Source organism: Hypomesus transpacificus, chromosome 9, assembly GCF_021917145.1.
Source record: "Hypomesus transpacificus isolate Combined female chromosome 9, fHypTra1, whole genome shotgun sequence".
Taxonomy (NCBI): domain Eukaryota; kingdom Metazoa; phylum Chordata; class Actinopteri; order Osmeriformes; family Osmeridae; genus Hypomesus; species Hypomesus transpacificus.
Genome location: NC_061068.1, coordinates 7,288,283 through 7,566,794, shown reverse-complemented (window position 1 = coordinate 7,566,794; position 278,512 = coordinate 7,288,283). Strand labels below are relative to the sequence as shown.

At 43.0% G+C, this 278,512-nt stretch overlaps 11 protein-coding genes and 1 long non-coding RNA gene across 16 annotated transcripts in view; 2 read left to right on the top strand and 10 right to left on the bottom strand.

Annotated features, from left to right (window-relative positions):
• Positions 1–15,692: 15,692 nt before the first annotated feature.
• On the top strand, positions 15,693–16,787 carry LOC124471952 (actin-3-like). The gene has a single exon (XM_047026623.1). The coding sequence runs from the start codon at positions 15,693–15,695 to the stop codon at positions 16,785–16,787; it is 1,095 nt and encodes a 364-aa protein (XP_046882579.1).
• A 913-nt stretch (positions 16,788–17,700) lies between these two features.
• Positions 17,701–38,968, top strand: camkvb (CaM kinase-like vesicle-associated b). Its single transcript, XM_047025677.1, has 11 exons — positions 17,701–17,872; positions 32,178–32,285; positions 32,493–32,624; positions 33,654–33,728; positions 34,304–34,442; positions 34,877–34,997; positions 35,176–35,251; positions 37,326–37,462; positions 37,645–37,723; positions 37,849–37,936; positions 38,113–38,968. The coding sequence occupies exons 2-11, from the start codon at positions 32,191–32,193 to the stop codon at positions 38,533–38,535; spliced, it is 1,365 nt and encodes a 454-aa protein (XP_046881633.1). The 5' UTR covers positions 17,701–17,872; positions 32,178–32,190; the 3' UTR covers positions 38,536–38,968.
• Positions 38,969–44,219: 5,251 nt separating this feature from the next.
• On the bottom strand, positions 44,220–93,242 carry sema3fb (sema domain, immunoglobulin domain (Ig), short basic domain, secreted, (semaphorin) 3Fb). 4 transcript variants are annotated; one of them, XM_047025034.1, is made up of 19 exons: positions 92,882–93,241; positions 90,828–90,980; positions 62,902–63,062; positions 62,454–62,516; positions 61,777–61,896; positions 60,190–60,279; positions 58,284–58,377; positions 56,718–56,837; positions 56,301–56,440; positions 54,815–54,929; positions 50,797–50,866; positions 50,546–50,690; positions 50,109–50,331; positions 48,937–49,025; positions 48,764–48,805; positions 47,978–48,135; positions 47,642–47,724; positions 47,252–47,385; positions 44,220–46,458 (listed from the first exon to the last, which is right to left on the bottom strand). In XM_047025034.1, exons 2-19 carry the CDS (start codon positions 90,937–90,939, stop codon positions 46,018–46,020), a joined length of 2,400 nt encoding a protein of 799 aa, XP_046880990.1. In that variant the 5' UTR covers positions 90,940–90,980; positions 92,882–93,241; the 3' UTR covers positions 44,220–46,017. The 4 variants fall into 4 exon arrangements, with proteins under 4 accessions (XP_046880990.1, XP_046880991.1, XP_046880993.1 ...); XM_047025035.1 differs by having other exon boundaries at positions 47,642–47,709; XM_047025037.1 differs by lacking the exon at positions 60,190–60,279 and having other exon boundaries at positions 47,642–47,709; positions 92,882–93,242.
• Positions 93,243–94,207: 965 nt separating this feature from the next.
• Positions 94,208–97,772, bottom strand: LOC124471726. Its single transcript, XR_006956556.1, has 3 exons — positions 97,686–97,772; positions 96,891–97,068; positions 94,208–94,521 (listed from the first exon to the last, which is right to left on the bottom strand). It is a non-coding gene; the product is annotated as an uncharacterized LOC124471726 (long non-coding RNA).
• A 41,120-nt stretch (positions 97,773–138,892) lies between these two features.
• arl8bb (ADP-ribosylation factor-like 8Bb) lies at positions 138,893–142,799 on the bottom strand. Its single transcript, XM_047026383.1, has 7 exons — positions 142,677–142,799; positions 141,743–141,823; positions 141,543–141,616; positions 141,308–141,401; positions 140,995–141,062; positions 140,659–140,729; positions 138,893–140,568 (listed from the first exon to the last, which is right to left on the bottom strand). The coding sequence occupies exons 1-7, from the start codon at positions 142,797–142,799 to the stop codon at positions 140,519–140,521; spliced, it is 561 nt and encodes a 186-aa protein (XP_046882339.1). The 3' UTR covers positions 138,893–140,518.
• Positions 142,338–146,328, bottom strand: LOC124471776 (N-acylethanolamine-hydrolyzing acid amidase-like). Of its 2 annotated transcripts, XM_047026381.1 has the most exons (11): positions 145,982–146,259; positions 145,478–145,642; positions 145,171–145,294; positions 144,876–144,966; positions 144,696–144,781; positions 144,435–144,607; positions 144,204–144,266; positions 143,998–144,064; positions 143,851–143,879; positions 143,494–143,563; positions 142,338–143,345 (listed from the first exon to the last, which is right to left on the bottom strand). In XM_047026381.1, the coding sequence occupies exons 1-11, from the start codon at positions 146,143–146,145 to the stop codon at positions 143,316–143,318; spliced, it is 1,062 nt and encodes a 353-aa protein (XP_046882337.1). In that variant the 5' UTR covers positions 146,146–146,259; the 3' UTR covers positions 142,338–143,315. The 2 variants fall into 2 exon arrangements, with proteins under 2 accessions (XP_046882337.1, XP_046882338.1); XM_047026382.1 differs by lacking the exon at positions 144,696–144,781 and having other exon boundaries at positions 144,435–144,525; positions 145,982–146,328.
• A 1,931-nt stretch (positions 146,329–148,259) lies between these two features.
• Positions 148,260–152,045, bottom strand: bhlhe40 (basic helix-loop-helix family, member e40). The gene is made up of 5 exons (XM_047026380.1): positions 151,482–152,045; positions 151,304–151,367; positions 151,047–151,154; positions 150,583–150,706; positions 148,260–150,364 (listed from the first exon to the last, which is right to left on the bottom strand). Exons 1-5 carry the CDS (start codon positions 151,556–151,558, stop codon positions 149,502–149,504), a joined length of 1,236 nt encoding a protein of 411 aa, XP_046882336.1. The 5' UTR covers positions 151,559–152,045; the 3' UTR covers positions 148,260–149,501.
• Positions 152,046–154,521: 2,476 nt separating this feature from the next.
• itpr1b (inositol 1,4,5-trisphosphate receptor, type 1b) lies at positions 154,522–218,778 on the bottom strand. The gene is made up of 61 exons (XM_047026379.1): positions 218,599–218,778; positions 217,043–217,156; positions 213,035–213,105; positions 207,082–207,197; positions 206,765–206,851; positions 205,699–205,857; positions 203,064–203,162; positions 202,531–202,614; positions 202,290–202,436; positions 202,083–202,187; positions 201,865–201,909; positions 200,911–201,065; positions 198,396–198,495; positions 198,097–198,257; positions 197,587–197,728; positions 197,303–197,461; positions 197,035–197,207; positions 196,410–196,529; positions 196,085–196,279; positions 195,331–195,582; positions 195,099–195,240; positions 194,852–195,005; positions 194,522–194,712; positions 194,311–194,440; positions 194,145–194,199; positions 193,889–194,054; positions 193,350–193,529; positions 193,166–193,228; positions 192,920–193,057; positions 192,695–192,820; positions 192,385–192,585; positions 191,920–192,171; positions 191,587–191,712; positions 191,225–191,353; positions 190,027–190,147; positions 189,726–189,910; positions 188,743–188,891; positions 187,930–188,041; positions 187,214–187,249; positions 182,877–182,912; positions 181,975–182,022; positions 181,094–181,223; positions 180,296–180,480; positions 174,419–174,602; positions 173,866–174,134; positions 172,891–173,091; positions 172,198–172,308; positions 171,988–172,083; positions 171,430–171,564; positions 170,892–170,999; positions 169,993–170,185; positions 167,691–167,813; positions 164,797–164,972; positions 164,183–164,347; positions 163,846–164,035; positions 163,153–163,245; positions 162,111–162,259; positions 161,690–161,855; positions 160,670–160,830; positions 156,401–156,562; positions 154,522–154,829 (listed from the first exon to the last, which is right to left on the bottom strand). The coding sequence occupies exons 2-61, from the start codon at positions 217,132–217,134 to the stop codon at positions 154,743–154,745; spliced, it is 8,286 nt and encodes a 2,761-aa protein (XP_046882335.1). The 5' UTR covers positions 217,135–217,156; positions 218,599–218,778; the 3' UTR covers positions 154,522–154,742.
• A 4,960-nt stretch (positions 218,779–223,738) lies between these two features.
• On the bottom strand, positions 223,739–226,261 carry setmar (SET domain and mariner transposase fusion gene). The gene is made up of 2 exons (XM_047025297.1): positions 226,099–226,261; positions 223,739–225,744 (listed from the first exon to the last, which is right to left on the bottom strand). The coding sequence occupies exons 1-2, from the start codon at positions 226,201–226,203 to the stop codon at positions 224,935–224,937; spliced, it is 915 nt and encodes a 304-aa protein (XP_046881253.1). The 5' UTR covers positions 226,204–226,261; the 3' UTR covers positions 223,739–224,934.
• A 6,331-nt stretch (positions 226,262–232,592) lies between these two features.
• Positions 232,593–239,739, bottom strand: lrrn1 (leucine rich repeat neuronal 1). The gene is made up of 2 exons (XM_047026586.1): positions 239,316–239,739; positions 232,593–235,741 (listed from the first exon to the last, which is right to left on the bottom strand). Exon 2 carries the CDS (start codon positions 235,494–235,496, stop codon positions 233,343–233,345), a length of 2,154 nt encoding a protein of 717 aa, XP_046882542.1. The 5' UTR covers positions 235,497–235,741; positions 239,316–239,739; the 3' UTR covers positions 232,593–233,342.
• Positions 239,740–272,815: 33,076 nt separating this feature from the next.
• Positions 272,816–274,722, bottom strand: LOC124471801 (oxytocin receptor-like). Its single transcript, XM_047026413.1, has 2 exons — positions 273,816–274,722; positions 272,816–273,575 (listed from the first exon to the last, which is right to left on the bottom strand). The coding sequence occupies exons 1-2, from the start codon at positions 274,678–274,680 to the stop codon at positions 273,367–273,369; spliced, it is 1,074 nt and encodes a 357-aa protein (XP_046882369.1). The 5' UTR covers positions 274,681–274,722; the 3' UTR covers positions 272,816–273,366.
• Positions 274,723–275,217: 495 nt separating this feature from the next.
• The window catches only part of trnt1 (tRNA nucleotidyl transferase, CCA-adding, 1), a 3,343-nt gene continuing 48 nt past the window's right edge, over positions 275,218–278,512 (bottom strand). Inside the window, exons 1-8 of the mRNA XM_047026412.1 lie at positions 278,462–278,512; positions 278,021–278,168; positions 277,662–277,855; positions 277,263–277,401; positions 277,029–277,155; positions 276,724–276,917; positions 276,314–276,567; positions 275,218–276,023 (exon numbers count right to left, since the gene is read on the bottom strand). The exon at positions 278,462–278,512 is cut by the window's right edge and continues 48 nt beyond it. Of these exons, the coding sequence (XP_046882368.1) occupies positions 275,775–276,023; positions 276,314–276,567; positions 276,724–276,917; positions 277,029–277,155; positions 277,263–277,401; positions 277,662–277,855; positions 278,021–278,168 (1,305 nt within the window). The 5' untranslated portion in view covers positions 278,462–278,512 and the 3' untranslated portion in view covers positions 275,218–275,774. The remainder of the gene's footprint in view (positions 276,024–276,313; positions 276,568–276,723; positions 276,918–277,028; positions 277,156–277,262; positions 277,402–277,661; positions 277,856–278,020; positions 278,169–278,461) is intronic.

Below are 278,512 nucleotides of genomic sequence, written 5' to 3'. Positions count from 1 at the left end.
GCTGAAACAGCATCCTCAGTTTCAACGTTGGAAAGTTCAGCACCATGGACAGCACCACCCAGGCAAAGCAAAAGCGAGTGTAGGGAATTTGTTTTTGAGACCCGGGTTTTAAAACTGCCCTGCAGATATTTTATGGATGCACATAGACACTTAATGTGGTTTCCATAGACTTGACTCATCTGCATATGCCACTTCTAAATGTATTACATTTCCTTCCCAGTGCTTTTATTGATGCACTCCGACAGCCCAGAGAAACAGTGACTGTGTCCTAGTTTAGAACCTCTTCACCCCTTATTTGCCACACCTTCATATGGTGTTCTTTTGGACACAGAAGACAGAAGAATTGTCATAGTTGATGATTGTTTACATAATATTTATTTATTATAAAATATTTATTTCTTACATAACAAAATATGTAAGAGAAGCAACAGCAACCCTGAATAAAAGAGTGGAAAAGCACAGTAAAAATAGCATAGTTTTGTGACCCATAAAATACGTAACATATACAGTATATAGTAGAACCATACCTAGTCATCATGGAGAAATAATAATCAATTGCTTTTTTCATTCATCAAGTATAATATTTTAGCAATGTTGACATGTCCCAATCCCGTGCCTAGATCACCTACCTCATTCTTAGTGTATGAGAGCACAATTGTTTTAAACTGAAAGTTTATGTCAATTCTAAGTGCCTTCTAAGCCATTCTAACCTGTTTAGTCATGCATCAATTTAAAACAATGTGTGCTGACATAATGATATAGCCACACCCTCACTGTGATAGAGCATATGATTGGTGGGATTTCAGTATTGTAGGGGTACTGTTCGTCTAGGCAAACAAAATATAGTTTGTCTCCAAATGTCCAAAGCTGTCACTGTGGTACAATGGAGCTGTCATGACTTGCCTTGTTAGATGTGTGTGTTTGGGAGCACACACACAGTGGTCCACAGCAAACCATATGACAGGCCTCTAATGAATCCCAACCATGTTCTCTTTCTCTGGGAGCAGGAGTCAGGTGGTAACAGAACTGAAGTGACATAATCAGTTGTCACGCTACGATGAACGCAAACCCTTGTTTACTGTTTGCTACTTGTTTACAACTATGGGCAGTTAGTCAGGCAGCTGAAATGTAAGAAATGTTATCAACTAGAATAATGATGAACATGTATTTAGTAAGATCTACAGATGCAACATCTGTTGACTAAAAAGTGAGCTTCTCGATCTAGTCCTCTTCACAACCTCCTTAAGCATACAGATGAGACTGGAAGAAGAAAGACTGGAAGAAGAAGAGAGTTCATTCCATGCTGCCATCTCTGAAAAACACATTCTCCCCCTGCCTTCTGCACATTATCTCTCTTCGTGAGCACCATGGTGAGAAAAGGATGCAACAGCCCAGTTCATGTGACAGAGGGGTCACCATGAGTGTTGCTGTGGAGATTTTATGCAAAATCACAATATGAGTGGCTGTACAGTAAATGTCCTTGATTACATAAATCTATTACACGACTCCAGCCTTCCCTGCACAACACGATTTGTTTGTCTCTCAACATGCCCTTATTGTGGTGTGCCTGTTGCCAAGGTAACTGCTGTTTTCACATTGAGGATGTGTAGGTTGCCAAAAGAGTGCCAGAATTCGGTTCAATATGGATAAACCAATTCCTTAAATTGTATACATTGCATCATATTTTGTTAAAATGAATGCACTAGCTTTTCACTTGCAGCATGAGCATGATTTTGGTTGATTTATTTTTACTGGTGGGATTTCTCCTAAAACCTGATCAAAATGGTGCTCTGGGTTATGTGAGAGGAATACATGTTGTGAATAATGGATTAGGATCAGCATGAAGAGAGATATTGTGTGCCTGGACAATTTCAACTGCAGGAAAAATCACACCTTGTTTATGTTATATAAGCTTTATTTGGCAATTTTTCATACAAGATATACGAAAACAGAGTAGTTTGGGGCTCTATAAGGAAAGAGTCGTCAATATTCCCCAATACAAGTGAAACAAAAACAAAAACGAATGCTCAGGCTTGCAGGTGTATGAAAGTATTCAGTTACAATATACATATTGAATTAACTTTGGAGACTTATCAGACAATTGCAGAAAAACAGTAATGGCATATCAACTAGGTATTATACTGTAGGTTATCATTCCCATCCTAGATTAAAAGACACATAAATGGGGGTTATCTACACTACCCAGCTGAAAGGAAAACAAACTGAATCTTATTAAATATCTTTGCTGACGCAGCTGTCAATCATACTCTGATCAGAAAGTTGTGGATAGGGCCTATGGACCAAACCAACATCAAAGTGCTCCTTACCATCAGCGGAGCAGTGATCCACTGAATGATTCAGATCATTCAGGCCAGTTTAAACATTAATGGGCATGTGGGAGTACCTCTTGGCACTTCCCAAGGGAATGACACAGCTGAGGGGACTCTCTAATTGGTAACTCCTGTCCAGCAGAAGTCTTTAATGAAAGAGAGTAGAGAAAGTTGTGGAGCTTACCTAGAGATCACGCTGCCTGACCTCTGGAGAGTGCAGGAATGAGGAGGTCAGACTGTACAAGTCACACAGAACTTGCCATACAGTAGGCATCATCAGTTAACAGAGCATGGGGCACGAAGTAGGCAGTGACTGCATTTTGATCTTACTATTGAAAAGCAAGGATCTTACATACTTTTTTGTGTACAAATCGTTCAAGAGCTAAAGTTACAGAAGCTATAAAAAATTATAACTTATGACAGAAGAGGGATCCTACAATGCTACAATGATAGCTTTAAACATAATCAATTTCTTAGCTGAACAAAGTGTTCACTAACACCTAGAGTACATTTGTTTCATGCTTTTTGGGAAAGAAATTCTCAGTGCTTGTAAGCCTGGATAGACCAGGAAACTGGAGGTAATACTGCTTTAGGGAAATCATAAAAAAGAAAATATTTTTACCCATGAAATATTTAAATGAGACAGGAGCACCAAAGTAGTAGGAGCATACTTGAGGAGAAGCAGGAGTGCACAGCTCCCTGTCTAATCACACTACTCATTGCAGATCTCATGCAGACATCAGGGGAATTGGCTGCTGGTTTTCATTGGGTTTTAAGTTGTGTATTACATCAGTGCAGAATTTATTCCCCTTTCAATCAAAACAGATTGCCCACATATTCATGGCAGACAGTAAGTAATGGTTGTAATTATAAAATATTTATTTCAGTTGGTTCACAATTAATATAGAAAAGTCTATGTTGCTAAAGAGTAGTAGTTTTTCGCATTGACTCACCCGTACTCTTAAACATTTTGATTTCTGTATTTTAAACATTTTATCAACTTCCGGGTGGGTAACAAACATTTGATCCAGTCTCTATTCAGACTTTTTTCCATGGTGCTCTGTGTTGCTCAAAATAACCACCACCCTAACATCCTGCAACACAAAAGGTAGCAACACCACTATCATATCCAGCAACATCCCCATTAGCAACACCGCCACCAGATCACCATCACTGACACCACCATAATCACCGCTGCATAACACTGCTATTACCCTGATCACCACCACCTTAACTACCGTCCATACAACCACAATAAATACCAGCATAACAACCATCCCCATCACCTTTCTGTAACTACCACCTACCCCATCACTCCTCACCACCTAACACAGTACTAACTGTACCAACTTCCCCACCACTTCTCCATCCATGAATCTATCCATGCATCACAATTCAACCCTCCCCCACTGCTCTCTGCTCACTTCTGAACTCACACGTCAGCCATTGCCATGGCAGTGAGTGAGAAGTATCCTGTTTATAGAGTGCACACTGTGGGGAGGGAAGTGGTCAACTTCCTCCCAATCCTCATCCTCATCTCTACAGGCTTCAGCCTGCCCCTCAGGTCATGGTGTAGTAGCCACTTTATTATGCAGTTTGAAAGGAGGGCTCTCTGGTTCTGAGGATATCATCATTGTCTAGGGACACTCCATGGCAGTAAATCACACTAGATTATAAAGGTTATTCAGCGAAGGCCACTTGAGGCTCTTGACTATGCATGTGCTAAGGGAGAGACAAATTGGTAAACAGACATCCCATATATTGTACAGTATGCTATGGTGTACTACAACAAAAACTAGTCTGGTTTTTCAGTTGTGTGATTTGCTATATGCAGAGTTTGGTTTTTATCTAGACTAGAGTTTTCAGTCCAAGCCCAGTTCATAGGCCAAAAAGAGACTTATTCATGGTTTGGGATAGCAAGACCTGATCAACTATTCTGTAAGAAGTTCTTTGTTCTGTCTTAGTAACTAAAGATAAGTTAAGGTACAGTTGAGCAATCAGATGATTGGATAGTTGGTTGCATTCTCATAAAGTCTTCATAATTCCAAGGACGAAAAAAAACGACTTCTCAACGTCTTTACACGCATTTACCACGTCTTTCACCTATCACAATACATCCCACATTCACACTCTTCTATTCAGCATATACAATACACCAGATACAAAAGTTCAGGGCTTGAGTGCTTTCATGCTGTCATGGTTTGGAACTGGTCAGGTTACATCTTAACAATGCAATAGTTTGCGGTCCTGCAGTGTGTACTTTACGAACAGTTCTATCTGAAAAACAGTATATTTGAATACATTATGGTTATCAGTTTGGAACATGCACCTGGAATAATGGAGGCATTGGACACTGGTTGAGTAGTCATGCATATGTTAATCTGGGATTTAGGGCGCGTTAAGCATTATTGTCAAAATGTTTCTCTAAAAGAAGGAAATCAGAGTTCCTGTTCCAAGCAAATGGACTGTACCATGTCTGCTGCCAAGAATACCCTGATATTTTAATGAAGCGCAAAAAAGGATTAAATTCAGAACAACAAATCAAATGTGAAATCAAATTGAGCCATGCAATTTTGTAACTATTGTCCATTGTCTTTATATAGGCTGGATGTTATTAGCACACTCAGCTGTGGATGTGAGCAGGCTAATTCTATGCAGGGGACTTGTTATGTTCATTTATTAATAATTTCCTCATTTAGCTGTGTTTTTCCATTGCCTTCTCATAACCATGGCAACCCAATACAGAGACTAGAGAAGAGTCTGGGTCTGTAGTGAGAGATACATAGAGAAAGATAGAGAGAAGTGTAGATAGAAAGAGACAAGGAGAGACGGAGAAGGAGAAAGAGTAAGAGAGAGTGAGAGAGAGAAATCCAATATTTCACATGTGACTTTTGGCTGCATAAAGTCCATCTTCCTAGTCAATGGAAAGCCTCTTATCTAAAACCCTGCAGACGATCTACCCACGAGCTAACGTCAACAACATCTCACCACCTACTAGCTGCTTGTAATGCAGACAGTGTGTGGGGAGCAGCTAGCAGTGGGGATGCTGGGCCAGCGTATTTCACACATCCACTTTTGCCTTCTAGTCAACCAATTCTTTCCTTGCCACTCTGTTATTGTCCAGGGGTCACACAACTCCTCTCACTGTTGTATTTTGGTTCCAACCCTGACGCTACTTGTTGTTGTTGTTCACCCAGATGCCTGCTGGCGTGTCCCTCTGCACCTGTGTCACTCACTCTTCCTCTGGATATCTCTCCAAGGTTTCCTGAACACTATACACTTCTTGTTGACAGATGTAATAAGATTCAACTGTTGACGCAGATCTGAGCTCCTGTGGGGAGCAGGGGGTCCCAAAGCCCAATGAGGCTGCTCCTCAAAGTACCAGTGACATTTCTCCTATGATACCCCCAGCATGTCACTCTCCTCTGGGACTTCTGGGAGGAGGTCTGTCTGAGCCCCAAGCCAGGTTCCCAGTGCCCTTGCTTGCATGATTGTTTGTCTTGGTAGGTCACCTGAATTTGGTTGACATGGTCGACATTCTGCAGTTAGTTATTTGGTATTACTTTTAATCGTTTATTGTATTATTTCGCAGAATTGCTTTTGCCATTAGTTCTGTTCTACTGTCTCTAATGTTTGCAAGTCTGTTTATCATATCTGATTTCTATGTCTCCATTTAAATGTCTGTTTATCATCAATATTTCATGCTCTGTGCCTAGTGTTAGAATGCTCCTCTATGAGAAGATTCATGTAATTTGTTCACACAATCACAAAATCTATGAACACTAGAAACAGTGAAGGAATAAATCTACGCCATGTTAGAAATGGGTGGTGGAGATGTTCACTTTTGCAGCTGGAAAGCCTGGGGCCTGTATTCCATGGTCGATGGCCAATCTGCGAGGAAAAATAATGGATGGATGACTCGTCTAGTCCTCCTGTAGTTGTACAATTCAATTCAAAGCTTTTATGTGGATTGTACTGTAAATTACTGTGTTTGTATAGTACATCAAAAAGTCTGTACGTAACAATAATACTGTTAGGACGAGTATTGAGTTGATGCATCCATCTTTCTACATTCATTTCAGAAATTCATCCTCTTTTACAGTGTAGTTCCATACCTCCACAGGGGAATGCATTTTAATATGGCCAAAGTGCAACGTATTGCAATCCATTTGAGACATTATAATAACACAAATAGTACATTGTGCTCATACACCGTAACACTTTTCCAGATGCTCATAAATAAAGAGAGAGAGAGAGCGAGAGAGAGAGGAGAGAGAAAGAGAGCAAGACAGTAAGAATGAGAAAGAGAGTTAGAGAGAGAGAGAGATAAAGGGAGAGTTAGAGAGAGATTCAACGATGGATGATGTTGAACTGGAGCGTGTGAGATAACATTCCCTCTCTGGTCTAAATAGTCTGCATTATGAATGGTTTTGTTCTGCACACGCGTAGGTTGTTGATCCGAACATCCTGAGCGATTTCCATCTGTACCAAAACCAGGACCTAAGAGACAGACGTTTTTTCATTCATGACTGCACTCTTGAGTGGAAGGCACGCTATAACTTTTTAATAAGCTTTAGGTTGATTCATTTGTTTATGTCCTGCACACTAGCAGTGGTTCATTTGGAGGTGCATAGTTCACAGGTTCACACAGTATAATTGTATTTTGTGTATTAAAAAAACTCAGTATGGAATTGCCAGTGTGCAACCATTTCTTAAACCTCTTTTGAATTTAATTCCTATTCAAATACAATGTATACAACCTGGTTCCTTGTGTTTATGGGCATGAGACCGCACTCACAATATTTTCCTTTTGTTCTCTTCCTCAAGCAGCTGTGCTGTTTGTGTGTGTGTGTGTGTGTGTGTGTGTGTGTGTGTGTGTGAGAGAGAGAGAGAGAGAGAGAGAGAGAGAGAGAGAGAGAGAGAGAGAGTGTGAGTCTGCACACACACACACACACACACACACACAGCGTGAGCAAGACAGAGAGAGAGCAAAAGAGAGAGAATGAAAGAGAGGGACAGCCACAAGGCCTGTTTGCCAGTGGGGAGTATGTTAAGGTCCAGCAGATCCCTGTGGGATGTTATTGTGACAGTCACTGCTCCCCCATGGCTGTACTACCAGGCCACTGTGTTCTCACTCCCTCAGGCTATCAGTTACTGGGTGTCTCTGGGTGTCTATCACTGCTTTACTACCCCCATGAAGGAATAGTCACATGGATGCTGTTAGGTGGCTTCATGTGGATACAGTGTATAAGAAAATGTCTGTGCTTCCTGGCTACACAGGACAAGGATAACCATAATCAGTGTCACTGGATGTGCATCCAAACACACAGTGTATGGTCTAAATAAAGTTGTAAATGTGAACATTTTGAAGACTATTCCAAATATGTTATATATATATATATATATACTATATTTAACTGTATTAAATATACAGTATAATGAATGTATTAGAATACTTAGCGTGCGATTCATGCAGAAAATTAATTTGTTGATAGCCCGCTACAGTATGCTTGTTGTAACCTTCTACATTCCCTGGCTTAGCCTTACATCTCAAAGGCCTATGGTACCCTCGCTGGGAAATACACAGTTCAATATATCATGCTCCAAGCTAATGTAGGTCTGTTTGAAATGGGCCAGATGAGGGTTTTTAAACATAGCATGAAAGGTGGATGTGTTTGAATGAGAGCTGAGAGGGAGGCACAGGATCTGCTTATCCTGTGTGATGCTTTTGCCCCTCTGTCCAGACGCTGGAGAAACATAAGAAATATGGATGATTGTGGTGTGAATATGCCATTAGGTCAGAGGAATTCTATGAGTTGTGTATGTGGGCAAGTTTGCAACTTAGTCTAGGAGACCCTGGAGACTTAATCTTGTTTTCTTATTTTGATTCCTCAACTGCTCCTTATGGGAATTGGATGTGCTGAGTAATGATGTATGAGCAGGATTGCATCACAGACAATCTGATTGGTATTTGTAGATATCACTTTGTAGGTGGAAGATCCACTTCATGTCGCCATTGTGGAGTGAATACCAGAGGAATAAAAGACGCCAATTCATTTTGAATTCATTATCTCAGAGATATTGCATTGCACTGCTTTTCTTTTGTTGAGTGCCTGCATCCAAAAGCTGGAGTTGGAGGACGGAGTTGTGTGGGGTGGGGGGTAAGGGGATGTTTCCTCGTGAAATTAGATTTACTTTCTTCCTTCAGACGTTACCTTCAATATATTCAAAATTATGAGCTCACACAAAGTGGCATTTGCACTACACTATACTATACAGAAAAAACTAGGAAAGTACAAATCTCATAGATGGAATTGGATCTTAGTAACTGATAACAATGACATGAAAAATGCTAAATGTATGTTCAACATATTGAACATATTTACCATTTATGATGTGTATTTATGACATCATTATATTATTGTGAAAATATATTTGATATAAGTACATTGGTATACATTACGTTTGCAGTAAGGTTTTAGGACTGTACTTTTCCAATCATTTGAAATGTATGTAAAACATGTCAGGGCTCCTGTCCTTATTACCATCAATAATTCTGATTTGAGCCAGAATACCTCCAGTAATCACTGTGGGTGTTGACACTGCATGTTGGGAATGAGAGATGGGGTTGAACATGTGCTGAAGCATGAGGAGGATGTGGAAGATCATGACGATGAGATGCTGATCGGGCCAGTCCTCGCTCCCAGCTCCCTCGCTGTCACGCGTATGCTGGGCCTTATGAGCCCAGGAGATACCAAGCCTGTCAGTAATCACCTCAGCACACTAAAATATTCATGGCTCTGTCTTCAAGTAAAAACAGCTGAAAAATCCAGTTTTCCACCACAGCTTCATTAAAGGAACAAGTGACAAAGGGAGTGGGGGTGGCAGTGGAGAGAGGAAGAGAGGGACAGAGAAAGGGAATAAAAGAAAAGAAAGCTATTGCGCTGACGGCGCGTAGTGTAGTATCCTTCCACTCAGAGCAATGGTTGGTGATTAAAAGAAGAGTGGCTGGTCCTAAGGTCAGATCTGTGGCGTTCTCTCTGAGCATCCCCCTCAGCCAGCACCCTCCCTCAACTAGAGATGTCAGACACCCATGGGAGGGGGGACTCATAATTGCAGCTTCTATTCAGTAGCACCCTGGAATGCTGCAGAGACCTGGTGTCTCTACCTTTCCATGACTCCAGAGGTAATAGAGCTGTGATAATAAAGCTAACATGAAAGGGAAAAGAATAGTGCAAAGTCTTGACAAAACAAGGCAGAGAAATGACTGATAAAGACACTGTATCTAAAAACACATTTGAAAGTGTCCAAAGAAAGGTACTGTAAAGGTGTTGTCTAAAATCCTTTTGAATCTTCGAGGACATAGCAAGCTCAATTCCTCCGTTAAAATATAGACCTTAGTATCTTAGAATAGAGTTAGGGAATGCGTGTTCCAATAAAGCTAAGTAAGTGTTTCAAATAAAGAGTGAAAGGATAATCAGATTGTGGGAGGGTGAAGGAACGGTCACGTTCAAGTAGGAAAAGTATTTTACAGCAATATTCTCTCCCTGCCCTCCCCCCCTCTTCTGTCCTCCCCATCCTTCTCGCTCTCTCTCTGCGTTTTCATTTGCCCGCTAGACTCTATGCGGTACATTGCACTCACCCCTTGTATCAACTCTACATGGGTAGTTTGCTGCATGTAAGTATATGCAATACACCTAAGCAATTTTAGCCCAGGTAATTGTGAGTACAAAGCTAATCATTTTGTGTCCACATAAATCTATGGAGGTTTGTTTACCAAAACTGCAATGCATAATGATGTAATGGCATAATGATGTGGTTGTTATATAATATTTCCTTTCTAAATTGAAAATGCCACTACAGTTGAATTGGAAATGTTGGACATTTTCAACCACATTACTAATGCTAATCAAAGATGACTGGCAAATGTGAGCCATTTTGGTAAACATGGATTTAACATTTTCCGGGGGAAGATGATTATGCAGCCATGTTGTGATAGTGTTTGACAGCCCACAAAAAAACAGGAGAGTTGTTTAGTTCAGTTCTCCAGGTTTCCATGGTTGCATCAATAGAGAACTGTCATCTTATCAGTGATCACTGCATAGCTGAAGCTATACGTTATTTCCTGTTTACAAATTCAGTGCCACCTGTGAGGATTATGAGACATATATCCAAGGTGTAAGACAGAAAGATATCTAAGATTAAATGCTGTGCAAAAGGGAATGTCATATATAATTCAGCTCATGCACTTTAAACTATTTATATTTTACCTTTCGATGGTTACATTCACTTTAAATCGAATGGACTCTTCAAAATGACATGGATTTAAACTGACAATACAATACCAGTAAATACAAGCGTTGGGAGTTTTTTTGAATTACCATTACAGAGGAGGGTAATGAATAAACTATGTTAGCAGACGATTTCACTGGGTCCACTGCTTCCATGCTATACTGTCAATGCTAACATTATTTTTGTTTTAAACCCACTCCTTCAATCTGAATATTTTTACCTTTGGGCAAATAATTCACAGTAAGTGTCACTTTTGTTGTCAAATCAATTAGCAATGGTTTTCATGTAGTGTAACTCTGAGTCACACTTCATCTCCGATACCTGTTCAAGTCTTTTAAAATTTCTGTCAACAATTTAGTGCTCATATTCACTTTGGAACATTTTTTCAGGAAGCTACTGAACACTTGAAACTGGCTTGTAAAATGTGTTGAAAAAGGGATGTGGGTGCTCTCATCAGTCCATGAACACATCTCAAACAATGATACTGAGGAAGTTTTCTCTCGGTTCTTCTTTCCTGTTGGATGAATCCACAGAAGTTCTTGCTTAGACGAAGATATAGTATGACTTGACCTATAGATTGGACAGAACATAATCACAAACAAGAAGTACACTGTAGCTTGCAAGGAACATTTTTAGTTTAAGTTTATCTAATCATCCATGTGTCTCTGTAGCTGATGTATGGTGATCATTTTACCGCCTACTTACAGCCCAGCATCACCTAGGTGGGTGCTTCACATTGAAAGAGGTGATATATCCCCCTCTGTGCTTTAAGCAAGTCTGGAAGGCTACCAAATAGATGTGATAGCATGAAGGCATAATTATTATTATCACTGTTATTATCATTTGTTTCATAATTTTGGACTTTTCGTCTATTGTCCCACCAGGAACCAGGGCATGATTGTAGATACATTTTGATAGGAGGAAGATTTATTTGATGTTGGCACAGTAGAGTGAAAATAGTTCCTGGCTTGTGTGCAGCGGGATGGCATCTGGTGATTGGCTCATTACCACACGCCTGACCTGCTCCTTGCTCCAGGACCTATAAATGGTTGCCACCCACCCAACATCAGGCATCGCTTCAGGGCCCAACTCCCCAAATGGGATCCACAGGTTACTGCTCTTGTTCCTCACTGTCAGACCCTCTTGTTTGTGTGAACCCTCATATTTGGCTAAAGCCCTTGAGGAAGCCTCTTGCGAACCTGGCCTGTGTTATAGGTTCACTGCTTAGAGGCCACATCCTTGTGCAAATGTATGTTTTAAGCATTATTTGAACTTGGTAAAGCATAATTGGACAATCATACTGTGTAATGGCTCTCCACAAATGCTCATCAAGACACTTTTCAATCTAAAAGTCATGAAGCATGGCATCTATTTTGTTCTGCTGCATTGACAAATTGAAACCGGCTGTATTTAGAAACAATCAAACTGAATTTCTTTACTTTTCAATCTGTCATTTGCTATTTCTCCTCTCCATCCTCCTGGCATGTGGCTGCCCAGTCAGACTGCAGCGAGGGGACATGATCTCTTTCCATCACATGGGCTGTCAGTAGTCTTGTTAGGGTTTAGGTTGGTTGAGGGGCAGTTCTATGGGCGCATGTGAAGCCCTCTGTGACATGCTTGCGTGTAAAAAGGGCTATACAAATAAATTTGATTTGATTTGATTTGATCTTGTTAGTGACAGATATTCAAAATCTCCCACCAGGAGCCAGAAACCTGTTGGAAGTGAATGTTAAACATCGAAGCAGCTTCAGGGCGTGTCGACATGTCGACATGACCACAGCTGGTTTTTTGTCCCCCTCCCCTGCAGACACTGTCTCAGGCTTAGCCTGACTCTGTGAACTTTGAGGTATTTCACAGTAGGCTCACACTCCTGTCTACTACTATTACAGTCTGCTTAAGAGCCAGATGAGAACTCCACTGATGTTAAAATACTGTGGTGTACAATCGGGCTCGCTTTGTCTTCATCTCTGTTGGTGTTTATAAATTTGGAGATTCAGATTGGCCAGCTATGGGTCAATTTTCCTCAGAGGAAATGACTGGCATGTATTTTGGTGTATATTATGTGATACTTTGTATGTGTTTTGGCTCATTATTACCATCTTGTGTGTAAGGAGTATTCTTGTCATCGCCATTAGTATTATCAATATCATTGAAGCAGCCTGAAGCTTTCTGAATCACTGAAGATGGATATTCATCCTCACATTTTTAAATCTCAGAGGTTTAGACAAAATGAGCTTACTGTCATATTTCTGGTAAGCCAGAAATAGCACATGGAGTCTTGGCAAGTATTGTACCCATGTACAGTACATTTGAAGAGATGTGTAAAGCAAGACACCAAATATTGAATGGTATGCAAGCTCTGGCACTTGGCTGTATGCCTGTCATTTTGAAGACCAGTAAGACCTTCATCTTTATGTTCAATACAGACTCAACATATTGATTGTAATTTAAAGACATTTGATGAATAGCAATGTCCTCTTTGATTCAAATATTTTATAACATACAGTATTTTACAACAAACTGAAACCCTTGGGCTCAATTTTTGAACTGACGTCCTCAACCAAAAACATCACTGCCCTTAGTTAAAAAACAACAAACAGTAGCCATACAGGATGCTAAATTCTCTAAAAGCCATTTGTAGGTTTACCCATAGAGGGAAAAAGGCCCTAGCTCTTGTGTTTATATTTGTGTGAGAGTAACTTTGGTAGCGTATGTTCTTGTGTGCATGTGAAAGATTGAGAGACTGAACTGGAATTACTTCAACCTGATAGCTTAAGCAGAGCCAGAGGAAGCCAGGGAACAGTGGGAGGCCATCACATGTAGGGGGGAACTCTTTTTACAAGATTTCATTAAGTAGGCAAAACCAACCGCAATGGCTTCATGCCTCTGCATTTAAGCAAAACAACATCTATCATTAAATGAAGTGCAGAACAGCCCACTAAGCCATAACCAATTTACCAACTAATTAAAAAATTATTGCTAGCCAAGAATGACAACAAAAACTAACACCATAGCTTGCCACCATACTTAGCAACAGGAAATGAAAACAATTGTTGTATTGTTTGTCTCCACAAAAAAACGACATTTCAGGACTGGTCAGCTAGCCATATCAATGCATTTTTACTCGTTAGAAATTTGCCTTGTGACCAATCCAATATAAGTAAATATTGTAACTTGTTAAACAATTTTTATGCAGTTTTATGAAGGTCAAGAAATCCCAGGGGAAGCACTGAATACCAAAGGTTTCTCCATTTCTGACAAAAGGAATCGACTTGCAACTCAAAACTCCACAGATTCTACTCCAGGTAAGTCTAGAACAGGCTTCCAAGGTCTAGCTCTGACAGTGCAGTGCAACCAGCTGACTATTGTGCTCAATAAGCCAAGGAACCAGGGTCCATCTCTTCCAAGAAGGCATCAATGGTGCTGAAGTAGTCTCCACAGCTCTCCATGCTGATGAGCAGTCTTACCCCACACATCAATGAGGTGGTATGAATCGTTCCTGATTTGTTGGCTTGCTGCATTGCAGTTGTTGGTGGATGCGGTCCAGAGCTCAGCAAACAGGCTTTATTCGACAGGTCAGTCCCCTTTTCTCTTCTTAAACAGTTTGAATGATGTGCTCAGAAGCAGTTATGTTGTACTGCATATCCAATAAAAAAAATGCTTAGTTCTTTCATCTACTGTCAGTGCTGATCCATAGGCCAGAATGTTTCTTGTTTCTGTCCTTTAGATCTTCAGTATGACAGTAAGTGTGCTCTGGCTCTCTTTAAAAATTACAGGTTTTTGAAAAGCCTTGTTTGACCCAATAGTGTTAATTGAATTGCAATATTCCAAAGGTGAATAATGAATCATTATTGAAGAACATCATTTCCCCTGCCCGTACTAAGAACTCTAACCTGATACCATGTACTTACACAGTAATGTATATTTTCTAGTTCAAATGCGGATTGGATAATTCAGCAAATTCCCAATGTAATTTCTCTAACCTTCAGCCTATGAAATGTTTGCTATTTTAACGCATACAATTAAAATGTAATTCAATAACAAAAGATTTCTTGTAACTGGTTATTCTGAAACGCTCTTATAGAAGTCTTGATCTTCAAGCCGATAAGCATAGTATTCGCATTCACTTCTTAAATATAAGGATGTAATTATTTATCCTCTTCTGCAATAGATGTTTAGTTTAGGTATTTAGATAAAAGGCTTATATTTGTCTGTCATGGTTTCAAATCCATGGAATTACCTTTCCAGGAAGAACACTTGTAGAAAACCCTGTTTTAACCTAACTTTGTGGTTCTTCATAAAGAACTGAAGTCTGATAAAGGAAGTAGAAGAGAGAAAGAAAGAAAGCGCACATGGGAGAAGCAGTATATTTGTTTAATTTATGTTAGGGTCAAAGTACAAAATCCAGCAAAATGTGTTCAATACTGCACATATTCATAGATTAAAATGTTTTTCTGTGAAAGTGAGCTGGTAAATTATAAAAGCTCTGCATAATGATCTGACCTCATGCTGATCTGGCTGCAAATGCCTTTAAGCAGGCATTAAGTGTCACAAGCACACCACAGAATATAGAATACCCCACCAGATCAAACATGGTATCAATTATATTGCTGTAAGATACTGTAATTATGCCTTTGAAACTATTTGGGTTTCAATATATCGGTCAGCATAATTTCTGTGCTCATGAAGCAAGCTGTTCTTTTCACACAACTTGCCAGGGCTGTTAGATTTACAGTATGTGTGCATAACTTGAGGCACTAAATAATATGATCAGGAAAGCTTTTCTTTGTCATCATTTGTAATGTACAAATACTGAAAAAATAGCCCTGTGATTGCTTGTTGCCATAGAAACCACCATGGTGGTGCTTCAAGGCCATTGGTGCCATTGTGATGTCACACATTTATGTCAGGCAGCTCAATGTATAAAAGCATCCTACTACGTGGTAACAGAGGCACATGGCAAGGCAGCACAAATAATGGCACAAACTGTAGGCATGATATAGAAATATTAAACAAACAAAAAGAACATATGACCACAAGCTTTCATATTGTAGTGCACCTGACTTAATAATGGATGGCAGTGAGGACTTCATGGAGAATGTGGCTATTGTAATTGACCCTGGATCGGGCTATACCAGAGCGGGATTTTCCGGAACTGAGAGGCCAAAAACTGTGACAAAATCACTGGTTCAAATGAAAATGATGGACCAATGTTATTTTGGATTACAAATTCCCAGCAAGGGCTCAGATAACCTCAGTCTCAAGAGTCCAGTCACCAATGGAATTATTACTGACTGGGATTCCACAGAGAAGCTTTGGAGTCACATAATTTATGAAAAGCTGCAGGTGTGCCCCAAAGAGCATGGCATTCTGGTCACCGATCCTGCATTTTCACCCATCTATAACAGAGAGAAAATAGCTGAGCTTCTCTTTGAGAAGTTTTCTGCCCCAGCCATGTATGTTAACTACCAGCCAGTGTTATCTATGTACTCTTCTGGACTAGTCACTGGTTTAATAGTGGACTCAGGTGCTAGTATGACCTCAGTTTCCCCTGTCTGCAATGGGTACTGTTTACCTCATGCCACCTTTCACATGGACCTTGCTGGGCAGGCTATATCAGACTATCTCAGTAAGCTGATTAAAGATCTTGGCTATGGCTACATTTCCTGTGTGGAGGAGATGAAGAAGAGCTGCTACATTTCCCAGAATTATGAGACAGAGCTGAGGGGGGAGCTGAGACGCCAACCACTAGACTATCGGCTCCCAGATGGCACCACTTTCAGCCTGGGAGACGAACGCTTCCTCTGCCCTGAGATCCTCTTCCACCCCTCCATCGCTGGGGTGTCTAAGCCTGGGGTGCACGTCATGGCAATGAACAGCTTGCAGAAGTGCAACCCCGAGTGGCGGGATGCCTTGATGACCAACGTGGTGTTGTGTGGAGGCTCCTCCCTGTTCAGTGGGCTAACAGAGCGTCTGCAGATGGAGATGGAGAAGTTGGCCCCGAGGGATTCTGGGGTCAGAGTGATGTCAGGTCCCCATCAGGAATGTTCCTCCTGGGTGGGGGGCTCCATCATCACTTGCCTTAGCAGCTTCCAGCCCATGTGGGTGAAGAGGCAGGAGTACGAGGAGGAGGGCTCTGCTGTGGTGCGCAAGAGATGCTTCTAGAACTGAAAGATGCCTACTTTTCACTGCAGAGTATGCTAGGAGATTTGGGATGTGGTATGGTCTGCAACAAATGCTCATTTGAAAAATAAATGCATATTCACACTGTCATTGGCATACTGTATGAATGCGAAATATTTCATTTCTGTATTGCAGAGTTTCTTCTGGATCACATGAGATCTCAAAGTTATCTTAGTAGATGCTAACAGTCAAAACCAAAGTGTCTGTAAGACAAAAGGGAAATTTAGCTGTGACATGGGATCTCCTTGCTTCAGGAATCTTGTTTGATGAACATCTATTCTCATCTTGCAACATAGGAAGACAGTTCTGTATAAATGTTCTCTCTCATGCTTCATCCATAATCTGTGTGGACATTTAGACCTTCGGGGGTTTGGTTAAATCACAAAATGTAGAGCATGACTTAATTTCCACCATAATTCGAAGCTACAAACATTCTGCTTCTCTGTCTGCTGCATCAGATTTCCATGTAAGTGAAGACTGCAAACAATTTCACAAACAAACCAAAATACTAAACTTATGTTTGGAGGTGAATCCTGACACTATTAGATTACTTCCTTGACTTAAAGGAGGTTGAGGTTATTCTAACATCATGTCTCTCAACATTAATGGGGATGTAGAGAATATTGTACTATTTAAAACATGGCTATAAGAATGTCTTATGGGGGCGCATGATCCCCGAACTCGTTAGTGGCACAAAATCCACTCAACTTTCACACCTGTATCGAACGATTCACCAATGCAAACTGCGTCGGTTTACTGAATTGCCACACCCATAGATAGTTGTCAGATGAAGCCGTTCTCATTCACCCTCTCTCATCCCCCACTCTCTCGTGTAGCCTTGCCTCATAGATTTAATGTGCGCACTGTACTCCCGCCCTCTTCGATCACCAAACCGAGCTCGTCGCGCAAGGCACAACAGATGGTAGGCAGAAGCGCTGGAATTTACGCGTGTTGATTTAGCTAGAGAAAGTACTTCGTCAACTTCAGAGGACTGTTTGGTGCGCACGAAGCCAGAGAAGGAGGACGTCCAAAAGTCTGTGGATTCTTTGCTGAAATTTGCTGTGAAGGTAGGTGCACTGTGTTGCCGATTTTCCATAGTTTAGTATTCCAGATTGGAAAAAATAATATTTTTGGTAAGCTACCTTAATCATTCAGAAGCCCATTCATTAAACTTAAAAGTTTATACAGTTTACCTATTTTTATTTAATAATTCTGACATTTTAAATGAACGACAGGCTATCACCACAGTAACACTAAAATTATGTGTTTCACGAATTCCATTAATAATTATTAATCAAGTAGTTGTAAAACTCTCGCGTGCACGAGATTTCGCTTCGCCGTTGGGCATTTGTGATAGGCCCATTTTAATTGAAAATGAAAGCGGCTGTGATCTTTGCGTTCCATGAGTACACACCACAGTTACAGTTACATAATATTGCAGTGTCAAGGGCAAAAGCTGCAATTAATTTGTGTCTTAATAGTTTGTCATTATAAATACATTTTGTTAATAAGTTACTGATACGTAGGAAGTGCGCCAACATGTTCATTGCCTAGAAACCGTCTAATTAAGGGGGTGCTGCATACTAGAAAGGGTAGAAACTTGACAATGCATGATAACCTACATATGCAACATCAATGTAGTACAGATGGAGCGCATACAGGTTTGTACATTCAATGTTAAAAAATAAACAAATTAAATCCATAAGGTTGGCTTGGAACCGTATTAAAGTTGTCGAACTTATTTCTACAATCTGTTTAGAGCTGGGTAGGAAATCGTAGTGGACATTGCGCATGCAGTAACAGCTGTAAAGGCAAGGATAGAGTATAATCTGTATGGATTCTGTCCTCTGCGAATAGTTACCAGGTAAAGTGCTCAGGGCAGAACTCACGTCAATTCCACATTATTTCTTTTTGTTGCAACAAAATAATAGTGTTCACATTGTCTCCCAAAAGCCATCGATAGTCATCGTGTATGTTTTGTATTCGAAGTGTTAAAAAAAAAGAGATAATGACTTTGTCAATTTCAACGTCAACCTCATCAGATTGCTATACATTTTTCGTTTAAATTATTAATCTAAAATCTCCTCACAAAAATCCTAAAAGGCACCATATTTAACTCCAGAGGAAGGTTAGACCAACAATCAAAGCCAATATAAACTATTATGACCAATATGTGTGAAACAACAAATATTTTTGTCTTTTAAAATAATAAGTAAAATCCTTGATATCATTTGATAGTTTAAATGTGAAATATCCTCACCGAACAGTAGAAGCAAGCTGTATTCAGTGTGTGTGCTCTGCATTACCAGAAGGGGTCCAGAACTATACCCCAGGTGGCCCAGAGCAGCAGCCACTGAAGAGAAGATGAGACTAACACATTACTTCACAGTTTGTCAACAATTCGATCCTCAGGGAATATGGCTTCCACTTCGTATTGCATCTGTTCATGCTGTGCAAGTCGCTTGCATGTGCCTAAGTGTGTTTGAGGTGTAGGTTAGTTAATGAAGTAGTTTGGCTGCTTAAACTTGGCATAACAATAATGTCTTCATTATAACATCTGTATAAACATTCCTTCCATGTCAGTATCCAGGAGAAGGAGAGATAAAGAGGTCCTAATTCTATTATTACAGCCATTATCAACTTGGAGATTTCCTTGTAGCCTACATCAATTGAGTTTGTTGTGTGTGAGCTTAGCAACTCAGAAGGTTGCCTGTCTGATGGAAAGGTCATCTACCCCCGTCCCCCCAGCAACAATGAGTTACATGTCTTGACACCAAGTGTTGACTTTGGCAGTGTGGTGAGATGAGAGCAATATTGGAGTGCTGTAGAGGCTCTCAGAGTGGTATTTCCAGTGATTGAAGTTTGAGTGATAGAACTGTTGTGAGCATTAGGGCTTATACTGCCATTGACTATGCCATTTAATTATTACATTAACATACTACATATAATGAGTTTGAAAGTTTTTTGCAGGAGGATAAGATTTCACTAGAAGTGTACACAAATGCACAAATGAAGACTACAAACTGTAGTGTTTAAAGTGTTCAATATTGTTGGAATGTAAAATTTAGAAGATGTTGACATTCATCCATTTCTGTAGCATATTCAGTTTAAAACTGTTTGCCCAGCATGGACTTACAAAATTGGCTTCAAACAACTCAATTGACATTATTGGCTTCTGCTTCAGCTGATGTTAGGTGCTCATTAGTGCAGAGTGACAAATGGCATCCCAGTCTGACACTTAATTATTTAACATGACAGTAAATGTCATCAACTCTGAGTGGTCACAGTGTATACTTCATTTCATATTAGTCTGCATTATTTGAGGGCTGACTGAAGGATGCTTACATTTGTAAGTGTACTAGTTTAACTAAACATTGCTCACTTTCTGTCCCTTTAATCTTTATCCTAATATCATCAGGTACTTTGTTCATCTGGATGCCTCATCAAGACTTTGACACTGGTCCTAGCCCGTTCTTTTCTAAATCCCAATACTCCTTCTTGTGTGGGGGAGTGCTGGAGGGTAGAAGCTTACGAGCTTTCTAGAGAAAGATTGATTCCATCTACTGGAGTGAAGCCTGTAGAAAAAGACAATGAGGAGAACGTCACTGTATAACAACCAGGAACGAGCAAGAGACCTTTATGTTCTTAAAGCTCCTCTGGACTGAAAGGGTTACTGGTGGCACCAAGAAGCTTCAAAGAGCCACCCCGGCCAGCATCCACAAATAGCAAATTTAAAGGGGAATTTTAAATGGAAATTGATTAATATTTTACCTCAGCATTGATTCATGCTGCCACTGTAGACATTTTCATCTTCCAGTGAGTCGCTTATGCAAAGCGGAGTGGTGACGTTGGCATCGTCTTTGTCTGGTGCATCCTATCATCTCCACTCTCCATCAGACATACTGGGCCCACGGTGTACTGCATTGCCATCCTAATGGAAGCTTCTCAAAGCCTGCCAAACACACAAAAAAATGATATATAGAGCTATTTGTAAACCTTTGTGATAATAGCCACCTGAAAAGGTTCTCAAACAGGGAGTCAGGTGTCTGAACGGTGAGGGAATCGGGCTGGTAATCTGAAGGTCGCCAGTTTGATTCCCGGCCGAGCCAAATGACGCTGTGTCCTTGGGCAAGGCACTTCACCCAACTTGCCTCGGGGAATGTCCCTGTAGTTACTGTAAGTCGCTCTGGATAAGAGCGTCTGCTAAATGATTAAATGTAAATGTAATGTAAAATGTCAAACAGAGTCAGGTTGTTCCTGATAAAACCTGTTTAGAGGTTTTTTGATGACATTTCAAATTACATTTTTGAAAAAGAGAACATTTCAACAAACTAGCCTCAGTCAGTGCAGCAATTGCAAATACTGTGGCAATTGTTGAGTTCATCTAAAGGGAACCTTCACTGATTGACAAGGAGATATACATAAAAATGTCTATATAAGTTACTGTCACTCTCCATCAAGTTTTTGGGTGGAAATCCTATCAACAGATGGATCCATTTAATCTAGCCTCTGTAGGAGGTGCAGGCTGTTCTGTACTGTAACCGCAAGGATTGCAGGTGAGGAACGGGAAAATCAATTTTGATTAAATTTACATGATGGAGCCGACAGACACACATGATTTGCTTGACAGTTTAGGATTTGCTCATTGAGAAAGAGCCTCTCCTTAAATTAGCCAGGCCCAGGTCTGTGACAGAACGCAGAGATGTCGACTGAACTGACCCTGGACCAGTGGTTGAGGCTGCCCTTATGTCCTCCTGGTGTGGAAGGACACCTCAGCGCTCTCTTAGGTACAGTGGATACATTGCTATGGACTGTTTGAGCCGAAGGTTGAAGGGATCTCATCTTCTCCCTAACTCACTCTGGGAGCCTTTGAAACCTAGGTATGCGGATAGGATTAGAGTACAAATACACTATTAGTGTACACTATTAGTGCATTTGTCCCTCTCAGTAGACTTCCTCCTGTACTTGGTGAGATGTCTAGTTGTGTGGTCAAACACTGGGCAGATGAGATGACATACATGGCCTTTCGAAAGGAAGAGGTTTAGAGTAGGTATGATAGACTGAAATGGTATTTCTACATAGATAATATCCAGTGGGACGGAATTAGAGGCACCATACCGATTTCTCCTGGCACAGAGAAGAGGATTGCTCTCTGCTGTAATATTTAAAGCAGTTGTTATTATTCTGCTTTTGTACTGTAAGCTCCAATGTAAAAATGTGATAAAGCATGAATATGTATTCCTTCTGTCTGAAAAGCAAACCCTCTGATTCTAAGAGAGGACAGCAAGAGTGAGCTGTGCCTAATTTTAGCTCCATACAGCATAACATACATCCCCCTCTTTAAACCAAATGATGGTGCTCTGTGCATTCAGTGGGAACTCTACTGTACTATAATGCCATTGAAGGACTTTGTAACCAAGGCAACACACAACAGGCACAGATAACGGTCAGATTATTGGTTGAAGTGTGAAGAGAAGGCTTTTCAAAGTTAATTTTAAACCAGAGGCTATATATTATTCCTGACTTGATTCATTCACAATAGCTTCACTTATGTTGCCTAAGTGAATACTGATTACGAAAAGTAATTCAGTCAATATAAACAGCAACAGTGATTTATTTTAACAGTGCAGCATTTAACCACGTACTGTAAGCCAAATGCTATATTAGAATGTATGGTACCAGTTGCGTTTTGCTGTGTTATGGAATCTCAGTCAGTCTATATAACAATCGAGAACCGGAGATGATCACAGTGCTAAGAGGCAGGTGGGGGTGGATGCCTCCCTCCATTAACAGCAAGGATTCACACCTCAGTCATTCATCTCACCACCTCCCACCACACTGACCCCTGTCACATGTTCCGAATCCCCTTGCTCCATTTGCTCTGCCTGCTTCCTGCATGTGTTACGTGAGTGCATCAGCACTGAGCACCATGAGAGCTGATTAACTGTATTACTGCTTAGACTGTAACAAACAGAAGAATGGACGATTATATTTAGATTCAGACTGTTACTATTGACTGGAGTGAGGCCCTTAGAGGTGGGCTTTGTCATCAGTGTGGGAGGAAGGAAGCATCGGCTCATCTTTGTGGTGGATAGTAGCTTCTGTAGAGCACTGAGTCTGCTCTCCCAGGCCCATTAACATACACTGCAAAGGGCATCTGTGTTGGCTCAGAACACTGACCCCACGGGTCTTCACTGCTGTGGCCTTAATTCTCTCAACTCACACATTAGTCCTTCAATCCTTTGATTTAGGTTTTAAATGAGTCTGACTCATTGTTGTTGTGCCGCAGTCATTGTGCCAGCACTGCCTGCAATCTTCACACAGTTATAAGCCAAAGTAGGAGATATGAAACGAAGGATTGGGCAGTGGTATGAGGAGGTCATGTGTCATTTGCTAGTTCTTCATGAATGTTATTGGAAGCATCATAGGATATGGGGAGGTCTGCTGCTATTCTATTGACGTCTACATGTTTCGGAATGACTTCTGTTTTATACAGCCCCCACCTCCCAAAATAATCCAGTAGCCTTGCACAGTCCTGTGGGTTCATGATAGAATGATCTTGTCTTTGATCCCCTGTGGATTACCCCTTATCGGAAATCATATCTAATTTTCAAGATGAAGACATACTTAGCTTTCTCTATTTTAATGCTCAAAAGAAGAACTTTTAAGTTTGACATGAAATAGTTTTTAAAGCATAGATGAACTCAGTTTAGCAGGCCTCTCTTTGCTAAGAATTGCAGATTGGCTCACATGACTCAGTGGAGCACAGGGCCATGCAGGGGCTGGCGGTCACCTTGCCTGTCCCCCTTGCTGTCCCCCTGGTGGTCCCCATGCCTGTCCCTTGGAGCAAGACAAAAGTGATCACACTCTGTGTGTGAGGCACGCCTCAATGCCCAGAATGATGTCAGCAGTGTGCAGGAAATATGCTCAACATGGGGACAGGGTTTAGTTGGCTCTAAAGGGGAGCAGGTGGTCTGCAAAACACTGGTGGGCAGGTGCTGAAATCATTCCTCCATGACTTAGGGCCATATGCAGAGCAGCTGAAGACCCCTCCCACTGTCTGCTCCTGCTCCATGTCTTCAAAAATAAGATATGCCCCGGTTGCTTTCTCTTTAATAAATGCTTTGGTCAGTAAACAACTACTGTAGGCATGATTTATTACAATGCATGTTAATGTTGCACATGCTATACTTTGGCTTCATAGTTAACTATGCAGTCATTACTTTGACAGAGTTCCAGTTTTTGTCAATCTATGTAATTGAGGTGTGATGTTGGGGTCATACTTTTAAAAGCTTGTTGTCCTTGGTCTGTTTTATTGATCCTGTGGGTTGTCCCTTATGAAGAAATAAAAAAGGTTGAACGTCACACCATCAGCATTTTAACCGTCTGGCATGACTTGCACCTGAAATCATTTGGGTATAAAATGTTTAAAAGCCCCTGTCACTCCAATATATTTATATATTTGGCTTTCTTAGAACTTGGCAGTGGTTTTCCATGCTGTGCCTGGTCTAATTAAGGTGTCTCCAACAGTTTAGTGATGGATCATTTGCTCATAGACTATTTAGAGGAAATGGTCATTTGAGCAGACTGCTGGGCTGGCACTTATCGGCCCACCAACTTAATACGATGTTTATTCAAGATCAGGTATTTATTTCAATATCACTGGACTGCAAAGTGTTTTTGCCTGCTGTACAAGCTAAGCAGAATTGCTGGCACTATAGTGGTCATGTGAGGATCTATTCTCCATGGATGGTCAGGGGGCACTTAGGAAGTACATTAAAATGAGACTTATCAATAATACTGTAATACTGATTGAAACCAGTTCTTTACTTATTTTTTGTGCGTTGCAAAGAGTATTTGAAAATAAATCATAGAATTTGCTCTCTGACTACTACTACACACCAAAAGATTTAGATTCGTCTGTGTGTCTATTTGTCCCCCTAATTCAAATCGTCACACATTTAATGAGCTCTTCTGGCGTCTTGAATGTTTAAAAAAATAACTGATCTCCTCAACTAGATGAAAATCTTAATGAATACTTGCAAGACTTTTAAGATTAAGTTATGGAAACTGACCAAATCAGTCTTTGATTTCCTTTTGATGAGGGAAGACTAAAAACCACTTCATTAAGACCATTTCCACTCAAAGCTTGCAAGATGTCTGGATGTTAATGTCCATCAGGGGGAATCACTGGTTAACAACAAGGCTTTCTTTCATCAGGGCAGTTAGTCTCGAATCCCAAATTATTATTTTTTTTTATCATCAATATTTCATCCATGTATGCATCTCAGACCTGGAGCTGATTCTGGACTGTGGAGAGGTAAGGGTATAAGTTTGACAGTCTCTGTGCAGTAAGTTAAACATTTCACTGCGGTAATCTGTCTTGCTTACTCAGTACTTTCCCCACATCCCATAAGCTACTACAGAAGACTCTTGACAGATCTGGACAACCAACAGAGTATCCAGCAGAGCTAAGGAAAGGAAACTCTCAATCTCTTAGCCCCATGGTGATGCTTGTATCGCTGGAATTTGGGTTGATAAAGTGTAGTTAGAGTTCAGTGGCAGATTATACCTTTGTTTATTTCATAGAGATCAATGGCAGTAAAATTCATATACTACAGTTCTTTCTGTAAACAATATAAACATTATCACATAAGCACATTAATTTGAACACATCACAGAAAGGGACCAGCCGGTCCGATAACACTGTCTTTAGATTCATCACACATTCAGAAATGTATTCAGCACTATTTCATAATTTTTTGTCCAACAGACTTCAGACAAAACCCCACAGATTCTCCTTGATTTAAACATCAGGCTTTGGGCTCAGTCCCCTCAACCCCCTCTGTCAAAGACATCTTCACACTCTCAACTTCCTATTTCCAGCTCAGTGGAGGAATGATGTGAGAGGCTCCTTTCTCCCTGGTGTAGTATAGAGTTGTTCTAACAGAAAGTGAGGGGGAAATGAAAGGGTAAGCGAGGCAGCAGAGTGTGCTGTGCAGAGGAGAGAGACAGAGGAATGATGAGAGCATTAGTCCAATTCTATTTACTCCAAATAGAGGCAGGATAATACACAAGATTGAGAGATGACTAGGAAATAGGGCCGAAAGATTTGTTTTGTTGGAGAGTTGAGAAGACAACATAAGTGTATGCGTGCAGAGATATACACACGAGAGCTACATTTGTCTCCTCACCAGAGAAATGATGTCAATCACAGACAGACGGATTATTGTGTAAGCACTTTTTCCAGTAATGAGACCTCAGCGAGTTTAAAAATAACTTTTTTGTTTTATCATACAAATAAAACTTAAAAACTGTAATAATAGGCATAGAAGAGACAAAAATTGAAACATTTTATATTAGCATTTTTTCCTTCACATTAGTGCTTCACACAATATTACAAGGCTTCATAAATGTTCTTTCTTAAATTTACAGCTCTTCATTTGCCTCTCTTTTGCACTTTCAAAACTGTAGTCAGCGCTCTGAAAGGACTTAAATTAGTGTAGGGTGAACATTAAAACAGAGTCTGCAATTATTTATCTTAGGCATGAGAAGAAAATATTTCATGTAATGTCGATTTTATGTCTAGCAATTAAAGTACGTGGAGCTGAAGCAGCATGAAGGAATAGAAAACGAATGTGATTCGATGTGCACATGGCTCTCGTTATAGTGGAGGGAGAAGAGGGCTTGGCCCAGCGGATGCCATCTTCTCTCATAAACTAGAGACATATTTATCACTGCCCAGAGGAGCTCTTTCCATCATGTACAGGATCTTAGTGAGAGGAAATTTGATGACATGTGTGATACTATCATGTTGTAAACATGAACGTAAAACTATTACAGTTGGTCTTGGGTGTTCATGGCATTGTTGTGGTTAAGGGTAGCCTAAGTGTAAAATGTTGCTAGTATGTTGTGAGCTGTGTGGATCTGTGTGTACACTGTCCCTCCAGGATTGTCTGGCAGGCAGAGTCAAACTGCAGCCACAGGAGAGCAATTTTTGGAGAGTGTCAGATGCACGTCTGCTGGGCCTAAGTTAACCCAGTCATGCTCGTTAATCGCTCAGCTTCCCAGGGCTAGCCTTCACCATGAATAATTTGCTCTGATGTTGAGTTCCCCTGGAAGAGAGCTATGTTTTCAAATAATTAGCTGTCCAAAATGTGCTCCTATCACCTCACATAGAAATCTACTACACCCACACATTCTCACCTCTCATCTGATTTAACTGTACTCTAGGTATAACAGGCAACCTTGACAGACACATAGGTTCATGATTCCAGACAGGAGGGACATTTGTGAAGCTAAAATTAGCTTGCCTATACCTAGTCCATGCAAATCTAAAAGGACACATATAGTACATCTCTTCACTCTTTGCCAGCATGCACGCTAGGTAGTGAACTCTCACACACACAGGACACACACTCCCTCAGGAGGGATTGTCTGAGTCTGTTTATTCAACACAGGTTTACATTTGTAGCAGTATGGATGACAGAATGCTCTCTACATCTAGCAGTTCTCATATCTACACCAGATGAGTCACTTTAGTCTGCAGTGTTCTCTAGAAGATAGCCTTTGTTACATACATTTTATACATACAGCATACACTATGTCCTTTGCAATAGAAGCATCTCCATAAAACATATATTGGAAGGCTTGAAATTAATATTTCAGATAACTTTGCTGAACCAATTGCTCATGGAAATTAACGGTCCACAGTGCTTTACATTCATTCAGTTTCCGTGACACAATTACTAAGGCCATGCCATGTTAAAAGCAAAAGTTGGCGCAAGGGATATTTTTTCTTTTGTACTGTAGCAGCTTACAAACTGTAGAACAATGAGCTGTGGGTGGAAATCTAAGGTTATCTCATACAATCGTCTTCCATATAAAGAAAAACAATGAGATTAACACTGTTGACAGGGGACAACAAGCCCTAAAGGGAGGTTCCTTCCTATGTTGCACAAGGGTTGGTAGGAGAAGAGAAAATGTCCCGAGGGGCCTGGAAATAATATTGGGACGGTGAAGCTGATGGGATGCGGTCGACCCTCACCAGCTAGATTGGGCAGGGGGGAGGGTGAGAGAGAGCGAGCGCTCATCTCGGCTCTAAGGAAGTGAGTGATGATGTCGTTGTGGCAGAGCTGTAAAAGGAGGAAGCGTGCGAGCTGAGGTAGCAGTTCCACAGGCTGCAGTGCTCTCATGCTCCAGGGATCTGTCAACTACATCTGAGAGGCAGCAATAATTGATAGAGAACACCTCCTATGTTATCCTCTCATTATTTCTCAACGTGGCTCGTTTTTCCCGCAACGACAGCAGTTATCTGTGGCCTGTACAAAGCTCCTCTATGCATGTACATGTCCCTTCTGGTACTCTGTTCCTTTTCTTTTGGAATGATACTAGACTGTGTGGAAGGTTAGCCCAAGGTTTATTCACTGTTTATGATTAGTCATAGAGAATTAATCTCAAGAGGGCGGATGATTGCTGTGATCAAAAGGACATAGGATTAGTTAAGGAATTGAGAAGGATACTATCAGGTGTTGCATAGACTAGTGTATTATGTTCCTGGTCCAATCAATAAAACCAGCAAGTCACTGCAAGTTCACTTGCATGAGACCACAATAGTGGATGAGTTAGTGGGAGTGAGAAATTTGGACGGAATAGCAACAACTGATCTCAATAGACAGAGAGAAGATGCTAAGGAAACCAAACTCTTAATATTCCCCATCATGGACCTTGAATCAGCCACATAATTCATTCTGGTCCTTTGCAAAACTGTCAAGCTTAGATGATTGTTGACATGCGCTGTCTGGTAACCAAATGAGGGATGTAATGAATTCATTGGAGTCGGAGTGCCTGTGGCTGGAAGAAGGAACAGACAGGAGGTACGGGCCCTGGGTCTGAGACTGGAGAGGGATGGAAATTATGACACAGGGAGAGCCAACTTCTGGAGCTCAAAGTCTACTGCTGAGCAATGATACGGAACAACACTCTTGTTCCCAGCTTGAGCACAACAAACATAACGACACAGGCCCAGAGTGGCTCAGACTGGCAGCCGTGAAAAATGAAGCCTACAGTATTACGTCCCCTCTTTCCATTTCTCAGACGTTGTTCTAATCCTCCTTCTCGCAGATTGGTGATTGATGCCTGTTCTCCTCACCCACCTATTCCCAATCCAGCCTTGTTATCCCTCTCCTCGCTCCTCATTACAGACTTCACTTTCCACTCTCCAGATTACTTCCTCACAAATGTAACCAATTATTGCACTAAAATGCTTTTGAACAGTGCACACAATTGTATCCCTTCACAATTCCAAACAAGACATTTCCTCTTTAAGTCATAGTTTGAAAACCATCATTCTTTTGAGGTGCGATGATGACGTGCTGTGACAACAGTACAGAATAGAGTAAATAACTCACAGCGATAGCACTTCTCTTTCCTTTACTTCTTTGCATCCATACTTCTTAGCTTTCCAAAGGATTGATTTAACAATTACATCATATTGCGAAAAATATTGTAACCTGGAAATTATTGCCAAGTATCTGCAATTCAGGGACATTGAATACCCTTGCCTACCCTGTTTACAGTAAATACTTTAGTGCATAGGTCTTGAATTCCTTTGGCCCTCATTTGCTTCTTGTCATCCATAAAAGTTCTGAATTGCATTAATATTTTTGCTGTCACACAACACGGCTCAACTTATTTACATTTTGGAATGGATTGTGTCTTCCTCCAGAGCAGAACAGCAGAGTGCAGTCATTCGCTTGTTTATTGCCTTAACCAAATATGATTTAGATCTCACGCACTCAATGTTGTGATCACATATTCTGGGCTCCTGTGCTTAGACATTGAGAAGAGTGCTGAGTTGGAAATATACTGGTAGAACGACTCTCCACTCTGATCCTTCCCTCACATTAAGATGTTGTAGGACAGATGAATGGATGGGTTGCAGGTAGGTTAAATATGTTGTCCTGATCTGTCATCACTTTACTGTTACTGTGGCAGAAGAGACAGCAGTAGAGCCTATATAACAGGCACTGGATGAGAGGGGGTCATGGGCCATCCAGCGGAATCCACAAAATTGTCTGAAAATGTCAAATTTATTAGTTTACTTCTTCACAAATAGTCGGAACATTTAAAAGAGGTTGCCTGGGGCAACCTTTGACTGTGTCTGTTTTCCCTCTGACAGCAGTGACATTAAGCCCATACTTATAGCAGCTATTAGGCCTGGTCCTGTCTTCCAGTCTAAGTAAACTACAGCCAACTCCTCAGTCTGTCTCCACACTGGCAATTTTCCTGCAATTATCACTTGTCACTTGTTAATTTGGGAGCAAATCAAGACAATGCATGCAGTCAGCACTCCTCAATGTGCTGCAGCCAGTTTACACTGGATGTTTGTCCTCTTTCATTCTCTTCTGCACACCATGTTAAAAAACCTCCATGGCACACTGTTATTGTTTTTGATATATTGTATTGACTGCTGCCAATCTTTATACACAAAGTTTATCTCTTGTGCTTCAAATCAGGCTTGCTGATTTAAACAATTTCCATACTTTCTCAAAGCATAAAGATATCACAGAGGTTGCATTAATGGGTGTAATATATAGTACTCATAGCCTGTCATTCTATGACCTCTATCCCCTGGAGTGGGAGAGGGGCAAAGACAAACATTTGTGATTATAGCAACCTTCTCTCAACTGTCTGTCCTAACCCCTTCATGGTTGTCTCCCTGGACCCATGTTGACATTACCATTTTATCAGCTGCTAGAAGAGCGTTATTAGAGTCCTGAGCAATCCTTAGGGGTAAGCAAGAGGAAGAACAAAGAAAGAATGTCCGAGATGTTTATGTGCCCTGCACTGTTCCTAAGAGGTAGCTGCTCAAATGATAAAAATAAAAAAAACTTTTTTGTATATAACTTGAACTATATAACTCTGTTCCTCGCACATTACTGAAATATTTTCACACAATTCTTACCAAGCTTGTCTGCCACCACATGACCGTCATCTGTAAGATCTCCTCTGCTGGTGGTTCTCTCCTCTGCTGGAGGTTCTCTCCTCCGCTGGAGGTTCTCTCCTCTGCTGGAGGTTCTCTCCTCTGCTGGAGGTTCTCTCCTCTGCTGGAGGTTCTCTCTGCAGAGTTGGACTGAGCTGTGTGTTTAACGTATGCAGAGAGCGGGCAAAGGCCATCCCCTTGCTCTGGCCACACCTTCAACAGAACATTTCAGATGTGTTCGCCTGCCTCTGTCATGCACATTTAATTTCTACTCTGTTCACAAGACTGTGTGGAACAGATTGCAGTCATGCAGATTTCTTCGTCGGGGCTGATTTACATGTGAACATCTCTCACACAGACTGTCAACCCAGATGAATGGACTCATGCGTTGTCACATGCCACATCAGTGGTGTGGATCTCTCTGTACAATTTACCAATCCCAATGATAACAAATAGTCAGTGTCTTTAAAGAAATCAAGTTCCTCCTTTTTTGTGAAATCCTTATATTACATTATTGGTAGCACTACAATATGGTACCACTAACTTTCCTCATCAAAGCTGCAGAGAAGACTAGACACACATCTCGTGGTACAGTGACAGGAGAAAAGTGACTGGATTTAAAGTATATCAATAAAAAGCTGAAAGAAGGAATGCACTGCGATGCCCTGTTATGCACCATCTGCCCCTACAACAACTGATTCACCACAAGCTTTGTAAACCTAATGAGGAAAAAACAAACTACCCTCACAAACATAACATTACAGCAATTAGGATGGTCATAAAATCTCAATTCTCAGCAGTTAAGTTGTATAGGTTGTTGGCTAATTTCACTCAGCTCTGATAGAGAGAGTAGCTCTGCAATTATGTGCTTAAGTGTGATGCAGAGCTCATGAAGTACTTTCATTTGCCTTAGTGTGCTTGGTGGCTTGGGCCATAATCGCTCACTCTCCTGTTTCATTGGAAATGCTTCAGTTGTTGCTTTGGCAGCCTTACTGGGTGAGAGTTACTTGACAGTACTACCCAACACTGCAGCACTTCTCACCACAGCTCCCCTGGTTCTACATCCCCCAGCCATCCCGTTTGACATTGGATCTGGTGTTAACAATAAGTCTAGTGGCCATGCTCATATAACGGATCTGGGCTGTTGGACTGTGTTGTTTGTTAATGCAGGATTATGAAAGGCTTGTTACTCCAGTGATACTGTATCGTTACTGTTGATATTGTATCACTGGGTGTTGATGTTGAAAATAGTAATAAACTTTTGTATCGAGTCCATTTCAGAGTTTAGAGGACATAACCATACATAATGTAGTCTGGTAAAGGTGACCTCAGTGAAGGAATGAATTATTTTGATGGACAGCTCTCTCTTTTTCTCTCTCTTTTTCCAGGGTAGGAGTGGCCATGCCATTTGGCTGTTTAACAATCGGAGAAAAGAAGGATTACAGTAATCCTTCTGAGGTGACAGATAAATATGACCTGGGACAGATTGTTAAATCGTAAGTATGCTGCTGGCTGAAGCTCAATGTAGTCTCTGCCCTCTGGGACCTCCATCTTACACTCTCACCAAGCTTGGTTTGACAGTGCGATAAGGTTTCTAAAGATTAATCTTACCAAAAACTACAGTGACACTATTATCATGGCCAAAAGGATAAAAGAGTAATAATAACTTAACTCACTGTGTGCGCTTTTGCCCTTCTCTTCAGAGAGGAGTTCTGTGAGATCTTCAGGGCCAAGGATAAGAACACATTGAAAATGTACACTTGCAAAAAGTTCCTGAAAAAGGATGGCAGGAAAGTTCGGAAGGCTGCAAAAAATGAGATCCTCATTTTGAAGATGTGAGTCTGTTTTTATCCTCTGCCTTTTTGCAAACCTGTCCACAAAGCTCCTCTGTATTATTTGTAAGGGTTTGTAAAAAGTAAAAAACTGCTTTGTTTTGACTAACTTATTCTCTAAGATACGGTGTGGCTACTGTACATTTCCATAGAAAAAGAAGAGGAGATTGTTTCTAATTTTTATTAAAAGGTAAATGCAATGGTAATTTTGCTTGATGATAACACAAGTGATACTGATCAGCCTGCTGAATCTTTTTTTATCAATACCTCTCTCTTCAGTAGAATCTCTATTAGCATAACATGTTCCCTTTCAAACAGTTTGTTACATTAGCACCACAAAGACACAAAGTGAAAAGGAAAATAAGAGTACAATGGAAGATGAACCTGACATTTCTGTAGGGGAATTAAATAACATATGTTTTCCTTCAAATGCCCTTGGTAGGGTCTTGCAAATAGATTTATGGCAGCTAGTGAGCACAAGTATTGAAAGAGACCACCCATTAAGTCTATCCTGTCCTTCAAGTTCATGCTCTATGGCACTGACTCAAAGCCTACAGTAGGACTGGATAACATTCTTGAATAATTTGACTGCCATCTTGCAGTGACTTGACTGCTTGAGGTTTCTGAACTGGTTCAGTCACTGGTCTTGGTCATGGTCAGATGCTGTATGCAGTGCTGATGTGTGGTTGTCCAGGCACACACATGCACTCATCAAAATATATACCACTTACACTCCTTATCTTTACATGGCTGGTTTCTCTGTTCACCCTGCCTTTACTGAACTTTAGTTAAGGCATTCATACTGTATCTCAGGTTTTCATGACAAACTGACTAGGTTATGTTTATTGATACAGTTATTTCCCCTGGCCTCATTTCATGATAACTTGCTTGACCATTGAAGTGTACATTATTTATGAGCATTAATGCAGCAGTGTACCGTATCTGTGTATCTGTTTGAATGATTGCAGCCCCCTTTGATTCACCTTGTAATTCCCCTGATTGCCTTCTACCCCTGTGGTCTGTTCTCTCCAGGGTGAAGCACCCAAATATTCTCCAGCTGGTGGACGTGTATGAGACCAGAAAAGAGTACTTTCTCTTCCTTGAACTGTGAGTTCAGACCTCTGATTGTAGACGATTGCGCTCCTCCTGTGTTTGCGGCTGCAAAGGCCTATGTTGATTATGCACTCATGGGGAATGAGCTGCCGTACTGTAGCCTGAGGCCCTGTAGATATGAGAACAGCTCTGAACTCCCCTTTTGCAACCTTCATTTGGTATTCAGATAGGATTCATGGCTGACTGTTCCATATTCTCATCAATGTGTGTTCTTGGGGATTTGATGCATTCCAAGGGATATGTTAAATGAAGAAAACTCATCTCAATGATTGCATTGGTCTGTAGGTTTTGATATTGGGTATATGAAAATGATCAGAGATCAGAGGACAGACAATTATTCATTATAACGCTTAAGTGGATTTGTAATTTTTTTCCTTACCTCTCGGCAAGGTTTTAATTGCATAGGAACACATGCAAAGAATCTTCTTAAATATAAAAAGGTGTCAAAGTATGTTCAAGGTGACATGCATTTCAAATAGGCTTTTGTAAAGAAATGATTAAAAAGGAGTAAATGTAGATTGTTCAGAGAGCACCAGCACCATACATGATGTCTGGAATCTTCCCCGTAGTGCAACTGGCCGAGAGGTTTTTGATTGGATCCTGGACCAGGGCTACTACTCAGAGCGCGACACCAGCAATGTGGTTCGCCAGGTCTTGGAAGCTGTGGCCTACCTGCACTCGCTGCACATTGTCCATAGGAACCTGAAGGTAACACACAGAGCAACAAGGGACAAGGGGATACTGCTGTGTACTGCAGCAGCTACAACTGTTGTGTACCATGCAGAGACCAGGATCATGTTTTACCATTATGATTCTCATTTTGATATCCTTAAGACTTAAGACATAAACTGTAGACATGGGGTTCTTTTGAGCACATTTATTACAATTCAATTAACATAGTGGCTGATTCAGATTGACACAGCACCAATTCACCTTGTTTGGGTTGTTTTTTGAGACTGTCATTTTCTGACATTTTTGGGGAAGGATGTCAGAAGGATTTGACTGCTTCAATATTTATCTCAGTTATAAAATAATAAAGTCTTCTTAATGTTTTGATTAAATACATAATTCAATTGTATTATTAAATATATGCTAAATGTATAGCAAAAAAAGGAGCAAACTGTTGTTGCACATCTTCCCAGCTGGAGAACCTTGTGTACTTCAACCGCCTGAAGCACTCTAAAATAGTGATCAGTGACTTCCATCTCGCCAAGCTGGAGAATGGACTGATCAAAGACCCCTGTGGGACACCAGAATACCTGGGTAAGGAACAGACTGAAGGAGAGAGAGCACAGCACAAGATGATCCTATTAACTAGAGTATCTGTGAAAGCCTTTTGGGTGTGGTGTTTGAGTGTTCAGGCAAGCTTTTTCTGCAGGTCCACTGTAGCACACAAGCACCTGCAGAGTGTTATGTCTTGGCTGTGTTTCTCTCCTTCCAGCTCCAGAGGTGGTTGGTAGACAGAGATATGGCAGAGCTGTAGACTGCTGGGCCATGGGAGTCATCATGTACATACTGTAAGTGCTTATATATACACTGCTACATGTACATACTGTGAGTGCTTATACACTGCTACATGTACATACTGTGAGTGCTTATATATACACTGCTACATGTACATACTGTGAGTGCTTATACACTGCTACATGTACATACTGTGAGTGCTTATACACTGCTACATGTACATACTGTGAGTGCTTATACACTGCTACATGTACAATATCCAAGGATTTTGGTTTTTGGGTGCAGGTCAAAAAATTCTACCTCACAACAGACTTATTTTATAACCCTGCCTAATTTTGCAAACTACCTACAGTGCCCTCCAAAAGTATTGGAACAGTGAGGCCAATTCCTTTATTTTTGCTGTAGACTGAAAACATTTGGGCTTGACATCAAACGATGAATGTGAAACCAGAGATCAACGTTTCAGCTTTTATTTCCAGGTATTTACATCAGGATCTGATGCACAAATTAGAAAATATCACCTTTTTGTTCGAACCCACCCATTTGTCACGTGAGCAAAAGTATTGGAACATGTGACTGACAGGTGTGTTTTGTTGCCCAGGTGTGTCCTATTACATACATTATTCAATCAATAAATACCACTGAATGTCTACACTCAGGTTCAGATTGGGTAAGATAGGTTTTGTCTATGCAGACTGTATTCAGAGGTGAAAACAACATGAAAACCAGAGCGCTGTCTTTGGGTGAAAAACAAGCAATTGTGAGTCTTAGAGAAGATGGAAAATCAATCAGAGCCATTGCAGAAACATTGGCCATAGCCAGTACAACCATTTGGAATGTCCTGAAGAAGAAGAAAACTACTGGTGTACTAAGTAACAGACGTCGAACAGGTAGACCAAGGAAAACATCAGCAGTTGATGACAGAAACATTGTGAGAGCTGTAAAGAAAGACCCTAAAACAACTGTTAGTGAGATCAGCAACAACCTCCAGATGGCAGGAGTGAAGGTATCACTATCTACTGTTCGCAGAAGACTTCATGAACAAAAGTACAAGGGCTACACCAGAAGATGCAAACCACTCATTAGCAAGAAGAATAGGAAGGCCAGGCTGGAATTTGCCAAAAAGTACAGAGATGAACCTCAAAAATTCTGGGACAAAGTTTTATGGACTGATGAGACAAAGATTAACTTTTACCAAAGTGATGGAAAGGCTAAAGTTTGGAGAAAGAAAGGAACTGCTCATGATCCCAAACACACAAGCTCATCTGTGAAACACGGTGGAGGTAATGTCATGGCTTGGGCTTGCATGGCTTCTTCTGGGACGGGCTCATTAATCTTCATTGAGGATGTAACACATGATGGCAGCAGCAAAATGAACTCGGAAGTCTACAGAAACATTTTGTCTGCCAATTTAAGGAAAGATGCAACCAAACTGATTGGCAGAGCCTTCATCATGCAGCAAGATAACGACCCAAAACACACTGCCAAAACAACAAAGGAGTTCATCAGGGGCAAGAAATGGAAGGTATTAGACTGGCCAAGTCAATCTCCAGACTTAAACCCTATAGAGCATGCATTTTACCTGCTTAAGAGGAGACTGAAGGGAGGAACCCCACAAAACAAACAACAACTGAAAGAGGCTGCAGTGAAAGCCTGGGAAAGCATCAAAAAGGAAGAATGCAAAAGTTTGGTGACGTCAATGGGTCACAGACTTGCTGCAGTTATTGAAAGCAAAGGATTTGCAACTAAATATTAAGTCTTATTCACTTAAATATGTTTTAAGTATATCTGTTCCAATACTTTTGATCACATGACAAATGGGTGGATTCAAACAAAATGTGATATTTTCTAAGTTGTGCATCAGATCCTGATGTAAATACCTGGAAATAAAAGCTGAAACGTTGATCTCTGGTCTCACGTTCATTATTTGATGTCAAGCCCAAATGTTTTCAGTCTACAGCAAAAATAAAGGAATTCGCCTCACTGTTCCAATACTTTTGGAGGGCACTGTATATGCAATTTTACATACCAACGAAATGCATGTTTTATGAACACAAATAACAAATGAAGTTGGGAACCCCTTGCATTTTTCATGTGTTGCACCCTCTTTTAACTTGCGACTCCCAGGTTGTCAGGCAACCCTCCATTCTATGATGAAACTGATGATGATGATTTTGAGAACCATGACAAGAACCTGTTCAGGAAGATCCTGGCAGGGGATTATGAGTTTGACTCTCCATACTGGGATGACATCTCAGACTCAGGTACTTTTAAGATTAAATGAATACACAAGAGATAACGTTACAATATGGTGACAGCTCCCTGGGTAAACATTTCAGATGAGAGTATCTCCCCTGCAGCAGTTTCGTTAAGTTTTCTTGAAACAATATTAACATTTTCTAATGGAAATAGAATAAAATGTTTTCCTTGTTATTTTGTTCTTCAGCTAAGAGTCTAGTAGCCCGTCTGATGGAGGTGGATCAGGACCTGAGGCTCACTGCTCAAGAGGCCATCAATCATGAATGGTTTGTTCAATCTGTCTCAATCATATTCCATAATGATCTATTTCATTAATAATATTATTGTCGGTTTGAGAAATGTCTCATAGTGACTTGAAGTGTGATGACAAATCACACTTTTTTTGTCTCAGGATTTCCGGAAATGCAGCTTCAGATAAAAACATTAAGGACAATGTCTGTGCACAAATAGAGAAAAACTTTGCTAAAGCTAAATGGAAGGTAAGCCTATTTTATCTGTGACTAATCAGTTTTAGTGATTGAGAATCTGAAATTAGATACGCACAATAAATGGTGCAAATCTAACTACATATGAGTGTGGAAGCTGTTAGTCTACCATGCCGAGTCGAGTACAGGACGAAAGTGTGTCCTCAGACTCTAAACACCTCCTTCCACAGAAAGCTGTTCGTGTCACCACCATCATGAAGAGACTGCGAGCACCTGAGCAGAGCGACACCGGGGCAGCAAGCCCCGCTGCAGCCGCCAGCCCTGGAGACGCAGCCCCCGCTCCCCTGCAGGCTGACTCCACCGGGACTCCGGCTGCAGCCACAGTCCTAGAGGGTGAGTCTGCTGCTGTCCCAGAGGTCCCCGCAGGTGTGGAGACCAGCCAGGCAACAGCCGATGCTGCGGCCGAAGTGTGTGTCCCAGCCACTGAACCCGAGCAGGCAACAGCCGATGCTGCGGCCGAAGTGTGTGTCCCAGCCACTGAACCCGAGCAGGCGATCCCAGCCCCGGAGGAAGCTGACCCCTCATTGCGGTGTAATGGAGAGGCTCCTCCTCCTCTCCAAGCGGCAGCTGAGGCTGGAGACGAGCAGAGCTAAGTGCTGGTCCTCTGTCCCTCCTTGTGACATCCACTAACCCTTGCACACTGTATATTAGCTGCTAGCATGGTGACACTGACTCTGCTTCTCTTCACTTGCAGCATCTGTATCGTCTCACAGAGCCTGTGTGCTATCTTTCCTGAGTGTTGAATTGTATTAGCTTTCCTTTACCATGTCTTTTTCCGAACAATCCTCCCGCTTTAATATGGCTTTTCATGTCTTGATACTAGCACATCTTCTTCCATATGTTCTATGAGAACCCGATTTACTATAGGCCTATAATATAGCTTACAGCTAAAATGTTCTCTCTGAACTACACCCTTTAGTGATTAAAGGGGTAAGACATCATTGTGCTAAAAGAGCTTAGATCTTTTTTAATGAGCCAAGTTTGTGAACTTTTTCCACAGTCCAACTCATACAGTATTTATTTACCATGGCAGTCAATACAGTAATGAACAGCTTTGCTCTTGTACTGTAATGTTGACTATCCACAGTATTACAGTAAAAACACATTAATCTTTTCCTTCCTTTTCATCAAAGTATCCTAAGGAAGGTTAATGTATTTTTAATAGTAGTATATGTTGTGCAATTGTAGGCAGTTGTAGGGTTTCTGCTGATGCTAGTTATGGTCACTGGGGTATGCAAGCCCGGTGCTTGTGATAGGCAGCTTCCCACTCTTTGCTCCTTTGCCAGCTTTCTGCTCAGGAAAGAACCTCATGGCTGTCAGTGTAAAGATTCTGTATATAGAGACCTTCGTAGAAGTAGCTGAAACAGCATGCATTCTAAGGTTTTGCTGTTTATTTTGCATTTGTAAGCACTTGGTTGACAACAATCTTTTACTGGCCTTTTGACAGGAGACCTAAAGGTATTTTTCTCCGCCAACCGATGTCTGTTGTGCGTAGTCCGTGCTTCACATGGTGAGCTGTTTTGAAGGCTCATTTTGACTTCAAACAGCCTTCACAGTTCCATATACATTTTGTCATTCATACTTTATATACATCACAGAGTGCCACTAATATAAATGTAAGTCATATGAAACTAGTCATGACCTTGTTACATATTAGTTACTATGCATCAAAGATTTATTTTGTAACTCATTCCTCTATTGATTTCTTAAAAAGCCTCATGACATGCATACTTTTATCCATCATATATCAATGTGTTTCTCACTCATATTTTTGTGTTGCTAATTCTTTCTTAAACCTCAATGTCCAAATGAAGTACAATACTTAGTTCCAGTATATATATAGAGCCTTATTTAGGGATATACATATATACACACACACACACACACACACACACACACACACACACATATATATATATAGCCTTCATGTCACATGGGGTACACTAGGATTGTGTAATAATAACTATTGCTAAATAGTAAGACATTCATGAGACATTGCTGTTTTAAAAACATCTAGAACTCTCATATTTATGTATGTTTATTTATTTATTTATATTTGTTTGTTTATAACCAGAGTGCGAATTATACAATGGCAATCGGGGGGGGTCAACTTCTTCTCCAGGAAGTGTATCAACCCCTCCGACCTGTTGTTTTTACCTCTTTTGGTGGGGGGTCCAAGTCTTAATTAGGGGGGTCAAACCCCCCCAAGCCCCCCCGTAATTCAAACCTGTTTATAACTGATTGCATGCTATCCTAATAATAATAATAATCTACAGAATAATAACAAATTGTCCTATCTCTGTCACTTTATTGTCACCTTTCATTTCAAAGGGGACAATATTTTCTGTAATAACTCTAAATTAAGCAATATTCAATTTGCTGCTGAAACTGTGATTTATATACTGGTGTCCTGTTCACAGTGGACGTTTCTGTAATTGAAAGCCTTTACTGTAGTCCTTGACAACCATTAATCCTCTGTCTAAATGGTCACTTAACTAACACACTGTCAAAGACGGAGAGCTTGGATCATAATTGTCACGCATGTGACCTGAGTTCTTCTGTGCCGCCCTAAGTGCACTTTATGTAGGTAAGGTAACTCCTCTCATGTAACGGTAGATGACTGTCGGTTGACAGTTCCTGTAAGTGATGCACACAATAATTGGATAAATGTGGTTTATAAGTGCCCTCATTGTCATTTTGTCTTATTATACCTAATTACTCTCGGTTTTAAGATATTCCTTATACGTTTCTGTGGAGGTATTATTTGATGTAAAATGATCAAATAGGTTGTTTTGTTGTCCTTTCATATTTATGACACCCATTCGAAATATGCCTGTGAATGATCTGATGTTTTATTAATATTTAACATACATCTTTAATTTGTTTAAATGTGTTGATTTTTTACAGAGAAAAATATTTATGTGCATAGACCATTTTGCGTGATTCATTGTCTAACTAAAGACCGTAAATAAAAACTGTTAAACAATTTTAAAGCAATGCTTTTCTCAGTGCATACTGTACCACTAATAGTAAGAAGGATATGTCTGTTGGTTTTGCCATGCATCTGGTGTATTTCTAAATGTGGTCACCAGGACCCATGGTCACCTGTAGGTCCTGTCTAATTTGTATGCTCTGTACTGTACTCCTTGACTGAGGTAATGACTTTGATGGTAATAAAAATCGACTCACCTGTTTACTTGTGTCTCAGTCCTTGTGAACATACTGTTTGCCATTGGTGTCAGTGTTACGGGGGGCTAGGCTAGTGTACCCAATTGCACGACACCAAACACGGTTGGTATTTCTTTGAGGACTGGAAGGGCAGGGAATCACAGGCAGTAGGCATGGTGGTGCTGGCAGCGAGCAAACCGGCAGATGTTAAAGGTTCCAGGGAAACCGGGGTGGAAATACTACTAGTTGATGAGCTGATGGACTGCAGGTGTGGAGGCTGATCGGGGGGGGGCCTGGACTGGACCGTTACCGGGGACTACGCCCATACACAACACACAGAGAGAACGACAGGAAACACAGGGGAGTTGAGAAAGAACACAAGGAAAGACACTGAGTACTCTGGGATTGGGTGTGTCTTATACTGTCATCAGACACTATCAACTCTACCTTTCCATGTAATGGGTGTTTTGGCCTAATTTACCTAATGATAATGTGCGAAGGTGCCACAATAGAGCGACCAGTGGAACTGCAGAGGATTCCATTTGCTGATACATTGGTTGCTACACTTTGGACAATTTTTATATTCCATAAAAAAAGTTTTAGGGATGAGACTTGAGACTTTAAGTTTCCAGTCCCTTCCAACCACTGCAGCCAGTAACACCAAGATTGTAGCCTTGTGTTTTAAAACGTCCTCACAAAAATTGGAGCCCTTGCATGCGCTGTAATTTACTGTCCAGAAGCTACTGTACTTTACAAGTCCTTAGAGTGAGGTGGACCAGCATGATGGATTCAGTTCAATTCAAGTGTCCTCCCCTCATAATACAAACTAAAACTTCCCATTTACTGCATAAATTGACATTTCTGCTTCCCATGAAATTGGAGTGCATCAGTCATCATTAACATGACAAGCCCCTTTCCAGAGGGATAGGCATTATGAAGATGAATGACTGCCTGCAGTTTGATTCATTGCTTTGTGAAAGGTGCAAAGTAAAACAAAACGTGTCACAAAAATCTTTTCAACACAACAATCAATCTAGCCACCTGCTGGGTGAAATGATTAAGTGCATTAAGCACAATATTACTATTTACAGCATGTACATTTACATTATATTTTACAGTCCTACATCTTTGAGCTTTAAATTATGTATTTTGAAAGAAGCACAATACCAAGGGAAAAGGAGGGAGAATCATCTTAATTTAAAGAACACTGCTTAGTCAGGGGACATCAAACTGCAACACTCACTATAGCCAGCAAGAGGCAGTGTTACCCTCTCTTTGCAAGACAGCAGAGTTTGGTAGTTCACCTCTGTATTCTATGCTTACATCCCACTAATTGAACTTTTTTAACACAACCGAGGCATTTACTTTCTGTTCCAGGTTTGAGGACAAATGATCATATTCATGTAGTAGAGTGGGCGAGACTGGGAAAATGGTCAATGACTGAAGGTTTACCAATGGATGCCTGAGAACAATGGACCATGAGATCCCCCCCTTCTGCCTCTCACTGGTTCAGCTTCAATTTGTCCTCGTCCCAACAATGATGTTTGTGTCCAGAGACTGCTGTGAGCTGTGAGAGATGTGGAGGAGATTGTAAATAGTCACAAAATGTCCTGTCTGGTCACAACTGACCAGGGACCTTGATCAGACTGACTGATATTGAGGAGCTGTATGTCAGACAAATTCCTCTACTGTTAAGTCACTCGAATAAGGTCATGAAGTGTAGATTTAAGTCTAGTTGTCTTTGGTCGGTTTTGTTGCAACGGATAATATAATACATGCATACTGTATTTCTGATGTGGCACGCAAAACAACATCCATTTGTTGGAATTGACAAAATGTCAAAATGTGTCCTGGAATCAAAACCCTGAAATATTTTGTAGCAACAGACTTAGCTTGATGACCTTTACTGAGTCATTTGGCAGAGGCAGTTGCCTGATTGTGATCTTACATATCAAATTAACTCTCCCACTAGCAGGAAATCTGACCGTGGTTGTCAGTGTCTTACTATTCAAGATTGATGTCAGACCAAGCCACCCAGCCACCCCCCCTCCCCCCTCCCCCCTCCCCCCTCCCCCCTCCCCCCTCCCCCCTCCCCCCTCCCTCGGCTGCCCCCATTGCTCCCTGGCAGATATCAGATAAGCTGGGGGACAGAGCTCTGTCTATGGGCCAGGGTGGGCAGTGACAATAGAGTCCTCTAATGCCCAGATACCTCTGCAGTGTCTTTCCCACTCAACTTCATCACAGTCACAAGCTGAGACAAAGGTTCTTACCCCAGCACTCATACCGCACACCAATCGGTACCAATGGGTGTGTATAGGCCTGTTGTGACTTCTGACTGACTAACAAGGGTTCAACTCATGAATTATGTCTGATTCTGAACATGATGGTATTGCGTTTATCTCTGTAGTTTTGCACTGTAACAGATGGGCCCTGATCCTCTGAGGAAGAAAAGGTACAATCCAGTCTTCTTGGAAGCTTCTAGGGCATAGAAGAAAGGTGTTAAGGGGACTCCTCTCTATCCTCTCTATGCCGTTTTTTCTTTTTCTCTCTGTGGGTTAGTACCTGACCGTGATGTACTGGTGACCAGGCTTATGGCTAGAGTTCATTCTTATGCTCTGCTGTCTAGGCTTCTACAGGGTGTAGACATCCTCCAGGACCTGATTTAAGCCTGCTATATAGACCTGACCACATCCAAACAGACCCACACGGCCCAAGAGAACACCTTCTCCACTGAGGCACAACCTCCGCTCCATTTGATTCAGCGTGAACATGGCATACAGTACACAGGAAAAATGGGAAACAGTATTTTGATTGGTGAAATGGTCAGATGGAATTACAAAAAGCGTACTCCTAACAAAAAGCATTGCATATCTCTCTGAGACTTGCATGTAGATCAGTCTTTCAACAGCCCAGCTTAAACTGCTAAAGTACAGTTTATGAACCTATCTTACGTAATATAAAGTGCCCGCCTTGAAACTGACATTCTTGAGCACACCTAAGTAGAACTTAAGGACTGTGATTAGAAATAGTCTCAATCCACATAGCCATGAGACAGAATGACACGACAATTCTTCTATAGAGACACACATTATGTTCTTATACACATATACTGTATGACACAATATTTTATTCACATGATCCAGAAGAGTCTGGACAAAACATAGACACAGCAAACCAAACATCACAATGAGAGGGAGCATTCCATTTTTATAAAATATAGAGCTTTAATTTATTAGTTAGCAACACAATGGAAAGGGAAGGAAAAGTAATTTACACAAGTCATTACAATAACGTCACCTCTGTGCATTTAGTTTTTTTTTCAGGAAGGATTGATAACTGAATGCAAAAAATAACAAAATACAAAAAAACTCAAAAACATCTTAAAAACACCAACAAATTGTACAACCTTTTTTCATTTCGCTGTAAAACCCTGTTGTAACCTGGTGAAGAGGAACAGGGGTTGTCTGGTTTATTCTGGGAATGAATACTGTCCCATAGTTAGGAGTGGAGCAGAGAGCAGCATCATCATCATCATCATCCTGTTAAGGAGTTGTGCTCATCCATTGTGTTTCTCGGCTGTGTTTCAGACCTGGAGTTGACATTGACCATACAGTACACTTCAAGAACAGGAGAACTACACATAGCTTTTACATTTTAGAATCACAGAACAAATACATTTATCCATGCACACAATGAAAAGCCAGCTTCCCAAGATTTTGGTTAGTGTCACAACATTGTTACAATGCTCTGTTGTGTAAGGACAATTCTTTTTTCACGTTAATATCAAAGGATCAAAATGTGTGAATGCATATAAAAAAGAAATGGCTGCCTTTACTCTGAACTAACAATGCTGCCAGGTCAAATCATCATCTGGTCATCTCGATCTCAAACTAAACTACTCTGAAAGATGTGTTTTCTTCTGGCCAGCGTTTCCAATATCTTACCTTCCCAAGATCCAGTTCAGTTTTTTGAAAGAGAAAATAATGCCCGTAAACATGTAAAACCATAACCCTTTTTGCACCTCACACTTAGTCTCCTGAGATTCCAAGCTGAATATATTTAAATATGATGGTTAATTGATCATCATCCGGCATTCTTTTACTTACGATTCCTTTTTCATTTTATTACCACACGTAACAACAGTGGCTAGCGAAAGGGGATGTCAATTTTTGTTCTATTAGTTAGTTAAGCTCTGGAAATTAGGCCTTTGACAAAGTACCACTGGCAGTGACAGAAAACAATGCTACTTTAGTTACTATCAAGGTCTTAAAAGAGCTGATAAACACAGCAAGTATATCAAACTAATGATATTTGACATGTGGGTTCACATGGAGGAGGGGCATATAGTTAGAGTTTCCTGTGTTACAGTCCACATGCAGCCGTGGTGAGTTTGTCAATATAAGTCCTGGAGAACCCAGAATGAGTCCTGACATTACATCACAGCAAACAAGAAACAAGAAATATACTAATTCCATCAGCCCCATTCCCAAGTCAATTCCGTCTTTACAATGACTTGTAGTGACTTGTATTTTGCATGCCAGTTAACACATTCCAAACATTTCATAATGATGGAAGGATGAGAATTATGCAATGACAGCAACAACAATAAAATTAATAACAATAATAACAATAATATTTGCCCCAAAGGTACCTATACACAAAGAGCATTTTCTATAAGTACAAAGAATCCACAGAATGATACTATATACAACCTACAATAAATACTGTGTATCATATATCTTGTTGGTAAAGGGAGGTGTGGGGTTTGTTTGGATGCCTCTTGCTTCTCTTCAGTTCATTTTTTCTCGCGTGTTTTTGATTTTCTTTCATGATGTCACTCTCAAATTGAGTCTCTCCCCGTTTCATGGGGTAGGGTGGGTAGGGATTATAGGTAGTCCAAGGCCTACTCATGTCTCCACCTCCTCCTCCTCCTCCTCGCCCCCCTCGCCATGGTGCCGACGGTTGCGTGGCTTTTTCTGCTCCTTCAGCTCCTTCAGGTCTTTGGCCTTGATGGCTCCCATCATGGGGTCTCCCTGCTGCCAGTAGTCCTGGCAGTACTGGTTGATGAGGCCCATCTCAGGCTGGCTCAGGATGGTCAGCAGGTCCTTGTACTGGCCGGAGTTGGGGGTCCAGGAGCTGGCCCCCAGTGGAGATGGGGCCAGGCCTCCACCTTCCACCAGCACGTTGTTGACGGCCCGACTGGACAGCACTACCAGCTGCAGCTTGACCAAGGTGTGCTTGAAGTTCTTCTCTGTGCCCGAGCACTGGTACACGCCTGAGTCAGAGGGCTGGAGGGAGCGCAGCAGCAGGCCCTGCTCTGTCCTCATCACACGCCCGTCAGAACGCATCTGGGAGAGAAAGAGAGAGAACAAAAGAAGACATTACAATCACATTTGCATAATAACATGAGAAGGATCCATCGTTTGAGATTTCTGCCATTTCCTACTCTCTGTAACAGTATGGGCATCAGAGCCACCATAGCAACATCCTGACTGCCTTTATAGTCCTACAGTAACATGACTCATGCACATTCAGTTTGACTGATGTCCTGCAGTTAGATGAGACAATCACTTCCACTGCTAAGAGTAATGTTTCCATTGCTCTTCTCTGCTTGTCACTGCATCCCAGTCCAATGCTCTGATTAGCTGTTGACAGCTTTTACACTCAGATTCAGATGTGCCAGGCAGCATGGCCAAGTCCACCATGCCTAGGGGAATACGCACCATCCAATACAATACCCAATAAAAGACAAGGAAAACTACAGTCTCACAATAAAACTTTAACTGTAGCCTAAGGCTGTGAAACTGTGACTGGGTTTCTCCACTTGGGGTTTGGGACAGTATAAGGATTACTACTAAATATATTCAGGTATACACACCAAACATTAGGGACTCTTTCACCTTAGTCTAGGAACAGATGTACCGTAATGTGGAAAACACAATATCCTGGGAGGAATCTGGAAATCTGATAAAGATCTCTCTCTCTCTCTACACCTCAAGAATCATTGCATGTGATCTCTTGTTCAAAGTTCATAGAACAAGCAGAGATTACAGAGCCAAGCTTTGGTAGCATACATGTTAAAACTAGACATACAGTCTAGTAATTCTTGATCTGTGTCAGTTACTCTATAAGGCTGCTTACTTCTTTCCTGCGGTCACTGTTGTCCCTTTGCAGGTGCCATTTGATGAGCGCATGCGGGGAGCGGGCTTGGCACTCCAAGAAGGTGCTGCTGCCCTCCACCCCGTACTGTACCATCTCCAGAGTGTTCTTATTGGCTGAAGGAGACATAGGGAGAGACGTCACCAAGGCAACCAAGCACAAACCACACGGTCCAAACACAGAAAGAGTAACGCTTCAATTCAAAGTTGTATTTTTAGCTGGTGGGAGGAGGTGTAATGTGACTAGTTGCACACAAGTTTCCCTTAATTTTGCTGCCAGTATGCAATCAGCACTATATGTTGAGTTAAACTAGCTATGGTGTATTTGTATTGGGAATGTATTGTATTCACCACCACAATAAGTTAGTCTTACTGTTGGAGTTGAAGCCTCTGCACTGGCGGATGGGATTCCCGTACTTTACGTCTTGCCTCCGGCTTCTTCTAAAGGGGTCAGACCAGTATTCCCAAATAAGAAGAAAAAATATTATAAAGCAACTGCAAGCGCCATACAAAGCCATTCAACAATACATGAGGCCATTCAATAGCCAAATAAACCACACATCAATCAATTCGGTAAGCACCAATCAGCAAAATAGAAGGCCATTCAAAGAATTCTAAACAGGTTATTCAGGCTTTTGTGTTATTTGATAAGCCATGCAGTCATCTAACAGCCACGTTAGTTCCTTTCCTGGCACATGCTTGTGCTCACCTCTTCTGGGAGGCCGAGTAGCGGGAGCAGGACTTGCCGTCCCAGGCGCAGTAGGGGTCTCTGGCCAGGCAGCAGTCAGCACAAGCCTCCCCGTACACATCACAGCGGTGCAGGGCCAGGTGAGTCACTCCCATCCCTGAAGAGACATACAGCTGTTGCTGGTGGGGGACAATATACATGTTAGAACAAACCACAGAAGAACACGTCTTTGTCCAACTACACTGTCAGTGTTTAATTAAATATAAAAGATGACACTGGAATAAATATTTTAAAGTTGACATAGATGCCAACAGAGCCAGAACAATGTAATGTGATGATCTAACTACAGAAAATAGATGAGCACTGTGTTAGCGTAACAATAGTCAACTCAGGAGAATTGAGCACACATTGGGAGAGATGCCGAGTTTGTAACTGTTTCACTGCCATTGTTCAAGGTACTGACAATGTACCTTTCAATGTTATAAAAAGCTGTTTTGAATTCATCATCGTGGCACACTGTATAATGACAACCTTCTGTCAGAGTGATGTCATGTCACGTGATGTCATGTAGCCCAGGCCAAGTATTTTAATCACGGTAAAAGACAACATTACACTGTGGTGCATTTTCCATACTTCTTGTTTCATCGTCTCTCCCAGACTGAATCTAATTTCTAAAGGGAAATATTGGTTCCATAGCTGTACGTACATCTTACATGGTTTTAGTAAATCATTTCATTCAGTTGCTGTCTCTCTATTTCAGCACAGATATATTAGGTATATTAAGTAATTTGCTACAGATATGCTTACTCTTTTTGATGAGATCTTCATTGTCGTAATAGGAGTAGGAACCTGGAATAAAGAAAAACGTGATGAGTACAGTATGACACCAGGAGAGGGAGAGAGACAGAAGGACAGGGAGAGTGAGAGAAAGAGAGAGCGAAACAGCGCAAGACTGTGAGTGAAAGAAAATGAAATGTCACCTTGAACACCTCCACCTCCTCCAGGACCAGCTCTTCAGTCTGCAGATCATCTCTGGGAAGGACGATCACCTTCTGCACTGTCCCCCTGTCTGTGCACCAGAAAACACACCTCAGAGTTACATACTGTACCTCCAACGATGAGACCTTTGGACTGCTAGTCAATCAACCAGCCCCTGTATACCATTACCAACATAAAGCCACTTAGTGTGACGGCTAATCAGCTGGTGAGGTCTACATTCAAACCTGGTGCTATGAGCTCACTTTTCACCATGACAATCTATTTTCACTTGCTTGAGCGTACACACTGTCACTACCTCAACAACACTATATCTCAGCCCCTCTTTCTTAGCTGTGACCCATTCTCCCGAAGGCCGGAGGTATTTCTCCTGGTCACGCCTTGCCCAAAAGCATGTTTGATTTCTGAAAAGAGGCATTCCTGAGCGCAGGATACCTGAGATTTATTATGACTGTTTAAATGTGCCCCAACGTGGCGCTGAATGCCTGCTCCTGACAGCAGCTGAAAAGACAGACATTCCTCTGACTCCAGGCACCGTGGGGCGCTCTGCGGTCACCACAAGACCCCATTAGTCTCTGCTATACATGCTGCAGAACAACGTCTTACACAAAGGAGAGAATGGGCTTCATGTTAGGGCTGCGTGCGCCGGGGGAGTGATGTCACTTGGGGCTTTTAAAAGGTTCAAAGGAATGAGACAAATAGAAAATGTGTCTTGCCCTGGTGGGTGAGATTAAGGTGATGGATTTCCTGACTGTAACACGGCTCCTAGCCCTCCTCTTCTCGTCATTCTCCCTGCCCTCGAGGTACAGAGCTCAAAGCTTTTACACTAAGTGAAAGATGCAAAGACCAGCGCCCTTTGATTGGTTAAACTTTCATCTCTACAGAAAGGCTACAAATGCTTTTCTTCTGGCGATAAATGATTGAAGGAAAGACTTTGGGTGCGTTTGGTTGGACAGCAGCAGACAACGGGGGTACAACACTCCTTTGTATCTCCGTTGTACACCCAACTGAGCCTGACTAAAAGGCTTTGCAAGGAACATCATAAGACTGAAACAATGCAGAAGCTGTGGGTCTTCTATTAAGACCAAGAAATAGCTCTTTATCTGGACATTGATGGCACAGTCAATGTAAATTGACCAAGATATACTGAACTTACCAGTCCCCAGGAAAAGCACTTCATAATTGCCATCAGCAGCTGCCACCTGGTCCACAGTGATGGTGGTGAACTCATAGTCCACGTTGGTGCGGACCACTAGGGGGCGCTTGTGCACTGGGTACACAGCATTGTACATGGTGGGGTGGTTCCTCATGAAGTTGATGACCTCGTCTGGGTAGTCCTTAGTAGACTTCATGTTAGGGGTGAAAGTGCCTCCAGGACACTGGTGGAAAATTATTGAGAATAATTAGCTCACTGTCAAACAACCAATTGTGGGTCTACTCTATATTGTTGTGACACACGGTGTGGATGTGGAGAGTTTTGGATGTGCCTTGTGGGACAAACAGCTGGTTTCTATCTGAGGAGTAAGTCACTAAAGTGTGTATTAAGGTTGGAGGGCTGTGGGTGTTGGAGGTCATCCGGGGGGGTAGGCTTACCGTCCCAGGGCGAGGATAAGGGATCTTCCCTGTGTAGGCCACCCACTGGTAGTTGGGACCTTCCTTGTGGGCGAAGGGTCCGTTGAAAACCTGCCGGATGTCAGCCATGGAGTAGACACACACCGCAGAGCCCTTGAACACCGAGCTGTGCATTAGGAGAGACAGATGGATGTGTCAAAAGACAAATGATTCACAGTAATAGTCTTTGTTCCAGTGAAGGAACAAAAATTGAAAACTGGTTGGAGACTCACCCAGAGACAGAAAATACTCCATAGATGACAGGGTTCTTGGTGTCTTGTGTCGGTTGTATGTAAACATCTCCTGTAACATACACAAACAAAATCCAGTCAGTGCAAAGACAGCAGGCTAAAGAAACAAGTTCCACAGCAGGCTCATGATGGCTAATATTGACAGAGCTCAAGTCGATCCTGCCTGACATCTTCAGAGAGGCACCCCTCAACTTTTAAAAGAAGTACTGACGCACTTAAACCATTTTCTTCATCCCTCTGTGAATTTCAGCCTGTGCTTGTATAGACAGGATGAACAAGGCCGTCACCATGACCTTCCTATAGTCCTGTGTCCCTCTCGTATCTCAAACACCTGTGTCTGCATCTACAGAATTCCGGTCAGAGGTTGATGTGTCAAGTTCTGTGTTGCTTACAGTAGTGTGACCAGAGCTTCGCTATGCTATGGGAAAGTTCACCCGTCGGGCTCTTGGAAAGGATAAGTTTGTGCAGAGGACGAGAGGCTAAACAAAGTTCAATGGAGGAGAGGAGGAGTCCTCCTGGTGACATCTAAGCATCCTGCCAGGGGAAACAGAAGGCTCTGCTTGTCTCTTTCTCAGTGTAACAGGAAACTGCATTCTCCACAGGAAGGGCATTGTTGAATATTTCTTCATAGACAGTATGAAAAGCACAATAGCATAGCTTTGGTGACCAGACCTTTAGGCAATCTGTCACTTAAGTCTCTACTTAAATTCCATCCACAATCCATCCGTAGATATAAACTCAATACAATGTAGCGTCCTTCATAAGAACAGAAGGAGACACATGCACATCTGTACTGCAGAACTGTGTAAAAATCCACATACAGTGAGACGACACATTGGTTGTGTCACCTGAAAGCACACTCCAGGAGTGATACTGTAGCCAGTGATTTAATGTGGGACATGTTCCCCCGTCTGGTGGGTGTGGTTTAAGGAGTGGAGTTTGGGTGTGAGGGCACTATCTGAGGCACTATCCTCGTCCTGGTGGACCCTCAGGGAGGCCTGATTTACATGTGCTCATCCTCCTGGAGATGGAGCAGAGAGGCCCAGAGGAAGAAATATAGAGGAACTAATCCTACTAAGAGTGCTTAGTCACTGGCCTACTCTGCTCTCTCCATGATTCTCTCAATGACCTCCATGCTACCCTTAGGAGTGCCATATCCATATCTCATAATGATGCAGGCACCTCCAGCAAACATTGAAGAATATATTCACAAAACAAGACCAAGCTAAGTGTACTGTACAGTATTTTCATTGAAGACACTTCAACAAAGATGTATTATGCAGTGAATATCATTATACCGAATGATTGCGAGTGACTGCAGGGGTGAGGATTGTCTTGGCTTCTGTCATTATGCCTGTGTCAAGTGATAGGTGTGTATTCACACAGACCCTGGGTGATAATCTGTAGTTTGTGGCTGAAGTTTCAGGATAATGAGGGGGAGAGAAACCATATGGTTGTAATTCCATCTCACTCACACACACATACACACACGCACACCTTAAGCCAGGGAAGCAAAGCGGTCATGGGTTATCACTGACAGCGGGAGTGAGAGATAGAGTCAAAGGGGCTATCAGAGGTACCATGCAACAGATGTGCCGTACCATGACACATTGCTGTTGCACGTCAATATGACTGAATGATACACAGTCCTACAGTGTGAATCCCAGACAGAGGTAGACAGAAAAAGGAGAATCTGATATTCATAAAATAGGAAACAGCTACTTGAGCCGTAGTAAAATATATTTTGACAGGGTAGAGAAGAGTTTGCTGCAGGGGGTCGCTGTGCTTGCATGTTAATAACAGCTGTAAAAGCACCAAGACTCAAAACTGCCCTTTCCATTTCCTACTTCAGTGAGGCAATAAAACTTAGTGTAATAAAACACATTATAATAAAACTTAAAATATTTTAGTTTTTAAATATAACAGATTTTGCCCAATCTTGTGCTATGTTGTTTTTGAATGTGTCTCTGATTGTACAAAATGTAACATGTATGCTCCTTTTCTGTATTTTACAGAAAATATTAGCTTAGGCCTTTTACATTCTAAAACAGGCAGAGCACAAGCAGGAGTCTGGAAAGGGGCCACGACATTGTCTGGTTAAATTGACTGGGTGTCATGTGGGTACAGGTTCTCAGGTAGAGCCAACTTTCGGAGACTTTCCAACTGTAAAAACTCCCTCAGTCTCTGGTGATCCTAGCCACAGGCACTCACACTTAATACTGCCACGATAGAGCTCCAGCTGGCCTGGAAGGTTCATCAAAGTTCTCAATAATGACCTCGGGGTCCTTTTACTACCGCACTAATATAGAGAGCAAAAATGTCTGTTCTTTTTCTTCTTCCATCCAGGCGTGGCTGCACTTTCCCAACTAGTCTCTTCTTGCGGTAAAGCTCTTCCAAAACCTAAGGTCATCCAAACACTTAGGTGCTGTGTAAATGTACAGTGCCTCTTACTGTAACAGTACCATGACATATATTTTAGAACTCTTTGCTGATCATTGATTGTGATTTACATGTTGAATGCTTTTGACCTTTTGAAATCCTACAATTCTGTTAACAACAATGTAGTTTATTTGTTGTTTACAAGTCTGTCTGTCTGTTTGTCTGTCTGTCTGTTCCTCTGTTCCCCTGTCTCAGTATAGACTCCATATTTGTCTGTGTCTATACTGTTCCATACATCCTGTTAATTAGACCTGATTAGCCCAAGTCTGTTCAAAGTTACTGTTTTAATAAAGAAATATCCTGAAACCTGCTTGGCAAACAGTGCCAACTTTCCACACTCCTCTGAACCCACTGTGAACAGCATGCCTGTGTCAACACTGACCCAACTAATAAAGACAGAAACTCGTTTACAAACCCAGAGCAAGCACGCTCATGGTTTGGAACTCTTTAAATGTCCCATACTGTAGGTAATGTGCTTGAACTGTACATAGAGGGCACAGTCAGACCAAAAGATATTGCAGTGTAGGTTTTTTTGTTGCAAGGACACGATTATTGTACACACTAGCAGAATCAATCATCCTTAACCTATACTGTTCACTTAAGCATAATGAGAAGTGTGTGCTGTTAAAACTAAATACGTTTTTACAGCCTAACCTATAATGAGATGTAAGCTCGAACCTAGTTAGCCAGAGAAAAGGACAAAGGGACTTTGCTGGGGAGGATAAGAGTTAAACAGAAAGCCTGATTGGTGAGGTGAAGTCTGAATAAAACGTCAGACAGACACTTCAGCCCTTAATCATTATCACACCAAGGCTGAGATAGACAGAGACAAAGGGCAGGAGAGAGAAAGAGAGAACGAAAGAAATGGAGAAAAGGAAAGAGAAAGCAAACGAAAGAGAGATGGAACGACAAACAGAGAGAAAGAGAGAGAGAGCGAGAGTGCGAGAGAGCGAGAGTGCGAGAGTCAGTGAGAGAGAGAGAGAGAGAGAGAGAGAGAGAGAGAGAGAGAGAGAGAGAGAGAGAGAGAGAAGACGCTTCCTCTTGAGATGGTAATGGCCTTGACATTCCTGCTTGGTGACCTGATCCATCTGCCACGAGACTTGGCCCGTCCATCCAGTCTATCTGAGGGGGAGTGCTTCCCAGACACCTCGTCCTTCAGAGCCCAGAGAAAGGAGCCTTTTGTTTGAGCCATCTTGAGAGAAAATAACATCTACAGTACTGGAGTGTGTGCTATTCTCATTACAGCAGGCAGTATGGGCCACTGGAGAGTTGAGGAGGGGGAGTGAAATGGAGGAGGCTTCCATATGGGCAGAGGACTGGGCTGTGTGACATGCTGTCAGACTAGGTAGGGACAGGTGGTGGTCTGCTGCTCCCAAGCTGCCTATAGATCAGGACTGACTGTGGCGCATGCATGATTAGAGAGGACACGGCACCAGTGTAAACAGAAAAACCACAAGACCTGCCGCAGGCTTTCCGCTTTCTCACTCCTAATTGAAAACGGAGGGCTTGTGGATGACGGGTGAAACCACAGAGTGTTAGAGGGGGATTAAGGAGGACTTACGGAGCTCGTCGAAGTGCGTCTCGATCCCGTCCGCCCCCGGCACGGAGCAGATGAGCCGGGCCTTCAGGAAGGTGCTCCACTTGTTGACCAGACAGCAGTGACCACCATCGTCATTCTGAGGGGTGGTGGTGGTGGGGGGGGGGGACAGAACACAGGCTCCGTCACACACACACTCACATTCTCCATCCACCAAAAACAAACACAGGTGGAGCCGCCCACACACACTGTACATATAAAAAAAAGCAGGCGGGTTTGGAGAGCGTGGAGAGAGTGTGGAGGGCTGCTTGGTTGTGAGGGGATGAGATGGTAAACCATGTCTCCTCTTATTTAGAGTCTCTCCCATCTGTCATGGAGCCGGGCCAAATTCCAACCCAGTGAGGGAGAGCCAAGTCCAGTAGATGTGATTTAGCGGCTTCCTCCTTAAACACCACACATTCTCCTTAAAGCATGCCTCACTTTGATGGGGAAAACACATCGTTGGGTCATATAGTTTGAGAAATATTGCTGGTGAAAAACGTTTTTTTGACAAATGTATCATTTTAATGTCCTCAAAGTGGTTTTAAGCCGTTGTATGCTTTACAATATTTTTTGTTGACATTGAATGAATCCTTATCTTGGATTTAATTCAGTTTTAGAGTGATTATCCAGGACTGTTGTACATGTCATGGTGATGTGGTGTGTTCAAGGCCAGAAAAGGGCTTTGTCATCCTCCAGATGTATGTGAAAGTGAGAATGACAGTGGTGTCCCAGGAGGTCCATGAAGACAGAACCAAGAGCAGGATGAGTGTTTGTGTGCAGGGTCACTGCTTGACCCTCTCAAATAAACACAGCGGTGAACAGCTGAGGAAGCACAGACAAACACATGCTAGCACACACACACATATACACACACACAGACACACACAGACAAACATATTCATGTATACACATACTCTCGCATCCACGGATTCACCCACACACAGGTTGACCATCTAAACATCACGCTCTCCCAGAATGTAAGCCCAGCTCAGAAAGATGCTCCAAGTTTACACAAGAGCAACAAACCGTGTCCCTGTTTATGTGTGCTGCTCCGTCACATTTTCAATCTGGTGAGGGAGGGCAAGTAGAAGCTTTCATTAAGACAGTGAGGTTAAATCATCACATACTGTGGATACACTGCAAGTAGAGACCAGCTGCTTCACTCGGTCTAGTTTCAAAGAACCGTCCTTTAGGATGCCTTGAACTGAATACCAGCAAGTTACAGTCATCTGCATTTGAGGACAACCATCTTCAGGAGGTGAAAGGATCACAAGGTCATGGGTCGGAATAGCATCTCATGGACAGAAAGGTTAAACACACATGTAGATTCCTGCACGTCCGTGCTAGGCAAACACCAGCTCCACAGCAAGAAAAAGGGTTCTGTTTTTCCTTCTTAGGGAAACTGTCACAAGCTCATGACACTTTACAACAGGATGTGCTCAGAGGTGAATCATGATTTTGTACTGACCAGACAGATGCGTCCGATGCGGGCCTGGGTCACCGGACTCTGGCCCATCTCCGAGGACTTCTCCCGGAAGAAGAAGTACAGTTTGTCGTCGTTCCTCTCAGCGCTGTCAGGGATGAGTTGCACGTGGATGAATGAGGGGTCTGAGTTGATGACAGAGGGACATGTTTAGGGATGGATTATAGAGACAAACACGTTTAAAAGTCAGATGTCCCTGTTTTGAATGAAAGAAAAAGGCATATTTCATTATGTATCTGAAAATAATTATTCAAGACACCCGTTGACAATTTCATTTGACATGCACATCTATCTCACATTCCATTCAAGCACTACACTTAATCACAGGGTGGATCATTGACAGACAACTGATCTTGTTCTCATCAGATGTCAGTGGTTTGGGTGCCAAGAAAAGGAATGTACCATTCAACCATCTGGAGTTGTACTGGTCTGTACGCATGGCCGTCTGTTTGCCCATAGTACGGAAGATGGCTGAGTCTGTTCCCATGAAGTCAATGTAGACCCCAGCGTAGAGTTCGCCATCTGAAACACGGGCAGATAGGAACAAAGCAACAGATCACCATGCTGAGCCAAATCACCACCAAAGATATTGGCGCCATTTAGAATTCCAGGCACATCTGGGATAAAGTACTATGAATCTTTGAACATAAATTGTGTGTAGAATCCCTTGCTGAGCCCCTGGTACGACTCAGAACCCAACTCCTCGGAGCGTCCCATCCCTGTGACCAGCAGCGGAGCATCAGAGTACTCATCTCTATCTCTGGGTTTCAGATGAACTCAGAACTCATGCAATATATTCAAAAATATACATCCAAAATATTCTCAAATAGACCATATGATTCAGAACAAGGACAATACTTGCCTCGCAGTATTGCGGACACACACACACACACATCTTTGTTAAGCTGGGAGGCTGGGTGTAGGTCGTCCTGGTGCTATCAAGGCTAAATATAAGGGCAGGTGCACCCACATGCACTGTGCAGAGGGCTGAGCATTCTCTGTGGTGGGATTAGGCAGGCATGGGAAGACAAAACTTTCTACTATTACTAATTCCAAATTCCATATGCTGGTACACATACTGTACGGTATGTGGTATACACAGGTCTAGGCTTGAAGGCATGCTGTTTCTGACACAGGGAGGGGGTGCCGTCTCCTGTATACTGTCTGATCAGAGGTGAAACTGGTCAAAGTGGTCGGCACTTCCTGCCAATGAGCGGCCACAGCTGAGCTTGTTGTGGGTGAGTGGCTCCCTCTCGTTGGGCCTGCTACTGGTTCCACCCTGGTCAGCTGGCAGAGTGCTAATGTGGGAAGCAGTGATGGTGATTTACACCATCCCACCCCATAGAGACAGGATCGACTTACACTTGTGGCAACTGTGAGGTCTGGCCTGGCCAGCTGACCTTGAAGGGAGAGGAGGACACTGCTGGAAGACTTCTCATTAAAGGCTCTCAATCCTACTTCAAACCTTTTCAGCACACACAGCTTAACACGATATCCATTGCTGCCCAGGACAATCCATTATACGTTTTCTCATTTACTACAAATAAGACAGGAGTCATATATTTATTCATTTAAAGTCACAGAGGACTCATGGAAACTGAGTCAACACACCAGCCTGTGCCCACATCTCCAACTCTAACAAGGCTGAATTCTTCATTTTTAATGATTGGTCAGCGATGAGCGTTCCTCTGTGAATAACTCGTGGGAAACAAGCACAAATGGAAAAGACACTTGATCTTCCTGGTAAGAACTAGGCAATAAACTAATCCTTAACAAAGTAAGCCAAAAAACTAAGTGACCATTAAAATAATGTTCAAAAGGTCAGAGATTGAAGCTGATCCACAGGGGACATGACCACAGGGTCCCTCACCATCCCTGACAGCCATTCAGGGGACCCGAGTTGGGCCAGACGCAACCCCTCCATCCACCCTCCGCCTGGTCGTGTGACTGAACCTAGCAGATACTCACTGATCAGCGCGGACACGCTGTTGAGCTTAGGGTCGTAGGAGCACTTTCCCTTCCCCGAATCCACTCTGCCTGGCTCCAAATGGAATATGTATTCCTGAAATGGAAAAATCATGAGACAGCAATAAATTCAGTGCTCCTTGTCATGTCATCCTGATTCCCTGGTGTGGAGGGAAAATGAGGCAGTGCATATGCTTCCAGAGACTCCCCTCGGGCCCATAAGCCATTATAGAGGATGAATCATAACAATAATGAGAGTGCCTTCACACAGAAAAATACATGCTTCGATAGAGCCCTTCTTAATCCCCCCTACACTGCAGAACACTAGGGGGAGAAAGTGACAGAAGATGTTCTCTCAGCATAACAAGCCTAATGCCAAGTATCTCTCAGCCACTCTGGGCCCATGGCTGTGCAGCCCTGCTGTTGACACCTGTAATCCTGCATAGTGAAAACAAGCCTGGGATGGAGGCTGGATGACTGATGCTCAGTGCTCCTGGCATCTCGATATGCAGTACTGAAAGGTGATTGGCAGGTATTTGGATACACGGGTGGGAACAGCCAATGACATGCTATGACATGCCCCGAGGCCCTGCCATAAACCAGAACAGGTCCAATCCCAAAGCCTCGCTCCAATCAGGGATGGGGGTGAGGCAATGACACCCTTGTCCCTGTCCATCAACACCAGAGCAGAATAGAGGAAAGCGCTTGCCAAAGCATTCTCTACTGGCTCGTACGTGCACACTTGTGAGATCCCTTCACCATTGATTAAAATCACCTGCAAATGTGAAGGTGTTGGCAGTTTCTAGTGTGTGCCAGGTCACAAGCGGTTACGTGTGCCAGGGGTGCTATCCAAACATGACTTTAGAAAAAGTCCCTTTGAAGGATTTCACCGTACAAAAAAAAAACACTGCTGCATGGAAAACATTTACACATCATGCTGGAAAAAGCCCCCACACCCATCTAAGGGTTAATGGTTTCGTCCTGTACTGTGAATGGTGGGAGAGCAAGCTCAAACATCTGAGTAATGCTCAGCTATGTGGGTCTATTATTTCCTTTTCTGCTCTGGCAGTTAGACACAGACGGCTGATGTTTGCCCTGAACCAACAGGCCTTGTGTGTGGGTCACACTGGCACCCCCAGGGAAAGGCTGCCAGACCACATTCCTACATGGAGGGGTCGGGGGGCGGAAAAATGACCGAAAAATGGAGCACTGTTTCCTAGACATGTGCAAAGGTGATAGGACACTGTCATGAGAGACCACCAAAGTACAGGAGCTGTAACAGACCTTTTACAATAAGGATCAATAGGGTTAATACTGATAACCTTTGTTGCAGTAAGTATTCTTCCCTTATTAAACATCTTCATTTGTATCATTAACAAGGACACAAGTGAAAGAGAATACACACATCTAAAACCCCAATATGAAACACTCACACAAGTTAAAAACAGTCAAATAGTCAATACAGCTAAAGAAAACACAGACAGAGAGAACATTTGCTGAGAAATGACACAGAAAATGACACAAAAAATGGAGCACAAACTAATGATGAGAAAACGTACTAGAAAAATGCAATTTGGGTGGAACTTTGAGCAACAAACACAAAACATTGATGGAGATTGACCAGAGAGCAAAAAATCCAAACTTCGAGGACATGGCGACATTAACCGTCCCAACGAGAGCTCTCTGGTTATGATGACAGACGTGCTAAGACACCAAGGATGAGCACAGACGCGGGTTAGAGACATGCACAGCCCTGGACAGTGGGACACAGAGAGACGGACACATGCTGCATGGTAGTGGCCCCTAGGGGTCAGCATCCTGACTCCCCAGGGCTTAAGAGGGGCAGGCAGACAGACAGACAGGCCCACCCAGCCTGAGGAAGGGCGCCTGACCCAAAGCCACGTCCCACCTTCAGTCCCAATGTCTCGGACACAGCGTGGGCTTCTGCCGCGCGGCTAGCCCTCCCTCCGCTCTGGGGCATCTGCAGGTGCAGGGCAGCCTAGAACAGGAGACAGTGACATATTCTGGATGTTATGCACCCGATGCAAGTCTGATGATGGTTGGTCTACGCCCTTGCAGAACAGGTGGCCAGGTAGATAGACTGTGGGGCTGCAAATAACTCCAAGCCAACTTAGTGAGTTGGTCTAGGGCTGATTTGACAATAATACTGCTTCAAAGAACACTGTATTTTGGGGGTATGGAAGACAGTTGTAGTAGAAAGGCTACCCCGTGCAGGGTCCGTCTGTGTAGCACTATTGAACCAGATGTTGGAAAAGCAGCAATATTAGTTCTCTATCCTGTGGTTGAGTCAATAAAGTCTCTCACAATATGGTATACATATTCACTTCTGAGCAGCTGCCAAAAACTATAATTTGGCTTTTAGAGACCAAGGCTGCAATAAGTCATTGAATATATGTTCACATAAATAAATCAATCACTTAAAGAACAGCCAAATTGAGAGAAATCCTGCATTCCATAAAGAGAAGGTTTGGGTGTTTTCAGTGTCCCCAAACGTTGTGTGTGTGTGTGTACTGCTGAGTAAACATCCACATGAAATGAAGTGCCCTTTTCTGGTTTCCTGTAAAGAAAATCAACATTTATAGTATTGAGGCGTGTGGTTTCACATCTCTGCGGTACTTCATTCCAGCCAGTCCATCCCAGAGGACAGAAGATGTGTGTGTGTGTTGGGGAAGGAAGGGGGGGGGGGTCTCAGGATATCTTTCAGAGTTGTCATATGGGGGGAGGCATGTCATTAATGCAGTACAATAACCCCACTCCACTGACACCCTTTAATGGGAGCCCTTATGGCCAATTACCAAACTTCTCACATAGGAGAGGCATAGTGTACTTCTAGAGCCACACAGGGAGCCTGAAGTTATGAGTGGATAGCTGGATGGATCTGATGGATAGATCAGTTAATAGAGATTGTAGATGGATGGATGGATGGATGGCAGTAACCGCTACATGGAGTCATGTGAACTAGCAAGGGTTTATGAGGAGGTTTTGTGCAGGGACGAGCCAATAGGGAAATGTACTTTTTGCCATCCCATTTCAGAAATCCCAAGGTGACCATTGGAGAACAAGTGTTGTATTTAAATGTGAGGTGCTGGTGGTGTTGGCGGAGGGTCCTAAAAAAGGGGAGTGTGGTGAGTTGGTGATCCTTGGCTCAGCTGAGGAAACTCAAGAGCTCCAATTAAATGGTGAAACTAAACAGACTGGACTGTAACAGCCCCAGTAAGTGTGCACTAGGGACAACAGCTGTAGTGCTTGGTTCCACAAGCTGGGCTGGAAGCTGAGATACAATGTAAGAAGAGGGAGGTTGAATGCAGGTGGGAACATTGCGAAACGAAAGGTAGAGAGAAAGAGTGATAGTATTAAATGAACTGGTTGAGAAGCAGTATGGTGGTATGGTCAAAATTGTCAACCTCCCTCACCACACACCATACCCTCCTTCACACACAAACCCCCAGACAGTTCAGAAAGGTGTGGCACCAACCTGAGGTTTGCGTCCACGGTTGACATAGGTGCAGATTGGATTGTAGGCCCCAGTTCCACACACGTATAGGTGGGTCCTGTTCCAAGGCTCAATCAGACGGATGAAGTTCCCACACTCCCCCTGGAGACACAGAAGGTAAATACAGCACCATATTCAAGAGCTATTACTTTCAAAACATCAGCAGAAAGAAACAAGAAACTAGAACAGGACTTTTATGCTGCATTAGGGTTTTTATTGACCAGTGAATATGATTAAATCGATGGCAATTCTGCAAGATCCACATTCCATATCTTTAATATTGTTAGATATATGACTATATCCAACAGTGCTCCTGTTATTCCCCATCCTATGCTGGCAAACAGGGGAGGGCGAGTCTGCCTGGCCTGCTGGGCTGACTGAGCCGGGCATCCTCTCTGGCCAGACAGAGGGAAACCAGCCTTTTACTGAGCCAAATCTATGTCCCACACGTGGGTGCCTCTCATAGGTGCCTTGAGTCCACATTCATTAAAACTGTCATCTTAAACTTTGAAATATAGGATGTTGACAAGTGCATAGAACAAATGCATTGCTTGTTTGCAAAGTCACGTTTCTGTTGGGGTGATGGGTAAAATAAAACACTTGACCAGAAACAGAAATCCTGATGTGTTTGTGTGTAGGGAGACAACAGTCACACTTACATTGGTATCCTTGCCACTCAGAATACACTCTGTCTTCCTCTGTTGGGACACTGGCCAGTGGAGCTGAGAGGGAAAAAGAGACATCATTTTATAGCACTAGTCCCACCCATCCCACAAGTGGTTCTACATCACTGGTGTTTATGGATTTCTGGGCTAAACCTGCCTTTGGGATATCCAACCAGGGTACTATTAGCCCCACAGGATTTGTCATATCCAGCATTTATTTTCACGGTCGTTTAATTGCCCCTCTCTCCATAAATGCATAGATCCAAATCAAGCTGAAGGTTGGCTAATGGGCATGACCAAGAGAGGCCAACAGGATGGGGCATGTGACCCCGGGGGCCTGTTCTAGAAGCAGAGGGTCAGTAAAGGCTCCAGGTCTCAACCCTGGATTACACTGCAGATCACCAGAGAGGACAGGGGAGGTGAGAGGAGGTGAGGGGCTCACTATGAGAGGCTCCTTGTTGATGTCGTGCAGGTCCAGAGACAGGATGTAGTCCTTGCTGCCCACGTACATGCGGTCGTGGTCCTCGTCCATACGCAGGATCCGGTAATCCGACGTGTTGAGGAGGTAGGAGAAGTGATGGGCGGTGCCGGTGGACCTCAGCTCTGCAGAAAACAGAAGAGCCATGCATCCGTCAGGGACAGCTGCCGCAGACCTTCACGGCGCCTCACACACACACACACACACACACATGCACACACACACACACACACACACACACACACACGTTCCCCACGCATTCCACACACCCCTCTTTCATACCCCTGCAGAGATATCTGATGGTTTTTCACCAACACTGCTGAAACCTTATACAGCAGATCCACCACAAGTGCTACTAAGAATCTCACTGTGATGATGTCTTCACCACTGCTTATGAGAGGGCCCCTTTGAGAAAGTCTCTCGTCGTCTGTCCTCCATATCTCTGTCAAACAGCACCAGGGACAGCCACGATGACATTCTCTAGAACGTCCGAAGCTCTTGACACTGTGTCTTTGTGTGCATTAAGACAGAGTTGACAGATGTTCCTCCTGCCACGAGTAACATGATCCATGCTCTTTCTCTGTGAAGGTAGAGTGTTTGTTTGATATGTGTCTCCTAGGTTCAGTGAACATGTACAGAATCAGCCATGTTGCCTGAGAGGCCAGCATGTCTAAACTGCGAGGGCCCTCCACCATCGACAAACACCTCCCCACAACCTCCAGTACAAGGCAGGGCTTTAGGGATTGTCACACACATGGAGTGGGACAAACAATGAGGTTTCATTCTGTACAAATCCCTGTAGACGTTGACTTTTATTTGACCTAACCACAGAATTATTTTAACACCTCAGAAAAATGACATTTTCATTAGTCCATCCCATCTTTTATGTTACTTCTGACTGTTTGATTGCGGCACAAGCTGATAAGTCACATGGGGGAGCTCCAGATGAATACATATGGGGGAATTAGAGCTTCAAAGTCAAACCCAACACATCAACGTTTAAGAGTACTTTCAACACTGCAGAACATGTTTAACAGTTTACTAATATATTACACGCGACCTGTTTCCAAATCGGTACCACAACTGAGTAATCAGACTTGCCTTGGTGAACCCACAGCGGGCGTCTCCCAGTTTACGTTCAGACTTCTCTGCTTGAACACAGAAAAATAAATTTCAGTGTGTCCATCTGTAACTGTCAGAACTAGTCTGAATAGCCATCCAGCCCCATCAACATGACCCCATCAAGCCTTAAAATAAACTGCATTGGCACACCATTCTGTAAGTACTCCCCATGGAATCTGATATCCCTTGTCTTCCATACTGGCTCTAAATATAACGCTGTGTTACGTCAATAACCAATGATTAATAGCATTAGATATCCTATATTTGTGCAGTTTGATTCAATAAGTGTGTCTGCCGGGGTGTGTTTATAGGTCATCTAGATGACTGACAGCTGCTGGGTCCTGGTGCCTAAGAGCTGCGACATGTGGTCAAGTCCTGGGATTATTTGTGTTTGAGACTTGGGTTGAATGATGAGTCCCCATACTCTCTGTCCCAGGCGTGTGCATATCACTGAAGTAGTGGGCTACTGGTTGGAAGGGCAAGATAGAGAACATGTGCATGAACACACGCACACACACACTCACGCACACTCACACACATTCCAGGGGCCAGTTCAAGCCCTTTCTGAAGCAGCTTGTCAGCAACTCCTCAGCCTGTTTGTTTTCAGAGAGTAGCTGGATGTGACCATCTGTTAGCTAAGGAGGGAATGAGAACACTGCATTGCAACAATAGACCCTATAGAGCTCTCTTTATCCAGCTTCCAAAACATATGTAATCCATAATCCAGACGCATTATGGGCAGATCATGTATTTACCAAAAAACATGACCAATAAAGCATTTCAAATCTCATTAATATGCATTGTATTTTCTTTCACCAAATCTCAGATTACAAATCGAAGAATTAAAAACAGCAATAAACAAAAGAAAGGTTATAGTGTGTTCATCAGTTTACTGTATGTAGAAAATGTTTGCTGGTAAAAGCAGAGACCAGAGAGGCTGAACTGTCCTCTCAACTGTGAGCTCCAATAACACTTCCACACAAAAAGGCTGAAACACCATATTTACTACCTATATGGCAGCATTGTCCTGAGGATTTTACCTTCAGTTCATTGCACATAATGCCACAAAGGGCTTGTTTTAACAAAGCAATATAACTTCCTGGTGTCTTGTTGGTGGTAAATACACATGAAAAAAAGGAAATCTGGAACTGAAACCATGCAGACGTGCCAGACATTGCAATTGCCCCCTTGCCTGTCCACTCTCTTTTTCTCTCTTCCTCTTTCTCTCTGTCTCTCTCCTCCTCTTTTCTCTACCCTTTCTCTCCCTTTCAACCTCCTTTCCCTCTCTCTCTTTATTCCCTCTCTCTCTCTTTCTCTCTCTGTCTCTCTTCTCCTCTTCTTTCTACTCTTCCTCTCTCTCCCTCTCAACCTTCTCTCTCTGTCTCTCTCTCTTTCTCTCTCTTCTCTGTCTCCGGCTAAGCTCTCTCTCCTCACACCAAGGTATGTGGGAGTGTGCTTGTATGAGATGTTGATCCAAGGCTCATGGTGGCAGCAGGCCGGGCTGTGTTGGCCTGCTCAAAAGGTCAGGCCACCTGTGGAAATAAGTCCAGAAGGCCTGCAGAGGGCTGGCTCAAAGACCCAGACACAACCCACTAGGAAAGGAACACAAACGACAGAGGCGAGGAAGACTTGCTGTGTGTGTGATCAAGATGGATGGTGTATTAGACTGGGACTGCTCCAGGCTGCTTTTCAACGAATGAAAGAGAGAAGGCTTTTGGTGACCTAGCTAGTTTCAATTTGCTACCATCTTATTCAAGGAGGTCTTGTTGGAGGCTGTCTGAAGCACAGGTGCTTGGTGTTTTGGCTGATGGTGGAGGGAGGCAGGGAGCGTGAACGAGAACTCAGGGGCTCCACAGTGCAGGAAGGGGCCCCCAGGCTGAACTCCTCAGAGTGCTGTTTGCCAGCTGCATTAGGGCATGACGGCATTTCCAGTACAGAGACCTAGCTTAGAGGTTTGGGGATCCAGAGCTGCATACTGGCATGGCTATTAGAGCCAGATAAACTCTTAAAGTAGTCCATTACTGCGTGTTGGGTTTAAGCTCACTCTGGGGGGTCTGTAGGAACACAGAGGGGGGCTTTGTGTGGGGAGGGGACTCATTCTCCTACTGGAATGGGAATGGCTCTATTAGTGGTGAAAGTGAGACTGCATCGCTGGTGAAGGAACCTGATACAGGCTCACTATTTCTCTTGCTACTTGTAAGTCCCTCTCACTCGACCATGTCGACAGAGACAAATGCCAAGACAGACGGACGGAGGGAGAGACAGACAGGTGACAGATACTGTATAGACTATTGCCTTATAGAAGGCAAACAGACAGACCCAGAAAGACACACACACTCAAACACACACTCGACACACACACTAGTAGTAATGTGTACAGAGAGGAAGGTGATCCCACAGTAGCTTAAACTCGAGGGTGAGTGGTGTTCCTGTCCACTCTCTCCAGTCTGCTAGGCACGGACAATCCTCTCCTCTCTGCTGGCTGACACAGGCCAGTGGCAGTTCCTACAACTAAACACCTTATCCTGCCATCACACAGGCCTGTGCTGGTGGGTCAGACTGAGAGCCATGTGACATGTGGCTCAGACCCACCATATCCTAATGGTATCACCTGGGCCTCAAACCAGACAGAGGCTCACCGTCAGCCAAGATTTATAGAGTGATAGTTCATAATTTCCTCTCCTTCAGTTCAGTGTCACTTCCAGGCCCTGCTGGTTGACAGTTAGCAGCACAGGACCTGAGCCCACAGAGCAATGTGTCAACTGGAAACTGGAGGCAGCCAGAAACCCAAGTCGGATCTCCAAAGCTCCACAGGCAAACAGGCCCAGTCCTACTCCTTCTCCCGGGAGAATAGTTGGCTGCTGACGAGGATATCTCAGGGCTGCAGACGCATGTTACAACATATCTCCACCCAACATCAATGCAATATTGGGGCCAGTTCAGTGACATGCACTATATTCTAGATATTTCCTAAGGCTGTGGCTCCACACAGATCCTCTCAAGAGGGTGAGCAATTCTCAACTTATAGAAAACACCAAATGCATCATAGCAAGCTGGTTAAAAGACATTTGGTGCACATGAAACACATGAAACCAAATACAAATTAGATATATTTTATACAATAATATCAGCAACATTCATGAAGGTGATATGAAGGTTTAGTAAGGCTTCATGAACACTTATAAACACCCCTTTCAGGTTAAGTGTCACCTGAACCTAATTGTCATATCATAAGAAATATAGTCTGGAATATATGCATCATATCAAACTTTTATTGAATCCTGTTCTGCAGCATAGAAGATTTGTGAGACCTTTCTTTCATTAAGGACAGATTATTACATTCACCAGCGTCAGAGCACAGAGCTAACCTGAAGACTACACAACACTTTCCTGGCAAATCTACAAGTGGCATACTGTAAGGCAGCTGATGGAATCATGGAAAACTTTGGACTTGTATGTTTAAACATAACACACAGAACTGCTGGCACCCTACAGAGCAGATTGCATTAGCTACATGAGCCTGATGTGGGTGTTCCACCATGCTACATATTTCTCTGGTTTCAAATTAAGCTTCTAAAGTGTGAGTCCTGCCAAAAACAGACTGAAGCATGTTTCTGCTTGAAACCTGCCTGTGTCCCCACCGAGGGCAGGGTGGAGGGGGGTATGGGGGACGATGGGCATGGGGCTGAGTGGATATGGCAGTTTCATACTGATGTCAGAGAAATATGGCCCCCACATAAGCTTTACACCATGGATTTCTTTTCTGAAATGGCTTCAAATTGACTGGCAGATGACAGGCTTTCCACAGGGCTGCATTAAGGAATTTCAAGGCAATAATAGACAAAACAGTGCGGGTGTCCAACCATGCCTATGAGATATTTATGGACTGACTAACAATAGGGTTGGAATGTCGTCACACACAAAAATGTTGGGTGACATGTCATAAACTGCAGAGACAAACATTCTATTAGCATGAAGGTAATGACAAAGAGACTGCACTACCTAAGCTGTGACCTGAGGCGGTTACCAACCCCTTACAGAAAGGTGTGTGAGTTCACACAGTCCTGTGACAGGAGTGATAATTAAGGTGTTTAAGAGGGTGCGGGAGGCAAGCCTGCTCACAAACATGAAAGGGAGCGCTTGTCAGCCAACCTGACCTAATATTTTGAAATCTGTCTAAAGACAAGAACCTCCAGTTAGATCACCCCTGGTTCTTGGCCATTTAAACAGCATTGACAGAATATGGTACATCATTAATTTATATGATACCATAACATCAGTGATTTGGGCTGTTAGTTGCTACTCTATCACTTCTGTCCTGTTGAAGTGCAGTACTTGAGTCAAGCAGGCAGCGATGCCATGTGTGGCATTTGTAGGTACTATACCTTGTGGGAATTCTTATAGTTTTTCTCCTGTCTTTGCTTAAAAAAACACAGTTCTCTGGGTCGATGGTTGCATTCTTAAGAATAATGTGCCAGGACTGATGGACCTGTCATGGACTTCCAGACTTCCATTATCTGGAGATCAGCACTAACCTGTGTTCTTTTCATCTTTCTACTCTGTCCAAATGTTCACTAAATACATAAATACAGGACGTAGTAGGCTTCATGCAACTGAACATGTTTTTCTTTAAACTCACATTGCCAACATGTCTGTAGTGCAGATAAATATGACAAACTAAAGTAATGTTTTGGTATGATTGTATCACACAGTGATAAATAGATCTAAATACTGTAGTAACATAAATCGTGTGTGAGAAGTATTTCCAGCAAAGGTGGCATCAAGTGAAAGCTTGTGTTAAACTGTTTAAATGAAGTGTGGTATTTAGATGTTGGCTGCCAATTCATTTGTACCTCACCACCAAGCGTACAGACAAAGCAGAAAAACAAAGACCCATGGGCATAAACTAGGACAGCCACTTAAACTTCTCAATGTCACAGTTGAGAGGTTTATTAGAGTACGATTTAAACGGATGACCTGCTTAGTCCCCGTCACCCCGGACCAGCTCTACGGTGAGTGGAGCTCTGCAGAGAGATGGCACGTCTCCAGATGCCTGCATATCTCCCCCCGGTTGTTGTGCTCTACTCTGACAATCTAACACAACTTTCCCATGGTGACTTCCTGTAGCTGGGAGATAAAGATCTGACGGAGGGAGATAGCAGTCTGTGATGGTGGAACTGCCCCGGGGCCATCTGACAGGTGAGCCCGTGGAGGCTCTTCCCCACCTAAGTGGCCTGGAGCTCCCGTGATTAAAGCTAGCCCAGCTAGCTGTTGGATGCTCTAGATGTGTATCACTGTGGCAGGATGACTGGTCATCTCCCTCCCCTTGTCATCTCCTCAGTCCCCAGGTCTGCACATGAGACACGGCGGCCTCGTCTAATCACAGGCTCACACAGCCCACATGGCCCTCCTTTGGTTTGAATTGAACAGCTTCTTTCAACAAGTTATGTCCGTGTCAAACATTAACATGAGTTATTTGGGTTTGTGTTGGCCGCATGCTTCAAAGGCCAAGGAGAGGTGACACAATAGTAAAAGAATGCCTGTGTGATTGCAAGGGGCTGAGTGTGGTTAGCTGTGCCGCTAAATGAAATGGAGTGATAACAGCATGAAAACCCAGCAGCTGTCTTACTGCAGCTTAGTCACTCGGCACCATCAGAGCGCTGGAGCATAATGAATAGGGCGGGAATCTCCGCGTCACATCAGATAGGACACATGAATCACACAGAAAGATACAAGAGCAAGGCTTCTCTGTTGGAAAGATCGGATGTGGCTGATATGATACTTCCAGGTGACGCCCCAGAGACTACCTGAGAAAGGCGGGGTCTCTTGGTGACTATCTCTTTCTTGCATGGTCACACATGCCCGCAAACATTATACATGTAATGCGTACTTGAGAGATATCTCAACTGCATGTTTTATCAATATTGGGACTAAATAATGCATGGAAACATCCATGTTTGCTGACTAATCTTCACCGACTTGCATTTCATACTGTTAACTTTCATCTCCCACACCTGCAATAACACTGAATATATGTATACTTACCTTCTTAACCTCTTCATCCTGTGTATACAATTCTCCAATGTAAGAAACACAAGTGCAAAAGGGCCCCCCACAAGTTCTTAAAAGTGAACCTTCCCTTTCCACACACTCTCGACTTGTTTGACATTTGTATTGCATTGTGGCTCCGCATTGTGACTCCTAATGATAGAATACAGCAGGTGTGACACAAGGTGACACATGGCGAGTCTAACCACGGTGCATGTCCAGAAGCTGCCAAGAGAACATCATTAGGTTGTGCCATGATGTCCGCATCCTGCAGTTTGTGACACTTCTCTGTTTACCAGCATTGCCACCTCATTACCATCACCTCTCTGACCCCAGGGCTTGTGCACTCTATAATTAGGGCCCAATGATGTCTGCCCCCCCCCCCCTCTCGCCCCAACAATCCCCCACCACTAATGGAACCAATTTGTATTCACTGTCAGCTCCGATGGGCTCTCATGCGGAGAGATGTCCTTATCACCGGCCCTCTGGCTCCCATCACCTAAGCCCTCTCATGCCGCCTGCCAAGCCCAGCACTCTGATGGACACGGGGGGGTGGGGGGGAGCCAGCGAGAGGACAACAAGACGGGGGATGTGAACAGGCTGGGGAGAAGGCAGACTGCCACGGGGGGAGATAGCGTGTGGGCAGGCCATGTCGTACGTGTCTCCATCTTTCCAATCTAAATGATTGTAGCAGCCGTGGACAGATTTGCCACAGTTCAGCAGCAGGTTAGCAGTGCCATGGAAAGGAGATGATCGATCTCCTAACGAGCAGAATCACGCACGGCGTGAAGCAGAGAACCCTTTTGCAATGTTACAAAAAGTAACAAGTATCCCGAGATGTAACAAAACAATACCATTGAGCATAGAAAAAAACACGCAGGAAATTGCGTTCGCGAGGCCTAAGTCCTCTGCTCCACCAGAGCTGTACACACGGCGGGAGAAACGCCAGAGAAAGAGGCTCTGAGCAGAGAGACAAGGAGAAGTATGGGAAGGGGATCCTCTCAGGGGAGGCCTGATCTAATCACACACATCTGCACAAACACAGCTCCGTGTCAGCAACCGTGTGTTTTATGAACCTCCCCGTCTCTACGGTGACAGACCTCAGCCTTCCTCTCCTCCCGTACCTCCTTGCCCCGTGCCTAACAGCGACCCCAGAGTGTGTGTACGCACCTCCGTCTGCTGTAAATCAAGAGCATTCTGGGAGGAAGCCTCCCTGGTGTCACTGGAGACCCATACCTACTCCAGTAGTAGATGATGCATGTGTCCATACTTTGGGGTGGGGGGTGGGGGTGGGGAGGGGAGCTCTTCGGCTTGTTGTTCCCTGTCTTGTGTGTCCCTGATGTGTTTTGGTTATGGCTGGTGGTGCTGTGAATGCTGGTCAGCCAGGCTGACAATGCTCCAGGCTCAGCTCAGAGAGGAGGGTTGAAAGGTCATGCAACAGCAGAAGTGGCTTTCTGCTCCAGTTTAATCTGGGATTAACTCAGGGTCAGGGTTATCTCCCAAAGGCCTGAGCGGAATCGGAAAACAGGGATTGCCTAAAGTGAAGTGGCAATACTGACAGCCTGTTCAGAATTGGAATAAGGCTGCGTTCACCAGCCTGCAGGCAGACAAACAGGCAGGATGAAAACAGGGTCAGTTATCTTTCACTGAGCCCAGGGTTGTGACCTAGCAAGCACTCTCAAACACTCCCCAGCCAACAGGCCCCTCTTAGAGGAGGATCATGTGAATCATGGTGGTGAATTACTATGCCCTGTGAACCCATGAATCACATACATATATGTCTAGATATATGACTGTGCATTCCTTTGGTTTCCTTGATACATCCATCTGACATTTGGAGTGGGTACCACAGAGGGTAAACATGGCTACATAATCAGTATGTGGTAGAAGTGAAAGCTGAATGTCCCATGTTGCTAGCAAAAACAAACTAAAGTATTGTGATTAATGATAAACATTTTTGAAATAGTAAAAACAGCCCTGAGAGAAATTATTAATGACAATTTCTCATCCCGGTTTGTCTCAGTAGCCAACCAGATTCCCTGCAGTCTGGACACAGTAACCATATGTGGCTTGCACCAGGTGTTTTGGGGTCTACTGTCTATGAGTCCTGGGCTCCAGAACACTCTAGTAGCACATAATGGATTGGATCCTAAAGGCCCATTCTAAAACTCTGTATTTACATCCGAAAGAGAAAGAAAATTTGACCTCGCAAACAAGGCATGATTACATGCAGTACTTCAATTAATTTGATTAATATCTAATCTCAAAAATTGGCAGTGAACAAGACATTTAAAAAATCTCTCTAGATTGTGCACATTTTCACAGCATTATCTCATCGAAAATCCCTTCTATAAAATAGAGGGATTTTCTTATTCCTAATGGACCCTGGACATGGACAGTATATGAATACTATTACATGGTTATCCTTAGACTATATTTCTGGAATTATCCATGGCATCTGATATGAAGCAGAGCTGCCAAATCAAAAACTCCCATAGTTTACACAAAGCTTAACTTCAATAGATGTAATGGACCATTAAGGCTTTTGATTGCTCTTCCTGCATCAGGAAGCTATGTATATGCTATAGATCATAACTTGCAGGACTGCCCAGTGTACTAGAAACTCAGACTGTATACATGACAACCATGGGATCCTTGACACTAGATGAGATCGCCTTTACTAAGTCTGAAAACACTGTGAATGTATATGAAAACCACAGTGACAGACCTAAGACTGAGTGTGAGAGTTATTGAGGCAACAAGAAGGGATTGTGTTCCCAGCTCTATTGGATGATAGTACATGCCTGCAGAAGATGCTCAACCCATGAGACAGAGAATAGTCACCTGCTGGCCCGTGTGACCCCACAGATGTCCCTGAGACATGCATGTAGCTGGCTGATTTGTGAACCAGTGTGGGGTCTCAGAGTGGGAGGGCAATTGTCCCTTCTCTTCCCAGGAATGGCAGGGACATCCGACAGCATGTGACAGGGACCATTGTGGCTGTGTTCCTGCTCACCCTCCTACACAGTCCCCTCGCTGCTGCTTCTCTCAAGGAAGGGGGGGGGGGGGGGGGCTGTGGCCAGAGTGCCACCTCAGCTTGTCTTCCTGGCCCGTGGGAGGTCCGGACAGCCAGCAGAGGTCTTGGACCCTTTGTGTTCAAGTGTTTCTGTTTTTAGGGGTGAAGGAAGGAGGCCGGATACACTTGGTGCTTTATCAGCTCTATCAGAGTACACCCAGCGCCCGCCCCCTCCTCCCTGACATGGGGGTCCAGCTATCTGGGGAGTGACAGTGAGCGGCCCAGCGAGTCAATCCCACCATTGGCAGTTGGGCAGTGGGGGTAACAGCTAAGTCTCCAGGTGCCTCTGATTCCCAGGCCGGAAGGACAGGAAACAGGATTAACAGTCAAAGGTCCTTTCTGAGTACTTATGCCAACAGCGTCAAGCCTTCTGCCTCATCATTTTCTTTCTATTTGGAGAAGGCAGTCATCTGAAATGAGGTGATTAGTCCTTTTAAAAACACCCTGGTGTTTTCATCCGCCTCTCTGGGCCTCCACATACTACATCCCCTCCACACGCTCCCATGGGCTCGGGGATCGGGAGGGAGGTCGGAGGCGGGGGGACCCCATCACACAGTCAGTGACATGACACCAGAAGTCACTGAGCTTATAACTCCATGGTTTTTGACTAAAGTCTCATGTCCTTAAACTCTGCCAGTTTTAAAGGGCCCTTTATGGCTCTGGCCTCTTATCCTCTTCTAGAGCCAGAACGATATAATAGGCTTCCAAAAGATAACACCAGTCCATCTGGTGAGAGAGTCACACTGTCCGCAACTTTTTATCTTTTCCCTGTCTACCTTAACGCACTGGGCAGTAGTGTACCGTAAGACTGTCTGTGTGACTGTTGCTCTCCCTTTCCTGCTTTTTCTGCTTTACTCTCACACTCCCTATCTGGAACTTTCTCTCACTATTTCCCACTCACTTACTTCCTATTACTGTGCTTTCTGCCCATAAGAGGTGGTGTTAAGGAGATACAGGATAAGGCGGATGGGATGGGGTCAGTGAGTTTGCCAAGCCGATTTAGCCATCCCTGTTAGTCACTGGTAATCTCCCTGCAGCGAACAGGCTGATAACCACAGGCCGATAACGACAGGATGGAGAAGGATTCAGGCTGATGGCATGCCTTCTGTAGTTTCAACTCTCTTGAAGTACACACAAACACATACACACACACACACACAAGCATGATCGCATGCCTATTTGCACCTCATGGAGCTAAGCCGGTTTGACACATACTATAAAAAATGCCAGAATGGATAATTATCAGTGACAACATAGACAGTCACATACAAGTAGGAAAGAAATGGTTGGAAATAGAAGGCGTGACCCAAACCCAGAGCAGACTAAAGAGCGAGAGAAAGTAAGAAGCGTGTGAACATGCGTATCAGCCATCAGCAACATTCCCCTGCGACAGAGGTGTTTGCTTTGGCAGAGTCGACCAGCACCTCAGGTCCTGAGAGAGAGACGCAGCCACAGCATCCCTGTTCCCTTGCCTCAAACACCCAATCACGGCCTCCTCTCGCCTCACCACACACCTGATCCCAGTCCAGCCTCTGACCTAGGAAATGTGCTTTCTGGATAAAAGACCCCACACCCCAGCCTACAGTGAGACTAGAACTGAGCTGAACCAAACAAGCTCCGCCAAGTCCCTCACCAGATGTAGGAGTGACAGGGATATTATTTTAAAAACGGAGGTTATTAGTGTGTGGCAAGACAGCAGATTGTCTTGTCGAGGGCCCATATTAATTTCCTTATACTACAACATAGAGTGCAATGGCAAAACATACTCAATAGTTGAGATATCAGGTTTATGTGATAAACATACTACAAGCTGCTTACAAAATGCCCTAACTGGTTCTATAAGCATAGAACCATAAGTATAGAATCAGTATATAAAAAGAACATACAGTATATACCTTACACTGATCAAGCAACTGAAACTAACATTTACACAGTTAATCATCACACTGCTGAACTGCATGGCAGCAGAACTATACCATATTTGTGGGGAGCAGATTGCCCTTTCATTGATTGAGAGCATACCCCACTTTTCTAGCTCCCACTGGTACTGGACAGTCTGAAGAGACCAACCACTTCTAGCTTTTCACTCATCACATGATTTCCCTCCAGCCTGAGGAGGGTACACTTTTTAATATGACTCCGGTGAAGGAAAACTAACTGTCAGTCATTGATGCCAGACCTTTTTATACTTTCACTTAAGGGATTCTCTTTCAGCACTGATCAACATCAGCCGAACCCCAGTTAGACCAACATAGGAGAGCCTAATAAGAGAACTTTGAGCCTTGAGGGAAATGAAGCCATTTTGAGCTGGCAGAGAGTGTGAGAACAGAGAGTGTGAAGGGAGCGTGTGTTTGAGCCAATATGGAGCAAAATAATTAATGAGAACAAGTTGTGTGTTACCAAGAAACAACTAAAGTAAGGCATTCCCAGTTCATTTATATAAAGTCAGTTAATCAGGCATTTCATTTATCACAAACATCTATTAAAATATATGGGGTCAGATATAGGCTACTGTCATAATCAGTGGAATAGCTTGATGTGAACAAGTACAGATTTAATCTCTTATGGGATTGCTGCCACACTAGATGTTGTGACACTCTAATGTAAAGTTCATGACCGCTATAGGACAGGATAGAAAAGCTTCTTAATATCTGAGAAAACAAGTGCTCTCTGGTCATAAAACAAACACACTCCCTCATTATCACTGGCTTCACACGGTAGACCCTGCCGAAACAGCTTAGTGTCCTTTGCTACATCATCCCTGTAACAACAACCAGCAAGAGACCAGAGTCCTCTGTGTTAGGCTTTTTTTTTTTTTTTTGCTAAGAAGCTAAGCCCGTTTCCCTGGGGACCCAAACCTGTACCCAGCAGAAAGTTTTGCTTGGAAGCAGAACATTCCACACAAAACCCCTGATCCATAAATTCCAATCAAATCAATTTAGCCTAAGTTCCACAGCTCTGATGCTCCAACCTGGAGAGTTTCAGGTGCAAACATGATACCCTTTCCCATAATTCCTGAAGAGTATATTTGACATGGACTTTGGTAAATCCTAGAGAAATCCTGCTGTGTTGTTGGACCACAGATCTCTGACCTCAGTTTGGCCAGAATTGGCTGAAGGGCTGTGGGCCTGTGGTGGCAGCTAAGCCAGGCCATAAGCATCTGTCTACATCCCCCTCTGGCTCAGGCTGCTGCTAGAGACATTATGACTCATTGATCTGAGCTTCTCAATCCCTACCCAGCTTATTTAAGCTAATGGGACAACCTCAGGATCGGTCACGAAGTGCAATCTCTCCATAAGGCCAAGTGCACTTAGAGTTCAGCGATGTCTTCTTTCCAGAAGTGTAGCATTTACGTAGACTGGGTGCAGAAGAGAAACTCATCCGTCTTGGGGAATGTTCCCCACTGATTACAGAGGGTTCTTTCTTCCTTCATCAATCCATTTTCTTTCAGTGGAAAAGGATCTCTTAGACTTAGACTTTATCATCTCAAAAAACAATTTACAGCTCTACATACTTTGACATCCGTATTTCCACACCATCTGATAGCCTTGCTTTGACCCCAAACTCTCAAAGGGACTACCATCAGCATGCCTATAACAGCATTGCAAAACTACATTCATAAATAACTTGGGGGTGGCATGACAACATAACACAGCATGTGTGGGAGGGGACAGGGTAGTTGTGAAAGGAGTAAGTGGTAGTGAGCTCAGGCTGACTTCCTTTAATTTGGCCAAACACCAAGAAAACACAGGAGACAGGTCTAATGGACATATTTCACTATGGATTTATGAATGTTCGATTCTTTCATGTATTGGTCGATGTGAAGTGAGGTGATACACTTTCCTTGGTCTTTAGTGAGGACCTGAAGAAAAAGTACACAATGTAGGATTCTTCCTTGTTTCCTTCCTCTAGGTTTCACTCTGGGTCTCACGTTGGTCTCTCTAAATGCCCGGATGCTCTCCCAGTTGGGAGAGACACAGTCTGCTAATAGAATCCAACTCTGTGCTCTGCTGTCGGCCAGCAGCCCTGACATTAATCTCACAAGTCCCGAGAGCAGGGCTGAGCTAGAGGCCGCAGAGTGTTTGGAGACACAAAGCTCTTATAACAGAGGAGCTGTCCATATCTCACCCACACCTCAGCCATCCATCTTCATCCCCCACCTGGAACACTCCATCCCAGTGCATTATCATCCCTGCGTGTTACCCCTGTAGACCTGGGGAGACATGTATGCACTCAAAGGCTCACATGCAGACTGGAAGCTCTGGGAAGACAGAGTAGCAGTGAATACTGCCTCTTGGATTGGGAGAGCTACTTAGTCTCTGCTCTGGATCAACATTTTCAATTTTCAGGTAAGGTCACCCAACCTGTCATATGTCACAACGTTGTGGTCCATTTTAGAAGATGTTAGTTTTGACTGTGGGTAATTAACAGCGGGCTGGATCAGATGTGTGGAACCAGTCCTAGAGGACAAGACAGGAATCCAAAGGAAGAACCGAAAGCAAAGACTATCTCAATAAAAGGGCTGCTTTTGTCACTCAAAGACACAGATGAGAGCCTGCACAGCTGGTTTACGCGAGAGGGTTTGCTGGTGTATGAATGGGGAAACACGAGACAAAAAAGATAAAGATGTGTGGAATAAAGAATGGCAAAGGAACAGGCTCCACTGAGAGCCAGCTACAACCTCTTTTGGTGTGGCGATAATTGGGGTTATCTATGCGGCTCCTCCTCCTCTGAGGAACGGTCATGCATTGATGCCCCCTAATGCTGCCCTTTGGAGCTGAGAGATCCTTCCCTGCGTGGCCCTTATCAAAAGACCCAGCACGCTCCACAACAGAGGGAACTCCTTCGTTCTCACACTCTTTTGTGGCCCTCTGCAATTAACTATCAACTGGGCATGAAACACAGGATGGAGAGATTTCCCCTTGTTTGAATGGTGAGATTAATGGATTCCTCACACTGTGCCAAACAGAACAGAACCCAACCCCAGTGTGTAAGCAATTAATACAGCATGTTATCCTTGGCCTCAACTAGGAAGGGAAATACAGATGAGAGCAGCTTTGGTAATGGGTCACATCATTCGCAGAGCTCCAGAGTCATGTATCAGATTGCTCTACTGTACATTTAGGATGTTAATGACTGAAAAATCAAGCATTAATTCAAAGAATAAGGTAAGACGAATTTCTAAAGAGTGTTTTGGCTGAAAAGGACAAATATGACCCTCCCTTCACCCTTACCCTCCACATTCATGTGATGCAAAACAAGCCATCCCTCACTGAAATCTTATAAACATAAAGTGATATATAAATCCGATCTGGGTGGAGACCACTGAAAAGCCCACAGTTGGCAGATTGTCATTTCTTGCCAGTTTCTCTCTCTCTCTCTCGCAGCTGTAAATGAATACCCTTCTGCAATCCCAACCTCAAGATGTTTCTAAAAAACATTTTAATTGCCACAGCAATTAAGCAAGACAAGTCAAAACGGAGTTCCTTTGGAGAGTCTTTGTGAGAGGAGAGAGCGTAATCTGCCTCCCCAGGCAAGTTTCACTCTCCCAAAATGCTCTGAGAAAATGCTGAATATTTGTTGCCGATATATGTCTTGAACCCAGTCCAGTAAGAGTACTATGCACCGAAGGGAAAATATTTGGGTTCGGCAATGATGTGATTTTAACAGCAGTACATCAACAGCTAGCATGTTCTACAAGCATTTTGAGGGTTGAATTATGCAGCAACCCGACATGGTCCCAGAAATGTGGGTAAGCTTTTATGAATACAATAAACCTGGCAGCCTTCATGCACTTTCCATAAGTGGGGTTTTTATTAATGTAACTTGAACAGAATTGTCTTTTTTTCAATGGAGAAGTTGTTATAACTTAGAAATACCTAGAAAGGTCTGGATTGTCCATCCACTCTACTCCCAGATTGTGTTGACATTGATACATTTCCTGAAATAGACATGGCCACATTTCTACAGATGATGAATGCCACAATCAACCTACTTACTGTTCCTATTTCCTAACAAGCTTATGAGGGATGAAGTGGGAAATAAGTAGTTAAGTCTCAAGTTCCTTTACCAAACTGGGAACCTTGCACTTCCATTCATTGGATTTAGATTTACTCCCCCACTGTTAGTCCCATTACAGAAATGACTGGTATATAAAGGGAATAGCATGTTAAGAACCTGTGGGAGGAGTGTCACAGCATTTTGTTAAAGAGATTATGGGCAAACTTACGTATTCAATCAGATGGGATTGCTCAGGTGGATCTTCAGAGGAATGCCAGCCTCCAAGGACAAAGGAGCAAAGGGGCCAGTCATGCCTTCAGGGCATCAACAAGCTCTTAATAATACCATATAGGAAAGCATCCATCACAACGTGTTGGCAATTACTGTCTTAGTGAGAAACAGGAAAGTTAAGTCAACTACGAAATGAAACCCAACGACAGGAAACGGATCAAGTGTGCTGGAGGATTGTTTGAGGTCACCACAGCTCTTTTCACAGGTGTAGCTACGCTTCCCCTCAGACTATCTGATGAAAGGAAAGCTGTCCATCTCAGGTGGCCTCCACTGGCAAGTAACACAACCGTGTTGCTAAGAGGGACTGCAGGAGTTTAGAGACAAAACCTTAAACGTGAAAAGACTCAACATGGAATTCAACACTTAGTCTTCTTATATTCTTTAAAACACTTAAGGGGTTGAAACAACATTGGGAGATGAGAAAAATGAAAAAAGAAAATAAAGAATTTTAGTTGCACCACGACAATGCACCAAGTCAAAATATTTTCGTCCTCTGGTCAAATCAACATCATTGCCCATTGTAAAAAATATTTGAGCATTACAACATACTAATTCTGTATATGCCTAAAACTATTAGAGTAAAGCCCAAGTTTAGATTGAGCTTCTACCAGAAGACGCTTCCTCAAAGAGGCCACACAAATCATAGCAAATGCAACCACATTAGTCACTTGGAGTTGTATTGGAAAACACGATTCATGCCAGCCTTCTATTCTCATAGGCCAGTTCATTTTTCCAGTTTTAACACTGAAGCAGACCTTTTCCTCCCTGCCAGTGGTATGGTAAAGGCTAGCAGAGAGGGAGGGAGACTGTATGGAGAGGGCTGCCTGGAAGGAAGAGGGACTGACATGGTGCGTTAGCGTAGCAGGTGAGCATGACATCCACACACCCTCTCTTCATAGCAACAACATCCCTGTGTGCTGCTGATTACTATAGCAGCGGGAGCCTGCTTGAGTGTATATAGAGAGCGTGTCACACCTAGGCCAGCCAACAGGTGTCTTCAAGGTCACTGCTGCTGCTGTTGCTGCCTGGGGGAGGACAGAGACAGGCCTAAGTCTTTCTTCCATGAACGTACCCTCCCACCGAAGTACAGACAATGAATATGAGTTGATGCACAAATTCAGTTTGTAAAGAAATCCTCCACTTCGTTTTGGAAAAGGTTTTTTACTCATGTTAAAACTAGTAATACAACTGGAAAATTCTGCCAATTCAGCAAAACCAGCTCTTTCCATACAGACTACAGCTAATCCCTTAATGCTTTTACACAAACACGCTCACACTCTGTTGAGCTTTAACTTGTTCATGCAGCCACATCGGAGATTTGAAGAGTTAACTCCATAGGGCATTTCATCCCCTAGTGTGTCATTAAAACAACTGCATATCCACTCATCATCATTTATCTCTGCATCGCTAATTAGTTACGATCAATTACCTTTTCTCAATGCTGCTTTCATGTTTAGGAAAACCGGAAGAGGTGCTTATTTGCCATTGCTCTTTTGCCTCTCCTCTCAAATATCTCCCTGGGTTGTGTACTCTAGTTTGGCCTTGTTTCTGATGAGAGTGCCCCATTCTAAAGCCATTGATCACTCTGGGGTCCAGGGCCCGACAGAAGCTCAGGAACCTCCAGCACCTCCCCCTAGTCACGCTCCTCATCCTCCCTGACAAAAAGAAAGGCACCCTCATGTTCATTACAGAGATCAAAACAGCAAACACTTGTCACAGTGCTGCCATGTCATTTAACTTTGGCTGAAAGACTTACTGTACAGTATGTGTGCCATTTTTTCCAGTCGGTGAACAAAAAAAACATTACAAAGGGGATGTTAAACAATATTTTTGTGAAAAAGAGTTACATGTTACCTTGAGTAGTTTGCTCATACTGGCAATGAAGGCAGTCGAAATAAAAGCTCACTGGTGAAAAACGCATGGATGACTGCCTGATTACACACCAGAAGAGCAGGGTCAGGGGATGTGACAGCACACATACGCTGCTGTTAGTGTACAGTTACAGGGGCTGAAGTCCAGCTCTGTACTCTCACAGCTTTGAGCTAGATCTTATTCACTTAATCTTCCCCTACATTTGTCTCCACTTTCTCTCTATCCTCCGTACTCCTTTTCTGATGCCCAAACAGACCCTGTATAAACATGTCAAAACAGGGAAAGTGGAAGAGAACGGTTAAAAACTGCTCTCCACTGAAGCCCATGAGAGATGCAATGTGCCAACCAGCCTCAGAGTAGCATGAAAGAGTAATCTCTCTCTCTCTCTCTCTCTTTTTCTCCCTCTCGCTCTGTCCCTCTGTCTCTCTCAAAGTGAGAGGTTCTTCTCTGATTCTGGGCCCGTTTGTCTTCCCATAGAAAGGAAATGCAAAAGAGGCTGTCCTGATACTCTGGGAAACGCCACAGGACATCTCTAGGGGAGAATTAAATACGGTCACTGAGATACACACAGTGAAGTGGCAATAAAGTATTCATTAACCCCCATTCAAAGGGTAAGCAGGGAAACAAGAATCTCAAGTAAGAAGTCAAACAAGGACTTAACATACTTAATAAATCCCCTCCACTGTCTACTACAGTAGTTTTCCAAACAACCAGAAGCCTCTGATGTGCTCAGATCTGCACGAGTATCTCTGTTCAAGGAGAGGGATACAACACAGAAAAAAACAGTGGTAAAGGTGTTATATTGTCATATATATATAAAAAAATGAGTTACACCACAGCACTCCAAACACTTTGAAAATAATTTCCCATCATTATGAATCCACTGATGTCAAACTGAAACACACAGCTGTATGTGTTGGCAGTGATCCAGCTAGTGGAGGGTGTTAATTGTTCTTCCAGCTCATCTGATCCCCGAGCACCCCATGTCTATCCAGCGACCTCATTTTTCACCTACATTCCACACTGCTGTCCAGCCTTTGCATCTCCAAAGCTGTGCTGTATGGGCCCAGGCTGAGGAATGCATAGGCAGCACAGAGCAAGGTCCGTGGGGTGCTGTGCAGGGTATTCACTGACAGAAAAGGCCTGATGCCAGTTTGACACCCACCCCCAGGTCTCCCAGAATGTGAATGAACTTCTGTGAATGGGAGGCAAACCTACACAAACGCCACAGGAGCTATAGTGGGCTGCAGGACCTTCACAGGGGGAAGAGTGTGTGGGCGAGACCAAACAACAACAACAACAAGGGGAATGCTTGCCGGGGTCCCACCATTCACTCCCTGGCCAATGGAGGGGACACTCCACTGCAGGGGGGTATTTGAAAAGATGGGCCATCAACAAAACAGAGCGGGGAGGGGGGTGCAGAGCTAGCCCTGACCTGGTCTCAATAGATGTGGAGCAGAGTCTAACTCCACACATAACAATCAACACCTACTCCACCAACATGCAATAGGAAAACTCCAAATCAGCATTTCAAAAGCGTTACATCACAAAGGCATCAAAGCACACACATGGTATAATGCCTTGAGTGCTCTTGTGGTCCGCACTAAACACATTGTGTCTCCCTGAGAGCTTCATTTCTTATTTCCCCTTTCACAGGAGCACAGCTGACCAGCTGAAGAGGTGGAGTAGAGAAGCCTGACAGGTAGAAGAGACACAGACAGGAAGTGTGGGATAATTGCTCACTGCCATATGATCTATCTGGGAAAAGACTTAGCTGAAGCACTGGCCTACTTTGTTTAATGATACAATAAGATGTTTTCTCTATAGTATTTTAGATGTCTACACTTACTCAAACTGAGTTGACGTATTTCCATATTTAAGTCTAACACCGGGATGCATGACTCAGCAAAGATGTATCCTAGCACAATCTGAGTTGTTACCCAGACACGCCAGTAATACAATATTTCAGGGACAGGAGGAGTGATGGAGGCAGGTTAATCCCTGAGGAAAGAGCACCTCTGAACTCACCAGTCCTGCCCGCCTGCTTGACCTCACTGCCTACCAGCTACATGGCTGACCTCTCGAGAGAAAGGACCTGTGTGTTAGCACCTTCTTTCTTCACATTTACATTTAGTCATTTAGCAGACGCTCTTATCCAGAGTGACTCACAGTAACTACAGGGACATTCTCCCCAAGGCAAGTAGGGTGAAATGCCTTGCCCTGCCCAAGGACACAACGTCATTTGGCACGGCCAGGAATCTAACCGGCAACCTTCTAAATTGGTGGCCCGATTCCCTAACTGCTCAACTGCTCAGCCATCTGACCCCATATCTATATGCCTGTAAGTCTAATGTTGCCCAAGCTACACAGCACAATGCTGAAGAATCCACAAACCATGATATTCTGACATTCTGAGGACAGCCACTGAAGAAATTGGCTGTTGCTCCTTGCCCCAGTGATAAAAAAGAGACAAAACATATTGTTTGGCAAACTAATTACTAAAGAACAACAAATTAAGCAGCTGTAAGAGCCAAGAGTAATATACAGCCCTTCTCTTCTCATCCTGGGATAAGAACTACCAGAGGTCAAATTATATTAATCAAAACCAATACCAGATGATTATGGGTCTCTGGTGGCTTAAACTTAGCAACCACATGTGGTCAAGTTCTTCTGCTACTGAGTGCCTGAGCAGCACTGTAGCCAAGTCCCAAGACAAAGGGGTCACTGGTCATAGTTCAGTCAAGCTGCACTTGACCACTGTCTAGGTCACTGGATTCACACGCAGTCCTTCCATCTCTGTCTACTTGCCACATTTGAGCATTCCTCTAGGATTTGCTGTCAGAATTGTAGGATGACATCCCTTGAATCCTTGGATAATAAGGATAAAAGTGAATGAAAAACACAATTTATTTTATGTGACATCAAATCAGATTTTTCTGATCTCTGGCATGGATACACAAATAAGTAATTGCAGCTGTGATAAATGAAATTCTATTATGAGACAAATACATTCTGTTAGGCCTTCCCTGAACCTCCAGCATTCTCAAACAGTGTTATATAATTTGCTGAAGGCCAAGCAGCACTTGGACCCCAGCTCAGGTTTAAGGTGAGTGAGCCCACACACACGTCACCTATTATCAGCACATAATCTGTCTGGACAACGACTCCACCTGACACCTTAATCTGCCACAGGAACAACACAGCATCTAAGAATACCAAGCGTTCAGCTCTTTGGGCTGTGTGGAGACTAGGACAAAGCCAGTCTGGTTCCTCGACCCGTTTATCCAGTCAGCACTAATGCTCGGGTTTTCACTGGTGAGCAAAGCCTCCAAATCCCACAGGAAGTCCAAAGGATGCCACCTAGAAACAAGCGATCTAATAGGGTGAAACCATGGCTCCGGTTCGACCTGACCAGCCTGTTAGGAGGGAGAGTGAAGGCATTGTCAGAGACTTGCTCAGTCATCACCTGGAACATTTGTTGAAGAAATACAGAACAATCATTTCAGACCTGACAAAATCCCTCTGCATACACCGCTGGGTACCTACATAAACAGATCTCTAACCAACGAGGGTGTGAAATGAGCGGCAGCTTTCTGAGGAAGAATGTTGTCCCTAGCAAGCACTATGAAAGGAAACAAAAATAGCATTGTATTAATGAATTTAAGTTGCAACACATGTCATCCTTTAGCCCTTACAAAGTCTGTATCTTTCATACAGTATTCTTTGTGTCAAAGGCTTCCATTCATTCAAGTCTGATTTAATTGCTGGTCTGGTTCTGTTTTACTATTAGTTTTAAAACACAGGATACAGAGAAAGAATTAATAACAAAAAACAAATGGGTCCAGGCTTTACTGCTGGGGAAAAAGTGATTCATGCCATCTACATGATTCGCCTGGCATTTTCCAGTATGGCGAGAAGCAACAGATGCAACAACATGGCCCTGAAACAGGAGACACACAACACTGGGACAGTCTCTTTGGCAAGGGTCTCCATTTCAATCGAGGCGAGGCTCTGACAGAAGCAGTAACCAAACCCAGGCGGATGTTCACAGGTGAAAGTCTGACCACCGAGGGAACACCACACACTCTCAACAGCTCTTTTCCTGCAGACGCTAAAAAAGAGCAGCACTGCCATCCCAGGAATGCCAAACACTCTGCTCCTTTTGCATTTCCTGCCGTTCCCTTGTCAATGGAGGAGAGGCGAGGGAAGACGGGGCAGCGCACCAGGAAACTGAGAGCCAGAGACTCGGTTGTCTATATTTAGATGATACACGGTCACCTACAGTTTCCCTCCCCAGAATAGTCCTCACTGTAGAAATTGGGCCCTCAGAGCACACTGAGGATTGAACCTATCCTCTATTCTGCACACACACACACACAAACACACACACACAGCCATGTGTAACGCACGGACAATCAACCTACAACAAGCATGAGATTAGGATGGATTATAGAAGAGAAGGAGATCTGTGTCTGTATACCATCACTCAGGGCAGTGTGTGATATAGCCAGATGTATGAGTAATGAACGTTCAGTCCAACACCAACAGATCTGCAAAGGAAGCCCACCCAAGAGCAGTGTATTACAGGTTTATGCTAGCCTTAATGCAACATGACAAAAGACACATGTAGCTGAGTGTTTATTTAGAGAAAGGAAGTGGCAATGTCAGACCTGGACACCAGATTATAGCTGTGTTTGGGACAGCATGTTCCAAAAAATCTACGTGTGTGTGTGTGTGACCTGGCAGAGATCACACAGCCCTTGATGTAAAGACCAGGGGTAGGGTCGGGGTCAGATTCTCCATCTCTAATCCTATCCTACACAAGACGCTGGCCTGGCCCTGCCCTAACATCCTGTCCAGCAAATGTACAGATACTTTGGGTTCATTACTAAACTATGAGGCTGATGTTGGTATGCCTCCAGAACGGTCTGAAAAAGGACTACAGGCCACGTGTCACCCCCCTTCCCTCGCTACCCAGGTCTTGGTGGGGGGACGTAGACCACAGTGGAGGTTTATGGTGTTTCTGCAGCACTGGGCCTCCACACCGGTCCTCAAACATCTCCCAACACGTACAAAAATGATTTAGTCACACCAGGACTTTATTGACAAAAGGTAGGTCACACTTCCAAAACCACAGCCTTTAGCCACCATCCTCTGCTGCTGGTGCTCCATGGTTAACCACTGCATTACAAATGAGTGCTGTGTGCCTAACGGAGTAACAGGGATTCACTCTAAGTATAGCTGCTGTAGAGAAAAACTGAGGTCTGGGTCATGGCCAAGGTAATGGTTTTTAATGCTTTGTCAGTCATTACCTTCCCACCACATGATTAAAAACTGCACTGTGTGCAGCCATTAGGGAATAGAGTTCAACATGTGCATCTGTGCCAGAGTATTTGGGTAGCGGTTTCATGGGTTTAACATTAAGTGTTCCAATAGAGATCTATGAGCCAGACGGTTTTAGTCGGTGTAAGGGTGTGGCATGTTGCTGGAGGTGTCAGGCGGATCAGATCAGAGACAGGGTAACGGAGAGAAACAGGGAAGACAGAAATGTTCAAGAAACTAACCAGTGAGCTATCTAAGACTCAAGTAGATCACTATCTCATTCTCAGCCAGCTGGGCCAGTTTAATGGTTTGGCACCAGTGACAGAAGTGATCTCCTCTTGTTGTGCAGTAACACGCTGTCAAGTACAATCAGGTCAGTAGTGATAACAGGAGGTCAAGATGAACCAAGGATGTCCTGGTATGTTTCCCCTTTTAGCAGACAATAATGTGAACACAGCATATATGATCAAACATCAAACATTTACCAGGGGAGTGAGAGAACTACAGGGGTGGATCCGAGTCAAGATGACATGGTACTTTAGAGCACAGAAAGAATAACAACCATTAGCAACAGCATGGATAAACCGTGCTATAAGCTGCTTTTTTATCACATTTTTCCCTCTAATCTCCTGTTGTTGTTCCAATTCCCGGGTGTCAAAGCAGAAGTACATACAGTACAGTAGGCCAATAACATTGGAAGCATGTTACTACTGTACTACGGGGGCCACAGGAATCCCAGAGTGCAGGGCCTTTAACCCTGGAGGGGAGGGTCTTACCAACCACTCAAAATAGACAAAGGCTTGGCTGGAGTATATAAATAGGGCATTGCTGCTAGTTCTTACAGCAAGGCTGCAGATGAGAGGTGTGAAGGCAAGAGGGGCAAGGGTAGGCATCTACACTGTCAGTGGTGTACTTCGATGTGGTGGTGACACCAACCCACAAGCTTGCTCCTTCCTATGGCCTTGGTCTTAAATACTAGAAGAGGGGTAATCCTTGTGATGTCATGGCAATTAAGGAGGGCTTTCCTCAGCATTCCCATGATGCTCCATGCTGCCATGCATTCCACTGGAGAGCAACCATATCAATTGTCTTTAGGCCCGGTAGGGACAACATGGATGGCAGACAGTCTGCAAAATAGCATAGTATTGAAACTACTGTCCTCTCATGCACTGTAACGTCAACCATAGACAGCCTTAGTCCTGGTCAGGAATTAAATCACCATTCAAAATACTTTTTACCCTGTCCCTTTGTTTAGTCTCAACTCATGTTGATTTTCAGCAGCCCTAGGTAAATAACTAATGTTTACAGACCCCAGTACAAGAAGCAATGGCTTCAATTTATCACTCACACTTTCTTAGTGAACAACAATGTATGTGTTGCTTTTTAAAGACGCTTTGTACATTGTTCTGTTGTGTCACTTGAAAAAAAGAGATTGGAAAGGAAACTAGAAATCTACTATAATGCAATAGAATATTCCAGAGAGAATATGGGCCAACACCAACAAAGCTACAGTTAGTTATGATTCATGACAATACGATATAAAAACAAACTGGCAAACACCCCCTGGAGCATTGCCTAATAGTGCATTAGTTCCTTCAAACGATTTGTCATTCTCCATCGATGAATACTTCCACGTTGCAATGCAGAAAGGGTGATATGAAAAACTACAGATAAAGATGTTCTCTCTAAATGGTTTACAAAGGGCTCTGCATCTAAACAGTTACTTAGTGGTGTCACGTGGGAGCCTGTATTTTCTCCCACATTCCCTCTGCATGGTAATTCATTGCTTCCAAGTCAGGGGTGGAGAGAGGTTCTCAAGTGTTGGCTCAGTTTCAGGTCTGAAATTAGAGCACACGATTCCAGAGAAATAGAACCATGTCCATGGGCCAGTTTCAACACGTAATAATATTTTATATAATGTGACAAATTAGTGTTTTAAATGGTAAGTTTTCTCCAGAACATGACAGCTAGTTCCATTGTTTTCTGATACTGTGGAGATTTTAACCTACTGTATGCAGGGAAGTAGGGAGTCAATATATGCCTCTTACGGGTTGTTGACAACAGCATCTTTTCAGAACCAACCACAAAGAGTGTGATTGATTATCTATACCCCTTTCTATGGCCAGTCAGGTCAATTTAGGGTCACCAGGTATTGATTACATGGACACCTATTAGTTCCTCTATCTAAAGCGACTTAGATATCTGAGTGAATCCTTCCAATGAGTTCAAAAACAAAGGTGATAAGCCTGACCAAAGTCTGAGTCTCAGGTCTTACCTCATACTTCTAATAAATACAAAGTTCTTTCCTTCATCTTTTCAATGCGATACATATCTAGCTTAATTTGAATCGCCTTTAAACATGCCTTTTCATTGAGTATGTTACTACTCTATGAAAATGCATGTACTCTATGACGAGTATACTAAATGTTTACTTGTCTCTGCATTATGCACATTAAGGCGCTTATTACAAGCAAAAGACAATGTGTTCTTAATTATTTACTCTGTAAATGCAAAACCCTCCTTCAGAGTTAATAGAGGGCATCAAAGTGGTAGCCTAAAAGCGACATTGTAGATTTCAAAGTTGAATACAGAAGCAGGATAGTTGCTTATTAACTTAAATGTCCTCTACTGGCGCCTCTATGCTGGTTCAGATCAGATAGACCATGGCTATGTTGCTGGTCAAGTATATCCCTGTGGTGCAAATTAAGAATTGAAACATTATGTTGAAGTAGTGCAGCTGGTTGGCCAATGTTCACAAGACCTAACAAAAAACAATTAAGACGAAGAATCATAATATTGAAGGGGGAAAAGGTTGACTCTAGAGCTTTAGAAAAAGCAGAGTCAGTAGACTGTGAAATTCATGAAAACAAACAGGTAAGCAAGAGATCCAGCTTTTCACCCTGGCTGTCAGCTAAACACTACTGCACAGTATGTTAGTCTAAACACTGTTTAAACCAATTCAACCACAATTTGTGCTACGCAACTCTTGAATGGAAATTGTCTCCCTGAGAAGCCAGTAATTCAAAAAAAGAATACCCTCAGTATTTTGACAGTGTAAACTGAAATATAGGTCAAGGTCTTATTGTGAAGAACTGAGTAAATGATGGAAATACGTATGAAAGAAATGCTGAGCTCTGGATGTGTGCTCAGTGATGTGTTAAATCCAACTTGATTAAAGAGGGGGAAAACCTTTAACAGTGAACTGTGCCAGTCCACTTAATTAAGTCAACGTGGTCTGTGGAGCGCTGGGAAATAGGAAGCAAAGCAAACAGGGGAATTGCTCAGTCCCTTTGCTTTTCTCCGTCTGTTAATCGCAGGCTTGATCTCAGCGCGGGGCAGACCTTGGGGACAACGCTGTGCTTCACTGATCCTAGCAATTTGTTCTTGGTAATACTCTTTCTTCCTTCAACAAACACAACACCCCGCTCTATCTCATCTACATGACCAGTGAAGTGCACAAACAAAAGCCAATACAGTATATCTGTCCATCCGCAACAGGATCCAAATTTGACAATAACCATGACTGTTTTATTACAGCCATCACTGCAGGTGATTGCATTAAAAAAAAAATCGATTTGACTTGTGAGGTTATATTCTCAACCAATTTAATTTCAAGCATGTTCAAACATACTCTCAAAAAATACACTGTAGTCTTTGTTAACTTCCATTTGTGTTTATTTCCTCCGGCTTTGTTTATGTTTTTAATTATTCTTATAATGTAGCCAAGTGGAAGCAGCTGCTTGGAGTTAGCATGCCCCAATCAGGAGGAGGCAAATTAGAATCACATGATTTGTTGGTGGTCTGTTGAACGGGTGTGCGGCGTAATATGAGAGCCTGACAATGTTGTAAATTCTTCCTCCCTGAAACCTTCTAGCACTTATCAAAGCCACATACAACCCAATTATCTAATCATCAGTCAGACAAAGGCTGCACACAAACACAAACGGAGAGGAACAGATGAGGTGGACATCCGGAAGGAAACTTATCATACTGCATGGACCTTCATTCTCAAACCATAATGCAAACACGTGGGAACAGAAGAGATCAAGTGAAATAATCAATCAAACGGTGCACACGTACACACACACCCACAAACACACACACATCAATCATGTTATACACCTTTATCTCAAGCCATGTTGAAGGACTCTTACAGTACCTTTGAAGGAGATGAAGACCCGGGGTGCAGCATGGGGGTCGTTGGTGATGCCCAGGGCTCTGACAGACAGCACCAGGAGGGTGTGGAGCGTCCACAGACTGGCCAGCAGCATGGTGAACCAGTCTCCAGTCACTCACACAGGATCACAGAACTCTAGAGGTAGACACAATAGATTGGCAGTGAGGAACAATGCGCTAATTCTACAACAAACTTAACCTCAAAATCCAGAAATGACTGTCGGATTCTCATAGGAGCGTTTTCATGTGTTCTGTAACTTTATGAAACATAATACTGATGTTTAGAGATTACACCAAATTTTGAAAGCAGCAGAAAAACATAACGACTTTAAAGTGGCTTTCATCCAACTTTTTGCTTTGTAAATCATTCCATAATGCAAAAGTCATTTTTGACCATAAAGTGTGACAAATGGGATGATCCCGTTTGCTCCCTCTAAAGTTATTTACTGCAGCAGGGCTTTGTTTTCTAGACAAGCCTAATACATTCCTTCTTCATGACCGCCAACCAAAGAGTGTTGGTATATAATTATATAATCATGTAAGCTCAGGTAAAACCTTTTTTTTCACACCATCCTATCAGAGGAAAATAAATATGACTTGTGTAATATCAAATACAGATAAATACTGTCCTCCGTTGGGTTAATGGCACAGTAAAATATGCTTTAAATAATTTTTGTCAAAATAATTTTTGATCAAATTAAGACAGGGGAACACAAAATGAAACCGAAATGTGGGTGGTGAACACATTTGGCATTTTAAATACGATTGAATTATTCTTCATAGTTCAGAAGTCAGAAAGGTTCGGCAACTACACCAACATTTAACTGTATTTATAGATACTCGTTGAGCGTTGACTCGTCATATACATGTTTTACATCCACTTAGTTCTCGGCTTGTCCTCAATGCTTTCCCAGAGAGTTATGGAGTTATGTGTTAATAAGTCACTTGAAATTTGATTGGTCTCATGAACGGACAAGACTGCCACCCACAGTAGTAACAGTGAGAGGTGTCTATGTATTCCTACAGTCCTGGGTGCAAAAGCTTTCTCAAACAATTCTTGTTTTGAAGAGGGAACCCATATTTCTCTCAGACCAGACTGGACACTGACAGTATAATCTTTCCTTGACAGGTAAGGTAAGGGGGCTCCTGGAAAACCAAAATCAGAGTAGTCAAAGTGTATCTCAAGCTCAGTGGTTGGTTAGGGGGGTTGATGAGTAAAACCAGCTGTTCAAACTTGGCCTATTTGTTAGCAACGTGAACTCATGTCCCATTGTTTATTCTGAGTCTGGGCCTATTCCTAGTAATAAAATGAAATTCTAATTTACCAGTCAAATGTATACACCTTAATGAACACATCAAAGCATGTTTAAAACAAAAAAGGATAAGCGAAAAAGCATTGACCAAGTACGCTTGCTATCAGTCCCCGATAATCTTATCTGTCAAGATTGTTACTTGTTCTTCGTCGCAATGAACAGTTAAAACACGACGACACCAATACTCCTGCTCCTGCTTGAATCGGCTTGGTCCCTGCTAGGACATTCAGCGAGCTCTACGGGGTTGTATTCCATAGAAAATGCAACCGTGCGCCACCGCCTTTCATATTTGAGGAGAGATACGTTTATTTGGGACAGACATAGGCTATAGAAATGCAATTCATGTTCATGAAACGCGCGACAGTCTGCAGTTGAAATAAAAAACTTTTAGTAACTATTTCGTCATTATTTCGCCAGTTTACAATAAATATACAGTTGCTTTAACTACGTTGTGAGATTAACAGGCGGACTGAACTATGACAGACAATAAAGCACTGACAACATATGAAACAATAATGAAGAATAGAGAAAACACAAGCTATGACAGCAATGCAGTATTTTATCGTACAATGGAAAAAAGACTAACGCAATTAAAATATTTGTCACCAATCAAGGCCCCCAATCAAGTTTAGTTGATGAACAAAATAAGGAAATTACCGAGAGAGAACAAATGCATACAGTAGAATAATCAACATTTCCAAACATTTCTTACGCATTTAATTACCTGATCGTTACAACTCTTCAAAAATAACTTTGAGTCCAGCCTTATAAGTCATCGAATAAGTCAACAAATTCCGAGAAATTGTTCGCCTCCGTCTCCAGTTGAAAGTGTTTAAGTTCCCTGTGCGAACAGTCCTTGGAACACCTGAGGACCGTACGCTGACCGTGTTCATGAAATTCAGCCTAAAGGAAATTCTTTCCGCTGGGATAAAAAGGATAGGTAAATGTGGCTCAGTGGGCTAGGTCCTTAAAAAATGTACAACGCGTATTCCTCGTTCTCAAAAAAGTGGTCCAATCCAGTACCCAAAGTCAGCGGTGAAAGTTAAGCGTTCCTGACTGTTCGGAGAAAGGCGCAAGCAGGTGGATGCCATGGCCCTATTTGCCTTAAACACACCCACGGGGCGGGATGTACCTTTTTATCCCGCCTCTACTGTGTCAATACATTACTGTAGAAGTCCCTGACTGAATCTATTTGCAGCGATGACAGAGGTGCAATATGAAAGTCAACTTTTCAAGTCAAGATCAGACAATTTGTTATAGATGTATAAATATCAGACGTAGGCTATACTCATAAAATACCCATAGGCTAAATGTTGAATAAGAATGAACACGCTTCAAAGGACTCTTAATCATTCACCTTCTCTCCTTAAGAAGGCGTCGTCATCAGCAACCTGTCATTGTACAATAATGACAACAATTGTTTCTTGCATTACATGTTAGCTCACTTATGTTGTCTTTCTCTAATTGAATGTCTCTGTCACTTCCTAAAGGAAGTATCACTATTTTATTATATTGATGACTACATATTAACGTCTTCGAGTTCTCTCATGTCTCTTGCAAGCCACAGTCTCAGACATTCGCTGTGAAAGGAAAATGCTTCAAAGGATTTGAAAAGGTTGTCCAAAGATACTACATACTACACATTCTACTTGCTTAAAGTTGAATTTGGAGACATGACACATTCAGTAGGCCTATGTCACACAACATTGTACTCCCTCCAGCTGAATTGTTAATTCTGTTCATTTTTATTGTGAATATGGAAATATAGAACACTGTGAGACCCTATTAAGTCACACATTGGATTCAAGGAAACGATAAATTGTTATCTTTGTATTTTACTTAATTCTCAGATTCACACAATGTGTCAGCATGATGGACATGTTTTTTGAAGTTCCAAAAATTGCCATTAAAATTACTAATTTACCTCTTCATTCAAACAGACTGACTATGTTCATTGAGTTAAATCAGAAAATGTAACGTTTTTACATTTTAATCATTTCATGAATTCCTTTCAATCCTTCATTGTCTGCTTCTCATTCAAGCCTTTTCCAAATTGCGTTTAAGTTTTGAAAAAGTGGAAAGTTAAGAAAATAGATTTGCGAAATCAGTGGGGTCAAAAGGAACTGTCACTCTCCAACTTTTTTTTCAACAATACAAAGCACTGACATTCAATCTGGATTCTTCAATCTCCATTCTAACACCCTATAAAAGTTATTTTTCAAAGAAACTTGGCAGAAGTCAAATGGAAGAGATCACTCTGACGAATCCAAGTCGACTTCTTCCTCTTCAGGCAGGGTCTGACTGTGTTCATTCAGAGTGGGTCTTGCAGTCTTCTAAAGCCTCCACATTCCTCCATCTGTCCTGCTGAAAGTAACAGAAAGCTATAGGTATTATCATTACTTCAACATTAAACATGTGTGAGTGGCCTGTTTATGCTCGATTGAAATCCATGAAGACACACATGTATGGTCCTGCCAAGTTGACTTTTGTTTTGTAATATTTGGGATGAAAAAAGTCCATGATTTCATGATGTTGTTGACATCCATCTAAATGGTGTATGAGGCCTTTTTTCAGGCTTCATACATTCCAGTTCTGCAGACCATGACCCTGTGTTCCAAACACGTTTTTCACTTTTCAGTACCTGCTAAGAAGCTCTGCCTGTGGCCTTGACTAGAAGCCAAGTAGTGAGCATTACCCTGCATTATTCCCTCACAGCTTTTGGGGTCAGGTACATTGTGTCCCCAATCCCAGGGGAGTTGTAGCAGTGTTGTGGTGTTGTGTTTTTGTCAGTCCCTGTGGGTGTGTTTCAGTTCTGGGTCTTTGCTGAATGGTGCAGGACTCTGGACCCACCTCGAGTCGGTGCTGGTGAGCTGACAGGTGAGGTTGACTTCAAACAATGAACTTGATTTTGACTGGATATTTCCATTTACTTCATACAGTATAGTTTGCAAAATAGCGATCAATGTGCAACATTTGTTCTCAAACTTTGTTTAACTGCTGTTTAAATGCACAATGGATCCATTTAATTTCAACCTACACTTCCAGTTGACATATTCTCACACCACACGTTGCTGTTATACTATAAGAAACATTTGCTTGACATAGTCTACAATGTTTAACATCAGTAGAAACTTCTATATGTCCAAAATCTTAACTTCGCTGATATGTCTGATGATTTTTAATAGGATTATTACTATAGTAAATGGAGGATAGTCTGATGAAAAGTTTTTTTTCCATTGATACGGAAAAGCACTCATAGGAACACAAATGTTAGACAACCATCAGCTTTCACTTGTGGTTGGGTAGAAGGATACATTGTTTTCTCTGTTGGGCAGGGTTTTAGTGTTTTAAGCCTTTTCACGCTTGCCACCCTCTATAACCTCCAATGTTTCTTTTACTGCCCATTTACTGCTCCCTCTTCACTCTCTCCCAGATGAACCACAGCCAACCGCTGCAAGAGTCTGAGGCCATTTTAAGGAAATGGCTTTGATTTCCTTCCACCTTTCACACATCAAATAATGAAAAAGGAAGGAATACTGCATGTTGCTCTTGACCAACCTGCATAAACAAACCAATGTCCCTGTGAGACTGCTGGGGCACTGGCAAACGTGTGTGTGTGTAGGAAGAGGTGAGTTCACTATACCTACCTCTGCCCCCTACATCAGTGTTGAAATATGTCCAAGGTAAATATACTTGGTTTAAGAAAAACACAAACCCACTACACCAGGATAGAACCACTAACTGTATTCTTAAATTTACGTCTGTTTGTCCAGGCATTAACAATCTTTGACGTTGGAAAGGTAATTTTATTTAATTTGTGAAAAGAAGGAAAGCATGATTTTGGTTAGTTGGTCAATAGTGATTCACTTGTGGTTTCTGTCCATCGGAAATTCTAGGAAGTTTTCAGAAAGGATGGATTATGTCCTGCCAGTACTCTAGAGGTAAGTAAAGGAATAACTCTGCAACCATACATTTTCCGTTGCACGTGGTGCCCATAAGCAACTTTTAGAGAACTTTTAAGTTATGAGGGCATTGAGAGATAAGGGTACATTTAAAAACAGGTTTGCCTCTGCCCACCACTGTGCCCTTGCCACGCCAATTACATCTAAATGCCTCCTGCAGCCCAGTGAAAATTCACCTATTTGAATGCCAGGGTTATTTTTTATCCCCCAGAAACGGCACCGTTTAACTTGGAGAGAAACGTGAACGTCCATTTCCCCATTTCAGTTAAAACAAAATGATGTTGAACAGTTTACTAACTGATAAATAATACCAACGCAATGAAAATAAAGTATATAACATAAGAAAACTATCAAATGCAAACCATAAATAAATAATAGTCAATAACACATTGACAGTCAGAATCAATAATGTTCCACTTTTGACAAATACATTGAGCAAAATGTCGTACTGCCTCTGTCCTCATTCCCCTGTCTGTCTAGCAGAGCCTGTCATCACTGTGGCTGACAAGCCTTCGGAGCAGGTGGTAGTGTGAGTCTGCATGAGGCGGTGAGGTCACGCACACATAAGTAGCCTTTGAATGGCAGGACACGTTGGGTTTCCACCACCATCAGCCTATAGAGTACAGTTTATTCTTTGCATATTCCCCAATCCAATCGTATTTTCCTAACATTATCCACACTCATTCACTCACCCCTATTCACACCAGTCAGTCTGATAGAAATGTTAATGCTAATGTTGGCCTCAAATGCTCAGCTTTGCCTTTTACTTACACAAGCATGGCATAGTTGTCACTGGAACGCTCCATGCCCTTTCACCCCCTGTCGTCTATTGTGTGGTTGGCTTGGCTGCTCTCTGCTCCATTGATACTTCCTGCGGATGCTGTGGGAAGACTTACTGGGCAAGGAAGCACCACTTCCTCTATGCTCTCATCCACTTCCTGTCTTCCTGCTAGGCCAAGGGATGGCAAAGATTCAGATGTTTATAAGATCAGTGGAAAGCGAAAAAAGTATTTTGTGTACAAAAAGTATGTTGTCTGTCTAACCGCATGTAGATTATATTAACAATAGAAAGACAAGGGGAGAAGAAAAATAAGAACGTAAGGACATCCATTAGAAACCAACATCAACAATGTTTACATCACAATACAAATATTTCAATGGAAACAAAGTGAAACATTTCATAGCTCATAGGGGTTGCTTGATAAATTGCATGATTGAGTTTGGATAATTAGAGTGTTTGAAGGAGAGTTAACAATGAACTTAAAGTTTGATAGTTGATGTATTCAGTGTTTTCTCTGTTTCAGAAAAGGCTCTGAATGAGGCCTTCACGAAGCATTGTACTAAATATGAATACTGTCTAAATTGTATGTGTGTATGTGTTTAGACTTGACTGAACTGGAATTGTTTGAGTAGGGGTAACTAAAGAGACAGTACGGCATTTTGCTAAATGTGTTCACACCCAGTCTCTTCCTTACAGTAGAGGATTACTGTAGAGTAGAAGAAGATTTCTAGAGGTGAGGCATTATCTCCAACAATGTATGAGAACTAAGACTGAGAGCATCTCACTTGCTGTTCCTATCAGTCCCTGCTGCAGCAAAGACTGGGCACTCCCTTCCTCTCACACTCTGGCCCCTCACCCATTGTACCCACAGCTTTCTGAAATGGAAAGAGAAAGAGCAAGAGTGAGCCTGAAGTTGTCTTTCATTATTCAATAGATATTGTTAATACATCTATTTCACATGATAATACTGGCAAGACATCTTTAGCGAGTAGTGGTTTGCATTTAAATAACATGTTGGTATGAAACCAGAAGGTGCACCTACTTTGTCAGTGGTCCCACAGCAAAATGAAACACCATCTGATATTCTTAGTCTAACGATGGTGTGATGAGACTGGCTACAGTGTGTGATTTCATTGGCTAAGTGTCTTTGGGGGCAGCACGTCACATTTATGAAAGAAATTTAATGTCAAGAAGCACTCCTGAATCAAATTTAACTTGTGGCATACATGATATAAATTGTTTACCGAATTATTATTATTGAAAATAATAATAAAAATGGAATGAGTTTCAGTTGAACTGTCTTGCTACTTGCCTTCAGACTAGTATACTTTCCTCTGGGCTAACCCACGGGAAAACAGACAAGTCCAGTCTTCCAGTTTTCCAATGTACAAGGGTGTGTACAACAGCCGTCACTGGATGACATCATGCCTGAACGTCCACCACCCAAAACTGAGAGAAATTCCCTTTCAGTCACAGGGAAGATGTGTGGGCACAATAGAACGATCAGGAAGGAGCTTCCTTCCACACGAAGCTTCAAAAGCTTACTCATGTGCTGTGTCTGCAAAGCTACTGTGAATGACGTGGATGTCAGGACAACCAGCAATGATAACTGCTACTGAAGGGCTGCCAGAATGGACCACTCCCACCCCATAGGGAGAGTAATCCTCCATAATGAAATCATAAAAATAAAAAAAACATCTCCATGATTTTTGTTAGTTTGGCAAATCACATTACCGATTTGGAAGAGGAAAGTTACAGTTGGGTGGCAATAGCAGTTCAACGATAATCACCACACATTTCCAGAGGTCGGCTGGATAACAAACATGCCCTTTATATGCACACATAGCAACATGTGAGTTATCTGGGCGACAGCAGGACTTAGTATTATTGTGTTTAGGAAGCAGAAAAGCCTCTACTGCCATTAGAGGTACTTGTCTTGTCTGCTATAGTGCTGGAGGGGCTGTGGGTCTTGCATGTCGGGGCTCCTCTGTGTCTCGGGGCTAACTCTCACAGCACAGGCCACAGGAAAGCTGCGTCTTCAGCTGATGCTTGGCAATCCTTTCTTCTGTCACTCACATGTCGTTTTTAAAAGGGTTTTTTCTTCATTTGGTTTGTTAAATGCTAAGATTCCTGGATTTGTTCTAAAATCCTGCCTAAATTGGATGATACATGAGGATCTTTCAGTGATGCGTAAATAAAGTTATTATTCCATGTGAACCCTGTGTGTTTAGGGCCATGAGACACCCTAATTCAACTGCTGTGTTGGTGGAGAGTCACCAGAACGAGTGTCCTGTCTCTGATGAATACAAGCCATCCCAATGAAATCAAGACTGTGTCAATCATAAATTGTCCACATTCTGGTGGATGACACACGATAAAGGATTGTTTGAATGTGTGGTGCCCCTGAAACCCCACAGGTGGAAATATCATCCAACTCAGATGCCAACTATATGCTGTATCTGTCAAGGGCTTCCTCAGCTCACCCAGAGAAGCTGTTAAACCCAAGACTCCAGGTGACAAAGTCATTAGGTCTCATGTACCACTAATGACTGGCGGTGCTGAGTGCTTTAGCTGACAAACTTCAACTCAGACGATTTATGTCCTGCTAAAGTGTAGATGCTGTACCAGCAAACAGGACCCCAACAGTCTCCTAAAACCTTTGACTAAAATGTTTATTGAACGGCAGCAACATATTTCCCTTGCTTTATAAGCACAGTCAAAACAAAGAGAGAATGCATAGAGGACAGCAATAGTAGTGAGAGCTCACCTAACCATCCTTCAGTACAGAGTTAGTGTGAAGCATTAGTTTACAGCCATAGCTGTATGCTGTGGCTGTCTCACTCTAAACCCTTGTGTTCTCTCCTGAAAATACCCTGTAGGCTTTGTAATCTTAAGATATGTTATAGCTTAGCTCTACTCCCAGTATCCAACATAAACATGATGCCTTAGTTTATCAAGTCTCTGACTAAATGAACATGAGTAATGCTTCACTTAGCAAAGCAGTGTTCACCCACAATTATAAAATACTTTCCTTGTAACATCAAAGGGCCCTCCTTTGTTTTGACGGAGGAAAATATATTCCACATATTTCCTTGGCAGTGTAAATGTAATTATGGTCTATAGTGTGAGGGAGTTCTAAGGACATGTATGTCACACTCAAGCCAAACCATTAAACAAGCCACAGAGAGAATGCACCCATAAACAGGAATCTCCAGGGCGGATCCACTTGTATTTGTTCTCCCCAGGCAATATGGGTGTATTGGAAAATCTTTGCACTAACGTCTCATATTAAGCAATGCTCTGCTCAATGAGAAGTGTCCTCTGCCCAGCTTGGAGTCGCTGTCTGAAACATGTCGTACAGTGTGAACCTGAGCCAAGAGTTATGCTGTATATTTTGGGCAAGGTTTGCATAACGGTGTACTATTAGTGATTTATTATTTGTGATCTAAGGTTGAGTTTGTTCGTTTTTTCTTTCAGTTCTGACAAGCCTTTACTGGCTTTCAGTTAACCTGTGGTATAACAATACAACCCCAGAGTATATGTTAGTGTATAATAATAAAATTATTTTGTATGATTTATCTACAAACAAGTATTTGGCAGAACAGCAAGCATTGAACATTACTATGGGACTTGCGACTTCACCAGCGAGACTGTATTAATGCATGGGACTGTACCGTGGTTCTCTACAGTAAAAGGTTGTCACCCAACCTCCTCTGGTTTCTCTAGGTCTCTTTATACCTGAATTTATTGTCTGTCTTGTAAAGATGTAGAAATAGGAAATTGCAAACCACAGGCATTTGTCAGTAAATATCTCACTCTCTGCACTGACAATTTTCCCCTGAATAACAAAAGATAAAAAGGTCCTTTGTCATAGTTGTTAAAGGAGGAAGAAATGGGAAATAGCTGTTCTTTACTGTTGCCAATTACTGTAGTAAAGCCAGTCCCTGACAAAGCTGCTAACCATAAAACGAACACCTGAAGGGTTTGTTAAATACTGGAGAGTTATTTCTACACGACAAACAGACCCTGATGGTCCCCAATGGCGTTGGGTAGGAGAAATATCCCAATTGAGAGTTAAAATAAGAAAGGCAGGCACATACCTGTACACACACCACTCAAGCACTACCTGCAAGCTAAGCTACAGTACCCTCCACTTCACACAGCCTAACAATGAGGGATTGCATGGTGAAACAGGGGATCTGATAAGCACAATGTACTTTACTCCAAGCCACCCCCATCCCAGTGGCCCTGCGGCCCAGCAGTCCAGCACGCAGGGCTGAGGCACTAGCGAGGCGAAGATGGAGGTCTGGATAGTGACACAGTCACTCCGAGGAAGATAAGTGAGCTGTAGATAAAACGGAGAGACATGATAATGTCTCATAACAAAGGGGGCCAAGAGAGATGGCCTTGGTTTGGCATGAGAGGCACGCCTTTGAGCCGTTGTTCCCCACAGGAGCACGAGAAGCTCGTAGGATTATTTGGCAGACATCCCCCATCCATGAGGGGCCAACTAGGGTGGTGTGCCAACACCCCTTCCCCAGTACACCCACACACACACAAACCAGCATGCCATCATCATGCCTGCATTCACAATATTGTCTGCTTCTTTGTTTGATATAGGCAAAACAATAACCCCAGTCGTATTTCAGCATAGAACGACATACATAATTGTAAAAGCTTAAAACCGCATGTCAATTGCAAAAATAACATATTCATAACGTAAATGTGCATGATGTGATGGTAGCTGGGCTTCTACTTGGATGTGATTTGGATGCATTCAGTAATGGAACAAATTAATGATCGTAATCCTTCCAGCCCTCTTGAGTGCGGACCATATCAGAACAAGTGCTCATTCAACCTGACAGCACTCTCCAACTCATTGTCACTCATTGTCGATTGAGGTAAGCCCCCACTTTAGTGAAACTAACTCATCACTCACTATACAACATTAACAGAATAACAGTCCCTCTCAAACACAGCCTGAGGTTAGTGTGAATGATCTCTGACCCTGCCTGACATGGGAAGCATGGGAAGCATGCCAATCATTGCATCATCAATGCAATGATTGGCATGACTTCTGTTTACACATTCACCTGTTTCCCTGCCTTCTACTCTCTCCTTCTCTTGTGCACATGCCAGACCTACACAGAAATAAGAGAAAGATAACTATGCACTGCATCCTCCAGTGTTTTTCTTCTCTTGACGGATTATAGAAGCGCCTCAAGGACAATACTAAGTACCAAGTACCAATGACTTTATCCAGAGCATCATGATAGGGTAATTTCATCCTCTTTATAGTCACGTAAATCTGGTGATGTTACTCTCCAGGGGTAGTAGCTAAGCAGAGCCTTGGGAACTGGTTGGTTAGACTGACAATGGAATGTAAGTGTGTCTCTGAAGGTCTCATCTTTAACCGTGTCCTCTTTGACCCTGTGACCTGCTGTTATTGAGGTTGCTTCAACACTGAAACCACTCTCCCCCTATTGAATATTTGTTAGTCTACTGCCTGGAAGCAAGGGAACCCATTCTGTGAAACCTAGTCAACTTTACAAACGTAAATTGCTGTTGATGTGATCCTTATACTCTAAATGACAGTATTAGTGTTCATAAGTATAGAGAACATTTGAATGGACAGGAAAATTGCTGATGTTCGTATTCTTCCCTGATTTGATCAAATTTGCATCCATGTGAATTTGGCCAGTGAACATGCATGTGAATGATCACTACCTCGTCTAAATCTAAGACAAAATTACATTTCCTATAATTTCCAGAACTACTGACACTGAAAACTCTTGGAAGTACCAGGTTTTCAGAGTGTAGGCCAAGGAGAATCAACTGTTTGATCCAAACCAACAAGGGGTGGAGGGAAAAAATTAATAAAACACAATGAGCTTCTCAAGCTTTCAGTGTGTCTCCTGAGAGGATGGGTGAGCAAAAGGAATTATTGATAGAACGTGAAAAAAACAGACTTTATTTTTTTACAAAACGTTAAATTATTGACGTTTCATGCAGTTTGAGAGCATTTCCCAAGATTGTTGTGTGTAACATGTAACATTCAAGTGCACATGTAGTATGCTTGTATGGGTGTGTGGAAATATTGTAAATGCTCTGGGAGGATGTCACCACAATATTGACTAGTCTAGTGAATTCTAATAAAGACACACAAACACTCATGAGTATTTTCTACATAGGTGAGTGGTGGACCATCTTCAAACTGAGACTATAAGTGAGGGAATTGTGGAGCAACTTTTTTGTCCAAACTTAGTCAGAATCTATAGTTAAGTAAACCCAAGCAAGATAAACTCATGATCACCTTTCATGAACCAGTATAATCTCCATTTTAGCTCGACTCTAATTCTGAAGTGACCATTGCAAGCATCAGACTGGAGAATGTTTGTCAGCAAAAAAGAATCTCTCTGGTGGAGCAACACACCTGCTGACGTTTCTGGTTTTATTTTTGGAACAAATAAAATTACAGAAGCAAATGAGGGAATGATTGATTTGTAATGCTTGTTCTGCATGCCCAACCTATTAGATGAACAGAGGCCATTAGAGAATAGCTAGTGTGAGTTATTACCTGCCACCAAAATGGGACACGCCGTTTCCCCTGGAGACCTTGATGCTATGGGTGCCTAGTCACTGCTGCAGCTTCCCAGCAGAATGGCTGACTATCTTCTGACATGAGAATGCATGGTAACATTACTGGAGAGTCAATGCAACGCCTGACAAGGGAATTAGATTCCTTTTTTGGAGTCCCTGGACTTGTCTGGGAGTACCAGGTTACAGCTAATGACACAAACATGAGCATGGCTGGAATCTCTCGCTGAAGGTGAAGGACTACATTAAAGAGGCATCATGTATTTACTGTAGAAACGTGTTCATGCAGATGTTAGTTTGAATATACACCAACAGATCAACTCAGACAAATCATCTAACCTTAATTGAATTGTGCTTTTCTTTACCACAGTTGCAGCTAATTCAGTAACTCTGACTGCCATCAATCAAATATTTAGCCACAGGTATTAGGGCACCAGTGCAGCATCTACTAGAAGTTACTAGTTAATATTTTTACTTTTTTACTGGTTTATTTCACATAATTCTAAACATTCATGCTTAATGTAAATAACTACAGTTATAAATAAAACACAAAATAACTATTTGTACTGTGTACACTATTTTCTCCAATTACTGACCTGACCAGTAACAGAAATTAGAAAACTCACATCCCTATATACTCATAAACATCCTACTAAATGAAACATAATAACAAGAAATTAGCATTTTTTCTGTTTAACTAATCAAAGTTCAACAAGGGCTCTTCTTACTTCAAAGGCCTACAGATGGGGGATAATTTACAACCACTTGAAGAGGTGATTTTCGTCTGCTGTAAACTGCCATTATTCATGGCCCTGTCATCTAGTCTCAGCTCCCTAACACTCCCATGACCATGAGTGGACATGTTTCAGACTGGCGGGAGGCGTTTAGGCTCTTGTGTTTATGTGTGTGTCTTGTGTATGACAAAAAAAGACAAAAAGAGAGAGAGAGAGTGACACTGGACTGACCTAGCTACACTGGAGCAAAATAAATAATTGCAACATTGGCTCATTTTGGAAAATATGCCAAATAAATATTCAGTCTGTCAGTAAAGTTACAATATCAGTGAAGTAGAATTTGTGGAAAGCATCAGTTGACACACAAGCTATATTCTAATAAAACTGTGCCACCTGTTTCCCAGAACCCTTCACCATGGCAAAACATAGGAGCTTCATCATCAGACTGGCACAAGACTTGGCAGTGTTAAAGAGTAACAAATAATCCCATCATTGTCCTGTATCGATGTCCTGGCCACCCGCCGTAGTGTTCATAGTGATCCTTGAGGAGGTACTGTATTTCAGGGTGCCTTAACAGTTTCTAATCTAGCTCAACATCTCATTAGTTAACTGGTAATAGTATTCAGGGCAGGTGGGCAGCCTTTTTAGGGATGATGAGTGAAGTGGCCTTTCATCTCAGGCCAGACCTGCTCTCTCTTTCATGTGACCCAGGTTCGGGGAGCAGGGACCACAAAAAAAGAGATTGTGCACCATCGAAGACCCAGTGATGATGTGTGTCATCTGTCCCAGGGGTTCCTTCCAGTCCCAGATCAGAAATATTTTCTCAAGGCAAACAGCAGCTAATGTGGGAAAAGACAGCTAAGGCCATTTTTGGATCCTCTTTTGAGAACTGTTGATATGAATACACAAAGGATGATAACTTTTTGTCTCTGTATGCGCCTGTGTGGTCTGGTCCAATTAGAAGCCCAGCAACCAGGTCAGTCCATGGTCAAAGTGGAGCGGGTGTGTTGATCTATAGACAGGCTAAAAGGCCACTAATGGCACTTTTGTCTGACCAGGGCATGCAGGGTGAGCCAGGGCTGTTAAGTGTTGTCGCTCAGGGGCATGCCACACACACACACGCACGCACACACACACACACACACATGTAAATTCTTTCCCACGCCCCGGGCCCATAGTGGGCACACTCATTACAGTGTTTTGTCAGAGTCACTTAAAGCCAAAGGACAGCTGTGGCCAAGCAGCTCAGTCCCATTCAGCCTGACCCAGCAACATGTCCGAAAGCAGGCCGCACGAACACACGCAGGGTGGTCATAAATAGTACCAGAGTAAAGAGTCAGCTTTGCATATCTCAATATACACCTGTCTTTGATATCCACTTCCATATTATAATATTGAGAGTAATTTGCCATGATGTGATGACCATGTTAACTATTTTGCTATGTATGACATCCATGCCAATTCATTTTCCCACTGTTTTAGATTATATGGTTTCTTGACTAGATGTCCAATGAGATCAGCTATGGTCTCTGTGCAGTGTGTGTGCAGTGTGTGCGGTGTGTGTGCAGTGTGTGTGCAGTGTGAGTGCAGTGTGTGTTTACATGTAAATGTAGCAATGATTTAAGACCCCTCAGGCCGGTCCAAGGCATGGAATCATTAAACCCTGTTCATGCCAAGTTTTTGTTCTCTACATTTAAATAGTTCAGACTCATTTAAGATTATCCTGCCATCATCCTCCTATCACTTGTTTCTTGCTTGGATTGACAATGCTCTGTGCTTGGTAACAAAAGGAACGTGAAGACTAGCTACGACTGCGCCAGTCGGTGAACATGGGTCACCCTATGTTTTACCACTGTTATTAGGTTGGTGTGAAAGGTGTATTAGTGGACCATCAATCTGTCTCTGTGGTGTCAAAGTATCAAAGACCTCTGACCCTGCCACCTCTGAACTCTGGAGTGTTTTCATAACAGTAATGAACTGGTCTCTAACAATGGCCTTTAGCTGTCTCCTGCTGGCTAAAGATATATGTCCTCAAACTCCCTCCTCAGTACGCTTTCAATGGTTCAAAGGGTAAAAGCGTGACCTGGGTCTTGTCAGAAAGGAATGCTGTCATTTCAGAAATAATGTCATTTTACAGACAATACTGCGTGCTCTGAATTGTCAGTGGCTTGAATATGACTAAGGATTGCAATCCTATTCCAAAGTGTAATCTTAATTTAACATTTATGGCAATGCAATGCCTAAACTGCTCAAAGCTGGAATAGATGACATTAAAAACAGCAATAGAAACAGCACCTGCAGTTGTTGTCTGAACTCTGTACTCTAGTTTAAGCTTGTCTGACAGTGGTTTCACAAGATGACCTGAGGAGAAAGCCATACCTTGCCAAAGGTGGCTGGTACACGACAGCTGGACAGTACCGGCCCACTCCCAAAATAATACATTTATATTTTACTTGATTGAGTTGTCTGTCTAGCTATAGAACTCTAAGAGGGCCTCATTAGCTTGCACAACATGTTTTTCTAAGGGACAAAACTATTTTTTTCTTCGACTTGGATACCTTTAAAGACCCATTATTTGATTGGTATGTTGATTTGTTGAGAGTGAGTTTCTCATCTCGTATATACCGTACAGTGTAGTGTATAAATAGTGTTCCAGGGCTGACAGTAGTGTTGTAGTGACAGCTACATGGCAGGTTACATGGCTACATGCTTGACATTTAGAGAGAGTTCTGTACCCTTCTGACCCCTCTCACCTAGCCTCTCTGTAATTACTCTGACCTCTGATTGACAGTCTCTGCAATGCACACTTCAAAGCAGAGCATCCTTCACAAGTTCACACTCTTTACCAAAACAAAGACAGAATACAGCTGTTAGTGTATCACTGGAGTTAAACCCTTTCAAAAGGGTCAAATTCTTTAAAGTTCTCAAATTCACAGGAATAAACTGTCAGCTCCTTGTTTTTCATTAAATGTGGTCTACTTTTAAAGCTTGTCACTTTTTAGAGCTTTCTGGATGTGAAAAGTTAAACTCCAGTACTTCCAAACTAAAATCAATCATGCATGTGAGTAATTCTTAGGTCATACCATTGCAGTCTGAAGGGTTTTGTTTGAGCCACTCTCACTATGTAAAGTAATTCATTAGCTATCATTTGTGAATGTATACAAATATATTTCCCAATAAACAGTTTCCCCAAATTAAGTTAGGGTTTATTAATGTAAACCCTTTGTCAGTGTCCTCAAAATTGACCCAAATGTTCAGTGCTTTTCAGGGTAATTACTGTGATGAGCACAGTGTTTCATGCTCTAGTCCCAAGTTCTCAAGGTCATCAAATGTGAAAAAAATGGCCATGACTACATGTAGCCTTGTGTATAGGCTAAAGTGAAGTGTATCTGTTAAATGGTCCAGCAAGACTAAAGATCACATAGGTGGCATTCTGTTATTAGATTCAAATTCCCCCTCATACCTTTGAATAAATAATGTAATGTCAATCTATCTTTTTACAACCAGGGAAAGCAGTGAAACATTAGTTCCAATAAAAAGGGAGGAAATGGTTGCACAACTTCACTTAAGGTTATGACCTCCTCAGGATGACATCATCCTAAAACAATCATCCAAATTTATGAGATGCCTACACACCATGAAAACACTGGTAATTTAAAAGAAAAAAATAATTTATTGCACCATCAGTCTTCCAAAACAGTTGAACCTAATTTATAATTCAATCAGATGGGTAATTGTCCAAACAAGAATACACCTACAGTACTTTCACCTATAAACTCAACATAGGCAAGCTTCATGCCTGTATAAGCAAATGCAGGGAATTGCAGTAAAGGCTCATGATCATAAGCATTATTCCCTTCATCCATATTATTGGGCACAATTACAACATAGGCTTACTCTACAGGAGGAGGAGCACCACGTCCTATGATGATTGGTTGGTGTCCAACTGTGCTGCAATACCCAATGGCCTCCAGGGACACTGGCATGTTTGCACTCCAGTGCTTGATTTAAACTGGTTTTTGGTTTCACCCTTCCAGGGTCTTAGCCTCTAATATAGGTAAGAAACAAAGAACAGAGATCTTATGCCTTTCATCTTTTGTTGAGTAAAATTATTTGATGCTCTATGCACTCACAAGTGGAACCTGGACAAATACCTCTGACACAACTGAAGGCATGTGTCTGTGTGTGTTCATTTGACAAGTCTATTTTTGTAATGATATCAGAGATAGATAAGTGTTGACGAATTTAAGCATAATACAGTAATTGATGTTACTGGAGTGTAATTTGCACCTTGGAAGGTGGAAAAGTTGTGATACCACCCTATTCTCACATTTATTGGGGACAGCGCTTTTAATATAGCTGAAGAATAACAAGTTACATTTAATCACACAAAAGTGTCATTCACTCAATATATAATCAAAATGTTGGCTTCAACATAAAGGTTGTTGGAGAGAGTAGAGTTTCACCAGATCAGAAAGAGGTGACCAGGGGAATTTCTGCTGCAGCTCAAGTCCCTGGTGTGTTTATTCTGCCTCGGTGGTTGACAACATTTCAGCATCATTTTGGGTGATGCACACCAGGGTTCAGAGTAGTTCTCACCAGTTTTCCTTTGGTTGATTGTAGAGAAACATCCCTGGTCTTACTTCCAGCCCTTCCTTAAAAAACGGTTGCTTGATTTAAGTAGACTACATAGAAGCATAAACTGCACTTGCAGATAACAAACATTACTGTCAGTACACTACTGTGGTCCTGCAAGCTCGAGTCAGTCACATTCATACCTCCACAAGTTTGGCCACAGTGCTTGCATTGTAGATCAGTATCCAGAGGGGAAAGAGGATCAAACAAGTTTCCTTTCTGTATGTCTAAAATATCAAATGTTTCAGTGAGAAAATGATTAAGCACTGTTGCCCTATAGTAAACCAAAAGGGCTAGAGTACACTGGACTGTAATGAAAACACCCCATACCTTTAAATATCTACAGCATCATGCAGACACATTTAAGAGGACATACAGATAAAAAATTAGGCAAAAAAATAGCCTGATAAGGATGGAAGATAACAAGAGAACTAGGAAAGAGGTCCCTGATTTAAAACAAGGAATAGGTAAGGACACCCAAAACAATTTAATTTCATCATGAAAAATGGGAGTAGATTTGTGAAAAGCTGTTAAAATGAAAACAATCACTCCTGTGTCTCCACTTGTCGGTTTAAAGTATAATCCATAGTTTTATAAGGGTTATTTGAAACCTCTTTAAAAAACTGTATCGCAATTGTCCCACCCCCCACAGCCCACCAATCCAGCTGATAGAGATGTGTATATATGACACATCCAGGCTTCCCGGAGGAATCAGAAACAGATGTAGGAAAATACTCCTAATGGCAGAGCAAGCCGAGCAGATGAGGAAACAGGGATGAATGAAAGCGTCATGCCTAAAAACCCATAAATGGACACTTTGCATTCAGTGTCACTGATGTGTGGAGCAAAGAGGTGGAGGACGAGACTATTGTGTGATCTAGAGCAGAGGTCCAATGATTCCAAGCCAACAGAACACTCAATAGACCTTTATAAAGTGAAATCTGAAAATGCGCCAGATCACGATGAGGAAATGTGGAAAACAGGCTTGCAGAGGAGGCCTGATCTGGCATGGAGCTGAGATTGCTTCTGCAACCTAGTTTCATTGAGGAATAACCTCAAATTCACGTTATTTTCGGTTTAACATATTACTGTGTACTGAAAATCACCATTTACAACCCATTGACCTTTGACTCCTTCCTTGATGTTAAACCTATAGACGTGGACCAGAGCTGGGCTGCTGTTAATGTTTGCTCAGAGTTCAAATGCCTTACGACAGGCCTCCCTCTCTCACCCCCTAGTCCCCCACTCCTACAGCCTGCCTCCACTGCCAGCCTGTCAGACCCAAGACCTGGTTATTGCATGCACACACACATACACACTCGTATTCTGGCACATGTTTGACTGTGAAGGGTTAAAAACACACTCAATCTCTCTGGATTCATTTTGTAAACTACACTAGCCAGGAGGAGTTCACTGAACTTCAAACTGGGGAAGATGTACAGCTTAGGAGATAGATGTTGAAAGCCATATCTTTTTGTTTATCCGTCAGGCATGCTCAGAAGGCAAAACAACGTCACGCTGCAGCCAAGGCATGCTAGTATTTTGCTATGATCACATTCACAGGTTGCCTGCTAGGCTGCAGGGAGTCATGATGCACGACACCCAGCTCCCACAATGCATCTGCCAGGGATGGATTCTGACACTGTTCTGTATTCTATCACAACGATTTAAGTTCAATTTGACAAATGAGATAAAGATATAATGAATGGGTCTTTGACTGGAGGGCAAACCAGACTTCCATCACTTCAAAACTGGGGCAGAGCTGAGTCTGGCAACAGCCGTCTCTCTGCTGCTGATGGAATGTCTCCATGTGTGATCTGGAGTCACATGGTCAACAGGGCCTGATTAGTTGGATGCAGACCATTTTTATTGGTTGTGATTTTGTATGATTTAGTGTTCAGACTTTTGTCATCATGTGTGGCCTCAGGATAAGCCAGCAGAGGGACAGGCCAAGTCCCCTCCCTCCCACCACAGAATTACAGCCAATCGAACAAACAGGAGAAGATGACTAATTGGCTTGGCTAATGTTATGTCCAATAAGCTCTGACCACTCTGAAATCAGACATCAGCTTTATATCAATCCCTATTGTAAAGTTAAAAAAGCCCCCCTAAATATGGAACTATTACAAAGGAGCCCCCTAGTCATGGACATCTCAAAATCGTTTTTAAAGAGACATGACAAAATATGTCAATTCAGTGAAAAGTTGTATTTGTGTGTTTTAGTATCAATAAGTTATTTTTTTTAACAAATAGATTTTTGCCTATTAATGACGGATTTTGCAGATTGTCCACTCTCTAACAATCAATCAATTAAAAACATCACCAGTTCTCTATTACAGGTTTGAGGAAAACTATTGGCAAATATCCAAAGTCACCACAAGCAGACAGTTTGAATGTGATGTATGCTACTTCCCCATTTAGAGACCAAACTGACCCAAGGGGCTTCTCAGGATAGTGTTGAAAGAGCCAGATCAAGAATAAAACCTGTTAACTGGTTCAACCTCTGGAACTGCTCAACATTATGAGAGCATGTAAAGTCAGATGGAATATGTCCACTTGGCTGGATGAGGCACATTCTTGTATATAGACAATGAGGTGTTTGAAGGGGAGGAGAGTTAGTCCCCACAGTTAGATCATGACACTAGAGCAGAGCTGACCACCTTGAGTCCTGGCTAGTGCTGGCCAGCTGTGCTCTCAGGAGGGACCATGTGCCAGACAGTGGACAGCACTTTCCCTTCACACTGAGGAGATGACAAACTATGTCTGAGTTTCCCGTCCCCACCATGAGCTCAAACTTGAATTCATCGGTCCTTATTGTGTGCTCATATCAGTTACCTCTTCATCTATTGAGTTTCTTCAGGTGTGTGTATAAAAACTCAAAAGACTAAACAAATCATTAAAAGTCTGTGTGTGCGTGTGTGATGATAACCAAACATAAAGAGCCAGTTCGGCCTCTCACATAAATTTGATTTATCTCAATCGCTTTGCTAATTTCATATTGTTCTGTTTTAAAGATTTACCAATCTCTGTCCTTGTAAGTCTTATCTGTGCTCTTCAAAACAAAAGGCATACATTTACGATATAATGTGCAGCTAAAAGGGGGTGGGGCCAAGATAACCGCTCCTCTCACAAATCCTCTGCACGGAATAGCAAGTGGCTGCTGGGAAAGTCTTTGTTGTCCTTCAGAGAAAATAGGGGTATTTGACTTAGATCTCCTTGATTGCTTTTGGGCTGTGTCTGCCCATCTAGTGCCAATTCTTTGAAAGGTACTCACTACATCTTCACTTGTACTAGTTACTGTATGTACAAACCAAATTAGTTATTTAATCTTTGTCTGTTATGTATTCATAGTCGTTGATTCATCAGTTCTCTGTAGCCTCTGAACTATTCTGGTCCATTTATACAAAACCTGCTCTAAGTGTGATGATGGTAAATGGATTTCCAAAGCCAGTCCATTCTGGGCTGTAGGTTGTTGTTTTGGACCACAGCCCTGAAGATCCAGGCAGACACGTTAGGCTGTGTCTGAAAAGGACAGGCGTTATCAGCCCTGTGGGAACACTGGGACTCGGGGTCCTTAGAGAGATGCCATCTCATCTGGCTTTTGTTTAAATGGGTTTACAGTTTTATCACAGAACAGGTTGGGTGGAACTCCCCCACCCATGCAGTCGCTGTTCACTACCGTCACGCACAGGGTTTATGCACAAAAATGAAATAATTCACACAATCATTGTGGGTTGGACATGTTGTTCTTCAACATGACTATCAGCTTCTTCTCTATTCTGTGTTTGTTGTTTTTCAGCCCACAGGCGACATATCAAACAAGGTATTTCAAACACCTGGAATATATCAGATACGTATCTCACCCCATAAATGGTTTGACAGAAGACAATCAAGTGAAAATAGAAACAGTGTGGACTGGCAGATGGGCTATGTCATGTTGTAGACAGGACACATGGTAAGATGACTGATTGAGTGTAGGCTCTTCATGTAAAAGACATGCAGACTGTTGAAGAAGGGTTCTGTGACCTTGTTACCCCTGGCTAGTGGATATGAAAGTAGCTCTGTAAGCCTATGACCGTATAAGCACATTCCATCTCCAGAAAAATAATACTGTGGCTGATACTGCATGTCTCCCAAAGAGGCATGCGCTACATGTCACATTGATTAAGCACTAAGACGGAGCCAGCATTATGAATACATCTAGAGCATTATCTAATCAAGGCATTGTTTTCATACTTCCAATGGTGATACTGTTGTGTCAGGTCGAGGTCAAGTCTTTGTGTCACATACGTGACCCTGTCATGCATCACACACTATCTGGTTGCTCTCCCTCTAAATTTGGGTGAACCCATTTTGTTTTCGGGAAAAGAACCCACGTCTACTTTGCTGGTCCAGGTTTACAACAGCAGCGATAACCTGTGCCTGATAAATCTAATAGCGATTGAAAACAGCAAGACCTACTATATGCTCACCTCTGGTTGTTCTCTGGAACGAGACCCAGGGAACTTGTTTAGCTGACTGTTCCCACCATTAATCAATCTAGCCAGGCAGGGCTCTGTGCGTGCGGCTGACATGTCGTTTCAAACACCCTTCCTGAGCTGAGTCCTCAAATACCGAGAAGATAATTTCTAATCAATGTCAGGCGTCTAACAAGCATGCGAGTTGGAGTCTGTCACGACATCTAAAAGATGTGATCTCTGTCTTTCCTCCAACTGACAGTCAGCTCACATCAGTTCTACTATGGTGACCTCTGTACATGTTACATACGTAATCTTTGAATTGTATTTGGGACTTATGACTATTGTAGCTTGGAAGGTTTCTCTCCATGTGGGGAATGTGAGACATGAACTGTTTACAGAAAGGGGGTCAGACACCATTCTGGGACAGATAGGAAAAACTCCTCCACCTAAGATACGTTTTCAATGAATCACCAAATGAGCCACTGTCACACTCTGGCTATTGTTGCTGCAGTCAGTCCTATCTCCACTTCTGTACAGCCATGTCACAAATTCCAAAGATCAAGAGTCAAGTATTTAGCCTCCACTCCTGTCAACCATCTAGTACAGTATAGTTAAACTAGATCTCTTCGGTCAAATTAGAATTGATTGGATCTGTGTGGTGGGTGTGTTGATGGATTGGTGGCTGGGTCCTGAGATCCTACTGTATCTGGATGTCTTGGGTGTAATGAACCCACCAGGACATGGAGCAGGCAGGCCCACCGACGGCTCCTCTTTCTTCTTCACATTTTCGACGTGCCATACTGGGAAAGGAAGAAGTGACCTCCTCACAACTTCACACAGGGCTCCCTATCTGGCCTTAGGCTGTCATTGACAGGGTACCGGGCGTCCTGGGTAATGTGAGAGCTGGAGACTTGGCTGTAGTTGAAGTAAATGAGCAGCAGGTTATAAGGGGCTCCCCACGTCACTGCAGCGAGGCGAACATACGGGGACAGACGGGGAAGACGCCGGCGAGGCCAGGGCGGCCCTGTGTGAAGAAGGAGCGGCTCGCTGCCTGTAAGGAGATCCGGTTTCCCTACAACTTGTTGCAGGGTGCTAAATAAACGCTGGCATGTTGTGTGGAGATACCCGACACCCGGGTTGAAAGGGTCGCTCACCCAGAGATGTTCACGGCACCCACTTTCTGTCTCTCCCTCTGCCCTCTTAACCCTCCCAGCTCCCTCTGAACCCCAGACCCCCCCCCCTCCCCATTCACCAGTTCTGTCCTGTAGGACCAGAATCACCAGTGTCCCCCCTGCAGTCGTCAACACCCTAAAAACACAGGGTGGCCCATCACTACCCTGCTAACAAGGCTGAGGCTGGAAGACACTGAGCCATCACAGTCTGAGTGAGAACAACAGCCTTCACAAGAAAAACATTCTAGTCATTAAATTCAACACTGCAAGGACGTGCAGCCTGCTGTCAGTGAGCAGCAGTAAAACGATCGACTCTACCCCCCTACAGTGTTGCTGTGTGGCTATGCTCAAGGCCAGGAAGACAGTCGAACACAGAATCCCAGGGTTGCTAATCTCCAAAGTTTCACTTAACTTGTGCAATCCCAAATCACAGTGAAAACTCCGAACCTTAGTGAATGGATGCTGCATAGCACAAACGGAATTTGACATTGCGGAACCACATCTGTAATCAATATTTCTTACCCCCTGCGTGGTGAAGCCAGACCAGGCTCACAGAGAGGAGAGGTATCAGTGGAGCTCATTAGAGAGGGAGATCGAACATCTTGTTAGCCCATATCCAGCTGTGGGAATAGTATTAATGAGACATACTGTAACAACTAAAAAGACTTTCATTGCAACATAAAAGATCACTACCCACTCATCTCTCAAATGCTGAAATATGTATTCATTAATGCATAATTAACATGAAAAATGAATGATATTGACAAATGTAAGATCTAAAGATCATTTCAACAAGCTAAATCATGCCTGACATGATGTACTCTCGAAGAAATCACCCAGAATAACTTAGAGACATGTAGAATCTCGTCCGTAGCAGATGATATGGAATGTATACTGTAAGACTGTATGTGTATCGAGCAATGCAAGATACAATTCCCACATTCAATATTTATCTTGAAAAATATATAAAAAAATATTAACATGCCTTTGCGATTAGATACAATCAGATTTAGAAGTCTTACCCCTCAGGGTTCAGTCACTAATTAATACACATAAAATGCTATTGTATGATTCTGTCCCTAATTACACAAATAATTAACAATTAGCTGTGTTAATGATTGCAGTTTAGACAAATGACACTCACGGCATGTCTTTTTATCTTCATTAGAAAAGCCACAGACACACTCTGACCCCCCTCATGGGACTCATCACTTGGCAGTGGGGCAGGTCTCCTGCCAGACTAAGAGGTATTCCTTTTTGCATGCTTTTTTTTCTTTTAGCCTAAGCATTGTATGCATGTATGCAAAAAGTCAAAATGATATTTTCTCAAGACAAAAATAAGGTTCAAAACCATTCGTGGATCTTGTCATTAAATGAGGTGACCTCAGATTTGTGAGAGATAGGCAAGCTATGAAGTACTTGAGCAGGGTGACAGCAGATCAAGTCAGCCTACTCAACACAGAGCTCAGAGGGGCAAGCTATATTATGTTAATGCCTCATGGGTAGCACTATGACAGTACCTCATCATCAGGACCCAAAGCTTATTGCACAACTTTCTACGTATCCGCAGGCATGTACCTTTTATTTATTTTGAACAACCAAACTCCTTTAGACCGCCTGAAACTACTTTCTGTTAGAAGAGCAAAATCTTTAGTTGCCTTTACACAAGAGCCTTTGCAATTGAAAACAGAGGCTGTCGTACCCACCTATATCTCTCGCTCCATAGGCCCCTGCTCTGGCTGTGAGCTTCCCTGGGTTTCATAGCCTCACTAGAGTCAATATTGACAAATGTGCACTCAATAACATCTGCTGAGGTTTGGACTCCGCAGCACATTGTACCAGAGTAGATGAAGCACATCGTGAACTCATGGGAACATTCATGCTCTCAGGTTCCACTGATTCAATGGGAGCCTGTATGTGCCACAAGCAACTAGTCCCAGATGTCCACTGTGATGCAATGCTTCAGAGTACAGATTACAGAGCTCCAAAAATCTCTCTGATTGTTTGGTTTGAAGAAGAGATTACTGGAGATTGATGCATATCCGAGTCCAAAGGAAATACAGCACAACAGCAGGGACCCACATGGTGTTATTGAGGAAATTAAGAGATGAACATTTCCCAAAATCCACATCAGGCACATGGGCGGCAATGGACAGCAACTGTAACAATATTGTAATCCCCTGATTATGCTTGTACATAATCAAAGTGACATGCCTTAATTTACAAGATGATTCCAGAGTAAGAAAAGAAAAGCGTTTTGCTCATTTACGTTGTAAGGTAATACATAAGCACCTGTCAGCTTGACAATGTCAACATGATTGAAATCATATGGACAGTGAGCAGGCATAGATGGGCAGAGTCAGGATTCATAAGTATGAGACAGAAATAGGTTCATAGGGTTTGTCTGGGTAGTATTAGTCATCATTCTTGGAGAATTGTTTTTACTTTTATTCTAATATCTTTGAACATATAAACAAGATATACTCATTCAGTATCAACAAGAAACAGGAGCAGTCTTATTTTAAATCTGTGCCAAAAGACCAAAACAGGTGCTGAAATATCCATATCCCACCAAATGTTGCTGAACATCAGTGTCTCCTACAACTGCTGTAAAGCAGATCACACACACACTCTCACAAGGACGTACAACAGGTGTCATTGCGTGGAAGGCCCTGCTAAACCTTCTCACGAAAAGCTCATTCATACCATCCCTGGGAACTTCACTCTTTCTGTAAAGGGACTTCTATCAAGAGAGCAAAGTGTGGTTGAGCCTTGATGGAGTGAACATGTGGGTTTGCTGTCACATGGCTGGGTGTACAACACCACTGTCTGTTAGTCACTGGTGAGTGAGACAGGAAGGCCCTGAGAGATTCATCTGCCAGACAACATGAGGCAATTGTCCTGGGAGAGTACAGACTTAGAACACTTCCCAGATGCAGTTGGACCCAGGCACCTCCAAGGACGCTGTAAAAACACAAGATTGATTTGGTAACACAACATTGGGGTAACTTTAAAACTATGACCAGTGGGTCAAAGAACATGACAACGGTATTGGGAAGTCACGTACCTTGAAAGTACAAAGACACATTAGCAGGGTTTTAGATTGCTGCTGTTAAAATACATTTTGGCACTTCTCTTTGTAATTCATCCTCATCATTGTCCTTGAGAAACCAGGGAAATTCCAAATACTGCAGTCTCACCAATACAGATACTACAGTGTCTCAGTACATGTCAAAAGTCTTAGACTCTCAGTAGTCATTAAACTATCATTCTTGTTCAATCCAGTGTTGTAAGAAAAGATGACCAAGCATGATTCATGTAAAATCCATGCTGTTTTTCTTTTCCATGCTGTTTTTCTTTCTCTTTCTTGAAAAACTAGATAACTGCTTCCATAACCGTAAATCTTAAAACTGTAAGAAAGACACCATCAACATTTGATTTGTTAGCTTTGTTTTGGTCTGTGTGAAAAGCCAGCACAGTGATGAACTAACTGGTGGTCTGCTGGATGTAATCGTGGAATTTAGAGAAGAAGGATGAACAATGCGAGGTCTCAAAGCAGGAAACTATGCAACCACGTATGGACTAATCTAATTTTGGTCGCAAACAACACAGAGGAGACCTGGGGGGTTAAGAGGTGGGGGTTCTAGTTTTTGGGCCTCCCACCTCCACCTCCAACCCTGGACAATGCACCGTAAAAACCTCCATACAACCTGATGTTTGGACTGCTTTCCCACGGTGTGGAGAGTTGGGGGCCCCTGGTCCTAAAGCATATAAAACCCCAAGGCCAGGCCGGAGCCCTAGAGCAAGCGTGACAGACAGGGCACCGGTTTACACCCCCCTCCGACCCCCCCTCCAGCATAAATAATGCTGGTGTAAGTGAGCTGCATGCTTCCCTGCAGCTGCTGTAGCCATGTTTTTATGAGTTGTTGTGTGACATTGTGCCCCGATTGAGCCATAATGAGTCCTCCCTTCCCTCCCTGCTTAATGGTCAGGTAGGGCTAGGAACACTTAGTCTTTATTGGGAAGCAATAAAGTGTTAAGTTACTGTGCCATTAAAGTGATAAATGATGATTTGAATATGGATTATACCACAATTACCAAATACAATGATTTGAGATTGAACGGAAAACCGTTTTAATTTCTGTGAAATTTTAAATATCAGGCTGTATCAATATTATAAGGTGGCAATATTTGGAAAGGTTCTAGTTTCATCCTAGAGAACGTCCTCTACACAGATGTTGGTGCAGACATTTGTCTGAGCAGTGTCTCTTAACACTAGTTGTATGTTGAAGCTCATGACTTCAGTGAGTGAGGTGAGGAAATTTTTGCACAGCCTTGTTAGCCAACACAAATGTAAACATGTCTGCTCGGTGGGACAAACACTGTCCACTGGTTCCATAAAAGTCTCACAAGCTAAGCTAATGTTTCCAAGTTGTGGTGTTGCATTACAGTGAACCCTATGAAAGCAGGCTGGCTGTGCATTAACCAATGGCACATGTTTACTGCGCTGCTGGCAGTGTGGCTCTAAGATGTGTTAAAGCCCATTCATGAGCTTCAGCCAGTGGGAGACTTTTTCTGGATTGTATGGTGACCAAGTCATAAAGAACATCAGGGATTTGGGTAAATTGTTTGTCCCTTTAGTAAGATAGAGATCAAATAACAACCACTTATATTTAATCCACCAACTGCGTTTTTATGCTGTTGTTAGAAATAACATAATAGTTTACGTATTAATCTCTGAAACAAAATTTTCATCCATTTTATGAGGCTCATGTGCTGAGGTTGGGTGGAGGAGGTGGAACTGCCTAATGACTTGATGTTTCCTCTGGGGTATAGAGCTTTGTGGGGGGCAGAGGGCCAATGGTCTGAATCACCAATTGCATTTATTAGAAACTATACATTGTATGGATTCCAGATACGTGCTCGTTTAACAACTAGTTCAAAATGAAGAACCTATAACAAAGGGCATTTTACAACAATTTAGTCATCTACAGGCCTTTTTGAAAAGCATGTTTACAGAAGTGGAGAGAGTGTGATGTAATTGTCTTTAGCCAGAACTATTCAGAGATATTTGTTTACAGAAAAGTCTAAAAATGTAATCTGTCAATCTGAGAACTGTTGACAATTTAGAGGAAAGCTGAGCTAGCGTAAGCATTTGAGATGGACACATTAGAGAGGTATTTTAGAACCTTAGCTGCAGATCTTTTTGGTGAAAGGAAGAGAGTACTAATCTCACCTGTGTACCTTTTTTGCTTTTATTTCCTTCTTGCTGTGGCCCCTCACTCGTCATGCTCTTCTCAACCTCACAAAACATTTTATTCATCCTGTCTGCGCCTGCCTGCCTGCTTTTCAGCCTGATTGCCTGCCTGCCTATCCTCTTTGTCTGCCTGCCTGCGGGTTTGTCTTTTTCTGTTACATTGACCTCTCTCGATGCTGAAATGCTGATTAGAGCACTAGACCATGCCAGGAAATGCTCTCATTTAATAAGAACTTGAGCAGGATGCCATTGGGAACTCCAGCTTGTAAACGTCCACAGTGACAGGCTTGTAATCCAACAGAAGTGGCCTGCAGGCTGCTCCTATCACTGGGAAGAGCTCAAATCTTGTACTTCTAATGCTCAAGATTTCCTTTCCTTTCTTTAGTATTCCATCTGAGAGGGAGTATGTGTTCCAGGTAAACCTACTGTGTTAAAAGATCCTGCCTTTTATTTCTGCTCTGTTGGATTCAAAACCCTGTCGGGAGAGAGGGTGTGTTGTGATTGTAATGATTGTGACAGTTAGATGCCATGTGTCCTGGGACAAATAGAGATATTCCCTCTTTCTCCTGTTGGTGCAATGTATAGACACAGACTGAAAGAGAGAGAGCGAGAGAAATAGATGAAAAGAGACAGAGAAATAGATGGAGAGAGACAGAGAGAGAGAGAGAGAGAGAGAGAGAGAGAGAGAGAGAGAGAGAGAGAGAGAGAGAGAGAGAGAGAGAGAGAGAGAGAGAGAGAGAGAGAGAGAGAGCATATAAGGGCATATGAATACAGGTGTTTGTTTGGAGCAGATTGGCTCATACAGAGTCTCTTTGTCTAGCTGGAGAGTGGAGAGGTCAGACTGACGAGGGACACACAGGTGGGACTGGTCCTGACGAGGGACACACAGGTGGGACTGGTCAAAAGGAAAGTGCTGAGTGGAATCTGGGTCGTGCTATAGTACCTTTGTGAGGGTGAGACGAAAGGGCAGGTCTAATCTCAGACCCATTGGTCAGATGGCTGAGCGGTGAGGGAGTCGGGCTAGTAATCAGAGGGTTGCTGGATCGATTACCCGCCGTGCCAAATGACGTTGTGTCCTTGGGCAAGGCACTTCACCCTACTTGGGGGAATGTCCCTGTACTTACTGTAAGTCGCTCTGGATAAGAGCGTCTGCTAAATGACTAAATGTAAATGTTAAATGCGATGTATTATAATTCTGTGGTCATCGTATCTTACTTAAATATTAAGAGTCAGTGCCAAGAATGACGCAACATATATCCTTACTGTACTGGGTTTCAACATGTGTTGGGCAGTAAGATAGGAAGAACTTTGTGTGTATGTGTGTGTTGTGTGGTTTCTGATTAAGCTGTGGACAGGTATGCGGTCCTCCAGCTCCCAGAGCCAGCAGAGCAGAACATGAGGAAAGTGAATGATGTGGAGGAGCAACAGAGGGCATGTCTCATTGCTTGTTAGAGGCAGTCTAAGCATGTTTTAGAAGATGTTTCATCCAGTTAGCTAAGGGTGTTGCCTCCCGTGTCCATCCCAGAGATGCCTCTGCGCCCAGGGCCAGTCTCCCCAGGAGCTCCAGCCTCCCCAGGAGCTCCAGCCTCCCCAGGAGCTCCAGTCTCCCCAGGAGCTGCAGGCTGTCAGAGCTTCCTTTGTTCTGCCTGATGTCCCCACAGAGCCTCCTCACGTCGGACACCCACTGCTCCTCACCGCTCAGTCGAGATTCTCTGAGCAGTGCTGCAGCCGAAAAACAACAACCCCTGCCTTCTCTTCATGAAGGAACAGCACCTCATGTGATATTGATGAAAGGCTCCACCAAGACAGGCTATAGATTTTCACAGCTTCCTTTGAAGAATTTCAGATTTTTCAAAAATCTTGCATTTTTTTATTTTCTTTCAAAGACCTATCTAGGAATTGAGATGAAAAAGGTGTTCTCCTGGGATTTCAGAGGCATGGAGATCAGAGGTATGAGCACTCTTCTCTTCCTGACAGAATATTGCTTTATCACCCTGAGATGCAGCCACATGGTGAGGATGTCTCCCAGTCCTTCCAGCGAAGAGGAATATTGAATGCCATCATCAAACAGTGCTGTAAACCATGATGGAGAGGCTGACTCCGGGCTGTCCAGTTGTCCATCTGAGAGAGACGTTTTATGTTCTCCTTACCAAGGATGAATGACAGCAAAGTTGTCTCCGTTAGTAGCATGCTTTATCGTCATGGCCAAAAGGAACGTGTTCCAAGTCAGACTCAGGGTGGTTTTCTCAACTGGGACTTGGCTTGCGTCTCCTTTCTAACTTTCTAGTTTAAAGCATCCGTTCCTCTCCTCTGATCGTGACAAAACTCAGGCACTTTTGCATCCAGAACCCTCAGTTGGTAGCAAAACAAACTTGTGGGTCACCACATGTAAATACCAGCTGGGCACCCTGTACTTATCCAATTCATGGGATTGAGCTCTGGAATCAGCAGGAGCTCTGGGATCCTACAGAGTGTGAATGCTCATGAGCCGGCACACTCTGTGACCACCAGCCTTCCAAATCACTTCACCACACCCACAATCCCGAAAGGCCTGGCACACAAACACACGTGCACAAACACACGCGCGCATACACACACACACAAACACACACACACTGGTCTGGATCAAGTTCTTGTACAATACAAAAGCAGCTTTCTGTATTGCCCTTGAGCCATATTGTACAGAATGTTTTAAGGGTTAGAGGTGTCCCATAAGCAAGGACTCTATCCAAGTGTCCCTTCCTTGGAGGCTTTGGGAGTAGTAATGCTCAAATTGAGCTTTTACATGAATCTGTCACTGCAGGGTCAAACTATGTTGGGCAGTCTGTTGTTGTCTGTTTGTGAACACATACGTCAGTGATGACATCCACTTGCTTAGCCACCTTGAAGACATCTGGATCCCACATGTGCTTCACATCTGGGTTGGGAACAATCCTAGCATTAGCACCCTGGGCAGAATGGAGGCGCTCCATCCGACATTGACTGACATACTCAAATGGTGGTTATTTTCCAAAATGAAGAGGAATCAGTGAAGAGGAATAAATAAAGGAATGAGTCCAAAAGAAGGGTTTGAACTTGTGGCCCTGTGTTAATGAGGGGGTAAGTGGGGCCACACCTTTCTTCCCAATGAGACAACGATGCTGAATGCATTTGGCTGGGAATTCTTATTGCATCATTCAGGGCATGAAAACAATCTTGATAGTCCCTGTTCCTGACAGTAGAAACATAATTTACAATGAGAGCTCATCCCTTGGTTTGGCTCTGTCATTACTAAAGTTACATGTTGACTGAATACAGCAGAATGAAACCAAGCAAATTGTTCCATATTCAGACAGACAAAGTCCATTATTAGTCATGCTTGGCACAGGTTCATCAATTTGAAATAAACTAACACCTTTTATGGTTCGAATTTCAGCCTTAATCAAGGAAAATTGCAGTATCCCTCAATGAAAAAATCTCTATAAAAACAGGTCCTGATCAAGGTCTATTACAGGGGACAAACACCAAATATTTCAAACATTAATAGCTACAATGATACCCAGATGCCTGGTTAACTGTAGGACATTATTTATCCAGTCTGTGCCCAGTATACTGTGTTGCTTATGGGGCTCCCTTCATGGTCTGTGGAAAGAAATAATGTACTCCCATTTGAATTTATTACAAACATCATTCAATACATTGGAAAAATGTATGGACTGATGATGGACTGCTTAAAACCAAAGTGCCCCATTTGGAGCAGAGTATAACTTATCCTGATAGTTGTCTGTTATGGAAGGCTTTACCTCCAATCTGTGGATAAGTGTAACTACAGAATGTCCATCTTGGTTATCAGATTTTCTATGATTCTGATACATTTAGACAGGGTAATGTGTGGTTGGGTGGTAGTGTAAAGAAGTCCTTAAACTGTAACACAATGTCACAGCTGGTTTGATTGGTTCCATACCCAGAGCACTTGACCCTTGGTGGTCATGTAACACATACTGAATAAACAAAGAGAAGAGACAGACCTGCATTATTCAAACTGCAGACACTGGTGAGAGTCTATTTCAGCTCCAATCTGTCAAGAGATATCCCCATATCTCTTAAAGTTATAGAGTATTTTTACTTCTCTAGCCCATAAATGAAATGTGTCAGTAATCCTAGAAGCTATCCATCTCCGGCAAAAATCAAAAAATGTATGGGACTTTCTTGATTTGGTTTTACTGTCCTGTTTTTAAAATCCAAATCCAATTTCTTACAGACAAATACACAGATAAATATTTAAATCTAAGATTATAATATTGTGGATGATAACATCTGTGTTATGCCCCAAAAAAGAAAATCCATCTAATATTGTGATGGGTGGGTCTCTCTACACAGCATCACATCACATACTATATTGAGTTTCAGCTGTGAAGCTCAGAGGTGCTGAACGGGTGTGAGCTGCTATTGACTCAGGCAGGATGCAAACATGACTGAGGCTGAGGAAAGCCTGCTCAGGTTACTCCACATGACATACAAGTCAACAACTGGCCTGCTGGCACATAGGCCTCACTTGAACCCTGTCACAAACAAAGCCCCAGCAGCCTCTGTTCTGAAACGCAGCTCTGAGGAGGCTGAGGCCTCTGGAGAAACAGGACACACCAGTGGATGGTCATGGGTGGCCCAGACCCTAAACTGAGCAGGGTAGAGTGTAGCTCAGGGTTATATCACCCACCCACTCACTCCCGACAAGTGAAATACCTTCCCTTTGTTGTCAGCATGGAATACTGCGCTACCTTTCGGTACTTATATAGAGATATTATATAGAGATATATTGCTGTTTTCAGTTTCAAATATATCATCATTGGATTTTATTACTGTGAAGTTTGAGTCACCATGGTACCATATATCTTACTGTATCTGACTCACTAACAACCCCATGGTGCTTTGGTCTGCCTGTCTAGGGAGGCCACTGCACAGCAATCGGAGGCCCAATCGGTTTCTCAGGAGTCGTACAGAATAAGGACACAATCAGCATTATTCCTATTTCTGTAATAACAGAACAACAACATAAATATCTGGAATCCATACTAATACTTTAGTATGTAAGAGGTATATATCAGTTTCATTGTGGTATTCACTGAACAGCACCGGCATGACTGCTGGCACAGTACAGTATCAATAGTTCAAAGAGTTCTGTCACTGTGAGAAATGGTATTGTGCAACTGTTATATAAGCTGATTTGAAAAGGCATAATGTCCAGGATGGAGCCCAGTCCAAGTGACTAGAGAAAACAGGAAAGAGGTCGTAGGAAGTTTTTCATAACCTGGGATAAGACTGGACATGACTGTTCTGAGTAAGGGTTAGTGGCCTTTGTCTGCCTAACAGACACTTTTTCTCTGGCTCATATGTAGCTTCACAAACACACACATGTATGCATATACACACACACACATTCCTGAGCCCAAGAGCAGTGGGAAACAGTGAAAGGCAAGCAGCTTAGGCATTCAACATTATGGATATGCTATTAAACCCCCTTGGGCCCACTTTGTCTCACTACTCTGGTCTTGTTACATGTCCCCTCATAGAAGCCTGTGGAGAAGTGAGGCTATTGTTGTTCACAGTCCCCCTGCTTGACCCCCCCTTCAGCCCTTATGACCCCCCTCCCACCCCTGAACGTTACTCACCTTTCCGACTAGCCAGATTCTCCCTCGTGTCTGGCAGGACTGAGGCCCAGAGCACAACCCTTGGGTAATTTATGGTTGGCCATGTTGTGAGGCCACGTGCCTGTCCATGTTATTTAAGTGAATAGTGCATAGAAGGCCTGTGGGGATCAACAGTGATGTTACAACTCAACAACCTGAGTCACAAACCCTGTTTTCTCTGAATGTCTTGCATAAAGCATGTGTCCCTTCGCCAAACTAAGGAAGCGTGAAAGGACATCTTCATTCTGAGAATCAATCTCAGGTGAGCAGACATTCACGATGAGATGTGATGAGATAAATGGCTAGTAAAGACTCCTGATTAGGCAAACACATTTTGTTCAAATTTTCTGTTTAGTTTGGGAGAAAAGTAGACTTCTGTAATAGATATTTGTGACTATGAAGACCCGTCAGTGCTCTCAATTTAGCTCTGCATGAAGCTCCACCCTCGCTCCTTGTGTGAATGCATAAACGGCGCTGATATTTTCATAACCCAGCTACTGTGAGGTAAGAGGCTATAACGGACAGCCTGCCGGGCTGGATGGCTCACGTTGATTGCACCCGCAACAGCTGTCTCAGCACTGGACCTCAGTATTGCAACAACAGGCCAGGACCAAAAAAGGACTTCAGACTCTTCTTCTCCTCTCGGCGGCCAGTTCCTTCACAGCTAGACAGAGCCCGCATGCAGGCTAGGGAAAAGCACCATGACTGAAGCGTAATATTGTCAGGATATGATTGATAACACTACAGAATCGAACAAGCATGTGAAGACCTGAGTGCAAACACACAAAGTATGTGTGTATGTGTGTGTGTGCAGCCTGCAAGCTAAATCTCGAATTTCTTCCTTGATGACATATTCTGTAACACGCATACAATAAAATAAACTCTGAGAGAAAAATGAGAGGCTTTGTGTTCATTGCAAACAGATTAATTGCTCATTACAGACCCCTTTGAACCCGAGTAAAAAAAGAAAAAGAAATTGAAGAAATTAACCATCAATACAAATAATTTAAACTGACATCAAGCAGAATGACGTAGTTCATTTACTCGTTGATTATGAAAAACACACAAACTATTCAGGAAATCCCGTTTTGGCATGAAGTCAGAGCGTCGTCATTTTTCTAAATATACATTACTCACTCATTTATTAGGCTTAATTAGTCGCCATGCATGACAACAAACCAGAGGTCATGCACTTTTATTTTATTGTAGATGGAAACGTTTAACTGTTCATCTTGAAATCATCACTCATCTCATCTCAGCAACAATCAAACAGCAGAAAACATAGAATGTAGAAGAAAGTCGAGAATCCATGTGTGTGTTCTGTGTGTGTGTTTGTGCATGTGTGTATGTGTTATGCAATTCTTTATCTCCAAAGAGAAGGAACATATTTACGTAGATGGTTGAGTCAGTTGTCACAGTATATTTGTCAAGGTATTGTTGGACTATTTAATTGGACTGTAAAGTGGTTCTTCCCTGCACAGTCATCCCACCCGTCACCAAAGGAACATAGGCAGGCCGGTGGGTCGAAACTAGAGCAACAGGTGGCCAAGCCCGTAATCAGCCCTAGCACGTAGTCGTTGTGTCCAGTAAGCATGGTGTTAACATATTTACAGCTCCCCTGGGCAACATTAGGCCATTTCAGGTCCAGTGTAAAATCTGGTGGTGACAGGTCACCTTGGCAGAGGGTGGCACTCCCAGCCAGGGCGGTCTGCCAGGTCACACAAGAGCCATCTGTGGACAGACGCATCCTGACACAAACACAGTCTTGAGATGCTGCTGGAGAGAAGATGGCGACAGGTGGGTTGTATCGGTATCTGTATGTTTCTGCCAGAGATCCATTCAACCATGGCCTTCATTCAAAACTCTCTGGACAATTTTATAATTAAGGCCATGGTTGAATGGATTTCAAATAATGCCAGCATGCTAGTGACCTAACGACTGTCTGAAAGTTTTTATGTTGCTCTTTGTCATATGACTGTACACATACAGAACACCAAAGATTCAAGTGTGTTGTAATTAAAGACAATTCAAATGACCAGCATCCAAACATAGCTGCCACACCTGTCACAACTATGACAGCCTTATTGCTTGTGGTTGTGGTGGTTATTATATTTTTCTTTCCTTTGAGGCTTTTCAAAAACTTTATTCACATAAAAAAGTTCACAAAAAAGTATGTACTTTGATCACTGATTCTCCAAGCCTGAGATTTTTTATTATGATTTAAAGTAATATGAATCAAAAGCAAAAGGATCTTATCTCAGCCCCATTTACATTGAGATTAAACCCAAGTTCAGTCAAATGAAAGCAGACAGCTTCAAGCACAAACACATAAAAGATCCAGAGGCAAAATAAAGCAACCCTTTGATCCCTCACGTCCTAATAAAGCAAATATTTCAATAGGCCAGCATCGTACTGTTTTGCTGGCAAGCATGCATCCTGCAGAGATGTGCAGATAAAATGTAGTTATTTTTATAGAACTGATCCCTGAGAGTATCAGAGTGGGTTTGTGTATTATCAAAGCTCCCAGCAGGTCATAATGGTACATTATCTTCAAGGCATGTGTCCTTCTTCTGAATCCCACCCTGCTCAGATGTGTAGAAGGCTCTCACCCTCACACCTCTGAGACCCTAGGAACCCAAACTCCTAACAAGGAGGAGGAGCTCCGTCCTGGTAATTCCTTCTATCACGAGCCAAATAAACACAATACCCCATTTGATGAATGATCATTCCCCTTGAGATGTTCATAAAGCAACAAAGCTTGAAACACTGCCTTACAAAAACTTCTGCTAGATAAGTTTATCTTTCGACTTGTTCCCTCACAATCGTGATCCGCAGGACTGACTACATTTCCAGAACAGACAGAAAAAGCTTATCAGTTGTTATTAGTGCTACTTGTTATGGAATATTCTAGAACACAAATAGGGTACAGCACATTGAGTTCGAAAGACAATTCTAAAACAGCTATTATGCTTAACTCACTGGCAGGTAATATATCTCCTAGTCTTAATGGACTGGAGGACTGTGAAACTTTGTTGTAGCCCTAACTGTATATTCAACTGTACTACACTACACTACAGTATACTACACTACACTACACTATACTGTAGAGCAGCCCCCCTGACACTGTTCACAGCAGTGACTCAGTACAACGACATAGAATGACTCAGAATTAACAGTGAGTTTGACCCCCTTTGGGAGAGACATCAGACATACAGTACAGTGTGCAGGGAATATTGGATGTTCATAAGTTTAATGGACACATTGTGTTTCTACACAAGTGCAATATTTTTGCAACTGCACAAAGTCTTATTCATTACAGTGATGCGTATGTTTGTAATATTGCATAATACCTGTTGAGGATGGTTACAAAAGCAATATAACCTTCAGTCTCCACATCTGTTGCCTGCAAAAGGTAGCTCTGGGCATGTGGGGAAACAGACCTAAGCAGCCGAGTAGAAAGATGGAAGTCAGCATAAAAGCGCAACACACAATGATCTAACATCTGAGCTCTGAGGGTTAGGGAGGTTACGGGCCAGCATTAAATTACCATTAGTCCTCTCCAGAAGCATGAACAGACAACCTATAAGAAAGATGCAGAGTCAACTGGTGTTCAGTTTAACATCCCCCATTCCTTCCCCCAGTGATGATTACAGGAAGTAGATCATTCCCTCTGGCCTCAGCCTCTGCTCACTCTCTCCATCTTCCTCTGGTCTTGGGTTCAGAAAGCCTTCAGGAAAGGCCCATACGTCCAAGGCCCACACCCCCCTTCAAAGATTTTACACTATTAAAAGCACATGAATCAAGTTAGAAATCAGATACAGAGAAGGGAAATAGTTGATTCAAACTGTCCTGGACAGGATCTTACAGTCACACGTATCTTAAACTGACAAGTTTGTTACGTTTTATAGTTATTCTGTAGTAGTTGCAGATCAAGCTAAAAAGCTTACGAACATGATGTGACACAGTAGCATAACACTGTAGTCAGGAAGAATAGACTGATTTTTGCATCTTATAAAGATTTGAAAAAATACTGTAAATTGTATTTATTTAGCAGTTGCTTCGATCTAAAGCAACATGCAAATACTGCATGTAAAAAAGTACAGCAGAAAATCAAGGATCAGAAGTGCATAGTTCAAATACATTGTTTTTCGGTGGTTAGAGCCAAGAAACCAGCCAAGAAAAGTTTGATCAAGCACAGTGCAACAATTACATCTCAACACATCTCAATATAACAATATTTGCTATTTCCTCAACATATTAACATAATTGTAGATTACAATGAAAAATGAGACAATACGAATGCAGGTGTCTCTGAATGACTGTGTTATAGGAAGAAACAATGACCTAGTCGAAAGATGCTCTTGGCTCCATCTGAATAAGCACTGTCATCCTTTGTGGAGATCCACTGAACTAAACAGCCTCATAAAAAACACCTGGATTCGTGATTACTGGAACAATGATTGTTATTTAGGAATGAAGAACTAGAGTCATCAAGCTCTTTAAAGCTCCAGCCAACTCATCTATGCCTTAATTTGCATTTTAGATAAACTGCCCACTCAAGGATAGAATGATGAAAACACACTGATGAGCAGCTTGCAGGTACATATGGGTCTGGAGTGTGTGGGGTTGATAACAAGTCTCTATTGACATTATTTTAGACCCAATTTGTGTCAGCCACCACCAGACACTCAACAACCACTGCCTCATTTTGACAAGCACATGTGACTATACAATTAGATATGATTTCAACATAGAACCACTGAGTTTTCAGAACAGAATAAATGTATTGTTAAAAAAACAAGACAAAGCGACAAAGAAAATTCAAAGGTAGATACTGAGCACAGTTAAGGAGGTGAGAAACAGTTTACCAACACTGCGAGGGGTCATTCCTCAGTAGATCTTAAACATAATCAGGTCAGAGGTGAGTAACTCTCTGACCCATCTGCTCCTGATTACATGGGCAGGGCTGTACTTACAATGTCTCTCTCTATGTAACTCTTTCTCACACACTCAAACATTAATAAGCATGTGGGCAAACACACATATGCAAACATGCATCTATCCAAAAGGGCACATTAATAATCATGCATAGATGGGGGAAGAGAATGTAATGTAGGGAAGGATGGTGAAGGGAAATGGTGTGTGAGCAATAACTTCAGATGTAAAGAATGTATTTTGTGAAAAGAGAATAACAACTTGTCAACTTTGTATTCAGTCAAAATTCAATTGGAAAAATAAACATTGGAAAGCTGAATATCTGTGGCTATAAGACACTCGCTGAAATGCTCCATATCTGACAGTTGCACAAAAGTAAAACTGTTCTAAACAAAACAAAAAAATGTGTGAGAGAGGCCCTAGAATTCTCTTGGCTGTTCCCCAGCTCTCCCACTGGCTCATCAAAGTAAACCCAAGTAAAGAACTCTGCTGTGATTTCATGGCAAGCTGTAACACAGACCTAGCCTTGGGGAGTTGTTTTAAAACTAGCACCATCTTTTTTCATCTGGGAATCAGTATGTTAACTGGTTGAGTCAAAAAGACGTTTCAAAGAGGTGGAAGTCAGAGGTAATCCATCTTATTTGTGTCCTCATGTGAGTGTCCTCAATGGGGATGAATAGTTCTCTACAATATAGTCCAACCCTATATTGGGGTAACCCTAATCCTGACCCTAACCCTAACCCAATATGGTCCACACACAGGATATAGGCCTCTATTCTCAGTGTCTAACTGTGCCATAATGTATGATGACACTGATACAACATGGTCACTGAGAGCTTCAACTGACTATTTTACCTGTCAGGAGAGGATTAAGACAGACAATACAGATGGTGTGTTGATGTATTTGACCCTGGTGAGGCAGGAGGGTCGTCAGACAGGAGAAAAGGCCAAGGCTTGGGGAGGCTAAAAGGTGGGGGGAGGGAGGTGGGCATGGGAACACTGGTCTAGGAGGATGACAGCTTTATAAGTCAGACCCTGATAGACCACTCAAGAGTGACAATCTCCGGGCCCCACAGCACAGCGTCCATCCTGCTCAGATAAACCCAGACAGGCCATCCATCAGGCCGGCCGGGGAGACCTGGACCCGCCCCGCCTCCCTCAATGGACAGATTCAATGGGCAGCCACTCCAGGAATGCACAGAACTTCTCCCTGTCAAGAGGCAGCAAGGGGGGAACAAAGATGGCTGCACACTCTCAGGAGAATCCCACAGAGGGCACAGTGTGTGAAAGATGAACCCCTGTCATGTCAAGTGGACAAAGAGGAAAGACGCCATGTCTGGGGGTGAAGGGTGAGGCTGAGGCTTGACAATGACAGAGGAACAACAGGCACCCAGCTCGAGACCACCACCAGCGCAGACAGCATGCAAACACTAGTCAACGACATGGTGTTAGAATATGATAAATCAAGTCAAATCATTATAATCCCACAAATTATGTCAAGCCTGTGAAATAACAGACAAAGACTACCTTGGCATGTGCATTTATAAAAAAAATCTGATGAATCACTTACCTAAAGCAGTTAAGCTGCATTTAGTTCTGTAATATCATTGCACTGTAAGGTAGTAAACAGACTAATGTTTTAAGCTAACATCATCTTTATGTGCGCCAATCGCAAATGAGCTCATTGCTTGCCTTGGACTTCAGGCAATGTTCTTATCACCTTAATATGTTTACAAGGGCTGCTGAACATTTCCTCTCCCACACAGAGCCACATGTGAGCTGGTGATGTGTGCTGCATTGTTGCCCTGTCCCTGGTATCTGGCCTGTTTCACTAGGCCCACAGTGTTTACCCATCAAACAGTTTGGGGCTCCAATATACCCTCCAGTCTCCACATCTGTTGTCTGCAAAAAGATAGCTCTGGGCATGCGGGGAAACAGACCTAAGCAGCCGAGTAGAAAGATGGGGCACACATCTGCCCTCCGTGGCCTGGCACTCACATACAGGAACTTGCCATCGGTGTGTGCCATACCCATGCATGTTGATCCTACTTAGACTAATGGAGGCAGTTGAAAAGGTGATCTCTCATATAAAAATTTTAAACACAATTAATGACTGGAAAGTATGCTTTGGAAACGCCTCAACTGCAGTGAGCCAGAGAAAAACTTCTGCTTGTCATCAACATGGTCAACTTAACTGAACGGCCCATTAAACCTAAACACTACAGCAAGCGCGGATGTGACTTGGAAAAAAGAAATGTACACTGAGTGAAACTCAATAGCTTTGTATTCATAAGAGCCATGAGTTCATCGTTACGAAGAAAACCTCTGTACCTAGCAGACTGTTTTAAACAGACAGGTGCTTGAAGCTGTGGATGAGAAAAATGTGTTTAATGTGTACCAAAAACAGGACGATAGACTAATGAACAGCTGTTTCTAATTTTGAAAAAACTATAATGTTATAATGCTAAACATTGCTATTATGTTTACAGGAACAAATGCTGCTCTATTGATGAAAATATAAATTCAAAAGTTAAATTTAAGTCCACATTTGAAGTTACTGCCATTGATTAGAACAACCACATATCTGATCAGCATAGGTGTTATCTGCCTCATGATAGATGAACCCCATTTTGTGTGGAGCTGTCAGAACTCTATCTTGACATCACATGCTGGGTGTGAATGTACTGTATCAGATCCGTCTCTGTCTCTGAGCTGACTGTAGCATTGTCACGACATGTGACCTGGCCGGGGAAGGCCCTATGGAATCACTAGAATATGAGGCGATTGGCTTGGAGAGCAACTGAATTACAGCTGCTTGACGAAGCGGTAAAAAAATCAAAGGCCATCGCTGGAGCTGAGAGAGCCAGGTTTCCAGCTCTGCCCCAGGGAACGATTCTCAGTTTTATTGAACTTTTTCCAGCCCTTCATCAAGCGCTCACTCACAGGGAGATGAGTGGCTTAACCCTGGGAGTTGGGAACCACCACAGAGACAACAGCAACGACCCAGCGAGAAGTAGCATGATCACTTTTTATAGAAGTCAAATTCTGCATGGTTCCAAACTCTACTCAAGGAACTTGTGGAGTCAGGTGGCTGAGCGGTTAGGGAATCGGGCTAGTAATCTGAAGGTTGCCAGTTTGATGACGTTGTGTCCATGGGCAAGGCACTTCACCCTACTTGCCTCAGGGGAATGTCACTGCACTTACTGTAAGTCGCTCTGGATAAGAGCGTCAACTAAATGTAAATGTAACTTCTAATGCTGAACACCAATATCGTTGATGAGCAAGATCAGCTCTGAAGCTAAAAAACGGAACAACTTGCTCTCTACAAAACGATGACAATGGTTTGCATCAGACAATAGAAGCTCTCAGCACTTTAAAGCTCAAGATACATTGTGTGCCTGTGAGTTGTCTCATTCTTTGCAGTACATTATTTTGCACATCTTCTCACAGGCCTCCCCTCATTGTAAATCATGTTCCCAACATTCCATCCTCGAGTGCACCAGTTGTGCTGTCAGCTTCCCTATTCACGGCCCTCAGGGAAATCAGCCATTGTCAACCTGTAGCCACGGCGACTGGGGAATAAAGAATGCATATGGCCCCTTCTCACACATTCTTACCTGATGCTGCACCCAAACAATGACCCACAGAATCCATAGTTCTCTACCAGAATAAGGAATTTCATCACATGGCAAGAAATTCTATAGTTCTTTTGGTGACAGTATTGTTCCTTTTCAAATTTGCCTCGTTGTTTAGTTCAGCCTTGTCCCCAGAATACAATATTAGTTGAAGGTTGAATGTGTGGAGAGGGGGATTGTTTTAGAGGCTGTCTCCTACCAACAAGGTGTGAGAAAAAGGAGAGATCATACCTAGCGCAGGATCCGGGACTGCTGATATCTGAAGGAAATAAATCAACTGTGATCAGGACTGCTCTGCCAGGCTGTCTTCAGAATGGCTGACTGCTTTCCTCACCAACATCCTCTGCAATGGAAGATCATCTGTTTTCAGGCCAAGGGTTTTATTTCTATCTCCAGGGCTTTTTCTTTTCACAATTCTCCTTACGAGGTACCATTGAACAAAACACACAACCTCCAGAGATGCTGGTGGGCGACATCATAGAGGTGGGAATCATTCTGTGGCCAGTGTACAGTAGAAGGGGATTCCAGGCCACAGGACCTGTCATTGTGAAGGTCAATTACAAAGCCTCCTTCTGAAACAACTGATTCATGGTGTCACTTTCATCATTTCCTCTGGTTGCACGCATCTTCAGTTTCTTCTGAAGCAGTGGTGTTGTACACATCTAACACTAACTAAAAGACACTCAACAGTTGGATTTTTAACTTCAGAAGTATAGACATCCATGACCCCAAAATTACTATTCTGCCCACACTGCATGTATACACTAGTGTTCAAAGTATTACACTTCCTACATGTTTTTTTTTCTTCTTTTTTTTCATTAAATAAATATTCATAAATCCAACATGGTCCAATAGAATAGACTATAGTGAATCTGCTTTAAACGCAGACTCTCTGATAAATACTCAATCTATATGTAAATAAGGAGTACATGGGGAATATCAAGAAAGGAGAAAATGCATTACCTTTCCTATTTGATCAGAGCCCCTGGAGCTAAAGTAACGACTTTTAATGGAATCTGAGGACCAGCCGGTCTCCTAGGTAGAGTAGGTGGAGGCAGAGAGCATTCACAGGGGAGCTGGCTATCTGAAATGACACTGGATAACAAAATGGCCCTGTAAAGATTATGTTCTCTAAGTTGAAATGGAATTATTGCATTTGGAGCCCTCAGCAGCTTTTCTCCTAACTCAAAATGTAAAAATGTTGATTCACCTTGAAGTTGAGTGGTCAGCGCTTTCATTCTTCCAAACTATGTTTCCCTTCACAGTTTGTACTTTCAATACCTGCCTCACATAACCCTTGCGTGGTGTTCGTAGCTCTTCAAGGGTGTGATGGACTCACAATTTCATTAAGGTTTTGAAATAATACGCCTTAATTTCGGTAAACGAACAATCAATTTGCACCTGGCTGGGGTAGAGTGTGTGGATTTTTGCTACATTGTATTGAAGTAATGTTTCAAATTGTAATAACATGGTGCAGGTTACCACAAGCCATTTTGTACTTTCACACACTTCAAAGAGGAAATGACTGCAAAAAAGCAGGAGGCATTCAGACATCCAGAAGACAAAGGCTCTTGGTGTTCAAACAGCAGCGCCAAGGAGGAGGAAGACAGAGGAAAAGAACACAACAAACCATGTTGCTTAATTTGTGCTTCACAAACAGACAATAAATAAATAAAAAACAGTGGACCTGAATCTCCACATGTCATGTCAATGTGTAGGGGGGAGGGGGGGGGGGGGGGGTGCTCACTGGGCACTGAATGTGTTCTTTTACATGTTCATCCCAGAAAATAAGGACAATAAATGGACGTCTTGATGTAAACATTCAAAATGGGGCTCCCAGACCCAAACATCACACAATGGTTAAATTAACAAAGTCATGAATGTATTCACCTATATGCAAATCAGCTGTTAAGGAACCCTATTAAACTTGCCAGATATATGGTAACTGTGTATGTATTTCATAGGGTGTGTGGCACAGTCAAGGATGACACCATGCCGCTCCATCTTAATCATGTGGCATTCCACACAGAGAGATTAGCATCCATGTTGGGACATGAGGAAGGTGTTTGCAGATGCCTGTCAATGTTAGGGTTTTAAACCTCTAATCACAAAACTATAATTTAACAACTTTGGAACAAGTTATTTGCTAGTCGTAAAACAGGCAATCACTGCCTTTTGGATTCTGGCACAAATGACTCCATAATTACAGCAGCCTAAAACAGAGGTATTCTGATCTCATTTCTGTCAAAGTACTGAGGTATGAGAGTGAATAGTTGCCAGTAACAATAACAGTGTGAATAAACACCAAGCCTGTGTGTGGTGGCATAACAGCCAATGAAACATTAACTAAATATGAACAAAGTTGCTTAAAATGTTTGCTATTTTTTCCACTCTAATGCACATTATTTTAAAATAATTTGCCAGTTAGTCAAAAGAAAAACGTACTAATTTCCTAGTTTTCATGCGCCACCAACTTTGCACAATGGAACTCTGACTTAACTTTTCATCAGGTGTAAAACTGTAATGTTCTCCCTTGGGAGAGTTCCCTGGATCTCTGGACTTCAGCTAAACTGAACTTTGGAGAGAAATCATGAGATTGATGTTTTTCCATATGAATAAAAAAGAGGTAAAGTCACACTGTTTCCACTCCAGCTGATTTTAAAGTGTTACTTCAAAACTGTCTCCGGCTGAACTTGCTGTAGTCTACAAAGCTGAACACAGCTGCTCAAACAGTGTAACAAAGTCTGGTAAACAAAGTGCCATGCCAGAGTGAAACGAGATGGCTCAACAGTTCCATCTGTCCTTGCACCTTATGATTAATGGAAAAAACAAACCATAGAATCCTATATCCTGTAGATAATTTCAGTCATTCATCCCCAAATGGATGTATCAGAAAGTAATGGAAGTGAAAGAGTAAGAAAGGAGGAGGGCTAGAGTGTAAGACAGCGGGGAAGGAGAAAAATCGACTGGCACTGCTGGTGCTAATGCTTCAGAGAGACCTGGGGGTACATGTTATATGCTCTACACAAAATCACATGGGAGAATTCGGCTGCACTTCCTAAGTGCATCAAATTGGAACATTGTGTCAGCCTGACCATCAAAAAATGCTTTATATAAGCATTTCTCACAGAGAAAAAAGCTGGGTATTTTTAGGCAGGAAACGTATGCACTTACGGTGGGTTGTGTGGAAGTGTGACCACTTCTTTTCACAGTGTTGTAGTGACTGGCTATGTGGAACTGATTACAAGGTGTAATATAGACACTTGTTACACTATTCAATTTGGAGCTGGAGAGAAGTATTCTCTTTTTCTCTCAGAAGACAAACTTCCCAAATCAGGTGCACTGCTTACGAGTGTTGAAAGACATGGAGAGAAAGGAGTAGCAGTCTCATACTGGAACCAAAGGTTTCTGATGGCTCTAATGTGCTCTGTATGACAGAGTGGTCTGGGTCTCTCCTCAGAGGTCAACACCAGACATCAGCTAGGCCTAATCTGAAACATGACACACTGGAACTGGTGAAGTTGAACAAGTTTGGTAATGAGGCCTCTCTATTTGCAAAGCTTCCTCATCCAAATGCCCTGCATGATGAATTGTTCTTGTTTTCTAATTATCTGGGGACATAGGTGCCATGGCAGCCCCATGGAGAGCTGATTTATACCTTATCCTTTCTCTCATTATCACAAACACCATCAGTCAAGGTCCTTCCCAGCATTACTGCTATCTGACGAAGCAGAGCACCTGTGATAAAGCACCTAGATGCTACGCAGCTTCGCTGCCTCTAACCAAAAGAACTCTCCAAACTGTTAGGCACAGTACCATTGGATAAGGGAAGCACGTAATGGGGAAACCAAGCTGTGATTGAGAAGCATTATAGAGAACCCCCCCGTAACTTAACTAAGAGTGGGACTGCACTCGCAATGTACTTGTGGTACCAGGTGACCGACGCTGAATATGACACATTACACAACACACCAGTGGAGGCAAAAGGAGCACATTGTTAGCATGTGACACCTAAAGGTGAAGTCCATGACCTTCTCTGTTATTAAAATCTTAAACCCCTTAAGAAAAAGCCATAAAGCCCACTTAATCCACTGTGTCCATCGTAATTGTACGCACACATAGACACAAACAGAAAGAGAGAGATAGGGAGAGAGACTACAACACTCCTGGCGTACATCAAAAACACCTGGATCCACAAACACATCAACTACTGCACAGCCATAAAATAAAACCCACCAGCTGTTCATTAAAACTTGTGTTTAAGTAATTAGATTAATTAGGAATTTTTGGTTTTGTTTAACTGGCATATCCTTTCTCTAAGGGCCTTTTATTTTTCCAGCTGTGAAACTTGGTTTACTGGCCTCTAGTTTCTTTTTATTCAGGTCAACTCTCAGTTCTTGTATCCATTGGCTAACTGTTAAGTGTTATTTTTTAGGAAGGAACTAAAAAATAAAAAGGTACAGTACTGGCTTCACAAGTTGCTGTGACCTTGGACAAATACCTTTTGGTATCAGCCTATGTATTCTGTCTGAACAGAATATATTGTAATAGCGTTAAAATTAATGAAGGTGCTTAAAAGACACTTAATAACCACCACAAACATGAAACACAAACTTCAAAAATATGTGAAGACAGATGTAAAAGGTGGGCTCAACTGCTTGCTTTTGACTTGAAAACACTTTGAAGTATTCAGACAGAGCACGTTGCAACTAGACTTGAGCTTTCACAGCCCTCTACCCCCATCTTGTGGCCATTTATCACATCCAGCTTGATCAGGTAAATATCTTCAAAAGGATGTTGACCTATGTGCTCATTTTGATGTTCCAAAAACAAAATGTAGAATATTAACTACACAGCCAATACTGCAAATCTATGAAAATAAAGTATGTGTTGCTTTACTTGTCTGATTGCTTTATTCCAGAAGTGAGAAAGTTTTGTCTTAGCCACATCAACATGCTATAGAAGATACATATCTTACACTTACATATACAATCACACTATAAAACAAAATGCATCTAATACTTTATCAACTGTTTAAATAAAAACATGTATTAGCAGTCACAGGAGATACAAGAGACAATACAACATTTGTCTGAAAAAAAAATTGTATTTATAAGTTCTGCATTATATGAATCTGTTTAGCATTAGACAAATTCAGAGGAAAATGTACTTCCAATAAAGCTCAACAAACATTACAGACTAGGGGGTAACAGCATTTAACCACGTAACACTTAAACCACTCAAAGCTCTAACTTGCAGTAGAAACACTGTCAGTGGCAGAGACTAGTGAGTAGATTATAGAAAGTTCAAAGCCAGCTTTCCATCTGGTGACGGAAGCAATATTATTCATAAGTAACCTCAATGAGGTACAAAACATGAATGTAAAATGATCAACAGTATCCTTACCTACAGTACCAAAAAAGGCCAAAGAAAATGCTTTGATCTGGGGGAAATAACTCTCTTACACAATTCTAGATTTTGACAGCATAAATTGCACAATTATAAATGATTGTCCTCAATGATAAGAATGGATGCCTAGTTAATTGGCACCACAATGCATCATCACAATGTATTCTACTCAGATTAGGTTTTACAACACAGACATACTTCTAAGACAAAGTTTAGAGATGACAAGTCCCTTCTCCATACCGTACATCCTTACATACTGGCAAGTCATTATTAGAAATGCCTTCTCCAATCATTAAAACTTGCACATTCTCTGATCATTTTACTGATCTTGCACAATGAAAGCAATACTCATGAAGACAAACCAAAACATTCAAAAGGCACACGCCAGTCATTAATGGACTTCATGACATTCTTCCAAGATACTTTGAAGTCGTTGTGGATTGCAGTGGTGATGGAACCTGCATCCCCCTTAACTAGACCTTCTGTGCATTTTCCATTATTGAAACACAAATGTATCAAATAATGACTGGTCCAGAGAGAGAGATGGTGAAACCAGGTCAAAAGCATACCAAATAGTTTACATACATCTAAATACCAACACATGGTTATCCAGTTCCATAAAAAATTGCAAAAAATCTAAGCTAATTTGAAGGCACTTAAAAAAAGCTCAGGCATCAGGATTATGTCATTAATGAATAGCTGCTGGGCTACTGTATAACATATATGCAGGTAAGAACATGGTAGAAGTAGTGATATTGAGATGGTTTCATTTAATAACAGTCTTTTTTTCAGGCATTGGAGTTTGTCTATCTTTGAAGCCTCAAATCCAAAAGGTAGGACAAAGACTTACAGCACAACACATCTGAGCAAGCAGTAAGGAATGATGTGTAGACGTTTCACAACGTGAAGGTGTAGTTCATATTATGTTGTACAGCGAGATGGCGGTTGAAGTACTTAAGGCAAGACTATTATAGTGCATTGGCAGCACTGAATAGGGAACTGGAAAAAGAGAAAGGAAGCGCAGACAGATCAATGGAGAATGACGTCACCGAGGCAGCATGGAGGTCTGACGACACTGACGTTAAGGCTGGAGCTAGACTGGGGACTTGGTTGGACTTTTAGCTCCTCCGAGATTTAGAGTGCTGGATTAGCCACTGGAGTGTGATATCTGAAGAGCAGAACATATATTTTGAGGTATTAAAGTGTATTGCTTTTTTTCCTGAAACAGAAATAGTGACATAGATTACTTTGATCTAACCTATGTTGTCTTGCTCTTTGCATGAGACTGAGTAACAACAAATCTCTCTGTCCTGGATGGAGGACAAATTCCTGCAAAGACAGAAGAGTTAGTGCATTAAAACCAATGCAAGTGGTCTGGTATAAATGAACCACAGAAGTTACATTTAAAATGACATTGACATTTGTCAATGCCACATGCCTATGCTATAAAGGCACATAATGTAATTGTTGGTAATGTAATTGCCCTCGTGATCCACATAACTAAACAGTGAGCTTCTGTCTCCATTGTACCATGTTCTAATTTGCAAAAATCCTGAATTGTATTTCCATGTGAGGGAGACAAAGAAGATATTACATTTGTTTTATTAGCTGCTTCTCATCAAGAGCGTTCGAAAGATCTCTTTTGTTGCCCAAAACTAGAACCTGTGGAAAAAGAGACAGCCAAAAAGAGAAAAAGAGAAGTTTATCATTGTGGTGACAATATCTCTCAGAACTTTTTATACAAACAATTGAAGAAAATGGATCCAGACATTGAAGATATACCCAACACCCTGCACAGTTAGTCTATAAGATTGGTATTACTGCTGTTTCTCTACCATTAGGAAAACCATTTGACATGTTCTGCCATTCAGAATAAACTGGCATGTCCCACAGAAGCGTTGTCTTACAGGGATTCCTTGAAGCTGCGGTTTATCTAGTAGATTATGGAGTTCATTTTTAGAGGCTTCTATCTTTTCTGGGTCTGCAGCATCCACCATGTAACTGAAAATACAATCAGAACCAAATATCTTACTTACAATTTGCACAACTGGAGGATGCTGATATTCATAAACGTGTACCAAAAACAAGTCTTCAATTATGTATTTTTTAAGGATCTGGTTTAACAGTCTGGAGTTTGCTTACACAATAGCATTGACTCCTCGACAGTATCGCTCCCACATGCTTCTGAACCGAGGCTGTCCACCAATGTCCCAAATCTATACAGACACAACACAGCAACACCAAGGTTATTGGGTTTCCTCACTAGAAATACTGTATATACTGGCGTTGCTTCACTATTCTAAAGCATAGAAGTACAAGAGATTATGTGTTCCAATGCCTACCTTTATTGTCACATTGCCTTTGGCAACCTTCCGCATGTTGAAACCAACGGTGGGAATCATGTCTTCATTGAACTGGCCTGACTAAGAAATAAAAGCAGGTTAGTTTATGTCAACGCTGTCTATGAATGCAATGTGTGTTACATGTACAGTATAATGCACACAAACCCATTAAAGGTAGGCCAGCTGATGTGACGGCTCAGATGTAAGACCTACAAATACTTTATTCATAGTACAATGCAGGTCACATCAAAATATATTAGGTTACTAGTTTAGTATTTCACAACTTTTAAGGCCTTCCAATAGGCAGCATTGAAAGAGCAGCTTTGTTCGAACACATTTCACCTGACCAAACCTACCTACCTTGGCTAGCTACAAAACTGTTGACTCACTACTGAAATCAAATCAGGGCTGCTCTTCAACACAATCTACATTTTAATTGCTCTTTAGTCACTCACAGGATTAACAAAGTAATCACATACTGGGTATCTAGACAGATTTAAGACTACTATTATGAGCAAACCTGCATAATTAGGCCACTAATGTTATTTAATGCTATACTGTCTAAAATGGTCAGAAGCAGTTAATTTGTTTGTTCAAATCTTTATTGCCAAATGGCTATGAACTCAGACATCTTTCCAAATATGATAATTACATGTATGACGTCATGTAGCTAATTAACTGATTGTCACCACCAGTCACTCCCACCTGGGCCAGGAAGATGGAAGCACACAAAATACCGGTTAGCTAGTCTCTATAAACACTTTGTTAGTGAATGTGCCAAAGTAATTTCTTTAATGATTATGAAAGCAGTGTGTTGCCTGTGTGACGGCAAGCATGCACTAAAATCAAGACAAGTTGAAGACTTGCCAATGTTAGCTGTCTAGCAAGCTAGGTTGACGTTTACTAGCTACACTAATGTAGCTGACTTACTCACCGCAATCACGTTAACGAATGTGGTTTTTCCAGAATATTGTAGTCCTACTAATGTAAGTTCCATCTCCTCTTTCCAAAAAAGAGATTTGAACCAGTCCAAAAGCCGATTAACAAACGCTAACATCTTGGGCGACACTGAAGTCAAGCTCAGTTGCTGCTTGTATCACAGTAGTGGGCTGTTGGTTTACTCCTGAACTCAGCTCAGCTCCCCTTCCTTGCCTTCAAGTCCACCCGTGTGCCCAGGAAGTACTTACGGCTTGCCATTCCAGTCACATGACCGTGGAGCCCAAAACACACATAAAGCTACAGAAGGATCAACAATGGTCATATTGTTTCCCTAAAAAATGTAAGTTGATATTAATTATCATTGCACATAAATCATTAATTATCATTGATCATAGTATCAAAAGACCCAAATAAACTACACATAATATCACATAGTTAGTCTATGCGGTTGAAGAAGTCTCTGTCACATAGGTAACCAGATGATTTTAATTAACATTTATGAATGGATCACATGTCTGTAGGTCTCCCTTTACATCACATACCAATATGTTTTATCAGAGCCACCAACACATCAGCTTTATGCATCAGTATGATCTACACTAGAGTACTAACAAGGTGAGAACCACCTGGAAGGTCAAACAATTGAATCAGTCCAGTGGCAACCCTAAAAATAAACATACAAAACACAGTGTGAGAGAGATTCAATTGATAGTTAAATTCTTAGTGATTCATTCATCAAGTACCCATAACACACCAAGATACAATGACATACACATTCGTATAATTCTTAAAACATACAAAAGTTTCATTACCTGTGGTCTAATAACTGACGTGTAGTTATCAGGGAAGGCTGCACTCATTGTTGTTGTGTATACTGTCATTCTGTGAAACATGCACACACATGTCACATGTCATATGTCACACACATATTACTTTCCAGAAACATATATAGTGCTATAAGACCTGTACATGTGTACAATGGTTGAATGTCATTCTATTACACATTTCCCTACTAACTCATTCGAAAAGGCACATGCCTAATTGCTGTGTTTTGGCTCAGTGAGTAAGTTCCCTAACTCAGCAAGACAGACAGACGTGATTATCTATTCGAGAAAGGGGAACAAATACTAAAAGACAATTAGGGTATATTATCCAAACTTCCTTCTTACCCATTACATACTGGATACACAGACAAAACCTGTAAACACAAATCATTTAAGATTATTTTAAAACAATATATATACATATATATATACACATACATATATATATATATTTCTTTTATACTGATGCTTTAATATCATCTTCTGTCATACCTGAAAAAGTGTGTCTATGTTGATATTTTCTTGACCCGTAGCATTTAATGCTTTATTGGCAATATCTCTGGAAAAAGGAGGGTTAGTTTTATTCATCTTTATCAGTTTTAGCCAAATACAGTGCATGTGGATCCCTTTCAGTATATTTACAGCTGCTTCAAGTACCATGTTAAAGTACTTTCTTAGGCTGAGGTTGATTAACTTACCTTCGATGATCCCTTGAGGGTGGTGGAAGCCAGTGGTCAAAGTTGGTTTCCACTCTGTACCATCTACAGTAGGACATTACATACTTAAGTATCCAATATTATTAGCCAGTAAACGTTGGAATGTCAGTATAGATAACATGAGCAAACACACCCCTTCAACAGAGAGAATAAATCAATGACACATCAATACATCAAGTACTAAACAAGAAAAATATCTCATCTAAGGCATACCGTCCATTTAAAGGATCCAAAGGCCAAATATCAGCTGGGCCTTGCCTGTCCCTGGTGATGACCACTCCTTCACCACCCCGAACACCAGCAACTATGTAGTAAACACCCGTGATAATAGGGATTTTGGACATTCGCATGACTGCATCCTGAAAGTCTGTTGCTTCCTCCAATGTCTAAGGCAGAGAATATGGTTAGGTCATGGATTTATTTGAGTAGATATTGTGGATAGTAAAACAGTCCAGACAACCCTGTGATACCCACCTCTCTCACCAACCAGCTGACTGGAGATCTTTTTAACAGGAAAGCAGAAACTATGTTCTTCCACCACTCCCACCAATGCTCCTTACCTGATGTTTGAACACACAATGATGCAATGACATGCATCAATTAATTACTGACACACTAAGTAGTCCACAGGAACTGTGGTTATAGTCTCCTTACCGCGCTGGTCTCCAGAGACTGTGAACTTGTTAGGACTTTGTCCCGTCCACAGACCAACATAACCCGCAAAAGAGGTTCCTCGGTAAGCCACCTAAAGATACATACAAAAGGCACTTGTAATGTACCATTTATTAACCCTTATTATATAAAATCACTTTTTGAACTTTTGAATTATACTGTGCTGAATGGATCTACTCTATTCATGTTTCTCTTTATATAATGCCACCTTTAAATCAATGTATATTTGCTTTTTTCTTTTTGTCCACAGATGTGATGGTTGTGCTGTGTAACATACCTCTCCATTCTTTAGAAAGATAATGTTAATGGTTAGATTCCTGAGAACATCATGTGGGTAATCAAGATTCCTGCCATGGTACACATGACCACTTGTGTCCTGAGCCACAATACTAGTGCAGAATCTAGAACAAGTCCAACACAAAATGAACATACCAAAACATGTCATTGCCCGTTATTTGGGACGTTTAGGATTGAAAGTAAACAATTAGGTTTCTAGTATATTATAAATAAAATAATATAAAATATGATTGTATTATAACAAATTCATATATTATAAAAAGGGGGGGGGTGAATTGTGTACATACGCAGATATTTCATAGGCAAAGTTGAGAATTATGATATCTGAAAGGGTTGCTCCAAAGTGTGATGCCATTCCACGTATCTCTCCGGCGTATGGTGAAGGAATATACTTGTCCAAAGCCACCACAACTGGAGCCAATGCGTGATGCACCCATTTTGGAACAGTAGAACTGTAAAATAATAAATTAAAAGTCCAATCATTTCTAGGCCAACATGCTGAGTGTATGTACTGTACATGTAATCAGAAATGCACAGAGCAGTATTAGGTAAACACATTTTTGAAGAAAGAAAATCAGTCATAGTCATCTCTTAAGGAGCTTTTTAACTTTGTTCACATTGTGTAATCATTCTTATCATGCTATAATATATATATTTTTTAACATGAATTACATTGCTTCATTAATTAATCATAAAGAAGTTAGAGCGAAAACACAATCAGTACTTTCAGGAGAACAACCTGACATAACTAACATTAAGTGGAGCCAAAAATTAGTGAAACTGCCACTTACTCAATAACCTCAGCAGCTGCTTTATTCAGGTCGGTCACGTCAAACACTTTCAATAGTGGCGCCCATCGCACTTCTGGGGGGTCATCCAAGCTAATGTTGACCACAGGTGGATAAAAGCATGAGGTACATAACACTAGACTGAGGAGAAGCAGTGCACTAAACATAATTCCTACCGCCACTGCAAGAGTCACACACAAAGTAGCCTTTAACAGAAATAATGTAACTTCCCTTTACGCGACAACTTCCGTTGTTTTGTGAAGGTAAAAAAAAAGAAAAAGAAAACAGATCAGCTGATCAACGTTCGAAGTACGACCCACTTCTCTTGATCCATTTGCGTCCCAAACAAACTGTTATGCTACTTTATCAGTTGATAGGTCACAATGTGTTGTTTTAAAATACGTTTTTGCTGTATAGAACTGCTCCTCTTTATAGACTATAATATATTTTCGGATGTAAAGAGGGAGGCGAACGTTGCAAAAAGGAATTGGGAAAAGTTGCATTGCGCAAGACATTGTGTAGGATCAGAAAATCGTTAAAATGAAATTATCCCTTCGATATATCTGCTAGATATATTTACCAATATATGAACTTTACAAAATGAATTACTTTGAAACAACCTCGATATTTAATGTGTCTGTCTGCAATGCAACACTTCTCTTCAGTAGATAAACAAAATTTGTTGACCATATTTACACTGTTGACTGTTACAATGTTTCGAAGGCAACGAAAACAATGTAGCCTTGAATTGTGTTCAAGCACTGAAAACTATGATGGGGTCTTTAGAAATCCACAAATTGAAAGCCCACATACAAGCCTTAAAAACTAAAACAATTTAACGGTAATATCACAGCAGACACGATATTTAGCCTAGCTGTTTTAACTGTAATTTACTCAAGTTGGAAAAACACTTCTGAGTGGAGTGATTGTTGGCTAAATTCAAGACGGTGAGTCAATCAGAGTTGAGCAGACTATTTCACAATCCAGCTCTGGTTAATCACTCATTTTGTAGAAGTTCAGATGGGTTCCTGTTTATGTTGTCTTCTTTGATCAGGTATTTAGGTTGGATTTATCCGGGGACAATTTGCTTCTCGTGATCCCGATTTTCCCATTTTAAGCTATGAGGAGGCTTCTTCAAATGGATATGAGCCAGAAAGATTCAGAAGAGACTATACCATGCAACTGCCATCATGCTGTAAGATAGAAAGGATGCTTTAGGGAGGGCGTGACTCTAGGGAGGAAAGCCCACAACTCTTTAACATGGCTCCAGCCCTGCTTTATTTCACCTCTTTAAAATGGCCTTGACTCTTGTCCTGCTCCACCTCCTCAGGGCAGCCATGGTCCTTTGCTATATCACCTTGGTAGAGTTGGTAGGTGATGATTTTAAATTACAGTTGGGGGCTTAAGGTATGATAAAGTGTTAAAGAAAATGGAGACAGATCTATTTTACCAACTTAACAATTATTTTCCCACAAGGTGGCGCTCACACGTCATAAACTTTGAAAATTTCTAGGGACAATTACACTTCAATTTAAATGTCAATGGTCTGTAAATCAGAACAGATTGAAACGTAAAAATTGAGAACAATATATATATATTTTTTTTTTTCTTTTTAATCATTTGGTTGTCTACAATATAAAATTATACTCATAATCCATCCACTGTGGTGCACTATATGAAATGGAAATGCTTTCTGCTGCTGAAAGTGTTTAAATAGTGAACATCCTGCATTCACTACTGTGATATACTGTAGTATATGTTGAAACGTGAAGAGGCCTATACAAGCTATATCTATAAACAATCCCAAAAATTGAAAATGCAAAAATACATCAATGCTAAAAGTAAACCCTAGAGATTTAAATCATTTAGACAAATGCAGGCCAAGAAGGACGATTACAAAAGCATACAATCTATGTAATAAGTTGATGTATGGTCCAAATAATAGTGCATTATAAATATGTGCATAAAAATATGATCTGGATGTCTGTTGACCAGTAAAACAACTGCAATACGATGCAACTTGTTTAAAGTTTTTTTCCAGAACTCAAATTCAAAGCATGTGTCAAATGTGTGTTTTAAAAAATGATTTACTATCTTGAAATCCAAGACACCCTCTTGATTTAGGGGCCACTGCTGCTTTATGGGTTATATAAGTGTTATGTAATGACGTGTTGTTATGAGGACAAGTCAGGTGTCCTGGCTTTGGCACATCATTTGCTAAAGCTGTATAACACAAAAAAACAAGCACATAATTTCCACTGGAAAAAACTGCTTTTACAACTGTGAATGTATCAATACTTTATTGACAAAATATGTACAACAAGCAACCTTCTGTTAGGTCCCACAATAAAAATCCCAAGTACCTCGTCCTATATAAAACTACTTTGTTTCAAACATTACATTCACTTTCCTTGCTTTGCCATCAATAATTATTACAAATACATACATTTAAACATCTGTCATCATTGTTTCTGCTTTAAACTAGTCAAGGCAACAGGATGAACTACGATCAGGCTTAATTTTAACAGAAATATTAAAAAGCATGATGCACATCAGGTCTAGCACTCTCCTATGTACACATTCTCTTGGCATACAGCAAAGGACCATCTAAAACTCCCTCTTGTTGCAATGCAAATACACTCAGTGGGTCATGTATCAAAAATAAAGATGTACAAGTCGTAAACAAAATAATTACAAGTCACAGGAACTCAAAAGTACTTGCTCAACAAAGAAACGAGTCACAAACTCAAATCTATTGAGGTGACACCACCCTGACTGCTAAAACAAGATTCGGTGGAGTCTATTAAGCTGCCAGGTTGGTAGGTAAAGGAGAAATGGATTTTATGTCAACTCTGGTCAACGTAAACCGGACACTTATTTGGTTGCATACTAGTCTAAACGACAGTATTTTGCAGATTTAGGAGCTACAGATGCAGAAAATATAGGTATTTTTAGTCACAGGTCTACAGCAACAGCAACTTAAGCAGCATCTAAAGGGTTTCATTTAATCTTTACATTCATTACAGACAGGTGTGTGTGCAAAGGGCAGGTCCTAATGGTGGCTTTCTGTGCCTCACATTCTGTGTTGATCTCTGACATTCAGCACACAGAAGCCCTCCCCAGTTAAATTCCACCCTCAATCAATGATATCCAGTATGTATATATATATATATATATATATATATATATATATATAAAAACCTTTTTTTTTTTTAACAAGTATTGACCATCTTGACCGAACAGTGTTTCAGAACTGTGCGATAGGTCATCGGTGACCTTCCATACGGACAGGACAAAAGGGTTGACATGTTCTCCTCTCAATGTACTCTCAGTGTATGTGAGCTGACAATGGAGAATGGTGAACACTGGGTTTTTGTGTGTGAGTAGCCATATCTTCTCACAGGGATAACGCGGCTATGGGAACTAAAGAGCTGCCAAGGAAGGAAATATTCTGCTGCTCTTCTCTTCTGTTCTTCTCTCAACACCAAACATTTAGAGGTCAGGGTGTGAACACTAATGTTCCTCACTCTTTGGTTTCCAGGTTCAAAGGCGGGACTTGCTTTAAAGCTTGGAGAAGGGCTGGTGAGTCCATGGGGCTCTGGTGGGGAACTGGTGAGCTTTCCCTTGAAGATACAAACAAGGATTGGGGTAGCTTTTCCGGAGACATGCTGGCAGTGGATCTACTCATACCTGGGTACATGATAGACATACCCCCAGGGTACCAGCACTTCTCCAGAAGGGGCAGGTAAGCTGCAGCAGCCGCAGCTGAAGGGGGTAGGAGGTAGAAGGGCATGCAGACTTGGGGTTGGTGGGGGGAGAAGTTCATGTATTTGCCATGGTTATCAGCCCTATGCCCAGAGAAGGACTCATCCTCTGAGGAGTCCGATCTTAATCTTTTGGCCTGGGGTTCATCACCCTCCTGCTTGATGGCACCTGCCATCCTGTCTGCAAGACTGTACTTGAGCTCCGCCTCTTTGCTATAGTAACTGGGGTGCTGGGCTTTGGGGTCCCGCTTCTCATGCTCCCCTCCATAGCCACTGTCAGTGTCTGTGTCACTGCCACTCTGCTCCCCAGTGCCGTGGGGGTAAGTCCTTTGAATGACCGGCACACAGTTCCTGGCATGACCCTCAGAGGCCTTAGGGGGTGGCCCAGCAGGCTTCTCCAACTTCTCCGAAAGGTTGTGGGCAGGCTCCTCGACACGTGGGTTGGCTGGACACTGCAGCACTTCGGATGCAACCTTGTGGATATGGCTGATCATATGGGAGGGGGTCAGGTCTCTGTTGCTCTCCTGTGTGGCAAGATACTGAAGGACCTCCTGGGCACATACATGAAAGCCTGTGCGGAACATCTCCTCACTGCTCTCTGAGCTAACACTGCTCTGGTCGTCTGCAATGATACAAAGGAGATTGTGTTCAGTTAAACAGGGTCTATTATTGGATTTATTTACACTATAATAATTATTTGAATTTATGGCTGTTCTGGCTTAGTATACTGATAATAAACATGCAATACAATACAATGACAAGGTATGGACTATGAAATGGGGGGAGGGGGGGAGTGGTTCTGTGTGCATAAAAATGTGAAAATCATAGTACAAAACTCACTAATTTGCATGCCATTCTGCAATGCGATGATTTTCTGTTGCTGCTGTTCCAGGAGACTGCCCAGAGTCTTAACATGCTTGAGGGTGAGTTCCAACACCACAGCTTTCTCCAAATGTCCCAGAGTCTAAAACAGGAAGACCTCTGATAAGCATGTTGATCTTTATTATGTAACATGTGCAGCAGTTGAACAGGGGACAAGCCTCCATGGCACGCCAAGAAAACCAGACCAAAAACATACACCAACAATTAAATAAAATGCCTACTGTGTAACAGTTTCAATAAAATCTGAAAAAAATAACAGGTCCGAAAAGTTGTTATTTTTTTTTTTTTAGAAGACATTGTTAATTTTACAAACTTTACCAGCCATATGTCTGGTTGGATGTTAAACAAACTAACAAGCAGGTGGCGCGTAAGACCCTTTCAATATTACTGTACCATATTTTATATTACACAAAAATACTCACAGTGAGTTTCAGATGTTCAGGCAATAAATCCTTCAACTGGGCGATGCATTCGTTTATTCTGTCGCGTCTTTTCTTTTCGATTAGCCGGTGAGGTAACTTGTATGTCTCCTGGGGGATAAATAAACATATTAGTTTGTAATAAACGACACCACCAAAATAATGTTTTAAATAAGAAAAGCAATTCTTTAAACTTTTTATGATGTATCCAAGGGACCATTAAATAATGATGAAAAAATAATTAAAAAAATACACCGTACCTTACTGTCATCTCGGCGCTTTATGCCCCTTCTGGATTTGAACATGTACATAGAGAAATCCACTCTGTAGATAAAGTACAACATTTAGATAAGATAAAATGAAACATTTCGCCATCTAGAATAAATAAAACGTTTTTTCTCTAAAGCCATTTTTTATTTATTGCTTATGTCAACTCACCCTTGGTTGTCAGCTATGTCAAAAGACGGGTGTTTTGCCATACAAGGAGGAGGTTGCGCACTTGTAATCCTCTCCATTCAGGCTCTTTTTGAATTCAGAAAGAAATTCCGTGAAATGCAATCTTGAAAATAGGTTTCTATTTGTGTATAGTTGTGCGAAAATATTCAGCTGCAGTTGTCCTCTGAATGTAGATTTCTTTCATAAATGTTCTTGCTTTCTTTTTTATTTAGGTAGGCTATGTTCTCTCAGTCCAGTCAAATATATTAGGCTGTTATTCTCTCAGTCCAGTCGAATATAGTGTTGTCAGCAAGCGATCCAAGAACTGCAATGGGTTGGTAGCTCCACTGCCGAGTAAATGTGTGTGAGAGGGGTGGAATTGTCTACGTGTTAAATAAACCCTGTGACTACAGACACGTCTCTCAGTTGGAGACTGACCTACCTCCGTCACTTGAGCCTCACGTGTTGAACGGTGCTTCCAACCCGAGTACAACCCATTTTCTGTGTGGCTGAGAAGGATCTGCACGAGAATGGCCCTCCCTTTCTAACGGACTGTGTCCCGTGTACCACCATGCTCCAGCTACAAGCACTTAAAAGAACTCTAGCCGGAACGTGCACGTCCACCATGTTTACGAGTCAGAAAATAGAGCTGAATGACTATTCACATGTTGCATGATAGTTTCTTGACACAAAAATACAATCTCTTCGAGGCGCATACTTCCATACACTATCACGATCTGATATTATAGTAGTCAACTTAAAAATTAGGCCTACATGATAACACAATAACAACATCAACAATATACATACTTAAAATAACATAATAATAATAATAATGCAATACCTTTTCTGGAATGTAATCTAATCATTAAAATTAATTAGTCTATTGTGAGTGAACTTTAAATGATTAGGCTAAGTGTAGAGTAAAGCTATAGCCTAGTAAATTAGGCTACTTAATGATCATTTATTTTTATTTTGAGACAGTGCGACGGATAAGACATGAAATGATCCCCAAAAACACGTAACGTGTTCAATCGCACTTATGAAGCTCTGCAAATGCCTATCTACGGGCTATATTGTTTTAGTAATTAGGCCAAATAGCGCTCTTTTCCCACTCTGTGTGGAGTGCTCACTCACATGTGTTAACGGCTCAAAATGGACAACGTTATTTCATACCGAGCCCGCATTTGCCGTAACACGTGCACCTGCAAGGGATGAGTCTGTTGATGTAGCAGATCGGTTTGTTGTTGTCGGTTGCACTTAGCTGTCACGTTGATCCCCTCATGGCAGCGAGAACTAAGGAGCACATCCCTGCCACTGACGTCATCAACTCCACTTGTACAGTGTCTGGACACGCAGATTTCCCCGCTAATTTTAAACAACACATAGCCTACACAACACATACACAACACATACATAGTAACCTGCATCCGATTTTAGGCTGACCAGACGTCCTCTTTTACCCGGACATGTGCTCTTTTCGAGACCAAAAAAATGCGTCCGGCAGGGATTCCAAAATTGTCCGGGATTTTGCCTCGTCGGATATTTGTGTTTCTGTGGGTCTTTCACGAACTATTATGCCCTTACGCGTTTTGGAATGGGTATCTTCCTTACGTTCCACCTTCTTGCTCAAGCTCTGACTGTAGAGAGAACTGTCATTTTGATCAGATAGTGCGGCATGCAATACACGAACAGCCTCCCCCCTATAACTCAGACTCTTACTGCTAGGATATGTCTGCAAAACACCTGCTTGATTCCTTGGCTGGAAAATATTTTGATGACTACCTACTTCTAGCATGTAGCATAAGAAGTGAACTAACATAATACAATAATGCAAACAACCTGTATGAACAGTAACAGTCAAATCAAACTGAATCATCAGTGCTTAATTACAGTTTGCAAAGAGACAATTAAATGATGTAAAGGATAATTACATATATTTTAATAATTCTACATTAATTTACAATTCTGACAGTGCTTAACTCTTGAAATCAGTCATTTAAACATTTTGTTTATGAAAAAAAGTTGAATTCCTACAGCCTTTATGAACATGTTGGCTCCTATACAAACACAAGTATACAAGCCACATGCCTTATTTACACATTAAAAAAGGGAAGGGAAATGGTAAAATGTAACTTTTGAACAAAGAAAATTAGAAACAACACAAGTGCTGAACAGAACACTGGTCTTAATCTTATAGGACAAAAATGCTTACAGGCACATTATAGTGTCAAGAAATCAGGTAAATGGATGCCTATATATATATTTATTTATATACAAAATACAGTACACATACTGTAAAAATATACATTAAATATGACTGATTATTTATAAATATAATGATTCCAAAGCAATTTGTTAAAATTAATCCTGAATAATGATAACATAACCATTACAGTAAACATGTTTTAGCATGAAATGCAAATGTCCTAAAAAGTATTTTAGATACTGTACCAACTATTTAAGAGAGCAAATATTAAAACAAGTTTACATCAAGATATGACACAAGGAAAAGACTGGATCAGACTTTCTCTCAAACAATATACTTCTCTATTAAGCTTGTTTAAAAACTGAACACAGCATTTCCATACAAATAGAAGTCATATAAGGCTGAGACATGTAAGTTAATCTGTCCAAGTCCTATCCTACATTGCCATATATTAAAATGACCAACTGGTGCGTCACTATTTAACTTGAAGCAAAAAAGAAGAAAAAGGTCTTATTTGGACTAATTTGAAGTAAGACATCCTACAGTATGTTTATAACTTAAATCCATACATCAATGATGTTGCATATTTAAGTATTGATATTGCACAAGATACAAAAATAAGACATGAAATACTGCTTGCTATACCAGTAGTACAAAAAAGATGCTTCATGTCGGTTAGTGCCTTCTGTGAGATCTTCATGTCCAGAACAGTGCCACTGTTTCAAGTTCACCCAGAAAAGGCCATGTGACAAGAATTCACTTTCATTTCAACATAGAAAACATTTGGCACCAATCCTAACTGGAGAGGAAAAAATGGGGTGGGTTGTGTTTTCATTTTAAGTTATACCTTTTGGGCAATCCTACAAAGTATCACAATTATACAGAATGACTAGCTATTTCAGAGTGTTCGCTACTTCAACATTTCACACTCGCACTCAGTGGCTACAATATGCGGGACCTCTAAGTGAAGACTCTGCAATCTGTTACCTATGCAAACAAGGTTGGTGCTAAGGTGGCTTTCAGGACCTTTGGGAGGCTTTGCAGGAGGTCGAGTCTTATGCAGGTTGCTGGGGGTTGACGTTCATGTGCTGAGGGTGAGCCAGGAGTCCAATACGCTGTTTCTGCTTCCTCTGCTCAGTCATCTGAGGACAAACACAGGGCCTTGTCAGTTGTTAGCGTACTTCTCACTTAGTCGTTCCTCACTTTCAGTGAACTATAAGTAATCTCTGACCTCAGGTACAGATGGCACTGAAAACAAGTTTATTTTCAAACAATGAAGAAACGCTGCCATCACAGCCAGCCACAGCTATACTGAACTGAGAATAGAGACTGGGACAGAGGGTGTCTTCTGAAATGTGCCCTCCTACTCATCAAGAATGCCAATCTCCTTTCGCACAAGCCACAGTGTACAAAAAACTAATAATGAAACTTAATCAAAGAAATATCAATTATCACGCCCAATACACAAGCCTTTATGAAAGAAGTGTGTGTCATCATGTACACTTACAGTATACTTACCTATACAGTATACAGAAACTATTATGTGAAAGAACATTATGCAAAGACACGTCGGTCAACACTGATTTAACTCAGTTCCAGTTGGCTTGGTTGTGTTCTTTCAAAATAATGAACTCAATTATCTTTGGAATTATTTCACAAAAAGGACTCTTGTTTGACCCAAGTTGTTTGTCAAACTAATTTGATGTTTGGGCTTTGCTGTTGATTGCCATGTAGCAGCTATATACAACACCCTTACAGAGGACACAAACAGGGACTGCCCAGACTTCCCAGAGGTGGCAAAGGACATTCTTTAGGTCTGCATTCACATTAATAACTGCATGCCCTATTCTAAAAGCATGTGCAAAATATTCAAAATATTTCTACCTCAAAAAGTTTGTATCTAACAGGCTTCAGAATAAAAAACCTTCATCGATAGTAAGGTAAACTACTGTACATATTACTAAATAGATGCGGTTGGTCCTACTACTGTGTCCTCCCCTAAACCTTTTGGCCACACAACAACCATTTCCTTCTGTCTGGGGCAAAGCTTATAGATAACAACCACTTCCTCGTAGACACTTCTCATTTTATCTAAAAGTTTTACAACCCTATTTAGACACAATGTACAGTGTCTGAAAAATAACTTAAGCCTACAGTAGTTTAACAAAATGTGTGATAACAATTCAAATACATACTTTCATAGCACATAGTATGTCTGAAAAAGTAAATAAGGAAATTAATATGATTTCTTAATAATGCCTTCACAAACTAGGCGTACTTTATAGAACTTAGTACTTATGTACTCTGGTACATCAAAACCATCCAGACATCATTATCATCTTAATTTGAATACTATTTGACAAATAACCAATTTGCCACATCAAGGGTAAAACTATATTCTGAAACCAATCCACCAGTTCTGAACTAAGTGTCAACAAATAAGCGCAAGCAAACTCATTGTGGAACAAATCCTTTTTTAATGACGCAAATAAGATCAGGTTTAGGACCACATGAGCTGTGTTGTGAACTATGACTCACTGCCTTCTGCTTTCAGTAAGCTCTGCATCAAAAGGGCAAGGAGCTGCACACCAACAGAGACAAAGCAAGACAAGAAGAAGCCCCGTTCTCTAATTCACTGTCTTAAAGCATTCCAGCGTTAATGAACTTCTTACACCCCACACAGCTACTTCTGCAGAGAAAACGTTGGCATCACCTGCTCCTTAAGCTCTGTGAGCTGACCGGAGAGGTTGGACACCAGCTTCATGGTGCACTCCAGTTTCTCCTGCAGGCTCCTGATCTCGTTCTGCTCCCCATCTGCATCGCTGCTCACCAGGGACATGGCTCGCATCCGTGGGAACCAGTCCAGATTGTGCTCCTGGTGATCGGAAGAAAAAACGTTGTGAAGATATGTTTGTTGGTCAACAATTAGTAGGCCTACTTTGCTTATAGTCATCAATACCTGAGTACTCACAAACTCGGTTCATGTTTTTCCTCAAAACTATTTGTGTTTCATTGTGATGGCATGTTTTGTTTTAGCTTTGTTTTGTCTTGAGTCTGGCATTGTATACATACATTTTTCCGTTGTTAATGTTAACATTTTAGAAATCTGAGCACAATGCATTACACAATACTTTACCTCAGAATGACATCAATGTGTTAGCTACTGTCCTAACTGACAGCTCAAAGCCTCTTTGACTAGTGTTTCTGACAACTAAATCAGTTTTTGTTCCATAGTGTAAGTGTCTTCTGGAAAAAAAAGAAAAAAAAATGGAAATGATCCTATAAGTGAAATAAAACTATTTTTGGAGGGACTTTCCAATGTCAAAATCACGTGGACTAATCACAAGGAGTCATCTCAATCACATGGCTTTTAAAATATATTTTGTGAGTAGTTTTATTATTTACTGAGACATAATTGGCCTAGACTTAGCATCCCTGGAGGGCTAAAGAGGGCATAGACTCAGACTAAAGAAAGTGCCTATTTTTATCATGTTTGTGTAGTTCTTTTCAAGCTCATTCTACACAAGTAGCAAACCCTGCCATGATCATTGCTTAAGATATCTTAAGACATTTGAACAGCAGATTAATTAGCATTATTAACTATTAGCCTCATAGAACAAAATACTTAAGATATCTTAAGACATTTGAACAGCAGATTAATTAGCATTATTAACTATTAGCCTCATAGAACAAAATAGATCTTGGTGAATAAAGTTACATAATTGCTGCTTATTTAAAACATTTAACTGTACTTAAGGGCTACTTGACCTTTTCTGTATCTTAATAAAGACAATATCATACTTTTTTTTTTATAATTAATTTTTACACAGGAATTATTATTATTATTATTGTGCCCTTACTGAACCTGCCCTGACGAAGGCCATGTCAGTGTGAATGGGTCTGTCCACACTTAAGCACATATACACAAACACAAACCACTACGTTAACAGTCCCTCTAAAATGCACTCTTTCACTCGCATTCATGCACAGTACAATAGTATTGTTCCTCTAACAGTATTGGACAGGCCCGGAAGTGTTTTAAGAAGCATGAGCGGTGAGGAAGGTGCCTCAGAGCACGCAGCCTGTGACTGATGTCAGCACAGCTGAAAAAGTCCCTGGGTTTCAGTGGTGTAGTGTGATGTGGGGGTGAGGGCTGCGGCGTGGTGGGACACAGCCTAGCGCCGGCTCTGACAGCAGGGCAGGGGAATCACACAGCTCTCTGATGAGGAGATACACACTCATTCTGAAAAGAAGAGAATGCTGCTGCGTGTGCGCGCCTCACGTCTTAAACACACACAACAAACCTCCCCCGCAACCCCCTCAAACACCAATATGCTCTCCTACCTTCCAAATATCTTGCATCACTGATCACTACAAGTCAATACAGGTTATTCGGATGCTGGTCATAAGTTACACAGTTCAACATTTTATGTTTCATTATATGATATGTATAGTTTTGGATTCTTCAAAACTTGAAATGCAGATCACCCCTAAAAAAGGATATTTTATAGGGAGAGGAATTGTACAACTCCAAAATGGCAGCGTTTGTTTTTGTCAGTTTGAAGAGCCTCAAATCCCCCCTCTCCTTCCCCAGTGTTTACAAGTGAAAACACTTCCAGTAAGTTGAAAACCGCTGTCACAACTTTAAACTATACTGATTCAATGGAAATGACGGAAGTGCATTTTTCATTATTAAAACCACAAGGGCCATAACTGAGAAACAGGATGCAGTGTGGTTTGAACAGCAAACACAAACGTCAGTAAGACCACAAGCCACCTGACATTCTGACGGCCACCCACTTCTATAACAAATTCATTTCTGGTGACTACACCTCTTCAATGTATGCTAATGAAACATCACACTTCAAAATAGACCCGAAGCCAAAAGGAAACCTTTCTTTCCAAATACACAACAAGGCATTACACCCTTTCCCTTTTCCAATTGCACTCGGATCAACTCAGTACCAAACTCAAATCAAAAGTTGTGGGCAACATGAATCTGTGAGCATTGGCTGCAGCAATGAGGTCAACAGAGACTGATGGACTTGAGTCAGGATAAGGGTGTAAAAAAACATGATGCTTGAAGTCTGCTGTCACTGACGTCAGTCCTAGTCATTATTCAAGTAGTCTGACTCCCCCGCCTCTCTCCAGTCACTCTTTGTTTTTTAACTTAACATGCAACCTCAAATATAGCATCAGATAGTACTATACTGAGAGAATCAACAGAGAAGACAAGTTGTTTAGCAAAAACTAATAGTAATTAGTAAAACAGTCATACTTTGTTTATAATGTAAAACAATAAACCTTTGTACTATTTATAAAAAGACAACTGGACAACTGGACTGTTGATTCCCTTTGCCTACAGTAGGTTTTCAATGTTCAAAGAAACATTTTTGAATTGTTTTAGAGCATGTCGTGTTGGCAGCTATGAAGATGATAAAAGGATTATGCTCTCCAAAGGAGAAAAGAAAAATCCCCAAATTCCTGCAGTTGTGGATTTGAAAATGTTAAATCCTTAGTCACCAGCCATGAACCTGTTTGTGTGATAGCAGTTAGGACTCTTCTCAGACACGAGCGGCAGCTCCCAGAATAAACTGAGGCGGAGGTCGAGGATGTGGTGACCTGAAGGCTCAACATTTGGTCTTTGCATGTGACGCAGAGGCGTCCGGGGCCGACGGGTTAGTGATGGGTCAGCGAGGCCTTTTAAGCCACGTCTTTGGCGGGGGTCATCTCAAACACACTGACCACGACGAGGCCCCAACAAGCCCTATTTGCCTCAGTAGCGTTGAGGGTTAAAGAAGTGGGGGAGAGGCGGGGTGTTAATCCTAAATCAGGTGGTTCCTCACAAGACTCTGAGGTTGCAGCAACACAGACACAGACTGGGGCTACAGCTGGGTCTCATGGCCCATCAGAAGGTGTGTCGACAGCTTCACTGGGTCACAGTTACACATTAGAAGCAGGGCTTTCTCTTTAGGTTACACATTTCCACCCAATCAGTCAAAAGCAATGGATACCAACATTTAAAACGCACAGTAGTCATAATTCTGAACCCCATATTGACTTGTAGAGTGATAAAGATATTACGCAGGATGTCCTGTTTACTGCTAGGAAGGAGAAGAAGAAGAAATATATATTTATCATGAAGTAGTGACACACGCGCGCAGGAAGCGGCGACACTGGGAACACACACACAGCCACAATCACGCGTGTTGACGAGACAGCACCAGGCCCTCGGAAAAGAAGCCAAACAGAGCAGAGCAGGACAGACATGGGTGTGGTTTCCCACACTGCTCAACAGCCATCATGAGTCTCCCTCCTGGTCTGGCAGTCATTAGACAGACAGCATGGTGCAGGGGGAGCCAATTGTGTCTCCCAGTCTGTGCGTGCGTGTGTATGTGTGCGTGTGTGTGTGTGTGGAGAGAGAGAAAGAGTAAGGCAAGACCAGACTGATTTTGGAGATTAACACATTCCATGCCAATTTGCCATTGTCTGTCTGAATCTTAAGTCTCCTTTCACATAGCTGACAGATGTGATAATACTTTAGGAGGGATTCAAGGTCACAAAGGCAGGGATTACATTGGGCTGTGGGCCAGCTCAGTAACAGATTTACTCCCAAAGAGTTGGGAGTAAACCCCCACTATAATAGTGAACGTTCCTTGACCCACAAACTCATTACAGAGGTTATAAAGATTAGTGAAATCTAGACTGGCCAAGTCAGCTGTAAACTGTAAAATGCTCGGGTTAAGGACGATAAAAAAGGTATTCTTTTCAGAAGGACAATGTCAACATTCTTCCTTGTCATGGAGTGCATGGTGTAGAACTGTAGAACTGCATTCTCAAAAGGCAGACTTGAAGCTGAGACTTGAAGTCAGCCTGTGATTACTGTGTGGCCGTCAACATGCAGACTGAAACCTATCAATAACCACATCCCCTTATTTGCATGTCAAGGAAAAGTGAGTGAAGACAACATTTGTGCTCCTACCCGTATCATTTCAGCCACGTAGCTCTCGGGTCCTGTGTACTCGGTGGAGTCCTTCACCTTCACCAACACGATGAAGAACAGGTAGTGCCACATGTTGTGTTCAACCTTGATATGCTCCTCAAACGTTACAGTCTTGTTGTCAAACTTGTCCCGTTCCAAACCTGTTTATGAACACATCGTCACATTGAATTAAATTGAATAAATGCAGGCCCCACTGGTTGTACTCATCACCATTCACCTCTCATCACGGGATGAACTGTGAACCAATAATGTGGGACAACATCTGTTCTCATGAGTCAGTGAGTTTCAGGGCCTTAACTAAGATCCTTTCCTCCTGAACATTACCAGGAGGTCATGAAAGTCCAGTGCAATTTTGGCCTTGAATCCCTTCATGGTGTCAATCTCTCACAAAGACTTCCAATTAATAGCATTCTGTTCTAAAGCTGTGCACTGTGCATCTGATTTGTGAGCCTGACTACACCAACTGTGCGAGTGACTGACTTTGTGAGCGAACAAACACTCCAACATGGACAAGGTCCAGAATGGTACAGTAACAGGAAGGCCTCCTCCGCAATGCAGCACAAGCCGTGACTAACCTGCCTTTCTGGGAAGAGGAGGCGGTGTTTACTCTAGATAGAATCGCACCCCCCCGCACCCCAAACCCCCCACACCCCTCCATTTGCAGAAAAGCGAATAGAAGGCCTGTGACAAAACAGCCACAGAGTCAGGTTCAGCCCCCCCCCCCCCCCCCCCCCCCCCCCCCCCCCCGCTCCCCCATCTGCATCGCTTCATCATCCCCAAACACTTTGCAGAGCAGGCAACACGCAACGCTACTTTCTGCTGTCTCCGCATCGACTGTATTCTAGGTTTCATTCTGACGTGGCTAAAAGTAAGCATGTTCTCCTTTTAGTCGTCTCGTCACCCAGTGTTTACGGAGCACAGGACCTCTGAGGTGCTCCAGCCGTGCTGCGGCGCCCGGGGGAGTGCAGCTGAAGGAGCCTGGGGCTCAGAAGGCCTCACCGCAGATGAAGCAGGTCGTCTTCAGGACCTCCTCCTTCTTCTGCTTCTCACTCCTCAGGTCAGCAAAGGTGTCGATGATGACTCCAAATATGAGGTTGAGGACAATGATGATGACCATGAAGAAGAACAGCAGGTCGTAGATTACCCTAGCTGCAAACAGCGGCTCCTGCCCACGAGAAGGGGGGGTGGAGGGGAGGGGGGGGGGGTATAATACACATCATTTGACCATATAATTATATGCACAGCTAAAATGAACTCAATCCAGTAATCTATGGGCATAGAGCAGGGAATTCAAATATCTTAATGTTTGCTAAAACTCATTAAAGGCGTTCATGGTTACAATGTGTTTTTTCGCTGTCAGAACTATAACTGAATTGGGTTTTAGTTGGACTAACTCCCGAGCAGTGTCCGGTATCCAGACCTCTTTGGACGGCTTCCTCAGGACATCCCCGACACCACCTCCACTCCGCAGCCCGTGACTCAGCACGGTCACGATGCACATGAGCAGAGAGTCACACGCACGCTCCTTATCCTCAATCACTACTGCCGACGGCTGGGTGGCTATGGCGGCTATGAAGGGACACAAGCCAGAGTGGACATTTGCAACAGAAAACCTGGACCCATTTTCCCCCGTACTCTATTTTACAATCCCTGTTCTGTTTAGGTATGTGGCGTGTTCTACTCCTTTATTCTTAAGTGCACAAGAGTCAAGAATATGTCTTGGGCTGCAAAGTGTCAACAATCCCTGTGTAAATGTTGTATCATATTGATATACACTGTGTAGATGTTTACAAACTAACAAGTCTTTGCTTGGCAAGGTTCACAATGAGAAGGATCACTGCAACTAGCTTCAAAATGTCAAAATCAAATCAAAAAAGAAATAAATGAAATCTTAGTTGATCCCCAGGAGAGGCAAACATGAACATCACCAACATGCTTTTCCCGTTCCCATAGAAACAGTCCACTAGAGTGCAACTTCTAACATGGAGGATGATGATGGTGGATGAGGAAGACTGTGTGAGGCTTGGGCCCCAGACGCCGGTGGAACCTGACAGGGCTGGTTGATCCCACTAAACCAGTGGTCGGGTTCCACTTGGATTGGGGAGGTTCAACGAGGTCAAAGTGGGGTTGTTAGGACTCCAGGATGCTGGGGTGATGCTCTGTACGCCCTCCCAGAGTGCACCCTCTGACCTACCAGGGCCTGACTGTAATTAAACTGTGACCCCTCCCCCCATCCCCACTCCAGCTGACACGCATGCGGCATCAGCCCCTATGTGGCTCCCCTCCCCATCCTGGACAGCCAGTCAGGTGGACCCTCAGGGCCACAGAGCCGCCCAGCGTGCATAGATTTACAACCTCATGGAACATCTCTCCGTGGGGAGGAGGGCTGCTGACTCTGGGGTCTGTCAGGACACAGAGACCCTTTGACACACACTGATGAACAGCCTGCAGCCAGCCCTTACCTTCCACCATAGACTCTGCAGAGCAGTTCTCTCCACTCTCCTTCCTACAGACGCCAGCAGAGAAGAACTCCCCCACCATGCTGGCTGCAGTCTCTGCCAGGAGACAAGACAAGAGGTCAGCAGGGCCAATCTGGGTTCTTGAGATTGGAATTTGTTAGCCTGGCTTCATATAATAATTGGACAACTGTGGAATGAGTAAAGGCCATTGCACACTGAGTCGGATATTTTCGCATGCGTTTTTTCACGATCGTCAGCCTCAACATTCGGTGGCTCTGAATTTCCCAAAAAACGATCAAAATGCTGGCTATGGATGCCAAAACGCAGAAAATCGAACCCAATCTGAACTTTTTTTTGACGGACGAAGGTTTCGGAGGCAGTGTGTAAGCGCGATTGACATAACATAAGGTTGTATTTATTTTTTAACGTGCGAACACGGACTGTGTGCAATGGCCTTAAGTGTGGTACCATGTGGACACCTTTGCAGAGACTTTGATACAAAATTAAGTTGTATGTGGTTGATAGGTTTGGGGGAGTGTACATCAATCACTGAGGCATACCGACAGCAAAAAGGATGTTGTCTTATAAACCAAAATAGGGTTTTTATTGTGTTGGACATTCCACAAAAAGCTGGAACTCACAACAATATATTGTTTAGCTTGCTGCTATGTGTTGTTTAGGAAGGTGGCACCTTACCTAGAGTTCTGTTAGGTATCCTGTCCACAGCCAGGATGAAGTCATCTTTAAAGAAGATGTACCCGACAATAGAGAAGAGGTAGACCAGGATCAGGGCCAGCACGGCAGTCAGCACGATGGAGCGCCCGTTACGGGTCACACTCTTGATGACATTCAGCAGCGTCTCCTCTCTGTATATCAGGTCAAAGAGCTGCGTGACAGAAGTGAAAGAGTACCTTCAAGATACGATGAGCTGGAGAGCATACAAACATCCCTGTCTGTGCGAGTGCAAGGTTTGTGCATGAGCGCACCAGTGTGTGTGTGTGTGTGTGTGTGTGTGTGTGTGTGTGTGTCTCACCAGCAGGCTGTAGAAGAAGACATGGACGAACACCCCGAGGCTGCAGATGATCAGGTAGAGCAGGTGGTAGAGGAACTCCACGTCCATGATCATAGCCTTGTAGCCCCGCGTGAACGTCCCTCGGTTCCCCACGAAACTCATGAGGAAGATGATCTTATTACACACCTGAGACACAGACACGCAGAGGCGACACAGTCATCACCCCCTCCGTGTTGCCGGGTTTGGTCGCTCCGCTTTTAACACGTAGGACAAAATGGTGCGACGTCGTCACTTCAGGCCCACAGCATGAAACGGCAGTTAACGACTATTTCAACCCCTCTGAAAGACCCCTGTCATAACCAGGTTAGATCCTAGACATGTGAGGGTTCATTTCATGAGGTAGATACCGTAGTAGCACAGCACTGTGGAATCTCACAGGAGTACTCCCCACACTTACCGTCCGACTATGAGTGACAGGGCAAAGGCCACAGACTGAGGGCGCGAGGCCACGGTGACGAGACCCAATCAACCTACGACCGCTGAGTCATGCATTCTGACATGCTAACACGGTTAGCATGGTCCTCCACCCCCCCCCCCCCCCCCCCACACACACACACACAGAATCTTAGACTCACATTGAAAGCTCCTAACAGGAAGAGAGTGGGCTCCAGACCCACAGAGAAGATGAGGCGCAGGATGGTGGAGGCGATCAGGGCCCTGATGCCGTGAGGCTGGGGCAGAATGAGGACTATGACCAGGGACACCAGCATGGCCCCCCACAGCAGGGCAGAGAGGTGGGGCTCCAGGGTTCCTGAGGGAGGGGAGAGACACTATGTCATTCCCTACCTTTCACTTCACTTAGGTCAACAGCAACAGCTTGCATTTGTGTTTCCATGGGTTCCTTGCGAGCGTGCATTTGTCAAGGTGAAAACAAGGTTGATCATATTAGTCATATACTGTACGCTCAGAAGCCCACAAAGAAGACATCTCGGACACCTCCCAGCACCCCTCCCCCAATAGCCCCTGTACCCGCCCTCCTCTCTGTGTAGAGAGGAGGGAGGGATCACAGGTGCTTGTTACATAACCATGGCAGCCAAAAATACTCCTGATAAATTCATGAGAGCTGGTCTGGGAGTGATCTCAGGTTTGTTGGCTGACTGCACTCCGCACGCGTCAGACTGGACGTCACAACCACGATCCTCTAACCCATTCATCTCTCCAGAAGATTCCACAAGCCAACCAGCACAGCAAGGTAACAGCAGGACACAACTACCCACCTTCTCACTCTTCCTTCACACACAGGAATCATTCCCTGGTTTTGTCCAGATAGACAATGTAGTCTTCTAAGACATACTTGTACAGATTTCTCAGAGGGGATTTAGTCAGAAAGGAGGACTTTACTGTAACGTTTGGTATAACAATGCTAGCCAGTCAGTAATAACTCATCCTATAGGATTTAAAGGCAGCTTCAATTATACCTGGGAAAACAGATTATGTAATGCCTTACATAGCCTACATCTTTAAATCAAAAATATATTACCGTGCTGCACCGAAACAGCCTTTTAGAAGACTGTGTCTACCTCAATATACCTAAGTTAATACCTTGATGGTTTAATAATTAACAAGCGGCCAACTGCCAATGACTGCTGATAAACAACATTAGTACAGATGAGTTATTGTATTTGGGTGTGAATTTATACAGCTATGTAAACTATGGCTGGCTGGATACCCCCTACCACGCCCCATCCCTCACACACACACACACACCCACACACACACACACGCACACACACAGACACACACGTCCTGGAGTGAACCCACTGAGGCAGTTAGGTTTTCTGGAGACCTTTGACACTCGAAACCACATAAACGTTTCTAGCAGTAAGCTAACAACCGTTTGTCTTCTTTTCTCTTTCCAGCTCTGAGGAAGTTCAAACAAAAGGGACTGCACCGCTTGACCCCAGCCTGAACAATAGAAAGTTTATGCTGGTCACAATGTGGGTCTTCTCTCTGCTACTCTGCAGAAGAACAAAAGGGGCCTTAATGGCTGTGGCTTTGCACAACACTTCCCTCAAGCAGAAAAAGGAGAAACAAGGGTGTCCGACAACAGAAAACTGTTTTAGTGGTAAGTCTCTTCAAAAACAAATGAGATTTGAACATGACTTAAGCAAACCTTATAACCCCCTTTGTGATACAAGTTTGCTCAACTATTCAGTATATTACACTGTGAGCTCTAAACAATCATAGACCAGGGCCGCTTTGTGCTGTGTCTTGTGATATACCCAAGACAGCTGTTCCCAAGGCAATAAAGGTGGAGCCTTATGATTGACGACCAGGGTGACTGAGGCCAGGTCACATGTGATGGTGAAGTGTACGAAACATCGCAAAGCATATGTATTAAACGCTAATGGATTCTCATCTAGCATACTTTGCTTTTGTAACGATCACCAATTAAAGTGAAAAGTGTTGGAATGATGTCATGTAGCAGAGGGCATCCAGGGAGCCCGCTCTGCCGGCGTGTTACCGGCTAGGTGTCAGTACTCAGGGTAGCCGTACATCCAGGCCAGCAGTCTGGTGTTGTGTTTCCTGCGGTACTTAGCCTTATCACATGAACACGTACACACAAACACAACCCTCTTTATCCTCAATGACTGGTGTGAGGATGACAAAGACAGGGCATGTTAAAATTCGAAGGTAATTTTGTAAGTCTAGTCGGATGTGAAGTCAGGTGTACGTGTCGGTCTCACTCACACACAGTGTCAACAACTGGGTCAGGGCCTCATTGAGCAAACATTCAATCTGGGGTGACATCACTGAGTGATCTGAGGAAATATATTGTGTTTCCTTAGAATGGTGTTCTAGGTGTGATCACTGTGAACTATTCACTGTATGAGGGAGTGAGGCTCCACCCAAGATGGAAGTGATAGGAATAATCTGCTGAAAATCTTTATACCTGGGAGTTAAATACAGTACACACTCTCAACCAGTTGAGCTCTTGAAAAAAATACAGTAGCTCTCCTGTACAAACACGCTTTAGGTTTAGTAATGCAGAGCAAGGTATTACTGAGTTATAAGGTATCAAGTACTACACAGAAGCACCCAGTAAATCACAAGACCTTCCTAACTGCCATGAATACAAACCATATTGAAACTTTCCAAATTGTCCATTGTTGTGTGTGTGTGTGTGTCTAATGTGCCTTGCATATTGCAGCAATCCCTGGCTTTAAGGTTCCAGTTGGTGTCATATGCTCCAGTTTCCTGTAACACAGCAACAAACACAGGGCACGTCCACAAGGCACGTCCACAGGGCACGTCCACAGGGCACGTCCACAGGGCACGTCCACAGGGCACGTCCACAGGGCACGTCCACAGGGCACGTCCACAGCCTCCAACCTGCCAAGGCCCCCCGCAGATCAGTCAGCTGGGGGTGAGGGCTGGAGGAACAGAGACATGGGGGGCACAGACAGCCGGCAACACGGGGGGGGGGGGGGGGGGGGGGGGGAGGGGGGGGGGGGGCTATGAGACTGACCTCCACGGATGCCCTCCAGGGGGTAGAAGAAGGCCACCAGCAGGTTCATGAGCACGGCCAGGTTGAAGGAGATGTTACTCCAGAAGGACATGTTCCGGGAGCACCAGTACAGGACGGGCTGGGCTGCACGGGGGGGTAACCAGGACAACAACAGTGAAGGAACAGTTAAACAAACCCACTAACAGCACACATGTTCACACACATCAAAGCATGCATTCACGACGACTGTGGCACCGCATCAGGAAACACTGCATTCGGCAAATTAGAACCAGGAGGCCAAAAAGCACGTCCCAGGATATGCACGTACAGCACAGCTACTGAGTAATATCCATTCCATCACTCAAACATTCAAAGAGGGATTTTCCAATGAATACAACATGCATAGGTTTAAAACAGTGTATACCATATTGTGTTCTAACACTGACAACAGTTATAAACCACCAGGCGTGAGGAAAATATCTTAGATACTGTAGCTATACCAGTTGGCCTATGGGGACAAAGGAAGTTGAAATTGAAAGTTACAGATGTATTTGGTTGGAGTATTATTCATAACTCAGACTAGTTATCTCTGTGGTGTGTGGAGTGGTGAAGGCTGGCGGTCCATGTGCACGCCTGTGACATCATGGAGCTGGGGACGGAGCTTTTGCCTTGTTTTTTAGTTGTATTTGTATTCAGACCTCGTTAAAGCCACTGCCAGACTACACCCAATGCACATGCATGTACAGTCTATTAACAAGGTTTTGTACTTGCCAATTCAGTTTCAGAATGATAAAAACTGAAACGCATTCAAATGAAAAGACTACAATCTGTCCAAAGACAAGAGTGTGGCAGTCCATTCAGCGGGTTTACATTTAGGCCAATCAACAAAGCAAAAACTCGACCGATTGCATAAGAAAACACCATGCTTGCGTAAATTGGCATACATCAGTCCTGTGAGAAGATAATGGTGAGTGGTCGGAACTGTCCGGTCCAATCACAAACTAGCACACGTGCTACCCACATGGCTAATGGTCAGAGGAGGTGTGTGTGTTTGTGTGTGTGTGTGGAGGGAGGGGGTCATGGTCTGTGTTATTTTTGAAAAAGGGGAACTGAGGGTGGGGACTTTCAGGAACACAAGCCACTCATGACTTGAGGTTAGAACCAACGGAACAACGCCTGCACAGTGCTGATTCATTCAGATAAGAGGAGGGCTGTCACGTGTGGACACAGTGAGATGACGACCTCCGGCAGGGCCAACATAGAGACAGGCCAAAACATCAAGTCAACAGAAGGAACAAAGACATGGGTCTCACTGCACTCCACGGGCTACTGGAGGGAGGGAGGAATCTAGAGAGTGTCCAATGACACGCCTTCGTGACAGGGGGATGATATAGGTGGCCTGCTGAAACCATGGCCTCCCTCACGATGCAGGAACATGAGGCCAGGGGTTCAAATGTGGCTTCCAAATATGTTCCTCAGATTCCTGTCTCCAGGCTCCTCCTCCTCTGTAATCCATCAATGTCACGTCCCCTAATGTTCCCATGAACTACTTTGCCTTGCCTTGTCCCATGTAGATCACCACTCTGCTGCCAACCAGACTTGAACTAACCTGTCCCTCCTATTGAGTTTCTGGCATTCAACCTGGTAGCCACAAGGGTCTTCCAATCCCATTAGAGCCAGGGACAGGTTCATCGTCACAGGCCATATTCTCAGACAGCTTAGCATGTCATCCATCTATCTATACCTCTTCCCACCCAGACCAAACTTTCCCTCAGTCTCTCCTAGTCCGCAGGACGCAGGCTCAGCTCAGAGAAGTAAACAACTCTCCCTATTGTTGGCAGAGTGTGTGTGTGTGACAGACAGAACAGTTGTCAGATCTCCTGCAGTAGACAGGTTCGGAAGTAAGAGAGTATAGAAACGGTGCCTGCATTCCTGACAAGACAGTGGTTTATATGTGGTATCGAGCCTGACATTCAAACACCATCACGGAAAGGATAAAAACAAACATTCCCGATATCTCACTCCCTCTTTCCAACATTTCATCATGCTATATACAGTATCTTAGCCCTTAAAGTTATGTTATACATTGTAATGCATCCAGTTTACATGTCCTCTCCCCTGCCCTCCCTTCAGAGTTGGGGTAGGGTGGACTCTCCCAGGCCATGAACTTTGACCTGCGGGGCCTGGGAGGGCTGGGGAGGGGGGCTGGGGGAGCAGGGAGGGTGAAGGGGGGAGGGCGTGTAAATCAGGTACTACATATAGAGAGGTAAGGAGAGGGACGCACAGGGAACCGTGTTTGCGTTGACAGTAGCCTCTTGAGTACCTCGCAGCTTCTTCTGCCAATTCATCTCGTTGAAGAGGTCCTCGGAGCGCAGGAAGAAGTCATTGATCTTGCTGCCCTGCTCGTCGCGCTCCGTGGTGTAGTACACGCGCAGCTTGGACTCGTTGGTGAGGAACTCGCAGATGTTTGGCACAGGGAAGACTATCTGCTCCATGGTGCGATCCAGCCGCACAATCTGGACACAACCACAGCACTGCCCGTCACAGACCCCACTCTCTCTGTCTCTCTCTCTCTCTCACTCCACCTCTCTCTCTTTCTCTCTCTCTCTCTCTCTCTCTCTCTCTCTCCACCTCTCTCTCTCTCTCTCTCTCTCTCTCTCTCTGCAGCTCTAGGCCCTGGGGCGACTACACCCAATACTTTCCAGTCAGCTATTGCTGCTTGGCTGGGTGAAGCGGTAGCCAAACACCATTGTGTGCACGGACTACAGCTCCCTCTTCCCCTTCTTATTCATGAGAAGTGTAAACAGTGCTACGGGGTGGGTTTGCTTGTTCTCTGTTAGTTCTCTGCAGCACATGGTTTGCTTATTTGATCAACTCTTCCTGCTTTGAGGTTTTCAGCATTGTAAACTAACAGCATTCTTGGTCGCCTGAGCACACATCAGAACACGTGCAAACATGCCAAGGGCGCTTGTCATTTTCAAATGCTAACAAAACAAGGAGTCGCATGAAGCAGGCCAAGAAAAACAGTATGACTGTCACATGCTTAGCGTAAGCCATCAACTGAACAACATGTTACAGTGCATCCAAAGTGAACTCAAAGGGAATCGTTTTAGAGTGAAACTCAAGCTGGTCCCAGTTCCAGTCCAGTGATGGCCGAGGAGACTGGAGGAGTCCCTGCCCAGATGGCTGGCTGAACTGAGACATGGGGGCTGACAGACTGACCTCGATCTGGGCTGTGTGCTTAGCATAGAACTCGAGGGCCTCCTCTCCCTCTCCGTAGATCCCTCCAGGCCTCAGCATGGCCTGCAGCTCCTTGTTATGGCGGGCCAACTGAAACACACATACACACGTTCTCTGATGAGCAGCGGTCAGCCGGCCAATGGGGACCGCCGACACACACCCCTTTCAGAGCAGCCGATTGGTCTCATTTGAGGCGCCCACTGTCCTACAATCTTCTACTGGTTGACTGGTGAGCTGGTAGGATGTAGAGGTAGACTAGTTAAAGAGATGAGTCTGGAAGCAAAGCACCTCAAGCCCTGAGGTGTACGTGTCTCAGGTCGTCTGTGTGTACTGATAGCAGGATGCACACCTGCAGCATGGCATGTCTCTGCATCAACAAAGAAACTTGCCTGAGGTGTTCGGGGGCAGAGGAGGCGGGGGGAGAGGGGCTCAGCTCAGATGTAACAACCCAATCTCCAGGACATGTAGGTGTTGATACAGGTGGGTGCGGCTGCTCGTGACGGTTCCCTCGGCGACTCACCTGATGGGCCAGGATATAGATGTTGTGTCCAACGTTGCGCGGAGAGGCTGAGTGCTCTTCCTCTCCCCCTTCCTCCTCGTCAGGCTCCTGGACCTCCACCTCCCCCTGCATGTAGGCCTTCTTGATCACCTCCACCTGTCGCACAGCACACGGGCAGAGAATCCATCTGTACTGGACCATCCTCAGGGTCGTGTACTGTTGATGTGGGAGACATTGTAGGATTTGTGTGTGTGTGTGTGTGTGTGAGGGATAGGGCGTGGTGGGGGGGGGGGGGGGGGGGGGGGGGGGCTATTGATGTATCCAGCCAGCCGTCATAGTTGTAAAGCTTAACACAAAAATACAATAATACATGTTGTTTATCAGCAGTCATCGGCAGTTGGCCTCTTGTCAATGATTAAACCATCATGGAATAAACCTAGGTATACTGAGGTACAGACAGGGCTGGTTGGGATTAAACAGACACAAAATCCACTACAAATCTGTCCCACAGCGGTGGTGAGTGTGGTGTTGTGACTGGTCGTCAGGGTGGTTACTGGAAGGCCCCTGCCACCCACTCACCAGCTCTTTGGGCCTCATGTTGTACAGGATCCTCTCAGCGTTCTCACTGTCATGGCGACTCTCCATGATGGCCAGCAGCAGTTTGGAGGCATTGTTCTAGAAGCAGAGAACAAGAGGTTCTAGACAGGATAGGAAGGCCACAAGACACTGAAATGAGAGAGAGTAATACAAGTCTAAGTATGTTGACCTGACCAAAGGCTTTAACATCACCTTGAGCTCCAGGACTAGGTCCATCCTCTTCTTCCCCAAGGGGTTGATGTCATTGAGAATCAGAGCAATGATGATGTCGATACCGTTGCATTCGTGAGTGGCAATACAGTTCTGTAGGAAACACACATGGTCAGAACCGTGTTAGGATTTAGTTTGTGAGAGGGTTCCCACTTCTAGGATTTAGCCGCACAAAGTGTTTGCGCGGCTTCCTCTCCGTAGCTTTGACAGAGCGTGTTGTTCCTGGAGAGCTGCAGAGTCAGAGCCTGTCCAGCAGACAGGCCTCACACCTGAGCCCTCTGCAACACCGCAACAGGGACAGAGGGTGCCGCCATCATGTGACAGGGAAACCAAACAACACTTATCCTCCAGAAGAACAAACATGGGCAGAGTGCCCTGAGGAGTGCTGGAGCCAGGCTGCGCCAAACAAGCAGTCAGTCCGGACACTCTGTAAACACTGGTACTTACTGTACACACACACACACACATGTAATGAACATGAACGAGTCAAATTCCAGCGTCAGAAGTACAGCATATAGTGTCCAAAATAAGCCCAACCTGCGATTTACATGTGCGCTTTGTGAGAGAAAGGAAAAAGCAATTACGATAGAACATTTCATTCTATGGCATCCTAAAAGGAATGTTGGCCTTGAAGAGACGGTCCCATAGTGGATGAGTGTGGGTGTGTCTCCCTACCTGGTTCTCGTGGCAGGGCCCCTGGCAGTACTCGGTCAGGCTCTCCACAGTCTGGTTGATGAGGCCCACGTTCTTCTCGTTGATGTAGAGCCCCAGCAGGCCCAGGCCCCCCGTGGTGCTGCCACAGATGCAGTCCAGGAACTGCAGCGTCTCACACACCAGGTTGTAGCTGTTCTTATTGTTCTGACAGCGCAGGAAGTTCTAAACGGGATGGAGAGGGACGAGCCGACCATTATTGGAACCCCTGTCAACCCGAACACTGGGGTCGCAGCAGAGTACCGAAAGAAAGTCAAATGTTTACATTTGTGAAAGACACAAAGTAAGTCGAGGTCTGTCAGTGAGATGTGTTATGTGTGTGAGAGAGACTGCTGTTTCACACAGGATCAGTTATACTCAATTTTCTTGCTCTCCTGTGTGCTAGAAAAAGGGCAAGATGACCTGGGCACATTATGAGAGCAAGACAACAAAATGGGATGGATATTCAAAATCTTAACGTAGCCCTGCCAAAGGCTTAAATGCAGACTGCGAGTGTGTTTGGATGTGGTGACGCGGTAGAACTTCGGGAATGTTTCTAAACATCTCGACAAGATTAGCACATGCTTATCTCGCTGTGCGGTTGGATTAGGATCAACAGAAACAAGCCTTAACACTTCAGGGATCCACTGCCCATCTTCACGTTCTCTTGGGCTTCTGAAGGAAACGTTTAGGGGAAAGTGGGCTGAGACTCCCGACCTTTTCCATAACATTGTGAAACTACACCCAGTAACACCCCAAATGGAAACACAAGCATCACCATGTTGAACTGATGAGGCCCATTTTCAAACCTGCGGTTTCAGTTCTGTATCCATGTCAGAGCGGGGTCAGCGTTCTGACATGGGCGAACGAGGCAACAGTCCACACCCTAGAGGAAGAAAAAAAAGAGAAAAGCTCTCGGTGTGAACGCGCGCTAGTGTGCCCGCTGCTGTAGTGGCTGACCTGGAGCTCCCGGTTGTGGTTCTCACAGAGCAGCTGCATGAGGCGCAGGATGGGCTGCATGATGGTGATGATGACGCTCATCTCGCCCTCCTCCTGGCCCTTGTCTGCCGCGACGGCGGCGGGGCCCTCGGCCGCCCCCAGGTGCTCCTCGGACTCCGCCTCGCGGCGGTAGGTGTTGAAGGCCCTCTTGGTTACCGTGGACGCCTCCACCAGCTGCTCTTTGACCTCCTCGGTCACCACGGCCGCGGCCACCGCTGGGACCTCTTTAGCTGGAGAGACGGGGTGGGAGAGAGACTGTGCAGAAAATGACTACAGGAAACCTGAGCTCATACAATTCCTATAGGAAGACACAAATTGTATGCATAGAGAGAGAGAGGACCACGATTGGCTTGGCTATCGTTTCCCAAACCTTGAAAGCATTTTTTGCGGGCCATTGTGTTCACCTATCTAGTTTGTCATTGTTTATATTTAGCGATGTGCTCTGAGCAGTACTCCTCCTAGGGGGCTAACCCTACCCTCTCTGGCCAGCTGTCAGGAGGCCCGCTGGTCTAACCTTTCTTGCGGGAGGGGGCGTCCTTATCAGGAGGCTCGTCCTCCTTCTTCTTGCTGCCCAGATCGCTGGTGTTGACCGTCACAGTGGCCTTGATCTCCTGCTGGGCCAGCTTCATCCTCTCGTAGAACACCTTGAAGAACTTCTCCGACTTGTTGTCTCCCGTCAGACGGCAGAAGAACGACCGCTGGAGAAGGATGGAGGAAACACAGAAACAGGCCCGACGTTAAATCTCGCTGAGCTTTATGGATCTAATTCATGCGGGGATTTCGGTCGGATTGACATGGCAGGGAACCAAGTTGTGGTAGCAGCAGTGTTAATACTTTATTTTTTTATTTTTTTATAGCGGTAGGCAGTTTTGCATTTAGTCATTTGGTTTTGCTACATCTGTCTGTGCCCGTCATTCATGGATCAGTGCTCAGTTCCAGCGAGTTTCTCCTCTATAGTTGCCTCTATAGTCCCAGTTCCCTTCCCAGCCTTACCTGGTTTCACATCATTCGCTATTTGCCCCCATAGCAGCAAACTGCAGTCTGCGCTGTACATATAAACATACCCATGCAAGAACTCACACACTCACACAAATACTGTCCTCACACGTCTTTTCAACTAAACTTTGAGTCAATGAGTTGTGTTGACGTTGTCTTTCCGTGAAAAAATATGACACAGAATTTTAACTGTTTAACTGTTTCGTTTGTGTCTCCGGAGCAGTAGGACCATGAGACTTGAGAACTGGCTTCTCGAGAGCTCGATCGCCAGTGAACTCTCTCACACGAGGCGGGGCTGGATGTGGAGCTGTTTTTTTTCTTCCAGGGCTGCCATATCCTGTCCCATTTCTCCCTTGACATTCCCTTCTTACATAAGACCTGTAATGAGCTGAGTGTTCAAACGGAGGGCAAAGTACCTCCGCTGAAACACCGTTACATCACCCCAGGAAGGGGAGGGGGGAGAGGGAAAATCCTGCCCCACTTGTTAATGCCAGAGGAGCACCGAGTGAGCGTGTACAGTAGTGGGACCAGAGTTAGCGCATACATTCTGGGGCAGTTTGGAAAGCCTCTTACATAAACAGCCTTCTGTCAAGGCCGGGCCTCAAGCACGGGTTCAAACACAGTCCAGCGGTGCAGCACTGAATCCACATCCAACTGAGGGCGGATCAAAGCACGCTGACTATCCGGAACGTTCATGCTTGAAGAGCGGTCACAGATGACCCGTTGATCTCAAGTACAAACTCTGAATGTGGTGGGTGAAATCCAAGCTGTTGTCATACGTCATACTTCATCCATGAAACTTTACACGGGGCAACAGGGAGTATAAACAAGAAAACAGCCAGCTAATGCAACCTTGTTGACAACAACCCTCCTTGATAGCAATCAGATCAGGAGTCAGGAGAGATTATGCAAGCAGGCAGACAGCCCCAGGCAGTCACCGGCTCCAGGAAAGACAGTTTATAACATTAGTAGGTTCCATTGAGCAACCCTCATGACTGTGGCCCTAACCAAGTCATTCCATCTCCAATCAGTTAGATGACCATAATTGCATCAACACCTGACTGCCATATGACAATGTGGACAAAACAACATCAGCAGAGGAGCAGCAGGCCAGAAGATGACTTGGGGTTTGTAGTCCAAACAATACGCAGGAAGTGTGCCTGCTGTTAGGGTTTGTAGTCATATTTGGCCCTCACCGTGGCTTTGGTGAGCTATGACTACTATATGCACCAACATGCTGATTCACTCATTCTAGGAAAATATGAGCTTGTTCTGGTGAGGCAGCTTAGCCTCTGCAGAGCCCACTGGGAGACAGAGCCCACTGGGAGACAGAGCCCACTGGAAGACAGAGCCCACTGGGAGGCAGAGCCCACTGGGAGACAGAGCCCACAGAGCCCACTGGGAGACAGAGCCCACTGGGAGGCAGAGCCCACTGGGAGACAGAGCCCACTGGGAGACAGAGCCCACTGGGAGGCAGAGCCCACTGGGAGACAGAGCCCACTGGGAGACAGAGCCCACTGGAAGACAGAGCCCACTGGGAGACAGAGCCCACTGGGAGACAGAGCCCACAGAGCCCACTGGGAGATAGAGCCCACTGGGAGACAGAGCCCACTGGGAGACAGATCCTACTGGGAGGCAGATCCCACTGGGAGACAGAGCCCACTGGGAGACAGAGCCCACTGGGAGACAGATCCTACTGGGAGGCAGAGCCCACTGGGAGGCAGATCCTACTGGGAGACAGAGCCCACTGGGAGGCAGAGTCCACTGGGAGACAGAGCCCACTGGGAGACAGAGCCCACTGGGAGACAGAGCCCACTGGGAGGCAGAGCCCACTGGGAGACAGAGCCCACTGGGAGACAGAGCCCACTGGGAGACAGAGCCCACAGAGCCCACTGGGAGACAGAAGCCAGAGTGGTGCCTGGCTGTGGGAGCTATGTACAGCAGATGGCAGGGGCTCAACATGGTGGGAAGGAGGGCCGGTTCCTCTAGCAAAACAAGGTAATTCTACAAACCTCCACCCACCTCTAGCCCCCTTCCCCCCCCAAAGCCCCTCTCTCCCCCCAGACCGTCCCTTAGCCACTATCTCGGCTCTTGGCATCAACAAGGGCGGGTTATGTAAGATCTATTTATACTGCCGGTTCCCTCCCACTCCCTCCCTCCCTCTCTCCCTCCCTCCCTCTCTCCCTCCAAGCCTCTCTCTCTCCCTCTCTCCTGACACCTCAGTGAGTGACAGAGCCGTCACAGTTATCACCGAATGGCTGAGTCGTGCCCGCCGTGCCGGTAACCACGGAGACCCGCTCTGTGGGCAGTGGTAGCAGACACAGATGGGCTCTCTGGGGGAGAGTGGTAACACCTCGCTGTAGTGGGACCACCACCTAACCAGTCACACACCTTGTCACTGCTATTGATGGCGCCAAATCATGGAGCGACGAGGACAGCTTGCACCACTGAGTTACAGCGATAGAATGTCATGGGATGCTAATGGCAATTCAGAAAGATTGTAACTCACATGGAAATCAACCTGTTACAGTACAACAGGCTAAAAGCAATCATCCATGACGCACATGTCAAGGTAGAGCGAGTGTGTTGCATGGTGCCGTTCCCAGTTGAACTCAAGCTACAGTTGAGAAACAGTGTTTATGGACTTTCCAAGGAAGTGGCTGAAAGTGAACCTGAGGCAGCAGCAGGGGAATAAATCAAGAATGAATTACATCGTGCTGGAGCATGCCTATTGAGTAACAGGGGTGACACCTGTTCCTCTCCATGATAGGATCCAGTCAGGGGTCACATGGAAAGAGGCCGGGAGGCTGGGGCTGGGGAAAGTGGAGCTTTCACGACAGCCTCTACTTTTGCATATTACAACAAGCACTCCCCTGTGGCTTGCATGCTATTTTGTCATGTCATTTGGATGAGCTATATGTGTACGTGCCTGTGTACTGTCGGCGTGTGTGTGTGTGCATGTTAGGGTCAAGGGTGCGAATGGGTTTGAGTCGTACGTGATGTATTCAATGAAGACACACTGGACACGCGCCTATTTCTGTTAAGTTATGTAGGTCAAGAGCAAATGTTTAACAAAGCTGTATGCTCGGCAGACCTGGCAACAGGTGCCCAGGTGGCCATGGCGATGTGGACACATCTTCATCTGTACAGGAGTCCTCCTGTTCTTGGGAAACTAAGCACATCCGCAGCCTAAAGCACATAAGAGATCGGATCACGTTTGAGATCATATCACATTTGAGTATCTGTCCATATCCATTGTTCCGAACTGGATGCTTGCTCAGGTTCAGGTTCCAGAGATGACTGTCAAATTTTCACAAATGTTCACCAGAATTATATAATAATAATGATGACGTGTCTATCAATCTCACCTGTTTATCCAAACTGACATACAGGAAAGGAAATAAAACCTGCCACCTCTAGATCTGCATGCAAAAGCTCTACCAGTGATCTAAACCCAGATTCCTGACAGGAACACTGTAGCTCTATAGGCAGAGGAGAGCAGTCCTCCCAGCAGGGCGCAGGGCGCAGAGCCCAGAGCCCAGAGCCCAGAGCCCAGCTCCACCTCCTCAATGACTGGCCTCTCACAACTGGCTGTAATATTCAACCATGAGACTTTAGGAAAGTCCCTAGTTAGAGTGGTTAGCAGAGCACTATCCTGCGGGGGGGGGGGGGGGGGGGGGGGGAGGAAGCTGGCCAGTTAGGAGGAAAGGTCTGCTGAAAGCCTACAGATGAGAAGAGTACAGTAGACAGTAGGAGAGGAGAGTAAAGTAGAGGAGAGTAGAGCAGTAGAGAGTACATTAGAGAAGAGCATGAGACAGTACATTAGACAGAGTACACAAGAGTCGAGGAGGGCACTGCCGGCTCTCTTACCCCTCGCTTTCCCTCCCGTTTACTGAATCCTGTTGGCATGGCTACGGTCATGGATTACCCCAAAAACAAACAAACAAAGTGCAAGGGGAGCTTTTCATTGGGATAACAACAGCCTCTCTGTGACAGAAGAGGACCAGCAGTCTCTGCGTTGCGTAAGAGGGAGAAATGTGAGGCGTCTGCTGATGCTGTCGAACGTCTCAGCACCATGAGTGATGCTACAACAAGGCTCGCTTGTCCTCCTTCAAAAAACAACATGTTGTTAGCGTGGAGTTAGCACTGCGCACACAATTATACCCATTCAATGTGCTGATTATAGCTAAGGGCGAGGTTGCCCAGGAGACTTGTACAGTGACCCCAGTAAGGACAAAGACTGGCATGATGTTAAGTAGTGGGATGAAATGGGATCAGTCGTGCAAGAGCAATACTGGGCTTGGATAGTAAGGTTTCCCTAAATAGAAAGGCATGTAATAGCCATAACAATCCCTGTAAAGTGCAAGAGAAAAATCCCTATGACTAATCGAGGTAATTCTCCAGTTAAACACACTCTCCTTCACGCTCTCAGCGAGAAACTGCACTAACTTTCGGTCCGCAAATAAAAAGTCACACCCGTACACACAGTTTTGATGCCACCTCCAGCACTGTAGAACGTGTCTTGACAAACTGTAGGCTCTAGGCTGCTGCTCTACAGGTGAGTGCAGTGCTGCTAGAGGAGTCGGTATTTTCCCTCCAGGCCCAGTGTTCCCCTCTCTGGCCCACTGGGATCTACATCAACAGACCAGCAGGACTGCTTGGAGGCCTGATGCTCTCCATGTTTTTTTTCCTTCCCGGGCAAACTCTTATGTAAGGACAGTCTTGTGAGTGCCTTTGTGTACGCCTGAAGAGGGGGAAGCCAGGGCTCAGCAGGTACAACCACTTTACGGATATCAAGCCGTCATGTAATACACACACACACACACACAATTAACGCATGCACACACCAAGCTTTGATTTGTGATAGCCGTAGAATCAGCCTATGCCCCGACCCAACCCTCAACCCCCAGTTCATGCTCTCGAACTTGCTGTGAGGTTAGCAACGGGCTTCGTTGTCATGGCAACCCCCGGCTGGCTGTGGGGATGTGGTGACGTGTTAGGCTGCAGTGCTTGGACCTCTCCCAAGCAGACAAATGACTAGTTCCTGAAGCTTTCGCCTCGCCTCGGCTCCGCCTCCTCTTCCTGTTCTGCTCGAGGGTTCCCAGATTCCCTCCCCCCTGCCCTCTCTCATTTCCAATTATCCAGACAAAAGAACAGGCATGGGAGTTCACACAAAACTATTATGACTGTGTTTTGGGGTTCAAATTGAGCTCAGATGTAAAAAGTTATTTCTCAAGCCTCAGTCATTTTATTGGTCTCGAATACAGTACATTCGGCGCTTTAATGAGGGGCACGCTTCAACCACCAACAGGTCCACTTGCTCTATCCCCATTCAGCATGATTGAGAGTCCGTAGAGCGGAGACTGACCTGACCCTGCCCAGTGTGCTGCCTCACCTGTATGACCGTGTTCCCGCCCTCCAGCAGGGCGATGGCCAATAGGATGCTTTCCTGGAAGATGCGGTCGCTGGTGGCGTTCATGATGAGGTCGATGACCAGGTCGGACGCCCCCTCCCTGTCCAGATGGCACTGGACCTCCGCCAGGCTCAACTCAGCACGGCCGGCAGCCGCCAGGCTGACCACTAGGGGGGGGGGGGGGGGCAGTCACACAGTCATTTCACGATTTTCCTCCGTCCATCAAAAGCTTGACAACAACATGCAGTATGGGGCGCCCGTACAGAAAACACATTCTTAATTCAGGAGCGTGACAATACATTTGCAGCCTGTTGCTCGTTGCAGCCTGCTCCTGCCTCCATCCCTGCACTAATCCTGAGCCCAGCCACCCAGGCAGGCAGAACAGCTCCCAGAGGAGCTCAGAGCTACTGAGAAGGTGTGTCCACAGTCCTCTCTAATCTAGAGCTCCTTCTGGTCGCCAGGCAACAGCACGGCCTGCTTTAGCCGGAGGGAAGTGCTGGCGTGCTGAGAGGCAGAGCAGGTAGCCAGGGACTCAAAGGAGGACATGTGCAGGGTCGTGAGCAGGGCGTCTGGGAACAGGCTGTGACTCACTATGATTACACCGTTTCACATGAGATAGCAAGGTTTAATGCCTTTGAAATGCTCCTTTTGTCTGTCAGTCTTTATCAACAGAGTCCAATCCGACAGGCAGAGACACAGGCAAACACAAACACATATGACACAAACAAGCACACGTGCACACACACGTGCAAACACACACGTACGCACATACACACATACCTGTTGCAGCCTTGCCCTGTCCTCCAGTGTTGAGGGGACCATTGCTGAAAGTGGTAACGCTATCTCTCCGCCCTCCAGGTTTAATGTTCCCGTAGTATCGGTTCACAAGGATCTGGCGAAGGGCTTCTCCCTGACAGGAATACCAGGTGTCAGTCCAGCGTCCAAATATTCCCCATCACATTTACACAACTTCAACCATCCGTGTTATTGTGACACGAGTAGTGTGTTGTTAGATTGTAAGTAGGGAGTCCCTGTGCACATTTGTGACAAATCACGACATATGTAGCGACTTGTCATTAAAACATGTCATTAAAATGCTGAACTGGTTGGCGGGCCGGGCTCACACCAAACACACTCAGCTTCTTTTGCAGACTCAAAACTCTTCTCTCCTTTGTGTTGGTAAAAGGAAGGGTATCATCAATGCTGAACTTGACCTTCTGTATTCAGACTGCCTCTGGAGCTTGGAGACATGTTCTCCTGATAGGAGGAGCTCAGTGGAAGCACCCACCAGGCCATCTTCATAGTGGACACCTGGGCCTACGTGTTGAAGGGAGATCATCTGGCCCTGACATCTGACCCTTGCTATAACTCACATCCCTTCACATCTCGACACTGAGTGGACTCTCTGGCCTCACGCCGGAGGCAAGTCTGTACGGCACCCTGCATCCTAGGCTGGAGGATGTCATGTTCTCCATCTGGCCCTTCCAGTGGCCAGCTAGTAGGGGAGGGACCCTGGGGGGCAGGCCTCATGCTGTGTGGGAGCCAGGGAGGGAGGGCCTCGGTGCATACGGGCAGCCAGTGGTGGGCAGGAAGGAGAGGGAGCTTTTGGACACCAGGCCAGTTTCTATTAAACTGGGCCCAACCAACAGGACAGTACCTACCCTGGTCTGATCCTCCAGTTGCTTCTGGGGGTGGTTGGGATCAAGCTCCTGAGGGGGAGGTGAGTTAGCAGAAAGCAAATCATACCAAAAGGAAAAGAAATAGGGGTGTTAATACTGTGCAAATTAGTCACTTTCCTAGCAGGCAGGGAGCTGGGGCAAACAACATCATGCGGTTACCAGAGGGAGGTGTGGTGTTGAGGGGGATGCAGGGCAGGGACACTCGCATGCAAGAAATATACATGACTGCTTTTCAACATCCGGTATATTTGACCACTTTTAAATTAAAATGAGCGACGACATCCTGCCCCCTTGTGACATTTAGATCGATATAAATAATTACATTTGGAAATAAAGCAGTTTGGCACGCCGTTAACTCCCTTTGCTTTGCTGTCCCAGTGCAAATGAAACCATGTTTATGACATAACAGGATGACAGGCTGCCAGAGGGGAGAAACAGACTCCTATCCAGGTTACATAATGGAGCTGCTGCGCTACTGACACAGTAGAAGCTCAAGTTCCCATCTGCCACGGCAAACAACTCTGCCCACTACTCCAAAAAACCCACAGGAAGAAGGTCAGGGAACTGGATTCCACTCACAAACCGATGGGTGTAACGTATGGAGGGATGAATGGAGAGAGGGGAGGATGAATGGGAGGAGGGAGGAGGGGTGTGGGGGGGGGGGGGGGAGGGCCAGATCTCAGTCTAACTGAGGGTCCGAACGGGGAAAAATGTTGTGGGTAAAAATGAAAAAAGGCGTGGGAAAGGATCGGAACGTTTCCGTGGAAGGGGAGATGACTCGAACACAAGTAGTACAATGCGTCTAGGGCCCACACCACAGACAATCTACCATCTGCAACGACCCATATTGGAGCTCGCAGTGCCAATATGGATGTTGAACACACCTCGGCAGGGACTTCCGGCTCAGGTGGAGGGGCCAGCTGAGTGGAGATAAAAGGTTAGGGGTTAGTCAAACATTTCGACGCAGAGTTAGTCATGTTGTTGCCGTTCCAAACCCCAAAGAGCGGCTCCCTCCCCGCTCCACGTGGACTCCAGTCAAGACCTCTGGCGGGGCCCCTCCCAGTGGGAGCCAACAGGAGGGCCGCTCCAGCTACTCTGAGGGCCGGTCTGGCTCCAGCTGATAGGGTGACTCATCCATGTGCCCCAGCCCAAACACAAGCACATGATTCAAAGCTAGCGGCAGAGTGACAAAGAGAACAACAAGCCTGTCCTTTCAAGACATCTCTATGCTGTCAGACCCTGCTCAGGCTCTGGCACTGGTCTGGGCCAAACAAGGCTACTGAACTAGAAAACACCACTGTTGGGTTATCTTATGCTTGCATAGCAACAGGACAGTTACAGTTCTATTTTAGGGTATTCATGGACATCATTAAATGAAACTATAGCAGGGAACATGGACTCCTATCAAATGATCCAGTTGTTCATCTTAGAACCATGATAATGTGTGTAAAATCTGTATAATTAGTATAATCTAGAAAACTATACTTAGCGCTAAGCGTTGCAGGAGGCAATGAAGAAGGGAAATGGCCTTGTCAAAAGCAAAGCAGACAGGCTGAAGGGGCTTAGTATAGTAGCAGCATGGTAGCAAAGAGGCAGTCACATGCATGTGCTGCAGTTCATACAAAAGCAAACAAAACAGATGTTAGATTCATTTCGGGATTCATAACATGAACTCGAAGCTGACATACAGACATGAAGCTGACATACAGACATGAAGCTGACATACAGACATGAAGCTGACATACAGACATGAAGCTGACATACAGACATGAAGCTGACATACAGACTTGCTGAGATCATTCATCGAAATCATACAGCAAACAGGAAAAAGACTGGAAAAACATTTCAAGTTCTGGGGATTGTTGAAAGGAACAACTTGCCAATTGTTGGGGGTTGTTTGTTGAGGGGACGGATATGACAGATTTGATGCAAAGTGAAAAGGCAGATGGAGACCACAGCGGGGTTCACAATAGCTCAGTAACCCAGTCAAGCTGTGTTTGAGTAATAATGAGACTAGACAAGAATCCCTTGCAGGGCATGCAGGGCATGCCCTGCAACAGGGCAGGTCGACTCTTGACGTAAACACATTGATTTCCACTGTAAAGGGGATGATGCATGCAAACAAGCACAGAACAGAACTCTCCTGTCTGCAGCTCTTCATGCTTTAGTTCATCCTCTAATTCAGTTAGACAGTTCAACGTCACCAGGGTACTTTCATGTTGTTGTTCAGTGGCACTGCGTGACTATTATCTTGCTCCTTATCTGACCCAGTTGGTTGCTACCTAACTGATTCAATACCCCGGTTCGCCCATGCTTTTCACACATAGCCCACACAGAGTAGCTGGCATTAGAGCAGCTGGCATCAGACCAGCTGGCATTAGAGCAGCTGGCATCAGAGCAGCTGGCATTAGAGCAGGGCACATGTGTCTGGGGCCAGGCCACCAGTCCCTCTTCCATTTCCCAGTGGTATTGACCGGACTGGGATTCGGAGATTCAGGACCAAACGTCTGGTCACCTCATGAAGGGAACCGCCTTTTCACCCGTGAGGAGATAAGATGATTTGTCTATGGAATGTCTACCTGTCGTCTCTGGTCTTGTTTTACTGCTGGGCCTTCTCCCGAGGTGTTTAATTCAGCCCTCCCCCCCTCCGGTGTAATTACATAACCTGGCCCCGCGCTGGCCGACAGGGACTGTCATCAGCACCTCCCCTCTTCGTTCCCTCCCAAACCCAGAAAGCCCTCTTATCCACCCTCGTTCTGGACGTGTTCAAGCCAACGGAGTTCAGGAAGAGACACGGTAGACATAGAGGAGGACAGGGGTGGGGGACAAAGTGGAGAGATATGGAGAGGGGTGGAGGAGGAGTACTGATATGTCGTGCCCTCATCTAGCACCATGACATCAGCACTCTGATGTGCCGGCAGCCATCTTTCAAGAGTTAACAGGTGAGGGCTGTGAGGGCTGGCAGTGAGCCTCAGGCCTGTCTCTTCTGGCTCCCCCCGGCCAGCTTCCAGACAACACGTTGATGTGCCAGTGTTTCTCAGTTCAAAGTTTCACCACACTTTTATTGGCAATTACCGCTGAAGGTCACACTTCGGTGGAGAGTCAGAAATCCGGGCAAAAAAAAGAAAAAAATAAGAAGAATCCTCGTTCTTACGTAACTGCTGCCTGAATTCTGGCCCCGGCCCACGAATCGTGCATCACCGACTTGGGGGAAAACGGGCCAGTGCTGCACGGACCAGAGAAATGATCACAGCTCCCCCTGTTGGGGAGGATGGGAGGAGCTGGCCAGAGATCTGCCTCCACCTACTTAGAGCTCACCCAACCACAAAGGATACACAAGGAAAAGCTCTGTGCACGGTGAGCAGACAGAGGCACAAGACAACAACACTGGGAGGGGGGGGGGGGGGGCAGAGGAGGGGGGGGCAGAGGAGAGGACGGGCATGAGTCAAGTGAGGAGGGAGGAAATGGCGCAACAACTGTCAGAGAGAGAGTGAAAGAGCAAGAGTGAGAGAGTGAAAAAGCAAGAGGAGGAAAGAGAGAGAGAAAGGTACAGAGAGAGAAAAAAAGAGAGAGCGAGAGAGATAATTCACTAAGTGTTTTGTTAGGAATAATCAGGGGATTGGAATCGCTTGGTATGGATGTATCCTGAGAAGGAGTGAGAAAGAGAGAGAGATTTCCTGCATAGAAATCATCTGTTACATAACCTGGCACAGAACATATATTTGCAGCCTAAACCTATATGATCTCTGTAGGCCTGTATTACATCACATTTGATACCTTATCCCCTGTTGATAACCACTCCCTTATCCCCGCTGCTGCTAAGACACACAGGCATCGAGCACACTTGGAAGACCAAGTGTGCCAATCATGTTGTTTGTCAGTGTCTCCCAGAGAAGAGATGGTGTGTCTGCAGTGTGTGGGCTCCCTGCTGCTGGGTCCACAGAGGAGCAGTGGGCTGAGAAGAGCTGTGTAAGCGCTGCCGCTACGCGCTGCCACCGCTAACACCGCTGCTGCTTCTGAGGGGAAATGAGGACTGCTGTGGGTGTGCCTGGGGGCAGGGACACTGTGTACCGACGGGGGGCCCTCCAGGGTTCCTGCACGTGGAGCAGTCATGGGTGGGGTGCTTGTCTGAGTACATTCTGATTTTGTCAAAAGGGAGGGGCTGGCTGTCAGGGCAATACAGTCTCTCTCTCTCTCTCTCTCTCTCTCTCTCTCAGCTAACAGGTCTCTGAGGCTCTCCAAATACTTGTGGCTCTCCAAATACCCTCCCACTCGCATTGTCTGAATCCATTTGGGTATTTTCTTTCCCATCAGGGTGATTTGTTTGTACACATGTGCACTGCACGTGCTGGCTCTTTCAACTGAAAATGTTCCCAGTGATATTGAAAGCACTCTGGTAAGGTCTAATCAGTCAAGTATGAGGCAGACTAAGCTGCATGCCATTCCATATATGATAGTGAAGAATGAAGAGTGAGAACCGGTGGAGCTACACGTTGTTCACAGAAGTTCAGGGAACCTCCTGGAACTGTGAAACCCTTCTGCGGAAGAGAGGTGTCTGGTAGCATGAGTCATCTGTCAGAAAGTGGTGCCACACTGGCCCCTCCCACGATACTGAGAGCCGCATAGCATTCACAAACAGACAGAGGACTCAGTGGCTTCAGTGCTATCTGTAGACCACACACACACACACGTGCATGCAGACACATGCACACACAGGGGTGTGGGGATCAGGAGGCAGATCTGGTTTCCAGTGCTACATTTATGAGATAGCTTCAGCTATATATACAGTCACACCTGCTGTGGTAGAGATGGTGAGTAGTTCAGTAGAACCACCCTGAAAACCAACCACAGACAGGATGCTGCGAGTGCTGTGCTAACTCTGTTGATGCCGCAACAGCATGGAAGATTGAACATTTGAAAGAACAAACAGCCATTTTCATTTTCAAGTACATACATAAGCAGCTAAACGACCAAGCAAACGGCTACAGCGTATAGGCACAGTACAACACAGCAAGGCAAGACCTAGGCCTGGTGTGCTAGCAGTACTGTACTGTGATGAGTGCGACCCTAGCACACCCTAGCAGGAGGACTATGGACAGGCTGCTACGGACGGCTAATGACAGTTGACACAAACAACCAGCATGAGCACATCTAACACCACTGGTGAGAAACAAGAACAGTCTACAGGTGGGCCACAAAAGGAATAAGGAAAATGATCAACCTCAGCCACATCCATTTCATCATCAAAGGCAATCAGCTGGAAGAGAAGAGTATAGAGGCAGAGTTAGTAGAGCCACGTGTGGAGGGGTGAGCTGGACACGCGCGCACAGGAGAACTCACACGCCATGTCAGTTAGTACGTCGCACACTGGGTTTCAACAGAAAACCAAAGCAGATCGTCGAGGTCTTCCTCAGCAGATTAGTATTGTGGGTCACTGCCAGTTGGTACATGATGTAGGGTGTTCACATGGTGTATTAGTGTTGATTAGCATGCTGGTACTGTTAATACATGGTTGTATGTTTCTTACCACCCACCAGGAGTCTACTACATGAGGGAATCTGTTTTTCATGAGACCGACTTTGTGATTATCAATACCAGTAGAGGTACAGTAACCATAGTCCTTAGTAGCCACTGGATCCCTTTATCTAGGACTCAACGTACCTTCAGCCCTGTTTGCTATATATTCCTGACCCTACAGTAACTGTCCAGATCCCAGAACCTCCTCTCTCTCTGTTCTACTTCCTGATACGGCCAGGGAAGTGCACCCGTGCTTTTGCTTGAGTGTGTGCGTGCGCAGCCACGACTGTCTGTGTGGGCACGGGCGTGCGTCTTGATTTAATTGTGTGTGTGTGTGTGTGTGTATGTGTGTGTGTGTGGATGCTGTAGGGTTGCGGTTATGCGTGTACGGTGTATGTTGACGGCAAACAGTGAAGATACCTTCTCCCCATAGCCACGGTCTTTGGTCATCATCTCTCTGAGGGTCTGCAGGACCTTGATGCACAGGCGCTCCTCGTTCTCCTCCAGCAGCTGCTTGGTGTGCTTGATCAGTCTAGTCAAAGACAGGTTCACCTCACTTTACAGGATGGTCAGGCCAAGGGACAGATCCTCATTCACGCTTTGATTAAAAGGGTTCAAATCATTTCTACTGTCAACACGGATCGAGAAACGTCAAGCCTTGATTATTTATTTTTTCCCTTTTTATCGCTGAGCTAACTTGAGTAGGCTGATTCTCGATCAAGTCAAGTGTAACAACTTTCACATTCAAACAACTGGGTGTTCAAAGAGAACCGGTGGGCCCTTTCTGTTTCCTCAGGAGTGCCTGTGCCTCCACAAAGAGCCCATTCTATTCCACCGTTGTTCTGAGAGAGTGAGAAGTGGTGCACGCTCACATGCTACTCCAAACTCTAATCCACCCAGCACTTTAGAGTAGGCTAATCCCAGAGCCGGCACCTGTTCAAAGAGCCCAGACGCAGCCCATGTAATCCTATCTCAGACCTCCTCAAACACGACGCGCCCCCAGGCTGCGTGTGAGCGCCGTGCTCAGGGCAGGACATGTGAAAACAAAGCCCCGGGGTCATCGCTCGGCCCCCACTGAAGGGACACACCTGGTTCGTTCAGTGACTGCACGCTCACAGGACAGGGGATAACGCTACGCTGGAACGACGACCAGGGGACAGAGTCGAGCTGCGCCACCCGACCGCCAGGCGTCACCTCCTGGGAGAGGAGGACACGGCCGTGGGCTACTCTTACTTGGAGATGAAGCCTCCGCTCTCGCACTTCCTGCGCGCGTCTGTGTTCTCCGGGAAGAGCAGCTCCGGCCGGTGCAGCACGTCCACCAGGACCGACAGCTCAGCCTGGACCAGGGGCCGCAGGCGGTCCTCCAGGGCCGACACAATGTCCTGCAAGGGGGGGGGGGGGGGGGGGGGGGGGGGGCACAGAGCACAAGCACACTCACACAGGGACTGGAGGAAAACACACGGGCTGACTTTCAATCTGGATCTTATCGTGGTATGTTGCCCACGGGTAAATGAGGGTGCCATATGTGAACTCTGGTTTGGGGCCTGACTCTCTGCCATATTGTTTGGACAGCAGAGCCTAGAGTAGTTGGCTCGAGCGGAGAACGGTGTGGTGAACTGTGAGCGTGTCGTCTCCGACAGTTCATCAGGCTAGTGGGTAAAAGCAGAAGCAGCCTGGGCGGGGGGGCCGGACTGTGAGGTCAAAAACAAAGCTGATATATGTGTGACATAAAGCCACCTCACCCACACTCCTAATAACATTGTAGATCAACAATTGTAGATCGCCATGGTTGCACCACATCATCTCTCTGCTGATGTTGACACTGTGCGGGTGTGAACGTGGGACGGAGGAAGGGAAGTTACTGTACGATTACAGTAACTGCACAGCATTGCAACACAGCACAAAAACATTTCAAGGGATGAGTGCAAGAAAACAACTGCACTTTCTTTGGAACGACATTCCAACTCCATTCTGGCATCATTACAGTTTCTTTTTTTCTTTTTTTTACGGTTAAACATTACAAAGCCACCCAGATGAATAAGCCTGGCATGTTTTCTTGAGTTTCTGGGAACCATGTTACAACAGATGCAGATTAGGTTCACAGTAACACTACTCAATGTCTAGATTGTGTGTGTTTCAACATATCCTCTTAGAAACTTTGAACATCTGCTCGTGAAAGGAGCCTGGCTCAGGTCAGGCTGAGGGCTCAGTTTTACCTGGAGCCTCTCGATGATGTTCCTGTAGTCCTTTGAGCTGGTCATGCCGGAGTCTCGCCTGGACGTGTTCTTGGCAGAGAGCCTCCAGCTTGTGATGGTCTTCTGCACCACGTTGTTGGACTTGACAAACAGGTTGTTGACCTGGCTGTCCAGGTCCACAGGGATGGCTATGGCCCTGCTCTTGGCTGGGTGGTGGAGACCATAAGGAGGTCAAACATGGTTCATGAGGCGAAACTTGAATTGATAGCAGTAGCTTTTATAGAGTTGACGGCTTAAAAAGGTAGAAAGGTGAGGGTCTTACCCACGTCAGACAGCACCTTGATACAGGCCTCCACAGAGGCCTTCTGTGTGGGAGAGAGCCAGTTGCAGTGGTAAACCCTGAACACGCCCTGCAGTAGCTGGACAAACACAGGCTGGCGGGTCTACAGGAGTGGAACAGACAGACGGAGGAGTGAAAAGAAGAAAGGGTTGTTGGTCACATGATTTGTCTGGAAGCCACTTGGAGGGAGCTAACCTATCACCAAACTTGTGAGGGGGGGGGGGGGTCTAAACTCAGGTTTAGTGCACAATGGTCCCAACCAGGTTCAATAGCCCACTCTCTAACACAAATCACTACCATCTCACCACGACCACACTGATCAAACGACACCCTTTGTGTCAACAGCAGAACAACCTACGAGATGACAAATACCTCGGTTACCTTTCCAAGAATGATTGCCTGTCACAACAGAGAGAAGGACATTGCTGTCATTCCACAGGACCTATACTGGAGGGAGTGTATAGCTCAGTGGTTAGAGCATATGTCGGCAGTCCAGAGGTCACAGGATAAAAACGTCTGATAAATAAATACATTGACAGCAACATTGGCATTGACAGCAGGATAGCTGCCTACTGGGGAACATTGGGACCTAGCACTAGTACCACAAACTGTGTAGCCTTAAGTTTAACAACACACATCTACAGAGCAGACCACAGTATTTGGCAGACTCAAAACAGAGTAGGCTGTGTCTGCATCAAAACTGCAGTTGTGAGGGATTTCAAAGGTTTTATTTGGTATTTGGCAAGGGGAGGATTCTATGAAACAGGGTTAGGGTTAAGTCATCCGTGAAGGATTCTACGAAAGAAGCACCGACTTAATGCTAAACAAGGGAGAACAACAGAATGAGGAACCCTTTAGAAATGTGTTTAGACTGCTGACAAGAGAACACACCCAGTGAGAGGAAACCGACAACATGGGAGTGTCATTCATACTTACATACATGTGTCGGGCCGCCTACATAAAAGGGAGGTCATGTGTTACATTCATCACTCAATGTGCGTTACTTTCATCATATGGAACATTATCAACCCTTTACAAAGACAAATCAACTATAATCATTGGATTATAAAACAATAATACAATTCAAAAATAGGATTTTGGTCAGAAACTGGACCAGAAGATAATATATTTGTTGGTCTAGTTTTGGTCAGTTGTGGTCTATTCCTGTGCGTGTGTTTACCTGCAGACTGGTGCTCTGGTCAGAGAAGGGCGAGCTGAAGAAGGTGGTCACGATGCTCATGACCGTCTCTGTTACGTAACCCTCCAGGACAGAGTCTGCATGCTTCCTGTCACTTGTGTTGTTGCATATCTGGACATGGATGGACAGTGTCTCAATACTCCAAATCTGGACTCCACATGCACACTGGATACATTCCCAATAAGTCCTCCAACGATTGGCCAGAGTGGCAGTAATGCACGCCATTATCCTGAAGTGTGTTTAGTAACACACTGGATCTCAGTAGATACATATCTGATGTTGTGACACATGGCTGATGAATGAACATGTGAGAAATCAGAGTTGTTTGGATATTGGAAGTTTACCCTGCATATGTCAACCAGGAAGTTCTCAAACAGCTTCCACATGTGGTTGCTGGTGTAGATCTCCTTCATCTCCACCTCTGTATCCACATAGCAGTGGTTCAGGAAGTTGATGTAGGCGATCTTCACCTGAAGAGTAACACAAGACATGCTACCTGTAAAGCTCAACCACACTATCAGGATCAAATGGTAGAGACCAAATAAGTCTGGTTATAAAGACCCTGTCATTCAGATATTACAAGTCATCGGTAAACATATCTGCAACATTCACCTACATATTCTCGCTTTATGGTAGGATGTTCTTCCAGCTATCTCCCTTTCTCATTCCTCCCTTACCTCGGGTATACAGTCCTCGTGAGTGACCACTCGTACGATGTCGTCCAGGGGCAGCAGGGAGTTGCACTTGATCTCGGTGTAGACGTTCTTGCCCTCGGTGCAGACCGCCAGCAGCTCCACCAGGTGGATGTGGTACATCAGGTGGCTGTTCTCGTCCATGCGGTCGCGCTCTGACCTCATCATCTGGATCAGGGTCTGGAAGGAGGCACGGTCGTTGTAGAAGACCAGGACGTCCTCGCCTGAATTCACCATCTAGGTGCGAGAGAGACACGATGGAGGTTTTCTTCCGTCGCTTGGAAACATGCTAAATGCATACATACGCATGTCAATAAATACAGACATACATGTCTGGGTGCTTTGTTAATAAAGAGTATCTGTGTTGATGTGCCAGTCCATAAAAAAATAAAATAATGACTTTTACGCTAGAAAGTCACAAACAAGAGAAGATTGTCAGTGGAGTCCCACCTCAGCCATGACGATGTCCTGGCACTTCTTGATGAACTTGTTCTCGGCCTTGACGATGGTCTGGAGGAACTTGAGGTACTGGACGTGGCGTCCGTGGGTCTCGATGCAGTGGACAAAGTGCTGCACCACGCGCTCGTTGATCTCGCTGCACAGCTGGAAGTTGTTCATGAAGATGTGCTGCATGGTGACCGCCTCCAGGATCTAGAAGCAGAGGAGCATCGAACCATCCAGCTCAGTGATGCAGGAGCGCTCTGCGTGACTGGACCAGCCCAGCCCAGCTTCAGGATGAGCCAGAGCGAGGCCTACTCACCCCTGGGTTGAGGAAAAGGTTGATGTGTTTGTGGAGGAGGGCCTGGTTCTGCTGGTTCCCCGCACAGAAGTTCTGCAGGAACTCATGAGCCAGCTTCATGATCTCCTGCATACGGACATCCTCACCCTGGTGTGTTCAGACGGAACCCACAAAACACATTGTGTTACGATGAATTTGGTTCACGATGGGATTGGAGGAGCAGGTTAACAGACTCCAGGAACGGACCTTCTCATAGGGGATCTGCAGCAGCTCCAGGACCACACTGTGGGCCCCCATGTTCCTCAGCAGTCTCTGCTGCTGCTTCTTGCTCTTCTTGCCTGAGGCTCCCTCCTGGACACACAGCTTACTGAGGCGCAGGAGGATCTGAACACACACACACACAGGCACCGCGGTCATGACAACCGCACGACCTCACTCTAGCACGTTAGAAAAGATCTTATTGCTCCGAATCGAGCAGAAAATGACAGGCACCTCTTTGACAACTCTGTAGTTGTAACTGCTGGTGCTTTCTGTCTTCTTCTTGTCTGAGTCTCCCTGGGAAGGGAACCAAAAAGAACAGCAGTGTATTAGAGAGGCTCGCTTCTGGACCATTAAGACTCAACACTGAGCATGCAGCTAGGAGACACAATCAGAGCAGGCAGAGTACGAGAGGCACCTTCTTCTTGTTGTCAGACTCTTGATTTCCGTCCCCTCCGTCCCCTCCATCCATCCCATCTTCTCCCTGTCTCTTGTAAACCCACAGCTCTGACTTCTCCACGATGGAGCGCAGCTGATCCAAGTCAGACTTGATCTGCTTGTAGTTGTCCACGTCCTGGCTGGTCACCAACAGCTGGACCTGGGAGTAAAGCATGGACACACCTGGTCTGACCTGGGAGTAAAGCATGGACACACCTGGTCTGACCTGGGAGTAAAGCATGGACACATCTGGTCTGACCTGGGAGTAAAGCATGGACACACCTGGTCTGACCTGGGAGTAAAGCATGGACACACCTGGTCTGACCTGGGAGTAAAGCATGGACACACCTGGTCTGACCTGGGAGTAAAGCATGGACACACCTGGTCTGACCTGGACTGGCCAAAATCCGATCCAAAAGTTCCTCCATGACAATATCATGTGTAACATGTTATCAATACGACTATGCTTATTGGTCACTGGAGTGGACCTCAGGATGTCTAGTAAGGAGCCTCCAGTACCTGTTTGAAGGCCATGAGGACCTCCTGCCTCTGGCTGAAGTGCCTGAAGAGGAGGTGCAGGGCTCCAGACACCAGGGGAGGGTAGTCATGCATGGTCAGATGGAGCAGGACCCTCAGGAAGGTGCGACCTCCGTGGTCATCCAGGTCCAGGGGTGTGTTCTCCTCACTAGGTGAGAGCAGAACAAGTAACTAACCAGGACCATTTTCACAAAACGTTGTTCCCATTCCACCTTTATGGTATCATGCAATGATTTACCTTCCTCCAAATATTCCTTCTGCCTGTTCCTCAATGTTCTCAAAGTCTAGAGTTCCTGATGAACCAAAATAGACAATGTTGGCTTGAACGTTCATACAGTATCCCATGATAGATTATTCCTATACAGCCAGTTTGAGGCAAACCCCAAGGAAACGAAGCATCGGACCTGTGACATTGTTGGGTCCATCCTGACTACCAGTCGGGGTTTCAGTTTGAGGGTGGCTCTCATCAAACTCCCTTTTGAAGATGCAGAGCAGACAGGAGATCCTGTAGTCCAGCCGCACATTCAGGATGAACTGCAGGAGGGAAACACAGATACTCAAGTTACTGTGTCACTGAGCTCAGTGTAACCGCTTATGAAAGCCAGGCCCGCTCACCTGAAGGATCTCAATGATCTTGAGCTTCGTGTCCATCACCAGAATGTCCTCCTTCTCTGGCTCGGTCTGGGCCTTGACCACATCTCCCTCTGGCTGGTGATTGGGTGTGACAGGCAGGAAGCCCCCTCCCCTTAAGACCACCTGGGTCATCAGCTCCCCCACCCCATGGATAGACTTCATCACATTACTGCCTGTGAAGACACACAATCTAGTGAGCTGGAGACACCTCTTTCCACAGAAGATACATGTTATTATTTTGATTCTGCCAACTGTATCTGCTTAAAGAGTTTACGATATATACAATTTAGGATGTGAGGTTAATAATTTTACCTTTGTTTTCCTCGCCCTTCTCCATCTTATTGATGGGGTAGATGGTGCTGACATGAACACAGTCCAGAATATTCAGTAAGATCTTTGTCAGTCTCAAGAGGTCGCAAAAGTTGTAGAAGCCAAAGTATATGAGGTTCCTCGCCAAGTTCACTACCTTTGAACAGAGAGAGTGGAGAACAGGGGTGAGGTCTTACATAGGTATTATGGACAGCAGACATTTCTTCATGCAGTGTCCAGTGCAGCCTACCTCAAAGGTGAGCTTGTTTTTCTCTTTATCTGAGAAGGGGATGTTCTGAGATACAACTTCTCTGAGGTAGTTCTCCACAAAATCCATGGTGAGGGAGAATCGCTCCTTGATTTCATTCCTAGTGGTTCCATCATTGTCATAACTGACAGGATTAAACGAGACAATTTCAGTGAAGTTTTCAGTATTATAGTAAATTGCTAATCATTGAAATGAGGAGCCATTGAGAACTCACTCGTCTATGGCTATCTTGGAGGGGATCTCGGACCAGAGGCGGGCGTACTTGACGGGCGTAACCTGCTCTTGTGGGTCGCGATCCACGTGCATGTGCAGCATCATGCGGCAGAAGGAGGCACGCAGGTCAAAGGGCAGGTCCTCATCAGACATGCAGCGCAGGATCAGGTCCACGTCCAGCTGGCCAGAGATCTTGTTGATGGCCAGGTACTGGCGGTCCAGACACATCCTGGCAAACAGGTTCAACTGGTACCTGCAGGGGGAGAGGAACAAGATAAGCACTTGGACAACACTTCCCACTGTCCCTCCCTGAAGAGCATCTCTTCTCTGCAGACCTGTAGTAGCTGACCACTTCCTGGTCCTACCTGTAGTAGCTGACCACCTCCTGGTCCTACCTGTAGTAGCTGACCACCTCATGGTCCTACCTGTAGTAGCTGACCACGTCCTGGTCCTACCTGTAGTAGCTGACCCCCTACTGGTCCTACCTGTAGTAGCTGACCACCTCCTGGTCCTACCTGTAGTAGCTGACCACCTCCTGGTCCTACCTGTAGTAGCTGACCACCTCATGGTCCTACCTGTAGTAGCTGACCACGTCCTGGTCCTACCTGTAGTAGCTGACCACGTCCTGGTCCTACCTGTAGTAGCTGACCCCCTACTGGTCCTACCTGTAGTAGCTGACCACCTCCCGGTCCTACCTGTAGTAGCTGACCCCCTACTGGTCCTACCTGTAGTAGCTGACCACCTCCTGGTCCTACCTGTAGTAGCTGACCACCTCCTGGTCCTCCTTCTGGCCCTCCTTGGCATCCTGTGCCAGCTCCCTGACGCTCTTGCTGCGGATTTCCTTGAGGTTGTCCTTCCAGAAGAGCCACACCTCCTCCTCGTCCTCCTCGGCCTCCACCGGGGCCTCCCCCACAGTCACTGCCTCAATCTCAAACCTTGATAAGACAAGCCTGGGAGTACACAAATAGAAACAATCCACACCGAAAATTACAGTGCTGAAATAGTTGAATATTTTGTAACTTTTTTTTAAAGAAAAACAAAGAGCGAATCAGACCAGAGGGTCATTTTATTAGGGCTAACTTGGTCTCAATGAGGATGTCGGCGTTGCTGGGGTCCAGAACTGCATTACAGATGAGTTCCTGAGTCACAGGTATGGACTTGTTCATGGACACACACAGGTCTGACAGGTAGTCCAGAAACCTGGGGACATGGGATGGGGAAAACAGGGCGATCTTTATGAGTCACATGCTGAGCAAACTGTGAGAAGTGAATGACCAAACGAGGGTCTCCTCAATTACTGCATCGCTGCTTGTGGCCTGCTTGTGCCTGAGGCCTGTACTGTGTCCTACTGGAAACTGGTGGATCAAGGCCCAGGTATATTCCCATGCCAGGTCTGAAACGCCATCAACCTGTAAAGGCCCTCTTTATTCAGGTCTCTGGGTCAGCATGGCTTCCATATCATCAACAACACTAGACAAGGTAGAAGTTCAATACCAGCACACACTATTCCCTCTAGAGCCAGTCCTACACAAACACCTCCACTGATACTCCCACACATATATCTGAATAAATCTACATCTGCAAACATTCCCTGGCTTCTGTTAGACAAACAAATCGGTACCCAAACTGCCCACAAACGACCCTGTCACTGTGCCAGTCTGTGGTGCCAGGCCGCGAACCAATCTCCACCTCCTCGAAGGCTCACCTGGGCTCTCGGTTCTTCCTGACCAGGCTGACGAAGGTGTCGATCTCGGCAGCGGTGATGTGTTTCTCCAGCAGCTTGCGGTTGTTGTGGAGCAGGGCTGTGATGGTGTCCTCAGCCAGCACGTCGTAGCCTATCTGCTTCTGCATGAAACGGAACTGCTTGGCTATGTACTCCTGCAGGGGAGAGCGGAGAGCTACGGGTCAATACGAGCTCTCAGGACCAGAAGGTCCAGTAGGGGCATTGGTGAAACTGGAGAAGAGCCGAGTACCTGGTTCTTCCTGTAGTCCTGCTGGGAGTGTCGCAGCACCCGGTAGCACAGCCGGCAGATGTGCCTGAAGGGGGCGTGGCGCTGGTCGCCCAGCTCCTCCAGACGCAGCATAGGGCCGTCCCCACTGTCTGTGAAGGGAGCCTGCAGCAGTTTGAAGATCTGCAGGGGACAGTTAGAATTGAACCAGATGGTATACAGTACTATGTATATGTGCATGATAGTCCAACAGTCTCCAAGGCCTGTAGGGTGTGTTGCGCTCCGTCTGTGTGTGAGGCCGGCTGTACCTGTTTCAGGATGTTTTGCTCCCTCATCAGTTTCTGTCTCTCCCTGTTGGGCTTGTTCACCATGATTTCCAGAACATCCTGGCCGCTGTTGGGGATGTCCACCACGAAGAAGACCAGGTCCTCCAGCAGCTTGGTCACAAACCTGGCGGACACAGGGCCGTTAGCCTAGCTCTACCAAGATACCTGGAGGACACAGGGCCGTTAGCCTAGCTCTACCAAGATACCTGGAGGACACAGGGCCTTTAGCCTAGCTCTACCAAGATACCTGGAGGACACAGGGTTGTTAGCCTAGCTCTACCAAGATACCTGGAGGACACAGGGCAGTTAGCCTAGCTCTACCAAGATACCTGGAGGACACAGGGCCGTTAGCCTAGCTCTACCAAGATACCTGGAGGACACAGGGCGTCTGTGACGAGTCAGGAAGAACTCCCAAACATATCAACTCAGGCATGTGGATGTTACAGTACAGTACGTGAGGCCAACAGCTGCCTTTCTTTCTTTCATTCATACCTCCTCTCGTTCTGGGTGATGGTGCCCTTCTCCAGCTTGCCAGCTATAGATGCCAAGACTTTACTAGCATCGTTGGCAAAGTCTAAATCTCGAACTTCAGCAGGGGGGACTGGCACAATGGCAAAAGCCTCTTTATCTTCCTTAACTGCTGATGTGCCAATCTAAAAAGAAAAGGAAACATTCTTCAATAAATCGAGTTCCCCATTCACATGATAGTTCACATACTTATTGTAGATGAGACTGTTTGTGTGTGCCTGCATGTAAACAACAGCAGCAGGAAGTTCTGCTCAGCCACTCACCCGTAACATGACCGGCTTCTCCTCCTCCTTGTCGATGGGGTTGTTGGTGCTGTGGACCCATGTGTTGGTGCACAGGTGTCTGAGCCTCACAAAGGAGCTCCTGAGAGAACGCAGGAGAAAGACCCTCAGGGGAGCGTCACAAGAACTTCACACTAACTTGAATGGCAAGTCTGGCTCATGTTCATACTGTTGGCCCATGTGGCAGTGGTGCTTTAGTGTGAACAGGGAGGGCCTCGGTATTCACCTCTACACACTATTATTGTCAAGCCACGTGACCGGATTCTTGTGTGACAAGCAAAAAACTGTGATGTTTTACAAGAGGCTTGGAAACATGACCTGCATCTGGGCCAAGAAAAAGCCACCTAGCCCTGCACATTCACACAGGAGGAGCACAGATAGGCCCATTCAAAGCCCTCCCTCCGTCACCTAAAGTGACTCTCTAACCACGAGAGTGTGCGCATGTTTACATCTTCTGTAGTAGACGGCATATACACTGGACACGCTGTATTATTGGCAGGGTTACATAACCAGCCACTGGGTATAACAAGCTTAGCTTTGGATTCTCAACGCTCACAAGAAGCACTGATTACTCTGACACCTCGAGCCTGTCGGTGTACCGGGAACCAAAGGTTATTTCAGGTGTGAGTGGTTAGGGGTGTGGTGTGTGTGAGGGGGGGGGGGGGGGAGCGTTGGGCTCCCAGCAAGAGCAGGCACGCACCTGAGGACGTGACTCAATACAGGATTTAATACTACAGGGAGGTCTTATCTGATGTGGTGTCAGAAACAATCGCAGCCCTGTAATTATTAAACAACATTTCCTCTCCGCCACCAAGCAGGGATGACATGAGAAAAACTGAGCAGATGAGATCAAATATGAACAGGAGTGACAGATGCATTTAGACTGGCATGAGCGCTCTTCTCACATGACACATTCACCTTTATACACACTAGGAAGTTCTAGATCAAACAATCAAGATAACTACCTGATCGTAAACATTATTCCCATGTAGCACACTCTGAAACAACTTTTTTTTTTGCTAACAACAAAAAAAATATGCTAGTACAGACTGAAATGAGAACCCAATCGTTAGCCATGGTTACTTCAAAACGAACGCCTGTTTTTATATACTTAGCCATGAGAAAAAGGGGCTAGCCTAGCTGGTCCCTAATATCAGAAAGTTTAAATACAGGGTTTCCCGCAGCACTTTACAGTAAAGGCGGCCGCCTTCGCAACACACGCCTGCCGCCTTAACTACGTTGTAAAGAAAAACGTTTTTTTTTATTTTTTATATGTAATATATATTAGATATTTAATTTATAGTGATATCCGCCGTGTTACTCTGTCCTGTTTTCTTCCTTCCATTCCAAAACTCCAGTCTCCCTTCATTAAGCTAACCAATTGTGGAGCAGAAAATGTTCAAAGAAGAAAATATGTTTAGACTCGCAATTATTGGTGGGGACAATTACATGTTTCCTAACATTGGTGGGGACACGTCCCTACCATCCCACCCTAAATTTATACCTAAGAATAATTCTATAGTTGACAACTTTACAAATGTACACCGTAGCCATATTATCAAATAATATGGGGTATTGAAGCCATAAGGTACGAGAGGCAGTACTGTATCGTCAATAAAGTACGTGCTCCAGGGTTTGCCCCCCCCCCCCCAAACACACATTTTCAGCAGGAAACCCTGAAATATTGTTATTTGCAGTTATTGTTGTACAGTAGAATACTCATACAGAGTACATTGTTTCCTGACAAAATCGTAGCCACAGCTCAGAATCGTCCTCTTGAATCCCCCAGAATAACTGGCAGGGGATGATGAGGCGTGGGGGCAGGCCCTTAAGCAACATCTCGCCTCTATTGCAACCCATTCAGTAAAAATACACCATGGTCTCCAATGCTTCTTGGTTCAACCATAACGCCATCAGATTGCTGTCGTCAGATCGCATACACAACAGGTATTTGAAGTGGTAAACTACACCCACACAAGTGCTGAAAGAGTTTTCTTCCGATTGACTCAGTGAGATTATCATCTTATCTGACTAAGAAAAAAACAACAACAAAAAAAAACGCATAAAACGCAGATTTGTCTCTGCTAACACTCCATGGAAACAGACTCCCTGGGGCCTTGACTCTCTCTGCCTGACAACCTCTAGCTGGTCCCCTGGCATGCCAACAGAGGGCCATTTCATTACCAGACAGGAAATCAATGGAAGGTGTCAAGGGTGATCTCATCAGTGAACAGCAGCTTGTCATTTCGCAGCTGCCCATCAGCAACATGTTTTCTCGGCAGCCAGACAGCAGGACAGCAGCTCCCACAGCTTCCCCTGAGCCAGCCTGACCCAGGAGTCCACATTATGACATGACAGGGACTGGGACAGAACCATTAACTACTGAGAGGAAACCCTGACTCATATGCGGGTGCCCTTAGTAAACACAGGCCAGATCCAGCAGGGAGAAGAAACCCCCATATGGAGAGAGTAAAGGCTGTCTGGCTGTGTACTGTACCTGGGCACGAGGGCGTCCCCCCCTCTCAGGGTGGTAGGGTCCAGCTCAAAGATGGAGGAGATGTCCATGCCGTCAGGGACAGAGACCAGTGTGTACATGACCCTCTCCTGTGGGGTCCGCAGACGCCCTCGCAGCGCCTCGTGTTCTGAGTCCAGCTGGGGAGAGAGAAGACACAGTGAATGGGGGGAAAGTCAATTGGTGCATTTGACGGGCTGGATTGGCACAGTGTGACTTGTATGTATTGCAGACTCTGCAGAGTACATACAGTGTGCCTATTTCCGCCGATGTAATCGTACACTTTGATCAACCGCACAACAGGACTGTAACTTTTTACTTGATGTGACAATTAACTATATGGTCACTGAGTTCACCCAAGTCAGCTGTGTAATGCTCAAAAGACTGTTGCATAAAAGAATGCAAATAGACCACCCTATATTCCACTCAGCAAAGTGAAGTACATAGCTCGACCAGTAATAAATTGAACGACACTGGCATCTGTGGGTGAAATTCAGTATCACATGCACTATAAAGATGATATGATGACACCCAGTGGTGATATTTAAATGTTGTTTCTAACTACCATTTGTTTAGAATCAGAGGAAGAAAACAAAGGCAGTTTTCTTTTTCTCCAAGCTCAGATCCCCTCAAAATATCCGTTATCCATCAAACAATAAACACTGGAGATGATGAAGGACAAATACACACAGAGTACTCAGAGACAGTACCTGGAAGTTAAAGGGAACAAAGTCCACCACCTAGACAGGGAGACAAGATCCACCAGAGTTTAGAAGTTCAGCCAAAGGTTAGCGACAGACACTGCTAACTGTGTGTACCCCACTAAAACAGCAGGGTAGAGGGGGGAGGGGGAAAGGAGGGGGGGGGGGGGGGGGGAGAGGGAGAGGGGGGGGGGGGGGGGGGGGAGGGGAGGGGGGGGGGAGAGGGAGGCTGACTTACTGAGGACCGCTGCTCTCTGCTCTCCTCTTCATAGTCTGGATTCACCTGTTGGCAGACACATTTTAAAGTGGGCTTCTTCACTGTTAGGGACGCACTGTGACGAGGAGGCCTTCCTATTGGCCACCTGTAGAACAGCTACGTTGTGATTGGGTGCTCCTGGGATATGGATGCAGATGGAGAAGAGAAGGGAGAGGTCCACCCACGGGAGGCACACACACCTCACTCACCTCAGCAGCCAGGTACGATCCTGTGGCCAGGTGTTTGAACCTGAACAGGCTGTTCCAGTAACCAGCACCTCCTCGACAAGGGTCATGGTGCACCACCTACAGTATCAGAGCCATAGAAAACACTTCTCCTTATCTGGACTAACCATACAAGTAAAACACATATGGAGACAGCTTCTGCTTTCCAACTGCTTTGCTGACCTCAATTTCCCACAGTGCTTTGCTGCTGGTGGCGGAGGTGGCAGACTGGCGGCCGGTGGTCCTGAGGAAGACGTACTGCTTCTTCCTGTGGTCGTCACACGTGAGGAACTTCTCCTGCTCAGCGTGGAACAACCTCACCACGTCACCCTGAACGCAAAGAAAAAGACACTGCTATCCACATCCATCCATGGGACATGCTGCGTCCTTACATGGAAGTCCTCCTTATCCGTAGAGCGCCTACCCCTTTCAGGATGGTCTCCTTGTTGTCACTCCATTTCATGAACAGAACAACCTTCCAGCTGGTGTTGCAGTTTACAGAGTTCACCTGGAGAGAGGAGGAGGAGGATGTGTGATCCGTAGACACAGGGACTCTCATTAAGTTTCTAGTCTGGTAGATTAGGGATTTACTTCAATTGATAATGTCTGTGCATCACAAGAGATGAAAGGTTTAGAGTAATATTATTTTATTCATGCTGAGCATTAACCCAAAGTAAATAAACTCCAGTACATTAGATTATAAGCAAGGTCACGGACAATTAAATGTGGCGATTTCATTTTATCACCATGAGAACAAGGATATTGAATGTGAGGCACGATGGTAATAATGTACAGTGTAAGTGTATTCAAGTGAACCTCAAGTGAACCTTAAGAAAGGAAAGGTAACGGTTAAGAACGGAAGTAAAAGATGCAGGTGTTGGTGTTAAAAAACAGAGATGCCTTCTGCTACACATGCAAATCGACAAGCAGGCTCCTGAAAATCCACCGTTCATGTACCTCATTGCATCCTGGGTTGTCAACCAGCTGGTGGCTGCTAGCATGCAGGGGCTGTCCAGCATTCACAGGGTTAAGGACCACTTTGTCCCCTATCACCACCTAAAGAAACCCACAAACACATACTTTCCATTAGTGTCATCCGGAGGGTGATATCTAACAGTCACACTGGACCCAGGGGAGCGGTTACACAGTCCTGGACAGGAAGTGATGCGTCAGTACAGTCTGCAGCAGAGGTAAAGTGCCCTTCAAGATAAACTATTCAAAACATCACCTCAACCTTTGGCACTAGTCCCAACATTAGCTTGAGAGAACAGCTGTGGCAGGATAACAAGGTGGAAGTTGCAGCTCCACAATAAACATAGAGTTCCTGTTAACAACATTGAGGGTCTATGCAAAGCATGAATGTCATTTTCCTTCGTCAGTTCTTCAAATGAATACCGGCAGTTCTGGGCATTTATTATGTGTCATACATGTTGTGATGGAATCATAGAACGTGGTGTATTTGTCAGCTACTATAACAGCCTTCAAGCAATAGGGGGCATTTTAGACATTGCCAATTTCTAACTTGAGATGGATCAGTTACAATCCCCAATAAAGCTTTTTGATTAAAAACGTAGCACTTCTCCAGGGCTATTGGGCTATATTTTAATTGTATTTTTTAGCAATGACTTGCTTGACATGCCAGATATATGCAACTCCCAACTGATTCTATTTAAGTCCAAAAGGCTTAGTGTCCTATCCCTGAGATCCCTTAGTTAATGGTCTTTGCAGAGATCATTGAAGCCAGGAGCTTTAAATGAACTCACTGAGATCTCTATCTGTTCTTCTCCTAATCACATTTCCTCACTCCCTGTCTGAGAGCAAAAGGGATTTGACCTTAGCAGTCACACAATGTTAGACCAACACAATATAACATGATGCTAATACAGGACAGCTTGTAGAATGTATCTATCATGATCAGCTCATCAATTTTGCGATATGCCTATATACCCATGTTGCAAGTGTGAAAAGCACAGCATGATGTTGGGGGTTCGAGACCATTGACCTATGACCTCCACCACAGCTAGGGTGGACACTAGGAGTGGGTATCGTTTGAATTTAATCGATTCCGATAATGGTTCTGCTTATCAGTTCCAATTCCTCGTTTCAATCCAAAAAGGTGAAAAAAGGAGGAAAAATGTTTAGGTAACAAAAAATATCTTCATTCAGAACATTCAGAATGCCCAAGCGGCAATGGAAGTAATATGCAAACTCTACTGCATTTAGTGCAGTGCACAACACCTGCCTGTAACCAAACCATACCAAAAAGCAAAACGAAAACGTCAACAACAGAGGATATGCAAAAACCGAATACAGTTCAGCTCTGCTTAGAAAGCTGGGCTCCTCCAGCATGAAGGAATGGCAGCTGGGACCACGGATCACGTTTTGAAGCACTTTTCCATGTTTGTGGTTCGTCTCAATTGTTAGTGGTTGACGTTTCCTTTCGAATAGATCAAGCCTGAGATGCACTAACATGTCAGTAGGACATATACATAGACTTTGACACACCTATAAAGCTCCTGTTTGACACTTCCTAGACCAGCTGTCTAGATATGAAGCATACGTTCAGCTCTATGGCCAATACAACAGTGCAGCATCAGCATGTTCATTTGCATGTGGCCTTGTCCACGCTCTCGCAGTCCGCCTCAAAATGCCCCCTGATTAGAAATTAACCAGTAATTCTCTTTGCATTCAGAATTGATAAAATTCAAACGATACCCAATCTCTGTAGCTATGACATTCTTCTTGGCCACACTGAAGTAGCCAACAGTAAAACAATTCTCCAAGGCAGTTGGGAAGTTCTGCGTTGAATAAATAGTTGACTCCCTTGTTAGAAATGAGTGAACAGATGTAAGTCAAGAGAGTAACACCATGTGAAATAAATGTGTATGAACTTGCTTTTAATACCGTCATTTGGGCTGGGGTGATTTTACAAATCTAAATTCATCAGAATGCTAAGATATCCTAATCTTAGCTTGGCAGCTACACAACCAAACTTCCACTGACTAAAACAACTACTGTAACAATTAATGTCAGCTGTCTTGTCAGTTAAGAATCGGCTCGATGTGTCAAGTTGGTGTAGCAATTATTGTTGTTTCCGAGTTACATTGAAAGCCCACTTTTCACTGTCTATCTTTCACACTGTTGTTGTGACAGTACGTAAAGCAGGGGTGTCGAACTCCGGTCCTCGAGGGCCGCTGTCCTGCATGTTTTAGATGTTTCCCTGATCCAGCTCACCTGATTTGAATGAAGGGTCGTTATAACAAACCATTTAATTGAATCAGGTGTGTTGGAGCAGGGAAAAATCTAAAACATGCAGGACAGCGGCCCTCGAGGACCGGAGTTCGACACCCCTGACGTAAAGCATGCCAGCTTGTGTCTACACAAATGGCTGTTGTGTGTTGATGTATGACGTAGTCACCTACAACAGATCCAGGCAGATAAACGTCCACACATGTCGTTGCAGATATGTAGCGCAGCAACCGATGAGCAGAACTAAAATTACATTTCGGGGGGGATACTCGGAACCGGGAATGTTCTTATCGGTTTCTAATTTGGAACCGAGTTTCGGTTCCCAAGCCTAGTGGACACTCACACTGTCTCCCAGGGAGCGCAGCTTGTAGAAGGGGTGGATGTAAAACCAGGAGCCCTCGTTGCCGGCTGAGTCCAGAGTCACCCTCATGGCGTTCTTCTCCAGCAGGGCAGGCAGACGCTTGTTCACCGTCAGGTACTTGTTACTTTTCAGGTGCAGCAGCTGGAACATGAAGAAGATAAGTCATTTATAGTCAATGTTATAAAGGTAACACCTGGTTTGCAGACATATATAATATCCACAAGACTAGATGATTTTAAATAGATTATAACAAATTATAGTTATGTTAAAGGTGTGTTTAAACACTTGGAAGACACCATCTGTGTGTCCATTGTGTCAATAGAATAACAATCTGAATGAACAGACTAAGGTGAATAGAAGTCAAAGACTGGCACAGTCCACATGTTTTGATATCCCACAGGAATGAGACATCAAGTATCAGGGCAGAAATACTTCTTTGCCCCCCCCCCCCCCCCCCCCCCATACACACAGGAATTTTTGAATACTTGGTTCAGATATGGTTCTCATGACCTTCACTGCTAAAGATTTTGCCCAGAGGAATCACACAGATTTTTGTGTCTAAATTACCCACTGCAAGGTTCATTTCTTAAGAACGACATAAAGCTGGTTTTGGGGGAGAGAGAGCAGGGACTTAAAGAAGTAACAAATTACATTTTTTAGAGGACGTTTCTAAATATATGAATGGTGTCAATGTGTTTTCAGTGTGCTCTACTTCCAGGAGCTCTACCCACATCCTGACAGCCTTGATCCTCCACCACTGGGAGGAGAGTGGCACAGCATGACAGCCCGGGTGCCCTAGATCCCCTTTCCACCCACAAGCCTTCACAACCCTCTAGCCTCAACCTTTTGTGGCAATATGTGTACTCGCATTGAAGTTTACCACCTGACACCAACTCACACAGTAGCATTCATACTGTATCCGTCGTCAATGTTAATCCCAGGTTTGTTGCTGTTCAGATCCAGCATTATGCACTGAGTGCCTCAGTGTGCCAGTCACACTCATACATCTCCTGGACAGCTAATGACCAGGGCCTCCCCCCTGTCATACCTGAATGACATTTCCATACTGGATAACAGTTCCGAGCAGCTTTCGATTCTCGGATTCATTCTGCTTCTTCTCCAGGTCAGCAGCATGCTGAAACACAGACAGGAGGTACGAATGTCAAACACTTTTTTACGACAAGTACAGTCAGACATTGCAAGTGTCTAAAATCCCCACATAATTGATTTCAGGGAGGACGGTTTAAAGGGACGGAATGTGCACTGGTGCCCTGGTGTCCTTGGATCAACGCAGGAGGCTTTACTAGCGTCTGGGTGTGCTTGGCAGGACAGATGCAGGGGGTGAGGAGGCTGGAGGAGACGCACGTGGAGCTTGTTGAGGAGGACCGTGTCAGTGGTGCTGTTCCCTCCTGGCTTCGCTGCCTTCCAGAACTGTTTCTGTGCAGAGTACCTGTTCATGGGGCACAGCTTGAACAGGCAGTCTGGAGAGGGAACGGAAAGAAAAACAGGACATGGATTGGAACCCAATGATGTATCATTAGTAACAGTGTTCCTCATCTGGCTGAGCCAGTCCCCTCCCTACTCCTGGCTTGTGTTCTTCACTTGTCCATCAGCCTGTGGTTCAGGCATTCGGCACACTCCCTAGAGGAGACAACCTTGGGGAATGATGAATGAATCGTTGGGTCGATTATAAGTGTAAGGAATGATGACAGTTTTGGCAATGCGATCATAGATGGCACAATTTACAGCTCAGGCCACAGATTCTCCAGTAGCTTAATGTATTGATCTAGAACGATTGAGGTCCGCACCACACACTGCAGTGAACGGCATAACAATGATAAATCAGGTCCGTGACACGAACATGATGGAGAACGTAGTCCTCCGCCACAGGCTCCAGGGCTATCTGAGAGCTACCAGAGGGGGACCTGATTATCTGTGACAGAGTTAAAAATAACCCTCCTGGTGAGCGCTGTGGAAAAGGCGGTCAATGCCACAGCGTCCAGGGCTGAGCTGTCTTGAGAGACAGACAGAGTACAGGAGAGGGGGGGGGTGAAGACTGGAGAAGAAAATGGGGCAGTGGGAGGCCAGGATGAATAAAAGAGTGAAGGGAAAGAAAGTGGGTTTCTGGAGTGAAGAGGAAAGAGAAATGGGGTGAAGGAGAATAGGACAAGCGGCTGACAACATTCTAAAGGATCCCTGAGAGGTGTATGTGAATGTAATACAGGGTTTCCTGCAGAAAATGTGTTAGTTAAGGTGGTAGGGTGGGGTTTGCCTACCGACCGGGGGGGGGGGGGGGGGGGGTAGTTTGTGCGATAGACTAATGCGGGGGGACGGACAACTAATGCGTTCTGCAGAGAAGGGAGACTGGCATTGGTCACGGTTTGGAATGGAAGGGAGAAAACAAGGCGGATATCGCTATTAAAATTGTTTCGTTTTTTTACGACAACATCGACAACGTAGTTATGGTGGCAGGCGTGTGTTGCTTAGGCGGCCGCCTTAACTGAAAAGTGCAGCGGGAAACCTTGAAATAGTCTGGCCTGCATGATCCCTCCCTGTCTCTACAAGCCAACATCTCCTCAAGCCAACACACCTTTGTGTCAAGCATTACACCAAAGTCATTCCTGTTCCACAGCAAATCAGAGAGTAGGAAGCAAAGGTTTCAAATGTGTTCAAGCTCCTTGGAAATCAGGCCTTTTAAACAGCTTAAACAGGCTATTAATACTTGTCAGGCGTCTTAGGATTTAGACTTGGTAGACGTTCCCTCTGCTGAGGCGGGGATGAAGCACTGTAGTGGTGAGTCTCAAGCAGGCTGCTGCAGGGCCTTGGCTGCCTGGAGAGAAGGCAGGTGGGCTTGGCTAGTTCAAGAAAACCCTCCTCATATTCATAAGGTCTGGGGGGATGCTGAGGTCTCCAGAGAGCCTGGGGTGGTCGTCATGTTGAAGACATGGCTTTGGAACTGATGGCCCACAAAATGAATGATTAGAACTCATTATTGACTATGGTCTGCAGTATGTCTTTGGTTACTCAACAAAAGAAATATATATATTTAATCTAAGCTTCTTTAAACTCAGAGCTCCAAAATTCCTCTGGCTTGACAGCCATGAACAGTCTCCACATATTATGTAGCTGTCCAAGGAATGTAAAACACAGCTGATGAAAGTGTATAGCTGATGACACTACAGCACAGAATGCGGTTTTGCATAGAATTTGCTTAGGTCAGTTACAGTTACCCCTTTTTCTTCTACTCCTTCAAACTGGAATCCTTTTTTTTCTGCAGAAAACCAACAGAATTGTATCATCAAACTGTCACAGTGGTATATTAAAACATAAATATAACACTGTAAAAACAAAACAAAATTGCCGAATCCTCTTTCTCTCAGCAAGTCAGTATTTATTACACTCCAGCCAGGCTCGGTGTGTTTCTTTGTGAGCAAGCACAGCCCTAAATATCTAACAGATGTTAGTTAGGCCTGCTTATGTTACAGGAGATAAAGGTAGAGGAACAACCCTACTCTGCATCTGTTCCCCTGTTATTATTGAATCCGCTGTACCAACTGTTGAAAGCAAGTGGGCAGTCATCATTCAACTCCCTGCAGTGAGTTTTTACTAGGCAACAACCAAGTACCCTGTTCCTAGGAAAGTGGAATAGGAGCGAACATAACGAAAGCGTGTCTGGAGAAGTTGTTTAGTCCTGCAACATGCAGGCTAGAAGCAAGAAATCAGACTCAAGGGACCCTTTTTGTCGACAGGAGACCTTGTTTTGTTCCTGTTTTGCAACATAGTACAGCACATTCTTAATTATTTTCATTAATTCTAAAATGATGTCAATATTTCCAAAAATAAGAGGGTGGTCTGGGTGGACCGGCTATAGAAATCTGCTTTCCTGCGACCCAAAACAAACAATTATGCCACTGGACCAAAAGTCACTGACACTACCACGACAGGTGTTCAAACTAGACACTCATGACAGACAAGGCTCGGCCGTCAACAAGACTAAAACAGTCAGGAATGAATATTGACAAGCCTGAGGTCTCAGAATGGACTGGGAATCAACAAGACCAGAGGTCCCCAACCTTTTTTGCGCCACGGACGGGTATTCAAGTAAGACATATTTTCACGGACTGGCAGGGGCGGACTGGGAGGAAAGATCGGCCCTGGACTTTGATCCAAACTGGCCCACCAGAACCGGCCCCCGTATTGGCCTACGCCACCACAGCTGCCCTGCTAATGCATGCACATTCTGGGTTTGATGTGATCCTAGTTAGCAACTTTCACATCTAATGCGAGCGCGCAGAGCGCACAAGCATATTTTTGGCTGATTTGAGCGAAAAATAGTTTTGGTAGCTTTATGTCAAATAAACATAGCCGTTTTTCAATTGGTAAAACCTTGTCTAGTGAATGTGATGTTGTCTCTTATTCGTTCAGCCCCATCTTTACGTTTCTTAGCCTGGTCTTCCATCGTTATGTTACTAGCTAGCTTTTGATCCGTCAGTCCGACTTTTATGTGTAAACGAGACTAAGCTAAGCGACAGTGACACCCGAAGTGCGTTCCTTATCCAGTTTATTCTGTGATTTTGTTTGATTGCTGTCACAGCAGAAAATCCCGCTTCCAAAGGATGTTGGAAATGGAAGCAGGGTTTTCAGTGCTTTTGTTGCGATCTCAGGATATTCAGCCTTCATCCAAAACACCAGCACAGGCTTCATTGAATGGTAACTATCACCTGTCATGTGTCAAGCAGAAGAGACGCGTGTGATAGTTACGCTCAATGAAGCCTGTGCTGGTGTTTTGGATGAAGGCTGAATATCCTAAGATCGCAACAAAAACACTGAAAACCCTGCTTCCATTTCCAACATCCTTTAGAAGCTGGATTTTCTGCTGTGACAGAACTTGCTAAAAAAATGAGTACACAAACGTCTTTGCAGAGCTTTTTTGCTCAGGGTAAAAGTCCCGCAGAGAAGGAGAGAATCCGGTAATTTTTCAGAAAAAAAACGTCTTTCAGACTCTGATAATCAATTAAAAGAAAAAAAAAAAATATTATTTTTTTTGTGCGGCCCGGTACCAAATGGCCCTCGGAGCGGTACAGGTGGTTGGGGAATGCTGAACTACACCATTTTCTTCAGGATATTGACTTGTCCTCAGATAGAGATTGACAGATCTGGGTTACTCTAATGAGAGGTAAGAAGACCGTGTGTCGTCAGTATTCAACAGTCAGTTCTCTGACAGACTGAATGTAAAATGACCAAGGATGGTACTTTCGGATGATTGTCCTGCAAGATCAAATAAAGTAAAATTTGGACAGCAACACCTTGACAATTTAATTTCCACAACCTTCAAACCCAATGAATGAGTCAATGAAACCCACAATGGCAATTGCTTCAAGAATTAATTTACAAAAGCATGCTCTGGAGGCCTGCCAAGTACCAATTTAGAGAGATCTCCATGACAACAGCCCAGCTTCCAGCACCTCCTGGATCCCATCAGTTAGCCTCTGACACACACTCTCTGAGTGCTTCGCAAACTGGTGCCAAGTTTACACTAACCTTGATGTACCAGAAAGCAGGAAAATCCACCATAAACATACACCACATATTGTCCTGTGGTATCGAATAAGATAAGATGTTTTGTTCATTATGAGTTTTGTGTTGTTGGTGTTTTGGAACTATAGGGTTACCACAAAGTTGTGACAAGGTAGTTAAGTCTACATTTTAATGATATAGGCCTAGTGTAACATAATCGAATCAAACAAACCCACTGACCATGAATCCATCCAATCTAACAATGTTATGCTGAATATCTTTTGTATTTGTATTAATGTATTCTCAAACAGCATTGTTTACTAAATCTTAGAGCTAAAAAGAGCATTATTGAGAGACAAACGTCACCATGTAGGCTAGTCTTGGTTAGAACTCTACATCAGAAAAGCGGTATACTGTGGCAACCAGACTGACCCAGTGGCAGTTCTTCACTAAAAGACCACTGGTTAACCCTCACAGAAAAAGAAGTCTAGTCCTTTAATGATGGTAATTGCCAAGACAAATTGGTGTCAAATGACTGAAAAACACATAGAATTAACATCTTAAATTACCCCATCTAAACTACATTGCATGAAGCATGTTGATTGTGAATTAAGAAGTGTCTTAAAATACCAAGGCTGGTTCAGTGAGAGTGGGGTTCAAAGACTACTGGCCTAAAACACATAAACCATAAGAGCCTCTGTCTGATGTCAATCCTTGGGAAGCGTATTCCTATAACAAAACCACACTGAAACAAGAAAGACAGGAGCCGGCTGGGGATATGGAATAGACATTCACTTCACTGTAGGGTGGATATTGGCAATGGTCATGGTAGTAGTCCTTGTTGTTCAGGTGGCTTAACTGGACTTTTAGATGTTGTGTAGTAGCATTAGACAGACAATTTGTCTCTGACTCACAAACCTGTTCCGTTTTCCCTAACTTAGGTCATGGAGAAAACCTGGTGTAATCCCAACTGCTTATACTGGCAGGAAATAGACAGCATAGTTCTACATGTCAGCTTCATTGGCTAAAGAAACATGGCAGTCTGCCATCAGTAGGCTTCACACATGTTTCATAGTCTGAAGGGCCATATTTGAACATATTACCTTTTCAAAATATATGGCGTAATAACAAAACATTTATATTTAGGGACTTGATGAAGATGAATTGTGTGAATTCCCATTTTGGGTTCAAAGGAATGGAGCATAAAATGCAATTGATCAATATCTGAAAGTGCTGAACAGAATCTTTCTACCCCAGCTAGTCTAGAGTCTTCTCAACAGAACACAAGTAGTGATGTAAGGCACTGTGTCCTGGCACTTCAGAAAAACAAGGTGAAATTAAATAAATAATCCTTGTGATACCCTAGAAACAGTGACATTCCAAAATGGCTTCATTATATCCACTTGATAGTGTGAATATGATGTCACAGAAGAAGGTTACATCTCAAAGGCCTATGAAATCACATATCACTGGGACACCTATGAGGATTTTGATATCACAGAGCATTGTGACATCACGAAGAACAGTGACCTCACAGAGCACTGGGACATTTGAAAGACTGTGACTCTGGCAAACGTGGGCAACAAAGGGCGCATTAGACAAAGAACAGTGACATCACAAGCACCAAAACATCACCTCTGTGGGTCTTATAACCTAACTTTTGGTACACTGTTATGGCATTTAATGCAGAAATCTAAAGCTATTTCACAGCTCTGAATGCAGTTCTCATCTCATCTCTAGTGAGACAGAGTGGTTGCTGGAACTATAGTGAGAGGTGACTTGTCCCAGATTCCTTCCTTACCTCTGAACTTTTTGGGCGGGTTGTTAAGGTCCCCTGTGTCTGGTTGTACCACACAGCGGTCATCCACAAGCCTAGGAACAAAAATAGAGATGACTGTAAATCTCTACTCAATAAAACTATCATTTTTAGACATGGTGAAATAAATATGACATCACAGGCCAGGCCTTATCACAAGTGATGACATTTTAGAAATCTGAAAGTGAATGTCATCAATTTGTACTACTGCCTATGTCTAGTAGATCCTTTTAATCTGTAAGATAAGGTAATTTTGCTACAGTTCATCCGTCATCACTGATATCATGACTACTATACAGTTCTCAGACTTGTCTAGTCGACACATGAAACCATACATCAATTGTCTGATGACATCACATGCAAGAACAACATTCCCACTCTGTGGCACAGTGGTGTCAGAACAATGCTATGGGGATGTTTTTCATCAGCAGGGGGACACCTGTCACGATAGAAGGGGAAATGGATGTAGCAAAAATCAAAGAAATCTAAGTTGAAAACTATCTTTAAAAAGACAGAAGATGACCCTGATTAAAGGATAACCCTTTTCTTGTCATTGTAATAACATGCTTCCGTGAAAGAGAAAACTTACATTTTATATAAGGTATATTTTACAATACTTCGTAAGTGGGACGTAATAATGTATGCTTATAATGTATAGGCTAGAGTAGAATCTACAATGGGGACCATTTATCACATACTGACGATATTCAGGAGTTCTAATTTTGGCAGAAGATTCACAAATCTCTATAAGAGCAGTCTTTCCGCCACCAGTACTACAGGTCTAAAAACATGCAGTCTAAACAGTGGCTGATCTCCGTTTCATCTCCTCTGCCTGGTGCAAAGTCATGGACTAAGGCTGAGGCCAGGATTAAATGGAGCAAGAACAGCGTCTGCCCAGATTTCCTCTACATTCCTGCCTGAAACGTGTGTATATAAAGTGAGCCCAAAAGTAATCTTTTTGTTCAGTGAAAAAAAGTAGAAAGTTCACTTAAGTAGAACGTGTAATGAGGTTAAAGTGAAGATTGTCAGCTTCATTTTGAAGACATTTTTCTACATCATATAAATTATTTTAAAATGATGGTACAGTTTCCCTATTTTAGAGAATCTAGTTTTTGGACCTTTTAAGATTACGTACAAATAGTCGCACATAGCCTTTCCATGCCATCACTGAAGTCTGCAACTTCACATTAACTAAACAACAACAGATGCTGGGTACTTCGCTGGTGATGCCTAGCCAGGACTACACTGCAGCTGTCCCATCTCCTGCTTGTGTTACACAGTGAAGCGTATTCCTCAGTCAACCACTATGGTCTTTCTCAGTCTACTGAGATATTTTCAATATCTGAGTTTATGGCTTTTTTGTTCTCTTGTGGTGGAACCAAACTGTTGATTTTGGTTTGTCCACGATTTTGGCAATGTCCCTAGTGAATTTATTTTGAGTTTTGATTCAATTGACACTGCTGTTTTTCTTCATGTTGTCAAACCTCTAGAACAGTCTCCAATGGCAAATCCAATTTATTGAATCAAAACCAGACATCTGCTCTCTGATAAATGCACCAGCACCACACAAATAGACTTGCTAAATGAAACACAGCTGTGGATTCAAATCAACAAATACTTGTAGTACCCTAAAGTATGTGCAAGAGCAACTGTATTTTTTAAGTGGCTCATCTGGTTTGGATGATATGGAAGACATTATTCAAATGAAAGCTGACTGGCTTCACTTCGACCTTGTAGTCAGTGTATCATGCCATGTTCATAGTGCTGGAAGACCAAACCAAAACAATGCATTACTGTATGGTGCTCGCTGTATTTGTTGGGCATTATGATAAGTAAACATTTGGTTTGGGAACATCTGTCAAAGATGTGCCCTTTGAGGTTGAAGGTCAGTTGATACACGTGTGGTAGCTAGACTACATACAGTCGCTTCATACAGCAGCTACAGTAACTGTTCCTCTGGTTAACGGAGCAAATCCGTCAGCCTTACTATTTTTGTATTCATTGTATTTACTACCTGGACACAGACCGTGGGTTATATATTATATTTACAGTACACAGTCATCAACAAGTATCCATCCCTTGCTAAATAATGCAATAGAAAAATAGTTGGTTAGGCAAACTTGGCACCTCAGTGGGGTTATTGAGTCAGGCAAGTCAGCAGATTCTTTTTATAGGCTAGCTCATGCAGTGTGGTACTCGAAGGATACAGAGATGCTGTTCACAGGATATGATACAAGCAGAGCCTATTACAGTAACATGATCTGTTTAAAGAGAAAGTACACAATTTCACTTCCCCCAATCTGCTTGCAGCCTAAACAGAGAAAAGGATAAAGCATGCTATGGGCCTTATTATTCTGTAGTACCAAGAGGCAATCATGACTACCGTGGAAATGATTACATCCACAATCATGTGCATATTGTCATTCATCTTGTTAGGATTTTTAGACAGGTCTGAGGTGACAGATTTATTTCTCCTATTGTAAGATTAGATCAATATTTGGATGTGAAAAGCATTGTTGTAACACGTGCAGTTCCTCCTCTTTCAAGCGTTTAATGAAGGATTTTCTTATTTTCTTCCATCCCAAACCTCCTTCTATCCCTCTCCACGTCCAATTTTTGTCACCAATTATTGCCATGGTTATCCGCTCCTCACGCCAGCCCTAGACCTAGTGTCCAGTCCTCTCTCAACCAGCTGCAGTCCAGGTGGCTCATTATACAGCTGTCTCTCAGGGTTCACATGCACAGAAACAACAGTAGCACCTCCTCAATGCTGTTGCTAAATATAGCTCCCTCCTTCCCTCCTCCTCTCCCTCCCTCTTCCCCTCCCTCGTGCACACTGTTAGCTTACCTCTTAACAGTGTAGGGAGGAGGAAAAATGATTACTCGACACAACAGTGCCAGACAGGCAACTTGACAAATGAGTTCTGTCAAGGTGCCGGTCTTCAAAGCCATAAATGCGTTTACTACCACTACGATGGTGACCTATTTGTGAAAAGCCATGGATTTTGAGTGTCATACACTGTGGTGAAGAGGCATGTTTAAGATGCACAGTTTGCAAAGCCAAACATGGAGACAGAAGGAGAGACCAACACAGATGCTGTCTTCAGTTTCTTTGTCAGACAGGTAAACACCAGAGGAAAAAGACGGGAGCATTAAATAGAAGGGATACAGGGAAGCGACACACAGCTCTGACGCCAGCCTGCCACAAACACTTGCTAATGGGATTATAAACTCAGGTATGTTGTCGAGGCCTATCAGCCTCTGTGTATCCACTGATAATGTGTGAGAACAATAATAGCTGTGTAAATCTACAGCTCTGGAGGGAACCCGAAAAGATGCACCCCCACTTCCTCCTCTCTGAGTGACTACTTGTAATGAGAAACAAAATTGCTATTCATCCTAAAATCTGCATCACGATACAGCCACACAGTATTTCCCCAAATCCGTTCCACTCTACCCATCACGTTTTTGGTTTCCTCGTCTGCTCCCCTGTCTGGCTAACCAGTTCAAAGCTGTTCTCATTAACCCTTCTATGTCACCTATACCTTCTGACCACTGACTGAAAATACAGTTTCTCAAAATGTATTTCTGAGATTAGGATGATGCAAATTTCTGCCCCCATGTAAAGTTTATCTCTTGACCCTCCCATTGTACACTCCATCTCAGTTCAAACTAGTTTGATATAATTGATGGTGTTTAAACATCTATAGCAAGAGCAACTAATTTAAAAAAATTAAAATATAAGAGAACACACACTATCCAGACTTTTGAATTAAAAACTGGGATAAAATCTATCCAGCATTACGCTTGTTCATCTTTTCAATGGTTCCAGCAGATGTACTGATCCCACAATACAACAGTCAGTAAGTCAGTATGGTGAATTCTGCACTTTATGTCTGGATCTTTAGAACAGGGTTAAGTGTGTGGTAATATGCAAGTTTAAATTAAGTTAAGAGTTGGTTATTTGATTAGAAGCAATCATACAGTACTCACCCTAAAGTGCTGATAAATCCACTGGTGGAGCCCTCCGCATAAAGGGAACAAACATCCCCATGATGCAGGAAACTGGACATCTTGTCTGACATGATTCCTCACGCTTGAGTGTATCTGTGGAATATTGAATAGTTAACTTAGATTAGATGCAGAAACCTGACTGAAAACCTTCCTGTATACTGTAGCTGACTGTCAGTAAACAAATACAAATCTCACTCACATATGTAGCAAATTGGTGATGGACAGGTGGAAGACTAAATCATAACATATCGATTTCATACTTATATCACAAACATTACACTTCAGCAATTACATTATAACATGACACATTTCTAATTAGCACTGAATTCATAAATAGGGTTAGGGTTAGAATGTGTTTGGCAGCTAACTGGATTGCTGAAGTAGACTGAAATGCTCTTTCTAACAGTGAGGATATCAGAATAGAGTGTTAGCTGTTGGTACTATGTGATATGTAGGAACATTTCTACAACACAGATCTCCTTGTTGGGTGTGCATGGTGTACTGTATTACACACATTTATAAGTATCAACCGATGACAGCATTCAATACAGTGCAGTGCAGAAAATATAGGACACCAAGACACAATGAGCTCTTGACCTTACTGGAGGAAAAGAGATGATACAGCAACTGAATTCCTGAGAAACTATACCTCAGAACTCCCCTCTGATGCTCAACAGACAAGGGCCCTGTTCCAAACCATGCAAAGCACAACTAACTGATACTATTATCTACCTATTTAAACTTTATTTGCATATATGCTTAGTTTAACATTCAAATTACTGTGCACTTTATGGAAAAAGATCTAAAGTACGACCTAAAGACATACAACCAATTTAACATGGCTAGAGACCTGCTCATTGTGAATAAAACGAGTCAGATGTCTATACATCTGAGAGAAAGCACTACATGTATCACGTTCTGCTCCTATATTCAAAAATGATATTGGATCCCTAAACATATCTGGAAAGTCAATGATAACCATCTTATTACTTAACAGATACATTGATATGACCGCAGTGACCTAGTTAGCTAACTAATCTAATAATCAACCTAATACTGCAATTCCAGGTCTACTATCAAAAATCGTCAATAGTGTTTAGTTGTAAACCCTTTATTCTTGGATTTTATCAAAGCTATTATTATGACAAATGACAAAACAATGGAGAGGCTTAGAATCTTAAAATTGATCAAGTGGCGTGCGGTAGCGGGAAGCGCACTTGATGACAACATTGTTAAATTTTCCAAAGACCTGGCATCGCTCACGTGTCCTTGTAACGAAAATAAAATTGTGCTGGTGTCCCCAATACATGTTAGTCAAGAGGAAGTTTATGGTTATGGATAAAGATTTTAGGCCCATTTTGACATGAGCGGTGTTACAAACTATGCAGCAAATGCTACTAATAAAGCCAGTGTCGGTAAGCGCGTGGGCTACTTCCTTGACCAATATTATGTTTGATATAGATAGCTATCGTATCGTTAAATGCAATGACAGAGATGATGCTTCGCTAAAAACTACGGACTGAGATCAACTTTACCTTTCCAGAATGAAAAAGGCAGCGAAAACAGAGTCTATATTGAATTGGTCAGCAAACGTGAATTTCCACCAGCCTTCCCTCGAATAATTCCATAATACCGAAACTCCAGCTAGAAGAAGCGGCGTATTTCTGACAGATGATTTTGTCCTCAGTGGTACTTGCAATCCGCTTCTTTTTACATCCTCCACATGCTCTTTAAAGGAACGCCCCTTTCGCAAGATATATACTGCAGCAGTGGTTTCTGGGAAATGCAGTTTTAAATAGTAAAGCTGATGCTCAAACGTGTCAAAATACAGCACGCACACGCGAATGAACAAAAAAATTGATTTTGATACAATATAACACAACACAAAACAACATCAACAACAATAAAAAAAAAATGCTGTAGGTCCATAATATGCTTATTTTCTATAGAATGTGACCAGAATGTGCAAGTTGTTTCTTTATGTACACTATGGTATTTTTTTTTGTGGGAGAGAAGGGGTGCAATGTCAAAACCAGAAACACTCTTCCATTATAGAACAGTCTCATGCTGAGCATGTCACTGAATGAAAAGTGATTAGTGAAAGCAAGTCATTGAGAGGACTTTCAGCTGTCAGACACACTATGGTTGGAGTTCCCCACTCTCAGATTTGAAGATTGACCCCCTGGTAATACATCTACAGTGCCTATGAGTTACATATGTGCCTTCTTATGTCAAACCTAATCAGTCCTGTTCAGGAAATTTGCCCTTAAACTGTTTAAAGCATAAATCATCGATCATAGATATTGACTGTTCATGAAATGATAGGCTACGTCGTCTTCTGTCCTCTCTATCTATGATCCAAACCATATTTTACACAGCAAGAAACAAAATTAAGAAAAGAAACAAAGACCTTCCCAAAGAGTGATCTAGTTCATTTGTATAATGACCTATCAAAATTGGGTTTTTTTCTTCCTGAGGCTGGAATTGGAACACAGACTCATCAGCATCATTTCTCAAAAACATAAAAAAGCATCCACTCACTTTATTGAAGTCATTAAAACATATCCCAGAGGATTATAATAAAGAGCAGCAAACTGTTTTTTTTTTATAATAGATCCCACCCAATAGTATTGTATATTCAACAGGTTAAGTAAATGTATTTGATTCTGTTTCAACTTTTTTTAACAAAGCTGGAGACCAGCTTTGTCCAATTTGAATAGTCCTCCCAATCATCTAGGGCTCTTTAATGTTAATGCTGAAGAACTGTCACAACACTGTTTATTGTTTTTAACAGTTTTGGGATATTTGACACAAGAGGGGTTGTGGCTAAGTTTCCACAACAGGAGTGCACACACGCGCACACACACACAAACGCACCCGCACGGAATAATGAGTAAGGCCCAGAATCTGTAGGAGTGCCGGATAGTGTGGAGTACTGCCTCCTCCTACATTACTCATCCACCCTGCAATACTCTCTCTACAAGCACAATACAGGGGCCAATTGATATGTAAATACCTGCAAATAGCTCTGTTTTACTCACTTCTGCTGATTCTTTGAAGCTCATTTCAGTAAAAGTAATGTGGTTCTGTAATGTAGGGGAGCATCCCTTTGATCTGTGACTCATGTATTGACGAATGTATGTTCACCTCTACTCTATCTACTTGATAGGGCCATGTTTTGGTGCAGTTGAAGTTATGATAAGTTACATGTGTCTCTATGTAATCAAGTTGTTTAATTCAACAACCAAAACAGACAAGGTCTCCCAGATCCAGGTCCATCCCCTGCTTGGTACATACTGTACCTGTACTAAGTCATCCTGATGTGTCTCTGACCCTAAATCACACTCGAGTAGTTTAGTATTTGTATGCTTTTTAAAATTATAATTTAAGTCTGGAATTATGAAATTCATTCTCCGTTGTCATAGAGACAGTACAAGGAATGTATAATCAAATCCATTCAAAAGCAGACACCGTTGACTGCAAGCAGTCATTGACATGTTTATGAAATACTGTTCCATTGGCCATAATGGATTTACGATTCAGTGTTAAGTGTGCAGAATGAGGTTCATAAAGTGGTTTCATTGTATCACTGAAATGCATTTTACTTCTCATGATACCTTGGAAAATCATATATTTTACATCATTGTTATTGATTTTCAAGGATCACATGGACAGCTAAGTATACTGGCAAGCCATTTATTGAACCAAATTGCTTTACTGTTGAGAGAAACCTCCTGCTCATAACAGGTTGAAACCAGACTATGATTTATTTTTCCCTGCAAGGACCAACGAAAAAAGCCCTGTGACAAGTTGTTACATGCTGGACATAAAAGGGTTCTCCTAAGGTCCAATATTGCCTTGTGACATAGGTTTGTTTTTTACACGGTTTTCTGATCCTTGCCCAGCATATACTTCATCCAGAATACAGCAACTAAGACTGTTTAGCAGAAAGTCAATACAAAATGCAATGACCATCTGTGTGGGTGTATGTATGTGTGATTTGGATGAGTGTGTGTGCATGTTTGTGTGCCCTAGCTTCATACTCAGCCTGATGACAGTTCTCTGCCAGTTCTGTGTGGGTGCAATGGCTGATGGTTGTCCTGACTCTGTGGCATTGTTTACAGTTTTAGGATGGTTACTCTTACATGCCCAGTCTCTAATCTAATTCTAGCATCAGTGAAAACAATGATTGCTTGGGCAAAGTCAATGAATTCAGCAAGGGTACATTCTCAAGATCCCTTATCCTTGTACTTCTATTTAGGTGCTTTTTTTCTGTACATTAAAAAATGTACAGACGTACTTCAAATGAGGATGAAGAAGAGGATGTGGAGGAAGTGGCTGGGTGAATCTGGGACAGGAAACCACAGCAGGCGTAGGAGCATGCTCTTGTGTTGATAGTAGAGGGACTGGACATACACTGCCACTTCCACCGTGTCCTAGAGTAAATGCAATGCTTTAAGAAAGTCGCCTCTCCATCCTTTTCGAAACCTGTGGTCTCACTTGGCTACACACAACACCCCATTTTACATGAGTACATTATATGTAACTAATTGAATAAAATATATATAATTAATTGAATGAAAAATATATATAATTATATGTAATTAATTGAATAAAAAAACATAATTAGCGTTAACAATGTAAAGGTGAATTAGTGGGTGTAGATTCTGTACGTCTAATAAGTATGTCTTAGGCTCTGTACGTCTAATAAAAACAATATTTGGTGCCTGCAAATGGATCCTGTTCATTCATTTCCAAAAATACATTTTAAAAAATTGACTTTTGGATTAGGCTGATGTATTTTTCTTTGCTGCCCTTTTGAACCACTGCTTCATCATAAAACTGTCAGTGCATGCTGTGTAAATCAACAATCTTGTTCTGGCTCTCTTTTGCATTTAATCATCTCTATAAATTATTCCAGTCTCCCAACTGTATGCAGAGGAGCAGCTGTGTCATGTCCATATTGATGACCTGCCCTGTTTGTCATCAGAGCTTAGTGACCAGGAGAGATCTGGAGAGAAACAAGAGGACATGTACTGGTGCTGTGCCCTACAGGGTAGAGTTCTACCTCCCTAAAATAAAAGACAATTACTCTGGTTTAATGGCCTTAGTATCCTCAATGGAGATGTGCCTATTAAACAAGCTACCAAGATATTCTAATTAGGCCTGGTGGTTTGTGGTACTAATTCTACTGCTGCTGTTAGCGTGTGAAAATGTATTCTCATTGAGTATGGGATCTTGAATTATGTTCTTCTGTACTCCAAGGTACTGTACATCCCTAGACCATTTCAAATCTACATAAAAGTAAACATTCATTTTATTAAATAGGACAACAGTACTTCTCCTCATCCTGTCTCCCAATCCCTCCCCTTGATTCAGTGTCATGACAGACATGATGATGTGCGATCACGTGATGGCCCACAAGTTGTGTACATGTCTGCACACCAGAGCTCAGAGAACTCCCCGAGCTGGAGAGCATTCAGTGGTCATGAATTAATCATTTTGGGCAGCATCACTTGATGTTTTGAAATTGCATTTATTCAGTCATTTGTTCATTCATGCAGCTTAGTATAATGCACAACGTTGTCCAGTTATTTAGGCAGTTTATTATTACATACATACAACCTCATGTATTGTGTCTTGTACAGGTTGGAACAAGCTTCCATGAGATCGGTCAACTAGGCCACATGCCACTAAAATTTGAAAAGCACTAATTCTATAGTGAAGGTTTAGACTACTTATGAGTCAATCCATATGGATCCAGTATGTAAACAAATATAGCAGTCTGCAACACAACCAAGTTTAAAACGATTACTTTTTTTCAAATTAGATTTTGATGGATTGATGAGTCCAGTTGATGAGATATGTGCTTGTTTTTGGATACTTCTTTGGTAGCAATGACATCTGCTTCCTCATTAGAGAGGTTCTCTACTTCAGATGACATGCAGCCAAACCTAATTTATTTACTGGTCACACCCTAAAATAGACTGCTTATTTCCTTTCCTCTGTGTTGCCATCATGTAATTTATAGTGTTAAGAGTGTACAGTGTTTACAGCCCTGTATGAATTGGGATGTAAAGTAGCTAAAGTAACCTGGTTAACTGAACGTTAACATGGTGTCACGGTGAGCTTGTGTTTTAATGGCCATCAACCTCAGAATTTAAATCAAATCACTTCTGCCAAACAAAATTATCTTCTGTGGGAGCTGAATAACAAATACTAAACAGTAGTGTATTACAGCAGAGCTGTCTCTCATCTTCACAGGGTTTGGCCAAGAAGCTGAGCAAATGCAAATTGTCCAGTATCTGGCAATACAATGACAGTATTTATACTTGTGACTGGTTCATCCTTTCCCTGTCTCACTGTGACTATTGTGATGATCACAGGGGGAAATTCACCTCATGTGATTAACGGCTAGTTGCTTGGTGACTGTCCCGGGAATGAAGCATTCAATCCATCTCCAGTCCTGAACAGCAGAACATGGCTCCTCCACCTAAGAACAACGTCTCTTCAATTACCGACCGTACACACATTCTGTTGCCATAGAGATTTGAGGCCACTTCCTGTAGTTTCAGGCAAATAGCTGCTAGTTCACAACTCACAGTTGCATTTTCTGAGGGGAACTATCAACCTTACCAGCAGTTAAAAGAAACTTCAAAGAACAATTTGGTGAGCATTTTTTACTAGTTCATTATCAAATTATATAAACGGTAAAGACAATCCAAGGATAATGTAACATCAACGTAATTGATCCTTTGCTAAAACTGATTTATGTTAGGGTGTACTGTCATTGTTCATACAAGTTAGGTTGTTGCAGATTGCACTTAGAAATTATGTTCAAATCAATTATCGCCAATATAATGAAAAAACTAGAGTAAAGTAAATGTAGGTTGATGCTGTCCTTTATAGTTTATTGCTCTCACAGAAAGAACAAATCAACTTGAGGCAGAACGTGACTGGAGCTCTCGTCTCATTTCTGGACAGAACACTCCCTTCTAATTAGCCCAGATGTGGATATTAATATAACAGCACAGATGAAAACAGGTCTAGACTGGAAATGGAGCAGTTAGAAAGGAGAGGGTCCTGATTTAAGAATGGTCACACTAAGTGGGCCACCTTCGCCCCTCCTGTAACAGGGGAACAAGACCCGTTTCTATTTGAAAATACCCTCCGGCCCTCTTTAATTGCTCTCACCTCTAGAGATTTGAGTCCCATGAAGATCTTAAGATACCTTTGATGAGACACAATGTTAGAGAAATGCAGAATACAATTGTAGAGTTGACTGATAAGACACAAACTAGCTGTAAAGCCTGTGTAAATGTGAGTTTTGAACAACAAGGTACAGAATAAACATTATGAAACTGAATGTTCTTGTACACAAAGGTAGTGTCTGTTTGTTAAAAGATATCCTCCATCCAGGTCCTGGTACTCTACGAAAACTGGGGCAGAGGTCTTATATAGGCCAGAGTCAGAAGACACTTGTAGATTGAAGTGTGTTGATAGCTATGTCTGAAGGGACATGCCCTACATAAAAAGCTTTCTCTCTAATAAATGTAATTGACAGACACCAAAGACATACACTTTCAGCTACTGTAGTGTCTTCTACACAGATGGAGCATGTGTTTAGTTCATCAGTAAGCCAGATGGGTTGTCTGTGACTGGAGCAGGGATGACTAGACTTGTAGATGCGTCATATTGTTCTATGATAATAACAGGATGTTTCTGAAAGTAAGAACTACATACATGGGAAACACAATTCCATGCAAGAACAAAATGATTGTCTTGTGCATGTTCATAGTCCTAGTACATTGATTTTCCAACAAATACTGATCATTCAGTTACAAACACCCACACACAAGGAAGTTTAAGAATTAAGCCTCCTGATTGTTGAATACAGAAATGTCCAACGGCAGGAATCTGGCACAGTGAAAAGCACCACAGCGGCATGGTTTCCTCTGGAGCGTGGTTGTGCAGCTGGCCTCTGTGCCAGGGGCAGTCTGCACCAGCATTTTCTCCACAGCTGTCTTGTTGCCAAAGCATCCTGAGTAGTCAAATGTCAGTTCCTCATGAATGGTAATGTCCCTTCCAGCAAATAGGGCTAGACTGGGCACCGGGGAGTGCACTCGGACAGGCACCATGACCAGGTTAGGCTGGCAGGAGTGGTTTAGAAAACGGCCTACATTTCCCACCATGGCTGGGTCCACAAACGTCTCACTGACAGTTCCTTGTCCTGCATACTCCCTCACAGTAATAATGTAATTGTTGTCCCCAGGGCTTTGAGCTAGCTGTCTGTGTCTGGCCTCAACATAGTCTATCACCTCTCCTGCGTATTCACATACAAAGGTCCCACATGGAATCGTTTCCAGGGCTTTCAACCCCCAGCCCCTGTCCTCTGTGAGGAAGACCCCCAGTCTAATCCCCAGGCCTCTTTGAACCACCCGATTATGGCAGGCCTCACCACAGCCACACAGAGCATTGCATTCAAACACAGGTGTGCAGTAACCAGTGTCTGGGCTCTCATGGTGGGACAGTCGACCATGGCTGTCATATGTTGGCCCATATCTCTGAAGGCAAGAGCAGCTGTCTATCAGGCAGGAGTGAGATTGGCAGGAGCATCCAGGAAGAAGACACTCACTCGGCTCTATGATACATCCTGGCCCTTTAATATTCTCTGGAGAATACTGAAACAAAGGACAAACATTCAGAAATAAGATTAACATTTTAACAGCATCAAATCAGCATGACACAATAAAAATGCAGTAAAGCATCTTGGAATGTTTCCCTCTTCTTATAGTTTGCAGCCTCGTGATCATGTGCTGCCATCAGGTGGCAGTTAGCAGTTCAGACATGCACCCAACTTTGGCTCTTTATATCCCACCCGTTTAATTTAAGACATTAGGGTTGGTTCTATTGCTAAAACAAAACGTCACACAAAGAACATTGCTGTTAGGACCAACAGCTATTAAGAACGGAGTAAAAAAATTTTTTGTCACGACAACCAGCTGGTGTTCCAGAAATTTAGGACACTATTTTACCTGAAATGTCGGATATTCCCCTTTGGTAACGTTTTCTTCTGTGATAACTGGAATATTTTCAAGACCTTGGCAGATATCCCAATAATTGAGTCCCTGTAAACTCATATCAAACAACAAAGCATATTAGCCTCATTGCTCTCGTTTAAAATACTAAACACGAAGTACTTCCTGATTGGCAATCCTTCACAATAAAAGTATCACATGTTAAAAAACGTGGACATGAATTATTGTCACATTAGCAGAAATTCACTAGGCAGCAATTAGGCCTTCATCATAAACCAGAAAAAAACGAAGATTCACATTCTGAAAATCTTGAGAGATTTATTTGGTGGAAAATATACATTTCATTCCAAGCGAATTTATACAGTTTTTGCAGTAGGTGGCGGTATGATACTAATGTTGGAGTTCTCTAATCCTTGACCTTCTGGATCAAAGCCATGAATGCAATTTAAAGAGTGTGTATGTATGTGTGTGTGTGTCTGTCTGTCTGTACAAATACAACATGCTAGTAGTGATGTATTGGTCTCCACAGCATAACCTGACACAACAGAGTTTCCTTTTTGTCATAATAAATCCAAAAGCACACAGTTTTGCCAGGGAAAAACGTAAAATGACATGCAAATGTACACAACCATATGATATTTTGTGAAATCCAGTCTAGATTAATTTGGAGTAGTTTTAAACACTCATGGCAGTCTATTCAATCTATGTCAATCTATGTCCAATCTTTCTGAAAATCATCCCTGAGGAATTCACTTCAGCAATCAATTATGAAAGGAATGAGGATGATGTTTGGAATGTAGAAGATTTGGTGAAGTTCCTTCAAGTAGAAGTTGAAAATCATTTAAGAAAATACACTTTTCTAATCACGTTTCGTAACTGAAGGTTGAGTTTACTTGTTTAAAAAATGTACAAGACTTTTCTTTTTTTTGCAACACTGTAATCTATATAGTAGTAAAAATAATTTAATTTACTCTCTGGCAAGTTCTTTTTAAATAGCCTTCTTGGGCTCAACTTTGCCTAAATGTTATTTCCATGTTGTTGTGATGTATAATTGATGTCCAAAGGTTGATTCCCTAGGGGCTAAGTGAAGCAGATGGGAGAAGGTCACATTGTCAGCTGGTATTTTAGAAAAAAAACGTGTCCAATCCTCCATTATCGTCTTCCGACCTTGTCAAATAAAGTTATGTTGTTTGGCATTCCGCTAAATGTGAATCTACAAGAAAAATGCGGCCTCTTTAAATTTGGAGACTCATACTTTAGTAAAAATAGATTTAATGTGGAAAACAAGAAAACAAGTACAATCTCAAGTGGCTGCACTTTGAGTAAACCATCCCTTGGCTGATATGATTTGACAATCTGTGTTCCTCTTTTAATGTTTGACAATAGGATGAAGTTCATCTTCCCACCAACCTCTTCTTTCCTGATGAGACAAAGGACAAACATGTGTGTTCTTAATGTGTGTTCTTGTCAAAGATTTGGGATTTAATGAGAACATACAGTAACACAAAATAACTGAACTTTGAGCATGGTGTTAATCAGTTGAAGAGCCAATGAATCAAAGGCAAGGAAAGTGCAATTGAAAATGCTCAAAGGAAACGTTATGAACAACACTCCAGCATTTCTTCCGCTCCTCTGCTAACGGACTCTACTTGTGAGGATACAGCGACTGTCTTGTTTGACTTTGGAGAACAAAAATGATTCTCTTAGTCTCTTTTTTCTTTTTGCGTGGGTGGGCTTAAATGCTGTGACTTGTCCTGTATTAAGTCCAAGGGCTTTTCAAAGAGCATGTGAAACAAGTGTGACATGGTTGCCAGGACAAAAATACAAGAAGTTGTCACAAAAGCAAGACAAAGACATGTTTTAGAAAAAAAACTTGTCACAAGACTGTCAAGAGCTACAGAAATACAACGTTCACAAACTTATCCCACCCTCTCTGCTGAAGTGAGAGCCATGCTTGAATGACTTCAGCTTGTTTGTACGCCCTAAAGCAGGCTTCCCATGAGACTGGCAGGGTGACTTCCTCTGCTGCTAGGCAACTGCAGTGGCAGCATGATTTACTCACATGACAAGATTTTACGAAGCAATTAAAAGGAATCAGGTTAGTTCATCCGACCCCCTAGGGAAGCAATGCTTTTAACTCACCATGTAAGACTGAGAGCATAAACCTCACTTTTTCTCACATTGGGTGTGAAGCTAATGATTATATTTATCAGATTGGCCATACACTTAAATCCCATAGTGGGGGAGAGAACACTAAAAAGAAATGCCTTGTCATCTTGGCCAAAGAGTCATGGTAATTTTGCTTTGGCCTGCAGGTCTGAGCACGTCTGGGAGACTCTGATGACACTGCTGTGACCACAGCCTAAAGCTACAGGGACTTGCCATCTAATAGCTCAGCAGTCTTAGTGTGTAGAGTTAGTGTGCTAGTTAGCACTGACCGATGTATGGATACAGCAGATCAAGCAGAGCCGATATCCAATATGAACTGCATTGTCTTCAACACATCTGTTGAGGGAAATATAATGGTTATGAGCTAATATTATCACCAGGAAGTAAGAGGTATGGAAATGGATTGTAGTTTAAAATGTCAGAATTATTTCTTGTTTTTTATATTTTCAGAGTGCAGTACAACAGACGTACTGTACCCTTTTGTGCCAAACTAAATAGGAATCACTCCCTCACTCTTATTGGCCTCATTCAATCAATAAGTTGCATGCAGCCATGCCAGGCATCACTCTAAACTCCCTTAAGAGGCTCCGCTCTGTTGATCCAATTGATTCTTTTTGTCTACTTCCACTTAACCTGGTATAAGTCAAAACCTCTGTTTTTGATGGGGCAATTTCCTGAACAAAGCAACATTTGTTGAGTTATTTTGAGACCAAATATGCTTTTGCCTCATTTTTAGGGGTTTGATGTGCAAAAGTCTATTGACAATGTTAAATATATTCAATGTGAGATTTACAGTAGACTTGCTTTGTGGGAGAGTCAAAGTTGAGATAAAATAATATCATAAGCACAGTAAAATCATCATATCATTCAGGAGCATAATGACAATAAAATGTTTTCAGGTCTTTTTTTAGGAAGTAAAAGATGGTTTTCCCAGATATAAATATATTTTAATCTAAAGATTCGGTCATTTGTAGCAGTTTAAGTTAAACTTGCTGACGAAGGAACATATCATAAAGCATTTATGGTTATAAATGCTTTATAACAGCTACTATGCAGACCAAAACAAGGGAATGATGATGAGTCATGCCCATATCTACAATCACAATGGCTCCATATTTCTCAGGGCTTGTCAACTGAAATCAGAAACCACACAGGCATGAAATGGCCTGTCTGTGAGAAGTCAATTTAAACCAATCACAGATGAGAAATATTGCAGACAATGTTCTCACTCAGTGTTATCTTACTTACACATGTACACTTGTGCATCGCAAAAACAATGTACAAACACTGTGTTAAGGAGGAGACTACCCCAATTTTTTTTTTCGTAAAATGTGCTTACACCGACGTATATTGAGTGATGTCACCAGTTTTACTGGTAAACGTGACACTGTTTGAAGACTTAAATGTTTTTCATTACACAGGGCCTGTCACTTTCACCTCAAATGGAACTTGAGTAAGATTCATTAAGTGCCAGCCTATATTTATTGGTTGATATTATGGTATATATTTAACTTTGTATGGCAAATAGAGAAAAAATAAGGGCTATATCTCCACAGTGGATGTGAATGAGAAATTGAGCTGTCTTTCAAGATTCCATCGTCTAAGTATGATGGGAAATGATGGTGAGTGTGGAAAATCTATGAAATTATTATCATGACAACTTTTTTAATGTATGAGATTAATATATGTTTCATGAAAACAATAAAGTTAGTCACATATTGTTGAATCTCCATAATATTTTGCAGAGGCTGGAAGAACATTTATACAGTAAGTCATGGGTGATTTCCTCTCTTCCTCTCTTCCAGCTCCTGACTCACTTATTCTATTGAAGAATATTTAGTCAAATTTTAAGTTAATCTCTCCCTTTAAAAGAAGAGACTCTCAGTCTTAGGTGATCCAACCTAATGGACAGAGTCAGGTACTGGCACAAGGCTTCCCCATTCACGCTGAGCAGAAAGATGACATTTTGTATTAATTTCTTTTAGCTAGTGCTGTGTGCCGTAGACCTGTTGGAAGTGGGCTGAGGTTTCTCCTATGGGAGGAGGTGGAGACAGAAGGTCACCCTGGTTCTGGGCTCCTGGAAGCCCCACACACAGAGCAGGAGAGAGAGGACAGCCTGCTGCAGAGACACAGCCGTCAGGCACAAGGCAAGGATAATGGAACCTGCCTTTGGGATGGAAAGTGAATATGACAAACATCCAGATACATTCACATACACCACTGCCAACAGACATTTGCAAGTTGATGCAATGATTTCTTTATCTTGTTTTAATTAATAATCTTCCATGCTATAATAGCACAAGATTAAATGTAATTATTGTACAGTAAGTCGCATTTGCAATGTACTGGGATTCTGTCATATGATTTGTTATCCACGCATCCTGGATGAATGCCTGCTTATCCACACTTTATACCCCCCATGGTAAGTGTTTTTTCCTCCACTAACGTTTGCCCAAACTCCTCTTTTGTATGCCAGACCCTAGCCTTTATGCCTACCCTAACAAAAAAGAATCACTCTAACCTTGACCATAGCCCTTAACACAATCAAAACCTCAACTATAACCTTAAAATATTTATCAGTATTTATATTAGAAGACAGTACTACTGTTCAATGAAATGTTGAATCACAATAAAAAATTTACACAGGAAGTCTACATTGACAAGTTTCTATGGTTTTATAGAGGCTTCACTGCAAAGGCAGAATACCGTCTTCCCCGTCATCTCTCCACACCTTTGAAAAGGTACAAGGTGTTTTTGTGGTTCTGTGCCTATGGGGAGATGACCTTGTCAGTGGTATTTCAGGCTCTGCGCCCAGGGGCTTTTTCAGACCGCTGCCAGTTTCTGCAGGTGGGAGCAACGCAGAGTTGTCATGGAAACAGTGGTTGGGACATGGCGCTGTTTCCCAAACACATTAAAAAAAGCCTCTTTTGATAAGCATCCAACAAAATTAAAAGTTCCGTCCTGTCCCCAAAGCAGCAACAGATACAATAAAGTGAATGATCTGCCATGAAGGATGGTGTGATGGGGATGTGCAATATCAGCATACAATGTTTTGTAAACTTGGTCCTATCTTACCCTGTATGCCCATAACTTCAACACACAGGACACGTCTCCCAAAAGGATTGGTGACATTCAATTCCATTTTCTAAGATCCTCCCATGACATCTCACAATGCAGGGCACAGCCATGTAGGGAAGATCCACTCGCGGTCCAGATGCATAATGTAGGAAGGTTTAACATTGATACTGTGGTTTGTTGCTGCAGTCAGCTACAACAGTGCTATTTTTTCAGCTTGCTCCCAGTGGTGAGTGGTACAACAATACAAAACATTGCTTCCAGGTAACTGTCTGCTACCTTCCACAGCAAACAAGTACAATGACAGCTATCTGACAGCAGAATGAATGACTCCATTGTTGTCTTTATTTTGAAGTAGATGAGCTTCACTGAACCAGAGGGGAAAGACAATGATCGTACATGAATTGAATACGTTGTCAGGGGAACCTACTGATATAGTCGCATTTTGCCAGACAGTCAACATCAAACACAGTTAAAGCAATCAGCAACCAGTGAAACAGCTTTTTATTGAAGATCCATGATTCTTTTTGGAAATGATGTCACATGAAAAGAAATCTAGATTTAAACCGAAGTTCCTTCTTTCCATTCCTTTATCATATTGATGGAAAAAGCTCATGGGAAAACATATTACAAAGATCAATCCAACTACAACTAAGTCTCACAGAAGAAGTGGGGAGAATATAGAACAGCATCTGGCTCATTACAGCAGAGCTGCCGACAGTCAGATAATACAGCAATCTGTGCTGGATAATGGGGTCCATTATCCATAATCACTCCCTTCTTTGATCTACACACCATCTCCTTCTCATCTGCTCCCTACACCCATATCATAACAAGGCCTGGAGAAAGGGGGGCATTGGCATGCATGCTTTTATTAACATGGGTACATTGTATTTACCCAAAAGAGGAACTGAGAACTTTGTTGTAATCTAATTCCTTTTTCAGAATGTTGTGTACTGATCTTATTTCTACTTTGCTGTATGCATACAATAATGGCTTCATGTAAATCATACTATTTCTTGCACAGTTGTCAAAATAAAACCCAAATCATCTTTATACACATTTAAGTAGGGTTTAAAGTTGTCTGAAACAGTTTGATGACTGTTTTGAGAGTTTGTATGTTTTCTTCAGGGTTATTAAAGTACAGTCCTTATTTCATTCATATTTAGTCTTTACATGTACTGTTAGTGTCCAAAAGTGTATTGTGCAAATGTGCAAATAATAACACGACTTCTGAGGATCATAGTGTAAAAAATAGGAGAAGAAATGTAGTTTATTTGAGCTTGGTTCAATATACCAATATGTGTGTAAATCACAACAAAACCAGTGATAGATCCTAGCAAACTAAAAAAGAATTAGTAGATAATTGAAAAAGCCTTAAGTCTACTAACTACTTAATAAACATTCATATTTCTATTGCTGGTTTACAGTTTTCAATCTGCAAACTAAGTTCTAAATCAACTGTTTGTTATGATCAGAAAGTAGGTTTAGTTTAAATCATAGTTGATACAACATTACAGAACAATTGCTAACTTAATTCAATAGACAATATATCAAGTCTAAACTTACTGTCAGCTTATATTCAAGTCATTAGACAATTTTGTTTATATATTTCAGTGCACAACAGTTAACAGTGAAACTGTTATTTTTTTTTAAAGAAAATTGCATGTATAAAGAATACTGCCATTGATACAAATCAAAATTGATCTGATTTCAGTGAATCCATGACAATATCCATGCTGTGCTATCAAATGGTTACTAAAAAATAAAGCACAGTGACCGCTAAGTCCTGGGAGCTAAGCAAAGCTGCCATACTGAGTGTCAGAAAAGGGGGCAAGAAAAAAAGGCAGTACACTTCTAAGAAGTCTGAAATATCAATCTGTCCTTAGCCTCCAATGCCAGAAAATGCCCTTGATCTGACTGTCACACAAAGAAGCCCAAGGTGTATGTTTGTGCTTCTCAAAGAAAGCCTCTGCATTCATCATTGGTAGCATCTCTCACCACATGTAGTAGCTCCGTGTGGTGTCAACCTGGCTGGGTTTGGTCTCTGAGGAGCCATCTTTGTCCTTCTCACTGTCCGCCTCCCACAGGTTGATGAGGGGAGGATACAGCTCATTTAATGGGATGGAGGAGGTTTTCTGCATGTACTTTTTCAGAGAGTGATGGTAGTTTTTCCTTTTCCACCTCTTGGCAAGGTATATGGTCATAGAGGCCAGGCTGATGATTGCAAACATTGTTCCCATTACAGCTGCTAGAGCAGTATTGGTCCCTTGATCAGATATCTCCACAGCAAAGGTAGCATGCTTTGTTGTGACATTAACACATGACTTCTGAGTTTGCTGGTGAATGTTAGAGACTGTGAGACAGACCTCATACTCAGTTGAAGGTTGTAAATATGTGACATTATACTCATGAACATCTACTGGCACCCTGGCTGTGTATGTGATGTGGGGATTGTCTATAATCATTGTGGCAGATGACCACTTGATATTAGAGGTCATGACATTGGAATTGACCTTCCAGGAGACCAGGATGGAGTGGGACTCTGTTTGTTTAACATATATCTTCATAAGCTGGGTACTATCCAAGAGAGTCCCATTCACTCTAATGGCAATGACCCTGGTATCTGCGCCCTCTTTGTTCTGTGCCACACATGTGTACGTACCAGAGTCCTCTACTTGGATGTGAGAGATCCGTAGCGTCCCCTCCCTACTGAGGCTGTACTTATCAGACAGGGTATCCATCATCACTTTGTTTCCCATTGGAGTTACCCAGTAGATTTCAGGCTCTGGTTGGGACATGGCTCTGCAGTCCAGGTCCACCGTCATGCCGATGTCCAGGTTGAGGTGGTTGGGGAAGGTGTCATGGGAGATCATGGGTAGACACTGGTCAGAGGAGTCCTGCTGTAGAACCTCCTTCACATGTCGACCTCTGATCTCAGCTGGCATAGCACAGAACATGCTCAGGGGCTCCATGAAGCGGATGCTGGTCTTGTTGGAGCTCATCCATTTGATGACACAGTCACAGCGCAGGGGATTGCTGTGGATACTGACCTCCCGCAAGTTGGGCAGAGAGTCCACTGTAGCCTGGTATAGGGAATTTAGGGCATTGTTGTTCAGCATGAGGCTCTCCAAGGCTGGGACATCACGGAAGGCATAGTGGTGGACATAGGAGAACTTGGGGTTGTTGGTAGCCTCCAGCTTGGTGAGCTCAGGCAGATTGTCAAGGGCATAACGGTCAATAGACACTAGCTCCACCATGTTATTAATACCCAATTCTTTCAGTCTCAACATGTTTTTGAAGTCTCCCTCTTGGATTTTGATGACAGGATTTTTGTTCAAGTCCAAGAACTTCAGGTTTGGCAGTTTTTGAAGGGCTTTCTGAGGAATTCTGACCAGCTTATTGTCATAGAAAGATAGACTTTCAAGATTATCAAGTCCCACAAAGGCATTCCCAGGTACATCTGTTAAATCCATTCCAGCTAATACTAAGCTCCTCAAGTTGACTAAAGGCTTGAAGTTAAAGTCCAGGACACCAATCACAGGGTTTTCCCCAATCATGAGAATCTCTAGGTTGGGTGTGGACTCAAACCAACGGCTGTCAATGGCCTTCAGCTTGTTGGAGTTAAGGTGGAGCCTAAGCAGGTTGTGTAGCCCGGAAAAAGCATTGGGGAAAATTATGTTGATCTGATTATGGTTAATGTAGAGCTCCTGCAGGTTGCTGAGGTCCTGCAAGCAGTAGTCAGGCATCTCAGTGATCTGGTTCTCCTCCAGGTGCAAGGTGGTGAGCTGGGACATGTTGCTCAGGCCCACGTCACGGATGCTGCTGAAGTTGTTCTGGGAGAGATCCAGCTCAGTCAGGTTGAAGAGCTGCTCCAACTCCTCGCTGGTCCTTGCAATGTAGTTACTCTGCAGCAGGAGGACCTGTGTGTCACTGGAGAGGTTGTCAGGGATGCGTGTGAGACGAAGGTCGTTGCAGTCCACGGTCGTGGCCTCTCTGTAGGTGGACTGAGGGGTGAACCAGGGTCGGATCTCACACACACAGAGCTGGGGACACTCATTACTCTGGACAGAGGACGGTCCAACGGTTGCCAGGATCAGGAAAGCAAACAACTGGCCTAGAAGACAGTATTTGAAGCTCTCTCCAGCCATTCTGTTTGCTTTTGGTCACCTGCCCCTACCCACAAAAGGTGGGATAGAACAAGGGAATGATGAATTTGAAGGAAGTTGTGATATTATCACTATTCAGTGATTTAGTTGATTCGCGGTTTTATTCCTCTTAAATGATTGAGATAAGTATGGCCTAGATCCTTCTGATAACGGATGTATTGTTTCAGAATGTCTAAATGTTCTGTGATCCTTGCAGCCTCTGTAGATCTCGAGATAACAAAGGGAATCTGAAAAAGAAACACACTGTAATTATTATACAAATCTGCATGTGAACAATCTTAATAAAACTGTAAAACTCTGGATCATGAGCTGAATGCCCCTTAGAGATTCTGAGACATCAGCGTCCTAAATCTGCTCATTATAATGCACATACAATAGAAAAATCAACTTTCATTAAGAGCTTTCATCTACACAACAGGCACAGTAGGACCAGATCATTAGTGCCATGAAGATAGTTAAATATACTGAGATATTTTAGAATGCTGTATCCCAAGCATGAAAAAACTAACTGCATTCTGAATTTAACAGCAATGTTATGAAAACATATATGTAGTGTAGTAGATCTATTATATGTTAAATAATCAGATTTATGAAAAATTGAGCCATTGATGTTCCCTTGGTGCTGTATGTATTTCATAACAATGTCAATAATCAAGTGAAATTTCATCTATTCGACTATGTATCATGTGTATCAGGGAGAGGGCTTTATGAAGTTCCTTTTTTTTATTGTTTCAAGGACAGGACCTGACTGCACCATTCCCCTTCCTGGTCTGACTGTCTAGATTGGAGAGGATTCTCATGAGGGGTTACTTGGGCATCTGCTACCCCATATGCTATTAGTACAAACACTGGATGGAGTCATTTTTGCTTCTCCTCATGAATGCAGCATTTTCTCCACAAAGTAAAGGACATGGTATTTTACCTACAATGCAGTAAACATCGGCAAAATCATGAACAATGTCTGAGCTACACATCTTATTATCACAATTCAGTACATTTTCTATATTATAGTTTTTAGAGAGAGACCTGGGTACTGCATTGCAAGGGTGTCTCAACCAAAATGCATTGTGAACAACATTTGCTTAAGACGATAGTACTTAAGAAGCTTTAAAAAGAGTGAGCGGACTACGTAATTTGACTACAAACTGCCTGGCAACAGAGCATAAGTTCAAACTCGTCCTTTGCAAGGGATTTCTTCTGGGATAGGATGAAGCAGAGGTGAATCAGGGGTAATGCAGCATTGTCTCCCGAAAAAAAGCAGTTAGTTTGGTTCAAATTGATTTTGCCTGTCAGGATTTAGTGTACGAAGATGCTCAGGTAGAGATATACCTGAGGAAATATAATGGTTTCAAAATGTGTGTATGTCCTAATCACTGTGCTTTTAAATAAGAGCAATCTCTTTACATGTTTTTACAGGAAAAGAAGACAAATATTCCAATTAATAAAATACATTTCCATTTCATATTTACTTTCATGTTGTAGCAAGCCTAAATGTAGACATAGACTAAACGTATTGTTTATGAACTAATCCTGCACTTATCACTGGATTCAACTGCATTTACTAAATACAACAGAATACCTGATTTAAAATGGCATCCCCACCCACATTACACAGAAGAAACCAGCCCATTCAGCAAAGTTGAGGAGTCTTGAGGTTTGTTAACCGTATCTACAGAAGAATACTTTACAAAGGTCCAAATTAAAATGACAGATTTACTGGAATTTCACCATGCACCTCAAAATAAAAGTGGAGCAATCAAACTATAGCTCTAGTTGTAGGATTATATTGTGATGATATTGCTGGGATACAAACTAGCAGCAACTGTTGGAATGCTGATTGTTGAGGATTTGCTGACAACGACATCAGGTCTTTCAGATGCACGAAGGATGAAAATCCTTTTTCCATTACGTGTTTACTTTTCAAATCCTGCATTAACGTCAATAATCTTTCCAGAGTTGAAATCCAATCACAAATTTCGGAATTAAATACAAATAAACAAAATACAATTTGTCCTTGGGGATAAGCAAAGGAGTTCCTTAAGTATGTCAGCAAAACAATGAATGTCAGTTGGTTAATAAAAGCAGTGTACCATGAGTGTCCCCTGGTGGAGAGCTTTTACTGTCTATTTTTATTCCTACAGTACAAACATGATTAGGTAGACTTATGTCCAGGCTATACATGCAGAGACAGGGATAGAAGGGTTTCCTGTACAGTCAAAGCAATTGTATCTGTGGTAGAAAAGAGCTTGTCTAATCTTCAAGTAATTGCCAGTTGATGAAACAGAGAAGCCACATAACGCTCTTCACAAACAAGGTCGACAGGTACCTCTCATTAAAAAATTCAAGAGGGCTAATATAATCTCAAAAACTCACAGTTGATTCCAGATGCATAGTCCCAATATAATCTATAATTTAAACAACTTTAAGGCAAACAACCATGCGTGAGATTAATTCACCACTTCATCTTCAGCAACATAAACACCAACGAGTGGTTTTCTCCAGAGGACTGATGACTGCTCATTGGTCACCTCTTCAGAATTCAGCATCGAAGTGAGGGAGTTGGAGCTCCTTAGATGAACAGCCAATATGTCCAATTCAATGACCCAGACAAAAGACCCATGTGCAACTCTTTCTAGTAAACACCCCCCTCCCTCTCCATCCCGCTGCCCAGCCCCAGCCCATTATGGGGTTCAGTCCTCACGGTGCTTAACGGTGCGCTAAAGCATTGTCACCCAACTCTGCCTTGTGGAGACACACGCACCCTATTAGCAGGCCTTTGTCAATGTGTTCGCACAGATCAGAGTTATGTGTGTTTTTATGAATGTTTGATCTTTCCGTTTTGAGAGACAGCGTTATCAATTTGACAACTGAAAAAAGAGTGAAGTAATAATAGGCACTGTCACACTGCATTGAAAACTTTTTTCTCTCTTGACTTCAGTTAGCCAGTAACGAGACCTACCCGCAGTGAGCATGGTAAGCTATTAACTCTCTTACTCAGCTGTTATACAGGCAACAGCTGCAACAAGAAAGACCTTCAGCTAATCACAATTGTCATTCAACCCCCCCAAACTCCGTTGTCTTTAAAGTTCTTGTGGCGAGCTTATTGTGTAGACTAATGCCCCAAATATCCGTCGCCTGCTCAACTTCTGTCGGGTATTATGAGCGAATCGAGACATCTGCCCACACGCTTTCACATTGATATGCAAATCACATTTTAGCAAGGATGCTCACACCACGCTTTACCTCGGCAGTGGTGCCGCAGTAGACGGATCAAAGTTTGTTACCATGAACTGATATTTGACGCATTGTTAATTGCCTTTCGCGTAGGCTACTGTGCATGTAAAAATAGTAAAAGCATGGAAATGTTTTATTCACGTATCAACGCTATTAACGTAATCAATATTTGGCAACGGGTTTTCATATTTAAATTAATTTGACCAATTATGCATGTATAAGTCCGACTTGGCATCCTTGTCTTTGCAGAAATAGGCCTATGCAGTTTTGAGACAGGAATTGGAAGAATACTCGGTAATTGTAGACCTACCTCATACAACTTAAAAGTATCAAAAGGCCTATAATTATGACTTCAAAAATCAGATTGTACACTATTTTCCCTTTAAAACATGAGATAAAGCCAAATTTCTAGGCTATAGTTGGTACTACAAGGAGTTATTTGGATATCCATCCAGCGGTTTTCAGTTATCAATCAAATAATTAAGGAGCCTAAATTAAAATGAACTGATTCAGTATCTTAAACAACATTTCGAAAATGACTCAAATAAAGTATAGGTATGTTCTCACCTCGTCGGCATGCAAGGATGATGGCAGACGCAGTTCCTTTTTAACACCAGAAAGGGTTCGAATGAAAACCCATCTCTATGATCAGTGAATAACCACACAAAAATAAACGAATTAATTTTTGTCGCGTAAAAGGAAAGATAGTATCATACATTTAATCCATACGATTCTAACAGTCTTTTATGTACTTGTCGTTCCTATATCCACTATGCTGCGATCTCCCATGTAGCCTTTGTGAAGAGCATGGTGCGATTCATAGACATCCACACAGCACCTGCAGCCTACGCCGATACTTCTCGTTCTCCAGGAAAGAAATGATAACACCTGGTGCTGTCCAGACTAGTCAGCTGATTCCTGAAAACGCTATTGGTTGATAGCTGGTGCCTGTCATTTTCACCCAAGCAGAGCACCATCTGTTCTAGGCTTGTTGTGGTGCGAACAAAGGCAGGCGCAAAGGCTGCGCAGTGGGACAACGCGGGGCGTGGAGAAAGACGCTAAGGGGGGCACCTAAAATGTTCTTATGACAAAGTCCCCCCCCCCCCACATCAATTCTCGACGTAGTTCTAGAGGACAATTTTTCACTTTGTTCTTCAGTTGATAAGTTTTTCCAAATTGAAGTTGTCCAGTAGGCCTACATACGCTATTAAGATTTTGACCTGTGCTTCATTTATTATCTGAAGCAGTCATGTATCAGACCATTCACTTCTTCCCTATTGTTATTAAATGCCTATATTGAAGACATTTTTAAACCTGTCTAAAATACCGACCAACTCTCCCACATTTTCCCACCCATTATATCACTCTAGTAAAATAAATCATTAAAACATAATGCCAAATTTGTGAGGTGTCATTAGTGGTATACTTTACTCAGAGAAACAGGTCCCCATAATATGATGATCCATTTTACAAGGGTTGTGTTTAAACAAACAAAATATGAACCCACTTATACCTGTACAGAGGCTGTGGTTCCACAACACAGCTCTATTGCCATGCCTAAAAGTGCATGGCAACCACACAACAGACAAATAAGATGCGAAAGGTAAAATGGAGGTCCTCCTTTAATAATTGCTTCCATTTTACTGTAAGTGCCCTTCGAAGCAAGGTACTTCTAAAGCATCTAAACAGCTGAAAAATACGAACTCAAAATCCTGTATTTTCTATGTGACCAGATGTAAAGTGGCATGTGCTCTCTCTCTCTCTCTCTCTCTCTCTCTCTCTCTCTCTCTCTCTCTCTCTCTCTCTCTCTCTCTCAATGAGTATATGCGATTCAAGTCTTTGAAGCACCTCAGTCTCAATGCACTGATAACCATCCTTCTGAAACCTTTTACGTAAATATAAAGAGACCTTGTTAGACAGATGACAGATCAAAGGAATCAGTTGTTACCCGAAGATGGACACATTTATTTGAGATAGAAACCAGCATCTGTTTCAGAAAGCAGAACCAACACACTTCATAGTGTATGCTTTCTAAAATGTTCTGTAAGTATGATCAGTTTCACAACGTCAATATTTAACTTTTTCACAAAGGTAGCAGAAGTTCTGTATATGACTGAACACACCCCAATAGTAAGGTGAAGCAAGACCAGGATGGGTAGGAAACAGGTGGAGAGAATATCTGTTATCTTCTCTGCTAGAATGGGCCTCCGCCCCGCCTTGTTCAGGCAGGGATGAAAACAGATTGCCTGCCTACCTGGTTGTCTCCTGCCAAACAGAGGATTCTAGAAATTGGCTGTGGGGAGCTGAATCCATACTTTCAGATCTATCAAATAACCCAGATAGATATTTCACTCCAGAAATCTTGACAATGACAAGTAGTTTGATCAATTTCCCTCCATACATTGTCTTGGTACATTTTACTTAATGGGCCGGTAGTAGGCTACTGGGCATGATTCACATAAGGGAAATTCCATTCAAAAAGTGTTTATCTGGCTGTGGGATATCACATGACACACACACAGTCGCTGTGGTGGTGATATACTCTAGCTAGCGTGCCCTGCTTTACAACTATTTTGTATTCACAGTATCGAGTGTTGCTATTGATTCCACCTATTAAGTTGTGCAGTAAACACTGTGGTTTATCAGGCCTTGTCATCTGCAGCTTGGATACAACCCTCTGAATACTAAACTTCAGATCACACAACCAGCTTCAAAGAAGGCTGAAGGGAGCACTATCAACACAGTTGTGCTGGGTGTCTCAGTGTCCCCTTGATCTCTTACAAAGGGAAGGACTCTGAAGTAAACCAAAAGCTATCCTTTGCAGCTGCTGGCTGCAATTGAATGACTCCTAGATTTGATAAAAACTTCACAGAGAAAGGAGAAAACAAAACAGCTCTGCATAAAAAATGTGTGTGGAACGTACAGGTAGTAGCAATGACAACTCTGTTGTCCAGTACAAGATGAGGGCAGGATTAAACATTATGAAGTGATAAAGGAGATGAAATCTTATAGGTCTGGCTCTGTACTCATATCCAGGTCAATGTGGCAAGTGGAAGGGCAAGGCTATGACTGGGGTGACTCGAGTGGCCTGTGAGGTCCGATCCAGGCCAGAGTAACACATCATTTGGCTGTGAGGCCTCCGGGAGGTCAGGCTGTTTGGATGTTTCTGCTGGTAGGATGCAAGAACAGAAGGAGACAATCACTGGGGCCTCAGCCTACCTTATCTCCAGGACCAGGAATCAACTTTTCCCCCCTCTGATTTGGTTACTTGCTGGCTGCCGACAGCTCTGCTAGATTTTATACTGTAGGGTTTTTCTTTCAGCAGGATTTCGATCAAAAATGAGAGTCGGACATGTGAAGATCTTTTTCAAAATCAAGATGAATTGATGCTTTATTTCAGCAATGCTCAGTTGGTACAGGAAGACACAACAAGCATAATAATTCAAAGGTTACAACACATTATTTAGTCTAAATGAGGAAAATCCCTCGCCCTTCATGATACTGTTTCTCAATGATTTCCCATACTTTCTCCCGGGTCAGTCACCTTCCAATGAGGCTGCCATGTGTACTCACTTAATATCTGTCTACGGTCAGCTCAGCCTGCTCTCTCCATTCCCTCTTTTGCTCCCATGGAGGACATAGATTCTCAGAACAGGAAAAAAATCTTGGCCTTCAGTCCTAAGGGTTTCAGCTGCTAGCCCTTGGCAATCCCCCTCATATCTGTTGCCTAAGATACTGTTTACTCCTTTATTCATAACAATTACTCCTAAGAAGCGAAAACATATAACAGCCCTCAAGATAATGGTGCGTACTTAAAGACCTTCTTTCTTATCAATACTACCCTACACTATCACATTTTCAATCAAATCAATTGTTGGCCATCACAATACTCTGTGTACTCTATGAGGAGACTCGTACAGTCCCCTATAAACAAGTTAAACCCCCCCCTCCCCCCTACAAACACTGAACGACCTCCAGCTGCCTGAAAGCTCACTTTGTTGGTTGCATTGCACCTCATGAATGATCCCCAGGGTCTATATTTATCATATTTTCTCTCATGAATTATCATTCATATGCCAACTGTTGAGTCTTCTATGTAGCTCACATGGCTGTCTTTAAACATTTTGTTAGTGTCTCTCTCTCTCTCTTTCTCTCTCTCTCTCTCTTTCTCCTTCTTTTAAGTATACAATACAGAAGAATTAACCACATAAGGATTTGAGCCTGATGTGTATTCAGAATATGTTTCCAGTGGCAGAGTGAGTGCACATCATAGTTTTACTGCTGCTGACTTATTTAATCTCATGACAGTGGTCCATCAGAGCCTGCAATGAAGGAGGATTAAGGCCGTTCAGACATTGTGGCTTCAAAGCCACAGGGCAATAAAAGATTTACATGATCCTTTCATCTACAGTACAGTGCATTGGGTTTTACAGTGGATCATGTTGAGGTGCATAAACAATCTGGCAATATACTGGAAATGTCTTGACTGAAACATGATATCTTTTCACTTTTCACAGCTATGTGTGGTCTGTAAAGCACTGGAAGCAGTGGACCCCGTTGATGGGTTAAGAGGTTCAGAGGTAGGGCAGTGATATGGGAGGAGTCTCATGGGCAGAGTGAATCTTACAGGCACACTGCTAATGCCTACATGGATGTGGTTGCCGGGCAGATCTAATGGTTTGACTTTGCCTACGCTGTCTCCGACTCAGGGAATATCACCTGCCAGCTAGCTCACTTTAACAGCTTAGAGAGGTGTTTGAAACCTCTCTCTCTCTCTCTCTCTCTCTCTCTCTCTCTCTCTCTCACTCACTCTCTCTCTCTCTCTCTCTCTCTCTCTCTCTCTCTCTCTCTCTCTCTCTCTCTCTCTCTCTCTCTCTCTCTCTCTCTCTCTCTCTCTCTCTCTCTCTCTCTCTCTCTCTCTCTCTCTCTCTCATACACACACTCTTACTCTCTCTCTCCCGTTCCCTGTGTCTCTCTCTCTCAGTCTCTCTCTGTATTGCACACACAAATAACATTGGATGTTCACAGCATATTACATGACAAAATGCAATAATAATTATGAAGAAATTGTAGTTAGAATGAGGAATGAAATGCAATTAAGGCAGGTCAGATCTGAATCATTTGGTTTGGAGGATAGGTGTCTAAATAAACAAATGTACAGCACAAGGTTTTTGTTGTAGGCTGTCATTCATGTGAGGAGGGGCCAGTAGAGGCATGTTTGAACCATTCACAGGAATCCCCACCATGCTCTCCCAGGAGAGATATCCCGCCTCTCCATCAGTTGAGATGGTCAAATTTGATTTACTCAGCACATGCACACGAAGGCGCTGTTTAAATATTCATATCCTCTGCCTAGTAACCACATAGGAGACATCTATGTGCAGCTAGACCAGCATTGTCCATGGATCAGAAATGTCAATACAGGAGAATCTTTTCGATAGGAACTATAGATAGGACAAAAGAGAAGAAAAAAAAGAATGAGAGGTAAGGAAAAGTAAGCAAAGTTGTGCTGTAGGTAGGCATGAGAAGAGGGCATATATAGTGCAGGGATGACTGCACATGAAAGTTAAACACTCCAACAGGACCTGAAGGAGAGATCAAACGCCAACCAATAATCTGTTCCTGGCCTAGCTTCTTCCTACAAGCCCTATCGTTTCATATAAGTACCGAATCTCCTTCCTCCAGTGTGCTATCTCAAGGCCCTCAGGCTGAGGTTGAGACTGCAGCTGTGCGGATGGTAGTTCTTTTGAACATTCTTATAGGTATCGCTGCACAGCACAATTTTGCATCCCAGCATGTTAGCCAAGGTGATTTCAGCACCATGGAAAGAGGCACACTACAGTGGAATAGAACCATGGAAACAGTTCCCTGAAGAAATGCACAAAGACATGGGTCTTGCCAAAATAGGGATGAAGGAGTGATGACACAAGGTCTTGTCTCTCTTTTCTTCCAACCAAAATGATTGCAGTTTATACTGCTTAGTGAATTTGACTCGTTGCTTTAGAGCAGTGGATCTCAACCCTGTCCTCAGGGACCCCCTGTTTAGATGTTTCCCTGCTCCAACACACCTGATTCAAGTACAAGGGTTGTTATCTAGCTCTGTAGAAGCCTGTTAACGACCATTCATTTGAATCAGGTGTGTTGGAGCATTCCAACACACCTGGATTCAAGATAGTGCCAAACCTGTATACTTTTTGGCAAAAATGTGTATCAATATTGTTATTCAATGAAATAAATCTTTATGAGATTTGGAAGAAGTGCTATTGTTTTAAATACGTCGACTAGAAATCCTCTTTTGCAATTAACTGTTGTGTAAACATCTTTTTAATCCGAGTAATCTGATCAATGAAAGATTATGTCTGGAGTACAGCTGTATTGTGCTTTTTGTTAGTCTGGATTTAGTTATGTTTCTGTTGTTTTGGGCATGTGCATTTTTCATTCACTGTCATTTTTTCTGGGCTGTTATGAAATGATTTGATCGTATCCTCTAAACTTCATGCAGGAAAATGGTTGCAGTTCATTTAGAAGTTAAAATGAAATTATTATTTTCATTATTTCATCACAATAATAAGATAGCAATACTTAGAATAGTTTACGACATCTCAAATATCTGATAATTAATCTTATTAACATCCCTGTAACCTAAAAGGCCTAAAGAACAATGGTCTACTTAGCCATTTGATGTTATTTGGAGTATATCGCTATGACAGAGCATATCCAGTCTGATAGACGTACCGAGTCACGGGGACTGGCAGCCATGTTCAAAGAACATCAAATCAAGCCTCCAGGGAAGAATTTACCGGAACTTCTTTTATATCATTGCTTTACGGAAAGCAAAAGTATGGTTCTTCCATATTTGAAAATCATGTCTCTCAGAAAGTAATCTGGGCTGTTCCGTAATTGGGCAACATTTCACAAGTATAATTATGGCGTTCAGATGTAATCCCCCTCCAAAACATTACAGAAAGTGAAGCTGTCTTTTCTGTTCACAGAGCTAATCATTGCATGCAGTGTTTCCTAAACAAAAAGTCTGCTAAATTGAACAGAGAGGACGGCTCATCTGTCTTCATTTGCCCACAGCCCCAGGGTTTTTCTGTCTCTAGTAAGCCTACATTGCAAATACAACAGAGGACATGGGAATAGGAGCACAGTGCATTGTGAATGTTACAATATACAGACTCTTTTACCCCAGTTTTGAGATTTGGAGCAAACATGTACAGTACATGTTATTTATCAATGTATTCTGCTTCGCTGATTGTGTCAGAATAGTGGATCCAGATGGACAGTAAATGATGCTGGATGAACTTCAATGTAGAAAAACAAGTTAAAGTAGTCCAAACGCTGAGCCAAATTAAATGTATAAACATAATTCTCAACAATTGTTAACTTGTTTGTATTCAATTATAAAAATGACAAACAGCAAACAAGAACTGAAAACCAAAAGGACTTGCATTTTGCTTTTTCAAAATGTCTTCGTAAAAAATAACTAGAGACATTTAGGATATTGGGGACCATGTAGGGAAGTCTGAGGTTTGCCTTTGTAGGACATGAATAGTACAAACCTGGCATCATTAAGCAGCTTGAAAACGCCATATAAAGGAGATGATTACACCTGCTGGACCTCTGTAGGCAGAGCACAATGCTGCTCTTTTAAACACATTGGGTGACATTTGCAAAGGGGATTCAGTATATGTTCAGCCCCCTCCTCTGACTGGCACTTCAGACAGAAGGAGCTTAAGGCTCGACCCCATGGGGATCACACATAGAGAGACCAACCAGAAAGCTGCATTAAAGCCCCATGCCAAACAGCTTGAGATCTTATCAAGGTCACCAGACTAGGCTGCAGTGATTGGCTCCCTAACACACTAAGCTTGAAAACCTGCTCTCTTTGATTAACTGCACCCTCTTATTTCTTTCATTCCAATGATCATAATAATAACACTTTCTGTCGCTTTCAACAACACACCCTGCAACACAATTGTGATATAACAGTTGCGTTTGGCTTTTATAATCACAAGTACAAATTCAAAATCTGCAAGTTGAAAATGACAGAATACATTTTTTGTATCTGTGTGACAGACTTGTTGTAGACTGTCAGCAGACTGCCATTATGCAGGGAGAATGTTGCCGAGTCAGGGAGACCAGTGCTGCCTGCTCACAGACTGCAGCAGAGCAGATGGAGCAGCTGCATCCATATGCATGAGGCAGAGCCTGTCTGCCTGCCACCTTGACCCTGCCATGTTTGCTGTGACCTTGAGCTGTATGGACGGAGAATGGGACCAGCCTGGGCTGCTCCATGGCTCTGTGTGATGGTATTATTTCAGGGCTGGGAAAGAATGCGCTTCCTGCCTCCAGTGAGGCTCTTATTGAGGCTTTGGAGGAACGTGGTTCTGTTCCAGAACATCTGCCTCGTCATGTCCTCTTCATGACTCCATGCTGCTGAATGATGGATGGCCATGCTGGAGGAGCAGGATGATGACAAAGAGGCATCTCAAAGTGAACCAGAAGTCTCAGCAAAGCAAACAATACTAATCACCAGCAGGAGGTCTGGGCTAGTGAGACACTGGAAGTCAGCTTGATCACTCCCATTTTACTTTATTTGGATCAGTCCAAACCTATACTGACTTAATGAACAGAGCAGAAAGGATTCTCAAATCTGACCTGAGAATAGCTTTATACTGTGGAATGAAGGGAAGTGTAGTGTAATGATAATCTGGGGCCTGTTGTATTTTTCATCAGACAACAAATGTGGCATGGACCACTCATAATGCAATTAACCTTTCCTGCCATGCCAGGGAGAGGAAAACAATTACTGTGATTTTTTTTTCCACAGTAATTGTTTCTGGTCATAATTCAAATGAACAATCTTGTGCCTCTGTCTGCCCATTGTATGGTGGTCTGTGTGGGACCAATTCTTCTCATGGTGATGGGAATTTAATTTCCGATCTTCAATGAGCCCAGTGTTCCAGAATGCCAATTGAAAGAACCTTTACATACAAAGGAGCCACAGTGACATGACATTTAGTGCTGATGAGCCTCAATAATGATAGTCATAAATATGGAGTTACTGATAAAAAAACATCCATGAGTCAGTAGTGATAAATGCACAAAACATTAAAGCCACTCAAAAGTAATTTCAATGCGATAACGTGGCAAAGTGATGTAAGATAAGGTATGGTGATGATTCATTGTATTATAAAGTCAGCTAAGGTACGCTGCAGGGTGATGAAGTAAGGTAATGTATGAGAAGTTAAGACTACTTAGCACAGTAAACTAAGGTATAGTAAGAGCAGACATGCTGTGAAGTCCATCACCACATAGGCAGACCGTTTGGCAGGGAGGAAACTGGTTGATGGAAATCTCAGGAAGAAATACTGCAGATACCTCACTGCATAAACTTTATTAATTTGTTGCAGAATATCTCATGTCTGACTCCGCTATGCCATTGTTTTCCCCAACCACAAACCAGCAGCACATTACTCACTGTGATGGTGGGGTTCCCATGTGGGCCATGTCATCTCAGAAAGGAAGAAGGATGCTTCTCCCAGATCCAGATAGATATTTCTGTAGTTCCCTGCAATACATGGAAGTGGGAATGTTTGCTGAGAAAGAAGGTCATGGTGCTATTGTGATAAAAGAGGAGAGTTGGCTCCATGGAGCTGTAAAATGTGTTTGAGCTGAGGTAGCAGAACAATAACAGAGCCAACACAGGCTGGGTCGAGGAAAGGACATGTGAGCTGATGTAGGGAGAAGAAAAGATACTGACACGACATAATCTGGAGGGGAGATAACATCTGATGATATTGATCTAGCAGGTAGATGAGAATAACTGGGTAAAAGGTTTAAAGATAGTTGGTAAAGTTTATAAATATTTCCCTAACAGGTAGAGGATGTACCTGTCAGTCAAGAGTGTAGTACGGTATTTGATATGTTGTACAGAACAACTCTTATTATGTTCACAGAAACTCTGTCTATGCAACAATGGACCTGCTTGAGAAAACTGTCAATCTGTAGATTTCTTTATGATGATATTTTTGCTGGTAACGTAAAATGGATCCATTGAACTCTGTCTTTGTTTATTTAAATGTTTTGAATTTAATTCTGAAGTATAACAAGCCTCACTAATTAAACCAAGTAAGCTCCACACAGAGTTCCGTGACAAATAGGATTTCCAGTGTCTGTGAGCAGTGGGAGGTCCATGTCTCGCTGTTGTTTCACGTCTCTCTCTCTCTCTCTCTCTCTCTCTCTCTCTCTCTCTCTCTCTCTCTCTCTCTCTCTCTCTCTCTCTCTCTCTCTCTATCTCTCTCTCTCTTTCTCTCTCTCTCTCTCTCTCTCTCTCTCTCTCTCTCTCTCTCTCTCTCTCTCTCTCTCTCTCTCTCTCTCTCTCTTTCTTTCTTTCAGTCAGGGGTGTCAGCTCCATAAACCTTCACACTGCTGATGGTAACTGCTTAAAATACCTGCATATAATTATGCAGGTATAACGTATTACCTGATCAGATATTCTTCTTTGATAGCACCACTGTGGAATTTATAGATGAATGTTTGGTATAATTCAGCCCGGTATTCAGCTAGACATGACCTGGAGCTTATATTCTCCCTGGAGACTTGAATACAGGGAGTTAGCTCAATTTCCATAGGTGTTTCCTCTAAATTATAAAACATTCAAAATCAGGCAAGTAGCTGATGATAAAAGCATAAATATCACATCATATTCTACCCTTAGCATTTTTTTCTGGGATATATGCAAACTCACTCCCCATTGATTAGAGCATGAAACATGTTCCCAATCCAAAAATGCATAAATATTGATATCAATGCTGTGGGCAGACACTGGTCCTCCAAGCATCCTTGATAAACAGGTGTCCCTGCATGTTGGTCTGTGTGTGTTTATGTGCGTGTGGCTGCATTCATTCCACAGCTGTATTCTAAGCCCTGTTACATGCTGTGGCCTAATCCCCTGGTCCTCTGATGTGGCTTTGATTCTGGGAGATATGGATCACTGTCCTGGCCAATAAACCACAGGGGCCGATCCGTGGGCTGAGTGTGGTTGACATGGTTACATGCTTGTTGCTGTCTCTGCATGAATGTAATGAAGAGTAATGGCAGGTCGGAAAGGAGTTAGGAGCACTCATCACTTTGGACCATGATTAGGGAGTTACTCGAGGCTAGGGTGTTATGAGAGTCGCTGGAACACTGGCTGGATAGTCCACCCTGCAGCTCCCTGTGTCTGTCTATTACACTGAGCCTTTATTAGCATACAGCGTTCAGCAGGGGTGTATTACACTGCAGCCCACATAAACAACACATCCAGAAGGGTACATGCTTTACGTAATAGAATGCCTGCTGAATAGCCTGTACAAAGTGCCTTGGTACATTTACATTTACATTTAGTCATTTAGCAGACGCTCTTATCCAGAGCGACTTACAGTAAGTACAGGGATATTCCCCCCGAAGCAAGTAGGTTGAAGTGCCTTGCCCAAGGACACAACATCATCGATCCGGCAACCTTCTGATTACTAGCCCGACTCCCTCACCGCTCAGCCATCTGACTCCCTGGTAGGAAAGGAGGGAGAGAGAGAGACAGAATTTAGATAATTTTTACTTTTATGCAGGCTGGGGGCATGTGGCATGTTCAATGGAAGTGGCTAATTTACTATTATCATGTCATCCTTTTAAAAGATACAGTATATATTTTTGCGACAGTTAGAAACTAACAGGAAATGTACGGAAGAGAGAGTGGGGAAGACATGCAGAAACAGCCCATGCCGGAATTGAACCTGGGCTGCTGCATTTGGGCCTCAGCCCACATGGTACACACCCTACCCAGTGAGATACTGGGGTGGCCCCTTATCATATCCTAGTATCATGAAGTTAAGGTCAAATTTTACTTCAAATATAAATTATTTTGATGGAAATTAAAAGCTTTTGAGAAATGTCCCTCAAGTTTCATTTTGCCTTTGCTATGACTGTTGTGGAAAGAGATGCTTCACACTTGATTATTAAGGCTTCCCAAATGGACCTAGAATGCTATGCTCACCAGATGACAGTCCACATTGATTCAATAAAAATTGGTTTTGAAATAAACAACTGTAGGGGGTTTAATATTGGCCAAACAACCTAAACTAATTCCCCTAAGGTTTAAAGGTAGATGGGAACTTGAACAGTGTATTAACATGAACCAAATAATGCCAATACAAATACAATTATAGTTATTTGACTCTATGGGTTAAATCAGAGCAAGAATGGTAAACGTAAAGTTAAAATGAAATAAACATTCTAAAACTGGTTGTTCCCATCCTTGATTGTGATTGGCTATATCGCGTTCCATGCCGTTGTAAAATCCAGTATAACCTCACAGGTTGTCCTCATAACATTCTTTAACATTCCATATTACTGCGCATCGAATATTTCAAATTGAAAAAGACGGCAAAGATGTCCACCTGGCTGTTGCGTGGCAACGATTTATGTGGGAACTATACTTTGTAGTAGCGGAACAATTACGGTTTATTATTAAACTATTTTGTTTCTAATTGTTTTTATTGATGAAACCATATCGAATATTTGTAGTAACAGTTTTAGAAAAGCAATAAGCCCTTATTGCTTAATTTAATAACATTGCCAATGAATGAAATCAATTACAAGGCAAACATGTTACAAAATGAAGGTGAACTCTTACCTACACTACCATGATTATTGTAAACCAGAGAGACAGAAAGCAAGATGTGAGGAAGGAGGTGTACAAGGAAAAGCCAGAGCTGAGGAGAAGGTTTCAGGAGATCAAGAATCCACAGAACAATGCATCACAATTCCTTTTATACACAACAACAACCAATCAGAACAAATCTTGACCCTTACTTATCAACATATGACTAGCAAGGCTACTGTACGTTACACAATGGAGTGTGAGAGCCATTAAGTTGAGACCCTGTTGAGCAACTCCAGATTTTAGCATATGAGAGGTAGGTTGACACCCAGCCTTACACAACAAATGAGATTTTGGAGTCAACTGAGTCAGCTTCATCCCAGGTCGACTGTCTTAACAGCAACTGATTCTCTCCCTCCAGGAGCTCTTCATAAGCTTGCTCATTTTATCAGCACTGAAGGATTACAGCTATAACTGGTTTCTCATTAACACCCAGGGATTGATATCTGCTCAGAGAGAGGGAGAGAGATAGAGAAAGAGAAAGAAAGAGCGATAAAGACTGAGAGAGATTGAGATTGTGAATTAAATTATCAGCAATCAAAGGAGAATGTATCTCTGTTAAATGACTTCCAGGACATAAGACAAAAAACTGAAGTCAACTGGAGAGTAATTCTACTAAAGACCAGTAGAATTAAATTGACAAACAACCATTGCAGAGTTAATTTAAAGATTACCTCTGCAATGGCAAACTGGAGATTAAATATGATTTCTATTTTTCTTTCAAATGTATTTTTGCCTAATTCAAATATTAATTTGCACTCTGAAAAAGTGTTTTAGTGTCCATAAACCCATTCAGTACCCATAACCCATATATTGTTTTAGACTCATAAAGGCAAAGGCATATTGAGTAGCTATCTTAACCCATATGATCTTCTGAAAAGTGCTTGAGATGAACATTAGAGTCCTGCATGTGATCAAGAGACCCGATCATTCCTCCTCTTTCCCTTGTCACACTCCCTCCATCCTTCACAGGCTGAATGTCACGCACAGTGCAGAGCACTGTGTGAGCCATGGGGCCGGGGTCATCTTTCTCTCTGGCCCGGATGACCCTGGCATGCAGATTGATTCCCCCTAACTGGATGGAGGAAGGAAGAGAGGGAACGAGACAGATAGAGAGAGAGAGATCCATGGGCCAGTGCGAAGCAGAGGTCTTTGCATGCATTAGAGTGAATCACTGTTTAAAAACTAGTCCTTGCCATTGCCAACGGCAGATGCAATTGGGGAGGGTCAAAAAAGTCATGGACACAGAGAGGGCTTCGTCAGGAAGCTCTTAATCCACCGAGCATACTAGATTTAACAGAGGTCCCCACTCTGAGCAAATGTCATCTTTTACAGGGCGATTTCACAGTAAACCCAAGAGGGTTGGCTAATGTAATGCACACAAAATTTATGGTCCCTTTTGTTTACATTGTGTATTTTAGTTTTCATTGAAGGGAAATGTTTGAAGTGAAATTAATGTTCAAACTGTGAATGGTAATACAGGCTGCTGTGTATTAACCAAATTTGAGGAATGGAGAAAGCACTGTGGCTATCAGTTTGGGACATCAGGAAGGGTTCACTCAGCTGAGGTGAACCCTGAATTGTTCTTAGTGACAAACAACATATAAGTTGTCTTCCTGTCACCAGGAGAGTGAAAACATGGTGATGGCCACCCAGACAGGAATGAGAGCAGCAGCATATGAAGGCTCTCCCATGAGTGGTGCTTAGCAGCAATAAAAGCTTTTTTTTATGGCGCCATATACTGCACTGAAAACTGAGATGCTCTATAAAACAGAATACTGTCATCATGGAGATGTGGCATTGGAAGAACAGTAAATCAAAGAAAGTATAAATGGAAGCAGATTCACATTAGTGATGGCTAATCAGCTCCTAATGGCTTTGGCTGAAGGCTGTCGTCTACTGCTGCATGGTATAATATTTCACACATGCGTAACTGTGGGTGACTTAAGTGTCATTTCAAGTGACTTTTCGTTGTATGTCATTTTACACCTAACCTGGATACACTGAGAATTACTTAATCGACATTTCAATAAACAATGTTTTTCAGACTAAGAATAATGGCACTGAGGGGGTAGGTGATATGGGCTGACCTCACTGAAAGTGTAGAGATGAGCACCTGTCTCAGTTGTGCAGGTTCATTTTAAACTGTTTGACCAATTTAAGAGATTTACCATGGACATGAGGCCCTGCCTGGACTGTGCAAACAGAACCTTGTAAAATGTTAGATAGTGTACACATCTCAACTCCCCTTCCTTCAGAAAACAGAGTAAAGGACAAGGTGGTGTGATTAGTTCTAAAAGCACACTTCAGGCCAAAAAGCATCGGTTAATGTAAGCTGTTTTTCAGCCCTTTGAAAATGTCATCTTCCACTGGGTGTCCCAAAAAACAGCATTAAAGGCTTCAAAATAGCAAAACAACTGTGATAGAGGTGACACTTGAACCAGCATCAGAAGAACCCAAAGGCACATTGGCTTCCTCTAAAAATAGATGACTGTGCTAAACTGGAAATGCGCAAAAACCTTAAGAACGATCTGTCAGTTTCTGCAGGCAGCAGTTGTCAGTGGAAGCTGTTCTGTTACACATTCATTGTCTTAGTTATACTCTATATTTAATGCATTTCTCTGTGTATTAGTTTCATACTTAGGAAGTATTCATGACAGATTTGTTATGAACAGTTGGAACTCAAGCAGCTTAAGCACATTTGCAGCCTTCTGCTGCCTGAAAGCGATTCCTTCAAAGACAGTAAATACAAGAATACAAGCAGAACAATAATAAATATAGCTGCAAGTAGTAATGGCAGATTCCTCCTCAAAATAGTCCACATACCCAGGAATTGCCCACATTTGACCTTGAACTGTCTAAACTTTTATTACTATGGTAAACTGTTAACAAGATAAACCATAAAAGAATAAACCATCAAGCCACCTTGAGTTTGAAAGACATTCCATCTCCAACACTATTTTTGATCCTTCTGAGGAGAGCTGACTTCTCGTATCCACAACAGAAGAAAGGTTAACATTTCTGACAGAACAATCCTGTGTCTGCTCTTTCCTACATCTGGCTCTTAGCTGACCTTCACCCCCTCATCAATCTATTTCGATCAAGCCAAAAGGCCACAGTACACCTTGTTAAATCCACCACTCTGCAAAGAGGAATACAATGACAGTGTAAACAAATACACATTATAAATGTCAATGTATGGAATATCAGTAAATGTCATTGCTTCCACAGTGCTTTTGGAAGTACTTGTCGTACAGGATTGTCTTATCTTCACAGTGCCTGCCCCCTTGACCTGCAAGCTCTGTAGAGAATGTCAGACAGGAGAGGTCCTCTGTATGTTTTGAGATGACAGGCAGGAGGTCCTGCGTTCTGCCAGACTGCTGCACAGCAGTACTTGAAGACATGCATTATAAGAGGCTTACATTACAGTAAAGAGTTGGATTGAGTGGGAATGGTCTCGCCTGGTTTGGCTGTACTGAGAAATTACCCTGGAAACAAGGTTAGGATGGGGACTATACATTGGAATTGAATCAGAATCTGAATCAGAAGGGATTTTATTCGCCATGAGCTCATTGCAGCTCAGACTGGATATGCCATTGATATGAGGGTGAGCTCTTTAAAGCCACTGTTCAAAAATCTACTGCATAAGCATATATGGATCAGTGAGGTTGAATGTGAAGATCTGGCAACATCCCTACAGTGTCTCAATGCCATCCACAGCCACTGAACCACTCCAGTTTCTCTGAAACTTCTGTGTAGTGTTCCTGTGAAGTTTCTTCACTATTACCACTGCTATTTCACCCTCAACACTCCAATCATCCCTTAAATACTGAAGCAGCATCATTTTGTTAATTGCTTTGATGAGCCCTTTTTCTGGTGTGCCATTTGTCTTGATGTCATCTGGGCCTGTGAGCTTCCCATCCATATGAATATGATGTCATTGAGTCAGTCTTCCAGAATGTGCGTTATTACGTATGTCTCTACTGAGATATCACACACTTAATAATTCAGAGTGTGACAGTCTGTTTCATTTGTTTGGAAAAATGAATTCACTCCTTGGGAGTCCTGTAAATCTACTGGCCTGCACATCAATGTTGGACAGAGTCCAATAAATGACTAGTGGAAGGTGAGATTGCCCATGTTTCATGTAAGACAGGAACAGATCATTTTAAGAGTAACTTTATGTTTTAAGTAGCAAGATATTTGTTTCCTTGTGGTTTCATAAATATTTGAAACAAACAATCCACAACGATAATTCACCACCAGTTCATTCTATAATCAGCATGTACTGTATGTCCAAAAAGTCATCATCATCGTTTGATTAAGTGGACAGAAGGTTTTCATCATGGTTAACCTTTTGTACACTTCAGCAGATACCCATACTTTGGAGGTCACCTTTACACAGCAAATACCTCTCAGAGTGTTAAGCCTGTAGTTATTGTCATCTGCAGGAGAAACAAAGAAAGAGTAAACCTCCCCTCACTCTCAATAATTCAACACACAATAACAGCAATTATATAAAATGAACGATCAATTATTAATTGTTTCCCATGCATTATTGACTTGAGTAAGATGGAACAACACTGAAGTTGTTGTTGTTGTTGTCGGTGCAACAAAAGGAAGCAGCAATGTCAAGTGCCTGCAGATATTAGTCTTGTATTTCTTACAATGTTTGTGCTTGGGGAGTGGCAGTCTAGGGTCAGGCCTTGGGAAGGCCTTATCCATTGTGTTGAACAAGTTCACATTTTGTCAAGCTAATTTGCTTTTTACAACAGTGTTGATTCCCACTGGCTTGAGGGCAATTCAGAGGCATAGAATTGGTTATCGTCCCCACATCAATATGTATGTGTGTGTCCAATCATGTGTCTCCTGACAGTGAGAAGTGCATCACCAAAACAACTTTCTATAAATAGATGAAAGCAGCTTCACCGTGTAGATCCTCCAGGGTATGATTTGACAGATACTCAGCTCCATACCTCTTCTATACAGTCAGCTGAAGTAACTGTGTGGCCTGCATCACCAGGGATCCTGTTATGCTCTGTTAATGCGATTTGTGGCAGTAAGTTTCAAAATTCTAATGAGCAGAACTTGTTCATGGTGAATCAGTGTAAGCTTCAAGCGCATCAAAAGGGGCGTCAGCCTCCGCTCTGAAGCCCTGTGATGAGTATTCCATGTGGCAACTCAAACTTTGACAAAGCTGAAATTGTGCTTTTTCAAGTAATCTGCTCCCCGCCGCTTGTCAACGACTTCACAGGTAAGCACATCCGCTATTACCATAAAAGACAGGGATGTGAGCACTGTAGAACAGCAAATCATACAACAGTATGTGGGAGCGACTCAGAGGGAGAATCTGTCTTCAGAGTGATCCTCCATGTCCGAACAGGTAACACTCATCACTGGATCGTTCTTCTGTGTTCAAACTGACAACATGATATTCAAATGATGGAGGAAGTCTATATATCCAAGGCAAAGATGGAACGGTACTGTCCTCTCTTGCACACTCTGTCACATACAAGTCATTCATCACTTGTATGATGGGAAAACAAATGCCACTGACATTAGCAACATTAGTAAACAATTATATAAAACTTAAAAATTGCTGCAGAATATTACTAGCTTGCTTGATACCTATAGCATGCTGTATGTGAGTGAAAACCTTGATTATACTACACATCACATTCAGTCAACTTCATGTAGATAAACAACAATGTCCTTTGGGAGGACATTTCTTGGGAACACAATCTGAAGGCAATTTCAGAGTTGACTTCATTGCAGTCTTTGTTGCTGAAGTTGTAATTGGATAAGCTGTCAGCTGGGGACCAAGAACACCTTTAGGTGATACCTTGATGCAGACAAGGTGGGAATACCTGGAATGTCTAAAGGAGGTGTGTGTGTGTGTGTGTGTGTGTCAAAGCATGAGTGTGTGTATAAGAGAGAGAGAGAAAGAGAGAGAGAGAGAGAGAGAGAGGCAAAGAGAGACATGAAGAAGTGGCAAACAGTGATAGGAAGAGTGAGAGAGTGATGGTTTGAATTTCTTATTTCATGTTGGAGATTGCTTCTTGTCTATGTTTTTTACTTAGACAAATGACGTGTCAGGTGTGGTGCTTTGGCCATTTCAGTGGCCTTATGGCTGGGCAGCATGACTCAAACCAGATGAGGACAGACTGCATCACACACCGTAGGTTTCACACACCTAGTTAGTATGCATACTATGGCAGTTATAACTCATTACACTGCCATACCCCAAGACATCTCTATTTATCGTGTTGTACGCTGAATTCTGGGATAAAGCAATGAATACAGTTTTCTTTCTTTTATGAAAACCTTGGGAGAATCAATATTTAATTTAATGCATTCTGGGTAGGAATATAACACACATGATTTTCTAAAAAATAAGAAGGTATATGTTTGTGCACTTCAGTTTGTCTTGTTCCACTTACCAGAAGTTCTTTACTTAACAAAAGACATCTATTAAATCTCAAAGGTCCATGTTCTTTTTACAGTGCATGAATGACGATCTTCATTATGCACATTGACACAGGATATTTACATAGGAAATATTTTTCCTGGTGCTGGAAAGTGAACTAAACCTGAACCACACTCACTGCTCTGTCACACAAAAAAACAAACCTAACAACCATTCAGAATGCATCCACAACCATTCTGAAATTCCCCAACAGCAGTCATAATTTTCTTTTTGTTCTGTTGTCTGGTTTTGTTTTGTTTTGTTTATTGAGATTAGACAAACCCTGTTGACCCAAACCTGTCAGCATCAGTGGGCCTCAGCACCCCTTGGTGAACAGGGATTTATTTTTCCTTCAAGTGTCAGTTATGTCTTTGTGGACCTCTAAAGTTTTATGATGCCTCTTTAACTGAACGTCTGGTGGCTGACAGATCGATTCAAGCTAAGGTCTCAAACAAAGACTGCATTTCAAAAGCGAGATTGAAATAGATATTGTGTTTGAATCTCTATAATTGTGCAGCACATTGAGCAGTGTGGCCAGTAAAGGAAGACAGATAGTGTATTCCACAGTATGAGCAAAAAAAGGAGATCATGTTTTGGAATAAGATATTGGTGCTCTGGGCATGGGGTCTCTGTGCTCACTGGTGGCACAGTAAGATGATCATGTAAACATTATAAATCAGCCACCATCCACCATGTCTGTGGCCCTGACCCAGGTAAGCAAGATGTCAGGTCCAGCACATCCTCCTGTGCTGGAGGCCCTTCACAAGGACTCCCTGAAGCGTCAGCGCACCAGCAATCGGATTAACCAAGAACTTGAGAGACAAACACAACATGCTGTCCTGTACCAGAAGGCGTCCTGCTCAGCCAATATTTTCAACATGTGCTTTTGTTCTTAATCCACCATCTCCTATAACACTGTAGGCCTGGCTCCAGGATCACATCACTGGAAGCCAAACCATTTCAGCCACATAGAAATCCAATCACTTTTCCAATGTATCAGACTCAATGTCACAGGGAGGGGAAACCAAATCACCAAATCTAATTGGTGCTTGGATTGAACTATAGAATTGTACAATGTAAATGGAAAACCCTGACTGGTGGCAGTAAACAGTTACAGGAAGATCTGTGGACAACCTCGATCTTATGAAACACACATTATCACTCAATTCATTTCAAATGACAACACATTCTAGGTCTGTTGTGGCTGCATATTTTATGCTTGTCTGTAAAATAATTTTGTATTTATGTCATTCTCATTTTTGTTTTACAGTTTTCAACTAACATTGTAAACTGGAATGAATCCACATAAACCTTTTCATCCAGAAACTCATTTGTGGACAATCTTTCTGGACATTACTAGTGGCATGGCATACCCAGGGAAGCTATAAGAAAGCTATTGGTCACCAACAGAACAATAAGAACACTGAAAATTGTCAAAAGGCCCAATTGATGAAGATTTAATTTAAACTAAAACCATGTATTTTACTATGTCTTGTAGTTCCCTGTTGAACTACAAAATTCCTGGAAAAAGCTACTGAAGTGGAAAATCTCAATTGATTCTTGGCACAGTGGCTGCCTGAGGTGTAATGTGCTGTAATAGCACCTTGGGGTCTAGTGTGGTTACACACATGCATACACACACGCACATTTATTATTTACAAGTTCTGCCTTCAGGACAAGCGGCCTTGTCATATTGCTTGTATCCCCAATGGCCACAAACACTCTCAGGTCCAAATTGAACATGGTGTGAGATTGCCATTCTTCCCAATTCCCTCCTACATGACAAGGCAGAAATGAGGTGTGAGAACTATAAAAAGGACGAATATTTGTCAGAAATATCCAGAACTGTCCGAGGGCAATAAAGGTACAGTTGTGTTAATGGCAGTCTGAGTCAACAACTCATGACTGAAAACCCCCCCAGCTCATCTAGTGATACTTGCTTGGTAGTATCCAGTGAATAGTTAATATGGTAGTTGGTGACAGCTTTTCAACAGCTTGTGTTTTTAGCATCAGGCGGTACTGCATTAAATTTATGACCCCATACTATGCTAGGATATTTCAACATATGTCTGTAAATACATCTGACAGAAATGTCATGGGTGAGGCGGACTAAAATAAATAAATACATTTACTACTACTAATAATAATACATTTTATTTTCCAAGGCGCCTTTTTCGGCACTCAAGGACACCTGACTGACTGTCTATGCAGTAATAATTACTGGCCCATCAATATTTAAAGAGTGAAAGCATTGGTCTCCACTACCTAGTTAAACATGGCAAGCATCCCGGGTAAGAAGAATGCAATTATACATATAAATATTAATAGGTCTGCTTTGCAGAACAGAGGAATTGTGAAAATTAGCAAGTATAATGTGGAACGTGCATTTTTACCCAGTCACTTGACAAGCCGTTTGTCCAGCATCACAGCAACGTAATTCTCGGAGTGAGGTAGGACTGACAAACGTGTTCTGTTTGATGAGCTCCCAAATCCTGTCATTGATGACCAGAACTGGTTCATTCCAGTAAACCAGTTTGAAGAGAACATGGTGGATGGAAGGGTTGTTGTGGGTACTGGCTTCCCAACAGTTTTCTCTTTGACAGGAGAGGTGGGGACAGAGGGGTCATTTCAGGATCCCTCTCCTCTCAGCTCCATGCTGCGATCACATTCCCTCTCTCCTCCTCTCTGTGCCGGTCTATGGCGGTCAGCAGCTCCTGCAAGCACCCCCCCCCCCCCCCTCCTTGTTACCTTTCTCTCAGCCCAGTAGTCTCTCTCCAGTTTGGCTACACTCAGGTACTTGTTGCTTCTCTGGAGCTCTTTGTTGACCCAAACTGCTGTCATCTCATCCTGTGTTCTCTTTTACCCTCCATGATAATCTGTGAACGCATGCTGTCAGGAATGGAAATGTAGCCTAACACATATCTAGTAATCATGCCATATCCCTACAAATGGAAATGTCAACATACTGTCATATAATGCATTCAGTAAATGTTTATTCACCATAAACTCTTCCCTGCTTCTGCACCACATGGTTGATATTCGTCAGCTTGGTGAGTGAGGGAGATGAGATGAATTTGGTGGCCTTCAGGGACAGGGACCCTGACAGTGAGTGACAGCTGATGACATGGAGGAGATGAGAGCAGAGGCGGACACTCTGTCTCCTGGAGAGAACACATAAACTGTGACATTCGCTAAAGGTCAACCCTTCTCCTTGCCACAGTGCAGTCCCCACAGCACAATGGGACACCACAGGTATACAGTTTGTACATAAAGTACCATCCCAGATCGTTACTGCACACAAAGAAACACCCACTCAGTACTCTCTGTTTCTCCCCCTCTCTCTTCCTCTTGTCTGTAAAGACTAATCTGTATTCCATAGTTACTGACTAGGCGACAGTGTGCATCTTATCAGCTCCATGCAGGGTGCTGCCACCAGAACTACTATCTACCACAAATACAAACAAATGCATCCCTCTATGAAATTATTGTACACTGCATGCCGTCAGAACTATAAATACAAATATCCAGTATCAAATATCAAAACTAGGTAACTGATGATAGCAACGAAGATGTGGCAAGACGTGTTGATTTAACAACTATCACAAGTTATCACGTGAGAGTCGTAAGGGATATTTTGCAGTGGAGGCTTTGATTTATCATTGTCAATGTCTAATATACCTTCTGATATATGCCTACTCAGCTTCAGCTGAGTGTATCAAGAGTATTCAGTTCTAGGAGCAATTACTTTGTTTCTTTGTTGACACTCACATGCAGAAGACAGTCCCATATGAATGATGCACAGTTGTGTAGTTAGGGGTGTTCGGAAGCTGCCATCTGCAGACCCTCTCAGCATCCACAGAGACATACTCTGGTCCTACTGGTTTACATTCTCCTCTACCAGTGGCCCAGACGTGTTCACTGACAGGAACTTGTGCCATGTACCATAGTAGCTGAAGATTGGCCGTGTGTGTTTTATTGATATCCAGAAGAATTTGAGTCACTGGTTTATAAATAACCTATGATACAAATGCAGACTAGCCCATCTATGAGATCAGCTATATTGCCTCAGTAAATATTCAATCTTGACATTCTGTGGCTTGTCAAATACAGTAATTGGTGTCACCTTACTAGTGGTCACGATATAGGACCCAGATGACAGCAATAGACAATGTCTGGAGCCAAAATGCTGATTCATGCTTACAGTATTGACAGACAGTTTCTGTGTCCTTGAGAGTTGCCTTTGGACTTGGATGGATGGTAGATAAATGCCAAGCACCACAAAGCCTTGCTTATCGATCCCTTCAAGCCTCCCAAAGCCCTGATTGATCCCTGTATGGGGAGAAACATTTACTATAACTTAAAAGGTAAATGTAACTTCAAACATCTACCTTTTCAGTGGCATTACTTCTGGAAATTGTTAAATTTTGAAGTGATACAACATTTTTAAGTATTGGCTTTTTCATATGCATGTAAGGTGCACAGCAGTATGCTAAAATGCCACCACATCAATGTTAGGGTTCATTTAACAAATCCTGACAAGATACTGGTATAATGAACAACATACATGTTACTTATGTAACAAGCACATCTGAGATGAATTCTAAGTACATAGACTGTTTCACGTTTTTCCAAAAGACACTACTGACATCTTCTGGATGAACACTAACATTGCATGGATGCATGGGATTAGGTAAAGTGACAACAGATTTGCATGTTATAGAACAACAATTTGAAGTCTATCACACTGCCAAAAAAGAGAAGATAATCCACCTTACTTTTCATACTATATTGAGTAACATTTCTATAAGAAAAACATATCAGTTTGTCATCGTGACAGGAGAGAAAGCTAACATGATCAAACAAAAAAGTGGATCAACATGTTATTCACATAAGATAATCTTCACATTATCAAACCGCTCGTTTATGTGGCACTGACAAGTTAAAATAATTCCCACTAAAGGATCATCCATATTTTCTCAACATTATTTTGTTCTGTGGGGTTAGGTGGTTCTTCTTGTAAATTTGTCTGGAATTTAAATTACTTTGATTTCTCAATGACAATGTAATGGCAGTTTCCCAGCCACAGGACTGTGCTTACTCTAGAAGTACTTAGAGACTACTCTTTGATGAAATGGCTTCAGGTTCTCAGGCAGATGATTGGCAACTTGTGTGCCCCCACTGCCATTAACATCCATGAGATGGCATCCTTTCTCAAAAGTAATCCAAGATGTGGTGTGTGAAAGGGACTATCACAAAAAAACCACCTCACAGAAAATGCTACTGCCAACTCTGATGAACATGGTGACTTAAATGGCCACCTTTGACGTTTTGTTTAAGCGTTTGTATCCTTTGAAAATCACATCACATCATTGACTCCATGATACTTCCTGTTATGTAAAACTTGGATGAGAAACAGACATATGAGTTTTCTATTAGTATTTGTATGTTCATGTGTTTGTATTTGTGACTGTGTCTGAAGTCCTTACCTGCTGCATTAACAGATATTTAAAAGCTTTGTGATACACAAAATGTTATGTTGCTCTTGAACAATGTGTTATTATTTTACAATACATTCTGTTGGATATGAGTCCACTGGCATTAGTTAAGGAGACCAATAACCCTTTATACTGTAACCGTTGTATCCAATATTTGACACTAAGATTCTCCCCTCTGGTCTCCCCTCACACAAGCTTATATAGTTTCAGTCTGTGCATGGTAACTGGGGTTTGAATGTGAACTCTTGTAGCAAATCAAGGCTGTAGATCACCTACATTGCCGCCAAAGAATTCCCACCACATACAGGAAAGCTGCAAACATGGCCCAGTTGTAGATTAATGCATTTCACATACCCATGATAAAAGAATGCATGACTATGATAAAATAAAATGTCTTACTGAGAAACGTAATCAAATGTTATTTGTCGATGGCTTTTAGCCATCACAGATGTCCTCTGGTTATCTGTAGTGATTAGCAAAGGGGACCATATGTTTGATGCTACTACTATTACAAGGCTTGTATATCTATAGGTGGTCACCCATCATCATCGTACCCATATTGACTTGCAGGGGCTTGACGACTGTGAAAAATGACAGCCCCTGAAAGCAATCAGCACATTAAATCATGCTTGAGGATTGATTCCTCCTGCTGTGTGTACCAGAACGGTTCATTTCCCACACTCTCTATCTGGACCTGGCACACTTGAACAAACTACAGCCAAATCGGTCTTGATGATTCCCATACAAAAGCCTCTGAAGCAGAGCCTGGTAGCGTATACTTGAATACAGCAAGGATCAATGACTCTTGTACATTCAGTTACATCCCTTGTTTTGATAACATACAGAATCATGGTACTGATGCTCTAGATTCTAACAGATCATCAAGTTTATCTCATACACTTTATTGAATGGTCCCAAAAACAGTTGACTATTGTAAGTAGGTTTTAAATATTTGGTAAACTTACTTTGAGTATGTGAAAGACCAGTGGTCTTGTTTGAGTACCGGTAGAGATGTCTGTCCCTCAAAATGGCCTTCAAATTGAATGGTTGATTGGTTGAACATCAACACATAATACATCCCAATATAGGATGGCTTCTTGTTTTGCTGATCATGAATAGTCGGGCAGGTGTAGGCTCACTTTTAAATTGATATTTGAATCCTTGTCTTGTCCCCTTTAGGTTAATCACCTGGTTAGTTATTTTATTTCAGCCACATTTGAATTTACCTAGGTCCAGGTGTGGCTGTCACTGAACAAGTAAATCAAACATTGCCTGTAAAGCCACCAATCTCCTTTCCCAGACTGTGTATCCCTTCACAGCATGACTGTGCTCTGTCTGCAGCCTAGCTGTTTTTCTTGTTCAATGGTCCATTCTCCTCTTGAACAGTGATTCTTTTTTTTTGCCTCTCCATTTTGAAATGGAATTTGAAGCCCCTTCTTGAAGATGGCAGGCTTGTCGCATGTGTCGTATACACGACACAGCAATGGGTAAAATTTTGCTATTTTGTTGTCTCAAATGACACTGCATTATCTTTTTTTTCATCCAATGAATGCAAAATTTGAGGTATGATTATGGTTTTGATTAATAGCTTCACAATTTCAGCACGGACAGCACATAAGTACACAAATAAGAATATTAATATATTGAATTTTCTACAGGCCAATAAGGAGAGGGTCAAACCATTTATGTTGTTATAATAATAGCATGTACTCACGTGTACAATAATCAAGGTAACAACATGTATTTTTCTGGGTGGCCTGTTGTGCAGTGCTACAGTACGTGTTTGATGTAATCATAGCTTAGTCTTGCAATTTTTCCTCTGCACTCAAAGTGCATTGAATTGAACGGCACAGCTGGGAATGAAGAGTTGAAACCATTCAAGAAGATCTTTACTGAAAGTACAGGGGAGGAGCAACCAACAAGGCCTGAGAAAAGACTTTACATGTGGAGAGCAGGACGCCCCCAAACTGTCTAAGGAAGGAGGGGGGCATAACAGGGAGTACTAAAGGGAAAGATACAGGGGAGACATCTGGAGCAAAAGGTCAAACTGGAGAAATGGTTCTGCTCTGTTGCAGATGTTAAACGTTACTTTGAAAACTGATTTGGAGTACACGTCTTTTGAACATTTTGTATTTTGAACATGTAGTAAATAATACTGTCATATCAATATTTACATAACCAATTTGGCATCCTCTCAAATGTAATCCATCAAAGAAGCAAATTAGTTGATATTGACATTAAAGCCTGCAATCAAACATGTTCTCTATGAGATCCAACCTGTGTTTGATGATAGACCATTTTGATTCAATAAGTCCTCAATGGCTTTCATATTTTCATAAGCAAAAACCGTAAGTCATTAAGGTGATGCTCCCCACTTGCACTGTTTGACAGAATTATTTATGACTAACCATTATCAGGGGAGCACACACACAGACATACAGACACGGGCTATTGATAAACTGAAGTCTATTGATAAATAATGATAATGCAGTGATCCTGTCTCGTCAGTGAACCTGTGGCATACAGGCTGCACTCACTCCCGCCTGGCATAGTGATGTGAGACACGATTAGAGACGAATCTGTCAGTCAGCAGCTAGACAGCATGAAAAGAATGAATGGTGAGCTCCTTAGCAGAGATCCTCTAAGTGAAGGTGGAGAAGGGAGCATCAGTGAAACACATTACCATCCCAGTCGAAGCTTCTCTTTGAGAACTGCGGCAGAGTTCTCACACTAATGGATCACCACATTGAACATTGATTGTGCTTTGTAACATGATCGCTTATTAGTCAAGGATTGAGTGGACTGTACATGATTTGATGAATACATAAAATGATAAATGAATATGAATTCTCAATTTAAATACATTTTCTTTACATCTATATGTTTCACCACGGCTTTCATTTTCCCTGCTTAAGCTTGCAAGGAAACAAGGTCCTCAAGCTTTCTATGCACAACAACATTTTTATTCTCCCTCTCTTTTTATGGCGTAGTCAAATCTTCCATATTTATAGATATAGCAATACAACATTCATTCTGAGCTTTGCCTTTTTGCAAATCACACCCTGGCAGAGCATCCAAGATGGGCATCTGGAAGGGGCACCTATTCAATACTCAATCAAAACACAACAGCAAATATATAATATCAGGCATGCTCCTTGTACCATGGACTCTGCTTTGCATGGTCTATCCTCCCATTCAAAGTCTTCTCAAGGGACTGTCAGCTCATAAATAAGGATATACTTAATGGACTCTCATCATAGACAAATACAATTTTTCCAAATGTGCACAGGGATCCTTCTAAAGCTGCCAACCCCTATGTTACAATCCTACATCAAGGTTTTCTCGTTCTAGTAAATAAAGTGTTGAGCAACAACAGAGCACCTTTGATTACTGTGGTAGATTTTTCTCCATTGATCTTGAAGACCAGGAAACGTCATAGACCTTGCCAGCGTCTTTGTTGTCATCACTGGCTCCTCTTCTGTTGCACAGCTTCCTTACTATTGAGCAACCAACAACCTTCCTGACAATTTGTGCTTCCCTGATTGCACTGATACCTCTCCTCTGCTGCTTTCCTGAAATGGAAGCCACTGACAGCTTATATAACACTGAGGCTTCGACATTTCTCCAAAACCACAACCGCATCAAAGTCTGGCTGTGGTCTCCTGAGGGCTTCAGATAATCAAGGTGAGTGGTAACCAGGCTCAAGCTCGAGGATATCAACCCTTCAGCCGTGTCTGTTCCATGTCACTAGTTGTTAGTCACTTACTGTGCAGTGCAACACCAACAGGGGCATTCCTTCTAGAGAGGGTGGTAAGGGTTTCTCAAGGAAGTTACATTTCCAGGACCATTCTTGATGTACTGGTGAAGGGCGGTAAAAACAAAGCTCTTGAGAGGAGATCTCTCATGCACCTGAACCTTTGCTTCAAGATGAGGATATTCATAAAGGCTTTTTATTTCACTAATAGAGCACTTTTCTTTAATCCCCAAAGTATAAGAATGAAAAATGCATCACATGGAAATGTACCAGCCTTCACAAAGTCATGGCTCCGTTTCATTTTAATGATGCAGAAGTTTAAGGCCCACACCATAATTCTTGATATGAATATTACATTAGAGAAACTCTTTCACCTGCCTCACGTGATGCGCTATTAGAATCCAGTCAATTCAAAATGTAAAAGAAATGTTGATGTGATACTGTTGTCATCCATGTTGAGTGTTGAACTGTTTGATTTTAACTTGATCTGGAAACTGATCTGAAAATACATTGAGCACCAGGTAACATTCAAGAACCATATGCAAAAAATAAGATTACTGCTCCCTAATTACTGTGCTGTGTGCAGTAGTCTGTTTATGTGGCACAATCTCATGTGGTGTGTTTAAATATTGATTGTGGGGGCACAGCAAGGGCTGAAGAACAGCACCTGAGGTGCAACAGCTGCTGTCTTGACATACGTAGTTCAAATTCAGTTCAATTTAATTCACTTTATCAATCCCAAAGGACATTCAAGAGTTCCAGTATGTCCACCTGCAAGTACAGAGCAAATCTAAACAGAGGTAACACACACAATAGAATAAACCCAATAGCAAGTATGTTTTGAATACTACTTTATTTATCAAAATAAATAAAGTAGAATAAATGTCTGTATAAATATTTAAATGCTATTAAAAAGCTGTAGGCATCCATACTGTTGTATATGCAAGATGGACATATTGTTAAAATAGTATTATATGTATGGTTGATGAGCTATAGAATACCATAATAGAGCGCAAATAAGCAATACAAATTGACCTTGTGTACACCAGTCCAGAACTTTCAGGTAAAAAACATGTAAACATGTAAAGTAATGAGCCTGTAAATGGGGAACAGTCCCTAAGCCAGTGGTCTACACAGCTAATCAGCTCTCACTGGTCCCTCCGACATGGAGCAAAGCATCATGACCTAAAAGTGCTCCACACCATGGAACCTCATTAGAATCCTTGTACATGAGAAACAACATATATAATGTAACACAAGGTTTTCTGAGATTAGCCTGTACTAGAAACAACACAGTAAGAGCATATATTCAGTAGCCTTACAGGGTGTAGTGGGGTCTCGTCGTGTTAAAATAGAAATACTTAATTTATCATAAAGTTCGGGGCACCACCCTAATATTGGTTTAGGACATTAGGGAATCCTATATTTAACATGTAATAATCAGTCTCATCTTTAGGAATGAATTCGTTCTAAGTGTAGAGCCAATCGTAGCATCAGTGAACACGCACGTCAAAATATCTTTACAATGAATTTATTCAAGTAAGGTAAACAGATCTTATGAACAAGTTAGATTATGGGTTTGATATGAGTTATTGGTTTCAATGAACAGAATGAAATGGACTAACTTAAAGAAAGACAGAAATGGTAAGTCAATGATTACATCCCTACAAATCATAAACAGAGCTCACGCCAATGCCATGTCTGGGAGGAAAGAGCGTTAGCCATAGTTACGTTTGATCAGGGGTCGATCAATGAGGTTGAGGGCGGTGTGCCAAAGGTCCATTTGAAGAATCGGAAGTGAAAGCACGGCTGCGCTGCAAGGTCATGTGGCTGAATCTGCGGGATCTCAGTCAAGTCGCAATGATAATTGCGTTTTGGGTTCTTCTGTTGAAACGTCCAGATAGTGTCGCGATCACTATAAAGTTGAATCTCAGGAGAAGCTTGGGGACGTCCTTTGGAACGCCAATCCCGATGGCGTTCATGCCATGGTTGGTTTCGCTGGAGTCCGAGATTAATGGTCATCTCAGATATTTATACAGTTCAGAGTTCGAGGGAGGACCTGTCTGGGTCAGACGTTGATTGGGGGAAGCTGGGTTGTCAACTCTCCCCTCCTTCCTTCACACCTACCAAAGGTGTGATCTGGTCTCTGGCTGGTTCAAAAGATCATTCAAATATTGTTCTGGACATCTTGGTACAGTTACAACATATAGTTGAATGGTTGTTTTATTATGAGAGCTTTGTGTAGATACCAAGAATGACATGGTTATCTTTCAGGAAGAAGGATTAGTTACTAGAATCAAGATTTCAGTGAGCACAACATTAAAACAAAGTAACAAACATGACACAAATATTCCTCTCATAATTCTCCACCTTGTACTCTCGTGGTAAAGGTGAAGTCTGAAGAACTTTCCTTAAAAGTTCTGATTAAGGTATGTTCTTTGTTCAACTGCCGCCAAAACGGATGCAAATGGTTTCTGGAGACGTGTTGTCTCAAGCAGGCCCTTTGAAGCTTGCAAGCTAGCAGGAGGGCTGAGATTGGGGAGGTCCCCCCCCATTTCTATTGGTTCCTTTGCATCGGCATTTGGTGGGTAATCAGCATACTGAGGGTGTCACAAAGGCTGATTAGGTTTGTCTGATGTGATTGAATCACTCTTCAGGTGTGGCAAGATGTTGGCTCCGTGTGGTCTTGCTGACCTCACTACATCCCCCCGGATGTCAACTTTCATAGACCGTCGTCGGTGAAACTGTTGACATGAAGACAAGAGAAGAAAGACCACAGCAGCGTAACAGCATGTCACCCCCCCCCCCCCCCCCCCCCCCCCCCCAGACATTGGCATGGCTATGAGCGATTAAGCTATGACATGACATAGGGAAAAGGTTGAGAGAAAACAATTGAAACAAAAAGAGGCACTTGAAGTGGCTTACAATGGCCGTAGCTATTGAAGCTTTGTGACTATGGGTCTAGATGAGGGAAAAGTTGTCGGCTTTTCAATCTTATTAAATCAAACTAGTTTCAATAAACTCATTTAGGTTATGGTTACACTTGACTGCCAAAGACGTACACAAATAAGCAAATAAAGGTGCAAGGTAATAATAGTACATACTTTTACACAATTATAGTTACTAAGTAGCTTCTTGAAGTCAACTTAACTAAACCACATTGATGAACTGCATCTAACAATGTAACTTTAGTTTGGCAACCACTGTTTAAGACACAGTTAGCTGCGGGAATAGTCAATGCTTTTTCCGAAAAGCTATCGTGGCGGCATAATAGGTTACGTATAGAAACTGCGTTGTTTAGTTGCTTCTAAACAAAAGTCCTTCAGGACTAAAGGCTCCTATGCTACTTTCCTTGAAGAGCTGGCCGAGGCAGATTACAACGTAAATGTCGGGGCCGCGGTGTTACTGAGCACGCGCGTACCTCCGGTCAAACCTAGCTGCTTCCTTTGAGCTAGCTGGTCCCACACACACACACACATTAAAAGCTTGGCCCTATTTTACAAAACAATTGAATACGCACACAGCCACTGTAGCCCAGGCACAGTGGTATTAAAAACATGATGCTACATATAGTTAGAGCTAGCTCTATTTTAACAGTTCGTTTCACAAAAGTTACGATTGCTCATTTCAATCTATCTTAGCCTCACACGGAGCGCCATTATGTAGTGGGGTCTCGTCGTGTTAAAATAGAAATACTTAATTTATCATAAAGTTCGGGGCACCACCCTAATATTGGTTTAGGACATTAGGGAATCCTATATTTAACATGTAATAATCAGTCTCATCTTTAGGAATGAATTCGTTCTAAGTGTAGAGCCAATCGTAGCATCAGTGAACACGCACGTCAAAATATCTTTACAATGAATTTATTCAAGTAAGGTAAACAGATCTTATGAACAAGTTAGATTATGGGTTTGATATGAGTTATTGGTTTCAATGAACAGAATGAAATGGACTAACTTAAAGAAAGACAGAAATGGTAAGTCAATGATTACATCCCTACAAATCATAAACAGAGCTCACGCCAATGCCATGTCTGGGAGGAAAGAGCGTTAGCCATAGTTACGTTTGATCAGGGGTCGATCAATGAGGTTGAGGGCGGTGTGCCAAAGGTCCATTTGAAGAATCGGAAGTGAAAGCACGGCTGCGCTGCAAGGTCATGTGGCTGAATCTGCGGGATCTCAGTCAAGTCGCAATGATAATTGCGTTTTGGGTTCTTCTGTTGAAACGTCCAGATAGTGTCGCGATCACTATAAAGTTGAATCTCAGGAGAAGCTTGGGGACGTCCTTTGGAACGCCAATCCCGATGGCGTTCATGCCATGGTTGGTTTCGCTGGAGTCCGAGATTAATGGTCATCTCAGATATTTATACAGTTCAGAGTTCGAGGGAGGACCTGTCTGGGTCAGACGTTGATTGGGGGAAGCTGGGTTGTCAACTCTCCCCTCCTTCCTTCACACCTACCAAAGGTGTGATCTGGTCTCTGGCTGGTTCAAAAGATCATTCAAATATTGTTCTGGACATCTTGGTACAGTTACAACATATAGTTGAATGGTTGTTTTATTATGAGAGCTTTGTGTAGATACCAAGAATGACATGGTTATCTTTCAGGAAGAAGGATTAGTTACTAGAATCAAGATTTCAGTGAGCACAACATTAAAACAAAGTAACAAACATGACACAAATATTCCTCTCATAATTCTCCACCTTGTACTCTCGTGGTAAAGGTGAAGTCTGAAGAACTTTCCTTAAAAGTTCTGATTAAGGTATGTTCTTTGTTCAACTGCCGCCAAAACGGATGCAAATGGTTTCTGGAGACGTGTTGTCTCAAGCAGGCCCTTTGAAGCTTGCAAGCTAGCAGGAGGGCTGAGATTGGGAGGTCCCCCCCCATTTCTATTGGTTCCTTTGCATCGGCATTTGGTGGGTAATCAGCATACTGAGGGTGTCACAAAGGCTGATTAGGTTTGTCTGATGTGATTGAATCACTCTTCAGGTGTGGCAAGATGTTGGCTCCGTGTGGTCTTGCTGACCTCACTACATCGTACCTTGTTACCATGCTCATTAAGACTTTTTTTTTACTTTTGTCATTTTACCTTTATTTTACCAGGCAGGATCATTAAGAACAAGTACTTATTTTCAGTGATGGGCTGGCAAAAAGCAGAAGCTTTTTGCTCGGGAAGGGGGCTATGAAATAAAAATCAGGTTTAGACCTTAAGCCTGGTTTGTGGGATAATGAAAACTGATAACCATTGCAAAATAAAACAAACTAGTCCTATGTCAGAGACCAAGTAGTAGTAGTAGTTGTATAAATAAGGCACAAACGGACTGGCGTACCCAGTAGATCTGTTGTGAAGAGGCAGAGATGATGACTGGTGGCCATCCTTTCACTGAAAAAGGAAAGCCCTGCGCTAGATGCCACAATAATAGCTCTCAGGATATTTTCATCCCTCACTTTCACATCTGCACAAAAGGTTAAAAAGCATCTCCCTGATCGCTAGTCTTACACTTTGATAATAACTATGATCACAATTAGTAATAAAGATCAACATTGCATGTGGATTATTTGTGATAATTGTGGTGTGTTTAATAACATTACCCAGATCCACCCAGATAAGAAGACATTTCATTCATTCAAAACATAGTAAAACAAACATAAATCTTGATTTAATGTTTTTGGTCCAAGTCATATCATAGCAATAATTCCCCATTCTCTACCAAACAGGGGAAGCAGATCGAGACATGCTTGGGCATCAAATATGCAGCCAAATGTGTTTGTTTCCTATGGTAGCAATCATATAATTTACAGTAGTAAAGAACAAAGTATGTCTACCAATTTAATGGTACACACTGTTCCAACAATACACTGAGTAAGACCGTTTACAAAATTACTGATAGCACAGACATTTATATCAATACAATAACATGAAATTAACACCAACACATTGTGTACATATGTTTGTTGAGATTTCCAGTATAAACACCTATACAATACAAATACATATATATATCAAAATATGCATAAAGTAAAATAAAGAAATACATGATGAACCTAATTATATTAGTATATTTACATTACTGGACAGGTCTCCCCCGTTTAAGAAACATAACATGTAAGAGACATGGAACACTAATTTGCTGTGGATTTTGCATTTGTGTTCCAACATATTTACTCTATAATCTAGGTACATCCAAGATAGCAGTTTTATCGGGACTCAGACATGCTCTTGAAACTGATGTATAAGGAGTTGACCATGGTAGCGTCCTCGTGATTCATACAGCCTTTTATGTCCGACTGGCTCACACACATCTCTACAGGACGCTGAGGAAGCCTCCCGCTAAAGAGCAGGTAGATGCACGGGTTCGCACAGCTGTTCAGGCTTGACAACAGCATCAGGATGGTAAAAGTGGCAGCTAAAATTAAACACAAAAACACACATGAAAAATAGGAAACAAGCCATTACATATATCGGTATTGCTACACAAGTGATTGGTAAGGATGTGTAACGGGTGTTTTAAATCAGTCATAGTGGGTTTTCTTGCTGGGATAGATTAAATCATTTATTCAGACTACAGATTGATTTAGATCATTTTAATAACATCGCTTTACCAGTTATTAAAGTATCAGAAGTTCAAGCAACAAACGGTACTTACTTTCGGTGGGTGCGTTTACGTCCCAAACGGACCACAGCTGGACAGTAAAGAACGGTGTCCAACATATTACATAGGCAAGGACAATGACCACTGTCATCTTCACGGTCTTGATCCTTGCTTTCGATACCCTAGCAATGCTGCTTGCCCTTGATGGCAGTGGTCTGGTGCCATTCTCGCCACATTTCTTAGTTTTCATGTGAAAGTTCACATGAAGAGCGCGGCAAATGCGCACCTGACAAACTAAAACAGTTAAGATGGGTAAGACAAATATCAAAAGCGTCGTCCAAGTCACATAAGCTTTAAGTCCCCACGGTTTGACAAAGTTAGCCCAACAGTCGTAGACACCAGGCGCAACCTGAACCCGGGAAAAGATAAACACTTGAGGGAGACTGCAGATGAGGGATATGCACCACGCAACACAAATAGGGACATTCCAACGCGCTCTGCGTCTTTGAAAAGTGACCATCGGGTTGCATATGGCTTGGTAACGATCCATCGTCATTACCACAATCATGTAAGTGGATGCAAACATGCCAACGACCTGCATATACTTCACCAGACGGCACATTATGTCAGGGCCTATGAATCTATCCGTTATGTCCCATATCAGCTGAGGACACACTTGGAAAAATGTAACCACCAAGTCTGCTAAGCAAAGGTGAAAAACAAAAACGCGCATCCTCGATAGCTGTTTTCTCCGTTTCCAAAGAACCATTAACAGTCCAAAGTTAAGGGTTGCGGCACTTAACAATATAATGCTCAATAAAGCTATTTCAATCTGTGCCAGACGCTCATCTCGAGGCTGATCATGGTGTATCCCCTTCTCTAAACTAATATTGCTCAAGTTAAGACTAAAGAAAGACATGGTCTTCAAAAGAATGACGTTCAGTCAACAAAATAGTCTATTTTGGTATTTTAGTCCAAATATAGATTCACGGTGGTGCTTAATCAAGCTCATTCGAATCACCTGAAATACGCCTGTGCTGTTAATAAGTAAAACAAAGCTATAGCTATCGATGACAGAAGTAAAATATAGTTCTGTCTTTTTAGATATGCAATCACGATCTCAAAGGTGTGGGTTAGAGAAGTTATGAAGTCAGAAGCCAAGGATTTATATATTCGAGGGTCTGCAGAGGGGAGGAGCTTTGAACGACGACAAGGGCGTCACGTTTTAAGAAACAATAGGCCTAAAAAACACGGATATTTGATGATTTCTACCAAATGTTGTAGTTCAAGCTTACTAATACAACTACATTGTGGTGGAAATTCTTTGGACAGACTAAATAACCACGCATTTTTATTCTGAGCAATAATAAATAACACCGTTTTGATGGGCTTCTTTTTGTTATTTATCATACACAAACAAAACAACAAAAAATCATTCCAAATTCAAACATAAATACTAAATTCTGCTTAATGGTAGGGCAGCCTGCTCTGAAACATTTACAACACTGGAGAAATGTACCACTGCCAACTGTTCTCTCACAATTGAGTAGTAACACTATAGAGAAGGGTCTGTTTTCCAATATGAAAACTTCTTAGATGAATTCCAAATGAACCCATTACAGCAGATTGCTCCCCCTCAAATGCATTTACAGACAGGCAGTACAGAAATCAGCTGATTTATAATGCTACAGATTCTGAAACCAACAGCATCTGTTGATTGCAAACTCGCTTTCCCTATGCAGAGAGAGCTGTGCTGCAAGGCATTATATCCATAAGGCGTACAGAAGTGCAGATAGGAAATTATATTATCTCAATGCAGTAAGTATAATTCAATATAATTAGCCCATTCTTAGTGACATATTAATTCCTTTCCATTCCATTCATCTTGGTTCACTGACAGGGGTGATGAGTGTGAGTCTGTGAGAGAGCAGAACTTGCTAGCTGCATCATCCCAGTTCATGTAGTGGTCAGTCAGCATCTTAGCCCCGCCAGTCTCTTATAGTACCTGGCCACTCATGACTTGTTAACATGACTTAGCAGCTCCTCTTTGACCATCTCATAGTGACTCAACTTCCACACATCTCTGAGATCCTGTAAGATGGTGCCTATCTCCTTGCCTGAGGTGATGCCCATCTTCCTCAGATCGTGTCCGCTGACGGGGAAGCGGGGTATGGACCACCTGCTGAGCCCTGCCAGGAGCTTCTCCTCTCCCTGGTACTTGAGCAGCTCACACACTTTACTCTGGGCATCCACCTCCCGACTCTGAGGATGACATCAAGTCTAATTAACCACACAGTCCACATGCATTCTTCAGGGGAGAGGGGGGTGAGAACGTCAAAAGGAAATCATCTTCACTGTAACGCTATTTATTTATATTTAAAGGGATTAATGGATAATCTATACGACCATTTTATAAAAATAGACATACTTAAAATATAGACTAATTAGTTTGTATTAAAGATTGTCTAGTTGTGGGCCTGCAATGAGAAATATAACAATACAAGTACATGACGCACAAATGTAATGTAAAACACACAAGATGCTGGGCTTACGTCTATGATGAAGTCAGTGAAGGGTTTCAGACTGCCGGGCTCCTGCTGGCACTTGTGGAGGTCCCGTCTGTGTTTGATCAGGAAAAGGACCAGGTTCTTCTCCTCCCTGGACACTTTCAGCCTCAGGTCCATCTTGTCCACCTCCTCTGAGGTTCTAAAGAGTGCAGAGATGATGGTCATGGGCTTAGGAGAATGGCCTTTCGTACGCTGACAGACTTGCTTCATCTCCTCCACATTGCCCTCTGGAGGTAATCCTGAGAAATGCAAATACAAATGTATTACCTCTCAAACATGTATTGATGTTAAAATGAATGGACAGTTATTGGGTCATTTTTCACTCCCAGACTGTAGTGCCTGTAAAACTGCCAACATGGTTTCAGTAGCTTTTATTTCAGGTTTTGGTATCTCACCGATATACTGAGCCAGGCCCAGCTCGTACATGACCTCCAGTAGGTGATCAGCATGGTTGCCCACCACCATCTTCTTCAGCTCCACCCAGATGCGCTCCCCTGATATGGCTGCCAGCCCACGAGCATGCTCCTCGATAGCCTTCAAGGTGTCAGGGTCATGTTCATCTGGCTTCTCTGCCACCCTACCATAAAACCTGGAAGGGGTGGGTAAGTATGTCACTATCTTATGTATGACCCTCTTAAGGCCTCCAAATAACCACGTCTATTCTATGTCCCAGTCCCAGCTGGTCATGCCCCTGTATTACCTGAAATACCGCAGTATCCTCAAGTAGTCTTCTTGAATCCTTTGTTCAGCGCTACCAACAAACCGAACTTTTCGGTTCTTGAGGTCTTCATTCCCTTTAAAGTAATCATACAGAGTTCCATCCAACCCTGCAATGGGACAATGGAATAGTCTGAGACAAACAAGATGAGTCACGAACAAGTTAAGTGCAAGTATTTGGACATTGTCATTTATGAGCTCCTCATTCATGTTTTACCTAGAAACATAGAGTTTATGGTGAGGTCTCTGCGTTCAGCATCTTTCTGCCAGTCAGTAGTAAACTCCACCTCAGCATGCCGGCCATCTGTCTGGACATCCACTCGTAGTGTGGTCACCTCGAAGTTCTCATTGTGAAGCTTACATGTAAATATATATGCAAAAATATTTTACAAATACATGATGTACAGCAGTAGGATCAAAACTAGGTATGATGGCATCTCTTTTCTCTCTGGATAAGGACACAAGGTTACATCCAGCTGAAACAACAGACAAATTACAGAAAGGTGGAGGACAGAGAGGCTAACAGCAATAATGTGTATAACACGAGTATGCAATCCCTATTGCCTCAGTTCATTCTTGCAGCTGTTCAAATGGTCAGTGGTGAATGATGTCTTACTCGGGCAGTGATAGTCCCATGCTTCTCCCCTTTATTGTTGATCATCCTGATCCCCGCTGCCTGGAATATGCTCTTCATCTCCTCTGGAGTGGCTGTGGTAGCAAAGTCCACATCCTCTGGCCTCTTCCCTGCCAAGAGGTCACGTACTGCACCCCCAGCTATCCTCAGCTCAAACTGGTGCTTCTCAAAAAGTTCTGTGAAAGTTATCATCAAAACAGCAAGACAGGTGGGTGTGATAGTGTCAGCATGTCAACTGATTATGTGATTTATATCCTTAAACCATGTAATATAGTTTATATTTACAATTTGGGGGTTTTAATAACTTGGAAAATATATGTCAAAGAGCTATCTAATTTTACCTGCGATTCCATTAAGTCCATCAGTAAATAAAGACTGGAACTCCTTAGTCTTCAGTTGCATGGTAAAGAGACTTCTGTTGCTCCAAGTGAAACTCACACTACCTATTCTATTGCCAATCAGACGTGCATTCAGGATTCTTCCCCACATCTGGAATGAAACACATTAAAACTTTGAGCCAAATCCTTACATGCTATTATAAACAAACATGGTTAGCTAGCAAACTACCTGGCAGTTCATTTAACTATGGGTCTGACTTGAGCTAGCTAGTAACCTAAAAAAGCCAGATAATTAAGAAACAGAAGCTGAGGCACACTGGATAACGATATAACTAGCTAGCTTCTCAACAATTTCAGTTCAACCTACAGCAAGAGCTTGGTGCTACACGTCATAAATCAAATTGAAACAGCGTTCACATTCAAACTAGTGCCATAACGACTGACCTGAAACTAAATGGATATTATTTGAAGGCTTGCTGACAAGGTAGCAAAACA

Coding starts and splice junctions, on each gene's coding strand:
- LOC124471952 (XM_047026623.1), top strand. CDS start 15,693: ATGGATGGCAGTGAGGACTTCATGGAGAATGTGGCTATTGTAATTGAC.
- camkvb (XM_047025677.1), top strand. CDS start 32,191: ATGCCATTTGGCTGTTTAACAATCGGAGAAAAGAAGGATTACAGTAAT. Junction 32,625..33,653: donor GAGATCCTCATTTTGAAGAT/GTGAGTCTGTTT, acceptor TGTTCTCTCCAG/GGTGAAGCACCCAAATATTC. Junction 37,724..37,848: donor GAGGCCATCAATCATGAATG/GTTTGTTCAATC, acceptor TTTTTGTCTCAG/GATTTCCGGAAATGCAGCTT.
- sema3fb (XM_047025034.1), bottom strand. CDS start 90,939: ATGCTGCTGGCCAGTCTGTGGACGCTCCACACCCTCCTGGTGCTGTCT. Junction 50,867..54,814: donor GACGCACTTCGACGAGCTCC/GTAAGTCCTCCT, acceptor TGTATGTTACAG/GAGATGTTTACATACAACCG. Junction 50,691..50,796: donor GGAGTATTTTCTGTCTCTGG/GTGAGTCTCCAA, acceptor CCTAATGCACAG/CTCGGTGTTCAAGGGCTCTG.
- arl8bb (XM_047026383.1), bottom strand. CDS start 142,799: ATGTTAGCGTTTGTTAATCGGCTTTTGGACTGGTTCAAATCTCTTTTT. Junction 141,824..142,676: donor CATTCGTTAACGTGATTGCG/GTGAGTAAGTCA, acceptor TTTATTTCTTAG/TCAGGCCAGTTCAATGAAGA. Junction 141,402..141,542: donor CGAGGAGTCAATGCTATTGT/GTAAGCAAACTC, acceptor TTGTATTTTCAG/TTACATGGTGGATGCTGCAG.
- LOC124471776 (XM_047026381.1), bottom strand. CDS start 146,145: ATGTTTAGTGCACTGCTTCTCCTCAGTCTAGTGTTATGTACCTCATGC. Junction 145,643..145,981: donor GCAGCTGCTGAGGTTATTGA/GTAAGTGGCAGT, acceptor ATTATTTTACAG/TTCTACTGTTCCAAAATGGG. Junction 143,564..143,850: donor GTGTATCCAGTATGTAATGG/GTAAGAAGGAAG, acceptor CATGTTTCACAG/AATGACAGTATACACAACAA.
- bhlhe40 (XM_047026380.1), bottom strand. CDS start 151,558: ATGGAGAGGATTACAAGTGCGCAACCTCCTCCTTGTATGGCAAAACAC. Junction 151,368..151,481: donor GACATAGCTGACAACCAAGG/GTGAGTTGACAT, acceptor CTTTATCTACAG/AGTGGATTTCTCTATGTACA. Junction 150,365..150,582: donor GCAGAATGGCATGCAAATTA/GTGAGTTTTGTA, acceptor GTATCATTGCAG/ACGACCAGAGCAGTGTTAGC.
- itpr1b (XM_047026379.1), bottom strand. CDS start 217,134: ATGTCAGACAAGATGTCCAGTTTCCTGCATCATGGGGATGTTTGTTCC. Junction 194,713..194,851: donor GAAGGGCGAGGAAAACAAAG/GTAAAATTATTA, acceptor GTGTCTTCACAG/GCAGTAATGTGATGAAGTCT. Junction 194,441..194,521: donor AGATCATTGAGATCCTTCAG/GTGAGCGGGCCT, acceptor TCCCTCCTGCAG/TTCATCCTGAATGTGCGGCT.
- setmar (XM_047025297.1), bottom strand. CDS start 226,203: ATGAGTTTACAGGGACTCAATTATTGGGATATCTGCCAAGGTCTTGAA. Junction 225,745..226,098: donor GGGAATATCCGACATTTCAG/GTAAAATAGTGT, acceptor CCTTTGTTTCAG/TATTCTCCAGAGAATATTAA.
- lrrn1 (XM_047026586.1), bottom strand. CDS start 235,496: ATGGCTGGAGAGAGCTTCAAATACTGTCTTCTAGGCCAGTTGTTTGCT.
- LOC124471801 (XM_047026413.1), bottom strand. CDS start 274,680: ATGTCTTTCTTTAGTCTTAACTTGAGCAATATTAGTTTAGAGAAGGGG. Junction 273,576..273,815: donor CGTAAACGCACCCACCGAAA/GTAAGTACCGTT, acceptor GTTTAATTTTAG/CTGCCACTTTTACCATCCTG.